This window comes from Chionomys nivalis, chromosome 25 (genome assembly GCF_950005125.1).
Source record: "Chionomys nivalis chromosome 25, mChiNiv1.1, whole genome shotgun sequence".
NCBI classification, from domain to species: Eukaryota; Metazoa; Chordata; class Mammalia; order Rodentia; family Cricetidae; genus Chionomys; species Chionomys nivalis.
In genome coordinates, this window is record NC_080110.1 from 19,312,695 (window position 1) to 19,586,337 (window position 273,643).

At 40.0% G+C, this 273,643-nt stretch overlaps 1 protein-coding gene across 8 annotated transcripts; it reads left to right on the forward strand.

The window, feature by feature from the left end:
- The first annotated feature begins 115,787 nt into the window (after positions 1-115,787).
- On the forward strand, positions 115,788-231,458 carry Ppp1r12a (protein phosphatase 1 regulatory subunit 12A). Of its 8 annotated transcripts, none has more exons than XM_057757507.1 (25): positions 115,788-116,238; positions 155,130-155,260; positions 168,779-168,897; positions 180,608-180,767; positions 184,120-184,264; positions 189,665-189,739; positions 190,345-190,433; positions 190,566-190,741; positions 192,709-192,833; positions 199,433-199,648; positions 200,968-201,062; positions 201,326-201,430; positions 202,317-202,484; positions 202,865-203,041; positions 210,764-210,854; positions 211,917-212,117; positions 212,334-212,505; positions 213,443-213,564; positions 215,303-215,368; positions 218,191-218,207; positions 219,917-220,052; positions 220,706-220,810; positions 223,462-223,509; positions 225,852-225,902; positions 228,954-231,458. In XM_057757507.1, exons 1-25 carry the CDS (start codon positions 116,002-116,004, stop codon positions 229,038-229,040), a joined length of 3,114 nt encoding a protein of 1,037 aa, XP_057613490.1. In that variant the 5' UTR covers positions 115,788-116,001; the 3' UTR covers positions 229,041-231,458. The 8 variants fall into 8 exon arrangements, with proteins under 8 accessions (XP_057613490.1, XP_057613491.1, XP_057613496.1 ...); XM_057757508.1 differs by having other exon boundaries at positions 190,584-190,741; XM_057757513.1 differs by lacking the exon at positions 202,865-203,041.
- The last annotated feature ends 42,185 nt before the right edge of the window (positions 231,459-273,643 follow it).

The window sequence follows — 273,643 nt, forward strand, 5'->3', positions numbered from 1 at the left end:
TTATCATGATGGACTACATCCTCAAACTGAGAGCCAAAATAAATCCTTTCCCACTTAAGTTTCTCTCTTCGTAACTGTTCTATTGCCAAGAAGAGACACCATGACCAAGGCAACTTATGAACAAAAGTATTTAATCAGGAGCTTGCGTACAGTTTCAGAGGGTTAGTGCTTATCATCATAGCAAGAAGCATGGTCTTTTGAAAACTCAAAATCCATTGCCTCTTCTAACAAGGCAGTACCTCTTAATGCTCGCTAAGTAGTTCACCAATTGGGAACTAAACATTCAAATACAAAAGCTTGGGGGAGGGGCATTCTTATTCAAACCACTGCAGTAGCCTTTGTCATATAACTGGCTACAAAAACAAGAGAAGCAACTGATATACAAAGTGTTCAACCACAGATGAACAGACAGTGAAATTGTGGCATGTAACACAAGAAAATATATTTCGATGTGTAAATAAAATGAAATCCTTTTATTTGCATCAATATGGAAATGTGTGTTAACTGAAATAAACTAAGCACAAAAATTCAAATACCATATGTTCTCCTTTATATGCAGAACTTTATTTTAAAGTTGATTTTTGTAGAGAGAAAACCAAAAGTCAGTAGAAGTTAGGTAAGGAGAACGAAAGAAGGAATAGAAGCTGGGTGACAGGCATCAAAATGATTTTACGTGTAGAATCAGTTCTAGTGTTACAACACAGTAGACTAACTATAGTTCACAAATAGGGCTGAGGAGAAGCTTCAGTCAGGAAATTTTCTGACATGCAAGCTTGAGTTTGAGCTCTCGCATCCATGCAAAAAGTGGGTGTGGCGCCGTGTGCTTGTAATACTAAGGCTGGGGAGATGGAAATGTGAGGATTCCTGAGACTCTCTGGCCAGTCAGCCCAGTCAAACAGGTGATCCGAAGAACCTGTTGAGAAACCAGAAACCCTGGATTAAGAAGCAAGATGAACAGCTTCAAGGGCAGCAAACAAGCTCTGGCTTCCACACTGCTGAGAATACATAAGCATGCTTACCCACATACATGTGTGCACACACACACCCGTGCACACACACACACATGTACACGCACACAAAACAACAGAGAGAGAAATGTAAAGGTTCCCATCACAGTAAATGATAATTCCACTGACTTGATCATTACATATGGCATACATCTATCAATTTAGCACATTGCCTTTGATAATATGTTAGTTCTTATATGTCACTAACATGTGTCTCTGTCTTTTTTGGAAGTTCTGTTTATGAGGATTTCAATTGACTTTTAAAAACAGGAAATTACATAACATTTTTAATATGAAATTTGCATCTTGCTCTCCTTTCTATGTCGACGTTCAAGAATTCACATATCTCCCAGACGTAAAAGACAAAACTAAATTCAAACACAATGTAGAATGTACAAGATTTGGCTCATCTTTCTACTTTTTCATTTGTTTAAATATATATGTTCACAGCAAAAAATGGACATGATATTACACTATTTCCACCCCTGAATTCTGAACACCTAAACTTTCTCTGTTGATATATTATAGCCGATGCATTCAATGCCACCTTAGCTGTTTGGTTGGTCTTATGGAGCATTCTTCTTTGCTAGACTTTGTGAATTAGATGTACTCCATGCTTGCTTTTAGCATCTGATATTGCAATGTGATTGGTTAACATTTTCACCAAGGAATGAACAAAGTTCAGACAATGGAAGAATTCACTACATGGCTGAGAGTTCAGGGGCCAAAGGTAATTTTTCAATGTAAAATTTGAACAAATAGTTGCTATAGCGTAATGGTTTCATTTTAACTCTGTATAACTTTGATTTTCTGAGTTTATGGTGGAGTTTGATTAAAAATTAGCAGTCTCAATTACTGTGACTTTAGAATGCAGGAACAATGAATGTCATTTTAAATGCTCCATCAACAATGGCATTTTCAGGAGTTCAATCATATATGCAAAGAGACATTTCTTAATGTCTAAGAATTATGTTGTTTACTATTCTGACGTGGTGATATTTTGTTTGTGATCTCACAAGTAAAGTTTTCCTGAAGATCAGAGTGTGGAGTTAAGTCAGTAGTTAGTCATAGAGCCCAGGCAGTAGTGGCACACACTTTTAATCCCTACACTCGGGGGTCAGAGGCAGGTGGATTTCTGTGAGTTCAAGGCCACCCTGGGCTACACAAGATTGATCCAGTCTAAAAGAGAAACAGACCCAGGTGGTGGTGCCACACACCTTTAGTCCCAGTACTTGGGAGTCACACACCTTTAATCCCAGCACTACTAAGGTGAAGACAGGAAAGGATATGGTTGGGTGGAGAGAGGAATATAAGGCGGGAGGAGACAGGAACTCAAGGCATTTTGTCTGAGGATTCATGGAGACAGGACCTTGTCCCCTCCAGTCAGAGGATTCAGTAGAGGTAAAAAGTCTCTCCAGTGGCTGGTTCCTTTACTTCTCTGATATTTCAGCATTTACGCCGATATCTGACTCTGACTTTTTATTATTAAGACCAATTAGATTTCGTGCTACATTTGCTTTACCTATTACCCATCATTTAAATTACTAGATAAATGGTAACACATTTCTTGGATAAACTATGAAATTACTTTAGCTATATGGTGCCATATTCAACACCTTTCCTGGAAATCCGATTTGCACTATCTTTTTTTCTTCAAATGATGCATTTTTTACCTATATCATCATCCCTTTATAATCATAGCGTCCCTTAATTATAAGACATGTTTTCATAAGTTATTTTTTAATTTAGTGATATCTCCAGTCTTCTAGGGGGAAAATCCATAAGTTGTTATTCCTCAAATGTCCTTGAGAGGACTTATTGAGGATTAAGAGTTCTCTGTGGGTTTTGTTTTTGCTTTTGTTTTTTTTTTTTCTAAGAAAAATCCTGTTTTGACTTTGGTGTTATGATAGTACATTTAGAAGACAACGTGGACTTTTTGCTCTTGTGACTACATATTACCACTCAGCCCCGATGCCTACGCATCTGACTGTTTTCGTGACTGTGCTGCCAACAGGGCTCCCTGACTCACTTACCACTATCTAATGAGAAGAAACTTGGATGGACTGAATACTTATGTGATGAGACCATGGCACATGAAGACAAGGTGACATCACAGAAGTCTGCTCAGAGATTTCCTTGTACTCCAACTCTTTTTAAGATGGTAAAAGTGAGTCATCATACAATATATTACAGGCAGCCAGACTCATATGACCCAATGCTATAAAAATGAGTTTTCATAAGAAGCAATTTCCTTTCAACAAAGCATCATCTATCACATTAAATTAATGTCTCTAATTTCTATTTTATTTTATAGTTTCCTCCATTTATTTTAATTTTATTGTCATGTAGGAACTAAAGGCCCTGGGAATTTAAGACTAGTGCAATGCTTATGTACATTTAGATAATATTTTAATAAAAGAAAATTGTTAAAATTGAGTAGTCTTCAGAAAAATGTTTGAAAAGCTATTAGAAAGCCTTCTAATGCCGGGCGGTGGTGGCGCACGCCTTTAATCCCAGCACTCGGGAGGCAGAGGCAGGCAGATCTCTGTGAGTTCGAGACCAGCCTGGTCTCTAGTTCCAGGACAGGCTCCAAAACCACAGAGAAACCCTGTCTCGAAACCCCCCCCCCCAAAAAAAAGAAAGCCTTCTAATTTCTGTGTCTATAGATGTTTGTATCTTAGTTTGCATGGAATCTTCACATTTACTTTGTAATGCCTTGTATTGAACTATTTAATTTATATTGATTGACACTGAAAAAAAAGCTGTCTTTATCAAATCTATTTTTCCTGTTGTTTATTGTATGTGAAGCATCATTCTTATTAATTTTATGTACTATATTGTTCACTCGTGATAATGCTCTTTTCAGGTATGTTATTCCCATCATTAGATAAAGAAACAGATACATGGTGGGATTTTAATTTTTCAACAGTACTTTTCTTAGGTCGTCCAACATTGAACAAGCAATAGAAGAAGCTTTCAACTCTAGGTATTTTGGCTTCTTGGTCCAACGTTTCTCTTCTGAATTACATACCTCTGTAATAACAATCTACATGTTGTACCTTAGAGAATTGTGTGAGAGTCAAAGTTACATTCAGAGTTTTAATTACTATGTCTTAAAGATCCGTGAAACAAAAATGCCTCTGATTTGCAAGTCCCTTGCCCAAAGACAGAGAGTTCCTGAAATGCTGAAGGCTGTTGTTTATGAAAGATAACAAGCCACGTGTTTTCACTCCCCTACACAAATCATTTCACCCATATGCACCGGCGTTCTTGATCACATGTAGGCGGTAGGTATGTAGACAGGAAGTATGTCAGGATGTATGCTCTCTCCTGATTGGACCTAATGGAAAATGCAATGAATTATGGGTTCTCCTTCTTTAAACCTTGCAAAAGTTAATTTGAGGCCAATTCCAGGGAACCTGGCTACGGACCTGGGCAGAGCCCATCCACCAAGCCAGTATTTAATTAAAACTCGCTTGCAATTTAGCTTGAAACTAGTAATAGTCTTATCCTCAACCAATGGAATTAACAATTGGAGCCAAGGGGTGTCACAAGTCACACCAAGTAACAGAGCTCACCTGAGAGGTTTATTGGGGGATGGGGATGCAGGGGCAGCCACTGAGCAAGAGGAGAAGGAAGAGAGAGGAGGGAGAGGAGGTGATTCCTTTTTATAAGGGGATATAGTGCATTCGCATAAGGAGATTGCCCAACTGTGGCTGCAGTAGCCACACGGTCACAGGCTGATAATGAAGTGTCCTGCTGTCGCTTGGTATGAGGTCTCTCTAACATTTTATGTAGGCACTTAGCGTTATAAATGTTCCTCTCAGGGCCACTATCATCGTGTCCAGTAAGTCTGGATGTGATGTGCACTCATTGTCATTGAATCCTAGAAAGTCTTTCACTCCTGTAGGTCTATCTTGACCTGTTCTTCATTCAGTAGGAAGTCGTTTCGTTTCCATGAGCTTGTAAGCTTTCTATTGTTTCTGTTGTTGATAATATCTGGCTTTAATCCATGGTAGTCATATAAGATGTAGGGATTTAATTCAATTGGTTTTGTATCTACTAAGATTTGCTTGTATATGAGTATGTGGACAATTTTGGAAAAAATTCTGTGAAGTGCAGAGAAGGTATACTCTTTTGTGTTATGGTGAAACATTCTGTAAATATCTGACAGTCCATTCGGTTTATAACCTCCATTAGCTCCAGCATTTCTCTGCTCAGTTGTTGTCTGGATGACATGTCTGTTGGTAAAAGTGAAGTATTGAACTTTCCCACTATCGGTGTGATGGTCATTATGTGATTTAAACTATAGTAGTGTCTCTTTTACAAATTGGGGTGCCCCTGTGTTTGGGGGCATAGATGTTAAGAATTGAAATGTCATCTTGGTGACTCATCTTTTCCTTTGATGAGTATGTAGTGTCCTTCCCTATCTCTTTTGATTAGTATAGGTTTGAAGTCTTTTATTAGACATTAAAATGGACACACCAGTTTGCCTCTTAGGTCCATTGGCTTGGCATAACTTTTTCCAACCCTTTACCTGAAATAATATCTTTCCTTGACGTTGAGGTGTGTTTCTTGTATGCAGCAGAAGGATGCTTTCTGCTTTCAAATCCTTTCTGTTAGTCTGTGTCGTTTTACTAGGAAATTGATACCCCTGGTGTTGAGAGATATCAATGAGCAATGATTGTAAATTCCTTATAAACAAGCTTTCTCGTCGGAAGTGTCAGCTCCCCAATAATGACACAGAGACTTATTATTAATTATGAAGCTTGGCTGATAGTTTAGGCTTGCTCCTAACAAGCTCTTATAATTTAAATTAACCCATATCCTCTAATCTACTTCTTGACTTGGTTACTTTTACTTTATAACGCCCATGTTGCTTGCTCTGCATCCCTGGCCTCTTCTTCTTTCTGCATCTTCTGTGCCTGAAAATTCCACCTAGCTATTGGCCATTTGACTGTTTATTAAACCAATCAGAATGACATCTTCAGAATGTAAAGGAATATTCCACAATTCCTGTTATTTTGCTGTTGTTGTTGTTGGTGGTGGTGGTGTGTGTGTATGTGTTTCCCTTCTTTTGATTTTGTTGGTTTGAGATTGTTTATTCCCTGTGTCATATGGTTGTGGTTAATCTCTTTAGGTTGGAGGTTTTTTTTTTCTAGCACCTTCTGTAGGCCTGGATTTGTAGATAGATGTTTAAATTTGACTTTATCATGGAATTCCCTATTTTCTCCACCTATGGTGATTGAAAGTTTTATTGGGTATAGTAGTCTGGGTTTCTTAGAGTCTGAAGCACAACCGTCCAGGTCCTTTTGGCTTTTAGAGTCTCCACTGAGAAGTCAGGTATAATCCTAATAGGGATTAAATGTTATTTGGTGTTTTTCCCTTGCAACTTTCAATATTCTTCCTTTGTACATCTAGTGTTTTGATTATTATTTGTCAAGGGAACTTTCTTTTCTGTCCAATCTATTTCTTGTTCTGCGTGCTTCTTGTACTTGTATAGACATCTCCTTCTTTATGTTAGAAACATTTTCTTCTATGATTTTGTTGAAAATATTTTCCGGGCCTTTGAGCTGGGATTCTTTTCCTTTCTCTATTTCTATTATTTACGTTTGGTTTTTTTCACAATGTATCAGATTTCCAGGATGTTTTATTTTAGGAGGTTTTAGATTTAATATTTTCCTTGATTAATATATTTATTTCTTCTATCATTTCTTCAATGCCTGAGGTTCTGTCTTCCATCTCTTGTATTGTGTTGGTAAAGCTTTAATCTCTAGTTCCTATATGAATTCTAAATTTTTTTTATCTCCAGAACTTCTTTAGTCTGGGTTTTCTTTATTGATTCTGTTTCTATGTTTGGGACTTGAACAGTTTTAATTGTTTCCTTCCCTTGTTTGTGTTTTATTGGATTTTTTTAAGGGATTTACTCATTTCCTTCTATTGTTTGTGTTTTCTTAGATATCTTTAATGGATTTATTCACTTCCTCTTTAAGGACCTCTATCATCTTCACACAGGCTGTTTTAATGTCTTTTTTCTTGTGTTTCAGCTATGTTGGAACATTCAGGGGCAACTGAAGTAAAATAGCTGGGTCCTAGTGGAGACATATAGCCCTGGTGTGTTGTTGATTATGTTTTTACAATGACATCTAGGCATCTGGGCTTGGGATAATTACAGTTCTAGGTACTAGTTTCTGAATTTGTCTTTGTTGGGCTGAGGTTTCTTCCTTGGTTTCTGTTTTCCCCCTTTGATTATTTTGGAGAATGTGATGGTTGTGTGCTGCCTGTTTTACCCCAGGCTTCAGCAGGGGTGTTCATGGGGAGTGCCTGCTGGAGCTGAGGCCTGGAAAAAAAGCAACGAATTAGGAGAGGGGCTAGAAAGGGAAGATCTGTGGGATCCAAGGGAGATGGGAGTTTGGGGGCAGCTGGGAAGGCTGCTTGGCGTGTTCTGCTGCAGAGCTAGGGATGAGACTGGGGGATTGCATCTGGAGAACGTAAGGAGAAAAGGTCCGCAGGCAGTCTACTAGTTTCTGGCGGGTATTGCCTCTGGATTAGCTTGGGATGCCTGCTGGAGTTGGGGACTGTTTTCTTGTTGTGTTATGCTGGTGTGTTGGAGGCTGGGATAATGGGATGAGCTGGGCAAAGGAGGGTTGGGAGAGAAGAGCTTTGTTGACGTGGGGTCCGAGAGGAAAAGCAGATTGCAGTGGGTTTTCTTCTACAGAGCTGAGGATGATTCTCGGGGTGGGGTGGATCTCAGGAGCAGCAGGACAGGTGTGGACCCATCGTCAGTCAATTTATTGCCCTGGGAGGAGAGGTCCTTTGGGTTAGCAGGAGAGATTGGGGCCTGGGGCAAAGCAACAAGTTGGGGAAGGAAGGCTAGAAGGAGAAAGATCTGTGGGCTTGATGGGAGATGGGATGCTGCCAAGGGTGTTCTGTTTCAGAGCTTGGTATAAAATTGGGGGGGGGGGGTAGAGAGCAAAGAAAAGGTCTGTGGGTAACCTACCTGGTTTTCCTTACTCTAATATTTTTCTTGCTGATATTTTGACTTAATCTCATTTTAGAATATACATACGATGAATTTATAGCACACAAACCAATTTGCGTGTTAAGTATATGATTTTACAAGTGCATGAAAATGTGTACATTTTTAAATACTGATTTAACGAGTAAATCAACAACAGGAAGTGGCTCTTTCACTACAGGCATACTGAAAACAGAAACTTATGAAGCATAATTGAACTATAAGAATTAAAATATTTGAACAATTGTTAGGCAATGAAGATGAACATATTTCTATGATTTATTTTGCTTTAGTATTAAATTTTCATCTACAATGAAGCTATACATTTTTAGTGTAACTCAAAAATACATCATTTTGCAAAAATAATGGTTTGGTTTTCTCAATATAAATAATAGAGCTCTATCTGGACATTCAAAGACTCAGAGCTTGACCGATACTGTGATGGCAATATGGAGACTGCTCATTGGGTGCTGAACTTTAACCTTTTGCTGTTCAATAAGAAAAAGCGTTAAATAATTAAAATGATGTAAGAAAAATAGACATCACTTAACACTTTGTCAATCATCTGGCAATTACTTTATAGCTAATTACACATAGCTATAAAAACTATTTACTATCCTGAACGATTAAAGATGAAAATATGTTATTCAATTAATTTAAAAGTTGTGTTATTATCCATCAAATAATAATAGTCATTAAATTATATTATGAAATATTATCATAACAAGAAATATTTGCCAATCTATGCACCCTCTAATAGAACGAGTCTTATAAAGATGAATTACCAAAAATTTTAGATGTACCATTATTTCTGGTACTCATTCAAAAGAGTAATTTGAAACCAGTCTCATAAAATTTGAAATAATTTCATAAAATTTCCAAGTATTCAATAACCATTAGTTTTTCAAAGCAGGAAAATCAGTGTGATTCCTTTCTTTTATTCATGATAAATTTATAGCTCCATGGCAACTTCCTACAGGTTTCCTTTCCTTTTCTTCTCCTTCCATTCCTTCTTCTTTGCTTTCCTTTTTCTTGGGAGGCATCTGTCCTGGGTAGAATGATCAATGTGGTACACCCTAGAATTACCAAAAATAGGGATAATTGAGTAATTGTCTTTATCACTTTGGTCTATGGACATGGCTTCAAGGGATTGTCTTAATTGGTAATTGTTGTAGGAACACCCTTTTCCTGGGTAGGCAGCACTGGGCTTTCTATAGAAGCTATCTAAGCATGAACCAGTGAGCAAGGTACCAAACAGCATTCCTCCATGGTGTCTGCTTCAGGTTTCTGCCCTGAGTCCTCGCCCTGACTTGCCCCAGAGATGGATTGTGACCTGGAATTGAAAGATGAAATAAACTCTCTCCTCCTCTATGTTGTTTTTGGTTGGAGTGTATTATCACAGCAACAGAAAGAAAACTAGGCCAACACAATCACTCTTAATAGGAAAAATTGATAATAAAAAAAGGGAATTTTGGGTCCTTCTCTCTTAATAGCCCTCTTTTACTATGTCCTACTGTCCTTCCTCTTTTACTGTGTCCTACTGTCCTTCCTCAATTGTATTATCACAACTGAAACAAGCTATGAGGATCATTGATTGCATGGGAGTATTAAGGACAGTCTTATAACAACTTAGTTTTTGTCAAAGGTGCCCAACTTAGGACTGTTCAAGGATCAGTTTTTAGACCATCACATATGCATTCATTCACTCTCTGGAGAGTGCTAATCCAGACATGAGAAAGCCACAGTAAACATTACAGATGCCTTACCTCCCTTTCTCTCTGTTGTACCTTCTCTCGGCCTGCTCACCCAGTGAAACTCATAATCCCCATCAACTGAACACTTACAAGGTGATACTCACCATGTGAGTGTGGTTAACCAAATGATCCATTTGATGCTCACAGTTTTACCTTGCAAAGTGAAGCGTGGCTCATTTCTTTTTAAAGTTCATTTTTAGCTGGGTGTATACACAGGTATGTGTATTTGCATAGGAATGCCGGTGCCCATAGAGACCAGAGAGGCTGTTGGATCCCCTGGAGTTGTGGTGACAGGACTATAACCTGCCTGGGTTAGGTGCTGGGAACCGAACCCTAGTCCTCTTCAAGAACAGCAAGCACTATTAATCACTGATTCCATGTGCTTCAACTCCTTCCTCTGCTCGTTATTCTCTCTGTTCCTTGACTGAGGAATTTAACCACCCTAGAAATGAATTTCTTCATTCATAAGCTAAGATAATAATGATAAATTCTCTTTAACAGTGAATCAGAAACCCCAGTAGTGTCTGTAAGAGCTACTTGTGTAGATATTTAAATTAGTATATACAAAGTGCTTGGAATAATGGCTGGCTCAGGAAACCTAAGTCATTATTACAGTCATACCATAGTAAATAAAGAAATGGGAAAAGGGCCTAGCAGTGAGAATGGGAAGTAGGGTGTCTGTTAAAGTCAACGTGTATCTCAGAAACCTGAAACTGTGCTTTAGAATGAATGAATGAAGTTCTTAAATGACCATAACATGGAAACTGAAATACTGAGCCAAGACCTCTAACCCTCGGAATGACTTCAGGGATGCTAAAGCGAGATTTCAGCTTACCAACTACCAGCTCAGAACAGATTTTCCTTTCTTTTGGGAAAACTGTCCTCCACATGAAGGAAAAGAATAATTCTGGTCACCCTAGTGAATCTGAATAAAGAGAGGAGAAAGATATTAGGATTTGAAAATCACTTATAAAAAAGAAAATGACCAAGAGTTTTAGGGTTTGTAACTGAAGTAACCAAGATGGCAGTGAGGAATTCCCTTCCTCTGATCTTTACTCAGCCCCCAGAACACAGCTACCACATGCAATAAGAGAGAAACCTTGAAGGGACCAAATATTAGTCATAAGTTACTCAACCCAGTCAAGCAAGCTTGGTCAGAGGCCTGGATCACATATTCTAGAATCCTAGTAAAATTATTGTGCCATTTCAAAATCATCACAAAAATTTCTTACCAGTTAGTGGAAAATCATTCATGTAAATATTAAATCCATTTGAAAAAGTAAAACAAAAACTTTTAAAAACCTTCATTTCTAGGGACCTTTTTTTTTATTATTATTTCTATTCAGAAGTAATCTCCAGGACTTTGAATGTTGCCGGCCACTGTGCAATACTATGTCAAAATCCTGGAAAAGTACTCAAATTCAACAAAGGACTGCTGTTTTCTAAGGGCTTGGTGACCTTGAAGTATGTATTTCCACAGTAGTCAGATGCATAATTTTATATTACAAATATAAATTTATTTTTAACATGCAATTTCATGGAAGTATAAAACACAGACTTTTTTTTTCTCTGCCTGTTAAACAGTAGATCTAGCTGCTTGGGCGATTTAGAGCTCCCTTAGATGAAGCGGGTAGAAGAGCTGAGCTAGCGGAGCATGTAAGTGACGCAATCATGGATCAAATATAAGTCAGCCCAACACATGGGGGTATTATTTGGAGCATTTTTTTTTTTTTTTTTTTTTTTGCTGGCATATGTTCACATGACATTTCGGCTGGGTAATTGTAGGCTTTAGCTTATGCATACCAGCCGGACAGAAGAATCCCTCAAAGAATGAAGAGAGACTTTATTCAAAGGCGTACAGTGGAAATGTAGCCCTCACAATGGGGTTCCTTTACCAAGCAGCACTGGGTGAGGAGTATGTGATCCATCACACATGGTCTTCTATCGTGACAGCCGGCTGACACAAAAGGGAACGACAATCGCAGTACTGTACTAGTGCAGCGCTTGCTGAAGCTGAATCTCCCTACCCCAAAGACAGTTTCCACAATGACGAGACCAGAGTTTTTCCTTTTACTATTTTCTTAATGTAAGAATAATGCTTCCACCTGATGTGGAAGGGAAAAGCCAGGCACACATGTGACAACCGCTAGCAGATAAGGCATTTGTCTCAAGGGGGAAAAATAATAGAACAAAGTATGCCTGGAAAGAATTATACTCAGGCAGATTCTTTGAGGGCAAAGGAAGGAGATTAGATATGCTAAGACAATGATAAATATTGTGTTTCGAGTGAATGAAATTTTCAAAAATTAAAAACTTGTACTGAGTTTCAGCAGTTGAAGAGTACTCCCTACTCTTGTAGAAGACCTGGGTTTGGTCCTCCCAAACTCACTACCAGGTAGCTCATGGCTGACTATGACTCCAGTTCCAACAGTCCAATGCCTTCTTCTGGTTCCATGTCAACAGCATGCATGCAACACACACACACATGTAGACAGACATAGTACAAACACACATAAAGAAACATTCTCAAAAATATCTAACTGAAGGATACATGCAGATGTGGTCAAGAAAAACTTTCTTTTTAAAGATTTCTTTATTTTCATTGAAATGATTGTATTCCTGAATGTATGTCTGTGTACCACAAGCAGGGCGGAGGCCAGTCAAGGTCAGAGAGTGTAGAATCCCCTGGAACTGGATTTACAGAGAGTTGTGATCAAACCCAGGTAGGTTCCCGGAAGAGCAGTCAGTGCTTTTAATCACTGGCAATCTCTCAAACCCAAATCATTCTTGTTATACTAGAAATTTATGTCTTTAGATTGGAAAGATCCTATCTGACTTAGTTGTTTCAAAAACTTGATGGGGCCGGGCTGTGGTGGCGCACGCCTTTAATCCCAGCACTCGGGAGGCAGAGGCAGGCGGATCTCTGTGAGTTCGAGACCAGCCTGGTCTACAAGAGCTAGTTCCAGGACAGGCTCCAAAGCCACAGAGAAACCCTGTCTCGAAAAACCAAAAAAAAAAAAAAAAAAAAAAAGAGACAAAAACTTGATGGGAAATTATTCAAAAGAGGCTACTACAACCATTCCAAGTGTGCTTCATAACCCAAAAATTAAACAGCAGAAAGAAATGCATATGCTGGCCACTGAAATGGATACAGAAAAATATACATATGCACTGTTTGTTGGAGCAAAATATGGGAAGCAACCTAAATGCTCTTTGGAAAATAGAATAATGGTGTGTCTAGACAATAAAACTAATGTTTAGCAACGAGCTTTTCTTACATTCTCTTAAAGACAAAACATACCACACATACTCTGTATGGTTCCACAATTCTATTTATCTGAGGTTGAAAACAGGCCAAGCTCATGGTCAGAAAGCTGGAGACATTCTGGTTTTTGTCTTTGTGCTGGTACGTCAGATGCATATAAAAACCATTTTACATACATTTTAACTATAAATATAAATAAATATAATAAAGTAGATATACTTTATTAAAGTCCATCCCAATTATTCACTTTTCTGCTTGTATATCATAATTTCACCACTATCCTAACTACTCATCATAAAGAAGATTGTGAACAGAAGTCCTGACTCCATGTCTTCCAAGCTGCACAACCCTGAACAAGCTAAGTCTCGATCTCACCTCTTCACTTCAGAGAACAAGGATCTCAGTTACCTCAAAGAGTTACTATAATTACATAAGCTGGTGGGCTTGGCACTAAATCAGTATCCAGCAAATGAAAGTTCTAATATTAGTTAGTCCGGGTCATGAGACAGACTGAACCCTCAGTGGGCAGCTGTAAACGCGAACACCCTGAGAGCTAGAAGGAATGCCATGAAAGAGAAGGCTCATGGCAGGAAAGATAAGGAGTAAGACCACTTCTAAGCAAGAGCCATCAACAGTGCCAAGTGCTGCTGAGAGGTCAATGCAGATAAGGAGAGAACAGATCTGGAATACAGAAGGCAAGGACGAGTTTTGCCTAAACAGATCTAATGACGCTAGCAGCAGAGCTCAGCCTATAGCAGTTAAAACACAAAAGAGAAGCGAAGGAGGAGTGTGTGTGTGTATGTGTGTGTGTGTGTCTGTGTCTGTGTGTCTGTGTGATAGGTCTTTCAAGACAAGTGACTATATGTAGAAAAAGAAAACGAGAAAAGGTGAAAGCAAAGTAGGGGAGGGGAAGGTAAAGGAGAGAAGAAGAGGACGTGGGAGAGGGGAGTAAGGAAGGAAAGAGGAAAGTAAGGAAGGGAAGGATAGGGAAGAGGAGAGAAGGGAAGAGGAGGGAGGGGTGGTAAAGAAAAGAAGAACAGAATAAGGTATAGGAGGGGAGGGGAGGAAAGAAGGTGGAGGGAAGGGAAGAAAAGAGGAGGGAAAGGAAGAAGAGAGGAGGGAAGGTGAGATAAGGGAAGGGAATAGGAGGGGAGGAGAGGGGAGTGAAAAGGAGGGAAGGAAAGAGGAGGAAAGGGAAGGGAAGAAGACAGAAGGGAAAGGAAAAGGGGGAAGGAAGGGAAGGGAAGGAAAGGAAGAGGAGAAAGGGGTAAAGAAGAGGAGAGGAATGAAAGGAAGAGGAGAGAAGAGAAGGGAAGAAGAGGGAAGAGAAAAGAGGGGAAGGGACGGAAGATGAGAGGAGAGAAGGGAAGAGGAGGGGAAGGGGCAGAAAGAAAGAGAAAGGAAGGGAAAGGAAGAGGAGGGAAGAGAAGAGGAGAGGTGGGAAGGGAAGAGGAGGGGAGGAAGGGAGATGATCAAAGGCAGAAGAGGATATGAAATTAAAGAATATTTTAACTGAATCTTTTTACATATGAAAACTCAACAGAAATTGTAACAAGGAGACTGCAAGAGTGACAAAGTGAGGCTCACAAGGAGGTGGAGGAAATGGAAAGCCAAGTGTAAGGCGTTACCTTGAGCAAGGGCAAGGACATCTCTTCTTGGGTACCAAGAGGAAAAAGAAGAAAGGATGGATACAGATGCTCAGTCACTGATGAAGTTAATAAGACAGTTTCAGTTTCTCAGTGAAGAAACTGCAGTCATAGTTAATGATAATGAAGGTGGAATTGAGAGAATACAAGATAAAATAAAATGTTCTTTAAAAATTATTAGGCTGTATGGAAGAGACACCATAGGAAACTGCTGCTGACTTTGGCACTACCACCTACATTTTAGCATGATCCTAAGTAAACAGGATGTGGAAACAACCCAAATGTCCACAAGTAAATGAGTTATATAGGAAAATGTGTTAAATGTATACAGTTTGGAATACTATTCTTTTTTTTAGAAGAAGATTCTGTTCTTTGTGTCAGCATGAATGAGTCTGAAAGACAATTTGCTGAATGATCTGAGCACAGCAAAGGAGAAACAGCATCTTCTCACCTTCAGTAGAGATCTAGGGAAGTTGGAATTGCCAAGCACAGTGGTACATGCCTGTCATGGCAGCTTTTGGAAAGTAGAAGCAGGAAGAACAAGAGTTTGAGGACAGCTCTAGCTTCCTAGTGAGTTCAAATCCAATCTGAACTATGTGAAACCCTAAATCTCAAAAAAAAAAAAAAAGAAAAAGAAAGAAAGAAAAGAAGGAAGGAAGGAAGGAAGGAAGGAAGGAAGGAGGAAGGGTGGGAGGGAGGGAGGGAGGGAGGGAGGGAGGGAGGGAGGGAGGGAGGGAGAAAGGGAGGGAAGGAAGATAGAAGAAGAGAGGATAAGAGAGGAGAAGATCAGAAAGTAGAGGAAAGGAAGGGAGGGGAGCAAAAGGTACAGGAGGGGAGGGTACGGGAGGGTACGGGAGGGGAGGGGAGAGGAGAGGAGAGGAGAGGAGAGGAGAGGAGAGGAGAGGAGAGGAGAGGAGAGGAGAGGAGAGGAGAGGAGAGAAGAGAAGAGAAGAGAAGAGAAGAGAAGAGAAGAGAAGAGAAGAGAAGAGAAGAGAAGAGAAGAGAAGCACCCAGAGTGAGGTAACCAAGATGTCAAAAGACAAATATTGCATGTTTTCTTTTATATGCAAATGCTATCTTTTAAGCTCCAGATATGTATGTTCAATTAGAATAACCACAGAGGTTAGGTAGCTAATAAGAGACAAAGGGGAGATCTTCCAAGGAAGGGAAAATAGAAACTTCTTATGACACAGATACAGAGAGAAGACAAATGGGTAAACTCAATAAAGCATGAGTTTCTTGCAACGTTTATGCAAGAGAGGAATCAATGGTCAGAAATTGAACTCAAAACATGTTAAACATAAAGGACAATGAGGGTTAGGGTTATATAAGTGGAAACCTTAGTGTAGTCGTGGTTTCAGGGGCCTTTGTCACTGCCAAGCTTTCCTTCTCCGTTCCTTGACTCTTTTTTTCTTTTCTGTCTGCTCATTTTTTCAGGAAATGTCTTCCTTGGTGGCAAAGGGATACAACTAAATCTTAATTTCTTGTAACAGAGTAATCTTCCCATCCCACCCCCAGGAAATACATGTTTCCTATTCATTTCAGAAATTATTTAAAAAATGACTCCCATTGTCCCTTCTTAGCCCTAAGTCAATCGATGCAGGACAAGAAATGGAGTACCCTGATCAGCTATTCCCAGAACTGGGAGAGGAAGCCAGTCCCTATCAACAACATGGAGCAGAGTGACTTTTGTTTTTCTTTTTGTCTTAGGATAGAGATATGCAGGGTTGACAAAACCAAACAGGGGGACTCAAAACCTAAAACTTATCTTCATTTTATTTCCAAGTATCTCTTTGGAATTCAAACTAGACAATTTTTTCACCCAGACTTAACCATACATTTATTTTACTGTTTTGGAATATCCAAATTTTACCTTATACTTTCCATTGTCTCTCATAGATAGATAGATGGATAGATACATACATACATACATACATACATACATACGTACGTACATACATACATACATAGATGATAGATAGATACATACATACATAGATACATACATAGATAGATACATAGATAGATGGATGGATAGATAGATAGATAGATAGATAGATAGATAGATAGATAGATAGATAGATAGGGATATATAGATATAATCTCCCTGTCCTTCTATTCCTGGGAGCATGCCATCTACATTGAAACCATTTAAAATTATTCAATTATGAGATGGGTGTGGAGGATACAAGCCTGTAATTCTACTACTGGGGTGATCAAAGTAGGACTGTGGGAATAAGGTCAGGTAAGATCCTATCTCAAGAAAACAAAAACAAACAAAACAACTCTTAAGTACAAAGATGTGAAATGAAGGAAAATCTGCACCAGTCTCATGTGCATCTGCTATTCTACTTACATTTTTAGCAAGTATATATTGATAGTCTAAATTGAATTGGCGTTGACTTAGGAGTTAATGGCAATTCATTGGGCGTGTCTACCTTCTAGTCAGTTACTTTGTCATTTTCTATTGCTCTAAAAAGGAAAGCCAATATATTAACACATCACTAACAGCATTTATAACTGTTGGTGGCCCAAGTCATGGCTGGCTTCTGTGTGTTGCTACTTCCGTAACCTCACTGGTCTTCCATCTGCTCTTCCCCATGGATAGGGCAACATCCAGTTCTGGGGCTCATTTTTGCCTGTCAAAGTTGTTTCTCATCCTGCTCCAAAATCCAGTTTCCAAATAAGCCCCTCCTGACCTGTTTAATGATATCCAACACTTGAAGTTCATTTCCTCTTTCATGCAACTGCCCTGGGCACATCTCCTTGATTTGACTTGCTACATCTATGGCTTTAACATTCTTTGTGTGTTTGCTTGTTTAAGCTCTGCCATGTTTATTACATCATAAACTCTAAGAATTTAGAAACTGTGCTTGTGGTTGTATACTTACCATTCAGTATGCCACTAGTACCCAAGCAAATGATTCTATAGAAAGGGAATCAATCAATTTATGTATTAAAATTTGTTATTCTGCTTTTGATTTCGGAGACAAAGTGTCATATAATCCAGGCCAGCCTTGAACTCATTAGGTAGTCAAGACTGACCTTGAACTCCTATATTCAAAATGCAGAAATAAAAACTCATTTATAAATGAAATTCTAGACCGTGACCAAATACTTTAACATTGTCTAATTATATGCAGCATAATGCATAATTGTGTCTGCTTAATAGCGGATGCTATATGTACCTTGGCATCCGCATTATTGTTTATATATCAGTGACTCTCCATGAAAAATATCTCTTCACTTTGTACCCTGGAGGACTCATTATCTCTCCAGGGGCAGATGGAGATAGATACATACATAAATTGATAACATCCCTCTTTGCAAAATTAAAGATGTTGGCCATCTCCTTCTTTGGCAGCTGCCCCATTTGCATAATTGCATTTGGCTTTCTCAATTTCCCCTGAAGCTGCAGATGAATAAGGCACTGCTCTGCATTTGCATTTTGAAAGGTTTATTGTGCTGCATTAAATGGTTACCACCAGCTGCAGCCTTAGACCTGGCTCGTTGGGTGAAGTTTCTTTGTGCAGGCTAACGACACTGAGAATTTTTCAATCAAATACATCCGTCAGTTTTCATGGGCTTATACGAACTCAATGTTTCTGCAGTCTTCAGCTAGAATAAACATTATAAACATTCCTATGGTAGCATTCCTACAACTCTGCTCAGTGGTAGTTAACGGGAGGTTAGCGAGGGTTTGCTTGCTAAGAACTGTGCCCCTAGAATGGCATTATATCCAGCCCAGGAAACAGTATACAAGCAGGCTTTATTCCTCTTATATACAACAAAGACTGATAGTGTCATTTAATCGATATACATAATCAGTCAGATATCTAAAGTGGAGAAGAGATTCTCATACACTTAAGATCCATTACGTCAACCTTCTGAGAAACAAACCCCATCTACCTTGTAACGCAAGATTGACATGGGGTGAGCTTCTTCAGACTTCATTCAACCTCTTTAATGGACAGAATGAATTCAGAGCCTATTAAATAGCTTAGGATAGAAGTCTTGTGCACTAAACTCCATATTTAATGGTGGATAACAAACCTTTCAGGTATTCTTAGGAGGTTTCATGAATTTAATATAGATAGATAGATAGATAGATGATAGATGATAGATAGATAGATAGATAGATAGATAGATAGATAGATAGATAGATAGATAGATATTGAGGGTCAGTGTTAAGCACTGAGAATATTTTTAAAATGGAAGTGGTTTTCTATACTCACCGGGAGTACTTATTATTTCAATAATCATGGGTATGTATACATATGCATTCTAACATATGTACAATGAACAAATAAAACAAAATGCTACAAGTGTCAGGCTTGAAATCTTACCTGAGAAATGAGGCTGGAGATGGAAAATCTATCAGTTGAAGTATGAGAGGCAATTATTTCTTTTTTTATTTAATATTTATTTATTTATTATGTTTACAATATTCTGTCTGTGTATACGCCTGCAGGCCAGAAGAGGGCACCAGACCTCATTACAGATGGTTGTGAGCCACCATGTGGTTGCTGGGAATTGAATTTAGGATCTTTGGAAGAGTAGGCAATGCTCTTAACCGCTGAGCCATCTCTCCAGCCCCCATGGAAGTGGTTTTCTATACTCACAGGGAGTACTTATATGAAGTCAAACACTATTTCAGTAATCATGGGTATGCATACATATGCATTCTAACATATGTACAAAGAACAAATAAAACAAAATGCTACAACAGTCAGGCTTGAAATCTTATCGGAGAAATGAGGCTGGAGATGGAAATCTATCAGTTGAAGAATGAGGGGCAATTATTTCTAACAAAGGAAACAGTGTTGAGAGAATTTCCTCTTTTCCAGGGGTTTGGGGTATGCATGTTGTCACTGAAATATAGGAACTGAACAAAAGAGTAGTCAAATTAGAAGTGGACACAGAACACAGACTGATAATTCCTTCAAAGTTATCTTAGCCTCTCTCCAAAAATAATCCTGAGAAGGCACTGAAGGGATTATTTTAGGTGCAAAAAAAATATCAATGGACTCAAAATTCCATTCGTAAGCACTGTGTGGCCACAGTAGAAGTACCTGTAGAAGTGGGGAAGGGGACCTTGGAAAATCAAATAGAATAACTTTGCACAAGTCCAGGCTAGAGAAGGTAGTGGTGTGTGCTAGAGTGGTGTCAATAGAATAAAAAAAAAGTTAATGGTTTCACAGAAATGTAAGAGAGAAATCTGGCAAGCTCTGTTGATTGATGTGGCTTAGACGAGTTGATCCTGGCATCCTTTGAGATGCCCAGACAAAGATAAAGATTTTGAATAGACAGTTGGATATAAGGGTGAAAAACACATGAATCTGAGTGTAGATTCAGGACTTCTCAGACAACTAATAAACACTGGGCCATATGTACAAAAAAAAATTCTATGTAAAATAGAATAATGATCAATAAAGCAATGCACTCTACAGATCACCTACCAAAAGTTCTGATTAGTATTAGATTAGTAGAGTCTCCAGCTCTGAGCTCTCTTACCTCTCTGAGCTCTGCCCTATCTCAGCCTCTTTACAAGAAATTCCTTTCCAGGCACCCACATCTGGAAAATGCCAAGGCAGTCATGTAAAAGACACGTCAGTCTAATGATGGACAGGCAGGTGATACTGGACACCTGCCGCTTTGACCAAAGCTTTGCAGATCCTGTTTTTAAATTCAACTTCCTTTTCCTTTACTAGTCTTCTTTGCACAGACACAGGCTTTTTAATGCATGTGGTTGTGTGCACAGACATATGTGGGAATGGGTGTGTGTTTATGTGAGAGTGGGTGCATGTGTATGTAGAATCACATGTGTGTGTGTGCATGTACAAATGGAGACTGCAGCTCAGCTTCAGGGGTTATCCTCAGGAATACCATCCACCTCTTTTGAAACTTCTCTCTCAGCAGCATGGAGCTCAGCGATTGCAGTAGATTCACTGACCATTGGGCTCCAGAGATCCTCATTTTCCACATCCCTGGGATTAGGATTACAAAGATGTACCATCACACCTAGCATTTTTACGTGGGTTCTGTAATCAAATTCATATTGGCAAGGCAAGAGCTTATGGACTGAGCCATTCTCTACCATCCCCGCTGTGGCTTGATGAAAAGAAATCTGATGCACTCAAAACTTAACCTCAATCACAACTAGTGTAGAGATGTAACCTAATAAAGAGCAGAACGGAAAGAGCAAAGTGCTTACTACCATCACTAGAGAAAGAGAACTCAGCAAAGTAATAAAGAAGGAAAGGCTAGAAAGCTAGATGGCAAATCTAGATGGCATGGTGTCTTAGAAGCTAAAAGAAAACAGAACACATATGTCATACACAAAAGAGAAGAGTGGACAAAAATGGTGGGAACCCAGAAATAAAGAACTGGAGGCGTCCACTGTATTTAAATCATGGGAGTCACTGGTGACCTTGGCCAGCACTGCTACTAACTAGGAACGACAGCCAAGTTGGATGAGGTCGAGGAATTAGAAATGAGACAAGAAATTCACTATATAATGAAAACCCTGGGAGGAAAACACAGAGGGGGTTTTGAAGAGACTATGGTCTTCGAGAAAGAGCTGTTTTGAGATCGAAGGAGAGTGCATAGGTTTCTACATAACTGGGAATCATCTGCCTGAGATGCTCGGTAAACAGCAGCGTGAAGGATCACTGAAAATGAGGAACCGAGTGAGAGTCTCAGCGGAGAGGGATGGGATTCTAAACACAGGTGGTGAGATCAGCTGGTATCCAAATACAAAAATAGAGGAAGAAGAGAACGTGGGCCCGGATGGAACAATATGGGATCGGTAGCAAGAAGCTGAGGGAGTTCCCATCTGATGCCTTCTGCTTTCTGCGGGAAGTGGGAGGAAAAATTCATCTGTTTAAAATGGGGAGCTGAGAAAGTCCGATGCTTGGATAGAATGCAGAATTTTCACAAAACAGCTGTCACGGAGAGGAAGAGACTTGCCAGGGACACAGACAATGACAGGCTTCATGAGATGAGTGCATTGGCACCTTTCTGCTCCAAGGAGTGGCTTCTGTGGGATGTTCCAGGTTGCTTGGGTTATGGACGTCAAGAAGGCACACTGATGAGTCATCGGGAGCTGAGAGTATCTGCGAGAGCATTACTTCCACAATTGACTGTGGGTTCTAAACCAGATAAATGATAACAAAAGGACACGAAGAGATGAGTCTCAGTTGGGAGAGGGCTTACTCAGCCTGCATGAGAGCCTGGTTTCCACTCCCATCACCACATCGTACATGCCTGTCACCCTGGCACCCATGAGATAATGGCTAGATGACCAGAAATTAAGGTCACTCTCCACTATAAAGTGAGTTCGAGATCAGCCTTGGAACATGAGACCCTGTCCCAAAAAAGGAAGAAAGGGGGAAGAAGAGAAGAGGTGAGGGGAGAGGAAGGGGGCAGGAAAGAGATGGGAGAGGTAAAAGAGAGGCTGGAACAGCATACTAAGGTTGTGCTTCTCAAGGATTGGGGGTCTTGACAGTATCAGGAATAAGATTTGAGTTGAGAGAGAGACCTGGGAGTCTGTATGTGTGAGAGTTCTCAAGAAATACTGATAGTGCTGGCTACATATCAGACTTAATGGGAATAAGAAATTAGGCATCCAAATAAGATCAAACATACTGTTGAATTTGAGGAGAGAGAGAGGTGAAGAGATCCCTCTTGGGTCCCTCAACTAGATGCCTTCCAGTGTGTCTCAGGAGCTCCAGAGGGCAAGCAAGGCTAATCTGTAAAGTGGTGGATGAGGAAAAAGGCCTTGTAACCTAGTAGGATCAACAGCCAAACTGGAGGAGGTTGAGGATGAGGACTTTAAATACATGAGAATAGTCAGGCAGGGGAATGGACGCGGGCAGAACTTCAGGGAAGAAATGTCCTGATGTAAGAGAAAAACAAATCCAGATGACTCAAAATGGATTATTTCACCTTAGGATCAAGCGATACAGAAAGATCAAAAAGACCAAACAAAACAAACCAACCAACCAACCAACAACAAAAACATTTTTCTGTCCATCAAACCAAACTTTCTCAAAACACTGTAATTTGACTTTTAGTTCTTAAATAAATAAAGTTTTTTTTTCCTCTTAAAGAGAGATCAAATGCTGAACAGACTCAACCCCTGGAGCCTGTATTCAACAACAAAACAAAAATGACAAATAGCAACATCTATAATTAATGATTAACTAAAATATTTGTGACAAGTTTAAGAGAAAAATAAGATTGGGCTAAAAGGTTGTGCTATTAACGAGTCATGATGGTTTAATGTTCAGCTTTCATTCTAACTGCTGCTTAATTTTCTTTAAGTGCCTTCCATGCAGTGGTTCTGCCTTCGAAATGGGTAACCTTGTGGTGATGTTTCCCTTTTTGGGGAAAGCATTCTAAATTTTAGATAGGGGGAATACTGATGAAGCAGAAAATAGATACAACTACAACTTCAAACATATTGCTCCAATGTGTCATGTATGGGAGCTCGTGTTTATATATGACATAGCACCATTTACAATGACATGAATTCTCAAAATAAACCCTCCGGACCACGGATAAGTGTCCTTATCAGAGTACAAGTAAGTGGAAAAGTTATACAAGCAGAAAGTCATGGCAGAGAGTCTCCGGGGAAAGTATTCAGGATGTGGTGAGCAGTGCTGTGTAAACTACCCATGCAAGCCAGGATGCTCTGACCATAGGAAAACACCCCAAGCCTAAGCAATCGCTTCATAACATTACACTGAATAAAGGGGGAACCTCTGGCATGATGACATACCAGTAGGGCAAGAAGCAGGATGTCCTGATGCTGCACGCGACGCACGAAGTGGCAAGCATCTACCTCATGCTCACCCCCAGCAAATGTCTACTCCATTCTCACCCTGGCAAAAAAAAAAAAAAAAAAAAAAAAAATACATCATTGGGCAGAAGTCGCGATTTACCATGAAGCGTTTGTAGTCATGTACAAAAGGAGCTGATTACCTATAGGGTATGGACTCATAAAAACATCAGAAGTTCACAGTTTCACTTAAGATAAGAAGCTTATCAGTATCATGAAATGAGTCGGCTCTGTCTGGGTGAGTTAGATTTACCTTGACAAGAAAGAACACACATTACAGGCTCTGGGCCCGGCTCCTCTCTGTGAAAACACCTCCCTCTATTCCGGGGTACCATGATATAAAGTTTCATGTGACATTTTTATGGGAAAAACATTCCTTAGTGGCATATTCTCACCTAAAATGGGAACAATGCAGGTTTGGGAGGGTTTGAAGCTTTGTACTCATAAATGGGGAGGAACATCAAATTCTCTGTCTCTCTGTGTTTCTATATCTCTGTCTCTCTCATGCATTCACCTGCGTACACATATACACACATTCTATCTCATCCTCTCCCCCTTCTTCCCTTCTTCCCTGCCTCTGTTTCTCATCTCTCTCCTCCACCCTCGCTCATCCCCCTCCTGGTCCCTCTCCCATAATTTCTCCCTCTCTCTCTTTCTGTTTCCATCTCTCTTCCCCCTCATATTTTCTTTCTTTCTCTTGTTTTCTGTCGCTCTCTCTCTCTCTCTCCCTCCTGTTCAAAAGAAAGACTAAGTTTTTTTGACTCACAGGTTTTATTTTTAACCTTTTAATAAATCGCCTGATGCTTTAGCTCACGGTGTACTCAAAATAGGGACCACAAATTAAAAGACCTTCAGGGGTCACACAGATAAGGCAGTGAAGTGAAGTCACCCTGTCAGGTCCAGGAAAGTATGCAGTGTGAGTACTTGGCAGCCAGTAAAGGACATGACCCACGGCCTCTCGCGGGTGTTTACTCACCTCCAAGCAGTTGTCACACATGGAAATGGAGGCCTCCTGCTGCCAGATGTTACCAATTTTCATGCTAAACTGTAAATCTGAATTTTTATGTGCTGTCCCGTGGACTTTTCAATATGGCAACAACTCAACTGTTGCTTAGAAATGTAGGGTGACTTCTAACTTCTAACTCTAGAAGAGTTCGGTGAGTTCATAAATTACCACACCCTCTCTGTCCGAAACATTCAGCCATGATTAGAACTATTTAAAGAGGATAAAAGCATTAGGACATTAGCTGGGTACAAAATCAAGATAAATATCTCCATGAACCACAAACAGAATGTGGAGCCAAGGAAGTGGGGAGAGGCTAGTGGCCAGGTCGAGGCAGCTTGCTGGCAACTGCTGCCAAGTTGAGACTTCTGTAAACATGGAGGAATCTTAAACAGCAATCTACTCGCTGATAGGGATGTGGTTTCATTGGAAATATTGGACCTGCGCAAGAAGGAGAACAATACTGCCTTGAGACCAGGAACTAACCCAAGGACTCTTAAGCACCATGAATATATTGACTCTAAATATATGATAAATTGGGTGCCCCCCAACACCATTCTGCAGGTGTAATGGCTGCTGTTTCCAAAACTCACATGACTCTTCTCCTTTGCTTTTTACAGCAGTGCTAAAACACTAAACAAAACCAACTTAGGAGAAGAAAAACTTTATTTCAACTTATAAGTTATAGTTCACCATCAAGGGGAACCCAGGACAGGAGCTCAAACAGAAACCTAAAGGCAGGAACTGAAGCAGAGACCATAGAGGAAGGCTGATTACTGGCTCGCGTCCAGGCATATGTTCAGTTACCTTTCTTATGTAGGACAGGCCCCCCAGCCTGGGGATAGGACCTTCTACAGTGGGCTGGGCCTCCCTACATCCATCAGAAATCAAGGGAACACCCCTACAGATATATCCACAGGGCGCTCTGATGAGGCAATGCCTCAGCTGAGGTTCCCCCTTCCCAGGTGTGTAAAGGTGACAACTAAAGCCAGTTTTGACGAGGATAATACCTTAAGGATGCAACCATTTTTATTTGTCTATGTATTCAACCACTGAATTTTCTATACCTCTCCTAAGGCAGTTAGCGTATAAAGTACTGGGGGGAAATGGGCAACCAAACGGCCTGTTTCCTCCTGAGGATGCCTTTAATTGACTGGTAAGGGGCCAGTGTGGGAGCCAAGTCACAGACAGATAAATAAATGAACACTATGTCAGAGGATAAGCAGTCTAGGAGAAAGAAAGAAACCAATGTGAGAAGAAAATAAAGAATAAAGTAGAAGTGTGAAGAAGGGCACTAACTCAGATGAAACCGATGAAGGATCAGAAGACCCCATGAGAAGGTGACCCTTCGGGGATCCAGCTACAGAAGCCGACGGCACAGGGAATTCAAAGGCCTGAAGGGGGCAGCGTGTGTGATAGATTCAAAGAATGGCAAGAGAGTCATGTGACACAAGAAAAATGAGCCAAAGAAGGGACAGAGCAAACACCAGAGTGCCACAGAAAAAACAACTTTGGGAGCCTTTATGGCCCTTTTAATTAACAAATGACATTATTTATCGTAGGCCATATAATATTTTGATTCATGCATACATTACAGGACTGTCATATATAGCAAATTAAAAAAGGCGTTATCTCTCATCGTCATCATTTTGTGTGAGCATACTTGATATGGGGTCTCCTGACATTTTTAAAGAATACACTCTATCATCATTAATTACAATCATCATCTTATACAAAATAGTTTTTTTAGATGCATTTATTTTATCCTATGTGTATAAGTAGTTTTGCCTGCATCTATGCATATAAATCATGTTCATGCTTGTGCCCACAGTGGTCAAGAGAAGGTATCAGATTCACTGAGATTAGAGTGACGGACGGTCGTGAGCTACCATGTGGGCCTTAAGCACCAAACCTAGGTCCTCTGTAAGAGCAGTCAGGACTCATAACTGTAGATATATCTCTCCGCCACCCCCCACCCCCGCCACAACATAATTTTAAATTTATTTCTCCTATCTAATTTTGTATTGTTTGGTCAACAACTCAACTGACCACTCATTCCACAGCTTCCCAGTCTTCGGTAACTATCATTCCATGTTCTAATTCTGTAGTTTCAACATCTTTACAATCTTTGCCTTTTGCTCACCATGTGGCGAGAGGCCTCCGGGGTGGTTTTGAGGGGAGGAGGCACACAGTGTGGCCCAGAGACTGAAATGCTCATCCTAGCAGCCTCCTTACTAAAATCTGAAGCAAAAAGTCAGGAAAGAGAAAGAGAGAAGAAGCAAGGAGACTAAAAGTGTGCTGGGAAGACTGGGTGACCCAGAACAAAGAAGATGAAGGCTGGGATAAGGATAGAAATGGTGGAGATGAGGGAAGGTGGTAACAGCCACTTTATATGGGGAAGAGCCGAAGGGTTGTTGTCAGACGCCACACTTGAGGAAAAGGTGAGAGTTGAGAATGACTTCCTGGCTATGAGAATGACACCAATACCTACAAAAACTAGAATGTGTGTGGGCAGGTTACGATTCGAAGGTGGGTGAGATTTTGAGTTGAAGGTTTGAGGTGTGTCAAGTATGACGTATACGGAAGATAATCCAGTGTAAATGTCTAGTAAGGATGCTAAAGGAGAGGAACAAGGCTGTAGATGAAAAGGCAAGGGGGAGAAATACGCAATTTAAATCCACCAGACACTAGATGAGGTCAGAAAAAGGAAAGTGTGCAGACTCATGAGTCAGTGTGGTAGCTGTTCTGTGCATGTGATTTGAGAATTTGAAAAACGCCTATTTAAAGAGTGTAGCAAAAGTTAGAGTAACAAGTCATTCACTATCACTGAGATGGGCAGTTCAAATGGTTCAAGGGAAGAAGGAGTTACTAACACAGAGAAGGTCTCTAACTGAGATTCCTCTTATTTGGATCTGGAGTCCGCTGTCATTGGAAGTAACCCATTGACCAGGAGGCCAGAATAATAAATAAGCCATGCTAAACTCTTTCCAATCCCCAGCAGGGGCTCAGGGGCAAGGGAACCTGTTCTCAAATCATGTAAATGCAGAAAACAAAAAAAGAGATGAAGTTAAAACAAAGATAGTGCGGCGCACCACGCCCATTTGCTCTCTATGCGCCGCCGTACAGTTCGTGAATCGGGCAAGGGGCTGGAGATTGAAACACACAGAGACTCACAGACAGAAAGACACAGGTCATTCTTGATGCCAGAATGTCCCAAGAATTCCCCCTTCATTGTGTTCTGGGGCAGCTTATATAGAGATAGCCATGCCCCAACCAAACGCACCAGAAACCACTCTCCTGCCATCAGGAACTCCTGAGGGTCTCGTGCTCAGAGCAGCTGTAGGCACTCGGGTCAGGGGAAAACAAGCTGTTTACAAGAAATTCAGGATCTGGGGGCTCACTGCTCCCAACAGATAGAGAGGCTGATGGGGCACTCCCAACAGAGTAGGCAAAGAAGAAAAGAATCCAAACAATAGAGCCCTACAATTTCAGGGTTAAAAAAACCAAACAGATTAGGAGTATGGAACTAAGTAGAAATGGATTTTGACTCTTACTCTTGACAGTCTGTAAAATCCCACCCCTTGAATGTGAGCGGGGCTTGTTGCTTGCCTCTACTCAATATAAAAAGTAGTAATTTTTGTATGCCATTAAAGTTTAAATATATATATACTTTAGTAAGTCCAAAGGAGCACTATTCTGGCAAAGAGTCTGGTAGCAAGTTCTAAAATTGCGAGATGTGAGACCACTGGCTTCTCTTTAAATCAGAGCTTTTCTTTGGACATTATATTAAAAGCATTCCTGTTAATCACCATCTAATGCAAATAGAAGCTTACTAAATGAGGGTTGAGAGATTCATTGCTCTATGGGTACCAAAATAAGTTATTAGATATTGGTTTAAGGCTGTGTTCATTAAACGGCATAATAATAAGTCTTTGCCAAGGGTCTGTGACCTGTCTAGCCGTAGGTTTTTTTAGCCTAATAATGGTGTCAAGTATGGGTTTCATCCTGTGGAGTGCGACTTAAGGTCAATCAGAAAGTGACTAGCTTGACCCGATGTTGTTCATGTCACAACTGCACCCGTGGCACATTGTACCACGCCAGTCATTAGTGGAGCTCACAGCACTCATAAGGATATTTGATAGTTACTCTTCTTTCATAGCTTACGTGGCACCTTCAGGCACTTTGAAAGCTAGACGCATACCAGCTGGACTTCTTCATGTTCTGTGGCTCAGATACATGGTATCTTCCGTCTAACATCTCAGACTCAGGAGAAGATATGATGAGCTGCCGTGCTTTTGCTGAATATGCCATATTATCTGCTTTTAGAGAAACGTAGTGGTATAATTAGAAACATAATGGGGTAATTAAGGGAAACCAAAGACTTTAAATATTTTCCTGCCATCATTCTCCCTTATTTAAGAATCGAATTAGTGTACTGTATTACATTAAAAGTTTCTGAATGGAGTTTTATAAAATAATAGTTAAAATAATGTTGGCTAGGGTTTAAGACAAAATTTTCAACAATTTCTAAAATGGTCCCATATATATTTCTACCATTTTGTATTATGTTTTTATGTGAAAGGCCCTCCTTAGCTTTGACGATTACAAAATCAGGATATCCATCCTGAAAAGAACGAGGATTCTCTATGTTCTACAGCATCCAATGTGGGGTTACAATTTAATGTTTTATATGAAAATAAAATCTCGGCCGGGTGGTGGTGGCGCACGCCTTTAATCCCAGCACTCGGGAGGCAGAGGCAGGCGGATCTCTGTGAGTTCGAGGCCAGCCTGGTCTACAAGAGCTAGTTCCAGGACAGGCACCAAAAGCTACGGAGAAACCCTCTCTCGAAAAATAAAAAAGAAAGAAAGAAAGAAAGAAAGAAAGAAAGAAAGAAAGAAAGAAAGAAAGAAAGAAAGAAAGAACAAGGAGAAAATCTCATTAGTATGCAAATTTTCTTTAAAATTGTATGTATAACACAGAATTTTTCTAAAGATACGTGTACTTATATTTGATCTTCAAAGAAAGCCAGATTATCTGTGTTCTGAAACAAAACTAAACATAGTGTAAGAGTAGAGAAGCCAAGCTCAAGTGTGCGTGCAAATGTGTGAAGAAAAGGCAGAAAAGCTTAACTCATCCATGATTTTTTTAATCATTTTGAGGGAAATGCTATTCACATATTACAAAATGCACCACTCAGCTGATTATCGTTTGCGAAACTTAAAGTTGTCAACTCAGAAAATTCAAGACTCTTCATATTCATCTGTTGCCGTTTTAAGAATTTAAGATTTGTGGACTAAAAAGATGTATACAAAGTGATATCGTTGAGCAGTGGTGTTGCATGCCACTAATCCCAGCACTCGGGAGGCAGAAGAAGGTGAATCTCTGTGAGTTTGAGGCCAGCCTGGTCTACAGAGCTAGTTCCAGGACAGCTAGACCTAAACAGTGAAACACTGACTTGAAAAAACAAAAAGGTGATATCATATTCCTAAGCCTCAATAAAAATCCACTGGAAAATATAACAGAAAAATATTCATATATATATATATGTGTATATATATACACACACATATATATATATGCTTTAAAAGAAACATGTTAAATGAAGTGATAGAAAGAAAATAGGAGAACCATAGTGTTATTTGTAAGAATAATACAGAAGAAGAAATGTAGTCATATTAAGGAGTGTTCAGTATGTTCTCCGTAGAAAGTTCATGAGCAGGGACTTATAGAAACATTGTAATTAGAGAAACCAATTCTGAAATTAATTTAAAGAAATCCATTTAGTCTAAAAAAATGCAGAAAATGGGGTGCAAAGATATGGAGTCCTTAGGCATATATATGTCCAGAGCCTCTTTCATAGGAATTCTTATACCATTCATGGTTGTTTTGCACATCACCCACCGTACCCCAAAAGCCTCACGGCTATACCATTACCTCCGGGCTTAGCAATCTGACATACGAATATTGGTAGAAAGAAACCATGGCTGGGACACAAATTCTATGCTGTCTTTGAAATTTTCAACTGGTATATGTTTGCATATATATTAAGAACCAGAATGCAGAAAATTACAATTAAATGATCTGCCTCGTGGAGACCTCCATCTACTGACAGGGTGAATGGAGACACGGCAGTGCTCATGACTTGGTTATTCCGATCCAAGTCTGCAATGGCTCATACTCCAATTTTGTGGATTTCTTTTTTTTATTATTTTTAAGATTATATTATATCATTTCCTCTTTCCCCTTCCTCTCTCCAAACCCTTCCATAAACCCCTCATTGTTTTTAAAATTCACGGTCTCTTTATTTGCCAGTGGCTGTCATATATTCATGTGTGCATTCCTAAATCATAAATACGATCTGTTCAGTCTGTATGCTGTTAGTCGTGTGTGTGTTTCTGGTGTGTAACACTTTCCCAATCAGTTTGTGACTGGGTGTACTCATCTGGCAAAAGAGAACATAAATAAAAAACTATCTTAAATGGTTGTTATGATGGTTATATACCATGATATTTCTAATATTTCCATATTTCTATGGAACCACAAGGGTAATTGCACATCCACGTTTATTGCTGCTCTCTTCATAATAGCAAGGAAATAAAACGGATAATGGATCATGAAAATGAAGTTCGTAGGTGTAATGGATCATTCATCCATAAAGAAAAAGTAAATCATTAAACATGCAGGAAATCTATTAGATTGGAAAATATTATATCCATATCCAGTTAAGTAACTCAGGCTCAGAAAGACATATATCTCATGTTCTAATATGTGGATCCAGCCTCCTAACTTTTTTTACTTTTTTTAAAAATATTTATTTATTATGTATACAATATTCTGTTTGTGTGTATGCCTGCAGGCCAGAAGAGGGCACCAGACCCCATTACAAATAGTTGTGAGCCACCATGTGGTTGCTGGGAATTGAACTCAGAACCTTTGGAAGAGCAGGAAATGGTCTTAACCTCTGAGGCATCTCTCCAGCCCCACCTTCTAACTTTTTATACGTGCATCTATGCTAGAATTAGTATGTGTAAACCATACAAAAGTAAGTAGAGACCCATGACGTGGGAAGAGATTTTTTTTAAAACGGGAGTATGGTAAAGTGTATTCAATATGAAAATGGGAGGAAGAACACATGGGGTAGAAAGGATTAAGCAAAGAAGGAAGCAGGGAGATAAAGGAGAGGGGGGTTGAGGGGTAAGTCAACCAAAACTAATGGTATGTATGGAAAAGTCATACATCATTCTGATACTTGGTATGCTCATAAAAAAAAAAAAAGTTGATAGCTGAATGGAGTTTTCCTGTCTAGGTAAATAAAGCTGCTCCAAGAAACCACCGTTCCTTAACTGAAAATATAGGACTAGGTTACTTCTCTGTATGTTGTTGGTCACAGAGACATGAGACTCCTCACCCCCCCCCACCCCCGACCAAAGCCATACAGCCAAATCACTTCTATTGTTGGTAGTTTTCCAGAACTAGTTGGTAAGACCTTGTTGCTGAGAAAGCCACACACCTTGGTTGTAGGACCCAGAGAGACCAAGCTGGAACTGGTCTGGAGGTTTCTTCCCTACTAGCGAGCTCCCACCGAGCTGGAAGGTGATGTGCAAACCACTTGAGGACCTGGCATCAAGATTCATATTCTCCTGTGGACCCTGTGTCTATACCAATTGGGAAAGATGAGCCCACTATTAAAAGAGTGGCAAGTCTATTATAGCAGTAGCCAGCCATTTTCCGACTGTATTCGATGCTTATTCCCCAGGAAGGAATTCACATGTGGGAGTATAAACCTGGTCAAAAGCCTGTGGCTGAGAATGTCATAGTCCCTAGTAACAAAACTACTTTCTATTGTTTTGCTAAATGGACATGATGTGTCTGTCAAATTGCCTTCTAAATAACTGTTTATGGCTCTAAATTAGTATTGCTGTCAGCTTTGATCAGAGAAGCTTAAACAATAATAAGTGATCATTATAAAGACTCATAATTGGTCAAAGCACGGAGAATAAGTGACTGTCGAATGCCCAGATATAAGTAAGACATCTATGACACCCCTACCAAGGCTCTGGAAATGTCTCAGAAGGGGCTGAAATACTGTAGGACCTGGAGGAATGTGGTGGGCGGTGTACAGGAGACAGACTTCCAGGAACAGCGTGGCGACTGAACTCTTGAACTCATGGTAGTTGTAATTACCTGCCTAAGATCTCTATAAGATTGTGTTCATCACAGAGGACAAAAATAAGACTGGGGAGTACTCAGCCCCAAACGGAACATTCACGTCACATCCCCTCCCTCAAGGCTCAGAGATCTATGTGGAGGAGGGGGGTGAAGAGACTGTAAGAGCCTGGGATAGTTGATGACATCGAGGAAGCTGTTTTCCAGACACAGGAAGAATGACACACGAATTCACAGTTACTGTGACAGCGTGCGAAATTCCCGAACAACTTCGAGTCAGACAAAAATCCCAGCGTAGAGGTGGGAAGGTAGCAACAGAATCACATCACTAACTGAGCAACTATTGGCATATGATAGCTGTTGTATGCCGATGCGTCCCCTGATAAGTTGGCCATATGCCAGAGCAGACTCTGTTCCCAAGAAAAGCTGGACAACATAAGCTGGACCTGTGCAGGAAAAAAGAAAAAGTTAATCTCAAATGTTGGGACCATTTGGAATTCTGGCTTCCAGTTGCTCTTCCCTGCTAGAGATCTTTACTTTCCTTCTGATTTGAGTTACTGAAAGCTGTGTCAAAGTTGTTTACCAGCTCTGCTTCACGAGCACGTGTTGCCTTGGCCTTGAGGATCAGAGGATGAGGTTTTCACCTGTTGGCCCACTTGACTGTTGGGTATATAAGCCTCCAGGGTGCTATTGAATAGAGGGCTTCTTACCAGTGACTAGAGCTCTCTCTCTCTCTCTCTCTCTCTCTCTCTCTCTCTCTCTCTCTCTCTCTCTCTCTCTCTCTCTCTCTCTCTCTTCTTTTTAAATCTTGAAATGGATCTCTATATGGTAGCGCATTGTGTGCTGCACTCAAAGTTGGGTGCAAGGGGGTGGAAGGATAGGGAGAGTAGTAACAGAAGGAGTTCGTGAAGGGGGGTAAAAATAAATAAATAAATAAATAAATAAAAAGGTTCGTGGGCCCATCAACACCCTATTTTGGAAGGAGAGTGTCTCATGGGTCCTCAGCCCTCTCAGAGGGTTTATGTGACGTTTATGACTGATGGGAGAAGGGGAGGGAGTTTCTTCGGTGGCATGACTATTGCTAGGGCACACATGCTCCTAGTAACAAAATTCTATGTGTGGCCGGGCGGTGGTGGCGCACGCCTTTAATCCCAGCACTTGGGAGGCAGAGGCAGGCGGATCTCTGTGAGTTCGAGACCAGCCTGGTCTACAGAGCTAGTTCCAGGATAGGCTCCAAAACCACAGAGAAACCCTGTCTCGAAAACCCAAAAAAAAAAAAAAAATTCTATGTGTGTTCCTGTGAAGCTGGAAAGATGACTCAGTGGTGAGAATCACTGGCTCTTCCAGAGGACCAAGGTTCAAGTCCCAGCCCCCACAAAGCAGCTCACACCAATGTGTAACTCCAGTCTCAGGGTATCTGACACCTTCATCTGCGCTCCACAGGCACCTGGCATGTTCATGGTGCACAGACATACTTACGAGCAACGCACCCATATGCATCCGAAATATAAAACAAAACACATCATCTTTCAAAATGCCTGTGTTGTAAACGACCCTAAAGAAAGTCATTGGATCAGCAAAATAAATGAAAATAAAAAGGAGAGAAGAGCTTAGTGGGCAAGAGGGAGGGGATTGGTGGGAGTGAGGAAGGAAAAAAAAGTAGCAGGTGGGTGAATGTGATTGAGCTATAATATTGCATATGAAAACATCATAATGAAGTTCATTCCTGTACATAATTGATATATGCTAATTAAAAACATTAAGTTTTGTAAATGAGGCCTCATGTGTCTTGCCCTCCTCTGTCACGTGACAGCACAGCCAGCAGGCATCATTTATAAATCAGGAGACAGGTCCTTAGCAGGCTCCGAGTCTGGTCAGAACCATGGACTTACGAGACTCCACACAGTGAAGAACGAACTTCCATCATTGATAAAATACCCACCTTGTGGTACTTTGATACGGTATGATGAACTGACTAGGGTATCACTCAGTTTCTCAAACTCCTGGTTTATAGTGTATGTTTAGGTTGTCTTCAGTTTCATCCGATGGCACCCTCCAAACAGGTCTCCCTCACTCCTGATCCTCAAAGTATGATCTAAGAATATGGGATACTATTACACATTATTGTCTTTCCCATTGCTCAGATACTTACATTCATGATACAGTGGTGGTGGTGGTGTTTGTGTGTATGTGTGTGTTAAGCAGTTCCCTCCTCCACATATAAATGGGTTCCTGGGATCAAACTTGAGTCATTAAACTCACACTGCAAGCATCTTCACTCACTAAACATTTGGATCAATCCCCCCGCCAAATATTCTTAAGAGAACTAGTCAAAGGGAAAATATAAAATTTGTATGGAAACAGAGAGAGAGAGAGAGAGAGAGAGAGAGAGAGAGAGAGAGATAGTGGGGGGGGAGAGAGAACATGGAGGTTTTCTTAAAAGGTTTAAAACAGGACTATTATGAGGACCCTAATCCCAACATTGGGACTCCTCGCGCATGGCCTCCTGTAAACATAACTTTCTCTTAAAGGCCCCGTCTCCTGTGCCGTTCCACTGGGAAATAGAAATTCTGTATACAAAACTTTAGGGAACAAAACATGACATCACAATATCACCATTTTAAAAACATGGAACCTGCTGTGTCTGAAGATGAAGCACTTTGCTTAAAAACACAACAGACCTTGAGCAGGTAAATGATAGAGGAAGAATTTGACTGCAGGAAATTCTTCTCCCACAGACGCTGTTCTTAACTATTACTCTATACTATCTCTTAGGTAAGAAGTACCTAAGAGCAATTTACAGCAAATGGGTACAACAAAATTAAGTCATCCAAGTCATAAATCCAGGAAACAGGAACACTACTACCACACAGCTAACTACAAAAAGAGAGGGATCAGATTCTCGATTTGTTGATGATTTGAGTTCTTTTCAACTAATTCTTTGGTGAATCTGCCAGGAAGCATTATTTCTGGAGTTTGCTACAGAGAGGGGCCTGACTAAGACTTAAATGGCACATGCAGTCATCATCCTCATGACCGAAATAGGCACATGAGGTGAGCAGGGGCTAGAGGGCAGAAGCACTTAAACTTCAGACTCTGACAGTGTGGCAGGAACCTGACTCAACGCCGAGAGTCCACAACAACGGAAACTAGGGCACTGTGCCATGTAACAGGACTTGAGTCACGCTCTCACTGTACGATGAATCCCCGTGAGGGGTAAAGTCGGGTCACTGGTCCATCCCTGGAAGATGATGAACTTGGGGAAACTATAAAGAGCAAACAAGGAAATAAGCATTGCAAACCCCTTCTACAGTTCTGGGACTCCGATCGGGAAAGTCCTATCGCTCCAACACAAGTGGATGGAGAAGGGAACCGAGATCTCCAACCAGCAGGAGCCGCCCCAGTATCTGAGCGAGAACCCTTTTTATTTGGCTGGTACCTTAGTACACAATCCGGTTTGTTACAAGGATGAGTTTTATTGCTCTAATTATGGGCATGATGAGTTCCCTCAAAGACAAAGTCAATGAGGTAGTAACCTCCTTGCGGAAGGGACTGAATGACTAGAATTTGGAGATATTTTCATATAGTTATAAAATTCCATGTAAAAACATTTGTTTATGACAGAGATTCTAGGGAGCCTGTCACCATTTGATATTGTTTGCCTCTTATTTGCCACTACTCAAAGCCTTTGTTCCCCACGGTATTTTATATTCAAGGCACCAGAAGTTCATTGATGCTGTTACCAGCTCCACATACTGGAGTAAAATTGCCTTTTGAGTCTTTGTTATGGGGTAGGACTGCTTCACTTTGTTGTTTTGCTTTGTTTGTGTGTCTATGTCGTCTATTTGTGTGGATTTAGTCATACGTGTGGGCATGTATGTCAGTTGTACACACACGTACAAGAGTGCACACGCATGGGATGGCCAGAGGTCCATGGCAGGGTGTCTTCTCCCATGTCTTTCTACATAACTTGTAAGATAGGCTCTCTTACGGAACCTGGAGCTCATTGCTTAGGCTAGGCTTGGTGGCCAGCAAGCTCTAGGGATTGGTCTGTGTCTGCATCTCCTGCACTAGAATTATAAGTGTACACTGTAACACCCAGCATGCATGACAGGGATGCGAACCCAGAGGCTCAGTTGGTGTGCCACTTTAACCAGCTGAGTCATCTCCCTAGCACCTGGTTTCATGTTTTAATGGGAGTCTTACTGTGTTGCCTACGGTGGCCTAGAACTCCCAGGCTCGAGCAATCCTCCTGCTCCAGTGTCTTGAGTGGCTGGGGCTAGAGGTGTCCATCCCATTGACTTCGGACCCTGTGTTTATAATCAGTGCATCCCAGGTTCTAAGTGAGTCTCATCACATTCTGACAACGGCCCTTTTGAAGCTTAGAAAACATCTCAAAGCTCTTCGGTGTTCTTATGTCTTAGCTAGTTCAAAGAAGTTCGCATTCATGGGAGGTGGGCATGGGGTGGGTTGTGTTAATGCTGGAAAAATCTGTGGTCTGAAGAGATTAAGTTAAACACACAAGTTCATGACCTTTGTATACTGTAAAGCCAGGTTCTTATTCAGGCCTGTTTGGCTTTGATGGCCACAGTGGCACTGTTGGACTTTGACGGCCACCAGTGGCACTGTTTGGCTAGGAAATCTCATCCTAATTGCATTTCTTACTTGCACACTATCAATGTTTCCTTTACCAGACATTGGAATGCATTCAGCAGCAGCAGCAGCAGGGTTCACCTCCTAACACAGTGACACTTTCTCCCCGACACAGGCAGCGAGGAATTTCCAAACACTTAAAATCATTTTCCCATTAAGACGCTTGTTTAGAGAGGTCCCCATCTTGAGCACTTTGGGCTGTCAGAAAATAGGGGCAAAACTCCTCTTGTGGTACCAAAATGACTTTCTAAAATTATCTTCAAGGACTTAATCATAACAAAGGTTTTGGAGGGTGAGGGTAGGAACTGTTCCACTGTGGTTATTTCTTCTTATTAAAGGAAGTTTTCCTCAAATACTATAAAAAGTTCTCTGAGGGGCAAAAACCAAACCAAGCCAAAATAAGTCAGGACAAAAAAAAAATGAGAGCAGCATTGTTCTGCTAGCTGACAGCCCTGTGTGTGTCTGTTGTGTGCCAACACTGCTCTTTCTGGTAGCAATGTCAGTCCAGTCACTAAGAAAGGCAAAATTTATCTAAGTGAGCCAGGCAGAGATTATTGAAGAGACTGGCAAAATTGTATTAGCAAGATAATTGCAAGGAAGAAGATAGGCCTGTGGCCTGAACACAACCCTGCTTTTATTTCAGTAATTAATGAGGCAAAACACATTTGTTACCAAAAGAGAGAGTGTCCCACTTCCTTGAATTAAGTAAGTGAATGTATTCTAAATGCAACACAATTATATCCCAGAGAAATGGCTTCCTAACCCTCCTCAGGGACCATAGAGCCAAATATGAACAGTGAACTCTGGGCCTTTTTTGTAGAGTTTTTGCTTTGCTTTGTTTTGTTTTCCTTTTTATCCCTTCTGCTACATCTTTTACATCTTAAAGAGATTAGAATCCTTCATTTGATGTCACCAATATATCTGATATTCCCAGAAAAAGGTGATAGAAACAAAGCCAATAAATACAAGGTAGAATTCTCATGACTTAACCAGCTGGAAAAAAGGAGAAGAGGAGGAGGAGGAAGAGGAGGAATAGAAGGAAGAATAGGAGAAGAAATAGGAGGAGAAAGAGGAGGAGGAGGAGGAGGAAGAAGAAGAAGAAGAAGAAGAAGAAGAAGAAGAAGAAGAAGAAGAAGAAGAAGAAGAAGAAGAAGAAGAAGAAGAAGATCCTTACTGATAAAATGGAGACTGTCTAACTGTAAATAGAAGAGCCCTGGAGGCAACAGACAGATGTGTGTGCATGGTGTTCTCACTGGATCTTTATATAACCCTGTGCTTGTGAATATTTGGCTCTGCACAGTGACGTTGGGACAATTGTGGAGTTCTTTGGGAGAAAAGAACTAGATGATTTTATATATGGTTTTGGGTTCGAGTATGACATTTTCAGACACTCAGCCATCTTTACTTTGAAAATTCCATGTTCAATAGCAGTAAGAGACAAAATTCCAAGAAAGGAACATAACAAAATTTGTAAGACATTCATGAAGAAAATGTTTTAAGTATTGTATAGATGAACCAAAAAGACATGTCTTGAATAGAAGTGTATGGTACAGTGGCTTTTCTGAAAAGCCCACACCCACTCTAGGAAATGCACTACGGTCCTGTTGTCTCCCCCTTTAGCTCTTTTTATTTGTTTGTTTGTTTTAATTTTTGGTTTTGAGACAAGGTCTCTATGTAGCCATGACTGTCCTGGAGCTCTCTATGCAGACCAGGCTGGCATTGAACACCCACCTCTGCTTCTCAAGTGCTGGGATTGAGGGCATGTTTCCCCCAGCTCTTAGTGTCCATGCTTAAATCTACATAAAAATAGTAATAAATAATAAAACAAATAATAATTTTCTCAACTATAATTTAGATAATTAACATGTTCTTATTAACATGAGCAGAGGACATTTTTGTACTAGGCAAGCGATTTCCAAAATCCACATATAAAATAAATGCATAAAAAAACACAGGACTGATGTGCTCTACTGTCCCCCTTCCATCCCCCATGGGACCTTTCTACCATCCTAGGTTTAACACACATTGTTAAGCACACGACTTTAAAAATTTGGTTAATGAAAAAGCCCATATGGAGTCAAAGCCCAAGAAACAGCAATAGCGGGTGCTCCACCCCACTCAAGCAGCTTTAACACACTAGCCAAGGCTCAGAGAACATCACAGAAGAAGGGGCAAAAAGAGTGGAAGAACCAAAGATGGGGAGATGTGCGACAAAAACATGTCTTCTATACGCAATGTAGCTGTTGTTCTCATAAACTTATTGCCATGGTGGTTAGCTGACAAGACTTGCACAAGATTGGGCTCATGAGCATCTCATCATGGATGGCGGAATCCCCAGAAGACCCCACCTCTCCCAGAGGGACCATTGCCAACCAATGCTTGTGGGAGAAGGATGTCTCTTTCCTTGGGGGTGCAGCTGCTGATAAACTGCCGTAGCTCCACTGAATAACATCGCACCCACACTTGGGCAAGTAACTCTGATTAAATTCAATAGGTCTCACACACACACACAAAGAATACACGGAAGTAGGTAGGGGGATAAATGACAGAGAAAGATCCCGGTGAGAAAGCAACTGGGATGACAGAGCAAAGGATTAAAATTTGTTACATAAATGTATGAAACTGATAGGCGCTAAAACACAGGAAAATTAGCGGGACAATTCTGAAAAAGAGATATAAAGTGGATTGTTAGACTAATCGATATTTAGAACTTACTACAAAGCCACAATTCAAACAGTCTGTACCTACATGTGACTGAAGAGAGAACTGACAGGCACTTAATCTGTATAATATCACTAAAAAGAAGCCTAGAAGTGAACCCAGCACCTGTCACGATTGAATGAAGAATAGCATTATGAATTGTGAAGGAACAATGGGTTTGCAAGTGGTGTTGGAAAACTGGTTAGTCATGATCTGCAAAACAAGTTCATTTTCTCTGTGGCATCTTTAGGCAAAACAAATCGCAAACAGATCAATAGCAAAGCACAAGAAATAAAATATGAAACATTACAAAAGGAACCATGGTGGGTGTTTAGAGTCTTGGGGCTAGAGAAATGGCTCCATGGTTAAGAACACTTGCTACCTTGCAGAAGCCCCAAGTTTGAGCCCCGGTGCCCTCCTCAGGATGATGTTCAAAACTACCTGTAACTTGAGCTCGGAGAGTCAGACATCCTCTTCTGACCTCTGAGGGCACAGGACACACGCAGAGAGACATATACATACATGTAAATAAAAATAAGATTTTAAAAAAAACATGTGCAATAATACGTTATGAGAGATTTTCTATGTGGGGTTCAAAATCTAAAAACCTAATAGAAAACAGAAAAATAGCTTTGTGAAAGAGAAATTCTGCAGTGAAGGATAAAGACAACAAATGATAGATTTGAAAAATGTTCTTTCAACTGGTATCACAAAAGAAATGACGTAAGGGTTAAAAACTACTCAAGTAGCTAAGCCTTCCATCCAACAAGGGAAAATATAGGAAAGATTACAAACAAACAATTCATCAAAAAGGAAATGAAATGAGAGAAATGCAAACAAGTCCCACACTGAAGCCTCCTTTCTCACCTATCAGATAGGCAAGGAGCCAAGGTGTTGGTTGCGCAATCCGCTGGCAAATGCACTGGGAACAAGCGTTCTCATGTACGTCAGTGAGAAAGGGTATTGGCTAAACTCCTTGGAGTGTGATTTTGAAATGCCTGTCATAGCTACAGATATTCACACTCCTGGGCCAAGCACACATTCCAAGATTATCTCACAGATTTACCCACACACCCCTGTATAGAATATGAAAGTACAATATGATATATATATATATCTTTTTTCATAACCAACTCCTGGAACAAGATTAATGTTCCTTCAACAGAGTCTGATGAAACTGCCAACTTTGCGACTCCCAAACACAGATACACACACACAGAGAGAGAGAGAGAGAGAGAGAGAGAGAGAGAGAGAGAGAGAGAGGTGTGATCCTAAATCTCAACTTTCAGGGCAATGTGAAGTGTGATACAAAGCTTACTGTTAAGGCCTGTCAGATTGTCCTGTATTCTCAAAAGCTCTCTGTCTGTACAATCAGAACTTGATTGCTGCAGTGGATGGAATATTTCTAATCACAGATAAATTTGTATGTTGAATATTTCTCTTTGCATTGGTGCTATCTTGGTGGAATTAGCATCCATACAGGAAGAACCCAGAAGGTCAACACAACTCTTCTGCCGTGTGAGGTATCAGCAGCCTGAAACCTAAGAGAAGGTTCACAGAATCTGGTCCTATTTGCACTCCGATCTTGGACTTGAAGCCTCCAGAAATAGAAGAAATAATATTGTTTAAAGAAGCCACTCAGAGCCGGGTGCTGGTGACATATGTCTTTAATCCCAGCACTCAGGTGTGTTTGAGGTCACCCTGGTCTACGGAGCAAATTCCAGCACAGTGAGGACTACACAAAGAAACTCTGTCTCATATATAAATAAATAAATAATAAATAAATAAATGAAAAGGAAGAAAAGAAAAAATAGCATTCCTGAGTATCTTTTGAAACAAACCATTCAGTCTGTAGCTCTTGTCATAACTCCCAAAGTGAGTCACATAGTCACCAAGATAGATTTCTTCTTGGAAGTAAGGTACGGAATCAGAGCAGACATCGTGGAGAAAGTCAGTTTAAATGAAGAATAAGAGAAGGGAATAGCAGCATGTTGCTGCTCAGCCAACCATGTACTCACTCCTCAGTTCTCCTTTGACCCTATCGAAGTTATAAACTATAAATTACAAGTTTCTGGTTCAGAAAGCCTAGGGTTGAGTATTATCTGTTGTATGTTAAAGTTCTCTGATCATGGACAGTTCCTTAACCTCTTTCTCCCTCTGCTCCCTCATCTGTAAGATAGTCCCATCAATACTAACCTCATAAGCTTCTTGTAAACACCAAGGGATGTAAATAAGAGTCCTGCAAAGCACTATGGGTGCTTTTAGGTCACTGGGATTCCTGGGGCTTCTGTGTGGCTATACCTAGATCTTGGCAAAATCGACTCCTACTGAAAGATGCAACAGCTGAAAAAAATGACCAATAGGATTTTAGATCAACTGTAGTCACTCAACCAACAACATTACATTGAGCATTTAAATTTATTTAAGGCTCTGAATTGAGATTTCAGGTGATAAAGTTATAAGAATTATACAAAACAGAAAAAAAATCTAAGGTAAGCTGCCATAAAGCATACCTGTGTTGGTTTTCTTCTAAGTTATTGATTACATGTGTTTTATCTCTGGCATTTTGAGACAGAGCCTTGTGTAGCCCAGGCTAGTGTTGACCTCCATTTATAGGTGAAAATGACTTTTAGCTCCTAATCCTCCTATATCTACTTCCTGGATGCTGAGATTGTAGGTGTGGACATCTGGTTTATGCTGCTCTGCGGATCAAACATAGAGCTTTGGGCAAACGGGGCAAGCAGTCAGCTGAGCTACATTCCCAGCCCCTAGTGTTAGCATGGCTTCAGGGCCTCACACAGGGTGAGCAACGACTCAACCCCTGAACACAGACAGCCTCCCCTCACATTAGGGCACGTTCTGTTTGTCAAAGCTTGATTAAATTCGGGGAGATTTGTTTGGGAGCTTGGTTTCCAAAACCTCTGTTAATCTCTTGCGTGTCTTACAACCTAACAGGGTGAAAACTATCACAGCAGATCAGTCGCTAAAGATGATCAAGAAGCAAGCAAATCATGAAATCACGTGGTCGAAAACAGTTTGGCCCTGGAGTAGACCAGGATGAGAGCCGGTTCTGCCACTTTCTATAACCTGGGGCAGAATCCCTAAAGTTTCTGTCCCTGAGTTCTTACACGTTTAAAGTGATTGCACTGGCCATCTAATAGGTGAGCGCTAGACAGCTGGGGTCACGTGGGTTTGAAGAACCGGTCCTGTACTGTGGGCTGATGAACCGCTCGCTCCTATACTGTTCGCCGCATCCTTCCTATTTTTCTGGATTTAAACACTTACTTATTTAGTCTAGCCGTACCACGGCTTCTTCACCTGATATAGCTACATTCTGTAATTTGTCTTTGCTGGAATAGTGTCTTCTAAAATACATGTTTTAAAAAGAAAATAGTGACTTAGGATATTATCACTAGTCAGAATATAAACTAACTGCCCTCAGGAGCCACAGAGCCAAGTCTTGGTTCAGGTGATTTCCAGACTTCCTATTTAGGCAAGGCCCCGCTGGAGAAGACATAATTTTTTATAATCCCGCTCTGAGGACACAGCTCGGTGATGCAGCTATAAACAGACTGGCTCCCTGCCACAGGAACTTGTTTCTCAGGACGAGAGCCCAGTCGGTGGGAACTCACTTGTAAATGCTTTAGAACTCCTGGGGCACCAGCACCTCTAGCCTACATGCCTCCTTCTTTACATTCCAGACCCCAAGATCTGCGAGGCTCTTTCTGTTTATGGGCACTTGATTTGTGACTGTAGAATGCCAATGCTGGAGGTAACTTCAATAATATAGAGATCCATTTCAAGATTTAAAAAGAAAGAAGGAGAGAGAGAGAGAGAGGGAGAGAAGCTGATAAGCAGCTAATTTCCTTAATTAAATGACTCTCTGGGCTTTTTAACATCACGTGTTGGGGTGCAGGAAAGCATGTTTGAGAAGATTAGCTGAGAGCAGATCTCCAAAGCAGGTATTTTTAGGAATCTTGGATAGTACTTTAATGTCAGCTTAAGAAATAAAGTTATTTGTTTCTTTTCGTTGCTAGGCAACATGTTGGATCTGATTTGGTTTCCGGACATTTAAAAAAAAGAAAAAACAAAAAACAGTGCTGTGATTATAACAATAAAACAGTACCATCTTTTTCTCAACTCAATACGAAAACATTCAAGAGCGGTTGGCTTTGAAGAGTCACTGTTACTTAACAGGTTTTTTTCTTCTTCTATTGTTCTCTGCATCGTCCTTATTTTGGAATCCTGGAACTACATACTGAACTCTCAAGACAATAACTTACGCTTTGTGGTGCATTAACTGAATGTCTATTTTAGGGTACATGGCCAAAACGAATTCAGTCCTGGGCTTTGCCTTCTTTCCTCAGAGCTTCTCTCCCCTATGATCTTTGTGTTCAAGAGCCAGCAACACAGTGTTACATTTTCTAAGAAGGTGGTGAACAGCCTGCTTCCACCAAAGGCTTTTACTACAAGCGGTTAAAATGTATTCCATTGAAACACAGTAATAGCTTCTCTCTCTCTCTCTCTCTCTCTCTCTCTCTCTCTCTTTCTCTCTCTCTCTCTTTCTCTCTCTCTCTCTCTCTTTCTCTCTCTCTCTCTCTCTCTCTGTGTGTGTGTGTGTGTGTGTGTGAGAGAGAGAGAGAGAGAGAGAGAGAGAGAGGGAAACAGACAGACAGACAGACAGAGACAGAGAATATAGAAAGCAGGCCCCAACAAGAGAGAAACTAATCTAGACACTAAAAATGGCTCTAAGAACAGGAGTGTGTCCTAGGATTGGAGAGTAGAAAATATTTTGACAAAAAAAAAAAAAACTGGACCCTGGAAGAATACAGACATTAGAAGAAAAGTCTCTGGTTCGAGGAGGGTGTGTGTGACAGGATTTCTTAGAATTCTCTCGGTAGAGCTTCAGCTCCATGTGAGTGAGCCTCTTGCAGAGATTGGCAGCTCTTTGGCCTTTTATGTCAGCACAAATAAGAATAAAAAGTATAAAGAGAAAACATTAGTAGATTAAAGAATGAGAGAAAGACAAACAGACACACACACACACAGAGAGAGAGAGAGAGAGAGAGAGAGAGAGAGAGAGAGAGACTTTCGCTGTAAAGTGTTTCTGTAAACCCTTCCTCGGCGACAACATTCTGAATCAGAACTCTCTTGGACACTCGTCACATTGCTCTCATCAGCTCATTTTAGGGTGCTCAGCCCGTGCCCTCTTCTCGGAGAGCTGCTTCTCCCAAGCCTCGGGCTTTTATAAGACACGTCATTCCTCCTTGGCAGGGAGCTAACTGGCTCAGAGCTAGACAACTGACCCTCATGCTGGTCCCATCACATCTTCTCCCCCTGGAGAGCTTGAATGGTCACAGATCCAATGGTAAGCAAGAGTTTAAAAGATGCGGTTGTGTCGGGTTACTGCTGAATGTTCCTGAGACGATGAGAGACAAGGAACCAGATTTCAGAGAGAAGACAACCGTAACAGACTTTCAGAGCAAGCAGAGCTACACAGCCACATGACTAGGAAAGGCAAAACCAAGACTAAGAACTTGAGAGAGCCAATCCTTTATATTAATTGATAAATCATTTTTCGTATTTTCATAAAGCACAGCAACAGCTTTCTACGGTGAGTCTGTCGGAGCCTCAGACTCTTGTAATAAATTCACCACCATTTAAGATGCCCCTTAGGCTTCTATAGGACACCAGAGTCCAAAAGCTACTTGCAAAAATACTACCCAGTGGTACACACACAGATATAAGGAGTCAGGCTCCCAGCTGACCCAGCTTCAGCTAAACCCTCCACTACACTAAGCCTTTGTATTTCAGTACAATTCATTTTTTTTTAAATACAATAGGCAGAGACTTAGAGAATCTAAATCTCTCATTTGAGTCCTTGCAAAGTATGAGCTGAAATGATGAAGGAGAGAGTCCTTGAGCAAAACTGCAGACGAGAAGTTTCCTCCAAGGCTAAAGCAATCACTCATTCGGTAAGGTGTTCGCAGTGCAAGGATGAAGAGCTGCTCAACCTCCAGAACCCACGGGAAAATATCAGATGTAGTGGAGTAGAGACAAGTGGATCACTGGGGTTCACTAGCCTAGCCATTGAGCCCCAAGCCAGTAGGATACCCTGTCTCAAAAATTAAGGTGCATGGCACCTGAGAACACCTGAGTTTTTCCTCTGCCTTTCATATGTACATATGTATGTATATACAGGTACATTCACATACACACATATAGATACATAGACACACACAAACACACAGAGATACTACATATATATCACATGTACATATATATAATATAATATTAATATATTGCATATATATATATATATACTTTCACTATTAACACACACAGTACCATTATAAGAAACTGAAATGAAGAATAGTAAGTCTGAGAGCCTATAAACACCTTTTATGTCCTTCCAAGGGGATAAGAGGCTCAAATGGAGAAAGGGACAATTGTATGCTGACCCACTAAGAAGCAAATTCTTGGGGCTGCAAGATGGTATCAGGTAGCCCTTGCCTCCAAGGGGAGCCCTACCTCTTGCAAATTACTTCAGTGACTGAGAGCTCCGTGCTCTCTGAGCTCAGCCAATTCCTTGGTCTCTGACGCTTACTCCCTTGCAGATGTGACTGCAAGGCAGGAGTTAAGAGCTTTGAGTTTGAGTCTGATGGCTCCCTGGATTCCCTCAACTTTCTCCCTGCAGCTGGCTCAACCTGAAAATGCCGAAACCCAAGGCCAGCACAGTACTGTGTGGCCGGGACTCTTGTCCTCCAGGACGGAGCTCCTTGCTTTGCTTGGATACCCCTTTCCTCCATCTCTTGAGGATATCCACGGTTTGGACATTGTCCAGGTGCCTCTGGAGAAAGTGGGAACTTGCCAGTCCTTGGGAGGCAAACCTTCTTAGAGCCAGCACTGGCTGCTGGTATGCAAGTAAGAATTCGCTAGAGGGAATTCAGCCCTGCAGCCCACAGGAGCACCAGCCTGGATATAAGGAAGAGCCAAGAACAAGGAAAATCTTTTGCTCTTTTTCCCTCTCTTTTTATTTTTCTTCTTTAAGCCCTGTGATTTTAGATTTTTAGGATAAGTTTTTAATTGCTATTTTTTTAATTTTTGTCTTTTATTCCTCCTAACCTTATGTAATTTTAAGTACGTAATTGATAATTTAAATTGGATTTTTTTCCCTCTTTTTCTTCCACTTACTCATAATATTTTCTTTTTTTCCCCTTTTCCTCAACCATGCTGCTGCTTGCCCTTTCCATCTCCTTTGTAAAATCTTCATTATTTTACCATTGTATTACTTACAATTATTATTCAGAGTTCAGTCAATATTACCTTTGTCCCTCTTTTCTTTGGTTGTTGGTGATGTGATCGTTGTCTTCCAAAGCCAAGACCTTGGACTTCTGATCCTCCTGCCTCCACCTCCCTGGTGCTAGTATTGCAGGCTAGAGGCATCTAGTCTCCTTAGCTTTTTACTGTGCCCCTATAGCCATTATGGCTGATATAATAGTTGATGTTTTCCTGAATGGTGTTGAAGACTGAGCCCTGAAAAGGAGACTACTTGTTCAGAAGACTCTCATAAAAATGTGGAAAAGCTGTCTATTCCAAATACATATATCCCAACAAAGGAATATGAAAAATAAGGACAATAAGAGCATACATAAGCCCTCCAAAATGTTGTAACTCTTTAACAAATTCCAAAGATACCAAAGTAGATGAAATGCCAGAAATGCAAGGTATAGTTTAAGATTACGGAAAATGATCAATGACTTCAAACATGATACAAAGAAATAGATGAGTGAATCAAAGAAGACAGTATAAGTCATGACATAAAAATTCAGCAATGAGGAGTTCTCTTGAAAAATGTAAAGCTTAGCAAATCAACTAAAATTCAGTGGAAACCATCATGAATAGAATAATCCAAATAGATAAAATATCAATACAGAGAATTATTGTATTGACATACTAATAAAGAAAATCTGGGGCATGATTAAGACGCCAAACTTAGAAGTTGGTTATATAGAAGAAGGTAATGATGCAGATTAAAGATATAGAAACCTAGTCAATGAAATTGTAGCAGGAATCTCCAAATCTAGGAAGACATGTGTGCATCCAAAGTCAGGAGACATATGGATCTCCAAAGTGACATGACCAGAAAAATAAATTATCATGTGATATTACAGTGTGAAGGGCGCAGAACAAAGAAAGCTGTAAGAGAAAAACAAGAAAGTTATTTCCAAGACCATCAAAGATTTCTGAGCAGCAACCCAAAAACCCTGGGGACCCAGGAGTGATATAGTTTATGTCCTAAATTAAAATAGCAAAAAAAAATTATATCCAGAGAAGTTACCCATTGAAATCAAAGAAGACATAAAGATCTTCCAAGATAAATACAAACATAAAGCAATTTGTGGCTGCCAGACAACATTGCAAAAGATACTTCAAGAAATACCACACAGAGAAAAAGGAAGGAAGGGCTATGGAACACAAGTTCAGAAGACAAAATTCTTACTGGAAAAAATAAATAAGAATTGGGAATTATTCAAAGGTTATTCATTAAAAATGCCAGTAAACTTTAAAAAAAAAAAAAAAACAAAAAAAAAAAAAAAAAAAAACAAGAGAAAGAATGCCGAGTGTTTTAGTGTTTGAAACAATCAGAAGAATAAAAAGCAAGGGTTAGCTTATATATTTCAAAAATACCTAGGTATAAATGGTCTTAACTCTCCTATGAAAAGATTCAGGATGACTCATCAAATTAAAACCTAACCCAACATTCACACCTGCAAGACTAAGCCTCACTGACAAATGCACATTCTGACTGAAAGTAAAAAGGTTGAAAATGATACTGGCAGAAAAAGAAACCTAACAAAGCAGATTTCCAACCAAAATCAACTGGAAGAGTTAGAGAACAAGTTACTAGGAAGAGAGGCGACATAACCTTTCATGCACACAGTGTCAAACAACAGGCTTGGATAAAAACCTAAGTCTACATACAATAATAGTGGGTGACTTTAATACCCCACATTTCTCAAAAGAGAGATTGTCCAGACAAAAGGAAACCGCACAGAAACCTCAAAATTAATCTGCATCATAGAGCAAACAGACTTAACAAACATTCTTATGAAAAGGTAATGGAACCTTCTTCAAAGCAGATCATATTTTAGGTCATAAAACAAATCTCAATGAATAACAAACAGCTGAAATAATTTCTCTTTTAAAGACCTATTTCATTTTAATTTCTATTTCATGTGTGTTTGCCTGCATGTGTATACCTATACCACGTGCATGCCTGATGCCTACAAAGCCCAAAGAGTTTGTTAGGTCTCCTGAAGTTGAAATTACAAATGATTGTCAGCTACCTTGTGGTTACTGGAAATCAAGCCTTGTTCTTCTGCAAGAGTAGCAAGTGCTCTTAACTGCTGAGCCATCTCTCCAGTCCCAAAATTTGATTTCTGTTCTTTTTAGAACTTTTAAAATTTGTTTTCTGGTAGTACTGGATATTGAACCAAGGACCTCTTGCACACTAAGTAAGCATTCTACCACAGTCCCAGACCCCTCTGAAATAATTTCTTGTACCTTGTCAGATTATGATGTAATAAAATTAGAAAAGAACATCAGAGGAAACTTCAGAAAATAGACTAACACATGAAGATTGAACAATATACTCTTGAATCTTGAAAAGCTTAAGGGGGAATTTTTTACTAAAAAGAAAAATTTTATTCAATGTATTTTGAAGGTGTTTCTTCACCAAATCCTATCAGATCCTCCCCTCCTCCCTCTCCACCCAACATATTTTATGTGCTTTTCCTTTCTTTCTCTCTCTCTCAAAAAAAAAGCAAGAAACAAAACAAAAAAAAGGCAAGAAACAAACAAGAATCACAAAAACAAACATCAAAATAAACAGAGAAAAGACCAATAAATAAGAAAGAAAGAGACCAGCAGTGGTGTTGCACACCTTTAATCCCAGCATTCCAGAGGCAAAGGCAGGCGGATCTATGTGAGTTTGAGGCCAGCCTCGCAGCCTCGTCTACAGGAGCTAGTTCCAGGACAGGCTCCAAAGCTACAGAAAAAAACCTGTCTCAAAAAAAAAAAAAAAAAAAAAGGAAAAAAAGAAGAGAAAGGAACGGAGAAAGGGAAGAAGGGAAGAAGGAAGGGAGGGAGGGAGGGAGAGAGAGAGAGAGAGAGGAGGGAGGGAGGGAGGGAGGGAGGGAGGGAGGGAGGGAGAGAGAGAGAGAGAGAGAGAGAGAGAGAGAGAGAGAGAGAGAGAGAGAGAGAGAGGTAAAGCTTAAACAAAGCAAAGCAAAACAAAAAATACCACTGAGTTCATTCTGTATTGGCCAACTAGACCTGGGTATCGGGCCTGCCCGTGAGTGTAGTTGATCTTTCAGTGATGCTCCATTGAAGAAAGTGATTTCTGCTTTTCCAGCAGGCCATCAATTGCAAATGCCTTCTTGGTTAGGAGTGGGACTCCAGGTCCACTTCTCCTTCTCAGGGCTGGGACTCCATCTGGCTTGACCCTCTGCAGATCTTGTGTATGTGCGCTGCCACAGTCTCTCTGAGCTCACGTGTGCATCAGTCCCGTTGGGTCTGGAGAACACTGTTTTCTTGGAGTCACCCATCACCTGTGGCACTTATGCGAACTTTCTACCTCCTCTTCTGAATGCATCCCTGAGCTTTGAAGTGAAGGGTTTGAAGAAGACATTTCATTTGGTACTCGGTACTCCAAAGTCTCTTACTTTGTGCACATTGTCCAGTTGAGGGTCTCTATTAATTTCCATCTGTTGCAAGAAGAAACTTCTCTGATGAGGGTTGAGTGATGGGTACAGTAGCAATACGACACTAGTACTCATTTTATTGCTTTAGTGGAAAACAGTATTAGCTTTTTCCTTAGATCCATGACCTATCTTATATTAAGTTCTTGGCCACAAGGGAGAAATTTGTAAATTCCTGTATTCAGACAGAAATCAAAACACAGCTAACCAGAGCTTATGAGATATATAATTCAAAGGGGGAAATTTGTAGTTATAAGTGTGTGTGTGTGTGTGTGTGTGTGTGTGTGTGAATCTAATGATGTATCTCAAAGTAGAAAAGTCTGAACAAGCAAAACTCAAAATTAGAAAGAAGGGCATGATAAAGATTACAGCTAAAATTGATAAACTGAAGATAAAAAAAATGAAGCAAGCCAGGTGTGGTGGTACACGCCTTTAATTCCAGCATTCAAGAAGCGGAAACAGATGTATCTCTGAGTTCAGGGGCAGACTGATCTGCAAAGCAAATTCCAGAATATCCATAGCTACACAGAGAAATCTTCTCTTGAAAAACCAAAGAACCAAAAAAATTAAGAATAGTTCAAAGATGAAATAAGGAGATTATACTTAGTAAATATAATGACAAGTCACTAGGAAAATGAAAGAAGAGAAACAAATTAATAAACATGAAATCAAAAAGTGATGTTATAGTGGATATCACTAAAATCCCAAGTATCGTTAAGAAATACTATGAAAATTTACATTCATAAGTATGAAAATCAAGGAATAGATAAATTCATTGGTGAATCTAACATACAAAATTTGGATGAAGAGAATATCAGAAAGATCACACATCAATAAATCTATGAGATTGAAACAGTAATAAATTTTCCTAGTGAAGAAAAGTGCAATATCTAATGGTTTACCTTTAAATTTCTTTAAAGAAAAATTAGCATCAGTATTATTCAAACTATTTCACAAAGTAAAACAAGAAGGAACACCACCAAAACCAATCTATGAAATCAATATTTCAGAAAACCTGATTAGACATGTGAAAGAGAGAAAACTATAGGGCGATTTCCTTGATGAGAATAGATGCAAAACTCCTTAATAAAATACTTTGAAATGGAATTAAATAACACGGTAAGATGATAATTTATCAGAATCAATTTTATTCCATTCCCAAAATACAGAGATGATTAACATAGTCAAACCAATAAATATAATATAGCACATGAATAGAAACAAAAACAAAACCCATGATCATCTTAATAGACACAAAAGAGATTTTGATAAAATCAACACCACTTTTCAAAAAAGAAGTCCTGAAGACTGGTAACTAGTAACATAATAGTAACATAATAAAACATACGTGTAACAAACACATAGCTAGCATTATATTGAATGGGGAAATCTAAAAGCATTCCAGTCTAAAATCAGGAAGGAGACAACAGTAGTTACTTTTTATTTTCTCATTCAAAATATTGCTTGAATTGTTATCCAGAGAAACAAAGCAGGAAGAAAGGAAGGAAGGAAGGAAGGAAGGAAGGAAGGAAGGAAGGAAGGAAGGAAGCAAGGAAGCAAGGAAGCAAGGAAGCAAGGAAGGAGAAGGAAAGGGAAGGAAAATCTACAAAATGAAAAGAAAAAGAAAAGAAAGAAATCAAACCAGCCTTATTTGTAGACAATAGCGCACTATGACAAAACTATTCTAAACTCTTAGAGCAAAATGGAAAGAAAAAAATCAGTATATAAAAACAACAGCTTTACATTAATGGAAAACTCTCGGAGAAAAAAATCAGGGAAGCACACCAATTGACAATTGCTTCAAAAAGAAAGCCATAAATACACCTCTCCAAAGAGATGAAAGTACTGAACAGTAGAAACTTGAAAACACTAAAGAAAAAGACACTAGAAGATAGAAAGTCCTCCTGTGTTCGTGGATTGACAGAATTAACTTTGTGAGATGGCTAAATTACCAACAGAACTCTAAAGTTCCAGTGTGATCCTCATAAGATTCCAGTGATATTCTTCACCTAGCTGGGAAGAAAAAAAAAAAAAGAAACTTGGCTTTTCATCATTTCACTTGGTTGGAATGGCTCCCATGAAGGAAATAACACACACACACACACACACACACACACACAACACAAACAACCCAAGTGCTAGTTAGGATATGGGAAAATGGAACACTTAAAGCTGTTAGTAAATTAATCTAGCCACCATGTAAATCCGTATGAAGTTCCCTCGAAATACTAAAAAGGGAACTACATAAGATATTACACAGCATACCTGGGTTTAATCCCGAAGGAATGGAAGCAAGCATACAGCAAAGAGCCCTGCATAGCATTTTTTATTACACGAGCCACAACAGCCAAGCTGTGGAACTGGCTTAGATGCCTATTCAGGGATGAATAAAGAAAGTATAATTTATATGATGTGTTTTTTATACTACGTAAGATGCGATATATATAATTAATACTATATATTATATACTTCTTCCATAAACAAGATTATGCTTGTAAGAAAATGGATCAAACTAGATAAATAACACAATCACAAGCACGTATTTTATTTTGTTCTTTGTTATTATTATTACTATTACTATGACGACAATGATGGGGGTATGTGAGCATAAAAGAACAATCAGGGAAGAGGCTGGGAATCAGGGGAAGACTATGAAAAGAAGGTGAATGCAAACAATCAGACACCATCACACGCATTCATAAAATAATCATCCCCAATAACCTTATATAGTGCTGAACATGACATGCTTCAGTAGGACCAACCTGAGGAGGCAGTGTTGCGCTACAATGACAGAAATTAAATAAATTCTGTGCAAAAAGGGAGACTAGACATCTCTTTGCATTTCAAAACCAAGGCTGATTATAATCATCTCTTCCACCCCAAGGAAAAGGAGCTTAGTTAGAATTTCTTTTTTTTTTTTTTTTTCTGAGACAGGGTTTCTCCATAGCCTTTTTGGTTCCTGTGCTGGAACTAGCTCTCGTAGTCAGTTAAAATTTCTATTGCTGTGAGCAAACACCATGACCAATAAACAAGTTGGAGAGGAAGGTTTTGTTTTGTTTTGTTTTTTCTGCTTATGCTTCCACATTGCTGTTCATCACTGAAGGAAGTCAGGACAGGAACTGGAACAGGGCAAGAACCTGGAGGCAGGAGCAGATGCAGAGGCCATGGAGGGGAGGGGAGGAGATGAAAGTGGAGGAGGAGAAGGGAGGGGAGGAGAGGATAAGAGGGGAAGGGAAGAGAGGAGAGGAGAGGGGAGGGGAGGAGGGGAGGGGATGGAAAAGGGAGGGGAATGGAAGAGAGGGGAGGAGGGGAAGGAAGGGAGGGGAGAGAAGAGGAGAAGAGAGGAGGGGGGAGAAGAGGAAGGAGGGGAGGGGAAGGGAGTACAGGGAAGGAGGGGAGGGAGGGAAGGGGAGGGGAATGGAAGAGAAGAGAGGGGAGGAGGGGAGGAAAGGAGGAGAGAGGAGAGGGGAGGGGAGGGGAGGGAAGAGGAGAGGGAGGGGAGGACAAGGAGAAGGAGACTTAGAAAACACAAGAAAAAACTTGTTGGACCCTGGGAGTCTGAATGAGCCCTGGGAAAGCAGAGAAAGGGAACAACAGAGACCATCACTAGCAAGGGAACATTCCTTCTCCCGAACCAGCAGACAGCTTCATACAACCAATGAGGACTGATAAATAGGACCAGGTAAATACTAGCATGTTCCTGAGTGACTCACTTAGAACAACCCAGGTCACATGCAACCCTTTAGCTCTCTCACACAGCAGCATGGATGCTACACAAAGGGTGCTTGACATTGACCACAAGCTTGGAGGAAAGGGTTTGATGACACCATGCATGGTATTTCAAGTCTTGTGTGCAACAAATGCTCAAAATTGGGTACTAATTTCAATCATAGAAAAGTTAGCTCTAGCCGGGCGGTGGTGGCGCACGCCTTTAATCCCAGCACTCGGGAGGCAGAGGCAGGCGGATCTCTGTGAGTTCGAGACCAGCCTGGTCTACAAGAGCTAGTTCCAGGACAGGCTCCAAAACCACAGAGAAACTTTGTCTCGAAAAACCAAAAAAAAAAAAAAGAAAAGAAAAGTTAGCTCTATTTCTTACCATGTTTGGGCTAAGCCATTTTCCCTGCCCCCTTAACATATTTGTGAGTAATCCTACGATCTTGATATAACTCAGTCTTTGTCCTTTTTACCAGTATCGAGTCAGTATAGTTTGGAACATGGTTCCTTTCACCCAACTCCTGGATTTCACTGCGGACCACCCCAGTGACCCCTAGATCTCTAACACACGGATCAGAAGCATCTATCTGGTGTGCGATGGATCATAAATTCAGCTTTAGAAAATCCTCAGGCTTTCTATGACTGCTCCAGACGGCTTTGAACAAGGCTGTCCTAACCCCTTACAGGCTGCTCCAGGCACGCCTGTGTTCTCATTCTACCTCCTCTGCAGTGAGATAACTTTTTCCAAAGCACTGTCTCTGTCAGTCCTTCTCCTGCTGCAAATACACTGAAGCAAATCTTCAAAGAAAAACTTCAAAAGTATTGCCTCGTCGAAGGCTTTGACCTGTGTAATCACAGACAACTTTGTAAGCTACGTGTGTTCCTCCCCGTGTATTTAAAATGCAAAACGTAGCTATAGCACCATGAAGTCGAAATATATGAGTATTGTTAACATATTTATCATAAATAAAAGCCCATTAGCCTTAGAAGGCCCTTTTTTCCCCTTGAGATAGGGTCTAGCTGTGTAGCCCAGCCTGACCTTGAACTGGTAATTTGGCCCAAAGTAAGCCCCCAATAGTGACTTTTCCTGCATCTCTCAATTGCTAGCAAGAGGGGAAGAAGCTTTCTGGTCAATACCAGCTTCATTTCCCCATCTATGCCCTGTGACCTGTGTGTGGCACCTTAAGCAATAAGGCCATACCATCATGCTTTTGTGGACAGCCAAGAACAATTGCGATAACCTATATTGTTCTTGGTGAGACATCTCTCATAATTAATTTGACAGGAAGTATCACGCTTGGTAAATTTTTTGAACACTTCTAACTTGCATACAATGCATTGCGATTCTACTCTCAACCACATACAGGCTTCTTTATCCCCCCCCCCACACACACACACTTCTATTCATCCCCTTCCTCTCAACCAGTTGCTTTCCTACTACTGTGGTGTGTGTGTGTGTGTGTATGTGTGCATGCTGGTCTTGCGTAGGCGTGCTATTGCTTTTTAAATGATGGTCTTAAAATCTAGAAGTCTCATTTTAATATAATCACCTCTTTGAAGATCCCACCCCCACCCTTCACAATCTGAGGTCCTATACTAGGGCTTCGACAGAAAAATGGGACCACAATTCACCAGTAGCACTAGTCTGCTCTAAATGTTGATACAACAATAGTCACAAGTCGGTCTCTTAGGAAGCAGAGTCTTCTAGGTTAATCACTAGGAGACACTACACAGAATCTCTCAGATTAATGATCTCCCTTGGAATACATAGCAGCATTAGAGCCTATTATAATAACTCTAAGATCTGCAGAGCTTCCTGATTAGAACCATATATTTCCTTAGATCTTAAGAACATATACATGGTTTAAAATTGTATCTAATTGGAGTATTGTCTAGTGTGGAATCCAGCCTATGCTTTATAGACTCAACATTTTCCTGTTTTTTTTTTTCTCTCTCTCAGACTTATTTTGTTTGTTTTGTTTTGTTTAAATTCTTTCATTTGCTTTTGCCCTGGGCTCCAATTCCCAGGAGTGGAAACTATTTTCTCTAAATTATATACAATCTTCCTAGAGATTAATAAAGGTTGGTTGGTGGAAAAGAAAATGATGCACCCTTTCAATTTCTCTGCTTTCTCATCAACTTATGATGTCCTCAAGGCCAAATTCTTGTTGCTGGCCTCGATCCAATAATGATCACCCCAGGGAAAGGTTCCATGTACTCAGTGATGTCTTGACCGACCCATGGAATCCACATTTGCCCCTCTTTACTTGAAAATAATCCAATGTATTTGTGTGACAGGGTGCTTGGATAGCCAAACTTTGTTTAACAACAGATTCATTTCTTTATAAAACCATTCACTAGGGGATAACACTGAGGTGTTTTTTTTTCTCTTCAAAAACATTTTTTATTGTTTTTTTAAAAACAAAATCAGCAAAGCAATTATTTTTAAATCTTTTTTTTCTTGGCTGCTTCATGTTACTGAATATCAATTGTTGTATTAGATTACATACTGGCATTGCACAAAGAATTCATATGCTGAAAGAATTGTTGCTTAAAATATAAATAATTAAAGATTGCCCAGCAGCTGCAGAAATTCCACATAAAAAAAAAAAACAGAGATGTTACTTGGAATTCTCTGAAATCTCTGAAATTTTGTACAGTAAATTCTGTTTATATTTATTTTGTGTTGTTAATTGTGTATCAGAAAAGTGGATCTGGAGTATCTAATATTGACATATATAGATGGGAGTTTCTGTCCCACCTGGTCCCGCAGTCATTCAGTTCCAAAGAAACACACAGATGCTTATATTAATTGTAAAATGTGGGACCTATTGCTCAGGCTTGCCACTAACCACCACTTACAACTTAAATCACCCCAAAATTGTTTTCCATGTTTAGCCATGTGGCTTGGTACCCTCTCTCAGTAAGGCATTCTCATCTTGCTTCCTCTGCATCTGGCCAAAAACTGCATCTCTACCTTTCCTCTTCCCAGAATCCTCCTAGTCTGGTTGCCCTGCCTATACTTCCTACCTGACTACTGACCAATCAGCATTTTATTAAACAAATATGAGTGACAAATCTTTACAGTGTACAAGAGCATTATCCCACAGCAAATATATTTGGAGTTGGGTTATGGCTCAGTCAATGAAGTACCTGCCATACAGGCATGAGGACATGAGTTCATATCCCCAGCATGCATGCACAGCCTAGCATGGTGGTATGCATCTGTAACTTTAGCAGTGGCAGCCTGGTGGTAGAAGTAGAGACTGATGGGTAGCAAGTTAACCATTCGTTGAGTTTCAGACTCATTGAGCAACCCTGTCTCTGAATAAATAAGTAAATAAATAAATACGGTGGAGAGTGATAGAAAGGGTACCTGAGGTTGATTTCTGGCATCCACATGCATGCACATATATGTGCGTGTATACACATATGCAAACATGTCCTCATACAGACACTATACATAGACACATATAAAATAATACACATATAGGAGGATCTGTGACCACTACTACAGAAGAACAGCACTGGACATACTTAAGGCCGGACTCCAAATTCTCTGGAAAACTGAACCACATAAATACAGAACAGCCACGCTCTTCGTTCTCGTCACTACACAGCTGGGAAAGTATGCGCCAGTTAAACAAAGAACTAAACACATAGGGCCTGCTACATTTAAATATTTAAGTGCCATATTTAAACAAATCATTTTGTAGCCCAAAGGATTTCCAAGGCAAAAAGCAAAGTCTAAGCCTTTTTATAGAGCACCTTTTTCTCACTCGCTGAGTTTGAACTTCACACAATAATGCTTTTCATTTCTGTACTTTCTCCAAATGTTTTCGGCTTCTTAGAGGTTACATTGTTTTGTAAGAATAAACTGTAAGTTCTCCAAAGAGCCTCCTTTCTCCCACTCAGCTGCCCCGAGGGACTTAGAGAGGTTCTGCACACAACTTCTTTTCCTTTCCTTCTCCCCAGACATGATCAAATAAGGGCTGTTTCCCCACCAACATTTCTAGGACAGGAAGCTCCAACATGTATGACTCGAGGTACCACCATCTCTTTTTTTCCTTCTCTGGCCCATCTAGGGAGTCGGGGGTGGGAGATTATTGAACAAACACAAACTGTGCACAAATCGAGGCTCCAGCAGTTGACAGATACACGGCCTGACTGCAGTCCTGAGCCCGTGGAGAGGGAGTACACTGCCCATAGCTCAATTCCACCACTAACAAATGACCACATTCAACAAAAGCTCCGGGGTCCGACAATCTCTCTTCAGCTATGGCCTCTTCTTGGACACCGAAATAGACACTTACTGGCTGCGTGAGCATCGGCATCCCGGTTCAAACAAGGATACTGCATATTACATATTCTTTACTATTTTGGAGTTGCCATGGCAGAGAGGGAAGAGATATTTTTGTTGATGGAATGTCTTAACAGATCTCTTTGTTTGGGCCTTGCTGACGCTCTGAAGAGGGCTGCAGATCTACGTTAAAATCCTTCCATGGCTTTTTTCTTCACTATCAACAAATCCCCCAAGGAGGAACAATAAGTACATTATTAAACGTGTAGGTGGATGGATGTCCAGGATTTAAAGATGAAAGTTTGTAGTGAGCAGGATGAATGAAGTGTCAGAATTTTTAAAGAACTCTTTAACTATGGGTCTTAACCCCTGGCTGGTTCTCAGAATCCTTCCCTTTCATCCCATTGTCTTCTAGTTATATGCTACTATCTTGTCATTTTAACACAGAATTGGTGTATTAGAGTGAACCGGGTGGGGGTATAATTTAGAAAGCAGCTAACGTGATTTAAAATAAGTTTTCCTTCTTCCCCCCCCACTCCAAACACCGGATATCCTTTGTGGATCACTCTGATGCTTGCTCTGTTTTACCTCCCTCTGGGAATCAGGGTTTTGAAGTGGCTTCCATCTGAAAAGGAATTGAAACTCTGGGCTGTGGGACAAATTGGCCCATTGCCAAATTGTGCCTGACCTGGGAGCTAAGACTGTTTTAGGTTTTTTGTTTTGTTTTGTTTTTATGTTCTTTAAAGAGTCGATACTTGTTTCTGAAGATGAATATTGGTTTCATGTGAAGAACACATGAAATTCAGATCTCTGCGACCATTAAAGCAAATGTATTGGATCACAGCAGTCATGAATAGGCTTGCCTGTGGTTGTTTTTGCAGTACAGCGGCAGAGTCATATAGCTGCAAGAGACATCGTAAGACCCGCAGAAGCCTAAAATGTCTATTATCTGGTTCTTTGGGAAGAAGAGAAGTTTGCTTAGGTGGCTACCTTGAGGAATGCTGAAAAAGAAGCAGACACGTCAGATGCATTTCAGGCCCCCAACCACAGCAGAGGCTTTGGCTCGGTGTCTTCAAAGCACATCCTGTAGCCACAATGAATCCAGAGCATCCTATATCCTGCCATTGATCTTCCTCCCGCTTTTGGAAAAGAATGAGCTACCCATTTTCAATTACACAAAGCAAAAGAGTACCTACTAGCAACTATCACTACAGCCGAGATTAGAAAATATTATGAAAACTTATATGCCAATAAATCCTCAAATCTAAACAGGGATAGTAGGTGTAAAATTAAAATAGAAAACATGACTATGTTACAACCATAGAGCAAATCAAAATAACTAAACACTTCCTCAAGTATGTGTGCGCCCAAAACTTTATGGAAGAAGAGTTAATTCCTTCCTTATGTAAATTATTTTAAAGAAACAAAAGAATAAATATGCTAAGTGATTATGTTAATACAAATCCACATCAAAAAGAAAAATACTGGGGACTGGTGAGATAGCTGGGAGGACAAAGGCGTATGCCACCACGTTTGATGCCGAAGACCCACATGGTAGAAAAAGAGGACACTGTCATGTCCTCTTTCCTCTACACACACCGTGGTGTGAGTACACACGCCTACACACACACAAGCACATGCACACACATACACACACGTGGGCACATTCAAACACAGCCCTTTAGGTGGTGCAGCCTCCACTTCCTCCACACACAGCAGAGCCAAGTTTCAGCCAAGCCAAACAGTCCTCTTTATACAGTACGGCTGTGTGTATTATACACAGCAGGAGCCGCGTGCATGATTTTTGATCATTTGCGTTTCTAAAAGCTGCATTCACTCGGGTTATGGAATGACCAACAAGCCAGTCTGAACAATTGGAAAGCAAAAGAGCTTTTATTCGTAAGCTTCTAAGTTGTGTCCCAGCAGGAATATTTTAGAAGCAAGTAAAACCAAGATAATTAAAAAAAAAAAAAAAAAAAAAAAGATTCGATTTGGGCCCTTTTGAGTGGTTACACAATGGGAAAGAAAAATGGGTGACTCACTTGGGAATATCCCTGCTTTTGTACTGAAAGGTCTAAGCATCACACCACAACTGCCAGTGACCAGAGGTTGTTCGAGAATAAGAGGAATGATGATACAGATCTTTTGACAAATATACTCTATAATCACATGACAAGTAATGTTTGAAAACTTGAAACCCCAGATTGTTCAGAATTCTATAATTGAAAGTGGCTTTTTAAAAAGGGGTAGTATGTGGCCTTTTCCCTTTTCCATCAAGTACAACTATGGGCCACTGATTGCTCATACATAGACACCCAAGTTTCATCCAACCACAATCTTAGCATACAACTCTCCCCCCGCAGCTGAGGGGCGCACCCAGGAGACTGTCAGCCCTTGAGAGATGGGCTCAGGGAAGAGAGGAAAGACAGGTGCACTGGGCTCTAAGACTTCTAGAGCCAGAACAGCGGTGGAAGGGGCTACGAGCACTGGAAAAACACACCACACCCTGCCTCCATAAACCTCATGCCCTGGGAAGAATAGTGAGCATGGGCAAGTGGCACCTTCTGAGGCCTTTTTCATATTTGTTATTTTTTTCACTACAACCTTTTAAAATTCTTTTATTTTTTGAGATGATATCATAATTAGACCATTTCTTGTTGCGGGAGGTCCTTCCGCTCCTCCAGCCAATAGCCTCTGAGATACCAGCCCATTGGGGCGTGGTCTCTCTCTTTCAAAAAGCGACCACTTCCCTCCTCGCTCTCTGCTTCCTGCTCCGTTTCGGGCGACTAGACTCCCTTCCTGATTGCGCAGAGGGCTGTTGTCTGGGACGGTGACATGTAAGTTTTTTCCCCTTTAAATAAATACCACCCTAATAATCATAATTCCAAACTGGTGTGGGATTGTGACTTACACCTTCATCTTCTCCCTTCCCTTTCCTCCCATGCACGCCTCCTTGCTACTTTCAAGTTCATGGCCTCTTTTTTTATTGATATATGTGTGTGTGATTATATATAACACATATATATATGCATGTTTTATATGTGTGTGTGATTATATATAACACATATATATGCATGTTTTATATGTGTGTGTATATTCCTAAACAAATAAGTACAACTTGCTCAGTCTGCATAATGTTACTTGTATGTAAATTCTCAGGGCTGACCATTTGATACTGAATAACTAATTGGTGTAACTCCTTCTTGGAGAAGATTATTTCTCCTATTCTCCGCATCCCTTAGTTGATTGTCATTTTTTGTAGAGGCATGAGGCCTCATGAGCTGTCCCTTGTCCTTATTAGCAGCACGTCTATTAGTATTGTCCTTGTTCAGCTCACTTTTAGACAGTCATGGTAGTGAGATTTTATGGGTGTAGCTTCTGAACTTACTAGAAAACAGAATGTCACCCAATAAAGAAAACCACCTACTTCTCTGACTCTTAGAATCGTTCAGCCCCGTCTTCTGCCATGTTCCCTGAGTTTCATGAGCAGGAGTTGTGTCGCAGATGCATCGGTTGGGACTGGACTTCACAACTGTGTATTTTGATTGCTTGTGTCTTTCTGTAATGGTCTCTGCTATTGCAAGGAGAAGTTTCCTTGCTGATGGGTGAGGACTAAACTTATCATTGGGTGTAACGACAAATATTCAGAATATAGTTGGAGATTTGCTGGTTTAGTAGAGCGGTGATTGTTCTCTTTCCCCGAGGATACAGGACTTCACTAGCCCTGGGTTTCCAACCAGGCATGGTTTTCCTCTTACTAAACAGGTCTTAAGTCCATTTAGAGAGTTCTGATTGTCATCAAGGTTGTGCGCCACCCCTGCAGTCTTAGGGTTATCATGCCATGCTGGTCATTGTTGGGGTTCATGGGTATCATAGCTTGGTAGGACTGTGGGTTGTTTCCCTCCTTTGGAAGTTTGTATGGCACCTTCTGATCCCCAAAAAAGTTAGACCTCAGAGAGGGGGTTTGCAACTATTTTTGATTTTTATTTTGATCTGATTTGATTTTGACCAAATATGATCCTTTTGACTTTTCATCTATAATGACTGTGAATGGCAGAGATCAGAGGCCTCGGATGACAGTGCCTTTCTGAATGTGACAAGCAACAGATGCTAACATAAAGGCAGTTTCTAAGTAGAGTCATGTAGGATGTAAAGGTCTCTTTCTCAGTTCAGTGGGAGGTAAGGAAGGAGTAGGGACATTATTGAATGACTGAGCAATGCAAAGACTCCAGAAATATCTGGTATTAGCTTTACTTATAAGATGGAAGTGAAGGTTAGCAGGGGATTTTCTGGTTTTGGACACAGAGAAGAAGTTAATACCTCTTTGGGTATCCCAAGCCCTCATCTACTAATATATCAGTATTACTTAGGAAAAAAAAAGAAAGAATATTCACAATGATTTATTATGTCTGGGTAGATTCCAATTCACCAGTAAAATAAATGCAAGTTTTATCATTCTTATTTCAACAGGAAATTTTAGGAAATATCAAAATCAATATATCCATTAGGAGATAGATTGCACCATACTTTATTAGTATTTTTCATAGCAGGCTTTAATAATAACAGTCAGTTTGAACGATACTGAAGGCTCTGTAGAGAGAAGCTACTCTTTTGTTAACCCCAAAATAAAATGCCCATAAAACTGAAAAAGTGATCATTGTGCTGATCAGGTTTAATTTTTTCCCTTATTAGAAAAATCAAGATAAAATGTTTTCAAAAATTCCATGAGCTTGTTTTTCCCTGTTCTCTTTTGTTTAAAAAAAATAAAAAATAAATAAAAAAGGTAGCATGCCTAATAAGGTATAGAGTGCTTCACTGGCAATCACTTGCCAAGCCTTCTAGCTATAGCAGAATGAATACACTTCATAACTGGGACCTGCACAATCCTAGTTAAAAAATACAAAATACTGGAAACTAGTATTTGCTTTGGATACAAGAGAGTTATGTGGAGTAACACTGTTTCAGCAAGGCTATCTCCTTGTATCACTATCAAATATGGAAAAATAGCAAAGTATATTTTCAACCTTTTTATGAAAAAGAAGGAAAGGAAGGAAGGAAGGGAGGGAGGGAAAGCAGGGAGGGAGAGGGGGAGAGAAAGAAAGGAGGGAGGGAAGGAGAGGAGAGAGCAAACAACAGAAAAAAGGAAGAAAGAAAGAAAGAAAGAAAGAAAGAAAGAAAGAAAGAAAGAAAGAAAGAAAGAAAGAAAGATCATCAAAGGGAGAAAGAAGAAAGAGGTACATTGTTACTGTCTCCTGCATGGTTCTTCACCTCAAATAACCTAATGTTACATTTATATTTAAACTGAAAGGCACATCCATTATACCCAAATCCAAAGCTTAACCTCCTCCACCCTGATTTCTTTGGACTTTCTAGACAATGTACAACATCCAGAGTTACTAGCAATTCTAAACAAGGGCATTACTGGCTCAGGAGCAGTAGACAACCTGTAACTCTCAATGCAGACATTGACACGAGGTACTCTAGCTGCCATAACATGAATGTGATCTTAAGATTTTTGATTGCATATACAATTAAAGAATACTAAGGTTCTATAAAGACTCAATTATTTTGCAATCTAGTTACAAATTTGTTTCCATATGATTTAAATAATAGCAAAAAAAAAATGTAATCCCAATGTGGAACAGATGACCTGAAAGCAGAAAGAAAACTTTTTGTTGGGAGGGGGGAATAGTGAGAGGATTGGAAATAATAGAGATTAAATATAAACAAGGCACAGTGTGCGTGCATGAAAATATTGTAACTAAAGTCATTTTTGTGTGCTAACTTAAGAACATTTAAGTTTAAAAGAAGGGGTCAGTCACGGGTGGTACACACCTTTAATCCCAGCATTCAGGAGGCAGAGGCAGGTGAATCTCTGTGAATTCACGGCCAGCCTGGTCCACAGTGAGTTCTGGGGCAACCAGTACTGAATAAAGAGAGCTTACCCCCTACCCCCCCCAAAAAAAAAAGTAAAAATGACATGTTGTCCCTCTCTGTAGCTTTCTAATAACATTTAAATTGTGACCAATGGTTCTTCCAACATTACCCATTTCTAAGACTCCAAAAATGATAGAATTTTACCTTATTGAGAGACTGCAGATGTAGCTCAGCCTTAGAGTCCTCACCTGACCTGATAAAGGTCCTAGGTTCAATCTCTAACATCACAAAAGCAAAACCCAGAAATGTGTGGTACATTTCAAAAATAAGACAGTATATCTCTTTTAAATCTATCATGAGACATGTAAATAACAGCGATTTGACACAATTAGTATACGTTCTTTAACATGCGACCAAAGTTTCGTCAGTCGGCCCTCTTGCTCCTGAAGTTCAAATTTCTTCTGCAGTTCCTTTACTTGATTTTTATTTTGAGGTAATAACAATTTTGTGCTTTCAGCATTATGCTGGCCACCTCTATGATACGACTGTGTTTGTCTGCACTAGAACAGTTCATATAAATTGCAATTAAAGGATTCTTCCCTCTGGCCACAAAGGTCGATTTCACTACAAGTCATCTAGTTAGCATTATTACGAGACTCCAATTACTGCAGGTATTCTAAAGAATAACGAATGTGCTGTATGAGAGAGCTGGAGCAGAGACCTTTGACCTAAAGTTAGATGGGAACTGCAGGAGTGGACATATAAGAGGGAAGAAGAAGCAGAAGACCATAGAGAAATTCCTACTAGCTTGTAGAAGAATAAGAATGAACAAACCTTCCTATGGGCTCCATTCAAATTTTATGTGTTTGTGTACTGGCTGAAAAATCATGGAACCCAGGGATCCTTTATTTTGAAAATCTTTGGGTAGATGAATTTACTTAAAGCTACATTTGTACAGTAAGAAAGGGTGTCTTACTTATATTGTTCCAATGAGGAAAAACCTTATAACTTTCTGAACATGCCTTTAAAGTATCATCGTCATTATTATTATTACTATTATTATTATTAGTGTGTGCATGTGTCTGTGTATGTGTGTACTTGCAAAGGGGTTGGTAAAAGTTAAGGAGTTTGAACAATATTATCATCCTTATTGCTTCCAGCTGTATTTTGACATGACTTTACTTTGGCCTGAAGAATTGGTTGCTTCTCTCAACTCTCTAAAGACCTGGAATTACTGGCTTTACCAATGTTGATTGCTAGCTGTTGATAGAGATCACTTCTCTTAGGAAAATGGTGTCTTCCATCTTTGCAAGGAGTCCCTCGACCCTTGTCAGTTTGAAAGGCTCAGCGGAGGAAGCGCCAGCTAAAACGTCCCACCATTTTCTTTAACATTTTCTCTTGAAGTTTCAGCCCTGAGCCATCAGCATTTACTCTGCTTTCCGGGTCACTGTGGAGAGCAATTCTTCACTGTCTAATAATAACAGGTAGCTTTCCAGATAACTATAATGATGCTCTTGTGCCCACTTCCTGACTCCTACCAGAATCTATGCTTTAGTACGCAAGTTCAGTTTCTGTATTGAGATCCCAGCTGGGTGGTGGTGGCACACGCCTTTAATCCCAGCACTCCAGGAGACAGAGGCAGGCAGATCTCTGTAAATTCGAGGCCCCTAAAGAGTGAGTTCCAGGATAGCCAGAGCTATACAGAGAAACCTTGTCTCTGAAAACCAAAGATATCCCAAATAACTCTAGTGTGTGTATATAACAATCCCAGTTAAAGCGGCAGTGGGCTGACCTAGATGCTTCATCATGGGACTCTACCACCTCTATTCCTATGCTGGCCTAGAAAGTCACTACCCTTATCAAAGAAGGTTCAACATCACATCCACTTGCTAGGTAGAAGAGATGTAGAAAACGAGGTACCTCATCCTCCGAGGACATGGGCAGAACCTCCAGGTTTTCATAGTCTACTCATGAAACCCACAGTCTAGGAAATGTCCCTTGTTGGACAGTCGCCTCAAATTGCAACCCGGGGAGAAGTGGAGAGTAGCTATCGGATGATGAACAGCAGACTCAGTGTGCTGCAGGATATATTGTGAATACCAACTTCACTACATAACATCAAAGGCATCACACAGAACATCGAGATTAACGGCAGTGCGGTTATTTCATCAGGTCATGTGATATTGTCTGTTCAGAGACTGTCTTCTGTAAAGAAGGACCCAGTTACTGTCATCACTCTCACAAAGGACTCTTTGTAGAACTTTCGATGGTGTTTGTCCTTTCAGAGAAATGGAAACAGCATGTTTCTATTCCCCGGTACCTAAATTGCTCACATAAGTAGTTTGAAGGATCAGACTCCAAATGTAGTGCATTGGGCTTGAGCTCCCAAAGTCCAGCAGAAGAGTGGGGGGAGTGAGAATATGAGCAAAGAGGTCAAGAACATGATGGGTTCACCCACTGAAACAGTCTACCTGAGCTAATGGAACTCACCAACTCCAGCCAGACAGGGAAGGAACCAGCACAAGACCAAACTCATCCCTCTGAATGTGGCTGATAGTTGTGTGGCTGGGGCAGACTGTGGGGCCACTGGCAGTGGCACCAGGATTTATCCCTACTGCTTATACTGGCTTTTTGGGAACCTATTCTTTTTCCATGGATACCTTGCTCAGCCTAGATATAGTAGGGAGGTCCTTGAGCCTTCCCCAAGGCAATGTGCCTTACCCTCTCTGAGGAGTGGATGGGGGTAGAGATGGGGATAGGTGGAAGGAATGGGAAGAGGAGAGGGAGAGGAAACTGGATTTGGCATGTAAAATAAAAAAGCTAGATTGTTTTCTTTAAAAAAAATAGAGAAAAGAAAAGAAATTATGAAAACAAGAAGGAAAAACAACCTCCTATTTTCTCCTGCTTTTTTTTTTCCTCAGAGTGTTTTTTTTCATGTGGCAATATTAGTTAAATTGATTTCTAACTACTTCAAAATAAAAGTCCCAAGTGAATAATAGTATTCAGATTACTTGGGTAGAGAACTCATTCAGAAAGTATAAAGCATCTTCCTTCCTTCCTCTCTTTCCCTCTTTCTTTCTTTCTTTCTTTCTTTCTTTCTTTCTTTCTTTCTTTCTTTCCCCCTCTCTCTCTTGTCCTTCCTTCCTTCCTTCCTTCCTTCCTTCCTTCCTTCCTTCCTTCCTTCCTTCCTTCCTTCCTTCCTTCCTTATGTTTTGGTCTTTATGAAACCATTTCACCATGTAGATAAAGTATACATATTAAAAGATGTGCAGTTACTTGATTACACCAAAAATTGTTCTCGCCAAAATGAAAGCTTCAGTGTTTGCACTAAATCCTCTTGAACTAGAATACCTGATACTATTTTATGTTAAATTTTGAAGACCTAGATCCCTTCTTTCCACTTTTGTCACTTAAAGCAGCTAGGAAGGTACACACTTCCATTCTGTCAATCAGTCTCTGACTCCTTCACACACACACACACACACAAAGGCAGCCGTGAAAATGACTGAAGTTTTCAGATGAACATGGTGGCTCAGAACTATTTCCGGAACAAGATATCATATTAGACTTGGATGTTTGGAAATAATTAGGCTCAAGCCCCTTGAGAATCTTTCAGATAAGTTTCAGGAGGTTGCAGAAGAGGGAGTTGCGGAGCATTGATCAGAGATGGATCCGGGACATGAGGACCGACACACTGTGGTCCCTTCATCCTCAGCCTCTGAAAAAAACCGGAAGAGTAGAATATTTGGTATCATGGTAATGCAACAAAAAAAGGGGGGGACAGCCAGGAGTTAGACTTGCATATGCCCTTATCAGAGAAATGGGAACACTCTGAGCTGTAGATTTGGTCCCATCTTCCCGAAGCTTACACCAAGGTGAAGGGAGCCGAGAGACAAGGTCAGAAATTGGACAGCTGATGCAGTTAACTGTTTCAACACATTCCTATTGTCTAACGCAAACCGGGTTTTAAAATGGAGTGTGTCTTCTGAGAGATTTCAGCAATAGATGTTCTGATAATTAATTTCTGTGCAACGCGTGTCAACGTCAATATACTGGGCCAGACTGAAACCTTCATAGCCCATAAAGCCTTTGTAGTGACCTTTGGATGAATCATTGAGTCTCGGGTGTAATTGCAGAAAGGAACTTTGCTCTCGTTTAATTTTCCCTTCTCCATAGTTACCAAGACTTAGACTTATAAAAGCTACAGAAAATCTTTGTATGAATAGATAACAGGTGCTTAAAGAACTTACGACTTCACTGGTAACGTAGTTAATTAGTGGCACAGGGCTGACAGCATAGCAGGAAACATGACATCTGTGGTCGGACTCAAGATAGCTACACATAGTCACCATGCCTAGAAATCCAAGATGTCAGAGAGCAAACCCCTAGCCCAGGAATATAACCCCCAGGAAATCTCCAGGCCCCCTCTGCAACCACATGCATCTCCTCACTGGTTAAGAGCTTATGGTTTAGTTCTCAATCCAAAAGAGCCATTTTTCCCCAAAATTGTGTTTCCTTTTCTACATGTGGACTGCAACTTTCAAATGGGTTATAAATGTATTTTAATTAAACAAATGGAAATGAAATAGTATGGAAAAATAAAAGAGACAAAAAAAGAGAAAGAAGACATTTTATTTTGGTTGCACACATTTTTTGTGTAAGTTTGTTGGTCCCAAGACCATTGCTAATTCTTTAGAAGTAGAGACATGGGCATCGATATATAAAAGAGGTGATGAGCCAACTCTCCCAAAGTGTGTAACCCAATGTGTAGCATTTCTCCCAGAAAAAGGATACATATAATGCCAGGCATAATCACAATGTATTAAAGAACAAAGAAGACCAAAAGTTAAAAAGAAAAAAAACGTATTTAAATGTTTGTGTATAGTTTAAACGACAAACTTCAAACTCGAGTAAAACTTTTTCAATTTCATATTTTAAAAAAATCAGTATTAATTGCAAAGAATGTTCAAAGAATTTCAAAAAATGTTCTTCAAAGAAGTTCTCAAGATACTTGGTTTAATTTTACTCTGCCCTAGTCTTCCTTTCTACAAACCACAAATCTAAGAATGGTCATTCACTTTCTCATCCTATTCCATTATCCCATGTCTTTCACATAGAGTTGTTATGACAGCTGAGCAGCGGTAGTGCACACCTTTACTTCCAGCCTTTGAGAGGCAGAGGTAGGCCGATCTCGATGAGTTCAAGCCCAGCCTGCTCTACAGTGGTTTACAGAGCAAGTCCCAGGACACAGAAAAACACTGATAAAATACATTTCCATTCAACAATGAAAGTGTAGGAGAAAAAAAAAATCAACTATCAGCCCCATTATTTAAAGTAAATAGTGATTTTTTTTTCAGAAAACAATTTACTTTAAGGTGCATAATAAAGACACATGTAGATGCCACTACACAGTGTCTTCTGTGTCTTTGAGTTATACATGTATACAACCAAACATAATTTGAGTTCAAATGAAGACCAAATATGGGAAGCATCATTGCATGTCAGTCTTTCCACTGGAAGAAAGGTCCCCTGATACCTTGGGGTGGGGGTGGGGGACGTGGACATTCCTTTTAAACACAGTATCAGCTTCATAGTTCTCTGACCTCATACCCCTGTGTGTACCAGTCTTCCGTGTTCTTCATCCCGGCAGAGAGTGCAGAGAGATCTGAAGGAAATTCTCACAGGGAGGCTGCATGATCCCACACTCCCACTCCACTCAGACTGCAGCTGGAAGACAGAGATGAAATGTGAACGGGGTGTGGCGGCACTCTGGGATTCAGTGTGGCCAGGGCCTGAGCCCGGTTATCTCTGCCTTACTCACCCTGGGCTCTCCGAGCCCTATCTCTGATTCATTCCGTTTCTACCCTCTGGACCTTGAACATAAAGAGCTGGTGTTTCAGAAGGATCAGAAGCAATTATCGTCTGATGCAGGGCCCCATGTGAGAGCTGGAAGATCCTTCCCCTGAGGCCCCTCCTGCAGTCCTTCCATTCCTTGTGCCATTGACCTCCTCCTGTGGACCCCAGACACACGCAACACAATCAGGCTGCACGTACAGATATTCCCTAAGTGTGCAATACAAATTCCCTAGGTGTGCACATACAGATTCCCTAGGCGTGTACATACAGATTCCCTAGGCGTGCAATACAGATTCCCTGGGTGTGCAATACAGATTCCCTAGGCGTGCACATACAGATTCCCTAGGCGTGCAATACAGATTCCCTGGGTGTGCAATACAGATTCCCTAGGCGTGCACATACAGGTTCCCTAGGTGTGCAATACAGGTTCCCTAGGTGTGCAAAGCTTCTTCTTGAGCTTTCCACATGGGTTCATTCAGAGCCTTGCTCTATTCCAGATGCTCTACTCCCTGCCCCTCATGACTCGGGAATCTATGATGAAGAGGGGGAAGAAAAATTGGAAGAGCCAGAAGTAGTGAATGACCCCAAGGAAAGAGCATCTTCTGGATATATCAGGGCTGACACACATATGAACTCACAGAGGCTGTGGAAGCACACAGGAGACAGGCATGGGTCAAACTCAACACTATCTCAGCGCTGAGAAGGGGAAGTGGACAAAAGTTCCGCCCCTAACCAAAGAACTGTTTGCAAGTGTTGCCTGTTGGGAAATACAACCACACTCCAGGGCAGGCCCCATGCCAAGGAGTAGTTGGCCAACTCAAAATGAACTTCATGGTCTTTTACGTGCTTTGTTTTGCTTTGGTATTACTTTTTCCCACTGGGATTTGTTGTTGCTGTTGTGTTTTTGCTTTGATTTTCATTTTTGGAAGTTTTTTGCAGCGGGGGGGGGAGAACACAAAGTTGGATGGATAGGAAGGTGAGGAAGGTCTGGGAGGAGTTGGTGTGGATGGGGAGAAAATATGATCACATGTATTGCATGGGAAAAAATTTAAAGAAAAATCACAACAAAACTTTCCCACTATCCATACCCTGCTCTAGCTTTCTTCACGATGCTTCTCAATATCCCTAAGGCTAATGCTCATCATTTCCCTAAACTCTGCCCTCTCCAGCAGAATACAAGTTCCCTGGGGCTGGGGTTTCCATTGACTTGCTGCTTCATCTCCAGCACCTCAAGCAATGAGTAGTGGGCATTAGGAAATAGCTATTGGGTAAAGGAATAGATCTCAGGGCCAGGGATGTGGCTCAGTGGGTGAATGTACTCATCACCAAGCCTAACACCGTGAGTTCAATCAGCACCCAGGACCTAACACGGTAGAAGGAAAGAACAGAGTCTCTCAAGTTTTCCTCTGACTTCCACATGTATGCTGTGGCGCACGTGTACCAATACATATACATATATGAAATATATGAATAAATAAATGAATTAGAAAAAAGATAAAACAAGTAGCGGGGTGGGGGGGGCAGAAAGCTAGGCGCTTCCAGATGTCAACAATGGCAAGTGCGATGGAAACCTCGAAGGTCATGTGACACCGAGCCCGCAAATCAGCGGTCTTGCGTCTCCTTTCAGTGCCTGAGTTCACTGAATTGCGAGTATCTGGTGTGGACCTTCGGAATCTTCCTGTGCACTAATCACGACCCTGACTTGCACCCTCTTCTTTTGGGGACTCTCCATCTGCTTTATTTGGCTTTAAATTCAACCCTCCTCTCTTCAGCCCTGTGCGTCAGCTTGGACAGAACCCCAAATGATGCTCCTGCTAGCTAGTTCTTCAGCCTCACCTCAGCTAGTCTGGGCCTCCTGGGGCCTAGTTAGTCCCCACTGTCCTGGTTAGTTTTTGTGGTTTTCTGAACACCACTTAGAACCCCCGGGAAGCAGAAAGTTGTTGTGGGATATTTGTACACCGTGTGAAGGTGTATTGCTGTGATTGGCGTGATAAAAAGCTGAATGGCCAATAGCTATGCGGGAGGTATAGGTGGGATTTCCAGGGAAAGAAAGGAAGAAGAGGAGCAATCTAGGCACACAGGAGAAGCCAGGAGATGCAGAGGGAAACAGGAGGTACAAGATGGAAGAGATAGAACATGGATTAATATGACTGGGTTCATTTAAGCTATAAGTGCTAACTACTTAGGAACAAGCCTAAGCTCTAGGCCAATCTTTCATAATTAGTAAGAAATCTCCCTGTTATTTTGGGGGAACTGACTGGCAGGACAGAAAAAGATTTGTTATAGGAACCTCAGCTGGAGAATTTTGTCCCCGTTAGACTAACATGTGGCCATGCCTGTGAGAGAGGGCTTGACTGATGATTGATGTGAGAGGACCCAGCTTCCTGTGGGCATCACCATCCCTAAACTGATAGTCCTGGGCTGTCTGAGAGAAAGAGATACCCTGTAAGTAGTGGTCTTCCGTGTTTTCTGCTTTGGTTCCTGGCCTGACTTCCCTCAGTGATGGGTTGTGACCTAGCAATGTATGACAAGCACACTCTTTCTTTCCCCAGTTTTTTTTTTAGGTGGGGTGGGGGTGTCAGGGTGTTTTACTAAAGCAAACTAGACAACCAACTTTACCCATAAAGCTAGCCAACCCCTTTCTCACCTCCAGCTTTTATAGAGACAAATCTTTCATGATTATTAATATCATACTCACCGGCTAGACTGGTTAGTTATCTGAACCAATCCCCTTTTCAAATCAAAGTGATTTGAATCATTTCTGTCGCAACTGAAAGAGTCCTGATCAGTATAATGACAGATGCAACCATTATGTGACTGAGGTCTCAGCCTAACACACAACTAGAATATAGATTAAGGACCTGGCAAAAATATCTCCTAGTCTAGATTAGGTCCTCTTGACAGATATTGGATAGTCTGAATAAAAATTCTTGATAGGCTAACAAATGCCAAGGAGATTAAAAACCAAGGTTAATCATCTGGGCGTGGAGGTACACACCTGTAATGTCAGCACTTGGAGAGAAGAGACAGGAGGACCATCTATACGATGTCATCTTTGCCTACACCGTGAGTTTACGGTAAAGCTACATAAGGAAAAGAATGAGATTAACTCTAAAACCCCTGTTGTGATCCCTTAGCTTCAACACACTTTCCTACCTCTGGTTGAAGACTGCAACTTCAATAGAAGCACACCATTTGTACGGCCAGATTAGAATAGGAAGAGATCTGACTGGTGAAGAAAGGATGTCAAGAGCATGGCTGAATTATTTCCTGTCTAACTACAACAAGAAATCTGCAGCAGAAATCCACAAGCAACAGCAGATCTTCCAGTGTCTGGGTACTATTAGAAAGTCTTCTGAAAACAGAGAGTAAGAAATTCCAATTAGACTTCCAAATTTAAAAGTCCCGATGAGACGGGATCATCAGTGAGTGTTTTTGACAAGTAATCCAGGGCTTTGCTAAGGATGAGATGGTCCTGATATCATCATCCCACTGATTCCCCCTATGTTGAAAAAAAAAAGGTAGTTTATAGAACATGCACGTGTATGTTTGTATGTATCTATGCATGTGTATTTGTATGTGTGTGTGCATATGTATACACTGATCATTTTTATGTTCCCCTTATCAAAAGGCATAAAATACTTTTGGGAGAGTAGTGGCCTCTTAAAAATCTCTCTCAAAACACTATCACAACATTAGCTAAGTGAAAACTCTAACCTTTGAAAGTATCTTTCCTAATGTATTTCCTTATCTCATGAGTATGAAAGACTATCTGTTCGCATGTGTGAGTACACCATGTGTCGGCTTGGTGCCTGCAGAGCTTAGAGGAAAACACCAGACTCTCCGGAAATGTAGTCATGAGTGTCTTGCGAGCCACCCTGTGGGTGCTGGGGATCCACCCTGGGTCCTTTTTAAGAGTAACCAGTAGTTCACACCACTGACCCATCTCCCCAGCCCCTGGTGTATATTTTGTTGATTTGTTTTCTTTTCTTCTTCTTCTTTTGTTTTTTATTATCTTCATCTCACTTGCAAACTGCCTGAGTTCTTTTTACGGTTCCCAGCATTCTATTTCGGAATGTACTCAACTTGTATTTCAAGTATCTTTTACCAGATGTCATCCCACTGGTTCACTGTGTGCCTCCCACCTACTCATTTTTTTTCTGCTACTCACAAGGAATCCAGCATCAAACACACTGGATCGTCTCTCTGCCCTTATTCTGCTTTTGAACAAGTGACATAACCGTGCCCACCCCTCATCCTTTGATCTGCTTATTGAACTGCAAAGTTCAAGATGAGATTTTACATGCAGGCTCTAAACTCCGTGGCTTATTCCCGTAGAACACCAGTTGCATAAAGACGAGGGTTTGGTGGATTTAATGCTGCAGTTCGACCTCGACAATAGTTCCAAATAGCAACTTAATGCATATTTCAACTGAATAAAAAAAGAAAAGTACGAAGGAAGGTAAAAGATGGCTATGCTAGCTGGGACCAGCATCATTCTCTCTGATCAGTGCCTCAGAAACACTGCTGCGTAACAGTGCTTATGAGCAAATGTGTACCCAGCTCTCAGTAACTCTCCACAACCCCCACATTCCTTCTCACCATCTGACTTTAAATTTTTTCCCCTCCGTTCCTATTCCATGACATTTGAAAATCAGCACAGCAAACGAAGCATGAGCACTAATTAATTAACGTACTCATCAACAGCCTAGAATGAGGTCTGCGCTAAGGGAGATCAGACAGCCGGGGGAACACCAGCAGTGGCCGTGATTCCCAATCTGGTGAGATACTTGAATGAACTTGTCCACAAAACTGATGCCTATAAGATATAAGGCTCTTCGCGCAGGGAGGAAAGGAGGATGCATGTTCAGTGCTGGAGATTCTGTGAATCACCTGGCAAGCAAAACCTAGAGTCAGAAGTACCTATCTGTCACTGAGGACTGAGCAAAGTCCTGGCAGGCATTAAGTAATATTAAGGAAATCCAAGGATATTTTCCAATCAATGTGAAAGCCACAAGGGCAAAGACCTTTGCCTCTAATACATACTTTGCCATAGCCACACCTCACTAGTCTTGACATTGTATACTTCCTTGGTAATTATTTAACTGAGTGAATAGTGAATCAACCTTAGCTGGCTTTTTTTTTTTTTCAGTAAAAGGACAACAAGAACTAGAAATAATTCTTTTTATTTATTTATTTCTTAAAAATTTCTGCCTCCTCCCCGCCACCGCTTCCCATTTTCTTCCCCCTCCCCCAGTCAACTCCCCCTCCCTCAGCAGCCCGAAGAGCAGTCAGGGTTCCCTGCCCTGTGGGAAGTCCAAGGATCTCCCACCTCCTTCCAGGTCTAGTAAGGTGAGCATCCAAACAGCCTAGGCTCCCACAAAGCCAGTATGTGCAGTAGGATCAAAAACCAGTGCCATTGTTCTTGACTTCTCAGCAGCCCTCATTGTCCGCTAGAAATAATTCTTATACCAAAACAATTCAACTTGAAAAATCCCAGTGGTTTAAATACACAGGGAAGATGTGATCTCTCTGTCTTTTCCTGCAGATGACTTCATTTTCAGGTGGCTATCACCTACCCAAGCTGCTAACTTTTGCAGTCACAAGAAAAGGGAGCGGGGATGGGAAAGAGGAGGCATCTTTCAAAGTACATAAAGCATACTGCATTCTACAAGGCTTCTACCTGAATGACATCATTTGTGAGCCCCTAGCTGGAGCTGAGATTTTGAGAGCGTGTGAAGGGCTGACTGATCATCCTCTTGGAAGGTGGAGTGGTGCCTGCTTCACCCTAACCAGCAGAGCGGAGGGAGAGGAAGGGAACCACCAAAGGGAAACGCATTAAGGAAATTTCCTAGAAGGAGTGTGAGCTCCGTGATGGATAGATGGTAGATGTTCACCACAAAGACGGAGTAGCCCAGGCTCGACAGGGCTTGGCTGACTCAGATCACCTCCCAGCAAGCCCTAGGCATGAAATCTCAAAGTTCTGATAGCAGGCAACACAGGATAGTTTGGGCACTGATTTGGGTAACTAAGGAGCGTGACTCAGCCATGAGCCAACATAGTAGAAACTGTTACTGAAGCAAGCAAGGAGACATCAAAACAGCTCCAGCTTCCAGGCTGTGTGTGAGTAAGTTCTCATATACTTCCCCGAGTGCAAACATAATTGGTTTTGGCGAAATCGAGGATGGGGTAGCATTCAAAGCTGAATCAGAGAGTGTAGGAGTATTTAAGATGTTAGGTGCAGGACTTCCGAGTGCCGTCCCAGGGACACGTTCGCTGTCTATAAACGGCACTGTGCCTGTCATCGAAGTTCAGACTCTTAAACTCTGCGATGGAGGCCAGCAAGGCGGCTCAGTAAGTAAAACACCTACTGGGCAACCGTGAGTTCAAACCCTAAAACCTGTGATACAAAAGCCAGATGTGGTATTGGTAAATCCCAACCCCAGGACACTCCTACCACAGGATGAGAGATACAGACAAGAGAATCCACTTTGGGGGCATTTGTATCAAGTGCCCAGAAATAACAAAAAAGACCTTGCCTCGTAAACCAGGTGAAGGGAGAAAAACTGAAAATCTTTCCTTCTGACTTTCACACACACAAATAAACTGGGGCTATGCCCCCCGGTTCCATACAAATAGAGTAAATATTTTAAAGTCGTATGGATACAGCTGCAAAGGTACCCCATGGACACTTGACCTTCAGGATCTCACGTCGCTCCCCACCTTCCTCCGCTCACACCATTATATTATTTTCTCACGGGTGAAGATAAGCAGTACCTCCAATGAAGGCAGAAATCTCTCTCCTGTATATGTGTGTATGTCATAGATGTGCGTTCCATCCACTCCTGCCTCTTATCTACTCAATGACCTAATCTGGCCTATTATACATCCTACACATTGCCAGGCTCCTTCCCCTTCCCTCAAGCAGTTGGCAGGATCCAGGCTTTCATCACCTTCGTGCGGAGTCCTTCATTTGTCCTTCCTGGAATTCCCCATACAGTGATGCACAGTTCTAAGACCCGTAGTCTACGCAACTCTGTCTTCCCGTAGCATTCCATAACAACCTTTCCCGTAATATTCCAAAATCATACTGTAATATTGCTTTATATGCTTGCCCCATTGACTAGATAGTGACCCAGTCAGAAAGCACTTAACGCTGTCTTATGTACTCAGCATAATGAGACCTGGTGACTCCTTCCAGTCCCTGGTGAATCACATGCCATGCTCCAAACATCACTTCCTGCCTCTCACATCTCAACCAGGATGTGAACAGTTAGACTTTGGCATGTACGGTGCAATCGTTCAGATTTTTTATGAATCAGATATAAATACAGGAGATAGCCAATTAGAATGTGGTAGAGGAACTTCATCTTTTCTGAGACAGCTTTGGCTCTGTAGCCCAGGCTAGCCTCGAACTCAAGATCCTCCTGCCTCAGTTTCCCACAAGTTAAGATTATAGGCATTCGTCGCTACGCTCCGCAAGAACACTGTGCTTTATTAGGGATGCTTTTGCTGAGTCCACGATACATTTTCCTCAGCAGTTTGCCGATGCAATGGCCTGTGGTTCTGTAATGTGCATATTATATATTCAAAGATGAAAGAAAGCATTCCAAACTCGGGCGGTCTTCCCTCCACTGTAATTATAGAGAACTTCCTTTATACCATCATGCTGGAGACAATCCAGAGGATCTCTGGGTATCGGGGGACACTATCATAACAGTCTAACCTGTAGAAGTAATCAAACAGAAGTTCCAAGTTAGAAGCCCAGCATTCTTGCCACGGGCAAGCAGCAAACTTTCTTATAAGACTGATAGGCTCACTCACAGGCGACCATTTCAGTTCACCTACTTAAGTGTTTTGATTATGTAACATAATGCAATTTTTAATCATGTTTCTAGGTTACCGTGCTTGTTTACCACTGTTTTGATTGTGATATATGACCTGCTTTAGCTATTCAGACAAGAGACATTACATAATGTGATTATAGGTGTATACACTAAAGTAAAATTTCTTACTTGAGTCTCTGACAGATTCCAGCTTAAATGAGAATTTAATGTGCCACCTCTTTAGCCTTCTTTGCAAGAAAGTTCATTTGAAAGTCAGTTTTATCGCTTTAAAAAGGTGAAAGCAACAATGTTGTCTATATATTTTTAGACACTATGACTAATACCCCTTTTAAGGTGATATTTTTGTTTTCACAAAGTGTCATACTGGAGGATGTTCATCTAATAACTCCGGTGAATACTTTAGAAGTAATCCTGATCACTTGGCTTAGACCCTTGATACCGTGTGATAAACAGTGTAGATGACTTTTGCTTTGCAGAAATGAGTGATCTGAAGTTTAATCAGATGTGGGAGTAGGAAGGATTAAAAAACATTAAATGTACAAATGAGAGCTAATGCTATTTCATAGGAATATTTTGTAAATCGGCAAATACATCAAAGCAGCCAAATCATTTCAAAAGACTTTAAGCCTTGGGGGCTAGGGAAATGGCTCAGTCAGTAAAGCGCTTGGTAACCCACCTATAATGCCCACCCTTGGGAGTCATAAACCGGAGATCCATAGAGCAAGAGGATTATCAAGGCTAGTCACGTGAACTAAGCGAGCTCTAGTTTCAAGTAAGAGACCCTTTCTTACTTCATAAGAAGGAGAATGATAAAGAAAACATACAACATCAACCTCTGACCACATACATCTATGGATACATATACACCTACATGCACACATGCACACACAAACACATGCACACATATACATGTATATACAATAAGACATTAAGTCTTGACTTTTTAGAATAACGCACAATTTTCTCAACAAAAGACATCTGTTAATTAATTTAGCATGCGTGCATGTTTCTGTGTGTTACACTTAAATTTTAAAAGACTACTTTAGGAGCTGGAGGGATGGCTCTGTGGTTAATGGTGCTTGCTGCTCTTCAAGAGGACCCAAGGTTGTTTCCCAACACACATGTCAGTGGCTCACACCTACCTGTGGCTCCAGCTCTCCGGTATCTGACGCCCACTTCTGGCCTCTGGAGGCAGCCACACAGAAGAGACATCCAAATGCACAATCCTGAAGATGGGTAAACACAGAAGAAAATCCTGTAAAACTTCACAACATCTAACACATTTAACTGCTGTCAGCTGAGAGGGTGACACTTCTAAGCACCAACATAGAAAAGTAAACGTGGGTTGGGCAGATGTTTCAGAGTGTGCAAACGCCTGTGGTTAGCCATGTAAATCTGCCAGCCAGAGTTCAGTCTCTGGAGCCACAGTGTAAGGAGGTGGCCAACTCAACTCTTGACCTCTTGATAGCTTTCCTCTGCCCTCCGCCGTATTCACGTACACCTACCGCAAAGAGACACATACTCTAACAGTGCACACATTTTGAAAAAACTAAAACCTTTTTTATCTTTCCCTCGACATGAATTTCTATAACTCATTAAAACAAGCTCATTCATACACAACAAAGGCTACTTATGTCTACCGATGACCCGTATTGGATTTTCACATGGTAGGACTTTAGTAAAGATAAGAGTCATATAGGCATAATTTCTGTCACTTTCGAATGGCATAATCTATTAAGCCCTGGAAACCATTTACTGTTTACTAGACATAAATACTAGATTGAAACTATATAGAGCTAATCTATAAGGATATGGACTCTGAACTTTCATATAGACAACTACACAGTGATTTCTATTGAATTATGTTACCTAGTATGTGTGTGTGAGAGAGAGAGAGAGACATAGAGAGAGAGAGACATAGAGAGAGAGAGACAGAGACAGAGAGACAGAGAGACAGAGAGAGAGAGAGAGACAGAGACAGAGAGAGAGAGGTTGAGATTCTTACCACTGATTCACTGGGTGTTGGATCAGTAAAATTAACATTCCTATCTCATTCATCTCGTAGAAACAGGTTCACATGTCCCATGCCAGTGGGGGAGGGCACTGGGGTAGCCTTCACCTTATAAAATGCATATTTTGTTCATTTGTTCACCAAGCGTTGAATAGTAGTAAGAGTTTCCTCACATTTTGATACAGTTCACACGATGAGGGGTGTCTAGCACTTCAGCATTTTATGTGGCCAAGACAGGTACGCAATTACAAAGGGAAAAGACCCGCTGGGAGGGGCCAGGGTAAACCATCCTGCCGATGTATTATTTGGATTGACAAACAGTGTCTTCAAGAATTTCCCAAGATTCAATAATTTGATGCTTTTCTGTTAAAAAATCTAGATTGGGAGATTCTATAAACAGTCAAAAGATGGAGAAACATGGGGCTCACATAAGTTTCTGGACTGAGCTAAGGACTGTTACGTCCATCAGTAGCTATGATCCCTGCAGGTTAGAAATTCTCTCCACGCTACATATACGCTGTTTGCTGTTTGTATTACTTCTGCAACTCCTGGGTTTCATAGAGAAGATATTGTAATGATCTGGTAAACTAATTCACTGTGGTTTTATTTTTTCTTTTTCCTCCTATTGCCCTGACGATTAGGACCCTTACAAAGAAAGACATTCTTTCTTAGCGTTTTTCAAACACATTCTTTGTAAGTGCCTTATAACCCTTTAAAGGAAAAGAATGTTTTCCCATTGGCTACTTATCTAGAAAAATGAAGTCTTTCTACTCAACGTATTATTTGCCATTTTTATTTTTTACTGTTTTTTATTGGGCTATATATTTTTCACCGCTCCCCCTCCCTTTCTCCCCCCTCCCCTTTCACCCTTGCCCATGATTCCCATGCTCCCAATTTACTCAGGAGGTATTTGTCATGTTTTAAAATACAGTTTTGAAAATAGACCCCTAGAATTATCTACCCCGGTATTAGTGCGACATCTCAACAATGGCTTCTGAATGACATCACCCCCTACGTAAAACGTGTTTTCACAGAGGTAGCTCAAAATCAAGGTAGCTGGACGTGAGCTTGTAGAAATTCATATATATTTGCATGTCTCTCTTTTTTTTTTTCAGAAGAAAAAAAAATGTTTTTTTCAGCTGTGTTGTTTTTGCAATCTTTGGAGAATTTCACTGAAGAGATGGAGGAGACATTTTTCATATTGAAGCGTGGTGAGATATAAAGAGAACACGCCTCCATTTCTGCTGATCTTCAGCACTTTGTATATCTCCTCGAAACTTCTCTGATTTATGCAAATGGACAGAGAAGGGAAAGCAGTTTGTGACGATTCTGACGTGTGTCCTTTTAAAATAACAATGTTCAGAATCTTTTTTTTTGTTTGTTTGTTTGTTTGTTTTTTGTTTTTTGAGACAGGGTTTCTCTGTGGCTTTGGAGCCTGTCCTGGAACTAGCTCTGTAGACCAGGCTGGTCTCGAACTCACAGAGATCCGCCTGCCTCTGCCTCCCAAGTGCTGGGATTAAAGGCGTGCGCCACCATCGCCCGGCCAATGTTCAGAATCTTGACAAAGCAGTCTGCCAAAAGATGGGTCACAATGTTCAAGGTTTACCTTGGGGCAAGGGCCTGAGGCAGAAAAGGTTCTTCACAGAAGCACAGAAGCGTCCCTAGTGTTAGTGCACAGAAGCGTCTCTAGAGTTAGTGCGCAGAGACGTCCCTAGTGTTAGAGACGGGCCTCCTGTATCTTCAAGGACATTTCATTTGTATCTCCTTCTTAAGGATTTAACAGATTTACCCCCAAAGTCTTAAAAGTGTCTTCCAGACCTGTTCAATATAAGAGAGTTACATGTTTATATGTTGATATAAATACTTAATGAAGCAATTTTACCAAATGAAACTTTCCACAAGTTATTTTATGTTAAGATTATCATCTTTGTGCAAGTATACATTATCAACTTTCCTCAAGGAACTATGTTTCAGGGGCAGGGAGATTAAAAGATGAATATCAATCTCAGCTACATGGCAAGATCAAGGCCATCCTGGGTTATAGGAGACTCTGTCTCAAAAACCTGCAACAACAAGAAAAAATTACTATGTCCTTTATTCAATTCAAGATTTTTTTAAAAAACAAAACAAAACTTTTTGCTAATAAAAGACTTGGGGGGAAGACCTGTAAAAATTTATTAATTATTGCACATTTTTTATTATTTACTGCCCAAAATTAGAGATAAATGAGAAATGATGCTCAATCCTTTGCCTCCTGCCTGTTCCGTCTGGAAGTGATACAGTAGGTCATGATATAGAACACACACTGTGCCCACAGCAGAAGAATAATTTCTCCATTCCCTGTAGGAAACTCAGCCTGTGACTTAGAATTCCAACCAGCTGAGTCAACAGGCTAAGGGCAGATAGTGGTGTTTATGCGAATGGTGCATAACAAGTTTTCCCTTCGAAATAGATCATCTCGCTCCGTTCTACCCTCTCTTGTGCCTTTTCCAATGTTATTTTTTAACTCTTTATTCTGAATATGAAAATGGAAGGCTTCCTTTGTTCATACTGTCGAGTGTAAAAACATACTGTCTTCATACCAGGAGCTACTGTTCTGCTCTTCTTTTCTATAAATACATGTCAATTCGGCCTCCTTTTGTTCCGGTGAGTCACACACTCTTTTAATATATATTAGCTGTACAAGTTGCTGGGCTCACTGTGATATTACCATATATGCCCATCTACTCTTCCATCCTTCCCCAACCGCTGTACTCTTCAGACTCTCCAGTCCCTAGTAATCCCTGCTTTCAAGTAAACCTTTTTTTTTTTTTTTCTCACCTAAAAGGAGTACACAATGCTATTCTTTCTGTATCTGGCTCATTGAGCTTTCCGGTCATTTGTTTGGTTTTTTGAGACAGGGTTTCTCTGTGTAGCCCTGGAACTTACTTTATAGACCAAGCTAGCCTCGAACTCATTGAGATCCACCTGACTCTGCCTCCAGAGTGCTGGGATTAAAGGCGTGTGCCACCACCACCTGGTGAAGATACCATTCTTCTCTGTAGCTGAACCATGCTTATCCTTCTGCCATTGGTTGATGTCACAGTTTTTTACTACATACTTTAATGTGGAGACTGGCAGCAGAAGGGGAGACAGCCAGCCAGAATGGCAGTAACGTTTTTCTCTGTAAACTCTTCTCCCTGGGTATTCTGCAACCTTCCTAGGTGACTGGTTCTTTACTATTCTTGTGTATCATGGGCCTCAGAAACTCAATAAAGGAATTTGGGGAATCCTGGTGCTTAGAGTGTTTCCAGAATATTCATGTGCAAAAGAAATCACCTGGAGGGGCTGGAGAGCTGGCTCAGTGGTTAAGAGCACCGGCTTCTCTTTTAGAGGACCCAGGTTCAATCCCCAGCACCCACATGGCAGCTCACAACTGTCTGTAACTTCAGTTCCAGAAGGTCTGATACCCTCATATAGATACACATGTAATCAAAACACCAATGTACATAAAATAAAAATAAATCATTTTTTAAAAAAGAAATCACCTGGATTTTTTTAATTAGATGCCTAAGCTCCTTCCCAACCTTTTATCCAGAAAGTTGGTTGTTAGCATCCCCAAACTCACATTGTTGATCAGTTTCCAAGGGCTTCTTATGCAGAAACAATACCTTGAGAAGCACTGGCCTAGATCAAAAGAGCAAGTTATTACGGGATTATAAAGTGCTCTATTCAGCAACACAAGAAAATTACCACTCTGGAATTCTAGCTGTTGCCTAGCTATTCTACGCACTACAAAGAAGGGCTAGACAGGCACTCTATCTAGTGTTTGCCAGAAAGTCGCAACATGGAAAATATATGGACTTCTTCAAACTGTACAAGAAAATCTAGTTATTATCTAGCAGAAGTAATTGTGCCAAACAATAAGAGGAGAAAATGGTACGGTTTGAAAAGTGGGGGGGAAATGGAAAAAGAAAAAGAAAAAAGAAAGAAAAAAAGAAAAGTGGGGGGAAAGTGGAGGGCATTTCAGGAGCCTCCAGGGGTGGAGTCACCAGTGGCAAAGTGCAGGGTAGTCTGCTCACGGCAATGCTGCCAGGCAGACAGCTCCAAAGGGATGAGCCTGAAGGCTCTCCTCTCTCAGAAACAGGGCACAGCTGTTCTGCCATATCCACGGCTTTCTCTTCTAATACCAGGAAGCCTGAAGATGATATGCTGTCCACTCTATCAGCAAGGAATGACTCAAACGCTTTTCTCTTCCGCTTCAGCATACGATGCTTATGATGCTTCATTCAGAGATGATATGACTCTAATATCTGTTAAAGTCCGAAGTGTCCTAGTTAGGCAACAGCACCAACGGTGGTATAGTTAGGATTATAGAGAAGGACTTCTGTTTTAAAAAATCGACACGAGAGACACTAGAGACAAGTTTACTTTGACTGTAAAGACAAAACACACCTGCCGAGAGTTTAGTGCAGCCAGCAACCAAAGAGATCAGTGGAATCAAGCAACCACAGTGTCCATATTTAGTCAAAAACCATCTCTTTTATTTGTATTCATAAAAAGAGTGCCCGATTCTAAGCATGCCTCGATGGTTCTCAAATTTAAACTGCTTTTCCTGTGGAAATCAGAGTCACTTTTCTGTTGTCCCCTCCTGGTGTCGTTTGTCTTGTTCTTTTTTTCTTCCTCCCTCCCTCCCTCCCTCCCTCCCTCCCTCCCTCCCTCCCTCCCTTTCTTCTTTCTTTCCTTCTTCTTTTTCTTTTCTTTTTTTTTTTTAATCCTCCTCCCTCCTGTAAAGGCAGGATCAGATAAGAGTCTGGTTAGATTAAGTCAACAATTTTGGGTGTGAACCCTACCCCCACTGACTCCGTAGCAGAGTAGCTACACTAGCAATTATTTGGTTGCCAGTGACCCTGGCTTTAATCACAGTCTTAAGTGCTGGGCTGTCTCCATTGGAAAGGGAAGATTTTTTTCCCCTTTGGCTATTAACAGATATTCTCTGGGGTGACATTGAACACACTAAATGAATATCCTCCTCCCAATCAGCTTCCCCATCAAAGCGTGTGATCAAACTGGACTCTCTGAATGTGGCTGACAATGGGGGCTGACTGAGAAGCCATCGACAATGGCACTGGGACCTGTTTCTACTGAATGTACTGGATTCTTGGGACCCTAGTCTATTTGGATGCATACCTTCCTAGGCCTGGATGTAGGGAGTAGGACCTTGGACTTCCGACACCCTGCCCTCTCTCAAGGATGAAGGGGGAGGAAGGAGGGTCAGTGGAGGAGCAGGAGGGGAATGGGAAGAGGGGAGGAACTGTAAATTTTTGAATGGAAAAAGAAAAAAAAAGAAAAAAAAAGAAACCCGATTCCTCCAGAGGGAAATTCAATGGCTACAATCAGGACACCAGGAAATGCCATGGAAAGATATTTTTCATAATTTTTGTTTCATATTTATGACTCCTTTTCTGACAAGACAAATATATAGGAGAGGCTCCTAGGCTAACTTAAACAGTTTCACTTTTTGCTTACAAATGGTTTATCTTCTTTCTACCTCATAAATTAGCACTATGTAAGTGGACAAATTCTCCAGGCTTTTGAGAAAGAAATATATCTATAGTTGCATTTCCAGATACCATTGAATTAGACATTTTCACATTTTCTTTAAAATGCGTGAAAGTTACTGAAATGTCAAGAAACTGCACATACCACCTAGCTCTTTATCAAGAATTACATCCTTGGAATAGTGAATGGGATCATCATCATTCAGATCATTTAGATAATAAGGTCAGTCCCTCCCAAGACAGCATCCTGGATTTGTTGACTTTGTATCACAAACACATCTAGCTTTGTCTGTGCGATCCCCCCACCCCCCATCCCGTGTGTGTGTGTGTGTGTGTGTGTGTTGCCACTGGCTTTTCCACAGAGTCCCAACATTCCTACATTCAGCTGAGACTGTAGTATCATCCTGTCCACCATAATCTGCTTAGGGTGTAACACAAGACCTGAACACACCAGTAAGGTGTGAAGTATCTAAGAAGTACTCAGTCTAATGGATGAAAATAGACACCCACCAAGCAAACAATCAGAGGGACATGGAAAGCTTGAGGAGAAGGAAAAAAAATGCCCAGATTTACAGGATAAAGGTACAACTTTGAACTTGTCTACAGCAAACGAAAAGCCATACTCTCCCGTGCAAATATCTTTACTGCTCCAAAGAAAATAGCTGTCAATATAGAATAATATATTCCGACAAACTAACCAATCGTGGCAGCAGAATAAAGATATTTGAAATAGTTTCACAACTTTACTTTTGTCTCACAACTGTCTATAACTCTAGGTCCAAGAGGATCAGCTGTCTGGTATCTATATGTACCTGCATGCACCTGCGCAAACCCAGACACATACACACATGATAGATAGATAGATGATAGATAGATGATAGATAGATAGATATGCACATACACACTATGCATATATATGATGTGTATTATGTACATATGTTATCTGAAACTGAAATAAACATTTTTAATCATGCCTCCATTCTCTATCCTTCTTCAGTACTGTGGTCCTTTTGCTCCTATTAACATCTTTCAATGCATTATCAAAGCTAACAGAGCGCGTTCACTCTTACACACTGTGAATTAAAGGCAGCAGGAACTGCGTGTTTGATATCTTTGTATTCCCAGCACCTGGCAAAGAGCCCAGCACATGAAAGTACACAATTGATTTGTGTAGAACTACATAGAGTACCCAAATTAAAAGATAAACTTTTCTAGCAATTAGAATCTGGAGGGGGTGGCTAAATGTATTTTTTCATGGCAGAATGAAAATGTTATTTTTTCATGGAACCGCCATTGAAGTTTGACTTACAAAAACTTACATGTCCAATGTCCCTAGGAGTGATAAGCTAAGAAAGCAAACACCATGTATTATGGATTGCTGAGATCATATTTATGGAAAGATAAGAATAAAAACCAAAGTGGCTGCTTTTTCCTGTATGTGTGTTTCCTTATGAGATACTCATCATGTTCTGTCAGGCTGTCCATTTCTTGTGTAATACAAACAGGGCAAAGGAATTTTAAAAATAACAGTGGGTTGACAGTAGAATTGGAGGCATATATTCATCCAAAATATTGTCCCTTCTTGTGAACCATCCCAGAATAAGTAAGGCTCTGCAAGGGTGTCCAGCATCTCTGCTGACTCGGGAAAGCTAATAAGAATAAGCGTCCTTTTTTTTTTTAACTGCATTTCCAACGTCAGCCACAAATTCTTGACTTGTAAATAGCAGATGCAGAAATTATATTTAAAATAATGATTTACACTGTTATAGAAAGCTATTGATTTAAATCCGATAACGTTAGAAGAGAAAATGTTATAAATAAGATCAAAATCAGGGGCTGGAGAGATGGCTCAGAGGTTAAGAGCACTGACTGCTCTTCCGGAGGTCCTGAGTTCAATTCCCAGCAACCCACATGGTGGCTCACAACCATCTGTAATGAGATCTGGAACCCTCTTCTGGCCTGCAGGCTTACATGGAGGCTGAACACTATGTACATAATAAATAAATAAATCTTTAAAAAAAAAAAAAAAAAAGATCAAAGTCGGATTTCTTTTTTCCAAGAGTGTCCATCGGCATCAAAAAGAAAAAAGCATATTGGGGTGGAATAATGTCTACACCAAGGACACCAAGGACATCAAGGTAATGAGTAAGAGTTGTGTAGGTCTGAAGTCACTGATTTGGCCCTACTCAATGGGTGAGATTCCCACGTGTGGTATTTCAGAGTTAAAGGGTCCCTTTCCTTCTCTTCCTTCCTGGCCGTTAGTCCACAATGACAACTTTACAAATCAGCCTGCTCGTTCATATTCCCTCTGCTCTCTCCATCCCGACCCCCTCTCCCTCTTTCTCCCTTAATTTTCTTCCACGGGGGCCTAATCTAAAAATCTCGAGGGTAAGCTTGGGGGTGAGGTGAGGCTTTTGTCTGAGGTCATTTCAGCTCACGTGAATGGAGAAATGGCTGCTTTCCTAAAACTCCAGTCCCTCTGCACTGAGGTTTGGGCTCAGAGACTGAGCGCCGCTTTCCATTTGCATATTCCAACCACAGCGACTTCTCTCGAAGGAGTATCGAGTTTGCGTCTGGAAATTTTTAGACCCTGGTGAAAGCGTTTTCAAACAAAAAGCAATTAACAAACACTTCTTTTAAGAGGAGAATTGGAATGCGTTTCCTTAGGCACCAGCTTGAGCTGTGAACTGTTACTAAAATATTGCTTCCCAGGCTCAGTTCCCGCACTAGATCATTAGTTTCTCGAGCATAAGGACCGGCTGGGGTCTACTTTATATTCCTAGGGTATAACACACAGCCAGGCACATAGCAAGCGCTCAAATGTGTGTTGAGGGGGACCATTTGTCCATTGCCAGTTGTATTTATTAGGATTTCTTTTACACTTCCAGAGGTAGGAACAAAGCTGCAGGGACCAGCAGCTATTTTGAGATGCTGACTATCGTGGAAATGTTCCCGACCTGCTTTGTGGGGAGAGCCCGGGCACAAGCGCTCTAGCCAATGTAAAAACTCTACCTTTGTTAAACTTCCGAGCAGGGAGTATAAAGCTATGCGAGGAATACCAAGCTAGAAATGCTCTCATCTTGGCTCCGCTACTTATCTGCTCACGGTGGTAAAGCTACGGCATCTCTCAGGGCTGTTCATTTCTCTCTCTGTCTATTCACGGACTCACATTAAATTAGACTGAACTCCCCCCAGCATCAACACCCACATTAAATTCATCTTTGTAGTCCAGCGCAACGCTGGACTCATAATGCGTGGTTAATATTTATCAGTCGAGCTAGATTGAAGTTGCCCCAGGGTCTCGAAAACATTGCTTTACAATGTTTTAGTTCAAGTCTAACATTGCTTTCGATGTCAAGTTTAAAATTAAAATGTAAGTGGCCTCCAGGCCAGTGTTGATTTATTCTCTCTTTTCTTTCATCCAGATTTTCCTATAAAGACAATTCACGCGGTAAAGAAGTCGCAATGAGTCAAACTATACTTTTAAAAATACTTCTAAAATCTAGGTTGCCAAATTTTGTCCTTAGCTTTGAGTAGAACGCACCTCTTTATGGAGATCTGGGGGAACAAACATTTTAACTTACGTGAATGGGATGTGCAGGGGAAGTTTAGACATATACAATACCTTACTAGTAACAGATACATGAAAAAGCACCGTTTTACGTATATAACAAAATGCATTCCCTCAAAGAACGAATCGTCGATTCTTTGTGTTTACATCTAGCTATTAAACAGACTTATAGTTAATATAGACTATCCTCAGTTTTCAAAAGTTCCATATTTTTTTAAATAATCTGAGCTTTCTTCTAACAATCAACAACAACAGGGGTGACCATGTCTTTATAAGATTATACACATAAGTTTTAAAGTGCTATCTTAAGGAGCAGAGATCTACAAACATTAGGTGGAGCTCAGGAAACTCCGCAGAAGAGTGGGAGGAAGGATTGCAGGAGACAGAGGGGCCAAGGACACCATAAGAACACGGCCCACAGAATCAATTGAGCAGGGCTCACAGGGGCTCACAGAGACTGAAGCCACAACCAGAGAGTCCATGTGGGTCTGTGCTAGGTCCTCTGTATGTGTGTTTTGGTCGTGTAGCTTGGTGTCCTGTGGGACTCCTAACAGTGCGAGTGGGGGTGTCTCTGACTCATTTGCCTGCTCTTGGGCATCTTTTCCTTCTACTGGGTTGTCTCATTCAGCCTTGATATGAGGGTTTATGCCTTGTCTTATTGTAATTTGGTACGCTGTGTTTGGTTGACATCCCTGGGAGGACTGCTCTTTTCTGAAGGGAAACAGAGGAGGGGTGGATCTGGGGGAGAGGGGAGATGAGGGAGAGGCTGGGAAGAGTGGGGTGAGGAGAAACTGCAACGGGATATAATGTATGAGAAGAAAAAAATATTTAATTTTTCAAAATAAAATAATACTTCACACAATAATAAATAGAAAATGTTAAAGAAAAAAGTTCTAGTTTAATATAGAGCAAAGTTAAATGGCTATTGGAGTTAATCTTTGCTGTCAACTCGACTGGGTTTAGAATCATCACCTAGGAGACACACCAACCATCCTGAATGTGGGCAGTCCTGTCCCGTGGGCTGATGTCCCAGACTAAACCAAAATGGGGGAGAAGAAAGCCAGTTAAAAGCAAGCCTTCAGCAGGGGACGGTGGCTCATGCCTTTAATACCGGCACTAAAGAGGCAAAGGCAGGTAGATCTTTGTGAGTTCGAGGCCAGCCTGGTCTACAAAGTGAGTTCTGGAAACCACATCATGAAAAGCAAACATACAAAACAAAAACAAAACTGAGCATTTGTCTTTCTCTGTTACTTGATCTGCTACAGAGTGTGAACAAGCAGTCTCCAGCTGCTATGCCTTACCCGTTATGGCGGACTGCACCATCAGACTGCGAGTCAGAAATAAGCCCTTTCTCCCTGAATTCAATATTTTGGGGTTTGGTACTCATAGTAAGGGAAATATTTAATGTAATGCTCACTGTTGGGTTTTTTTTTATTGATTTTTATTGAGCTCTACATTTTCCTCTGCTCCCCTCCTTGCCTCTCCCCTCCCCCTTCAACCCTCCCCCAAGGTCCCCAGGCTCCCAATCTTTTTCTACTTCCATGTAGATTAGATCTTTGTAAGTCTCTCTTAGTGTCCTCATTGTTGTCTAAGTTCTCTGGGATTGTGATTTGTAGGCTGGTTTTGTTTGCTTTATGTTTAAAAACCACCTATGAGTGAGTACATGTGATAATTGTCTTTCTGTGTCTGGGTTACCTCACTCAAAATAATGTTTTCTAGCTCCATCCATTTTCCTGCAAATTTCAAGATGTCATTTTTTTTCTGCTGTGTAGTACTCCATTGTGTAAATGTACCACCTTTTCCTTATCCATTCTTCGGTTGAGGGGCATTTAGGCTGTTACCAGGTTCTGGCTATGATAAACAAAGCTGCTATGAACATAGTTGAGCACATGTCCTTGTGGCACGATTGAGCATTTTTTAGATATATATCCAAAAGTGGTATTATTGGGTCTTGAGGAAGGTTGTTTCCTAATTTTCTGAGAAATCACCACAGTGACATCCAAAGGGTCTGTACCAGCTTGCATTCCCACCAGCAATGCAGGAGTGTTCCTTTTATCCCACAGCTTCTCTAGCATAAGTTGTCATCAGTGTTTTTGATCTTGGCCATTCTTTTTTTTTTTTTTTTTTTTTTTTTTTTTTTTTTTTGGTTTTTTTTTTTTTTTACAGAGAAACCACAGGTGATTAGATGGGTACGGTAACATACCCATAATCCCAGCACTTGGGAGGCTGAAGTGGGGTCCTGAGTTTGAAGCCAGCCTTAGCTACGTAGCAAAACTTTTTCTCAAGAAAAAAAAAAAGTCTATCCATGCATGCTGTGTGTGAATGATAAGAAAACACTACTCTTCAATACTGAGTAAACTATGAAAACACAGACATCGCCAGAATCAGGGCAACACAGTGACACCCCTCTATGTCACTGCCCCAAGCTTCTAATTCCTGCCAGTTGTCTTTCCCAGACTGGTTCAGTGGAAGATAGCTGAGGAAAAAAGGACAAGAGATTTTAAGACACACAGCTCAATTCATCCAGACCCCCATTAAGTAACCTAACACAGCCTCCAGGTGTTTCTTTTTTTTTTTTTTTTTTTTTTCTTTTTTTTGGTTTTTCGAGACAGGGTTTCTCTGTGGTTTTGGAGCCTGTCCTGGAACTAGCTCTTGTAGACCAGGCTGGTCTTGAACTCACAGAGATCGATCTTGGCCATTCTTACTGTTACCCTATTGAGTTGTGTATTCCAGCATGTCTGCAGCATGAATGTGTACATGACAGAAGCAAGGCAGCGTTATAATAACTGGGACCTTCTGGTTATTTTTTGATTACTTACTACTGATGGCTACATTATATTAACTTACCTAACCTTCATAATAACTCAGAGATTGTCTCCTTTTTGAAAACGAGAAAACAAAGGCTCCAAGAAGTTGCTAGAGCAGAGAGAACTGTGAAACTTCATCCCCAGATGTCAAATACCAAACTCGGCATTTCCTGAACCACGGCATCAACTTTGTTATGTTGACTGACTTATAGAAAAAGATCTCAAAAACTCACGAATTTGTCTGAATATAAATTCACTGAAAGCCTTTCTTTGAAATCCAACTAAATAATCAGTCACTCAAGGGCAAAAGGAAAATGCCTGCTGACGATGCTGCAGTTACCGAGCAAGTCTGGGTTGCATAACAAACTCGAGGAAAACCTAAACTCTAGAGCTAGACCCTGTTTTAAAGCAAACAAACAAACAAACAAGGGCTGAGATGTACCCCAATGGTAGAGTACTTGCCTTAGGCCTGAGTTCAATCCTCAATATTTAAAATATTTACAAATTATATACCTTAGCCAGGCATGGTGGCACATGACTTTAATGCCAGCAGTAGAGGGGCAGAGGCAGGTGGGTCTCTAAGTTCAAGACCAGTGTGGTCTATAGAACGAAGTCCAGGACAGCCAGGGCTACATAGAAAACCCTGTCTCCAAAACCAAACAACAACAACAAAAAATAAATAAACAAAAACCAAACTGGATACCTTATGGATTAAGTTATAAAATATATAAGAAATCAAGTTTCAAAAGAACTAAGCAATCAAAATTTTAAAGAGAGTTGCACATTACTCCAGAAATGATATTCAAATTGTTATGTATGTGAACAGGTGCAAAGAAAAGGGAAAAAAACCACTAATTATCAGGCAAATGCAAATGAAACCATGATATTACTTCACACCTATTAGCATGCCTGGAATGAACAAGACAAAATATAACATGCTGGGGAGACTATAGAGAAAAGGAAAAGCTTGTACATCGTTTGTGGGAATACAAATTGGGGCACCCATTATAGAAAATGGTATGAACCTTCTTCAAAAATGAAAAATGGAGCTAGCACAGGATCCAGACATTCCACACCTACGTATACATCCAAAGGAAATGAAGTAATTATTTCCCACTCTTTCCATTGTTAGTCACGAAGGCAAAGTGTGCAGACACCAAAATGTCCAAGGGCAAAGTCAATGGATGATGGGATGAGATGTGCACACGCACACAGGATGAAATAGTATCTAGACTCGGAAGAGAAAAGAATCCTGCCTTCATAACGAAGGGCCATGTGCTAAGTGAAATAGATAGACATAGAAAGATCGGTACCATATGAGCTCATTCGTGTGTGGCATGTAAAATGGCCGTAGCCACAGAAGCACAAAACAGAATGGTGGCGAGAGGGGGAAGAGTGAAGGGAGGCATTGATTAGAGGGTAAAGTGTCTAAGTGACTCTGTCATAAGATGAGCAACTTTTAGAGCTCTAAGGTGCAACAAGGAGATGAGATCACAGTTGACAAGACTGCATTTTCCATGTAAAATCTGTTAAGAGATTCCTTACCGTACAGACAAGGTAACCATGTGAGTTTGATGACTATGTTAAGCAGCTTGATTGTGGTAATAAGATCACAATGTGTGCCGATGCCAAAGAGTCAGGCTATAAAATTAATTGTAGACAAGTTCTTTTGTAAATCATATGCAAAAGATGAAAATTTTAGGTAGCATGTGTATGTATTCATGAGTATGTTAAATATAATTTGAATGCCACAATGTCAGCAGTTCTGAGTAATATAATTACAAGAGACATTGTTTTCTCCTTTTGTTATTATATCCTTACAGTTTTGCAATGATATCAATTTATAATCAGAGAACAAATGCTATCAATAAAGACAGTGGCAAATATTTGGAGAGTGGGGTTGACTTATGATCCTTGCCCTGAGGACTTTCGCGGTGTTCATGTGTATACCGCATATGAAAAGAGCTTCGGACAGGCTCCCAGATCCAATTCAATTCATTATCAGCCCCTGCCCAGCGTGTGAACTGTGAGGAATACGATGCTTCACTGTCCAGGAGAATAGAGGAAATCAAATCTGTCCTAGATGATCCAGGAGAACAAAGACATCGGGCTCTATTACTATGAACCAGGAGAACACAACAGTCATGGGGGAAAGCGGTTTGTCTCTTACTACTGGCTGCACTAGTTCCTTGCTGGTGTCTAAGATGATATTGGTGCAGACTTCTCACGTGCTTTACACACATTTGAAACACTGACTGTAAAGGCATCAGCCTTGAAATCTTTCACTAGAGATCGGACATTGTGGCAGTCCTCATATCTAAATTCTCTAACAGTCTAGAGCTCACATTTAAGCCTTCTTTTCAGATCGGTTATTTAATGTGTGTGTGTGTGTGTGCACGCGTGTGTGTGCATGTGCACCTAAGTATGTGCACCATGTGTGTGCAAGTGCCTGTAGAGGTCAGAAGAAGGGGTCAGATCCCCTGGAACGGTTGCAGGCAGTTGCGAGTAGCCTAATGTGGTTCTGGAAACTGAACCCAGTCCTCTGGCGGAGTGCTCAGTGTTCTTAACCACTGAGCCATCTCTCCAGCCCCTAAACATTAACATTTCACTAAAATATTTATTAAAAGTTTTCCTTTCTTCTTAAACATCTGAATAAGATTTTACATTTTCTTCGATGTGCGACAATGACTATCCACAATGAGACTAATCTACAGCATGAAAAAATTACCACGAAAGGGCATAAGAATATTTTTGCTTGATGTAATCTGTGAGTCTTGTGTTTCAGATTTGTGACAGACAGTTGACATTTGGAGAAGCATAGATTAAATCAAGCAAAAACACATTTGCAAGCCAAACTCAGCTATGAAATGCCAGTTTGCGAACCAGCTATAATCAAACACAGTAGAACTGAACTTTTCAGGTCAGCTAAGATCACAGCTAAAACAGATGCCAGGTGTGTTTGTTGCTTGTCTTGTCACTATGACAAAATACCAGACAGAAACAATTTTAAAGAAGAAAGATTTAAAGTGGCTTACAGTTTTGTTTTGTTCCACCATGGTAAGGAGGGCCTGACACAGCAAATTAACTCATGCCATGATAGGCCAAGAGGAATAGACAGGGAAATGCCAACCCTCGGTCGCCTAGTTCCGTTCCCACCTTCTGTTCTGTTTCAGGATCCTTGGCCATGGGATGGTACCATTCACCTTCAGGTTGAGTCGATCTTCTCAGTTAACGCCTGGAAAACACCCTCACAGATACATCTCCAGGTGCACCTAATCTCCCAGGGGATTTTTTTTAATCCAGTCAAGTTGAAAATAAAGATTAACCATTACTCAAGGCCAAGATTAAAGTTGGGAAGGAAAAACCAATGAGGAGAATAAGGGTAGAGAGAACATGTAGATAAACACGTTGGGGAGAGATGGTTGAGAAGCAGTAAAGAAAGGACATAAGAGAGGAGGAAAAGAGCAAAGGGAAGGAAAGTGAAAGGTGTCTTACTAACCCCACAGTGGCTCTCTCTATCAAGATATCTCTACATTGCTCTCCCACTCCATCCCTCCCCATCTCGACCACCCCATTCCTTCATATTCCCATCCCCTTCTCCTCACCCTGCCCCATTTACTGCCCCTGTCCCCAATTTTCCCAGGAGATCTCATCTAATTCCCCTTCCCAGGGCAATCCATGTGTCCCTCTTAGGGTCCTCCTTGTTACCTAGCTTCTCTGGAGCTATAGATTTTATGGTTATCCTTTGCTTTATATCTAATATCCACTTATGAGTGAGTTCATACCGTGTTTGTCTGAGTCTGGGTTACCTTACTCAAGATAGTTTTTTCTAGTTCCATCCATTTACCTGAAAATTTTATATCATTGTTTTTTACCGCTGAATAATACTCTACTTTGTGAATGTACCACATTTTATTTATCCATTCTTCAGTTGAGGGGCATCTAGATTGTTTCCAGGTTCTACCATTACCAATAATGCTACTATGAACCTTGTTGAGAAGGTGTCCTTGTGGTATGGTTGAGTATCCTTTGGGTATATGCCCAAAAGTAGTATCACTGGGTTCTGAGGTTGATTGATAACAAATTTTCTGTGAAACCACCATACTGATTTCCAAAGTGGCTGTACAAGTTTGCACTCCCATCAGCAGTGAAGGGGTGTTCCCCTGACTCTACATCATCTCCAACATCTATTACCTATGGTAGGACAGCATGCTCAGTCTTCATGCAGGGAGGAGGGGCTTGGTCCTGCCCCAACTTAATGTCAGACTTAGTTGACTCCCTATGGGAAATCTTAGTCCCTGCCTTAGAGTTATTGGAAAGAAGTGTAATCCCTGTTGTAGAAGATCTGATCACTGAGGGTGTACGTGAGGGGGATGGTCCTACCAGCCCCTTCAGAGGAATCCTACTCCTTCTTCCTGTCTCTGCTCTCAGCCACAGTGAGATGAGCAGCTCACTCTCCCACATACTTCATGCCATGCTGTACTGCCTTGCCCCAGGCCAAAGCAATAGGACAAGTGGGTCATCAACCGAACCCTATAAAATGTAAGCTAATATAAGCTTTTCAACTTCATTAGCTGACTGTCTCAAAATATTTTTGCTGTTATAATAGAAAGCTAACATACCATCTTACAAATGTCTAATTCCCCGGGCCTAGATAAAAACCTCTTGAGTATAATTTCTGTGAGGATTTTTATCTATTTTTATAATTATTTTCATCAAGTTCTTTTGATTATCTTGATTATCTTGGCTCTACAAATAAATAGGTTCTTATTTTTTAAATATTCCCAAGTCATCACACCAATTGACCACTGCATACAATTCTAAATAACTGCAATATGCTCATATAACTGAGCTTAAAATTCTACCTTAAAATTCTGCAAAGGTAGTATGATCCACACTATTTGAACCTTAATATATTTTAGAAAAACAAGTAAACACTGCATATTGTTACATAATAACTTCCCCCCTTTAACACTTAGCTGTGGAAAGCAACACCAAACAATCCTTACTCCATCGTGTCTACAGGTCAGAACTTTAAGAACAAACTAGATGGACCACTCTAACTCTAGATCTGTTTGGTCACAGTAAACACACAGTCACGTAAAGGCTTTTCTTGAAACTGGAAGATCTTCATATGACAGCGTCCTCTTCAGGGTCACAGGACTGAGGAGGTTCTCAATTTGTGGGTCGCAACAATCAGAAACCACATTTTCTGATAGTCTCAGCAATTAAGAAATTGTTCCTCTATAAAATTTTTTTTTTTTTTTTGGTTTTTCGAGACAGGGTTTCTCTGTGGTTTTGGAGCCTGTCCTGGAACTAGCTCTTGTAGACCAGGCTGGTCTCGAACTCACAGAGATCCGCCTGCCTCTGCCTCCCAAGTGCTGGGATTAAAGGCGTGAGCCACCACCGCCCGGCTCCTCTATAAAATTATACTTATGAAGTAGCAATAAAAATAATTTTATCGCTGGGGGTCACCACAACACGAGGAACTGTGTTAAAGGGTCGCAGTGTTAGGAAGGTTGAGAACCACTGTATTGGAGTAAGTATGTAATCCTGAAAGTACAAGACAGAAACCCTCGTGCTTTTGTGGCCAAGGCTAGAAAATGACTCTGAATATTCTATCTCTTCTATTGGTTATGTCGATCAGGCTTTCTCAAGGGCATGAGTGATCTACCGTGATGTGGACATGAGGAGGTAAAAATCGTACGAGGGACCATGGAGGAGGTTGGTGATCATCTACATTTTCACCCTGAGTTATTTTGTGTCACTGTGCCCTCCCCCCAAAAAAAAAGCTAAAAACAATACAATGGGAAGACTTATTTATTTTAACTCATGGTTTCAGAGGGTTCATCGCACCATGGGACGAAGGGTGTGATGAATGGGGCAACTTGCATCACAGCGACCAGGGTGCAGGGTGAAGATGTCAGCCCATGGTCACTTGGCTGTGTTTCTAGGCCTAAAGTGAGGTAATCTGGTGAAGCGCGATCCTAATTAGTCTTAATGATAAAAACCCAGCGTCAGATAGTGGCGTAAAAGCCAAAAGACCAGAGATGGAAAGGACCAGCCACAGTCAACTCTCACCTTTCCGAGTCCTAAGATGGAAAAGAGCCGAGCTCCTCTCTATTGGGTGCCTTATCATGTTCTGTCTGTACAGACCTCCAGACCTCAATGAGCTAGTGGCTAGTGGCTAGCTCCATCCTCTGATCTCCAGGCAAGCTTTATTTATCAGAACACAAACAAAATATCACAGCAATCTTGGGTATGTTGGTCCTGGGCTTCTTACCGTCTTTGTTTAAGGACTTTCTGACAACATATTGATGAACATCATCTCCTTTACAACGATGGAGGTTTGCTTACTCTGCTGGCTCTTTTGGACTCCAACTGCTGAGACACAGTGTTATCTGTCAATTCAGGAATATACCCTCTCCCTCTCTCCCTTTCAATAATAACCAGATTGAGAACACTCAGATTGGCACTCATAATGCACCCCAAATAGATTTTTATTTCCTCTCTTCAGTTCTCCTTGGTCTAGAAGACGAAAGCCTCTTATTCAATAGTAAGCACACTCTGGTATGGGTCAAGACCTTGCTTCATAGGAATACCTTATCTGTCATTCTCATCACGCCTTGAACCATATAACCCTTCCGTTCTTCAACTGCAGCTTCAGCATCAATGTCTGTGGCCATGGGCATCTCTAAAAAGGCATGAAGTTTGTATTCACTATCCACTTCATGAGTTTCTGACAGCCAGGGGCTGGGAAGGCGAGATTCAGCTTCATCTTGACTAACTGGCTGACGAGGAGGCACCACAGAAAGGAGCTCCCCCATCATAGTTCTTAATCCAATCATAGTGACAGTCAGAATTAACCACTGCTCTTATTTGGTAGCAGTTTGATCAAAATTTTCAAAAAGAGGATAAGCAAAACTGAGTTATACTGAGGATTACCATTTATTATAATATGCTGAATATTGTAACAGGAAAAGAAAGTATCATTTGAATATGAATGTGACATGTTTCCTGGGTACACTGGCATCTTAGAGCATTAAGTAGTTTATCCTTGTCTTGTTTGGTACTGAAGTACATGTCAGTCACAATACATTCAATTCTTTTTTTTTTTTTTTTTTTTTTTGGTTTTTTGAGACAGGGTTTCTCTGTGGTTTTGGAGTCTGTCCTGGAACTAGCTCTTGTAGACCAGGCTGGTCTCGAACTCACAGAGATCCACCTGTCTCTGCCTCCCGAGTGCTGGGATTAAAGGCGTGCGCCACCACCGCCCGGCACATTCAATTCTTTTTAGCCATAATTTTATACAATTAAGGTGCTCTTACGACTGTCATAGTTAATATTTTATTGCTGTGAAGAGACACCATGACCACGACACCTCTTATAAAAGAAAGCATTTAACTGAGGATGGCTTACAGTTTCAGAGGTTTAGTCCATTGTCATCATGGTGGGAAGCATGGTGGCACGCAGACAGACATGGTGCTGGAGAGGTAGCTGAGAATTCTGGATCTGGATCTATAGACAGCAGGAACAGAGAGATACTGGCCCGATTTGAGCATTTGAAACCCCGAAGCCCGCCCCCCAGTGATACACTTCTTCCAACAAGGCCACAACTACTCCAACAAGGCCATACCTCCTCCTAATGATTTGAAATAATGTCACTGTGTAAGCATTCTCTTTATATGAGCCTATGGGGCCATTCTTACTCAAACCACCATAATAACCATATAATTATTGCCATGATCAAGATGAAAAATGACACTTTATTCTTTATCCATTTTATTCCTTTATTTCTCTTGTTCGAGCAAGAGGAAATGCTTGTCTTCGGCATTAACTTAGCATGTGAAAAATATTTTCAAACAAGAAAACCGAAGGATAACAGTGGTCAGCTCTGGAAACGAAGTAGTGTCGAGCTGTGATAGAAGTTTGAAGGTTAAAACAACTCAAAGAAAGTATCACAGTTTGAAGGTTAAAAAAAGATGGCTATAAAAGCAGGACTGTACCGTGAGGACAGATGTTCACACTTTCCTTTCTGTCAGAAACCATGGCTGTGATGATATGGCAGCTAATAGTCCTCTTCCTGAGAGATTAGAGCATTGCCGTGGTCTTTATGAAAGTGAAGAGATGAATGGGGGCCAGGGAGAGAGCGTAGCCATTAAGAGCACATATCCAGAGGACTCGAATTCAGTTCGTATCACCCATGTCAGGGAGCTCAAAAGTCCCTGTAACTCTGGATCCGTGGGATCTGACACACTCTTCTGGCTTCCTAACACTTTTGTGGTATACATTCCTAGATACACACACACACACACACAGACACACACAAAACACACAGGAAAATAAGTAAATAAAAATAAATCTGAGGTCTGAAAAGAAGCTGGGCATGGCAGTGCAAGGCTTTAATCCTCAGGAGGCAGAGGCAGGCTGAACTCTGTGAGTTTGATGCCAGCCTGGTCTACATAGAGATCTTGTCTCAGTAAAGAGAAAGAGTCTTATCCATGCCAAGGTTTGTGCTTAACAATACTAAAAGAAATGTGCAAATCACTTACTTTCCCAGGTGTAAATATTTTGCCTGTTTGCCTTTAAAAAACTGAAGTCATTCTCACTTAAAATCTCAAGTTATTCATATTTTATATAGCTACAAACATGTGGCAAATATAATTTAAAATCTCAAGTTATTCATATTTTATATATCTATAAACATGTGGCAAATATAATTTTACACCCTATAAGCATTTTTTCAACTTTCTTGAGTATTAATGAAACATAGAACTTCTTATATTGTTAGACTCTAGTAGTGATCCAGTAGTTACTAAACAGCCATGAAATAAATGGCATGGCTTTTACTTATAGTATTAAAAATAAGGTCAGCGCTGGGCGGTGGTGGCTCACGCCTTTAATCCCAGCACTTGGGAGGCAGAGGCAGGCGGATCTCTGTGAGTTCGAGACCAGCCTGGTCTACAAAGGGAGTTCCAGGACAGGCTCCAAAGCTACAGAGAAACCCTGTCTCGAAAAACAAAACAAAACAAAACAAAACAAAAAAAATAATAAGGTCAGTAAAGACAATGTTCAAAGGGACGAATTTGGAAGTCAATCAAAACAAAAACAAAATCTCATATAGAATAGCTATAGAGAATAAGTGTGTGTGTGTGTGTGTGTGTGTATGAAAATGAGTCAAAGGTGAGAGAGACTAGCAAAATGTGGAGAATGCTCAGGGCAAACACAGAGTTTTTACAATTTGAAAATTAGTGTGAATTAGTGAAAATCATGTTACCTCACCCTGGAGAAATTCCTCAAACAACTCGTCTTTCAGAATCTCTCTCCTCACCATACTGGCTCAGCACAGAAATGTAGTGGCATTTCATTTATATTTTAATAAATAAGGTTGCCTGAAGATCAGATAAGTAAAATAGTCACACTGGCCAGCCTTACAAACCAGGCAGCAATGACACACACCTTTAATCCCAGTAGCCACAATGACACACACCTTTTATCCCAGTAGCCACACTAGTTGCCATAGAAACCACGCGGTAGTGGTGCACACCCTTAACCCCAGAACTAGAGAGAATTATAAAACAGGAGGAGACAGCTCTCCGGCTCAGTCTCATTCTGAGATTCCTGAAGGCAGGATCGCTATTTCCAGACTGAGAATGTGGTAAGAGCCAGTGGCTGGCTGTTTTACTTTTCTGGTCTTCAGGTTGAACCTCAATTTCTGTCTCTGTGCTTTTATTAATTGTGCTACACAGCAATCTTAAAGCACACAACACGGTGGTTTCGCAAGTCCCATTTTTCAAAAACCACATTTTCAGCAAGCACAAAACCCAGTTCCCAGCAAGCCTAAAAACCACATTCGTAGCAGCACAAAGTTCTTAAACTTCCATTTTACTTTGCATTTCATTAGCTTCTTGGCGTTTTCTCAAGAATAACGAGTTCTAGCAAGTGAGAGAGTTCGCCTGATGAACCGAGAGGTGGAAATCTGTACAACAGTCGCAGAAGGGACCTGTCCATAGGCGGAGTGAACAATGAAGCTTCCGGATAAAATCAGATCTGCCATCCATCATCCACTCGGAAACGATGATGCGTCCTTTCTGGTTCCAGTCACTGACAACAATCCAGCTTAATTGATGACTAGGCCCTCCTGTCCATCTGTCCTGTCCTTGACCTAGCTAAGGCTGTCTTCACCGGCCCCTCCGGTACAGCTGCAGTCCTGCCTCCTATAATCTGTGTGTCAGAATTTTGCTCCCCTTCCTCAGACATTACCTACAGCATTGCTACAGAATTCTCGGATTCATTTCTTTAGAGCATTTTTTTTCTCTATTTCTCAGAATTCGACCTTGATTTTTTTTTCCTCCAGAATGATCTTTTTTGATGCCATATTTGATGCTATTAATCTCCTGCTAAGAGGTCTTAAAGGACTCCCCATTGCCCAAAACCAAAATATTAATTGACAAAGCCCACTGTAGCAGAACAGGAGACAGAAGGGACAGTGAAATTAAAGCAGATCAGATAGGGACTACTGCAGAGCAGATCAGATAGGGTCGGCTACAGCGAAGTCACAACAGAAGCTGTGAAATGCAGGCAAATACTCAGAACCAGCTCTTCAGGGAGGTCAGAAGTTCTGTTTGGGTCTTAATAACTTTTCTTTTTTCATTCGTTCACTCTTTCTCTCTCTCTCTCTCTCTCTAACTTTTCTTTTTTCATTTACTTGTTCTTTCTATTTCCTTCTTTCTTTTGAGAATTTCACAGACTCAGTAGATTACATAGATATATGTACATATATACACATATATGTATATACATACAACAGTAATAAACAGGAGATAACAAATTTGGGTGAGGTAGGAAAAAGTTCTGATTTTGGCGTGAAATTTTCTAATTTCACACTTGATCTTAGCCAAAAGGAGAAGGGAATAAAATGTCATATTTTAAATGTTGATAATTAGTTCGATGTTTTAAGCACAGTATGAGCCAAGCAAAACACTCCTGGAAGCCAGGACATAATCAGTTGGTGAACTAAAACCTGATAGAATTAAATTCAAATTACTAAGCACGGCAGAAAATGACTCCAAATGGTTTATTTGCTGCCCACCTTTCCGACCATCTCTCCTGCCAGTCCTTTCCTGTCAAAAAACCATGTGTCTTTCAAGTTTGAATTGTTTTCACTTCAAGGGGTGGTGTTACTTGATTTTGTGTTTTACTCCCGTCCTTAGGCAGACGTTGCATATTTTCCAAACACCTCAGCCAGTTCCCCCTTAATAAATTAGCACATGGCAGTGGCACCTCCCCCTGTCCCCCACCCCCGGAAGCCATGCGCACCTTTCCTTCTCCCTCCCCTTCCTGGGATAACTGTCCAGTGGAACTTGAAAGCGTTTTCCCAGAGGAAGAGAAAAGGAAAAGCAAGCACACGTGGGAAGATGCTATGTCCACTCACGACCGTATACGTTTATAAGTATGGAACATCAATGTTACACCTGAAGTTGAATTGGGGGTCTAGGAAAAACTCCATGGATATTAAGAAAGTGGAAATAAGACATTGGAAGAGAAAAGTGAGTGCCTATTGGGGCATCTAAAAACGATGGCAGAGTTGGGTTGGAGTTGAGAAGAAAGCCTGTGGTTTCTTCTCATCTCGTGGAAGATGAAGAGAACCCTTCAAAGGAGGGACGGTAACCATGGCTACATACTAAAAAATATCCTTTCTACTGTGCGGTCACATCAGCATTCATCCTGACAAGACCAGTCTCTATGGGATGATGTTTGGAGAATCAAATATGGTGAGAAAGGGGAAGCTGAGAAAGTAAGCTGTGGAGGTCATAAATAAAGATATCACCGGAGGAGCCATTGGCATTTGGAGAAAGTTAATCCATGGTGGTTTGGAGAATCCCAAGAAATTACATATGATTTAGAATTCCTATAGCCTTCTCCCCACTACAACACGGTAGTGCATCACACTCATTCTGATTACCAAAAATAAATTTTATATACATTTCAAATGTGCCGCAGGTCTTGATATGTAGGCCGTGACATGCAGGCTGTGACATATAGGCCATGACATGCGCCATTAGCACAGTGCAATGGCCTCCTCAAATACAGTCTCCCCCCCCCACACACCACTATTTCCCTATTAAAATTCCATGCCAGAGGCAAGGGGATGAAAACACAGCTTAGAGATAATTACACTTGCTTCAAAAACAAGAGGACCAGAATTCAGATCTATAGAACATACATACATGCAGAATGGCTATAGCAGCCCACCTGTAACGCCAACATCTGAGAATGGTGGCAAGGAGACCCCGGAGAAGCTGGATAGCCATATTGGTGAGCTCCAGCCCTGACTGACAGACCTTGCCTCAAAAAGAATAAACTGGGGAGAAATGGGGGAAAAAAAATTCCCAACATGGACTCGTCCTCCACACCCACCATAGTGATTTGGAGGAGAAATGTCGCCCATAGGTTCATGCTTTGAATACACGGTCCCAAGCTTGTGGTGTTGTTCCGGGAGATAATGAAGCTTTCCGGGAACAGCCTTTGCTGTGGAAGTATATCCTGGGGGCGGGCTTTGGGGTTTTCCAGTCCCGCCTCACTGCCTGTACCTTTCCCTGCTTGTGATGTGTGAATAAAAATGTGATCTGCCAGCCTTGGGTTCAGGCAGTGGTGCTTCCCCTGATGTGATGGGTTCTATCTCTCTGGGGCTCTAAAGCAAAATAACACTTTCTTCCCTGACTTGATTTTTGTCTGGGAATTATATAATAGCAACAGGAAAGTAATGACTCCAGGAATTGGTATTAAGAGTAGGGTGTGCTATGAAAAATCTGTCCAATGTCTTTTAGACTTCTTAGTGAGGGACTTTAGAACTTTGGCAGAGAAAAGCCGTTCATGTTAGAAGCAGAACTGTTCTGGAAAACATGGAAGATAAAAATGCGGAGAAAAATGTGGATAATTGATGAGGTTACAGAGAGGAACAAGGGTGCTATCATAAAAAAGGGGTAACTCATGATATTTTGGCAAAGAATCAGGCTATATACTGTCCATGTTCTGAGAACCTACTTGAGGCTGAATTCAAAGGCAACGGGCTAATTTCTTTGGTGGAATGAGTTTCTAGGCAGCATAACACTGAGTCTGCACAATTGTTATTACTGACTACACATTCGCGGGACTACAGAGAAAAGGAGCAATAGACAATGGAAGGAAGAACCTGTGAAGGTTGGAAGGGAAAAAGAGCATTGTGAAGTATAAGATCGCAGTCAAGTCACATGCTGGAAACCAGACTTCAGTTGTCCAGCAGGTTAGTATCCTTAAAGAGAAGCCTCAGGCTCTGCACTGGAACTGTACGAACACTTCCCTGAGGGCAAGGCCGCACCCCCAACCTGTGAAAAAAGAAAGCCTGGGAGGTTTCCTGCTGCCAAGCTTCCACAGGCTATTAGGCTCTTAACATTAATGTGCCTTCTCCTCTGTTATAGTTAGTTTTCTGCTGCTAGGTTTAAATTAACACCACCACCCAAAGTGAAGTGGGGAAGAAAGTGTTTGTGTCATCTTACGTTATCAAGGGAAGTCAATCAAGAAACTCAAGACAGAAGCTTAAAACAAAGCCAGTGGAGGAGTGCGGCTCACTAGCTGGCTTCTAGTCTCACATTCTCCTACCTTTCCTACAGAGACCAGGCCAACCTGACTAGGGACGGTTCTACTCTCAGTGGCTTGGGCCCTTCTGAATCAATCAGCAATAAAGAAAGTGCTCCACAGACACCTCCAGAGGCTAATCTGATAGAGGCACCCTCCCCCAATAACCTGGGCTGTGTCAAGTTGACGTGCTAGACAACTAAAAGATCAACTGTGACTCTCTCTGCCTGGAACCATAAACCAAAATAAACCCTGTCATCCTTAACTTGTCTGTCTGTTTTGTTTTGTTTGAGACAGGGTATCACTACATGATTTTTCTGGAATCGCAAACATAGAACAGGCTGGCCTTGAACTCAGAATTCAGAGATCTGCCTCACTTTGGCTCCCAAGCGTTGGGATTAAAAGTGTGGGTCACCATTTTTGGCCCTTAATTTACTTTTTGTCTGATATTTACTACAGCTACAAGAAAGCAAATAGTACCCACATGACACATATATATATACAGGCACCTGTATGTGCAAATGTGACTATGCACATGCAAACACACACACACATACACACACACACCGTGCACACATATACATTAAGAGAAGGAAAAGGCAAACAAATTTTCAGGGGCCAGGCATATAGCTCAATGGTAGTGCACTTTGCCTAATGAGTATAAGGTCTTGTGGTTATCATTTGCCCTGGGGATGGAGAGTGTTCAAACAGAGAAACTGAAGGAATAGTATATATGGGAATACCTGCTGTGGAATATTACTTTAACTAGACAAAGATGTGTTACATTTGTTACGCTGCATTTGTTTAACTATGTAAGGATGTGTTGCTTTGCCTGCCTAAGGCACCTGATTGGTCTAATAAAAAGCTGAATAGCCAATAGTGAGACAATAGAGAGATAGGCAGGCCTGGCAGGCAGAGAATAAATAGGAGGAGAAACCTAGGCTCAAAAAAGAAGAGAGAAGACACAGAGAGAAGAGAGAAGTCCATAGTCAGCCAGGCAGTGACCAGACAGACACAGAGTAGGACATACAGAATGAAAGAAAGGTTAAAAAGTCCCAAGGCAAAACACAGATGAAGAGAAACAGGTGAATTTAAGGTATAAGAGCTAGTGGGAGAAGCATAAGATAAGGCCAAGCATTTGTAATTAATAATAAATCTCCATGTCATGATCTGGGAGTTGGTTGGTGGCCCAAACGGAAGCCTGATACAAATACCTGCTAAGCACTCAAAATTTCAAACATTGCCAGATTAGCCTCACATTTCTCAGGCTCGTCTTTATTTATCTTTAACATCTGAGAAGAAATTGTCAACATCATTTAAAAGCCACAAATCCATCCACTTAAATTCCTATATGATCACATTATTACCATATCTTTGAACACAAAAAGCAAATATCTTTTATACCATTTTAAAATGCATCCAGTTGTGGTGGCACACGCCGGTAGGATTTGCTGAAGGAGGTAAAGGCAGGAGGATCATGAGTTCGAGGCCAGCCTGGGTGGTGGTGGCGCATGCCTTTAATCCCGGCACTTGGGAGGCAGAGTCCCGGCACTTGGGAGGCAGAGGCAGGTGGATCTCTGTGAGTTCAAGGTCAGCCTGGTCTACAGAATGAGTTCCTGGACAGGCTCCAAAGCCACAGAGAAACCCTATCTTGAAGAAAAAAAATGCAACCAGTTTTCAAATTTCTCCAATAACCTAATAAAATTTACACAAGCAATTTTGTTACATTTTTCTCTTTTAATCTAGGCTATTATTATTATTATTATATCAGCTACAGTTTTCTGTGATGTTCTCCATCTGTTATAAGTAGAAGCTTCCTTGATAAAGGGTGAGAACCACACTTATTTGTGGATTTAAGGGTAAATATTTAGAATGCAGCTAGAGATTATTCTGGTGTAGAAAACTGTAGTGAAGAGGGTCAGTAAGCCTCATCTGCAACAGTGGAACCAACAGTCCGTTTGCAAAAAACTGGGTGGTTAACTGTGGTTAATAGTTTCACTATGACAATTCCCTACTCTGTGATCATCTTTGTTTAAAACTCCTAGACACAAACAAACAAAAACAAACATTTTACCTTGCTAGCACTCAGAGCTGTAATGATTCACCTGAAGGCTTAATTGGGGCTGGATAGTCTGCTTTTAAGAAGGCTCTCACACTCAGATGGAGGCTTTCATGCCTCGCTAAGCGAGCTTCTCTGTAAAGTTGCCCGAGTGTCTGCAGACACGCCAGCAGAACACTCCTAGGGACAGTGATTCACCAACGTGATAGAGATCCAAGACTGAGGTCACAATGGTTTTCGTTTCTTCATCTTGGAAACAACAGATCATTACACTTGCTGGACCTATCGGTCACGCAGAGCAACACAGAAACGAGACAAAGGCTTGGTGGAAAGGTGGACGGAACTGGGGGGGGGGGGTTTCTCACACACAGTGATCTGGTTGATATCATCTTTCTCACCTCTTTTTCTACTGATTATGGTGGCTAATTAGCGGCCTTCACACTAACTCTGAAGCCAGTCATTATCCTTTACATAAATATGTTTGCCCATACAGTAAACAGAATTCAAAATTGGTCCCTAAAATTCTTACCTCTGGTGTATATAGCACATATAATCCTCTCCACTGGAGACTGGGAGGGACTGGGAAAGTAAGGGGGTCCAGCTCCATAATAAGGTATTATTACACAAACCAAAAAAGAATGAATTTTGACCAATGCAATTCATGCTCCAAACCTGCTGATTCTTAGTGATTAAAAAAAGAAAAAGTTTCGCTGGGCGGTGGTGGTGCACACCTTTAATCCCAGCACTCCAGAGACAGAGGCAGGTGGATCTCTGTGAGTTTGAGGCCAGCCTGTTCTACGAGAGTTCCAAAAAGTACAGAGAAACCCTGTCTCGAAAAACAAAACAACAACAGCAAAAACAAACAAACAAACAGAATGCTTTTTGGGTAGAGGGTACGCTCAGTGATAGAGCATTTGTCAAACATTCATGAAGCCCTGGGTCCTAGCTTGAGATTCAGGGGTGCTGGGGAGAAGAGTAAAATATTTTGAAAGGTTGGAGTGTAAAATGGTTTTGAGCACAAATAGTATAGTGGACTTTTACAAATTAAAGCTAGAATAGCCATATAATCCAGAAATCCTACTCCTGAGTATTTATACCAAAGAAGTGAGATCAGATATTCATAATTATTTATAACAGCAGCCTAAATGTAGAAGAAACCTAATGATTATTAATCGGTGAAAGGATACGTCAAGCATGATACATCCATATCCATATTCATATGCAGGAGGAAATTCTGCAGGAGGAAATTCTGACACGTGCCACTATATGGATACAATCTGGAGAAATTAGGCTAAGGGAAATAAACTCTTCACAAAAGGATAGATACTATGTAGGTCTATTTATGAAGTAGTCAGTAGTGAAACTCCCAGAAACAAGAGTCACAGTTGCTCAGGACTGGAGGGTTACAGGGCACAGAATTCTACTCAGTACGCCGAGTTTCTGCTTTGCAAGGTGAGCAACTTCTGTGAACAGATGCTGGCAACGGATGCACCAAACATTACTGCACCACTGCCCCTGAACTGTACCTTAAAAGCAGCTCCAAATGACTGGGGTGAGATCGTAACTCAGTGCTATCATGCTTGTCTAGCATGCAAGAAGTTCTGACTCACACCTCTAGTGCCACCAAAAAATAAGTTTAACTGATAAATTTCAGTGTACATTTTAACAGTGACTAATGAAAAGGGGAAAAAAGGGAAAGTATCTCAAATGCACTTGAATTTGAGGGAAAGCTCTTAAAATAGAGACTGGATCCATCCTTCCCAGAGATTTGCCTACCGGTCTGGAAAGACAGACATCGTGTTGTTAGTGGCCTAATGGAGGAGGAGACCATACAACAAAGACTTAGGAATAGTTTGTGGCTGGCTAATAGCCAGCACGAAAATTGGACCACAGTTCTACATGAAACAGAATAGCAACAACAGTACACTTGGAACCAGCCTTCAGAAAGAATGTACCTACCAGCATCCCGATCTCAGCCCGTTATGATGCTGAGCAGAGGATGCTGCTGATGTATCACGAACTCTTGGATGCTGCTGATGTATCACGTACTCCCTGCACAGGGAAACTGTGGGGTTAAATTTGTTTGGTTTTAAGCCTTCATCTCTATGGTCATGTTTCACATGACAGCTGAAAACGAAGGCAGTATCATTGTCTGTTATTGGCGATCAAGAACCCCAACTAGTTCATGTACGTATTGGGCAAAGAATCCCAAGAAATACCACCAGATTCTATGTAAGCAGACATCTATCCTACTATTAATAGAAAGTAGAAGTGATGCCAGACAGGTGACATTTAGAGAAATGAAAAACAGATGTCGGCTATGCATTGCAGTGTGTGCGTGCGCTCACACATGTACGCATGCGTTCATGTTCGCTCACACATGCATATTAGAATATAATTTATATCTATTTTCCCAGGTCTTTTAAACACATTTTTTGTTGTTGCTTTTAATTTTTGTAGCACTGGAGACTGAGCCCTGATCCTGACATAGTCTAAGCAAGTGCTAAACTGCTAAGCTATCCCTTCACCCCACAGGACAGCTTCTTTGCTGTGGCTTTGAGATAGGTAATGTGTCTTCCTGTGTCACAGTCCGTGCTGCCCTTGAAGTCATGATCTTCCTGTCCCAGCCTCCCAAGCGCTAGAGTTTCAGGCTTACTTTACCACCCTTCCCAGCTGAAGGGACAGCCCAGAGGCCTCAAAGAGTCGTGAACAATTTCTAATCATAAGTCGCCATCATTCCTCAACAGGGTGTTCTGAATCCTCTGCTATTCATTTGGCACGATAGAAATAAGTGTACCCTGTATGTTTACAAGAATCTTTTGGTCATTTTAGCCCACTCGAAGCGTTTGGCTGTAACACAAAAGGGACAGCCCACTAGGCCATTTCTAGTGTCCCAAAAGTCTATCAGAATGGAGAAAAGAGAACACAAAGAAAGAGGAGGAGGAGGACACACAACCATCATCATCCATTAGCTTCCCAGTGGATCTTCAGCCACCATCCATGCCAGACTTCCAGACAGGAAAAGGCAACTCCCATTGAAGTGTACAAACATCAGGGGATATCATTGCACTAATGACTTTTCAGCCTTTGAGAATTTTGTTTTAAAATGACATGGGTCATACTTTAAGCCCTTTTAACAAACATCATAGTCTCAGTTTATGCCAGTGATTAGCTAATTTCACTAATAGCAAGCAGGAGTCACAGTATGAATGGCTATCAAGGAGCAAAGTGCTCCATAAATACAGCTTCTACATTTTATCCAGAGCTGCCTACACACACACACACACACACACACACACACACCACTCACAATCATTCCCAGCATTGTGACAAACGTGTCACCTACTTTGTATGGAAGACTTCTAGCGATCCAGTTACTATGCTTTGGATCCTGCAACAACCTCCTGACTGTTGTGTGCTCTGACCTGACTGTTCTTTTCATGCTTTTACACGTGTACGCCACACATGCTCCCCTCCCCCACGTGTACTATCATATTTGCACTTAGCCCATCTCTACCCCAGTGAATTAGTTCACATATCATTGTCTTCCCCAAGGCTTTCTGCAGCAGCTACTCCTATACGCTATCAATTGCTTCTCAGTCTGTGGCCAAGATAAAGCGAAAACCGTGTTCCTGTGGGAGGCTCAATGTCAAATGTGCTCATTTTCCATCATACACACACATACACCAAGAATGTTTGATATTGATTGGAGGCTCTGTGGTACAATGCAATGAGTGCTGCTTTGGACTCCTCCAGTCTAAGCTTACTGATGGCAGGGTACTCTATTTATTTGATTCATTCTGCAACTAGAATGAATGAATTCAGGAACATAGGATTAATGACTGACAATAGGTCAGTCACAGTGACTTTATGGGCCGACCTCAGAGCCAGCAAACTGTTGCATTCTCTCTATACTTGTGGTGGCATGGGTGTGTCCGGAGGACATTTTACACCCCAGTCTCTCTGAAGCAGTTTCAGCCATTCGCTTTGAGAGTCTGTTCCGGTCGCAGAGGTACCTCCAGGTATGGGGGACCAATCTTTACAGTCCAAGAGAGCCACAAGCTTCTCTCTTATCTTAATGGGTCTAGACAAGAAGTTCTATTCTCCATGAAAACTTGCTCTCACTGTTAGCAACCAAGGGCAGCTTAGATAAAGCCCCTCTGCTTGGTTTTCTCTTCTCTGCCTTAACTAAAGATAACCCACGTTACAATGGATCAGCATTTTTTGTGAGAGAAGGCAAACAGATTTAGAAAATATTATTTTAATTGAAATCTAATAGCACACAAACGTACTTCCCATAGGTTCCTAGTCATCTCATACGCTAGTTGCAACCACATTAACGGCCCTGAACTCTTATTAAATAGAAATTGGGGGAGGGCCATTTGAAGCTAGGAAGGAAACAGTTTTGAAAGCCACTTCTCCTTCCCCGCCCCCACCCCCAGACACAAAGGTGCTCTGAGGCAAGGAAGCAGAGTTGTTCTGTGTTTGAGTAAGGGGAAGAAAGGGAGCGAACGGAAGAATGTGAATACCTGAATCTTTTCTTTCTCATACGTACTGCTTCCTTGATCTTGAAGATGACAGAACTAGTATAATAATATACGCCTACCAAAATTGAGACCCAGTAAATACCCTTAAAGAAGATGCTATGTGTGTTATCACTGCACCGTTTTTTTTAAACCTTACCCTGGGGAATTTAGAAGCTTTCCCTGGGGTTTAATTAGAAGAATAATTGAGCAGGACACAGCACCTTTAACCCCAGCACTTGGGAGACAGAGGCAGGCAGATCTCTTTGAGTTCAAGACCAGACTGGTCTACTTAGTGAGTTCCAGTACAACCAGTGCTACAGAGTGAGACCCTGTCTCAAAAACAAACAAAGTCAAAAAACAACTGATGGGCCCCTCAACTAAATAAGTACTGGTTTCTCCAAACAGGGCTCATGCACTTAAATTTTCTTTCTAGAAGTTAGTTCCAAAATTTCTGTTAGCTTTTCTCCCAGAGCACCTAAGTACTTTCATATAAATTTTCCTTCCAGTGGCTGTCTCAATACGCTGAAAGTTATTTGACTTCCAGGTTTGGGGGAACCAGTGCTGTTGGTTCATGGAAAGAGTAGTTACAACTTGGGAGTATGCCAAGGTTAGGTTTTCGGGATAAAGCCCGATGTAGCAGAAAGTCTGCCCTGAAGAGTTAGACGAAAGCTAACTCCCATAGTGTAGTGCAAGGAACCATTGGGCTGAGGCGTGAGTCTCACTGGCTTTGCACAGAGGCAAAAGACTTTAGATGCCATGACCCAGAACTCGAGACGAGATTAAGTGTAGTCCAAAGCAAGTGCAGGGGTTCGCTGTTGACTCAGGTCAACTCTTTGATTGGGACTATTGCAATATCTTTCGTTAGTTGACTTTAAACTTCTCTTTAGGTTCTAAACACATGCTACTCTCTTAGCATTTCATTTTCTATCTTGCATACAGGTCATTAGGGAATGGAAATAGTTGTATTTCTTCAACTTCTGATTAGGCCAATCACTCAGTAATTATAATATGAAATGGTTGCTTTCTGTATGTGCTAATAAAAATTTATGTTCATTTTAAGTTAACTATAGGTCTTCAGTGTATATACACACATTATATATACAGGATATATATATTTTTTTCAGGATAGACATATATATACATCGTGTTTATGTGTATATATGTGTGTGTGTGTGTGTGTGTGTGTGTGTGTGTGTATTCTAAAAAGACAGAGCAGGTGGTAATTGGAAGAGCTGCCCGACCTTAAAAGTTATGAAGAAAAGCTAAACTCCATAAAGTTTGGACAAGTAAACAGCCCAAGGTTTGAGGTTTCTGTTTAATTTTCTTTAATTGATAGATTTGGGGAATTGGACTTAATTCTATTTTATTAATAAACTATGGTTTAGTTATTGTATTATTTTCATATCCTGAAATAAGTGCTTGGATCAGAAACGCCATACCTCCCATCAAATCCCTCTTGCCCAAGAGAAAATTTGAGATACCAACATTTATTCCAAGAGCACTTTTAAGAGCTAATAAATAGACCAGAACATTCTTAGAAAATAAGGAAAAATCGTTCTTCTAGAGAGACAGAGGAGCTGACAGGGCTGTCCTCAATTCCTTTCTTTTATTATGAGGGCTGTGTTCCATTACAGAGGGATTTTATATTTTAGTGTTAGGAAAATTCACGACCCAACACCATTATTACCATTGTTATGTGAAGGTCTGATGCTACGATCCTTGGCACATTTTATGAAGACACCATGGTGTATTGCATGTGTGGCACACTCGTTTTGTGTTTCAAAGGGAGTATTTTTATCCTATCTTAGATTCTATTGCAATTCCTAAAATTGAAATTCAGATTATTCTATAAGGTGATTTCCTAAGCAGATTTTACTTAATTATTCTAATGTAATATACCAGAAGGGCAACATGCTGAGAATAAGAAAGTAAGTCTTCACGGTTCTAAGCCTGGCACTGGGGCGGCGGGGCGGTGGGGGGTGGGTGGGGGGGCAGAGATGGGCAGCCCCCGCAAGTCTGATCCATAATTGAAACTGTTTTCTGCTGTAAGGGAGATCTCAGTCTCAGACTGAAGACTCTAGAGGACCCCAAAACATTCAATGGTAGGGTTTTACGGCTTATTATAGACCTAAAATGTGGGTGTGTGTGTGGAAACGGCAAAGTTAAAACCCCTTTATAATAATGATTTTTACAGCATGTGAATTTACGAAACGGGTTTAAAGAAATCCTATTTATTATTTGTTCAGTGCCCAGGGAAGTCACGACTTACTAGACAGGTATTCGATAGATATTGGTCGAATTAACGGCCTTCATCCACATTCCTTTTGAATTCTAGACGCAGCCGGGTCTTTACTCCATAGAAAACAATGGAGCTGGAACCATAAATCCCTTAAAAGGTCAGGACCAGTTAACAAGGCTGAGCTAACCTCCTGGGCAGTGCCACACAGGCTGAAAGCCATGAAGGAAGAGGAATCAGAACAGGCTTAAGAGACAGAAAAAACAAAACAACAATAACAAGCACGTCTAAGAGGAAAGACATTTCTACTGTGGGTGTTAGCAGGAAGCGACCGCAATTACCGTAGGTCATCATCCCCCTGTCAGTCAGTAGGCGATCACCTCGGTCACCGCCACCCGGGCCCTAGGGACGACTCACACCCCACTTTTTTTTTTTAAAAAAAAAAAAAAAAAAAAAAACGCTCTCCAGCAAAACTGCGCCGCCCGGGTTTCCCCGAATTGCTCGGAAAGAGCACCCCCAGAGCCACCTAAGACTCGACCTGGGTCCACTCCGTTCAAATCACGCAGCCAATAGGAAAACCCTCCGCCCTGGGCCGACGGCGTCGCGCGGGCCGGACGAGCCCCGGAGGCAGGTCAAAACCCCGGGACCGCCTCTCCCGGCCGACCGGCGGGCCTCCAGAGCCCCGGGTCCCGTAGGACAACCTTTCCTTCCCGGCCTCCTCCCTCCCTTTCCAGGATCGTCCCAGCCCCCGGCAGTCCCAGCCACACCCGCTTCCCTCCGGTGGCGCCCCCGCCGCGCTCGGCGGCCGCGCTCTTCCTGGGCCGGGCGGGAGGGGCGGGAGGGGGGGGGGAAAGGAGGAGGGAGGCGGAGCGCGCATGCGCACAGGCCGCAGGGCGCCTCCCCGGCCGCGATCTCGCGAAGTTACGCTCAGCCGGGCCGCGGCTGACGGACGGGCGGGCGGGCGGGCGGACAGGCGGGCGGGCGGGCCGTGCCGGGGGGCGGGAGGGTGTCTGTGGGAGGAAGAGAGGTCCAGCTCTGCCGGGCTCGCCCCAGTGCTCTGTGGGATACTGGAAGTCTCGAGCGTCTCCTCCCCGGCTCGCAGCTCGGCTCCGGGCGGCTCGGTGGCCGCCACGGTCGCACACCCCCCGCGTCCCCTCGCCTCTCCCTCGCCGCCGCCCCCTTCCCCCCCGCTCGCGATAAGAAGAGCCGGCGGCAGGAGAGGGGGATGAAGATGGCGGACGCGAAGCAGAAGCGGAACGAGCAGCTGAAGCGTTGGATCGGCTCGGAGACGGACCTCGAGCCGCCGGTGGTGAAGCGCCAGAAGACCAAGGTGAAGTTCGACGATGGCGCCGTCTTCCTGGCCGCCTGCTCCAGCGGCGACACGGACGAGGTCCTCAAGCTGCTGCACCGAGGCGCCGACATCAATTACGCCAATGTGGACGGACTCACCGCCCTGCACCAGGTCTGTGTGCGCCCGCCGCTCGCACTCCGACCCCCACCCCCACCACCCGACCCCCGGGCCCACGTCGTGCTCGTGTTCGGGCCTCTCCGGTCGCCGGTCCTGAAGGCCCCGGGGTGGTGGTGGTGGCGGGAGCCTCCCTGCTGCGGGTGAGGGGGCGGCTCCGGCGGGGGAGGCTGGCCGTGGGGCTGCAGGCCCCCTTCGGAACCCCGCTTGCCGGTGCCGTTGGGAGCCGGCTGATTTCCTAGGCGCGGGGCAAGATGGGGTTGTGGGCCTCTGGGAGAAGTGGGGGACCCCAGGGCTATTTGTGGACATGTGTCTAGGACTCTGGGTCAGGACGAGCAGGAGTGTGTAATGGGTTGTGCCGAGGCCCGATGTCACTGATCCACTGTAGCGGGGGAGGGTGGTTGAAAGCCACTAACAGGGATCGGTAACTTGGGCAGAGGGACCCCCTTGGACCTGGAGGTGGACATGGGCTTTGGTGTACTTTTTCGGAGTTGATTACCAATGATGACGATAATAATAGTAATCAAGAGCCGGAGCCGGGTGCCCCGAGCGAACGATTTCCTGTTTTCTCCTTTATTACTCTTGGTCACTGGGGAGGGGAAAACGGGGTATAATTAGCTGATCTGCAGTGGCTGAAAGAGAGGGGCTGGTAGGGTATCGGCTAGGGAAGCCTTCCCAAGTGGGCTTGCCCACCTCTTCACTGAAATCTATGATTCCTGGTCTCGAAGAGTTTGTCGCAGTGTCACAGATCCCCGAGCCCTGACTCCCGAGTGTGCACCGGGACTAGAAAGAGAAGAATAAACACTCTACAGAGACAGTTGCCAAACTTTGCTTTTCCTTTTGGGGCTGGGGGGTAAAAAAATAGAAAGCTAATCCCAATCTTTTCTCAAAATGGATGCTTTGTGCATGTTAAAGTTTTATAGTAGTCCGATTGGGATCTCTCGGTGTTAGCCAAATAAGGAGAAACTATTGGCAATCCAGAGATAATGTTGCCTTTGCCTTTAACAAGCCAAAAGCAACAAAACCCTTAGAGTCCTGCTCGAAAAGCAAGTTTTTAAGTGCTGGTAATAGGTGCCATGGCATAGATTCTTCCTATTTTCATATTAAGCAACTTGGAATTACTAGAAAATTTACAATCAAAAGGCTTTTCTTAAGGCTATCTCAAACTCTTGTTTCTGTGGGAAATCAGCTTCAGTTTGAATAATACTGTGGTAAAAACTCGTTTGGGTGGTTGGAGCTTAAGGCTTCACACTTTGTATCGGAACTTTAGAGTTTGTGACTCTTAACTTTACACCTTTTAGAACGACGTGGTATATTTTCCTTATATTGCTTCCTGCTTTTGTAAGTGATGACCATGTTAAGTTTCATTTAATCAAATTCACATATCACACTTGGCATTAAGCCTTTGTTTACAAAGCTGACTGGAAGGGTTGAAATGACTGACAATTGGCAGGACAGATCTGGAATTCAGAATGGCCCCCAGTGAAAAATACAGCCTGGTTTCTCTCATGTGGTGCAAACTTCATTTGCTTAAAGCGTAGTGTAACTAAAGATCAGAAAACATGGTCTTGAGAAGGAAAGCAACTTTGGCATTAAAAATTGTAATTGTATAAAATGGAAGAAAAATCTTAAAGAGTTTTCTTTCAAATGTCCCTGCAAGTTTTAATGTGAGATTGTTTCTGAAACACAGTTACTGTTTATCAGAATGCTTGGATAATGGTTCCTATCAGTACATTTTCTGAAACTGCTAAATAGAACCGTAAAGTTCCTTCTCTGTGGAGAATTGTATTGACTTGGAGAAGAAGGCAATTCCCACATTTTTTTAAAAAAATATTGCAATAGTAATTTAGACAGGAGAAAACACATGGAATTGGCTTTTAAAGACTTGTGTTTCACTTCTTTAAGAGGCTGGACCTACTGATAACTTCTGGACTGACTGAATTCAGTGCTTTGTTTGGTGAATGTACATACAGTCTTTATTGAGAATTTTGTTAGAGTTGGCAAGAACATGAGAAAGTTTCTGGGTTTAGGCCATTTGCATAGCTGATTTGGTGACCAGTCCTTGAATATTTTAATACTCCAAAGACCATAAAATAACTGAACTATTTGGCCAGCCTAGCCTCTCTGGAGTCTGTTCACATATTTGCTCACCTTTTTAGTTTGGCAGGAGAAAAGCTGCGGTACTTCCCAGCCCAGGGCTACACTAACTCTGGCCTTTTCCTTACCTTTCTGATGGAAGTGGTTGGTGGTTTAAGGTGTAGATGTCGGTCGGATGAGCTCTCATTGAAAGCAATGAAAGAAACTCCGCTGCTGTTTGGTACAGAAATGCCGACTGTACGGAGAGAAGGCAAGCCTCTGTCCTAGTCCCTGGAGTAGCCTTCGTCTTTCAGGTGTAGGGTACGGTTGTCTGACTTTTGTCCTGACCCGAGTCTCGATGCAGTTATTCACCTGCAGAGCTTTATTTATAGTGTGCGATGATACCTGTGTTTTAGCGTGCTTCGTGAACAGCTCAAGGTGGTCGTGTATAAGCTGCCCTACCCCGTCCTTACGACACCCCTAAAGTGCAGGAGTGCCAGTGTGTGGCTTAGCTTTTTTGTTTTAGCCACAAAATCTTAACTTTTTCTCTATGCCAGTGGTTTTCAAGTCAGTTTCCAGTTTCTGTTCTTTTAGAACATTCTTGCTCAACTTTCTGTTATAAAATGAATTATACCTATATATTGTAATTTTAATCAAAAGTCTATATCGTTAAGTAGGCGTGTCTGATCCGATCTGTTTATTTACCATAGGTTGACAGTGACTTTGTTTTCACAAAACATTTCTTTAAGGGACTCTTCCTGTTCAGAAAACTTTTTGGTAATTGAGTTATAATCTGTTTTTGTCACTTGTTTAGTTATTTTTTCATGTCTTGACATTATATGGAATCCTTTTTATGCAGTCTGAATATTCAGCTTTAGTTTTAAATCATCATGAATTTCAGATGAAAGTGCAGACTAAAACCCCGATCCTCACTAAGCACGACTTTTCGTTGACGCCTCTATTTCTGTTAATGATGTCAGCAATCTCAAGATAAAGTTGAACATTTTCGTCATAGTTTACTCTTGCTCCCAGTGTACATATGTCCAGGCAGTCACCTGTCCTTCACAATTACCTTCAAATTAATTTTTTTCCTTGCTAGTTTAAGTATCAAGCTGTTCCATGCACTTACATTTTTATCCTGGTATTATAGGAACAGTTTGTCTTCCCTTCTTTATATGTGCATGTATGTATGTATGTATGTATGTATGTATGTATGTATGTATGTGTGTGTATGGTTTAGTCCAGGATACATACAGATTTCAGATACTCTAACAGTGCTGTGTTGTGCCTAGTCCTCTTACTATAGGTTTGAAACATTGTCATTAGCCTATGCTTAGTAACTGAAATTGGTGAACATTTTTATTGGGACTGTATCTTTACATTTTTTTCAATGCTTTTAGTTATCTCTTTTCCTCTACTAGACTGTCCTTCCTTTCTATACCAGCCCACATTAGTTTTCTTCAAGGTTCCATCCTGCTGCCGACTAGAAGGGCTCTTTCTTTGTGTAACTGTGGTAGCAGAGACACATGCCCTCTTCTAGCGGATGCTCTGTACTTAGGCTCTGCCCGTCTTTGTTATTAAAGCTCTTCTTACTGGTAGTATTTGGAAGCGTGTTTCTCCAGACTTAAAGAATCAGGACCCGATATGTTTCCAGGGACTGACTCACTAAAAATTTTTATTGAATTGTATGCTGTATTTCTTTTCATGACTAAGTCTTATGGTTGGTTATTCGTATACTGTGAGCTATATCTTTGAAGCCTGCATATCCAGATTTTAAAACATTGGTTCAATATTATAAAATTTGTTGTTATGAAAAATTTTGTGATGGTTGTTTGGTACATTTCTTTTAATTGAGATTTAAAATATTTCTAAGTATGCTCCCTTTCTATTAAGAAGTCCAAAACCAGCCTCAAATTTGGTTGAGTGGTAGAAAATATATTCAGTTGAGCCATAAGAAACTAAGGTAGAGCCAGGTGGTGTTGGCACAGGCCTTTAATCCCAGCACTTGAGAGGCAAGGCAGGTAGATCTCTATGGGTTTGAGGCCAGCCTGGTCTACAAAGCGAGTTCTCAGGAGACAGGACAGGCTCCAAAGCTACACATAGAAACCCTGTCTTCAAGAAAAAAAGAAAGAAATAGAAGAAGCTGAGGTAGATTCTATAGTGAAATTCAATGTTAGACTGTAATTTTACAGTAATGCCTCCCTGTTTCCAACTAGACAGACTTGTAGATAAGCTTAATATTAAATCATTCTGCTCTTAAATACAAGTTTTATCAACTTGTAAGGGATCCATTGAAAGCGTCTATGTAAAATGCCGGACAGGTGTAGTGCAGTTTTCCCTAAGAGCAAGGTATTAGAGTACCAGAATCCGTTGAGTTTTGAATTGCTTGTCGTGTAATAGTTCAAGTGTTATGTACGTGTTTTAAGCTGAATACATTTATAGTTTTGTAACCTTTTCCTCTTCTATTTTTTCAGTGAAATGTTGGGTTTTGGATCAATTATAAAAAGTATTAAAATTTCTGTTAAAAATGTACATGAAGCCAAGTGGTGGTGGCACACGCCTTTAGTCTCAACACTCGGGAGGCAGAGGAGGTAGAGGCAGGTGGACCTTCGTGAGTTCCAGAGCAGCCTGGTCTACAAGAGCTAGTGCCAGGACAGGCTCCAAAACCACAGAGAAACCCTGTCTCGAAAAACAAAACAACAACAAAAAATATGCATGAAATCATTTTTCTGCATGCTTTCCTTTAGAAAAGCTATTCTACCTTATGCTGATGGCTCAATTAACTTTTTATTGAAATCCTCCAAAATCCATTTTTAAAATGTATTAAGCAAGTTGCCAAGCCCAGACCAGTCCCTTCCTTCACAGAAGTAAATGGACAATGTAGCCATATATGGGGTGTGCTGGTGCAGGCCGGCGAGCCGACACTGCTGCTGTGAGGGCGCTCTCTGCGCTTGCCGGCTCTCTGCTTCCTGGCAGCAGTTCTGTGGTCTGACTTTGAAGTGTCACAACCAAGACTATCTTTCCTGGGCTTTAGCGCCAGTGTGATTGCAAGCTGTGACTGAGCATTTTCTAGCGTAGCCAGGTAGGAGCACTGGGCAGAAGAGCAGGGGAAGCTTTTGTTAGTTCTCTTACCATGTTCTCCTCTATGTTCTCTTCAGTAAGAGAAACACATTCAGAGTCCAGATGATCTTGAAGAAAGAAAGGGCTTTTAGAAACCTTAATAGGCGTAAAGACAAAACATGATTAGATTGCTACTGTAGTAATAAATACCTTGTAAAGGCGCTGTTCTCATTGCTTTAGAGTCTGTTTAATAAGAGTCTTTTATTATACCTTTCTCTTGAAAGTTTGCTGGTTTCCATAATCACAGTGAAGAGATTTGGAGAGCTCTAGGAGTTCCTGGAAGTTTACTTTGTTAGGGTGGCATGTCCAGTAGCCATACTTACCAGCGTCTTAGAAACAGAGTAACTGTAACTCTCACAACTTCCTTCCTGTCCTCTAGGTGTCAGCACGAGGAATGGCAGAACTGGAATGCTAAAGCAGCTCCGAGTCCAGATCCCAAGCTTTAGTCTAGGTACCCACTTTTTAAAACAAAAACAAACAAAACAAGGTTTTTCTCTCTGTGTGTATTCCTGCCTGTCCCGGAGTTCACTATGTAGATGAGACGGGCCTCAAACTCACAGAGATCCTCTTGCCTCTGCCTCCTGAGTGCCCCGGTTAAAGGTGTGCCACCATACCCAGTGCCCTATTTTAAGTCTGAAGAAGAAACTCTTTTAAATCATTTTTGTGGTTGTATTGAATAGTATTTGAGAGTTTTCCCTGCACAGGTACATTTTTTAAAAACCTACTTTTGTTTCAAAGAACGTTTGAGATCTTTTGATGGTACTTAAAATTCAATAGTAATATATTTAAAATTAATCTAAAATTCAAAATTGCTCTAAATTTTAGGACTTGCCAAGATTGTTTTGCTGATCATTAATTAAAGAATACCTGATTGTGTGACTGCTTTGTTTAGTTTTTTATAATTTACGGAGGAAATTACTACAAAATACTCCTTTTTTTCCAGAATATAGAATTAGCTTTTCTTTTCATTTTTCTTCTAGTAACAATTTTATTACTACATTTAGTATGTACTTATTTCAGTGATTTTTATCCCTAAGTGTACATTCTTTTCTTGGAGACAAACCGCAGGCAAACTCATATCTGAGATACTAAAGACAATCTCAGCTAGACCTGGCTACATAAGCCTTTTATCCTCTGGAAGGCAGAGGCAGGCGGACCTCGGAGTTTCAGGATAGTCAGGGCTACATAGTGAGGTCCTGTGGTCAAAAGAAAAAATAATCTCAACTTGTCATCACTATGCAGCAGAATTTCTTCAGTTTACTTTGTAGACTGTGATCATTGATATTTTGAGCCAGGAGATGGGATATTACACAAAATGCTAATGTAGCTTCTGAGCTAGGAAAATTACTTTTACTCCTGCTTGATTTGCCTCTTGTTAATAGTAACATCAAGTTATATATTCCATGAAGTAATTTACAAAGTGTAGCCAAGTTGCCGTTCAGGTCTCAATTTGAAAAGAATAATTTTTTTTATTTTGATAAAAATATGAAATATGACTTCTTTATTGCCTGTTATTGATTCTCTGGATTTTATTTACATGAACATCTTTATTTCAGTAACTAAAAGTACATCTTTTTTTTTCCTTTGCTCCATCAGGGAATTTAAAACAAATAGTTAGATCACCTGGTAGCGTCATCATTTTATAAAGTAATGGAATATTTTAACAAAGAAGGATGTTGCATCAAAATAAAGGGCATTTGAGATTCAGTTGTCAGTCTAGTAAATTATCAAGAGATTGACACAGGTGTTCTCTGTGCTTTGGTGAAAGTACATTTGCAGCCAAGGCTGACCAGACCCATGACAATGTTATGTGTTCTGCTTTTACCAGGGCATGGTAGTACATGTTGTGGCATTCTGTATCATCAGAGTTTAAGCGCTGCAGCTCTTGGATACTTAATAGGAAACAAGAAGGAATTTTTCTGAAGGGATTGGGTAAATGGGTGAAAGCCTTTGGGACCATTGGTTCCATATTCCTGCTTCCATAAGTCTTTGTGCTTCTTGTTATCCTGTGGAATGTATCTCCCAGCTTATTTTTAGTAAGGCACAGCTCAAAGCACAGAGTGTGAGAGAGGTCGCGATCACTGGAGTACACAACGACTCTCTGCACTTTCTAAACCATATTTTTAGCATTCATATATTACCTGTTATTAAAAGTGTATCTTACCTTCAGACAAAATAGAAAATTCCTTTACATAGATATTTTTAATTTTTCTTTGTCTGCATTTTAATTCAGTAGGTATACAATTGGTATCTTTGTTTTTTTTTTTTAAAAAAACTAAATATTGCAATTTTAACAGTAGAATTAATAGGAAATGAACTGATAAGTTGTCTGGGCAACTATGACAGTATTTATAGTATTCAACATGTATCAGAGGCAGGGTGTTGTGGCACATACCTTTAATCCCAACACTTGGGAGGCAGAGGAGGCCTATCTCTGGGGAGTTTGAGACCAGCTTGGTGTACACATTGAGTCCCAGGACAGGCAGAGCTACAGTTGGAGCCCGTGTCTCAAATAAATAAATAAATAATTAAATAAATTTATGTTTAAGTAGATATTACTACTATAAAATAATCTGTATTTTAGATTTACTTCAAAATAGAATATATTGCTGATTATTAAAACAGGTCTAATTTTGCCAAATTGTGTAATTTATTTTAAAAATTAATATCTTTAAACAAATCCTTGGCATTCATTTAGGAAAGGGTTCCTTGGTAGCACACAATAAAAGCAGTACCTTCATTATAGTGATGCTAATTAGAGACTCTTTGTTGAATGTTTTCGTTATGGATCCCTCATATACACAATTTTCTGACCTCACTTGTGTTTTGGTTGCTTATCTTTCCATTGTTGTTCTGGCTAGCCATAAAAAGGCAGGCGTCACTTATGTCTTACTGCCCTCCGTGCCTGCTTGACTCAGATGTTCTCAGGGGTGGAGACATTCCACATTGTCATGTGTCATAATAGGCATTTCTGAAATGACATTCACTAGAACCATGGAAAGCAGTGAAAGCATTTCTCAGCTGTCACCATTTTAGTAATCTAAGTATGCTATGTGTATCGAGAGAAGAGAGTCCATGGAGAGAGCTTTACCTAATAGAAAGCTCTAGCTTGACTATTACCTCATATTGACTTGGTTGTGTTTTGGATTAATATAGTCTCCTAAAAGAATTCAAGACTGTTCAAGCTGTCGCGTTCTACAGTATTAGATAATAGAAAGTAGATTGGATTTGATGGGGTGTGAATTAATACCTTCTTCAAGTTTGGTAGCCATATAGGAAAGTATTTCTTCATGAACTAATTGTTGAAATACCCAAGTATGCGTGCACATTCATGAATTATCCTTATTGAGGTTTTATGTTTATAATATATAAAATAATATAATAAGTACATAAGATAATTTTGAAGGCTATATATCTTTCAAGATTATTTTAGGTGGAAATATCTGTGCTTTGGAACTTTTGTAGACCTCTTAGAGCATCAGCTCTAGGACATTTTTATGGATGTCCTCTCTATTAAAATATATCCAGGAAAGTTACATTTTGAAAATGCTGATTACTTGTAGTTGTATTTGGTGCATAGGTAGATTGTGATAATACGCATGGTATCATTAATAAATAACATGGGTAACTACATGTTTTCTACAAAGCTAATTTTAAAATATTGCTTGAGAATTTCATACACGCATAAGGTGTTTTGATCAAATGCATTTCTCCATTTTCTTTCATCTCCTCCTTTATCCCATCCCTATTCCTTCTCAATTTCATATTTTCTATTTTTGAAACCCACCAAGTCTGCTCAGTGTTGCCAATATAGGTGTGGTGGCCTCATCCCTAAACACCCCCAATTCTCTTTCCTCAAGCCACTACCAGTTGCCAGTAGCTCTTCAGCTAGAAGTGGGACCTGGTGACCCCCTCCCTCATCCACAAGCCTTTGTCTGGATTGATCTTGTATGGGCCATATGCATGCAGTGTAGCTTCCATGAGTTCATGTGTGCCACTGGCATGTCATAGCATGAAGACTCTGTCTCAGCATAGTCAGCCACTCCGGGTGCTTAGAATCTTTTCCCCTCCCCTTCTGCGCCTTGGGAGGAGGGAATTATGTCCCACCATAGTCTCTGCACCTTGACCTGCTGTGGGTTTCTCTATGAATTGCCATCTTTGCAGAAGGAGGGGTGAAAGGTGCACTCATCTATGGGTGAAAAGGTAAGTTGTTAGGAAGCTGTTAGTTATGTCCACTCAGCAGGATGAGAATACCAGGTTCTTCCTCAGGCCTATGACCTATCTAACTATGGATTCCTGGCACTGTTATATGGTACCAGGCATGAGTTGTACCTTGGGAAACAGACTACAAGCTTACTTTTAATTAGAACGTGATCATAACGAGGCTCTCTGAAATTTCAGTTCACATTTTTGACACTGGGTATAAGTTGTTTCAGAATTTCTCTTTAGTGAACCTAGTATATTTTGTTTGTGTTCTAGGTTTTCCATGACAAGTCATTGTTACACCTGACAGTTTGAATATTTGTGTATTTATGTTTTTGTTCCTAACAAAAGTTTTGATGCTGCTGTATCCAGACTTGGATGCTGTATTTTGTTATAAGCATGTTAATTAATCTGTGTAGTTTTTCTCAAAATTTTTAAACAGATCGCATGTTCAGCAATTTCTATATCCTTCCGAAGTACATTGGGCAGGCCACACAACAGCACAGCATCTATCTTTTCCTTGAAAATGTCTATTGCAGCTTTATTCCTTCAGCCAGCATTTTCACAGTCTGATCTCAGTGCATTTACCTTAGGTATGAAAAGCTATAAGTAATTATTAAGATTTCAATGCTTTCTGTGCTTTGTTTTTGTTGTTTACTTTTGAGGCAGGGTTTCATGTAGTCCAGGCTAGCCTTGAAGTCCTGATCCTCTTGCCTCAGACTCTATCTTCTTTTTATTTCTTAACACTGTTTATATTTATGCTTATTGTTATATATGCATATTATTGCAAATAGAAATGGCTCAGTAATTAAAACTGCATAGAAAAAAAATAGATGTTTAGTGCTAATCAAAGGACCAGGGTTGAAAATAGCCCCTTAAAAATCTACTAAACTCACTTTAAAAACAAGTATGTGATTACCTATATAGGATTATACTTAGTTTCTTAGTATATAATCTATTTTTAAGATTAAACATAACCTCTCTTAAGTAGTGTTGATACACAGTTTGCCTTTAATGACTTTATGGAATTTCATTTTGTGTATCTAAAATTATTTTTCTTTTTTCTTTTTTTTTTTTTTTTTTTTTTGGTTTTTCGAGACAGGGTTTCTCTGTGGTTTTGGAGCCTGTCCTGGAACTAGCTCTGTAGACCAGGCTGGTCTCAAACTCCCAGAGATCCACCTGCCTCTGCCTCCCAAGTGCTGGGATTAAAGGCGTGCGCCACCACCACCCGGCTAAATAATTTGATGAATGTCTACTATCTTTTCCACGTTTTCATGATGTAGCATGCAAATGTTAGACTATTTATGTTCATCTTAATTCGTTGTATTCTGTGAGTTGCTTCCAAAAAATGTCACCTAAAATTTTTATATTTTGTTCAGAACATATGAATTTATAAATTGCTTCCCAGAAATGTCACCTAAATTTTGTTTTGCTCAAATGTTGTGTTGCTTTTGTACTTGTTTATAGAAGACATTTTTCAGTGAAGCTTCTCATATGAAATATAGAAAACTGACCTTGAACAGACTACAAGATGACACATCTGTTAAACTCGTGCGATGATGTCATCCTCCATAAGTCACCCAAAGGAAAATTATTTTATTGTTTCGCTACTTTATGTGAATGTGTAAAATTTGTTGTATTCACTGAGAGAAATAGTTGGAAAAGAAACAGGATGAAAGTATTCTTCCTCACCTACCTCCTTTTTTTCCTATTGGTATGAATATGTATGTGTATGTATGCGTGTGTGTGTGTGAGAGAGACAGACAGACAGACAGAAAGAACGCGGGCATACACACCCGCAAATATACATGTAGAAGTCCAAGGATAGCTTTGAATGTTGGTGTTCACCTTCTACCTTGTTTGGGGTGGGGATTCTTGTTTTCCCAGTGAACACACCAAGCTAATTAAATCCCTGTGAGTTTCTAGGGATTCTTTTGTTTCTGCCTTCAGGTCCTCTTAGGAAGGAACACTGGTATTTCAGAGGCTCATGTTACATATCTGAGTTGCTCTTCTAGAGGACCAGAGTTCAATTCCCAAGGTCTACTTGGGAACTCAGAGCTGTCTGTAACTCCACTCCCAGGGTTCCTTTCTGGTCTCTACAGGCCCCAGGCAAACATTCATGCAGGCAAAACATCCATACACATAAAAACAAATTAACAATTAATTTAAAAAGAAGTACATCATTTTTTAAAGGATTTAATTTGATGTTTTAGAAATTTGCAGTGTATGTTATTAAAATGTTTACCTAATCTATATTTGTATAATGCCATTATCCACTTAAATTAGAGGTTAACTTCTTCATGCAACAAATATTTAGATCGTCATGTTTGACACTTTACTAATCATATAGAGTCTAGTGTGCTTTTCATTGACATTGTTAACAAATGATAACAGTTCAGTAACTGAAAAGGTGCAGGGTTAGATTATTCTTTTCAAGAAGGACTTAGGTCAGAAATATCAAAAAACTATTTGAGTAATAAATTTATAAGTTTATTTGATTTATGTCATAACCTGTTTCCTCTGGTTCTTCTCAGAGTTCTTGTTCATTTTCTTTCTGATGTGCTTTTTAAGGACAAATGTTCCTAAGACTCTTGTGCTTTTTTTTCTTTCTTAATGAAAAAAATGTAGTTCAGCTGTTTCCAGAAAATCTGAGCTCCTTTTTACATTACCCGTATCTTTTTTAGCGTCATCGTTCTTCAGCTTACAGAGCTAGAACTTTGATGGCCATCTTCTGTTTTCTCTTCTTCACCTCTTCCATACGGTTATCTTCCCCTGCAGTTTCAGGCCTGCAATATAGTCTGTTCCAATCTTAGGTAGGGTTTCTCTGGCTATGATAAACATCATTACCAAAAGATAAGGGAGGAGAGTAACTGTTTGACCTTCCGTTTGTTATATTGTCACTTAATAAAGCCCGGACAGGGACCTGGAAACACAAACTGCAACAGAAGCCATAGAGAAATGCTGCTTTTTGTCTTGCTCAGTTGACTTTCTTACAACACCAACACCACCTGCCCTGCCCAAAGGTCGTACTATCCACATTGGCATGGCCTCTCACATTTATTTACCACTAATTAAGAAATATAGCACAGGCTTGCCTATAGGCCAGTTCCTCAGTTAAAGGGTTCTTCCCCTAGCTTGTGTCAAGTGATATAAAACTAGCCAGCACAGTTCCAGAGGCTCTTAAGTCCTCAAAGATGTATTTTTGTAAAACAAATTCTAACAGTACTCTCTAATGAAATGAAGTTGCTTAGGCTTGAGGAAAATACAGTCAAACCCACAGTGAGTTATCCATTTCACAGCCTCTAGGACGGCAGTGATAGAAGCGGGTAGGGGCGTGCTGACTGGGTGTGTGCGAGTTGGAGGCCTCCTGCGCTGTTGGCAGTATGTAAAACATGTAGCCACTTTTTTAATTATTAAAATTTTATTTATTTGTGTAAGAGATTATGTAAAGACTAGAGCCTGCATGAAGGGAATAATTTTGTCTCTGTCTGTTGTGGGTTCTGGGAATCAAACTCAAGTTAGCAGACTTGCATCTTTCCTACTGAGCCATCTCAGCAGCTCCACTTTTAATACGATCTCATTTCTCTATATGGCTTAGCAGTATGTATGTGTGTATACAGTATGTATATATGTATGTATGTGTATATGTATATAGTATAATACATATTCTAGAATTCTATCTTGGTAAATGATTTTATTTTAAAGCAAAAATGTTTTTACTACTAAGAATTAAGGCATTGACAATTCTAACAATTCTAAACCTTAGACTAAACGTGGCATTATTCGGTGTAGTTAATAACAACCAAGTTGGCCTGTGTTGCTTTAGTATGGCTTGCTGTCTGCTAGAGTGTATAGGTAAGCATATGAGCAGTGCTAGATTTCTATCCGTTATGTGTAATGACCTGGAGTTGTTGTACTCCAGTGTGTTGTGAAAGCTTGTGGAGGCACATCCACACTAGAGTCAGGGCACCCCAGATTGTAAATGAGAGCAGTGTTTGGAACAGTCCTTCAGAGACAGAGAACAGCACATGCAGAGACCTGGTGGTGAACAGAAGTGAACAGTGTACCAAGAAAAGAAGAAAGCCAGAGGCAAGGGAATAATTTTCAAAGCTGACTAATCTATAAGAACTAACTATAGCTAGCAAACTTATAGCAATTGGGTTAGGAAATAGTTTGCTTAAAGATATAGTTGAGACAAGGAGTAGGTAGCTACTAAAGTAGTAGATTGTCCTGACAGATTTGTGTCAAAGATTTGTGTGGCCTGTATTCTGATGTGGTTTGCGTGTAATGAGGGTTCTATATCATGTGCTTACTGCTTGTCTAAAGAGGGGAGCATGAAACAAGAAGTGACAGGTGAGTGTGACCAGTGTTGTAAAGGGTACGTGGTTGGACGAGTGGAGATGAGCATTACATATGTTCCTAACTATATGCTATATATTGAATTAGGGGAGGGAAGTTGTACTTAGTCTATTCTCTGAGGCCTTTTCTGTCTGCTGGAAATTTGATAACCAAATAAAACAAAGTTCTAGAAAAACCACAAGAATCCATGTGCCTAAAATAAATGCTCTCTTTTTAACTCTTCCTGTACATTTCAGTTCTAGGATATCTTCTGAGTGCTGCGAGGTGTTGGGAGCAGGTGTTTGGGGATGTGGCTTGAGTGCATGCAGAAGTGTGGGAAGCGTAGTAGAGTGTGGTGATGTCAGGTCCTTCAGCTGAGAGGATGCACTGGGAAAGTGAGCTCAGAGGCGAGGAGGCGGGCCAAGAGGACAGTGCTGGGAGCATGGTAGGTTTTCCTGAGAATCATACACTTAGGAATTTCTCCAACTGCATGCAACTTCCCTCAGCTTCTAAGTTTACTCAATAGTGCTTTTAGGGAAGAGAAACATTTCCTATAGCAAAGAAAAAAAGCTAGTTAGGCTTTTCTTATGTGTAATATGTTGGTATGATTTTGTTCAGAATATTACTAGGCATGCTTTTGTTTTCTGAAGTTTTTCTTTTGACATTTTAATTTTTTGTTACACAGGTAATGAGAAAAACAGCTCTTAAACAGAATCTTGTGGGCTGTTTTAACCTGCAGTAAGTTCATTAGTTTTATCTCAACTTAAGTGGACCAGGAAGTAGTTATCTTATTGAATTATGACTTTTAATATGTAGTTTTCTCTTTTCTACCTACCTTTGACGTTTAATCGTGTGTGTGTGTGTGTGTGTGTGTGTAAAATGTGTGTGACATGAACTGATGGTTTGTAAGTTGCCCTTTCGAAAAACACTTTAATGTAAAAATGCTACTTGAAAGAGACAATATGTATGTTATACCATCTGGAGACAAGGCATTTGTATAGGATACAAATGTGAAAATCACTTTAGCTGGTTAACAGTGACTGAAATAGACATTTTAGATTATGCCATCTTTGAATGTTTTTTTTTTTAAAATAGTTTCTCTTGTTCGGACAAAGGAAAACATCTGGTAATATTTTGAGTGTTAGCTATAGATACTTGGACATAACTGAATATTGGTTTGCTAGTTTGTTAAGGGTTGGTGTTGATGGTACATGCTTGTTTCTGTATTGCACACTTCTCTTCACCCTGGGGAAGGATTGGTAATGTGATAGACACCTCAATAGAGTTTTTAAGTGATTTTTTTTTTTCGGAAGATAGCATTAGGTATATTTTGTAGCTATTGGCAAGTGGACCCTGAAAGTTCAGAACAAGTTGATTACTTAAAAAATGCACATTCTTTTCAGAGGACACCATATTTTCAAAGACAGCATTTGGACTCCAGCAGTTTGGACAGTTCCAGCAGGAAAGATGTAGACAAATAAAAAAGTCCAAAAGGCAATTTTTATACAGTGAACTTTTTTACTTTGTAAACTATGAATATAAAAAGTATTTGGTGATGAAGATCCATTTTAAGAATTAGTTGGAAAATGGCCACAAATTTTTAAAATTTTTTGGGAATATTATGCCCAGAATGATTGTTGGGAAATAGTTTTGAAGCTGGCGAAAGAAAATGCTGGCTGAGTTCAGGTCCTGAGTTCAGATACCCATGTGGCAGCTTGGTGCAGCCCTGGCACAGGGGAGGCAGGGACCCGAGGATCCTGGGTCTTACAGCCAGTCCTGTAGGCTCCAGGTCTTACAGCCAGCCCAGCCAGCCCAGCCAGTCCTGTAGGCTCCAGGTTCCAGGGAAAGATTTTGTCTTGAAAATCAAGTAGAGAGCTACTGAACTGTTGAAGAAGAAATTCTGTGTCAACTTCTGGCCTCCACACATATGTGTGCACAACATATGAACATGTATACACCACACACACAAAGACTGAAAGAATGATGTTGAAACCCACAAAAGAGAGAGTTGTGTGAGAGCCCTTCACTGAGAGACTGAGCAGTTAGTGGTTGATGGGAAGGTTGCCATTTTCTCCAGTGGTGGTGTTCCTAACAGATTTTCTACACTCTAGATAGGTAACCCCATCTTTGCTTGTGCAAGCAACCACTGATTAAACTCAGTGGGTCCTACTCCAAAGGGACATAAAAAGTAGGGAAGAGGGGCTTCATCAAGAGAGGGAGAGAGACAGGATAATAAAGGGTAAAGATGGTGAAATTCATTACATATGTGTATAAAATTGCCAGAGAATAAAAAATAAGTTGCAAATTAGAGCAAGAATAGGAAGAAGGCAATAGAATGGCATTTATATGTATAATTTTATATGTATATTTATTTTAAATGGCTTGTAAATTCTAATATCCACTGTAATGGTAATTTTGGAAGAAATTTTATTGGTTACTAGATGTCCATTTGAGTTGTTGACTTTTTTGTTTGTTTTTGAAACAGGTAGCTTTGGAGCCTGTCTTGGAAGTAGCTCTTGTAGACCGGGCTGGCCTCTTTTATATTTGTGTGTGTGTGTGTGTGTGCGTGTGTGTGTGTGTTTATGTCACAGTGCACCTTTAGAGGTTGGGAGTGGGTTCTCTTCTTCCATTGTGTGGGTTCTAAGGGTCTAAGTTGCAGCTTAGGGGTAAGTGACTTTACCCACAGAGCCATCTCACTGGTCTGTCTTGACAAGATTTATAAATTCAAATGAGAACAATATTGCCAACTAAGTATGGTTTGAGATCTAGTACAGGATTTGGGTAAATTCATATTGCCTTTGTGGTTACCATGACTAAGGTCTGTCACAGCTATTAGCCAGGCCCAGGTGGACTAGCACCTGGCTGATTCACTGTGGGTATGTTAGTCTGTTGATGGGTGGTTGTGTGTCAATCCAGACTCCTTGATTCTTCCTTTTGACCCTGTCCTCGCTGGCATGTTAGTCAGCACAGCTCAGGGACATTTAAAAGCATATAGAAGTGGGTTTTAATAATAAGATGAAAGATGATGGTATTGACATAAAATTGCATTTCTAAATTGCCATATGTAGGTAGAAATCCTCGACAGACATGAGAAGCAAGTGTGTGCAGAGATGGAGGCTAGCCCAGGTTGCCTTTCCTTTTTTGCTTTCCACCTTAATTTTTGAGACAGTCTCTCTAAATCCAGAAGTCACTGCTTAACTTAACTAGATAACCAGTGAGCTCTGGGCGACCTGTTAGCACAGTCTTTTTAAGACAGCTCATATAGAGCCTTTCTCATTCTATAAACTTTTCTGCTTAACCTCACCTGGGAAAAATACATTTGTCAGTGTAAAAAGTTGTTATTTTTTTATTTTTATGAATGTGGTATTGAAGCTAGACTTCATTTGAGTTGTCAAGTTTTCAATTATAACAGGTTCTTGCATTCTTAAACAAATGGGAAAATTGATAGCTGCATCTTTAGAGGGACCTGCTTAAAATAATGGGTAATAGACAGTTGTATATTAATGTTTGTGTGTATCACAAATGTGTACATGTTGTTGAAGGCAGTTGCATTTGTTTCCATCCCTTGTGTAAGGATTATTTCATTATCCCAGTGAACAGAGTGAGGTACATTGTGACGATTGTATTGCGGAGCTGAGATATGAACGTAGTGATTAAATACTACTGGACTTAGACTTTTCTATAGTGGCTCTCGACTATTTGAACCAGATTCTATCACTGTGGTAACCTCAGGAATCCCTGGGGCTTAATTATAGACAGTTGATAGGCCAGAGTTGGTCCGTTATCTCCTGAAACTGAACCAAAGAACTCTTGAAGAAACTGCTAAACGGAGCCAGAGGACTCTCAAGGCACAGCTTGTCCTTTGCTGTCCTGAACCTCTTAGTTTATGCTGTTAGGTGGTACTGGACAAGAACTAGGGGGTCCCTTGCTGTACAGTTAGTTTTTATAATAGCCCTCCTTCTCCCTTTAACCTCAACAGTGTTAACACACAACGATCAAGGTGCAGCATAGAACTAACAAGGCATAGGCTCTGCTAAGACGTTTCTGTTCCCAGAGGACATTGTGTAGGCTTTAGGGAAAGTGCCCTTTCACTTCCAATGTATGTACCTGCTTTCCGCTAACATTTGCTTTTACGTTCTGTCGGTTTTTCCATTACTAAAGCTTGGTTGTTATTTTTGGATGATCTGATTCCAAGCTTAGAACTTCTACGTTTTACATGACTGGGGATGACAGGGAGATAAAAACAAAATCTAGACAGCAAGAAAAGCAAGCAGTTCTGAGTTTCGGCAAAAAAAAAAAAAAACAAGCTTTTTTCTATTATTAACTGTTCTTTTCCTATTTTGGAATAAAGTGGAACTAAAGCCTGGTTTAGGTAAGGTAGTTATCAGAGACAGTTATAGTAGTACACTCTTGGAATATAGGAAATAACTAAGCATGTAGCTTTGGCTATTACTTGTTGAAAGTAGAAATGAATTTTCAGGAAAGACACTTTAATTACTCTGAAGACACTGCAAGACTTTGTATTGTTTGGAGAAAGCTTTTTATTGGAAAACCAATTATGGGTTAGTATTATAACTATTGTTAAAACTCCTCATTAAACACTGAGAGCTATTTAAATTGTTTTCTTTTTATCTTTTTATATTTATGTATTTTTTTATATGTATGTTTCTGCACCATGTGAGTGCCTGCAGATGCCAGAAGATGGAGAGGGTGTTGGTTCCCTAAGAATTGAAGTTACAGATGATTGTGAGCTGTCGTGTGGGTGCTGGACATCAGATCCAATTTCTGCTACTAACCACTGAACCATCTATCCAGGCCTTTGGATATGTTTTTATGAAGAAGAATTCTGTTCTCTCAGAAATTTACAGTAGCCAGTAGTAGTCTGGTTTCTTTTTAGGTTGATAATGGAGTTCACGCCATTAAAAATGCTATGAAAGTTGTATTAATTTTCTTGTATTTTAAAGACTTATCTATCTTTTTAGATAGTAGTAAAATTAGGGGAAGTCTACCGTTAGTAGAAGTTCATGGTAGAAAGAATGCTTACCCTTCTTTCTAGGTGTGTGCAGTTATCATTGTCTTATTTTTAATCTTCTCTGAAAGAAATAGCAATATTTGATTTAATTTTTTTGCTTTACTTAACCTTTTAAAAATTTTTCTTTTTATTTATGCGTGTGTGTGCACTGCATGTGCAGATGGGGGCCACAGAGGGATATTGGATGTCCTGGGACTGGAATTCCAAACAGTTGTGAGCCCACCTAATGTGGGCGCTGAGGCTGAGCCATCTCTCCAGCCCCTGACTTGATGTTTTTCATTAAAGTTGGCTAAGTATCTCTTTTTTTCTCACCTTTTTTTTTGCCTCATTTTTTTCACCCTACCTTGAAGGTAGCTCTAAAGTTTAATATTATTTTTTAGTTATCTTATTGTTGAGAAAGTAGCAAATTAGTTCTCTAAAACTAAGGGAAGGATATGACTTGATGTTAAGGATCATTTGGGGTAATTTTAAAAACTTTTTAAATTAGAGTTTTTAAGTTACATATATAATATAGTTTTATTTTACATACTTGAATTTATGTGGGTGTTTTGCCTGTGTGCATGTATGTGCACCATGTGCATGCCTGGTACCTGTGGAGGTCAGAAGAAGCATTGGGTCCCCTGGAACTGAAGTCACACATAGTTGTAGGATGCTATGCTGGTGCTGGCCAGAAACTGAACACATGTCCTTCACAAGAGCTCTTAATTGCTGAGCCATCTTCCCAGCCCCCAGTATGGGGTAATTTCATCAAAAGACGTTTTAATTTTCTTCTGTGTATCTTTTACTCAGGGGCTTTATTGTGGGTGGCAGTCATAGTCTTTAGCCCTCCCTGCCTTTTATACTAAAGTACCCATTGACCTGCGGCAGGAAAGCCAGAGCTGTTACAACCTCATTGCTTGTTACTGAAATCCACTTTAAAATTTAGTCACATGTTAATCTCTAGGAACTTATTTTAATGATTTGAAAAAGTGTGATCAGTCTTATATACATTAAACTGTGAAAGACTGTAGCCTTTTCCCATACATTAATATAGACATATTTTCATGCAGCCCACTGTCCTGTTTCTGAGTGTGTTGTGTATATCTTTATATAATTTGTATATGTTATATAATTTATGTATTTCTGATTATGGTGTAGAATTTACCTCAGTGAATAGTTGATTTTCTTCATTGTTATCATTAAAAAGCTTCAGTATTTTAAAAATTTTATACCTATAGTTCTGTTCCAGGTTTCATTCTTTCTAACTTGTTTATTTAAACAATTGTTCACTTTCATACCAAAAATTTGGTGAACATTTTGATACAGAGGGATGTTTTCAGTAAGAAATAACTTTTTTAATTCTCTGGACTGATTTTTATTTATTTTTGTCATGGTGAAGGAAATGTTTAATCCCTGGAGCAATTCTAGATTGCCCAAAGGGTCATACCACTCTAAGTTCCCATTAGCAATAGTAGTCTGTTTTGCCATGTTCTTGATTTGTGCTGAGTATGGAGATGGGGATGATTTTTAGTATTTAACCTGCTGTAAGTAGAGTATGTCAAAAAATTTAATGGTATCAATTTATTCCACAAACTTGATGGGGGTTTGGCATAAGTACTGACAGGGATTGGTCAGCTACATGGTAAAAATTATATAGCGTGGATTTTATTTCCTTGGTTGGCTTTTTCACGAGTAGGATCCTCTGTAGTAGCCAGGCTGACTTCAAACTTACACAGTTGTCCTCCCTTTGCTGCCCAGAGTGCTAGGATCATAGCCACCACATAGCTTTTATTTAACTTTAAAATTAAAGCTCTCGTTTAAAAGTTGTGTTATGATCATGATAGCTATGAAAATTTTCCTTCACGGATGGCCACCATTTTTCTGTTTTGTGTAATCAATCTAAGTAGTTGCTTCTGCCAAGAGGCTTATCTTAATTGGATTCTGATCAACATACATCTACTGTGTCTAGCAGTTCTGTGGTTATCTTCCTGATTGTCTTCCACTAAAATAGAAGTTCCTTGAATCTTGTCTTCACGGTGTTAGTACCGAACACAGCCCCTAAAATATTGATCACTAAACATGCACAAACTGTTTAAAGATAGGAAGGAGCCTCTTCATAATGAGTCATTTCAAAGACTTCATATTTAAGACTTAAAATGGAATTGGACATTTAAAAATTGCTTAAAGGGGATCTCTAGAAAGATGGTTCAGCAGCTAAGAGCAGTGGCTGCCCTTTGAGAGACCTTGGGTTTGAGTTCCTGAATCTACATGGAGGTTCATAACATAACCTTCTGTAACCCAGGTCCAGGAGATCTGACACCCTCTTCTGGCCTCTACAAGTACTAGGCATGCATGTGGTACACAGACATACATGCAAGCAAAATACCCATACATAGACAATTAAATACTTAAAATAAATACAAAAGTAATTCTCCTCACTTATTTGATATGCAGATAGACAGCCAGATAAGCAGCAAACTAAGACGTTTTAACAGACAGATGACCCTGTACGCTGGCACCTAGCAGTTCTGAAGATTGAGCCTATTTGGTTCAGCATTGCTGACTATTTAGAAATACTCTCCTATTGAAATTCAGTGTACTCACCCAGAAGCCACATGTTTTGGGGTTTTTATTGCTGTGAAGAGACACCATGAGTATGGCAAATCCTGCAAAGAAAACATTTAACTGTGGTGGTGTCTTACAGCTACCGTCATGGCAGGGAACATGACAGCATGCAGACCGACTTGGTGCTAGAGCAGCTGAGATTCATACATCTTTCAGGAAACAGGAAGTCAGTTCACACACTGGGCAGTATCCTGAGCATAGGAAACCTTAAAGCCCACCCCCACAGTGACAAACAAGGCCACACCTCCTAATAGTGCCACTCCCTATGTGATTATGTGGGTCAGTTACATTCAAACTACCACACCATGTCCTTAAGTTAAAGGGAATGATTATACACACCATGCAAGGATTCCTCCTGGAAAATATTTCTGAGACCTGATTCTCTAGGAAGGATATGTTAATGCTGTGCCTGGCCTTTTAAAAGCTGTGCTTGTAAGACACTCTATTGCTAAAGATTTAAGTACATTACCATTAGTTGACAGCACACTTAGGAAACTGTGTATATTCACTGAAATTGTGGTAGGTACTGAGAGTCATCAGAAATCCTGGACATTCTTATGTACAGCCTCTATTCATTTTCTTAGGTTTTTATAATGTAGATGGATGGTGGATGGATGGATATGACACCATTGTAAAAATCCATAATGATATTTAGGGAAAGGAATCAATCAGCTTAAGAATAGAAAAAGTAAGAAAGTTTTCCCGAATATTTCAGTTAAACTAACAATTTGCTTCATTTACAAACCCCTTCAGTGTAGCTTTTGCAGAAGGAAATGGCCACTGTGACTTACACATAAGTAACAGCATGCAGAATGACAGAAGGTGCAGTGCAGGGCCAGTTGTCCCCACCAGGGAAGAGTGCAGTCTAATCCAAAGGCTAACGTGACCAAACCTGTCAGGTGTTGGCTTACTGCTGTGGATGACATTGTGAGTTGGTACAATGACTTAGGAGAATGTCAGGGAGTTTCTTAAGAGTCATTGTACATCACAGAATTCCAATTTTTATGTTTACCCAAGACACCAAGATAGTGTTTAGGATTTATTATTTTTATTTTATGTGTATGGTATTTTGCCTGTATGTGTTTGTACACCATTTGTGTGCCTGGTGCCAGTGCGACGCAGACGAGGGCCTTATCCACCACCTACTCATGAAAACATGAAAAGTAGGAAGCATTATTCAGGCCTCTTTTTCTTTTCATTTCCAATTCAGGGTGTATGTTTTACTAATTGAGATTTTGGGGAGGAAAATATATGAACACAATTGGTCAGGTGGATAGACAAATGGCTGTTTCTTAATTTCAGATCCATGTCTTTGCTTTTGTCTGAGAATATTTACAAATAGATTTACTGTCATGGACAAATGAGGAGGGACCCGGGTGGTTCTAATAAAAATGTCATGTTTGTAGTGGGAAGGGACGGGTCTCAGCAAAATGACGTCCCTGACTGACCCCTACATGTAAAGTGATGTCAACATTTCTTTTCATTTGTATTCTGCCCAAAGCATACATAAAGAAGTCTAAGTTTATGTTGGCATTTATTTAAATAATATAATGAGATTATTTCAGCCAGTTTTAAGAGAATTTTTAAGAGCCCTGTATTTTACTCATATTTGAAAAGTCTGTTGTGCAGGCTAAATTTGGGGTTCCTCACATGGTGGGTGAAGTCAGTCACAACTGCCCTCTCCTCTTCTGTATGCTTAATTCTTTTCTAGTCATTGCTCTCCTGTCTTAACTCATGACCATTTGACAATAGTAAATGTTCAGGATCTGATACACTTCTCTTTCCTTCCTCCTTTAACCTCTGCCATCTTACTGTTTAAAACTTTACATTGTGTTTCCTAGAAGCCCCAGGACTGCTTAGGCCACTGCCCATTTTCTGAGCTCCTCAAAGAAGTATGGTAGTTGCCATGCTAGAGAAAAATATTCCTTCGTTTGGAAATATCAGTTACAATTTGTCTTTTTACGTCCATCAAATGCTTAAGGAAATGGTTGGTGCCCAATAATTTTTGAAAAGAGGTAAACAGTGGAGCAGTGTGGTGAAGGGCAGTAAAGTAAAACAGGAAAAAAAGAAAAGAAAAACGTTTTTGGTCTTTTGAAGGATTTTTCAGGAAGAAATGACTTATTACAATAAAAAGAGAAAAATAGCTTTTGAACTCACCTGCATATCTTATTTATGCTTTCATAGTAACATGAGTAGCTGCTTCAGATAAGACTTTATTTTTATTAGCTGTAACTTTATTGAGTTTTAGACATTATTGAGTTTGTAAAATGGCCTTCTTATATTTCCTTTCCCCTCTTTTTTTGTCCCAGTGTACATAAGTATGTAAAATTGTAAATAAGTTATAAGCAATGCAGGGTGTACATGCGTGTAATCCTAGTTTACAAGTGACTGAGGCAGGAGGATCATGAATTGAAATCTAGTATGGGCTACAGAGTAAGACCCTGTCAGAGACAGGGCAATGGGGTCCCTGCGTTTTCTTTGAGCTTTCGCTGTTTTGGTTTTGTTTTCTCTCATAGGAGTTCTGAAATCCGCTGTATGAATTGCTTCATGTGGGTTTCTAAATCACCTCCATACAAAGAAAGCAAGATTAATGCTTTTGTTAGTTTATTTTTTTCAGTAGTGGTCAGTTTTGCTATTCTTTGTTTATTCCCTTTAGACTGTATACACTGTAATTCCTCTAGTAATTTTCTTCCAGTGTTGGACACTTTGTGACCTGAAATATAAGTGTGTGTGGGGAGGCATTACTACAGAACTGAAAAAGAACTGCACAGCACAGATAGCCTCACCTATTCTTATGTACTGTTACTTTAGTCTGCTTTTTTTTATTTTTTAATGTTTGGTAAATTAAGAGCCATAAAGTAGAATGGAAAGTAAGATGCTGTGAGTTTGTATTAAAAGGTAGTAGCTGAAAGCAAGCTCGAAAATAGCAAACCCTGTTAACAGAAAGCGTGTTTTCCAAGAAACATGATCGGGACCATTTTAACTATATAAGTGTAAACTTTTGAATCCTTATAGAAGCATACACCAGTGATACAGTAACATCAGAGATGATCTTTGATGCCAGAGTGAATTAATAGAGAAAAGGTAAATCCATTTTGGTGTTTAACCTGAGAAAGGAGTAGGAAATAGAAGAGGAAGATTTGCACCAGAGGAACCTGAACTAATCCGTATATACTCAGCTTTGTACACTGAGTTTGTTTCGTTTGTTGGCTTGTTTGTTTTCAGTTGCATTTTTGAGATTGTCATAAATCCTAGGATAAAATATATGCGCTCTCTCATGGTCATTTGGTACCAATGTTCTTGTGTTTTCAGGTTTTTAAGTTTGACTTTAACCCTCTGCTCTTTCTTCCTTGGGAATCCCAGAACCTTATATGGTCAAGACTTAGCTTTCAGACTTTCAGTAAAATGCAAGGCACCATTCCAAAAGAAAAAAAATGCAGGCTGGCTTTTACTTTGTCTTCAGTGTTTTTGGCTGCTTCTATTACCACAGTAGCTGAATTACTAAGAACCTTATGTGCTGCATTAGTTGTCGTTTTGCTAAGGGAAAATTCCTTTTGTGGTGGTATTTCTATACTAGAATTAACATTAACAAATGGTACATGGCAGTGGGAATATAATTTGATTTTAAAAAATAAATTGCAAAGCAGTTCTGGTTGTTTTATCTTGCCGTAAATACAAGGGCTATGCAGTCTCTGATGTGTCACACCTAAGAAATACAGAATTTGTTGGTGGTACAGTGTTATCGAAACTGGAAATAGAAATTGCTACTTGAGGGTCTTTCCGCCGTGGTATTGCTGCTGTCTGAACAGAGGACACGTGAAAGGGTATGAGCAGCCAGAAACCTAGCCAGCATGCTGTTGGATAACTTCTTTCAACTTCACTGCTTCTTATTCACATCTAGCAGAATTATCATTTTCCCTTAATAAAATGAGTTTTCTGGGTGATTGTTAGTATCACGTAATTATACCTTTAACTATAAGGCAGCTTGATATTTTGTTGACAATCCTGTCGGTTTACAGTACCATTTAGGAAAAGGGAAGCTTATTTTCTGTCATAGTAAGTCAGTCTGTGACATACAATTTCTGTGATATTGCTGAACAAGATTGCCATCTTATATACTGAGTCCTACTGGTGAAGCTGCATCATTCTGTAGGCTCCTCCTACAGAATTCAGTACTTGGATACCGTCTCATGTGATCTAGATACTGTCAGGACAGTGACAACTAAGGTAGGGCCTTTGTTTTGAGGGTTCCTTGTATAGTAGAGACTGACAAGGGAGAAGAAGAATATAGAAATGGCAGAGAGAAGTAAATAATTACAGCACTGTTTTAAGTGTGTTAGGACAGGTATGTTCATAATGTCACAGAAAACAGTCATTCAATCCCAGAAACATTTATACAAGCTGGAGAAGATGTTGAAATAAATGCTGAGGTCTAAGAGAAGGTGAAATCGGGCAATTTGGAGTGTACGCCAGTGCCTTAACTATTGCCTAGTGACCCCAAGAATGTCCATCCATTGTCTTCCTCCAAGAGCTACCAAGTTCTAAACTACACTCGTTCTTAGGACCGAAATGATTGGAAGTTCTGGGTAGCAGATCCCCCGCCCCGTCCCCCTCAACTGTTTTCTCCCTTGAACTTCCAATTAGAGGAATTTGTAGGAAAGAGAATTACCTTAATCTTGGAAGGCAGTGACTGTGGTCAGCACACCTTGTAAAGGCCTACCACACTGAGGACCAGTCCCCAACAGGAACTCCTGAGGAAGATGCTCAGACTCTAGCCAAACTGGAACAGAACCTAAGAATGTGCTTTTGTGTTTCCAGCATGGGATTTTGTTTCATTTAAGAACTTTAGTTATCTAAACAGAATTTTATAATGTCTGACTTTCTAACAGAGAAACCTATGCATGTGCTAAACCTTTTAATGGGAGACTGCTTCCATAAATATACAAACTGTAATTTTACTTAATTATTGAATGTGTAGTTGGATAATAACTTCTGTGTGGTCAGTGGTTTATAAAATTTGTATGCAAAGTTTCTCTTCCCCATGTTGAATTTTAATGAACTATTGATTATTATCTGTATCAGAGATTCAGACTTGACAGTGCAGTGTTCAGCTTATTCATTGTATAGTAATACAGATAAGATTCTAGGGAGTGGTGTTTCTGAATTCATTTATAGGTACTCTTATGTGTGATGGACCAAGCTAAAGCTTAATCATTTTTAGCATTGATCTAGATTCTGTAATTGATGCTAAAATACAGCAGTAATTCCTATTAAATATTGGTTATCCATAATTGCCATCAGTCAGGAAACATTTCAGGATCTTTCTATAGAAACCCTTTTGGTGTACTCTTTGTACCCTTTTGGTGTACTCTTTGTAACTTTTTTTTTCTGACAAGGTAACATGGAGCCCAGAGTAGTTTCAAACTTACCATGTAGCAGAAGATGACTTTGAATTCCTAATCTCTCTGCCTCCATTTCCAAGTGATACCGAATTACAGGTGTCTATTTCCAGGCCTTGCTATTTTCTGTATAGCCAAACTATTTCCTTTAACATTAAGAAGATATAGTAAGGAAACATTGTAATAGGACAGATTTTACCATGAAGGAGTTCCAAAGGGCTTTATTTAGCCTCCCAAACTATGAGGGTATAGCTAGAAAAAAATGCCAAGCACCAGGTCCTAGCAAATTGTCTAAAGAATATAAACCAGCAGAAACACAGGATATATAGTTTTCCAGTTCATCTTCTGAGTTTTTGAGACAGTCTGGTACAGCCCATATTGACCTCAGACTCGCTGAGTAAGTATCGCTGAGTTCCTGACTTTTCTCACCTCCGTCTCTCAAGGATGGGGGGGATGCGCCACCACATGGGCTTGCCTCATGGTTCATTGTATGTGGGGTCATGTTGGCTCATTTGAGTGAGGAACTCTTACATTGCTGAGGAAAATAGAAAGAAGGTGCCACTCATTATATTACCATAAAAGCCTTTCCTTCCTATGAGTTTCTACCACCTTATATGGCCTCCAGTTGCTCTAGCTATATCCTACTGTAATGGTATTTTTCTCAGGCAGAAATAACTGTGTATAATTACTTTGTTTTTATTTTTAACACTGGTTAGAAACTTTACTCATGTTTATACGTATGCTTTTCACTTGATAAAATATCCATAAATTTATTCCATATTTCTCCATAAATTAGTTCTTCATTGATGACAATTAGGCTATGTTCTAGTTTGATTCTCTGTTGGTTGTGATAAATACCATGAAAAAGCAACTTGGGGAGGAAAAGGTTTATTTGCCTTACAGAGCACAGTCCATGGTTGAGAGGGAAACCAAGACAGTAACCTGGTTTTAGGAACTGAAGCAAAGCCCTTGGAGGAATGCTGTTACTGGCTTGCTCGGCTACATCTTTTTATATGTCCTACACCTCAGAACGGTACTGCTTATAGTGGACTGCTCTCGTGGCCCTCCTACATCAATACCTGCAGGGCGTTCAGAGGGAAGTGCTTTCTCAGTTGAAATTCTCTTCCCAGGTTTGCTTAGGTCTGTATCAAGCTGAAAAAAAAAAATCTATGACAGTATGTGAATTAATTATTTAAAAGTATTTAAACTTACCAAATTTTCATGGATAATTTTGTGAGCATATCTATAGAATAACTTTCTAGAATGAAATTGCACTGACCAAAAGCCATAGGCATTTTAAGTTTTGATAGTAGCCCGGAGCACACATTTAGGAATATTATTGTGCATTGTGCTACAGCTGTTGTTTAGTCAGTTTTATAGCCTGTTGGTTAGAGACACAGGTAGTAGAACTAGACTTGTGAGTTATAAACCCAGACTTGCTTGTTATCAGCTATTAAAATATGATATGATAGTAGTTCTTAAATATTGGGTTGCTATGGAGATAATTTAGTTACTGCATGTGAAGCACTTAGAACAGTTTCTAGCATATTCAGAAGTGGAATAGAAAGGTTGGTGTTTATTTGGGAGGTAGATTCAATGAAGTGTGAACTCCAAGCACTTGACCTCCTTAAAGGTTTTGTTTAGTTTTGTTCCCATTTTCTTTGTTTGCTTAGAGCACTACACTTGGGCTCTTTGTTTCTCTTCAGGGTAATGCTTCTGATTGTGATTCTTTTTGTAGTTGTTTTTATCTGTATGGATATTGTGGGATACATATATGTCTGCACCATGTGTGTGTCTGGTGGCCAAGGAGGCCCAGAGAGGGCATAGGATTTATACCCTGGAATGACAGCCAGTTGTGAGCCACCATGTAGTCTCCAGGTCTTGGAACATGGATTACCTGAAAGAGCAGTCAATACTCTTAACCACTGAGCCGTCTCTCCAGCCACTGTCGTTCTTTGTTGTTTCCATTTTGGAAATTCTCAGTCTTTCCTGTGACATAAACTTCTCTTACTATGTTTTAAATATGCTGTTTGGGCCTTACCATCTGTTCCTCTAGATCAGCTACCATGGGCAGCAATGCTTATAAATCTACTGAGACTCTCTGTTGTAGAATAGATTTATGTAGCACGAATAATAAAAACCCAGAGACAGATAGTGGGGTTCAAGCTGAAGATAAGAAAATCAAAGCAACCAAGTCACTAGAGCGCTCTTACCTCTACCAAGATTCAGACAAAGGGGCAACCCCGCAGTGCTCTCCACCAACCTCAGACCCTACACTCCACACTCCACTGTGCTCCTGTCTCTCCCCTTTATGTGCCTCTCTCCACCCAGCCGTGCCTCTCCTGTCTCCACCTCCCTAGTGCTGGGATTAAAGGCCTGTGATCACACGTTTGTGTGAGCTGTTTCTCTTTTAGGTAGATTCAGTCTTACTCAGGGTGGCCTTGAACTAACAGAGATCCACCTGCCTCTTGCAGCCCTGGGATTAAAGGTATGTGCCACCACACCCTCTGGTCTGTGTGGCTGACTAGTAGGGCTGCTTTGCCCTCTGATCTTCAGACAAGTTTTAGTTATTAAAACACAAATAATATGCCACTGTAGATTTAAGTACTCCTTAAGATAGAAATTCTGGGACCTTATGAGAGGTTTTGTTTCCCTCACCTATGCCCCCAAATCTCGGTTAATACTTTAGTCCATACAATTTATAATATCTCTTTTTATTTTATATTTTATTGCATATATAAAATAAAAATATATTTAAAATATATTTATATATTTTACTTTATATTTCTTCCTATTGGACTATAAACTATGTGAGTGCAGAAATCTAGTCTGTGTTCTTCACCATTGCATTCCTAGCAGCCAACACTGTGGATACTCAATAATTGTTGAATTGGTGGAGAAACCATGTTCTCTATGACTATCTGACTTGCTGAACCTTGAAGAAGCAACTAAATGATAAAAACTATGATATATTTGTTTTTGGAAATCCATAAGAACTGTAATGTCCTCACTAGAAGACACTTTGGCCAAACAACACAGTGACTTAAAGATGTTTTGTCAACTAATAATTTGATATGCGTTCTGACTTATTTTCATTTGTCAGATCAAGGGCAAGAATTGCATCTTGATGCGTAATTTTGGGCTGTGCTAAGAATTGACTTAGGACTTAATGAATACTAGGCTGTATTCCCAGCCCTCTGTCTCAGAGGCTTTCATAGCTTACCCAGCCTGGTCTAGAATATACTCTGTATCCCACATTGGCCTTGAACTTCGGGTCCTCTTGCCTCAGTCACACTGTATTCATATTCTTCTCTAACCTGTTTTTTCTTTTCAATTGCTTGAGTAAAATTGCAGATACTTTTATCTCCTCCCTTCAACTAATGCTGTTTTCTCATTGGTAAATTGATTTGCTAAACTCTTATGTCTGAGTTTGTAATCATGATTGCTAAACTCAGGCTTTGCTTTTCTTTTTTCATAATTAAAAATTTATATCTCGAAGACAGAAGTAAGTGATTTCTAGTCCCTTGTCAAGTAAATCATTGAAATAACATTTTTAGGTACTATGTAATGTATAGACAGGTTTTGTTTTTTAGGAACCATAGTTGAGAATAAAGACTGTAAATTATGAATCTGTAATAAGATAGCATGTCTCATATATAACTAAGTATGATTTTATGTGAGGTTAGTGTTTTGATTCCCGTCTCATGTTTATTATGTACTTATGGATTATCCACTGTGCAAAGGAAATCAAGGAGACTGTGCCCTCTAGTGCTTGATAGATTGTACAGAGTGGGCAATTAGTAAAAATTATTAATGAGAGAATGATGCTAGAATTTGAATCATTTCATAGTTCTAAGAATTTTAAGCTTCAGAAGAAGTGTTCTCTTTCTAAGTCCCTAAATGATAGTGTAGCCTCTAAAATTTTAGGTTTAACTTCTGCTTTCTAGATCTTTATCCACAAAGGGAAAATCTGTAAGTAGACTTGAACATGTCTTAATCTTTGGATATCTGTTTCCAGTTTTGAGGTGTTCTTATTCAAATACTTAGTATTGAGTGAGTGTTTAAGCAGTGTTTAAACTTTCTCCATAGAAATTTAATTATTTGCAAAATTTTTGTCATGTTTATTACTTTTTAATAGTCTATTTGCCATCTCTAGTTCATAAATAATAAATATATAGTGTCTTTTTTACTGTCAAAGGAAAGACACTATCAATATAATAGCACAGGTGTAAGCTGTTTCCGTTTCTGAAGCAAGGGGTTCCTTCTGGATTAATAACTATGTTGAATTTGTCTTGGACTGCTCTGATCATTTTATCATTTGGATGGATCCTTTTTGAAGGGGGGGGCGCTTTGTGTACTGCTTACATGGTGGGGCAGTAGAAAGCTTAAACCTGCAGTGTGGAAGTGCTCCTTGCTTTCATAATTAGGTAGAGTAGATGGCCTCTGTAGATTCTCACGCTTAGTTATGGGCAGTTCTTAGTGCAAGACCATGGTGCTTGTTACTTTGTGTAAGAATACTGCTTGGAGTCCTTATTAGCTAACTCACACTTATAATTCCTCTTTTGAAATGTCTTGCTGCACTTTAAAATGGAATGAAACCATGATTTGGACACTGACATTTCAGTTCCTCTTCAGGCAGACTGACATGTCAACATGTGTGTCACGTGAGGGTATGGACTGTTTCCTAGTGTAGCCACAGATTGTTGTTTCTGTCACTAGAGTTTTGTTTCTTGTAAGAGTCATACAGAGTTTATGTTTTTATGTTGTCCTTTACATGCCAATAACCGGTACTAATGATTAGGCATAAGCATTTTAATTATTGCTGGCAATTAAATTTTCACACTAAATTGCTATAATTACGTGCATATGCAACTGCTGTTTTCCATTGCTCTGCTTTTTGCATCTTATCTAATTTGCATGACTAAGCTTATGGAAGGCTGTTTGCGGAAGGCTTGGGATCCTCAAGATACTCTTAGTGCATCATCTAAAACTTCGTTATCCATTTGTAGGTGGAACTCTTACCACAGTGTAGTAAAGGAAATATTTCAAAGTTTTTCTCCATTTAACATTCTTTTAAAATTTAAAGAGGGGAAAATGTTTACTCTTAGAATAAAAATATTAAAAATGAAAAAAGTTAAGTGGGAAGGATTTAGCACTTGAGTGTGTAGTTATAGAAAAACAGTAGCCTAGTCATTTGATGGGTACTGCTCTGTGTTGTTAATTCATGGGCCTCTCATCGTAAACTTTTGAGTTGCTAGATACTGTTTTTACCGTCATCTTTCCAGAAGCTCTGTCTCGGCAGGTGAGCAGTCATCCCAAGGAGATGACTCCCAGACAGTCTGCCTCTAGAGTGTGCGTTTAACAAAAACAGTTTGGGAAGGACTAGAACGGTATTAGAACTTATTTTAAGTACTATTGTTTCTGTAGTTGTGATTTTGCCTAATTAAACTATATAGATGCTGAATACATTGGTTTTGACCTATTTTAGAAATACAGTTTAATGTTATCAAAGCTAAACAGGTTCAATACAAAATTTGTCTTTGGGCTCTGCCTTGAAGTTTTTGGGGTTTTTTGGTAGCCCCTTTATGCATACTTCAATTTTTTTATGCATACATGTGAGACAATAAAAACAGAACTCTTACATACTTGAACCAGTTTGTTGAGTAACTTTGCAGCTCAAATTAATGTGCTGTCTGGACCTAAAATTAAAGGATGAAGACGTCTCCCACAGCCATTTACTGTTGATAATTGGCCTGGATGTGCATTCAGTAAAAACTTAAGCCATGTCTGTTAAGATTTTAGAAATATATTTGATTCATTGTTTCTTACCTTGTATGGCTCAATAACTGACCAAATTTAGTCAAGTATTTTAAGTCTGCAAATCACATGTCTCTTAATGTGCTGCATGTGTTAGCTTCTGATTCTTCTAGCAACAGCATTTTTTATACCTTGCCAGTGTATGTGTTGCTTATAAATGAACAGTTTGAACAATTTACACCTTGAATTTGAGATGTAGATAGAATACAAGTTTGTGATAGTGTTAGCATTATTAATTCATATTAAAACATTACAACTTATGAACTAAGCAGATTTAGCATAATTATTTTACATATTTGTGCTATTTTTGCATTATATTAAGTTAAAATTACACATATTTAAAATGCAGAGCTTCATTCATTATAAAATAGATATTTCCTATATGCTATTTTTTCAAGTAGCCTTCATCAAATGAAGAAACTTGAAAAATATATCTTTTTTCCCCCTAAACATTTTCATAAGAAGGCAACTAAGACTATTCTGGATCTTATTCTTCTTTATCTTTACCATGTTCTACTTCACGTTGTTTGTTATATACAAGGCTTTGTTACCCAGTTATTTTTACTTTAAACTCAGATATATATCTCTTGTAGGAAAATGAGATTCTCTTTCAAATGGCTAATCTAACTGTATAGAAGTTTATTAAGATGTATAGACTTTGGGGTGGGTTAATTTTGGTGTGTGATGGGTTTTCATTTTGAAGTTTTTCATGTTTATTTAAAATATATTTTCCTTTGCTAATTTGCTATAGATGTCTTTATTCTAAGCAGAGTATGCTGATCATAATTTACTTCTGTTGATGGACTTTTCTGTTCTGCCAGCCTGCTTCCAAATAACCACACAGAGACTTATTATTAATTATAAATGCTCAGCCAATAATTTAGGCTTGTTACTAACTAGCTCTTATAACTTAAATTAACCCATTCCTATTCATCTATGTGCTGCCCCAAGGCTCTGTTACCTCATCTAATGTACTGCCCATCATGTTTGCTCTGCACCTCATGGCTTCTCCTTGAGACTTCTGAGACTCCGCCCTTCTTCCCTGCGTTTTCTCTGCACCAAAACTCCTGCCTAGTCATCGGCCAGTCAGCTCTAATAACCAATGAAAGTAATATGTATTCACAGTGAACAAAAGGGTTATTCCATAGCGAACTTCTTATTTATGATTTTACAATCACTTTCCTTCATTTTTTTCAACAATTTCAGGTCCCATTATTTTGTTTGTTTTAAGATGCAATTATGTCATTTCACTCCTCAGATCTTATTATTTTAAGAAATTACCTCAGTGTAGGTAATTTCCTAGTTTATATGTATTGCCAAAACTGAAAGTTTGCAAGTTAGATACATATTCAGATTTCTAAGCTCATTTATTCAGAATTAATAAAATCACCATATTTCCCCCTCTGTCTACACTTTGAAACTCTAGTTTTCATTCCCATAAGTGGCTTTCCCTTGCCCTTTATTCTTAATTTTCATTAAACCTTATAGTTTCTCAAAGTTTCAACATAAGCCCTTAATCCCAGGAGGCAGAGGCAGGTGGGCCTCTGACTTTAGGCCGTCCTGTTCTATGTAGGAAGTTTCAGGCTAGCCAGCACTACAAAGTGTGGCTTTTTTTTTTTTCTTAAGTCACTTAAATTTTCTTCCTATAGTTCCCCCTTGTTATTTGCTGCTGCTGCCCATGCCTAGGATGAAGATCGCCATTCCTCTCCATATGCTTCTGGTGATGATTTTGAGATCCTGATGGGATCATGAAATTCCTCTGCTTTAAAACTGTGTGCATTTTCAAATGTCATCTTGGATCCCACCTTGATTTCTTGTTTCTCACTGCTGTTACTCTGAGCCACTATTACTGCAGGAGCATGGTATATCCTTTTCTAAAACGTCTCCTGTGTGATTGACTTTTCTTTGAAACCGTAATTACATTTGCATTATAAACATTCGTTGAGCAATCTTATATTTTGTATTGATGATAATTAGAATACTGTCTTGGAGTCTATGAGAATTAGCAAAGGTTGAAAAGTGAAGAGAACTCAGTGAGTTTTTTTGTTTTTTGTTTTTTGTTTTTTTTTTTTTTTAGGAAAATGATTATTATGCTTAGAAATATCTCCAGTAAGTTAACATGAAGTATCATTTTCTTTTAAATAACATTCTGTAAAGTACTTCCTAACACAGTCAAGTTTTATATCACTTCTTTGTTTTGATATTACATAGCTATGGTCGTCAAATCCCTTATAACTATTTTACCTTTAACCACTGCCCACAAAAGGCCACAAGTTTAAATTAATAATAACTGCTACTTATTAATTTATGATCAGAATATGTTCCAAGTACTTTGGACCCTTCCATGACTTATAAATTGTTGAAGAGGAGTCGCAGATGTATATGAATTTTAACATGTTAGAGAATTTTAGTGGTGTGTAAATGTCAGCTTCTTCCTTGGACTGGAAATACTAAGATACTAATGCCACAAATGATGGGGTGTGTGTGAGGGTGTGTGGGTGTGGGTGGTGTCCAGTGTTTTCTCTGTTGCTCTTATAAGGACAGGTGTAACGACGTAAATTAATGTAGACAGATTATAAAAATATATACAGCTTTAATGGGGAAATAGACTTACAAGACCACAGGTTCCCGCGGAGAACAGGAAAGCAGAAAAAGGGGCTGCTGGGATCATGCCCCGCAGATTTATCAGTAAACATTAGCCCGAGGCGAACACGCCCCCTAATGGGTGGGGCTTATCCCTACAGACAGGATCTTGGTGACCTCAAGCTCATCACTTTAACCCCCCTGGGATCTTGTTGGCTCCCTCTGCCTAGCACTGGGATTCAGGTGCATATCTGTGCCTAGCTTTTCATGAGGCCTGGGGACCCAGACCCGGATTTTCATGCTTGTGCTGCAAACACTTCACCAGCTGAGCCATTTCCTCTGCCCCTCATGATTTTCTTCTTCAGAGAAATGCTACTAGCAGCGTTTGTCTTGCTTCTGGAGAAAGTACATGTATTGTGGAATCAGAGACAACTCTGTTAGTGTCCAAACTGTCACTTGTGCTACTTCTTCAAACTTGTAAATCCTTGTAGGCCTTTAAAGTCTGCACTCATGTGTCCTTTCACATGCCAAATACCATACAAAGTATTAGGTTATCAAAAACTTTCTTTTTATTAAACCTTTGTGTTAGCAGTAAGATAAATTGGTGGTGAGCAATTAAGCAAAAATATGTAACACGTTGTAGAATACGTGACGTGGAGAAAATGGTAGGGCAGGAGTTTGTGGACTTTATATGGAGACCAGAAAAGACCTTATCAAAAAGGTGACATTTGCTGGTGCCTGGAGCTCATCGTTAGTGCTTGCCTAGAATGTATGAGACCTTGGGGTCTGTTCCCAATACCACTGTCCCATTCCCACTCACTACCCCCAAAAATCTGTGAAACTAATTTGTTGTGATTGCTTAGGAATGAAGAGATTGCTGAACAGTTAGAGATTTTTGCTGCTCTGGCAAAAACTAGAGTTTTCCAGCACCCCTTTTAGTCATCTCACGACAGCTTCTAACTCCAGCTCCAAGGGATCCAACACCTTTTCTGGGCTCTGCCAAGTGTACACTCACACACACATTAATTAGCTAATTAATTGAAAGTAGACATTTAGACAAAGACTCTCGTTATATCTGACATCAGTCATCCCCAAACTGCTTTCACTTATATTGAAATGGTCTTTGCAAGGCTCTTTTGTAGGGATAACCGAGCATAGACTAACACACACACACACACACACACACACACACACACACACCCTACTGACAGGGGGCTCATCCTCTCTACTGTACTTTACTATGTGGTTTGTTTGCCCTGTTCTGTGTGGTCTCCTTTGAAGAGAAAGACTTTTGTAACAGCTCATTGGCTCAAAAGTGAGTGCCTTTGTATTATTTATCTTTGGCTATGCAACACTGGTAGCTGTTGTTGGAATCCTTGACCACCCAAAAGCAGATGGTGTGCTGTCACTGACTGTCAGCCTCCTCTTTGGGGCCTTAGTGAACTTGAGGGTGTGACAGCGTCTCAAGAATTCAGAAACATTTGAGTTTGTTTTCCCAGCTGCATGAAGGGCCTTGTCTTATATTCTGGGAATGCGATTCTGCAGCTCTGGAAAAACTATCTTTTAATCATAGGTACAATTTTGCTGATGGTTGCAAACTTGGACTTCGTATGCTGAGTTGACTCCATAATAGTCAACATCTCAACTTGGATTGATGAGCTAAAAATTTCTCTATACTTCTGCTAACTGCGTCCTAGTTAAGCAATCTGACATTTTATTTAAACAGCACAGCAACAAAATGACTTTTAATTTGGGGGGGGGGTGCACTGTTAAAATTACAACCCATTAGACGTGGTGAGTTTCTAACCTAAGAGCTTAGTGATACCCTCAATGTAGTTTTGATTTTTGTATAATTATGTTCTCTACTTTCTGTAGCAACAGATAAAATGTTAGATACCAGCACTGGGGACCCTGACACCCATGATTTTGCTCAGAACACTGGGGGGGGGGGGATCTCATGCTGAAATACAGCATGTATATGCTTTTGCTGGTTATTTTGAATACAAACCAACTATGAAATTATGTTAAATAAAATGTCAACAAAAATGAAGTTTACTGTAGATAGCACAGAAAAGAGGAGCTGTGTATTTTATCTTTCAGTTTCAGATCAGTTTTGCCATTCAGATCTTTTTGTTGTTTTCTTTTTAGAAGATAGTTTCTTTTCCTATATAAGCAGATACTTTGGTTGAGAGCTGGTTAGGTATTTGTTTGTTTGTGTTTATGCTTTTTTAGGATACGATCTCCCTTTGTAGCATTGATTGGCTTTATTCATGGTGCTCTTATCTCTCCATTCTCCAGTGAGGGATTCTGGGATTGGGTTTCCTGGACTGAAGTTTCAGGCAGTTGTAAGCCACCATGTGTTGGTATCGATAACTGAGCCTGGCTCTCAATGAGAACAACAGGAGCCCTCTTAACCTCCGTGCCACCTCTCCGGTCCCCTCTCCAGGTTTTCTTATTTATGCTTAAGTTTTGAAGATTCGATGAGTTCTTATAGATTACATTAATATTTACAGAGTCATGTGTTAGAAATGAGGATTTAAAATATCAAATAAAATTACAATAACTTAGAAATAAATTTTTCTGATCTATGAGATAGCTAAACAAGTAAAGTGCTTTTCCTACAAGACTTATGGTCTGAGGTCTGTCTGGTGCCCACATAGAGGTGGAAGGAAAGAACTGACTGCACACAATTATTCTCTTACCTCCACACACATGCGTGTGTGCACACCCTTTCTCATGCTACATAAAGAATATTTTAAAATCAAAACTTTTCATTTCAAAACTTGAATTTCACATTGGTGATGTATTAGTTGCATGTCTAGTATTGGTGTTAATTTCTGTTCTTGAAATGATAGACTGATTTTGTTCATTTTTAAGAAATCAATTTTCCAGAAATCAAATTCACCATATACTCATTGTGGCTTGTCATTAGGGAAAAGTAATGCCCATTAGAAAAGTAGCAAGTTGTAACAAGCCGCTCCTATAAACGCTTCTAAAGACACCTGTCATGTCCAGAAAAGGGCTTTAATGTATACTTCCTGCTTTATGCCGTAGCGTATTAGACGAACACTACCCAGGAGTTGAGATCTGATACAGTTTACATCTTTATTACTACTGCTTTTGCTTTTCAAGTGTTACTTGTCACAAAGTCACGGGGAAATAATTTTTTGATGTTATTTTGAAAATAATTTGGTAATTTCATAAAAGGGTCTTGGATCCTTTCCATTCCCTAATCTCCTAATAGACCACCTTTTGGAAATCTCCGCTATAGTCAGTAAAGGTGTTATTACTTAGTTATAATACGTTGCTTGCTAAGTATATCTGTTTTTTGTTTTGTTGAGGCAGGCCCTTGCTATGGAACTCACTGTGTAAATCAGGCTGGCCTCAAATTGTTGGCATTCACTTGCCTCCATCTTCCTGATGCTAAGACTGCAGATGTGTGCCTACATGTGTGGCTTGATTTGTTTTGTTGCATTTTAGTGGGTTGGGTTGGCATAAAGAGTTGTCGCCTGCCATACTATTATGTGGATTTAAGGGAGGACTCGCGGAATCTAGTGTCATTGTACTGTTTGATGGCTGTACAGTCATGATTGTTACAGATTAATTTACAGAGGATAGATTTAAAGATGCATAAAGCAGAAGTTTTATTCTGTTGACTTGTTTTTCAGACTGTTGATTCAGTTTTTTTCTAGTCATGCTTTCTATTTTGTTTTCAGGCTTGCATTGATGACAATGTTGATATGGTGAAGTTTCTGGTAGAAAATGGAGCAAATATCAATCAACCTGACAATGAAGGCTGGATACCACTCCATGCAGCCGCTTCCTGTGGATATCTTGATATTGCAGAGTAAGCCAGTTCTGTGTTTTAGTGTTATACTAATATGAAAAACATTTTATAAAAATCCTTGTGAACGTTTAATCCTGCTACCTTAATTCCTAAAAATTCTTTTCAGGAAAGAAAGCTAACAATTCTTGTGCATCCAAATACTAAGTTTCTTACTGCTGGGGCCTTTTGCATTTTGTATTAAAATCAATAATGCATACATTGTCCATTTGTTTTCTTTTGGGTGTAGCTATAGTCTGACTGAATGATGCAGGGTTAGTAGTTAGCAGTCTTGTCTACTGTGTAATCATGAAATCGTCAGAAAGGAACCGTTCTTAACTGAGTTCCGTTGCTAAACGGAGAATGATGCATAATTCTCCAGTTAACCTCATTAGCTTTTCTTAAGATCATTTTCTGGAAGTACATCTTGTAGTGAGAGTCACTGTATTCTCAACTGCCTTTTATGTATGAGTACTTTGTTCAGACATTTAGTATGTGAATATAGATATATTACAGTGTTTCTGTTAAATTAGTTTTTATTACTATGCATACCATTGTATAATCTACTTTCTTATATCAGATTTTAACAAGTACTAAATACTGAATATGTTAAGCACAGTAAAATGAACAAGAACTACTAAAGTAGAGCACTTTTGAAATACTTTCATAAAGTTATGTGAAAGAGTTAAAAAGGGGGGAACCAACTACTGTTTGCAGACCATAGTTGGCAGCAAGAAGGGACTATTGTAATTAACTTTTAGTAAACCTTCATTGTGAATCTCACTGTGGTTTTTATTTTCTGCATGTATATGAAAATTGGATATATATGTTTTAAGGGGAGACAATATAGTGTAATAAAAAATGACCTGGCCTAGAAACAGGAAGATTTTTATTCCTTCAGCTTTATTTTATGTTTGCCACTAATCTGTTAGAGGTTTGTTTCTTCTTTCTGAGGCCTGAACTGTTTGCTATACACTAAAGAAGTCTTGGTAGATATGTGTGAGGTGTTTGTGAGTACAGATGTACATGCACATGTGTGTGTATGTGTTTGGAGGACAGGGGGCAGCTCTGGTATTGTTATCAGATGCTTTCTAATGTAGTTTTGAAGCAGGGTATCTCACTGGTGTGGAACTAGGTGAGTAGATGAAGCTGGCTGACCCCTAAGGTGCAGAGATCTATCCAGTTCCACACCTCCACACCCCTAGCGCTGGGATTAAACTCACAGGTCAGCACAGTCTCTCTCTCTCTCTCTCTCTCTCTCTCTCTCTCTATATATATATATATATATATATATATATATATATATATATATATATATATATAATTTCTTTGCATAGATTCTGTTGAGTCATAAACCTACTGAGTCAGTTGTCATGCCTTCAGTTATATGTAACAGAATTTAGGACATTTGTCCTATACAATGGTATGTGGGTTTTCAAGAATGGCTTCATTCATTCATTCATTCATTCATTCATTCAGATTTATTAAACTATTTAATATTATCGTCAAGGACTTGGACCATTTCAGGATTTTCTTCTGAATGTCCTACTTACAGATTTTAGACTTAGCCATGTTTCCTCTTGTTCACAAGATTATTACTACAGTTGGAGAATTGTGGCTTTATACATACATTCACATCTAAGAACTTAATTAAAAATGGGTCGATAATTTGGCTATTGTAAATAGTACTACAGTAAGCATTGATGTGCCTTTGTCTCTTTGATATATCAGTGTCTTAGGGTTTCTGTTGTGATAAAACATCATGAGCAAAAGCAGCTTGGAAAGGAAAGGGATTATTTCAGTTTACAGCTCTCAGGTCACATCCGTGCTTGAAGAACTTCAGGGCAGGAACTGTAGGCGGGAACCTGGAAACAGGAACCAAAACAGGCCTTAGAGGAATACTGCTTACAGGTTTGCTCACTCATGGCTTGTTCAGCCTGCTTTCTTATACAACCCAGGACCACCTTCCTAGGAGTGGTACCATGTGATCCACAGTGAGCTGAACCCTCTCCAATCAATCACTGATTAAGAAAGTGTTCCACACTGGGACTGGAGAGATGGCTCAGAGGTTAAGAGCACTGACTGCTCTTCCAAAGGTCCTGAGTTCAATTCCCAGCAACCACATGGTAGCTCACAACCATCTGTAATGAGGTCTGGTGCCCTCTTCTAGCTTGCAGGCATACACACAGACAGAACATTGTATTCATAATAAATAAATAAAATATTTTAAAAAAAAGAAAGAAAGAAAGTGTTCCACAGGGTTGCCTGCAGGCCAATCTGATGAAGGCATTTTCTCAACTAACGTTCCCTCTTCCTAGATGACCCTAGCTTGTGTCAAGTTGACATAAAACTAGCCGCACCATTGGCTTAGAATCCTTGGTGCAAATGCCCGGAAGTTGGTGGCATAGTAAGGTTATATATGAGATACACTTTTAGACCTATTTTGAGAAAGTTCACTTCTGACTTCCATAGTGGCTGCACTAGTTTAACTTCTGAGCAGGCTTCTCTGTTGCCATGTCCTTACCATCATTTGGTGGTCTTTTTTAATGACCACCTTTACAACTGGAATGAGACAGAATCTCAATGTAGTTTTGATTTGCATTTCTTTGATGGTGCATTTCTTGTAGTGAAAATGAACATCTTTAAATGTTTTCTGTCATTTGTGTTTTATCTTTTAAGAATGTTCTTCTCATGTCATTATGCCATTTATTGAGTTGTTTGATTTCTTTTTTAGTTTTTTAAGTTCTTGTGTGTTCTTGATATTAATTTATGTAAAAAATACAAGCTATAAATTTTTTTCTCTCACTTTATGCTGTCTCTTCACTTGAATATTCCCTTTACTAAACAGAAGCTTTCTAGTTTGATGAAATTTCCCTTGTTAGTTGTTGGCATCATTTCCTGTGAGACTGGAGTCTTATTCAGAAAGTCTTTCCTGCTCCCATTTAGGTGTTACCCCTGCTATTTTCATTTTAACAGTTCAGAGGATTAGATCTTTGATCCTGTGCAGTTGATCTTTATACAGGGAAGAGATAGGGATCCGGTTTCATTCTTTTGTGTGTGGCTATGCAGTTTTACTATCATCACTGTCTGTTGAAGAGGCTATTTCAGTGTATATTTTTTAACATGTTTTCCAAAGTCAGGTGCCTACATGTGTTTACATTTGGCTTGACTCTAATACTCCACTGATCTCCGTGTCTGTTTCGTGCTGGTACCTTGCTCTGCCATGGCTCTGTGATAAAATTTGCAACAGATTATGCTGATAGCTCCAGCACTGTGCTTTTGTTCAGCAGTGCTTTGACTATCAAGGTCTTTTGTGCTTCTTTGTGAATAAGATGGTTTAACCTTGGGGTTTTGATGAGTTGTGTAGAATCTGTAGATTGTTTTTGGTAGTATATATACATTTTTCTAGTCTATGGGTATGGCAAATCTTTCCATTTTCTGGTGTCTTTCAGTTTCCTTCGTGACTTTTGTACAGTTTTCATTGTAGAATCTTTTCCCTTCCTTTGTTAGGTTTAGTGTGATATAGTTCATGGTATTACCGAGATGTTTGTGGGTTTTATTTAATTTTTTTTGAGGCAGTTATGGAAGTTTTTCCCCTTTCTTTCCAAAATGTTTATTATTGGCATATAGTAAAACTGTTGGTTTTTATGTTGACTTTTATATTCTACTGTTCTACTGATGCTTTGATCACCTCTAAGAGTTTTCTGGTGGGGACTTTAGGGCCTCTTTATTTTTAGAACCAAGTCATCTACAGGTTAGAAGGCTTTGATGTCTTCATTTTCTACTTATACTCCAATCATTTTTTCTCCTTGGTTTACTGTTCTTTTCTGTGTTGATTTTAACGTACTAGTTACTTTTCAAGTTAAGCATCTTTTGAAGCTCATACGTTTATATTGATGTACTTCAGCCTATGACAGTTGCCTTTACTTGGTTAACAAATTATACTGTCATTCTTGAAGAAGCCCTACTCTTTTGTAATGTGTTCCAAGAGTGTACATTGCTACTGGATTGGTAATTTCTTCGTTCATAATCCAGTAGAGGTGTTATTCTTTAGTCCTTTCTTCATGACCAGACATTATAGGATCAAAATAACACAACATTGCTAATCAGCTTTGTCATGTATTGCACATACATTCACCCGAGTGTCCAATACTAGTGACAGTGTTTTGTTTTTGGTATTTTCTTTCTGTCTTTAGGGTATTTGACTTGTGAATTCGTTGTATGATTTTGTTTTGTGTTTGGGGTAGATTTTATTATATCACTTGTGCTGGCCTGGTACTTGACATGTAGCTTAGGCTGGCCTCAAACTAATGAATCTCCACCCTCAGCCGAGGATTATAGGCATGCACCCTTTATCCAGCTGGAATAATTCTTTGTTCTCAGTGATGCTACCAAGTTGACAGTACCATGTTGTTCATTGGTTGAGTTTAGCTTTAGATTCTTTTCCATTTAATTTTTTTTAGGTAAAATACCACTTAATTTTTTCAGTAAAATTAAGTGGTAAAATAATCATGTAATTCCTCCTATACCCTATAAATAGTCATTTATAAAATTTTTTCTACTAATATCCTAATTGGATTTTTAAATCTAAGTATTAGTGAAAATAAGTAAGCCTCCCTTTATAGATAAGTGACAAAATAGCAAAAATATTCCTCCAATCTATATTTTAAAAATGACATGCTGTTCTGGGGGCCACTCATATTAGGGTATAGAGATAGGCGTGTGTTTGTTTCGTGTATATGCCTGTGTATGTCACAGTTTTACCTGTCCTTCTTAATTAACCAGTGCACATTGTAGTTAAATAATTATACCTCTAGTCTTGGCAGATGTCTTTTTTTTAATTCTTGGGAAATATAGGGATTCCTATATTTTAAAAAATATTTTGAGTGATTTAATTAATGTTTTAGTTGCTGAAACAGTTCTTTGTATTTTACTTTGATTGCTATATTCCCCTTTTAAACTTCTACTATAAATGCTTAAGGAATGCTTTTATCTTGAGTAGCCATATGTTGTAGGAGGCTGTTTGTTGGTTCCCGCCTGCTCAGCCCCGAAACTGTATTAATAAAATCACTGCTTGGCTTATTAGCTCTAGCTTCTTATTGGCTAACTCTTACCTATTAATTTAACCCATTTCTATTAATCTGTGTATTGCCACATGGCTGTGGCTTACTGGCTAAAGTTCCCTTGTCTGTCTCTGGCGGGGGGGGCTACATGATTTCTCTCTGACTCCCCCTTTCTTTCTCCCAGCATTCAGTTTAGTTTTCCCCATCTACCTAAGTTCTACCCTGCTAGAGGTCCAAAGCAGTTGCTTTATTTATTAATGGTAATCACAGCATACAGAAGGAAATCCCACATCAGCCATAAAATTTTCTAATATAAAAAAATTAATCCTGTATTAGGTTAGCCATATATAATCTCATAGAATATAGCCTGATTAATTGGTACTCTAATGTATCTTCTTTTATAGAGCAGTATTAAAGATTTTATATCTCAAAAGGCTTGTAGCATTAAATAGCATTTTCCATGGTCTTATTTATAGTGCATGGAAAAAGGCTTCATATCTTTGTCACTTGGTCATTAAGGACTTGGCTATTTAAGGATATAACTTTAAGATGTTGGTGGTGGTTTAGTTATGGTTTGGTCTTTCCTCTTTATAACTTTGATCCATAAGCTCTACCAAAATCCACAAAACTTTTGTTGACTCACCAGCAAAATATGTCCACTGTCTTAACTACTTTTTACCATCTCCTTTATTTTCTCTGATACTGGGTACTGTTGCTTTACACTGGGTTGTTATAGTTCCTGCACCAAACTGTCTCTTCTCTCCACCTGTTTTCCTTGGTGTAGCTGACAGGATGCTGTTATACTACCTCAAGCTGGGGAACATCACAGACTTACTCAGAGCCTCCAGTGCATTTATACTGTGTTCAGGGTAGAAAGACAGTGACCTCCAAGAGTCTGATTTGTCTGCCATTCACCACTCTGAATTTCTGACTCTATCTTTGGCCATTTTCTAGATTCTTCTATAACTATTATGCTCTCCTTGCTGAGCCTTTAGACTAGCTAGACATCTTCCTTTATGGTCTTAGTCCCTCTGTCTAAAATTCAGTATTGGTATTTTTTTTTTAATTTTTAGTTTTAGTTTTTAAAAATTACACGATATAATTTGATCATGTTCTTTTCCTCCAACTCCTCCTAGATCCTACCCACCTGGAGTGATTTGAATAGGCATGGCCCCCATAGACTCGTGTGTTTGAGTGATTATGGCCTTGTTGGAGGAAGTCACTGTAGAGCCAGGCTTTGAGGTCATATATGCTCAAACTACACTCAGGGTGGTGCTCTCCTTCTGCCACCTGCGGCTCAAGATGTAGAACTCTTAGCTCCAGCTCTGTCTCCAGTACCACGTCTGCCTGCATGCTGCCATATATTGTACAAGTTCTAATTGGTATTAGTAATAAAAACTCAGAGCCAGATATTGGAACAAATGCTGAAAGATCAGAGAGACAAAAGAGCAAGCCACAGCCAGCTCTTACCTTGCTAACTCCTCAGCCGAAAAAGATCCAACCTCATGTCTCTTTCTAGCTTATAGTCCTCTTTCCGCTGAGCCATATCACTTCCTGTCTGTCTCTACAGACCTCCAGACCTCTATGATTAACTAGTGGCTAGCTCCACCCTCTGATCTTCAGGCAAACTTTATGTATTAGAGCAACAGCTAATAAGAAAAAAAAAAATGCCAAAGAATAAAGTTAATAAAGGTAACATTCAGGTATTTTTATGTTTGTGTTGTCCAACATCCCCTTGGCATGGGACATGCTCAGACCTATATAGGTACAAGCAAGATGGAGTCTCAGCCCGGAGGGGAAGTGGTCATGGGGTCCCACTCCTAACCAAGAAGCTATTTGCACTTGATTCCTGCCAGCAAAAGGAAAATCAGTTTTCACCCATAAACAATCATTTGCTTGTATATCAACCACATTTCAGATTAGACCCCATGCTCAGTTAGATTGCTAATTTTTCAAAAATTGGTTATGTCTTCTTAGCCACTAAGGTACTATTTACATTATGTAATTTATTTGAATAGTCCCATATAGATGAAACATGCTAAAAGTGAAATTTTGCTGTAATAACATGAATACTTGAGAAAGACTCAAAGGCAAGTCCTACTGTTACATAAGCAGATGTTGGCGAGACAACTGAAAGATTGGAAGAAAAAACTAGATTATGCATAGAGATTGCTTTGCTTGTAATTTGAAATATCTGCTTTGAATGCATAGCTAAAGCATTACAGATGTGGCTTGCCATACACTTACAGATATTAGAGACATCCAAATGCTTGGTCTTCAATATAGGATGAGTAAATTATTATAATTTATCTTTTTGGTGTTGAAGGAAATATGTTTTATATTTGTTGTATTTTTTGATCCACCGGGGCTTGGGGGAGGGGTTAACAATGCAAATGCTCATCTTGATACAGGGGCTTCTTTAGACTAGTATTTTCATGCAGACACTAGATTGTGGAGAGAATATCAGGTACAGCATGCAGAGACTTCTCTGCCATGCTGAGTTTGTCTTTTGGTGGGGTACATATGTAGTCTATTCTGTTAGGTCAACTGTCTTTGACAGACCAGGGAGACAAGGAACAAGGAAACTAGAGCAGTGGCAGCGAGATTCGCAGTGGTAATAAGGAAAAAACATGACTCATTGACCTAAGGCATTAAAGCAGGCAGGAAAAGTAAAAGGTAGTTGCAGTGGTAGCAATAACAGCTGACATTTGCCCGGTGTTTACTATGTGCCTTTTCACTGTTCTCAGTCCTTAACATAATCTCAGCTCTTTAAAGTCACATGAAAATGTATTTTGCTATCCTATAGCTGCCTTGTGTATAATCCCAAACTCCTGAAACCCCAGGGAATGTGATTCACAGGTTTGGTGTAGTTCTAGAGTGAAATAGAACATGATCACAAATGGTGCAGTCTTTACATAATTATAAATTTCCTTTTTATAGACATATGAGTTTGATTATAGAATGCTGCCTCAAATTGGTGAATATGTAAATTCTGTATTATTTTCCTGAAATATGAAATTTAGATTCTGATGAAGAATGATATATTAATAAGTCTTAATAAATGAAGAAAACAAGTCAAAGAAAAATCACATGTAGGAAATGACAGAGCTAGTATTTGAGTCAAGATAGTCTAGCTTTTCAAATTTGCATTTTCAGCCCAAACAAGATTATGCCTCTTTTCTTGCCTTAATAATTGGGAGGATTATATGGTTAAGTTTATTTAAGTTTAGGAAGTTCATTTTGGTTACTCTCCTTTGGGGTACCAGTGGGAAAGGTTCAGTAGCAACCAAAATACAATTTTATAATATACATCATGGATTTCTTCAAGTCTAAGATTCTGTCCTTCTAATTCAATGTATTCTTTGCCAGTTAAAACATAACATTTTTTAATGCAAGTTTATTTTTAGCTCAAAGGATTTTTTTCTTCGTAGTGCTGTTATCTGTGCCAACAAATGTTACAGTTTGGCTTAATGCTGCATGGGCTTGTTCTTTGGCTTCCTTTTGCTTTGTTAGGAGCAGTGTTTGAGTATGCACACAAAAACCTTAGGAAATGGCGGGTGGTCACTGTTGTTATTGTTGGAACTAACCAAAGATGTTAGCAAGTTAATGAATGTCAACCAGATATGAGAGTTGAGTGCTGAGCTCAGATTCTTCAGAACATAAAGAGAGTGCTTGTCTGGGCCAGCCAACTTTTGAGTTATAGATTAAAATTGATGCTGTGAGATTGTTTAATTTTGTATGTCCTTATAAAATATTTAGTTATAAATGATAATTCTAGAATACTACATGGTTTCATCAAGTATATGCTGAATGCATGAATACACACTTCCTAGACTGAGCTTTTTCAGCAGTTGCCGAACTTGGCTTTTTTTCATTTCTCGGGCATCTGTCATTCTTGTGTGCTTTTGGATTGTTTGGCTTTGATGGGTGTTTCTTTGAAATTGTGCTTCATAAAACTCACCCTTTGACCATGGCAGTTGCTCTGAGGTGTGTATTTCGTTTTCAGTCTGTATATCCTTTGAGTGACTTCTAACACCGCAATAGACGCATTCTGAATGTAGTCTCTGAGGTTTGCCTGCCAGATTGACTTACATACTGTCTTGACACAGAGCAGTTTCGCACATCTTTTCTGTTTGGAATATTTAAGAAAATATTCTTTTTTAGTTTTCTGTTACATATGTTAAAGCTATATGCCTCAATTCAAGTATAATCTCTCTTTATAGAAGTTCCATGAATAAGTTTCAAATATTAAGGTTTAGACTGGTATGTTAATGTTTTGTTTGAAAGCTGAACATACTACAGAAAACTTATATAACTAAAGGATCTTTCCCAGTCTGCACCCAAAGCAGCGGATACAGATCTTTCCTAAATGTACCGCTTAGGCGTAGTCTCCAGTAACTGTGTGGCACATAGTCTTTCTCTACTTTCTGTTTCTGTGTCTCGTGTGTGTGTGTGTGTGTGTGTGTGTGTGTTTGTGTGTCGCATGTGCTGGAGATGTAGCGTCTGATCAGTCTTTTCAGTTACTCTAAGAAAACATCTTCAGTCCCCGAGACACAATTCTTTCTGTCCCTTTTACTAGAATACATTGTCCCTCTAGTGTGTGTGTGTGCTTTATTTTGTTGAAATGAAATTACACATTCAACAGATAATCTTTTCTTGATTTCCAATCAGTTTTATTACCACATTCCTAATCTAAAATCCAAAATACTCTTTGAAAAAAACCACAAAAACAAAACCGGCACAGATGCAAAGTTCACACCTAACCTCATATTCCAGCCAAGTCAAAGCACAGTTATACTAAAAGTATAAAATTGATGTTGGCTATATGTTGTGTTTAGTCTTAAGGTCATTGTTGTGATACTTTATTAAGTATATGTAATTATTCAAAAAATAACCCCAAATATGTAATTCAGAACACTTTAAGTCCCAAGCATTTTGGATAAGGAATATTCATCTTATCTTTAAATAGCACTTCATTCTGAGACTTAACAGTTTTATTTTTTGTTAATGCTGTTTATTTCCTTGTTTAAGACAGGGCTTTGCTATGTAGCCAAGATTAGCTGGAATTTACCATCTTCTTGTCTCAGCCTTGGGATTACAGACAATTTTGCATTTCCTTTTTTTTTTCTGGGATGGAGGGGCAGGTATTTCGAGGTAGGGTTTCTCTATAACTTTGGAGTCTGTTCCGAAACTAGCTCTTGCTGACCAGACTGGCCTTGAACTCACAGAGTCCGCCTGCCTCTACCTCCTGGTGCCGGGATTAAAGGTGTGCGCCACCACCGCCCTGCCAGTTTTGCATTTCTAACTCCTACTAGAATGTAAGCTCTCTGAAGGATAATCCATGTTTATTATTATAATTCTGGTATGTAGCAGAGTAGACAGCTCAACATAATTTTTAAATTATTGGCTGCCTTAAAAATACAAGCAAAATATGTAAACATATTTCACAAAAGGAAAGTACAAAGACCAGTAGAAACTGTCAGCTTCCTGTGTAATTAAGAATACAAATAAAGCAAAAACAAGGCATTATATCTCCATATTGGCAATTTTTTTAAAAAGATTGATAACATCAAGTGACCATTTAAGAGCATGTCTATCATCTGGGGAGCCTTCATGGGACCGAACTGTGGGCAATGGTTGTGTAGTTTGGTCTGTTTGTGGAAGCCCTGGCAGTGGGACCAGGGTCTGTCCCTAGTACATGAGCTGACTTTTTGGAGCCCATTCCCTGTGGTGGAATGCCTTCATCAGCCTAGATGCAGGGGGGAGGGGCCTGGTCCTGCCACATCTTAATGTGCCAGGCTTTGTTAACTCCCCTTACCCTTTCTGAGGAGTGGATTGGGGGGAGTGTGAGAAGGGGAGGGAGAACTGTGGTTGGTATGTAAGATGAACAAATAATAATAAAGAAAAGAAAAAGCAGAAAGAGCATGTCCTTTAAAGGGGTAATATTAAATAAAGACATGATCTTAATGTACTATGGATGTATTTTTTAAAGGTTTATTTAATTATGTATACAGTATCCTTCTTGCAAGCCAGAAGAGAGCACCAGATCTCATTACAGGTGGTTGTGAGCCACCATGTGGTAGCTGGGAATTGAACTCAGGACCTCTGGAAGAGCAGTCAGTGCTCTTAACCTCTGAGCCATATCTCCAGCCTCCTATGGATGTATTTTTAAATTACTTGGAAGAATTACATTCTAGTTCACTTAGAGTAGTTTTGTTAATTTTGTTGAATGAAGGTAGCTGTGTGTATATGTTTATATACACAAATTCATAGCAAAGACACTAAAAAATCTTGTGTGTGCTGTTGATGGTGCTTATCTTTAGGCAAAGAAGGAACATGGTAAAGGAAGACAAAAAAAGAGTGTTTTTTTCCCCCTTCCCCACTATAGACTTGTACTTGACTAAGGGGTCCTAGGCCTGTAGCTGAGTGACAGGACACTCGCCTAGTATGCTCATGGCCCTGGTTTGATCCCTAGCATTTCATCAGAAGCACTTGTAATGAAGTGTAGGCTTGTTCCCAGCTAGCTCTTCAAGCTTCAGTTAACCCATTGATATCAATCTACGTTAACCGCAGGACTCATTACCTCCTCCTCAGTACTGTAAGTCGCACTGTCACAACATCTGGCTAGCCAGTCCCCTGCCTCAGATTCTTTCCCAGAGTTCCTGTCTCTGCCCAGAAGTCCTGCCTGTCTTCTTCCTGCCTAGCTACTGGCCATTTAACTCCTTATCAAACCAATGAGAAGGTGCCTTAGGCAGGTGAAGAAGGACAAGAGACACATCTCACAAAAACATTGTCCTAACAGGAAAAGGCCCAATTACATGTGGAAACAAAGTATGTGACAAGAAGAATGACGTTGAATAAAAAGGCAGCGGTGAGTCATTGAAGGACATTCATACTTTGTCGGTGAGCCGTTCAAAGGTTTAAGTTGGGTAATGGTGTGGGGAATGTTAATGGGTAAATGATTATACGAGGTATGCATTTGATAAAGTGAAGAGAATTAATAATCTTTCTGCATCTAGATTCCTTTGTCAAGTTTTAGAACTCCTGTGAGAATTTTCTAAAAAACATGTTTTAGTTGCATAAAGTACACAAGTGTAAACATTATAATCTATTTACCAAAATAGTAGAAAACTAAGATGTATTGTAGTTGCCATTCTGTTTGTTTTAATATGATCGGTATCCTCATAGTGATTGTCCTCGTAACTACTATTTTAAAATAATGTCATAAAATATAATTTTTTAAACTTTTGAAAATTCTTTTAGTTTGTGTGTTTTTCATATATTTATATTGGTGTACTACATGTGTGTCTCATGTCCTTGGAGGCCAGAAGATGTCATCAGATCCCCTAGAACTAGAGTTCATGTGGGTGCTGGGAATCGAACTTGGATCTTCTGGAAGAGCGGCCAGTGCTCTTAACCCTGAGCCATCTCTTCAGCAGTCAAGATTTATTTTATTTTTAATTATTTGTATCTATGTATGAATATGTGCAGGGTACTGGTATCCTTCAAGACCAGGAGAGGACATTGGATCTTCTGGAGCCGGCTAGTTAGAGGTGGCTTTGAGCCGCCTGACATTAATGCTATGAAACCAGCTCTAGTCCTCTTCAGTGAATATCTGCTCACTGCCGAGCAGCACGGCTCACTCTCTGTTCTTTCTTTCTTTATTTTTTTTAACACAGGGTCTTATTGTAGCCCAAGCTGGTTTTGAACTTGGTAGCAGTCCTCCTTTCTTAGCCTCCCTTAATCATTCTAATAAGTCAGTTGACTTTCGTGAGCCTAGTGAATTCTATTCCAGATGATTATTACTAACAGTAAATTATTGCTTGTTATTAAGTAATAATTTTTATTAAAACCTTTCTTCATTATAGTTGAACATACTTGAAATTGTAGTAGCTGGGAAGATAAGGCAGGACTCAGGATTCAAGGCCAGTCATATGGTGAGACTCTGTCTCAGGGGAAGAAAGCGCAACAAAATAAAGCCCACTTCTCATAGAATTGGCACAGGGAGCATGAAGCTCAGTTAGAAAACCAGTCCAGGTGGAAAAAGTAGATGTCTTGGGGGCAGTCTGAAATGATGCTGTGAAAGGCTTTCTAATTTTTATTAAAACTTTACATTTTGTTAAGTATGTCTGTAGAAGCTGGAGAGATGGCTCAGTGGTTAAGAGCACTGACTGCTCTTCCAGAGGTCCCGAGTTCAATTCCCAGCAACCACATGGTGGCTCGCAGCCATCTGTAATGAGACCTGGTGCCCCCTTCTGGCTTGGGGCACACATGGAAGGAATGCTGTACACATAATAAATAAATAAATATTTTTAAAAAATTTAAGAATTTCAAATTTCTGTGATCGTTTTTGTTTAAATAATATGCACTTTTATTATTTTTGTCCCTGTTGCTGTCCTGACATGAGAACTTTACTGTTGGGTGCACATTGTCTCATTTCAGCAGTGTTCCTTTAGCTAGCCTTCTTTTGATTTTGCAGGTTCCTGATTGGTCAAGGAGCACATGTAGGAGCTGTCAACAGTGAAGGAGACACACCTTTAGATATTGCAGAGGAGGAAGCAATGGAAGAGCTACTTCAAAATGAGGTTAATCGGCAAGGTAATATAAAAAACAATAAAAGGGGAACTTGTTTGGAACTATTTTAGAAAGAATGTCATACATGACTTCCCTGATAAAAGTATCTGTTGCCATTGAATGACAATCTTATTTGAATAAATTTTAACAGTCTTTTTAATGATTTTATGTATAGAATTATTCTATTTGAAAAAAGTAATTCCTATCTCTACATTGTTTTAAAAATTTGGAATATGTATCATAAGACTTGAGACATAAAAGTGTATACAATAACTTCAGAGTGAAAGAACAAGCAAAAGGACATACAAGACAGAGGTGTCACCTTGCAGATTTGAACGAGATGGCCATAAATGCTACTGATGGGAACATTTGAGCTGAGCTCTGAATGAGGGGAGAGGGTGAGTCATATGACTCTGGGAAAAGAACATTCTAGACAGGAAGCGATGAATATAAGGGTGAGAAGACACCTGATGTAGGCAAAACTGCACTAAGCAGACTAGCAGGATCAAAGTGGCAGAGCAAAAATAAGATTGCTAGATGAAGTTGGGCAGTAACAGCAGGCCACAGGTCTTACGGAATCTGGCTTTTAACCTTAGTAAATTAGGAAGCTGTTGGAAGGGTCGAGGCAAAGGGTGAATGGAATGTGATGTTTAGAAGTTTCTGGTTGTTATGCCAGGAATAGATTGAAGGGAAGAGTCAAAGTGTAATATTTAGGAAATAATTGTGGTAATCTAGTTACAATGGAGTTAGACATGACTGGGTGTAGATTCAGTGACTAGAAGGGATGTGACTGTGTGTCATGTACATATATGTAGTAATGGGGATGAAGCAGGGTTTTGCTGTGTAGCCTAGACCAACCTTAAACTTGCAGCAATTCTCCTGCTTCAGCCTCCTGAATGCTTTGATTACAAGTATTTGCCATCATGTCTCCATCAGAGGATTGTGAGTATAGTTTGATAGCTTGACCAAGAATAGTATTGAGTGATAAGATAAAGGGTATGTAAGAAAAAGAGTCCAAGGTCTTTCAGTGAACGTTGAATGGACTGTTTCCATTTAAATAGAAAGATTGTGAGGAGAATTGTTTCAGAAGAAGATCAGAAGTTCATTTAAATATGCTGAGTTTGTTTTGCCCGTTAGATAGACAGTTGAATATGTGAATTTGGAGATACAACATGGAGATAGCCGGTAAGAGGAACCTCTTTGTGATAGGGAATGGTTGCTAATGAGGACAGAGCTCTTTTCAGTTGTGATGGGGATTACAGAGTCGGCTGTAGTGACAGTCGCACTACAATTTAGAGGGTTCTGAAGATGCTGAACTATAGTAGAAATGGAATATGTCATATCTCTTGAAGGGATTTTTAAAACACACATATAATATGATATTGCAGTTCTACTTCTGGAGGTATGTCCCAAAACAAAAGAGTCCCTAAAGATAAATTTGTGCACTCATGTTTGTAGCAGCCTTGTTCACAATTACCAAAAGGTAGAAAAAACCAAGTGTCTACTAATGGAGAACTAATAAACAAAAAGCAGTGCATAAGTGCAGTGGTCTGTTATTAAAGCCTTAGGAAGAAAGGACCTTCTGATGTACTAGTCAACCTAGAAGAGAGCATGTGGAGTGATAGAGGCCACAGAGAAAAGGACAAGAACTGTAAAATTACATCTATACAATGTACCTGGAATAGTCAGATTTGTAGAGAAAGTACAGCTATGTGTGGGCGCATTTCTGTAAAACTAGTAATTGGGAGGCAGATGCAGAAGGAATTTCAGTTCCAAGCCCATATGGACTACCTTGGGATAACCCAAGAAGAAAGGAAGAGGAAAGGAGGAAGATGCTGAACAATGTCTGAGAGGAGAATACTTCCAAGAGTTGTTTAATGAGTAAAGAATTTCAGTCTTATAAGATAAAGGAGTTTCGGGTTTATTAAATAGCTGTTAATATACTTCACTCATGGAATACGTGTTAAAAGTGACTAAGATGACCCATGTGGGTCTATGGCTAGGACCTACAGCTTGCTGTTGCTGCCTAGCCATATGAGAATAGAATCACTAATTCAGAAAGTAGTATATTTTTGAGTTTCTATCCAATTCATAACCTTCCTTAAGTTGAAAAGACATGCCAAACTGTTTTAAGATGTAGTCTGTGTATGTAAGAAAGATTATAAGATATAAATTTCCAACAATGTTTAGGCAACTTACATTTGATCTTATACATTTAAAAAATCATGAAAGCATGTAACCAGTCTTCAAGGCTGTTGCCTATGTGCTTTGGTAGTGATTCACGTGTTAATAAACCATAAACTATTATTTCTCTGTTGTAATGGCTCCAGGCTTTGCAATAGAGAAATTATTAATTATTCAAAAATTATGAATGGGTTGACAATTATAACTTTTTTCAGATAACTAAATAGAATATTTGAGTATATTTATTTTAAAAGGGAGGTCAGAAGTACCTGTAGCATAGTTATATATCAGTTATGGGGAAGGAGAGGAGCTAAATAGAATCGCTGCTAAATGATTCCATTTTATAAAATTCTCTAAAGTACAAGCTAAGCTACAAATGAGTGGTGATCTAGTACTGGGTAATATCAGCAGTGGCAAGAGGGAAAATTATAATGAACATGAAGAAGTTTGAGTGAAACTTTTGTTATTTAGCTTGAGTGTGGTAATGATTACATAGGTATGTGTGTCTATTAAAACTTTCCCGATTGTACACAAAATATCTGCCTTATGTTATGCTTGAATTAAAAAAATAATAAATTTAAACCAAAAAGGCAATGGAAGTGTAGTGAGTGATAGAGTTTTCACTTAGTATAGCACATATTCTGTGCTCAGTTCTCACTGCTGCAGAACAGAAGACACAGAATATTCAAGATGACAACTGTAGTAAGGAGGAGGCCCTTGTTCATTTCCCGGCTGCCCAGACTCCTGAAATAACCACACAGAAACTGTATTAATTAAATCACTTCTTGGCCAATTACTTAAGCATATTGCTAGCTAGCTCTTACATCTAGAATTAACCCATCTCCATTATTTTATATTTTACCCTGAGGTTTGTGGCCTACCGGCAAGGTTTCATCAAATCTGTCTCTGATGGTGGCTCCATGGCTTCTCCCCTGACTCTGCCTTCCTTCTCCCAGCATTCAGTTTAGTTTTCCCCACCTAGCTTTACTTTACCCTATCAAGCCAAGCCAGTTTCTTTATTAACCAATGGTATTCACAGCATACAGAGGGGAATACCACATCAGGCAACTTTTATGTGTATTTTGCCTTAAACATTTAATTTTTTTTAACTTAAAATGTGTGTTTATAAAATTACTGTGTATGGTTTCCACACTTAAGCTATGATCATACAGGCAAACAATCTGTTCTACTAAAGTTAAATAATTGAGGAAAGATAAGTGGTATTGTTTTTAAAGAGTAGGCTTATGCTAAATTATGCTTCATCGGGAAGTTAGAAAATAAAGATTATAAAGGAGTAGGTAAAACTCTGGAAAATGGAATCTTCTCATTCCTTAGGACTAGAGAGATCATGTGACTACTGGTTTGCTGAAAATAAGCAGGCATCGCAACTGAACGAATCCCTTTTGAGTTAGAGCATGAAGCAATGGGTCTTCTTAGGGCACTCCCAGATAGCTTGCTGTGACACTTCAACTCCTGCCCTTTCACTCTCACCTCATTTATTCTGTGCCTTCCCCATACTCCTTCCTGAAGACCATCTTCTTCCTCTTGTGCGGTCATGACTCATACCTGTACAGTTACACAGTAAGAATTAGGCCAGGATGCACAAGTGAGAGAGAACAGGTGGTGTTTTCTATTCTGAATCCAAGGTACCTCAAAGCTTAATATAATTACCAGATCTGCCTATTTTCCTGTAAATTTCATGTCGCTGTTCAGTACAGTGTTTATACCACATTCTCATTCTCTGTTCATTGTTGAAGGGCGTGCAGGCTTATACCATTTCTGAGGAAATAATGTAAGCAGCTGAAGTAGGACTAGAGGATTCTAAAAGGCAACCAGGGCCCAGAAGAAGTAGCACACATTAGAGAAGTAGTTATACAACAGGAACACATGGGAACGCTGGGTGAGTGTTTCCACTGCAGTGGATTTTCTAGAAGAAGCTGAGGAATCTGAAAGAAGAGGTGCGTAATAAATAACCTTTCTGTTGTTGTTTTGCTTCTTTGAGATAAGGGCCTTGCCTTGTGGCTAGGGCTGCCTCAAGCTCACGTCCTGCCTCCGACTCCTGAGTACTGGGATTACACGTGTGCTGCCTTATGTGGTTAAGAAAAATAACTTTATCGTCCATTTTGCCATGATGTGTATTCAGATGGAAAGCTGTAATTTTCTGCCAAACAGTGATAACTGTGTAAATAAAGTAAGGGTTTTCATGCTGCTGTTTATTTAACATTAGTTACTATGGACAGTAGGTATAGGTACAAGTGGTCTTGGTACTATGGGCCTATTTTGCCGGGACCCAAGCGGACCCATATTGGAAGGAACCTAGAACATGGATTCCAGACCAACCTGGGTTCTGCTTTGTCTGAAATTTAAAACATTAAAAAGAAGAAAGAAGTTGCTAGTATAGCTGTGATCAAGGCCAGTTTATAACAGTCTATTTACTATTGATTAATGTACTGACAGATGTTCTAAGTGTTAAATACAGCAGCAACAAAAGAATTAGAGAATCTTGTTTCTCAATGATTTCATTCTAGGAAAAAAATAGCAAACGTTTGAGCATCACAACATCGTGTGTATGTGTACAATGTGTTGTAAGGACAGCATGTTCTAAGAGTAACTGCCATGGCTAGGAAATGTTTCAGAGGGATAGTGTTTGGAGGCAGTTTGCTTGGGCAGAAAGGGGATATGTACCAAGTAAAGGAATTGGGTCCATAGTTTATGTCGAGCATTTATGACTATGGGACTATAAATAATAAGTTAAGATGTAAGTAGTTAAAGGTAAGTCTTGAAAAGATAGACTGGAGACAGATGGCAAAGGACATTTTTTTTTTGGAGACATTGGAAAGATGGGAAGCTCTGTGGGGAATTCATTTGGTTGGGTTAGGTTTTTATAATGAAAAGGGTTATCGTGTGGGCGGTGAAACAATGTATGATGCCAGGAAGCGTGTATTCCTTAAGAAGGCGTTTTTTAAAGTTTAATTTCTTTAAGTAGTCTGAGTGAAAATGATATGAGCCAAAACTTAGTTATTTAAGATGGAAAAAGGTGGGACTTTGTTGAGGAACTGGAGATAAAGTGATACAGTTGAAAACTGACTATAGAGTTGACATATTAGTTAAAGCAATTCACTGAAGTTTGCAGTTGAAGAAGTGATGCTTACATAATTCACAAGGGAAAATGGGACGAAGCAGAAACTGGTTCTGGGACTGTTAGACTTTGGAATGTTCTAGGCTTATAGTATGCTCCATGACATCCAGATAGTACTGATGGAATTGATGGAGATGTCAGTGTGAGAAATCCACAGGAAGAGAGACTGATAGTGGTATACAAAGGCCCTGCACTCCTGTCGGTGCAGAATGGGTGTGGAACTTCCTGCGTATTCTTTGATTTCATGATCAGCTGTTCTGTGGTGTTTATAGTACTGCTAACCCCATTTTACAGATGAGGAACTGAAGCTTGGTTGCTTGCCAAGTTCATGCAGAAAGAAGTAATAATACTGTAATATTCCAGAATATGACAAGATAGGTTGAATTTGGGGCTTGAGAGATGGCTCAGCAGGTTAAGGGCAATTGCTACTCATCTAGAGACGTGAGTTCTGTTCTCAGAACCCATGTCTGGCAGCTCTGAACTAACTATAACCCCAACTGCCTCCCGGGGCACTCCCCACACACATAGCATACACTTACACATACATACACATACATAAAAATAAACTACTTGTTTTTGTTTTTTGTTTTGTTTTATTTTTGGTTTTTCGAAACAGGGTTTCTCTGTACCTTTGGTGCCTATCGTGGAACTAGCTCTGGTAGACCAGGCTGGTCTCAAACTCGCAGAAATCCGCCAGCCTCTGCCTCCCGAGTGCCGGGATTAAAGGTGTGTGTTACCACCGCCCAGACAAAAAAATAAACACTCAAAAGATACATTGAACTTATATTCAGTCATTGTAATGCAGTGTTTTATTGTATGTGTCCTAGAAAGTACTTTTTAATGTCATTTTATTCTTTTTTTAAAAAAGATTTGTTATGTATATAACATTCTGCCTCCATGTATGCTGACACACCAGAAGAGGGCGCCAGATCTCATTACAGATGGTTGTGACCCACCATGTGGTTGATGGGAATTGAACTCACGACCTGTGGAAGAACAGCTGGTTGCTTAACCTCTGAGCCATCTCTCCAGCCCCCTGTCATTTTATTCTTATGATGACAATTGTGTTTATATAAAATAGCTTAATTCTAAAAAAGCAATTATAAGGAAAGTTCAAATTTTAATAATTTCAAATGGAACACCTTTAATATATCTTTAGCAGAGATAATTTTTTTTTTAATTATCCCTCCCTGTCTCCAATCTCTTGCCCTGTATTGCAGGCTAACCTCAAATTCAGCTTCTTCTCCCTCTGACTCTCAGCACTCAAATTATAGATGTATGCCAGCATACCTTGCTCATATCACTGTGGTATCAGAATTCTTATGTTTAAATATGTGTATGCAGGGGCACTTCTACATGTGTCCACAGAGGTAAGGCGGAGCACAACTCAGTGTTGGATCTCAGGCACTCCCCGATTTTAAAGCAGGGTCTTTCGCTGTCCTGAACTCAGCACACAGGTTAGCTAGACTAACTAGGTTGTGGAGCCTGAGCGACTCATTAGCCTTCCCTGCTGGGATTGCACCGTGCCAAGTACCACTTAGCAGCTGAGCCTTCTCCAGCCTCATGCTGTTGTTAAATAGTCCTTTGAGTTTTTCTTTTTAAAAAAGAGAGTCTTGTTCTGTAGCTCATGCCAGCCTGTAACTCACATGGTATGTAGCCCAATCTGGCCTTAAATTCTAGATGCTCCTGTCTCAGCTTCCTGAGTGCTGGCCTTTTACTTTCGTATTCTTCTACACTTGAGTAGTAAATAGTTATACTTAAGGAAATGTTCTTTGAAATTAGTAATGATTAAGCAGAAGCTAAAAGAATTTTTGGTTTATATTGTGTTTGTGTGTATGTGTGCTTGCGCGCGCGTGCACTTAAGCTAAGGTTACAGATTTTTGGTTTTTTGCTTAATTTGTTTCTTTGTTTGTTTGAGACAGACTTTCTTTTTGTAGCCCTGACTGTCCTGGGACTTACTCGGTAGACCTAGCTGGCCTTGAACTCAGAGATCACGGCCTCTGTTTCCCAAGATTAAAGGTATGCACCACCACTGCCAGGCACAGATAAATTTGCTGTCTTATTATGACTGAGAGATTTGGCTACGTTTTTTCTTTGTTGTTGTTTTTTTTTGTTTTTGTTTTTGTTTTGTAACTTACTATGACAGTTGTTAGTCTAATCACTTGAATATATCCTACTCAATTTTATCTTCCTTTGCATTGTTTAAAGGTGTCAGAACTGTAGCAGATGACTGAAGGACCTGTTAGGTAGATAGTAAGGTTTTATTTCTCTTAGATGATAAGGTAATAAAAGAAAAGTAGAATCAGAGTTTTAGAGCTGGTGCTAATTGCTAACATCTTTTATTGATTCCTGTACTAAAACTTTATATATATTAATCTTCAAAATAACCCTATGAGGTCACAAATGAGTAATCTGAAGCGTGGCGTGTATTTATTTTCTTCCCATGGTAATACAGCTAGTGAGTACCAAGTCAGAGGTTCAGTGTCAGCCAGTCTGGGTTCAGTTCTATGTCTTAATCTGTGATACTAATAACCAAATAAATTAGGGATTTCTCAGCACCACAAGTCAGTTTGTCAAAGCTCTGGAATTTTAAAACAGGTTTACCAACATAAATTACATGATTTATTGATAGTTTTATTTCATTTTAGATTTTTTTATGAACTAAATATTAGTTGCATTAAAAGTTGTTTTAAGAATAAAGGAAGAGAGGTCTGGACAGATGATTCAGTGGCTAAAAGCACTGGCTATCCTTCCCAAGGTTCTGGGTTCATTCCCAGTGCCCACATGATGATTCACAGTCAGCTGTAACTCCAGTTCTAAGGGACCCAACACCTTCTTCTGACCTCCCTGGGCATCCATCATAGAGGTGGTACACAGACATTCGTGCAGGCAGAACTCTCATGCACCTAAAACATGAGAGGGATTTTCTTTGCTAATTTTCCATAAGGTTTCCTTTACAGCATACCTTAAACTTGGATTATTTTGGCAAGATTTGGAGGTAGGGCCGTGGTGGTGCATACCTTTAATCCCAGCACTCGGGAGGCAGAGACAGGCAGATCTCTGAGTTAGATGCCATCCTGGTCCACAAGAGCTAGTTCCAGGACAGGCCCCAAAGCTACAGAGAAACCCTGTTTCAAAAAAAAGTGTGAGAACCTTTTTTTTCCCCCCAGGGCAATGCAACAAATCTTTCTACTTCAGAGAGGGAGCCCCTGACAAACTGAAGTCAGAACTGCACCAGTGATCACTTGGAGAGCCAGTGAGCTTTTCTTGGTGTTTCCAACAGGTGTATGGGTGAGGGGTCGCTTACAGGAGCAGGGATGACTCAAGTGCAGCTGTCCCACTGAGAAGCCTGACTTAACAAGAGTGACAGTGAACTTAAGCTGTGTCCTTGGGGCTCTCTGTATAATTTAAAACTCTCGTTTCCCAGTTGGTCAGTCTCCTTCTGTAAGGCTGGCGAGGGATTTTTGTTTTGTTTTGTTTTTTGAGAGAGGGTTTCTCTGAGGAGGGACTTTTAAGAATCTTGTAAGTTTCTGCTTTCTCAGCTATGTGACATTTTGTTTACCTCCTGGGTCTCCTGAGCCTTCCAGAAGAAGGCCTCAATCCCAAGGAGACTGCTGGGAGTGATTGCTTTGTAATTGGATAAAGATAGATAAACACCAAAGTCAGAGTCTGAATGCTTTAAGATGGTGAAAGTAGAAAAACTTCTAAAAAGAGCTGTGTCCTGGGAAGTGGTAATTTGCCAAGCAGGCAAAATAAAGATATGATCTGTGTAGGAGATGATTGCTTAAACAGCACGGCACATTTGGGACCCTGGATGGAGATCTAGATGTTCACACCGATTGAAGGTAGAAGAGGAAGACGAGAGATGACCGTGTCTGCTACTTACAAGACGTCTAGCTTTGTCTCATGGGAGATGTTTAGCCGTTGAAAAATTTTAGAGAGACATAATGACCAAATTTGGGCTATTCCCATCTGACAGTGGTAGGGGTTTTGAACTGGAAGAATTGGATAAGTTCAGTTCATGATCAGAGTCCAATGTGAAGTGAACTAGTGATAGGAACTGTCAGAAGACAGACTAGGAGATGGCCCCTCAGAATCTGGTAGCTAATCGGAGAGTATTGTATGGTAAAAGGACAGTGGTGACCACAGATACTTGGTAGCTGCAGCAACAGCTAGTTTCCGGAAGTTGCTAAACTTCTACTGCTGAGTTTGAGATATACATGGCGGTGTCCCACTGCGGTTTTTTCAGTGTTTTTCTGCTCCTCAGGCTGTTACTTGGCTGATCTCAATCTCTAACTAGGTTTGTGTGAGGAAGGACAATCGTGCATATGAAACTACTTACAAATGGTTGATGGAAGTTGGAACGCTTAAGAGTAGAACTAGTTTCTACAAAGTAAGCCTTCCTCCAAGGTCAGCACCAACAAATCACTAGGTTTAAAAGTAAAACCTGCATTATTTTATTTGGCCCTGTCAAATAAATAAATTCAAAATAAAGTCATGTCTTTTTTAAATATGCTGTATTATTTTGTGTGTGTGTGACGTATTCTCTTCTGTATCCAAATTAATATCTGTGTTCAAATTACCAGAGATTGATCTACCGTGAAGCATCCAGAGTGAACCACCTCTCTGCCTTTCCTAGTACCACTCTAGTTAAGGTGACCTCTGTCTCCTGGTTGAGTCACTGTAGTAGCCTCCATACTGTGACAGCTATTCCATGTCTCACGTTTCAGCAGAAGTGATGCTTCTAAATTAAGATGACTAGGTTACGCAGTTCACTGTCCTCTATAGAAAGCTTGACATCCTTTATAAAGAGAACATTCTGTGTAGATAGATTCCCACCCAGGAGCCAACTGGTACTTCATTCCCTCTTTTCTAAACAGTGATAGCATCATTTTAATTAGAGACTATTCTCTGCCAACCTGTAGAATAGCTTCTCCTCATTAATCTCAATCATTTTGTCCTGTTTTATTTTTTTTCTCAGGTATAACTTTTTCTGCCTTATAATTAAAAGCAGCTTCACGTCTCATAATGTAGGCACTCACTGTCTGCCTGGCTGGAGAGGAGGGTGGGTGGGTGGGTGAGTGGGAAGATCCTAGCCAGACAGTTGTATATATGGATATAGATTATGAAAATATATTAGCTAAAGGAGATTAAAGGGGTTGTGTTATATATTGTTATATATATTTTTTAATCATTTATTTACTCTCTCAGGAACTATTTCTTTACCACAAAGTTTATCTATATTCTGTCAGATAATTAAGTTATAAGAATATCTTTACTTTTGATAAGCTTATTCTTCTGAAATATACTACTTATTTATAATTTATAGTCATATGTCATTAAGTAACCATTAATTGAAGCCATAAGAAAAGATAAGATCATTTAGAAATTTCCCCATTATCTTTACTAATTTAAAAATACTTTCTCTTATGGTAGAGAGCTCTTTGAAGACTGGAATGAGAAAATCTTACTCATTTTTTTAAAATATTTTATTGATTTATTTATTATGTATACAATGTTGTCTGTGTGTATGCCTGAAGGCCAGAAGAGGGCACCAGACCCCATTACAGATGGTTGTGAGCCACCATGTGGTTGCTGGGAATTGAACTCAGGACCTTTGGAAGAGCAGGCAGTGCTCTTAACCACTGAGCCATCTCTCCAGCCCCAATCTTACTCATTTTTATATTTGTTCTGCTCTTATCACTTTAGCCAAGACAGTGCTTATAATACTTTTAAATGAAAGACTTTCTCTGTAACTAGACGGTCCTCATCGTATGGAGAATATGCTAAGCTGGAAAAGAAAGGGTGTTTAGAGAGGAAAAAGAAGGCAGTTAGGGCTTGAAGCATTGACTGACTCTCCTCCATGTGGCAGAGCAAGGTCCACTTGACTTGTGTAGAGTTTAGGAGATATATACACACACACACACACACACACACATCTATGTACATGAGAATTAATCATATCTAATTGTTCAAAATTACTTTATTTTGTACAAAGGATGCTTGAATTTAAAAAAAAAAAAAAACAAACAGAAGTAACCAGAAAAGATAAAAAGATTACCAAATTGGATGTGGTGGTGCACACCTTTGTCCCAGCACTTAGGAGTTCAACGCCTGTCTGGTCTACAAAGCTAGTTACAGACTACCCAAGGCTACACTGTCTCAAAAAACAAAATACAACCAGAATAATATTGTGGGGCAAAAGCTAAATACTTGTCTGAGAAGGCTAATAAAATATCTATTGTATTTCACATTCCTTTATAATCAGCCATTTTTCAAAACTGTTATGTAACTGTTAGTTTTCATTTAAACATTAATTTTTGTAATCTCGTTTCACTGTGTAGAATTGGGAAGAGTATTCTTGAGTAAGAAAAATGAAAATAATGTGAGTATACTTTTTTCCCCCAAAAGGTGTTGATATAGAAGCAGCTCGAAAAGAAGAAGAACGGATAATGCTCAGAGATGCGAGGCAGTGGCTAAATAGTGGCCATATCAGTGATGTCCGGCATGCAAAATCTGGAGGTACTGCGCTCCACGTGGCAGCTGCCAAAGGCTATACAGAAGTTTTAAAGTATGTATTACTTTTTACAGAGTTTCATTTTCTTAAAACATGTGCAAATGTTATTTTGAAGCAGACTGTAGGAATATTTGTTCTCAGAGGAAAACAGATTGTTTCTAAAATTCTTTTCTCAAATTTTTAATATTTCTGTTCTCTGGGTATTTATGTTTGTTTGTTTCAGTTACAATTTTCTCATAAAATGGATTTAAGTATCAGACAACCATTATATCTTATCTGTGAGGCTGATAAGTTACGAGAGTCATTGGAGAGTTCCATATTGACTAGAGGTTGAGAATAAAAATAATATGTAAATAGTTTTCTTTTTACTATAGAAATGCTAGAATTCAATTTGCTGATACTATAATATTAAGTATTAGTTCATAAACATCAGTAACTATAAGACTGTATGCTGATCAGCTAGTTTCCTTGTGGCATTGTTCCTGTGTGTGTGTGTGTGTGTGTGAGAGAGAGAGAGAGAGAGAGAGAGAGAGAGAGAGAGAGAGAGAGAGAGAGAGAGAGAGAGAGACAGACTTGTTAATAAAAACAATAAAGAGTCCTTCCCTGATTTCCTGACCATTTTAATTTCACCTTTAGTAATGTAGGTCTCTCTTAGAATAGTAACGTGGTTAATTTGTTTTCTTGTCCTTCCCTATTTCTTTCTAATCTAAAGCTTTTCTGTATTTTTCAACTCCATTAATAAGTAATGTGAATGTTACCAAGCAATAATAATTACTCCTTATCTCAGCAGTTCTACCTCTAGGAGTTTCTCATAGATCTCACTTAAGAAGAAAGTTATGTGCTGGCAATATAATTTGTAATAAGAATAGAAGAATGACTTAATAAATCATAGTACATAGTTTCCATGGAAGACTCTAGCAGTTAAAACATACATGAGAAAATTTTCTTTGTATTATAGAAAGAATGCTAGTGTTATGAAATGTCAAAATCAAATGAAGAAATAAGTATTAAAAATAAGATTCGTAGATGTAATCTGTAGTATTATAAACTAATTAGTAATGTACAGCTTGGGCCGGGCGGTGGTGGCGCACGCCTTTAATCCCAGCACTTGGGAGGCAGAGGCAGGTGGATATCTGTGAGTTCGAGACCAGCCTGGTCTACAAGAGCTAGTTTCAGGACAGGCTCCAAAACCACAGAGAAACCCTGTCTCGAAAAACCAAAAAAAAAAAAAAAAAAAAAAAAGTAATGTACAGCTTGGGATAATATCCTCCCTTTGTATTTTTGCATGTGCATGTTTGTGTGTGTGTGTGCGTGCGCATATTGTGTATGTGGTGTGGTCTAGTGTGTATGTATGTGTGTGCATGTTCTGTATGTGGTGTGGTTTGTAGTGTGTTTGGAACTTACGTAAATAGGTAAATAAGATAAATAATGAAAAGAAGAAACCTATTCCAAATGAGGCCTTCTGCTTTGTCTCCCTGTGATCATGCACAGCTCCTTTCAGTGTGATTTTGAAGGCTTTCCTTCTCTGCCGCCATTGCAATTCCGTAGAACCTGTCTGTGGGCACTGGGTTTTGTTGTCTCATTTTGCTGTCCATCAGAAAGCTCTTTGAGTGTAGGTGCTTTTGTTTTTCTTTATTCTTTATTCTTCTTTATCTTTTAATTTTTGTTTTGTTTTTTTTTCTAAGCGTCCTCATAGAACCTGGCACATTTAGAGAACTATGTTGAAGATGTATTTTCCTGCTAAAGTCTTCCCTCTACACCCACTCCCAAAAGTATTTATAATTTCATGTTGTTAAAGTTCATATTGTCTAATGAGGATATGCTTTTATTATCTAATAGTCTAGTGTTATTTATCCCTCTATTAATACAAATTCTGGTCATACGTACAATAAAGGAGATCTGTTTACATCTGTTAGCCTGTTCTTTAGATCATTGCTTTTAAATACTGTTCTGCAGACAAAAGCCAGGCAAAATTATAAGAACCATATAGGAGTATTATAATAAGGATTATTTTTGTAAAAACATTCTGTGTGTAAAATTAGGGATGAATGGATATAGACGGACAGCCAGGCCAACAGACATGGTGGCACATGCTGCAGTCCCTCTACTTAGGAGACTGAGGCAGGTTCACCTTTGGCTTTTCGTATGTAGTAAGATAGTCTCAAAACCCACAAAATATATTTGGATGGACAAAGCCCTAATAATTAGAGTCCTAATGTGCTGATTCAGTAGTGCTATAGTTGACCTGGAGAATATTTTTTATTAAACCAAGTTTTTAAGATGGCTTTAGTACTGAGCTAGGTTTAGAAATAGCCACTATAGCTAGATATTATTAATTAATAGTCCGGTTTATATTTCTTATGTTTTGGCTTGTTTTCCACAATCTTGCTCTTTAACCCAGACTAGCGGCAGTCATCCTGCCTCAGCCACCTGAGTGCAGTGACTACAGATGTGAACATTTACACATAACCACCACTTCTAACAGTAAACAAATAGGTGATTATACATTAGCTGTCACTACCACCTCCTTTAGGTAAACAGAAGCCCTTCTCAAGCTCACCATCTTGGAGAGTCAGGTAAAAGTATATTAGATTTCTGATGTAAAGCATCGTTTGCTTGTGTGTTGGGCTGTGCTATGTGCAACTTATAGGTTCATTATGTGAACATAATTTCTGAATAAAACAAAGGTCAGTGTCACTTTGCAGTTAGAAGGGCATGCTAATTTATATTACTCTTTGCGTTGTATTAAAAATGTATTTCTATTTTATAGCTTGTTAGTGATTGGAATATCTGCTTTCTACTGATGCAAAATAGAAGACTCAGTACCTTGAAATATGTGTTTCGCTTTGTTTGTACCTAACAGAGTATCAGTTTCTTTTGAAATTTTTTGTAATAGATCATAAAGGTTCAAAAAGCTTCCATAAACCATTTCCTCAAATACAAACAGCTAAGCATTACAAAATAAGCTTCTTGGATTCTAATATATTTTTAGGCCACATTTGGCCTGAGATGCTGTATCATCTGGACATCTAAAGATAGCTCTTGGAGCAGCAAATAAGCTTTATGCACAGATTGATCCATTGTGCTTAATCTTATTTTTAAAACTGGGCTTCTTGGTGAAAATTTTCACTTACAAGTGATACTAACAAGAATTAATCAGTGTCATATCAAACTGTAAAAGTTAAGATCATTAGCATTAATTAAAAGCTCATTGTGGCAATGACTCAAGTGTCTTCTGTAAGTTACTTTCCATTTGCCCTAGTTAATTAATTAAGAGGAGGAGGACTTGGAAGTCTGAAAAGAATTAAATTGCTAATTGTGCTTAAATTGCATGATAGAAGGCTGTTGATCATGTTTGTTAATTTCTAGATTTTAATGATTATCTAATTCACTGTAATTTCTTTAGACTTTTAATACAGGCAGGCTATGATGTTAATATTAAAGATTATGATGGCTGGACACCTCTTCATGCTGCAGCTCATTGGGGTAAAGAAGAAGCATGTCGAATTTTAGTGGACAATCTGTGTGATATGGAGATGGTCAACAAAGTGGTAGGCCTTTTAAACATATTTTAACACTAGAAACAAAATTCTAACCACAATATAATCTAAGATTATGAATTATGTGACCTTTATCTGCTGTCCATTATTAATCCACTTATTAACGTTTAAGTTGTTTTAGTTTCCACATGAGGTGTTTATGCTCTGTTCTGCGGAAAAGGGAGTAGAATTCCTTGAGTAATCATTTTATCATACATGTACAGAACATTTGAAGACTTGCATAGCTACTATATTTTTAGGTACTCATATATTAAGAAATTATGTGTTTGTTTAAATGTTTACTGCTGTCAGTAGAAGTCGGAACAGCGTACTAGGGTGTTTCTCATTCTTTTTGACTGATCATCTTTAAGGCTAGGGCTTGTTTGTTTGGAGACAGTGTCTGATATAAGACTGAGTTCTTATATCACTGAGGTTTATGTTGAGACTGATCGCCTGCTTCCACCTCACATGTACTGAGATTGCAGGTTTACACTGCCTCAGCTGGCTGATGATAATCTTAGTAGCCTGTCACAGTAGTTAGTGATAGTGGGTCCTGAAGTGAGATTGCTGAGATAGAACACTGACAAGAAAACTGTATGAATTACTTCATGATCCATAATTTGATAAAGGAAATGGGGAAAAAATAAATTTGTGTATCATGTTTTTACAAAACCATGGAGATCAAGTTACCAGGTTTCTTGGGTCACTTTTCCCTTTCAAATAGTGTCATTTTGTCAGTGAACACAGTATTCTTGCTAGTTAGTTTCCTGCTCCATGTTGGTAGACAGGTTTCACGTACTCACAGTTGAAAGCTTAAAGTATGTGTTCTGTTATATGAGTTTCTTCCAGTATTATTACAGGCCACTTACTCACTACTCACATGTGTAGTATCAATAATTGGTTTATTTAGTAATAGTGACTTCCAAAAAAGACTAAAATGGAAGATTTTTTTTTAATTGAAACAGTTTTCCAAAAAGATAATGTAACTTCTGAATATAACATGCTATGTTTCCCTGGCTAAGACATATGTAATACATAATCTATATGAGAAGAATTTCATTTTGCATTTGGCCTATAATTAATTATCTTAGATATAATACATATTTACATGTGAAAATAAAATCATTTTATTTTCTAACATTGAATTTTCTTATCACTTTTTTTTTTTTTTTTTTTTTTTTTTTTTTTTTTTTTTTTGGTTTTTCGAGACAGGGTTTCTCTGTGGTTTTGGAGCCTGTCCTGGAACTAGCTCTTGTAGACCAGGCTGGTCTCGAACTCACAGAGATCCACCTGCCTCTGCCTCCCGAGTGCTGGGATTAAAGGCGTGCGCCACCACCGCCCGGCTTCTTATCACTTTTATAGCAACTTCTTTTGTTTCTATAGATTTGTTCTCATGTCTCTTTTTTCTCATAGTCTAGAATGCCCTGCCCTTTCATGTGCGTTATCTGACATCACCCTTTCACCACCCTCAGGGGTTGTGTTCGCAGGTTTAGGATGTGCTCAGAGAAGCTGAATACTTTCCTAAAGCTTCACTTTAAGGTTTTCTCTTTTTTTTTTCTCTCTTCCTTTTAGTTTCTTTTTTCCATTGTTTCTCTACAATTTGTTTTTTAATTTCTACTAAAATTTCTTTTAAGATGCAAGACTTTAAAAACATTTTAATAGAAATAACGTAGACAATTCTAAATGCTTTTATACCATATTTAGTCATAATTTTTTAGGTTTATTTAAAGATTCAATAGTTACATAACTTTCCTATGTGAGTCAAGCTGTCTTCTCTGTTCTTTGTTATATTTTCCTTAATTTTTTATGTGTGTAAGTATTTTATCTGCTTGTGCACCACCTGCATGCCTGATGTTGACTTCACTGGGACTGACTAAGTTACAGATGGCTGTAAGCCAGCATGTGGATGCTGGGACAGAACCCAGGCAGCAAGAATTTTTTTTGGGGGGGATGGCATTGAATCAGGGTTTCTTTGTATAGCCCTCGCTATCCTGGAACTCACTGTGCAGACCAGACTGGTCTTGAACTCCTAGAGATCCGCCTGCCTATGCCTTCCCAGCTAGGATTACAGGCATGTGGCACCAATCTGGGGTCCTTTTTATTTTTGTAAAACTACTTTCTATAATAGTTCAAGTTTATCCACAACTCACTGTGTAGTCCAGGCTGACCTCAAACTCTTGATTCTTCTACCATAGACTTTGTAGTGCCAGAATTATAGAGCCTCTGTACTTGGCCTGTCTTATGCTTAATTAGAGCAGATCCTTTTGTAGCAATTCTGTGAACCTGCTATGTGACTTTATCATGTTATTTCCTTCTTTCATTAATACTTTTTAAGATTTGTTTTTATTTTATGTGTCTGGGTGTTTTGCCTGCTTGTGTCTCTCCACCGTGTATGTAAAGTGCCCTAAAGGCCAAAAGTTGAATCTTCTAGAACTAGAGCTGTAGATGGTTGTGAGTCACCATGTGGGCTCTGGGAATTAAACTTCTTTCCCCTGGTAGAGAAGTCAGAGCTCTTAACCTCTGAGCCATGTCTTCGGGCCCTTTCATGAGTACTTGTTTTCTTTAAAACATCAAGTAAAGGCTCTTAAAGTACTATGAGTGTTTACATGACTTAACAGTAAGAAACCTGATTTAGGGCCATGTTCACACCGTACACATTGAAAGTTTTTTTAAAAATGAAAATATAATATGTGGAAAACAATATTAGTATAGAAAATATACAAATCCTCTAAAGTCTATAAAAGTCTTTCTATGTGAAAATGATGTTCTAAAAGTCAATAGAACATTTTCTCAACTTTTTAATTTGTCTACAAACTATAAAACATTATCTTAACTCTTAATATTGATTTTAAATATAAAAATGTTTATTTTGCTTTTTATTAAAATAATTACTAGAATATACCTATTGTCTCTTTAATATCATTGATGATGATTTTCTTATTGGAATTTCTGTTCATGCACAACAGTTAGAGCATATTATCTCGATGTCATACAGGTTTAAGTATTTCTGCTGCTAATGGCACAGGTATTTTTTCCCATCTTAATCCCTCTCGACCTCATGTTTGCATACTGTGCAGTTACATCATATGCTGCAGCAGTGCAGGCCTGGATTCTATCCCCACGTCTGCTTCTCTCACCTCCATGACGCTGTCAGTTATCACTCAGACTTCCCATCTGAACACTGAAAATCATCAATAGTTTCTAGAACCCACTTCACCGGTAGTTCTAAAGATTTAAAGAGATCGTGTCTGCAAAAGCAATTCATTTAGAATGAGTAAGAAAGAAAAAAATGAAGAGATGATGAAGTTAGAGTCGAACCATGGCCTTGATAGATCTGTGGCTCTGCTAATGAGTACGTATATTGAACTGATTTGTCAAGCAGCTTGCTTTGTTCCTTTGATTTGACAAGTTCCTGCTTTCCAATATCTCATCTCCATGTCCTTAGCCGTGTACAGTTCTTCACCTGACTCAGCTGTGTGCTTTCCTGTGCTTGCGGTCCATTGGAGACGCCGTGGCGCAGGAGGGTAGCTACAAGTCTCAGTGCCCAGGCTCTCGTCTTGCAGATGACATGCAGCCCGTGCTTGTGTTCCTGATACATGTTGATAGGTGGTGGGGGTGCTTTCTACATTGAAATGTTTTCTCTCTTATAGCCCACATTTTACTTGAGTTTTCATTCTCTTTCTGCTGCTGTTTGCAAAGCAGACTCATTAATCAAGGGAGAAAATGAGAAGAAAGGTTAGTTAGTAAAGTAACCGGTTTCTAGCTATTAAAAAGAGAAATTTCAACTACTGCAAAAATGTAATTACAATTCATAAAATTTATAATGGGATTTTCTTCATAAGGTTTGGTAAGTGTTTAAGAAATCAGTGAGTTATTTGAACATAAGGGCATGATATTTAAAAATACAAATTGCATTAAAATATAGAGCTTCAAACGTTTTAGAACTAAATGTACAGAGAGTACAATATATCAAAACTGAATTTCTGTCTTAAAATTTCAACCAGTTATTTTATTACAGATCTTGGTTTGGGGTTTGTTTTGTTTTTTTGAAGTCAGTTTAATTCTTAGCTTTTACTGCTTCCGGCTGAAATTGGTCAGGAGAGATGTTCCAGCTTCACCCCTTGGTTTGATAGAGAAAGGTGACTTTAAAACCTTGAATGTTGTTCCACAAGGAATACAAATATGCTGACAAGTGTTCCTTTGAACTCATTTTTAAGAGTAAACAGTGCTTGAAGTTGCTGCATAAGCACACACACAAACATATTTAAGTTTTAGGAAATAATTGAATTAAAAGGCTTCAAAACCTAGAGTAACCATATCACTCATTAATTTCACTTTTAACATGGGAATTGCCCCCCAAATACACACACACACACTGTGCGTCTTCCTAGCAGTGTCTTTAAAGACTTATTTTTATTATTTTAATTATTTGTAAGTATATGTATCTGAATATATGCACTTGAATGCAGGTGCACTTGAATGCAGGCCAGAGGTATCAGATCCCCTAGACTGGAGTTACAGGCAGTAACCAGTGTAAATGCTAGGAACTGAACTTGGGTCCTCCGCAGGAGCAGTTCTGCTCTTCATCCAAGTAGTGCTTCTTATTGTAAGCAGAGAACAAAAGCAAATGACCAGTCTTGATTCAGATTAGTAAAATGTGTACATCATGCCATGGAATTGTATTTTTCAGTGAATGGGAATAAACTAATAATACATGTTATAACATAGATTAATCTTGGCAGCATATGAAATGAAAGAAACCTATCTAAAGGAGTTTTGTATAATTTGATTCATGTAAAATGTTTGGCACAAGCAAATATATATACAAGGTAGGTTAGTGGTTGCCTTAGTTAGGAGACATGGGAAGAAGGTAGGCAGATACTTTAGGATATGCTTATTCTTTTGCGGTTGTTAAAATTTTCCAAAATTGTAGTGTGAAGTTACTGCTATAAATATACTCAAAAAACATTGGCTCATTCTGGTACTAAAATGTAGGGAAAGTATTGTGTTCCGTTGTTCTCACACATGAATTTCGCATGTAGTATTGGAGTTCTTTGTATACCTGTTTCCAGGGAATCGAGAGTTAGCTTAGTCACTGGAGTGCTTCCTTTGCAAGTCTTATGACCTGAGTTCAGTCCCCTGAACCCTATAAAAGGCTGGGTGGGGTAGCCTGAACTTTTATGTCCCTGGTGCTCACTGGCCCAACGTAGCTTACTTTTGAGTTTCAGGCCTGTAAGAGACTCTGGAGGACAGATCCAACAGTGCCCTCTAACCTCCAGATCGGTATTCGCACACATGCATGTATACCGACATGAACATGAAATGTGTGTGATTTTTCAAAATTGTGATTTATTTATATTTATCAAAATTTGTGATTCATTAAATTTTTACTACTTCTCATTTCCTGTCTAGGGCCAGACAGCCTTTGATGTAGCAGATGAAGACATTTTAGGATATCTAGAAGAGTTGCAAAAGAAACAAAATCTGGTATGTTTGATTGCTAAAAATTGCTTATATTAATGAATTTGCCTTAGCTTTGAGTTTTAAGCAGTTGAAGTGTTGTGGTGCTATTTTATACTGTTTTAAAGTTACTCTTAGTAATCACAAAATGCCAGTGGGCTAGAATATAGGGGTGGTGGGGTTGGGTCACCCATATTGTTGGTTACCTGTTTCTGTGTCTTGCCTTTTACAAAATGAATACTTAAAACATGTTTTTCTAATTTCCTAAGACAATATGCTTAAAAGGTATGACCGTAAACCCAAGTTTATAATAGAAGGCCCCAAACAGGCAGGGAATGCCAAAACTAGGAGATAGAGTCTACATATGTTACTGTCAGTCACCACCATAAGTAGACAGTGGACCCTGACTTCCGTGAGCTGAAGACAGAAGGACTGACATTTTTCTTTTTATTGCTGATTAGAATCCCTGGGGTTTGTTGTGTTTTAAACTACCAACTGGTTTTCAGGCTTTTTCTTTGTAGTTAATATTTATATCCTTTTAAAATGACATTTTTAATAACTTCATTCTCTTTATGCTCTGTACTGTGCTAATTGATATTACCCTTCTTCCTCTTGCATGACTGTGGATAAAGCTTCATAGTGAAAAACGGGATAAGAAATCTCCACTAATCGAGTCAACAGCAAATATGGAAAATAATCAGCCCCAGAAGACGTTTAAGAAGTGAGTAATTGATGAAGGAAGGGTTTGTTTCTGCTAGGAATGGAATAATGCCGTGGCCACTGAAGCTTCTGGTGTGTGTCTGAGGGAAACTGATAATGTATTTGGACCTTTAATGTTTATAATCAGTTGAAGTTTGTTTTCCTTTCACAGCAAAGAAACACTGATTATTGAGCCGGAGAAAAATGCATCTCGCATTGAGTCTCTGGAACAAGAAAAGGCTGATGAGGAGGAGGAAGGAAAGAAGGACGAGTCGAGCTGCTCCAGCGAGGAAGACGAGGAGGATGACTCAGAGTCCGAAGGGGAGGCCGGTAAGCTTACGAGCATCCGTTCATTCTAATTTTATTGTTCTTGAAGTTTGGAATAATATAAGAAAGGCTTCAGTCTTACCTTTTTTTGTATGAGCTTGCTGCCTGTTGTGTCTATCTTGGTAACCTGTGAGTTTATTGTTTTTTGCCTGTCAGGAGGTGGTGGCTCCCCTCCACTTCTTGCTGATTTGTGTTTAGATTTGAAGAAGGTACAGAGGCTTCTCAGCGTGTCCTAGGACCTAGAGGATGGCACGGATAGAGTTTGAGCGGCTTCCCAGCATTCAAGAACACAGGGATCCATTGGCTCCTATGATTTAGTAATCTAGAAGGCTGGCTCTGTCAGCTTCCCAAGTTCTCCCTAAATGGTCAAGGAGCGGAGGGGCTGCTGAGATTACTTTCCTGTGAGGCTATGAAGTAATTGGTTTGAGAAATTTGAAGATATAGCAAAGTGTAATACAATAAACATTCATTCTAATTACTAAGATTTCAGAAGTAATAACTCTTGAAGCTCAGTTACTTTAAATTTTCTTTTTAGTAAAATAAAGATATTATATGCAGCTGTCTGTAAAATCTACCTTAGCTTTCCTTTTCTTTCTTCTCAAAAGGCAGTCATGAGATTTTTTTCAATAATCTTTTAGTTCGTATCTATAGTCTTCTGGTTTTTCAAGACAAGGTTTCTCTGTAGCTTTGAAGCCTGTCCTGGAACTAGCTCTTGTAGATCAGGCTGGCCTCAAACTCACAAAGATCCACCTGCCTCTGCCTCCCGAGTGCTGGGATTAAGGATGTGCGCCACCACCTCCTGGCTCCGTGTCTATACTCTTATAGTACACTCAAGTAATATATGACAACTATGTTATGATACCAGGGTCTTCATATTCATAGTTTACTTTGAATGGTTGTACATGAGTTCATTATTTCTCATAGAATGAAAACTTCATGCAATATTTGAAACTTTCTTTGGTTGGTTTATCTCCAGTGCTTACAACAGTTGAAATATAGAAGCAGTGGGTATTTTTTAAATGACACTCTATAAGTTAAGTACATTATTTCAAGAAAAATTAAATTGTGCATATTTAACTTCAGATTTCTTGCAAGCAAGAAAGTCATATTCTCTGGGACATTTAGCCGTATTGATATGACTATAAACTGTTGTCGAAAGTATTTTTTTAAGATTTCCTGGAATAATGATCTTGAATAATAGTTACTTCATTAGAAAATTAATGACTGTCGTAGGCTTTTTACTAATATTTCTAAGCATTCAAATTTTAAGTGTTACTTAAGATTTTCCCTCTAGTTCAGCAGTTCTCAACCTGTGGATCACAGTCATCATGAAACACATATTTTCAATGGTCTTAGGAACCCCAAACCATAACTTTATTTTCGTTGCTCCTTCGTAACTAATTTTGCTGCTGAACGGTATTTCACTTCCTAAGACCATTGGAAATACATGGTTTCCAATGGTTGTAACCCACAGAGTGAGAACCATTGCTCTAGTTTTAAGAGTTACTGAAGTTAGGTCCTGTTGTGCCCTTGTTTGTTAATGTTATTTAAAGTTCTGCATCCATAAAGACAGATTCTAGAAACTCCTTTCAACCCTGCCTGCTGGGCTGGAGAGGCAGCTCAGCAGATAAAACTTAAGCACCAGAATTCAGAGCTCCAGAGCCCATAGGAAAGCTAGGCAGACATGCTGGCTACTTGGGATGCCCCCCTTCAAGAGGCACAGACAGTAGATTCTAGACTAGCTGCAGTTGATAGGCTTCAGGTTCACTGAAAAACTGCAGGATGTTGACTTTGGGTCTCTGCATGCATGTGAACATACACTCACAGAACCATTAAATACACGTACATGTGCACAAACGTGCACACACACAAACTGATAGTAATAGGGAAAGAGCTACAGGAGCCTAGTTCCTATAAACTCTCAACTCTTTAAATTTTTTTTTTTTTGTTTGTTTGTTTGTTTTTCATAGATAAGACAAAAGCAATGGCTTCTGTAACTAATGCTCACACTTCCAGCACACAAGCAGCTCCTGCAGCTGCAACGACGCCTACACTGTCTTCCAGCCAGGGTACCCCTACATCACCTATTAAAAAGGTAAGCCAAGACTCTGTTATGAAACATACATGTATTCAGTTTATGTACCATTTGCACAAACTGGTTAAAATCCTTTGCAATGTTTATAGTTGTTTCAAAACATACCATATTTTTCTGCTCTTAATTTGTAATTTCCTCTGAACTGTGGCATAGAGGGTTTTTTTGCTTTTTATAATAGATAGTAAGTTGATTGATACTATACTGATAATAAAGTATATAAAGTTAATGAAGTACAGCAGGAAATCACAAAAGCTTTTATAGTATCAAAATTGATAAGCATGGTAATTTTTCTTTTCAATAAGCTTTTCTTTCAAGAAACTCAGGTTTTTATTTTTTTTGTCTCTTTTAACTAGTCATATAATAATAATTTCGCCTAGGAAAGCACAGCATGATGTCAAATAAGGCCCACAAATAAGGGGCAAAAACAATAATCTAAGTTTCCAATTTATACAAGGTACCTGGCATGCCACTGTCATATGCCAGTAAATGCATATCAGAAAAAAACCAGACCTCCTCACTTGTTACTTGTTTTTATTTTGGGTAAATTACTATTTTTCTTACTAAACAAAACCAAGATAAATAAAATTAATAATGTAAAATTTAATTGAAAGACCATAGCGTGACCAGTGATGAAAGATAATCCCAAAATGTTGACTTCGTTTCTTCTATTGCCCCCTCCATTCTACAGCAAAGCTCAAAGCTATTTCCTAGTGGTGTGCCACTCACTCTTAAGCGCAGAAATGAAGAGCTTTCAGTGTACTTTCCTTAACCTTTGGGTTTCTTCATGTTTGTCCTCAGCAGCCCTTACTTACCTTTAGTGAGCTCACTTGTTTGTGCCTTCTCCAGAACATTTAAAAATGTACATATTGCAGTCACCATTAACTTTACCCTGATTATGTCAGTTTGTGTCTCGTAGGTACAGACATGTTATCCTCCATTCCCACAGTAAAATAATCATGCATAGGAGAGTTAACATTGATGCAATCCACAGTATATAATAATATAATCTATGCTAGGTTTTCCAGATTGTGCTTCAGTAATAACTTTTATTGATTTGTCTTGATAGAAATTGGACAACTTGGATGTTGTGTTTGGTTGTTGTATCTCTGTCTTGAGATGCATTCTGTTGTGTATCTGGCAGTGTTTGGGTTGAGGGGACTTGAGGACTGATTTCAAATCCTCACTAATTATATATATAAGAATTTTTTTAATCTCCTTAGTCAGTATAACTTCTGAAACCCTGACTGATAGGACTATAACTTTGTAGTGGAGTCTTTGTCTAGATAGTGGGGGAATTAACAAGACTCAACCTAAGAAAAGCCTAAGAGAAGAAAGAACATCAGTTCTCAGTGCTGGAAATATGTGGGTGTCAGTGGTGCGTAGTTAGAGCATCAAGACGCTATAGGGGTGAATTGTTTCCTTACTGCTCTAGGACTGAGGGCTTCTTGGATTCTCCTAGATTGCTGTCAGATTGCTGATTAACCAGCATCAGCAAAGTCTGACTGATCTGTATTCTATTTCACGTCTACATCTGTCATGTGCTTCTTCCCAGAATACTAAATTTGTGTTTCTTTCATTCAGGTGTTTTGATTTATTGTTTACTAAGACCGTAGGATTATTTCAAGGTCCTATATGCCACTGCTAATATCTAGGAAAGAAATCAGCTATGTCGTTTTTGATAATTTAACTAAGCAGTTCTTTTCATAAAGATGTAGAAAAAGTTACAGTAGACTTGCTGTGTTCAGTTTTCCTTCTCAAACATAGCTTACTTTTTAGCTGACGCCTAATATACTAATGGAAAGTACTTTGTATCTGTGTGACCTTAGTGGAAAATATCATTCCTGTAAAGAAAAAAAGCTTAATTCAGATCTTAGTCCTGATTCTGTAATTAAGCGGAATTAAACATACACATCTATAATTTATATATTTGAAAAATCTCATGTAACTTACCTTGAAGATCACGTTTGAGTTTTTATTCTTAAGATTTTATAACCAATTTGTACAAAACATAAAGACATAACTTACTCAAAATCTGAACATTTTTGATGACAGAAGAGTCTTACAGTATGGCATAATTTATATATAATATTTAAACTTTTATCTACTTTAGCATTTAGTATTTTTAAGTATTTTTTAAAGGTTTTGCCTATAAACAATTAGAGACTTAACAAATGCAAATTTACTTATAAATGAATTTGAAAGTGCATAGTATTGATACAAGTTTTCTTGGGCTGTTCTGCCTTGTCTATCAGAGCCTAGACTATGGATTTGTATGTGTGCACTCACTAGCTCACACATGCAAGTAAGCAACATGTTATTAAATGTCTCTTTATAGTCCTTTAGTATACCAGGTCATTTTAGCTAACGATTAGATATGTTCATTTTTCTTGCCTTAAGGTTTGATCCTAAACTAAAAGAACAAAAACATGAATAATGCCACATGATAATCTGTGGGAATCTCATGTTTGAAACTATCAGCTTGGTCTAGGGGTGCAGTAGAGCAGCGAGCTCTTCCTAGCATGTGTGATGCTTAAGTTTTACCCTCAGCCCTTACTCCCTTACCCCCCCCACAAACCCACAAAGAACTGAAATTAAATACATAAACCATCAGTTTAATTTCAGACTTTAAATTGATAGTTAATGATATAATTAATTAAACAAATAAGCTTACAGAACTTTCTCTAGTCAAAGTAACTATTTGGATTCTTGCAATTCACAGAACCAAGGAAGTGTGAACTATATTTATTTACTAGATAGTTAAAATTTAGAATTTTCTCAGAATTAATTGTTCTGGTTCACTGAATACCTAGTTTGTCAAGCAAAGCAATAATTTTAGAAAGACTTACTTGTGCTGTGGGTACATACAGTACACCAGTATAGTGTACTGATATAGATGGATGTGTAAAGGTGAGGAAAGTCCATTCAGTTTGAGGATGTAATCAAAGCATTTGAGAGAGATGAATAGGCAACATTTGCATCGAGAAAAAGCTTGCATAACTTGACTGACAAACAGTGAACAGCCAGGCATGATATATAATAGGGAACTGAAGTGATCACTTTGGCTTCATCCACTTATATACAGAGTAAAAAAGGAAATGAGGGTAAGTTATGGAATGCCTTGATTTCTGGGATAATAATTTGTATAATAATAAGTATCACAGGAAATATGTGAGCAGTGCCGTAAGAGTTCATTCCCTATATAGTGTTACTCCGGCAGTTAATGTGTGGGTACATTTAATGGTGATGAGAGAAGGAGGAAAGATTGCCCACGGTGATAAAGTCTATAAATAGGAACATAGCCATGGGCTTTTAAAACTCAGAAGGGAATTTTTGAAACATGGTCCCTAATTTATAGATTGAAGAGAACAACAGAAAAAAATAACATGACTGCAAAGTTTTAAAGAGAGGACATTGAGGAGATAACACTGGAGCCCTTACTAGAAATAGAAAACTGGTATTTTGGAAGGAAAAGCATTTGGTTGATACATGTTAAGTTTTAAGTTCCAAATGCAATTTAAGAAGTCCATTCTATAGGTAAATAGAATTTAAGTTGAGGGCTAGCAAGATGACTCAGTGGTAAAGACGTTTGCCATTAAACCTGGAAACTTGGGTTCAGTCTCTGAAACTCATGCATTAGAAGCAGAACACTAAATCCCATAAATTGTTCTCTGACCTTCTCACATGCCATGGCACACATGTACACAGATGACAGGTAGGTAAGGAGGAAGGGAGGAAGAGAGGGACTTTTTAAATTAAGAAATTTAAGACTAAGAATCTGGGCATGTTGGTACATGCCTGTAATCGCAACACTCTGGAAGCAGAAGCAGGAAGATCTCTATGAGTTCAAGGCCAGCCTGGTTTACAAAGTGAGTTCTGGGACAGTCAGGGCTACACAGAAAAACCCTGTCTCAAAAAAAAGGGGGGGGAGAAAGAAAGAAATTAATTTAAAACTAGAAATTTAGAGCTGGAGAGATGGCTCAGTGGTTAAGAGAACTGGCTGTTTTTCCAGAAGTCTAGAGCTTTAATCACAACAACCATATGGTGGTTTACAAACCATCCTTAATGAGATCTGGTGCCCTCTTCTGGCTCACAGGTATACATGCAGACAGAATACTATATACATAATAAATAAATAAAATCTTTTAATAAAAAGAAAAGACTAGGAATTTAAAGGTTGAACTGGACTAGAAAAGCGCAAATTTTAGAATACACTTAGTAAATTTAATATTTGCCTTGAAATAGAAAGCTACTTTCAACCCTTGGCAGAAGAAGAAAAGAAAGGATATCTAGAAGCTAACTCTTAGAGTTCTTCTGTTGAAAGAGTAAGCACAGTCTGGTTGTCAACCAGAGAGAAACAGAGTGGTCTGAGGTGTAAGAATGGAGACATGGTGTCCTGTTATAAAACAAGAGAAGGAAATTTCCAGTAGGTAGTTAAAGTTAAATATCAGTAGGTTTCTTCATGTACCAGCTCAAAATGAAAGGTACTTTTAAACATCTGGATCATCTGGTTCTAAATCCTTGATCTTTAATATGGAGGTTTATCAACTGTTAAAATATAGTGATGTCATTTTCAAAATTAGTATTCTTGCTCTGTTTGTGTCTAGTCTAAATGAGTAATAGCAGTATTTCATTGTGTGCGTGAAGCATTACAGTAACTCATGCACAGAACTTTGCTTAGAGCTAGACAAGAGCAGACGTTTGTTACATGTTGGCCTCTGCTGTACGTCTTTCTGCTTTGTCATGGTGGGAAAAAATTCATTTTACAGAAGATGCTGTTGATAAAATATGTCTGGTAAGCCAATGTCAGTTTACTGCCTATTTTTACATAGCAAACAAGCAAAGTATAGCTTAAACATTTTTAAATACTTGGAGAAAATATCTAATACACCACTTGTGACACAACACAGTTTCACCACCCTTGAATAAACTTGTTGGAGCGTAGGTCCATTCATTCATTCATGATCAGCATTTTGCAAAGCCCAAAGTGTAGACTTTTAACACAGAAATCAAAAAGCATTTCACCCAATGCCTAGCACACTGCATAGAATATCACCACAGTTTCAGACTTGTTGTGTGTGTGTGTGCGTGTGCGTGTGTGTGTGTGTGTACGCGCGTGTGCATACATTTCTATGTGCTACCAAATTACATAGCTATTTGTAGCCAAGCATGGTGAGCATACTCCTAGAATCCCAGCACTAGAGAGACTGAGACAGAAGGATTGTCAGGTCAAAGTCAGCCTGAATTGCATCCTGGGATGCTATATCCAAAAGGGGTATGGGAGTGTTTTTTTTATTTATTAAGTATGTAGGTACAAATAAGATCATGACAGCTTGTGTTGTATCCAGGACATGTTACTGTATTTGTTCTTAGAGTTCTTGTTTCTTTGTTTCATATCCTGAAATAATTCAGCGTGCATTTGGAGAAGTGTGAACTAACTAGACTGTTGATGGAAATTAATCACAAAATGCACCAGAAAAAATTTAAAGGTCTGCTAGCATCTGTCAGTATAACTGAACATTGTTAGCCTACAGATTTTAGCAAATTTTGACCATGCATAAAAAGACAAGACCTTGTTACATTTAGTTATTATACTCTTCGGTCTGTACATTGAACATTATAATTTGCAAATTGATAAGGTAAAGTTGATACCATGAACTATTTAAGGATAACTAATATTTTTTAGTACTGCTGGAAAACTCTGAAAGTAGAGTTTTATGCATAAAAATAGTTTTTAACTAAAATGTTGTAGTTAATGTTCATTAGGAAAATTCAGCAGTAAACTTGAAGTTATATTTGAAATAATCGAGGGTGTCTACATCACTGAAAACAAAATTATGTGCAGTAACTTGTTCACTCATGCTGTACGGCTCTATGCCGTTAACTGGATTGGAGTTTTTTTTATTAGATTCTTCCTAATTACCTCTTTCTGAAGCTGGAATTTGTTTTAGTGTCTTTCAAAGGTTAGGCCGCCACACAGTTCCTATGCATTAGTTTATTATAAAGTTGAAATGTAGGAAAAAAGTATTGTGTTTTTTTTTTTTTAACATCCCTTTTCTCTTTTCATACTTTCAATCTATATCTCTTGACCTGTCTTATTTTAATCGGCTTTAGTTTGATTTCATTGCTTCTCTCATGCCTGTGGAGTCAGTAGACCCTGCATCATGGAGGCAGGGCTTGCGCAAAACTGGCATAGTGCTGGTGCCCAGCAAGGGCGAAAAACCCATGGTGAGGCATTTCTGTGTGCAAGAGTGTGCATTGGGTCACCACATATAACAAGCTTCGTATGAGTGTTGATTCGAAAGACGCATGGTTTACGTCCTTGCTGTGTGCTCATCTTTTCTTTTTCTGTATCTGCATCATAATTCTCCGTGTGATATGAAGTGTGTAGTGTATTTTTGTAACGCTAACCTCGGAAAGGTGGTCTGTTTACTCTTTAAGGTTTAGATCTTTGTATTTTTTGCCTTAAGAAATTAACCTTAGTAAACGTTTTCTCCTGAAATTGCCACTTAAAGTCCTAGACACTGTCTGTAAGCTGATTGTTTCCAACTGAGGGCCGCTTTGAAAACTTGTTGTTTTTGTCCTTCATGAAATGAAAACAGTTTCCAACGTCAGCTACAAAAATTTCTCCCAAAGAAGAAGAAAGAAAAGATGAGTCCCCTGCGTCCTGGAGGTTAGGACTTAGAAAGACAGGCAGTTACGGTGCACTGGCGGAAATCACCGCAGCTAAAGAGGCCCAGAAGGAAAAAGACACTGCAGGTGTAATACGTTCTGCTTCAAGTCCAAGACTCTCATCCTCTTTGGACAATAAAGAAAAGGTAATCTATTTCATAATCTGCTTTCAATAAACTTGAACTGCTTTTCCAGGAGCATAAAATCTGCAAATTAGATGCATTTTCTACGAGGCATCATTAGACCCTAGGTATCAACTTAATTCACAAACTTTATAGTGTAGAATGGACCTGTCTTGTGAGTTCTAGGAAGGCCAGTTGCATTTACTTAAAACTTTAAATTTGGGGAGAATACTAAGTTTTTGAAAATTTTTTCAATAATCTTTTTAGATTTATTTTATTTGCTCTGCATGAGTGTTGCTGCGTCGTGTATATGCATCACACAACAGAAGAGGATGTGGGAGTCCCTGGGACTGGAGGGATGATTATAGAGCAGCTCTGTGGGTGCTAGGAACCAAACTCAGGACCTTTGCAAGAACATCGAGTGTTATTAACCACTTAGCCATCTCTACAACCCCCCAAACCCTACTGCTTGTAATAGAGTGTATTAGGGAATGAATAGACTTATTTAATTTACTATTGAATATGCTTTCTGGAGTTAAGGAATAGAAATTTTTTCTAGCATGTGATTATGATCAAATTACTTTCATCTATCGCCTTCAGTTGCTAGGCCAGCTTTCTGATCTGATGCAAGTATCTTTGTCTTAATAAACAATTTTAATGACATTTTGAAAGACAATATTTTATTGCATCTAATGGGCTCATCAAAATTGTTTTCTTATTGAATTCTCTGTGATTGGACTTCTTAGGTTTTTTTTTTTTTAATACAGTTTACTTTCTCTGAGTATTACCGTGTGTTAAGCATTCTAATATGAAATTTTTCTCACTCACTTTAATGTTTTTGCTTTTATATAACTTATTGCCCATTTTTTCCAAGTGTACTGGCAGTGTGCCATTATCACTGACACTACATACTCTCATCCACATATTGTAGTAATATGGTTTAGTTAATGTTCCTTTTCAGTGTCTTCGTATTTTAAATCATGGATTGTTATAGTTACAAACGGCTTATATAACATAAGTGACTCCTTGTCGTACTAGATTTGAACCTTATTTCTTCAAAAGAAAAAATGAATTTTGACAAATAAATGTATTTTGACTATTACAGTTATAGTAAATTATTTTCTAATTTTAACCTAAGGAAAATGAAAAGAAAACTGGTTGAGCCAGCTGTTCTTTATTGCTTTTGTAGTATCTGATTGATTGTATCAGTTTTAAAATTCAGGAACTAAACCGTGAAAATACTGAACAGTAAATTGTCTGGCTATATAAGTATACCTTATTAAAAACCTTTTCTTAAGGTTTCCAACACACAATTTTTCATGCGTGATTTTTCCTGTTGTCAGGAAAAAGATAGTAAAGGAACAAGACTTGCATATGTCGCACCTACAATCCCGAGGAGACTAGCCAGTACATCTGACATTGAAGAGAAAGAGAACAGGTATGTGCAGTAGGGCTCATCTTATGTGTTCCCTGCGGAATCTTTTTATTACCAGTGGTGCTAGTAGGTGAGGACTGTAATTATGTGGTTCGGGGTTCCCGTGTCCTCTCAGAACACTGGCTGCACAGTGCCTGGGTGATAAGGGTGTTCATAAATGATAGGAAACGCATTGTTGCTGGACCAGAGAAAGGAAAGTTGCAAAATAAGAGGTGACAGACACTAATGCAGCATCTACCAGAATCTGAAGGGTGTTCTTTTCGCAGAGACTCTTCAAGTTTGCGAACAAGTAGTTCTTACACAAGAAGAAAATGGGACGATGATCTTAAAAAGAATAGTTCAATCAATGAAGGAACCACTTACCATAGAAGGTAATAATGTCATTTGTTAGTAGCTTCTCTATGTTCTTATAAAAACAGCCCTCAATTTAATATCAGATATGCACATCTTTTCTTTTAACTACCATGGTTTTTTTGCGTTGAATTGTAATTTAGAGACACAGTATATATTTAAAGATGGTGTGAACTTGCTCTGTGTATATATTTAATTAAACTTGGTATATTATGAAGTATCCTTTAGAGTCTAACACTTCTAAAGAACTTCTTATGATTGACTAAATAAGTCAGCTGAAGTAGATCATTGTCATAATTGATTTAGCCATTGTCTATGATCTAGAACATTGCTGTTTGGACTAGAACTCAGAGCTGTGAAAGTATTTCCATTTAAAATCTTGGTGTTGCTATTTTGGAGAGGAGGAACTCCGTTCTCTGCAAAAAAAAAAAAAGAGAGAGAGAGAGAGAGAGAGAGAACTAAATTAAAAAAGAACTTCATTCTCAACTAAGAAAGCAGAAGATGTGAGCGCATGTAATGTAGACATGGGTCATTCCTAAGGATCTATCCCATGGCTAAAAACTTCTTCACAAATGCCAAATGCTTTATTTTCCTTAAATGAATCCATTCCACGTTTTTGTTAGAGCCAGCCTGGCGTGATCATATATGGTCTAGCATATTCTAAAAATGTGCAATATTGACTGTTATTGAAGGCATTTGGAGAAGGCATAAAATTCTACACTATCAAATTGGTGAATTTAATTTATACTCTAGCAAGTTGTAGGTGCAACTCTTGGTGCTGGAGCTGGTGGTGATGATTAGGAACACAGTTGGTTTCCTAGTGTGTGAAATTGTGTGATGTATACAATAGTGAATATAGAATACACATACAGACACATCCTATATAGAAATGACTCTTTCCTTTAGTTGCTCCTTTGGTAGAAGACAAGATGATTTGATTAGTTCTAGTGTTCCAAGCACCACATCAACACCAACAGTTACCTCTGCAGCTGGGCTTCAGAAAAGCCTACTCTCCAGCACAAGCACTGCTGCAAAGATTCCCACGGGGTCTTCCTCTGCAGGCACACAGAGCAGGTGAGTCCCGGAGATAGTCTGTGTTCAGGTCTACTGTGTGCTTATGTATGTGCATGCGTTGTTGTGTAGAAGAATGTGGGCTCTGGATTTTTTTATTTACCTAATTAAAATTATTCTTAAGCAAAAATTGCTTCCAAAACCAGCAATTATGCATGTCTGGGGAAAAAATAAACCTAAGGTCTTGAATTATATTGCTTAAAATAAAAATTTCTTTCTTTGACAGCTCTGGTTGAGCTTTTTGATTGCTAATTGCAAGAAGTCTTATCTTGTGTTTTTAAAAAATCCATCCCCGTTGTCACATGTTTCAGCTTCTAGAAATTGCTTTCGTGGTTTAGCTGTTTTCCTTTTCTCTTTTTGTGTTGCTGCTTGTGACGCTATAGTGCCTCAGATCGTTTGTGGGCTGAGGATAGCACTGAGAAAGAGCAGGACAGTGCTCCTCCCGCAGTGACCATTCCTGTTGCTCCAGCTGTTGTAAATGCCGCAGCTTCTACCACAACCCCGACTGCAACTACTGCTGGCACTGTTTCCTCCACATCAGAGGTCAGGGAGAGACGCAGGTGTGTAAAGGTCCTGACAGTACTAGTTCTGCTGATATGCTTGCCCAGTTTTTGGTATTTGTGTTCTTTGCTTGTTTGTTTTGTTGTGTTATTCCCAGAGATGTGGTAAGTGTATTAGTTCCTTTCTGTCGCTATGATAAAACACTGTGACCAAGGCCACTATGGAAGAGGGTTCCAGAGGGTGAGAGTCCATGATGACAGGGTGCTGAGGTAGCACCAGGAACCGCAGGCAACATTGAAATCTCAGAGCCCAACCCTAATGACATACTTCCTCCAGCAAGGCCACACTTCCAAGGCCGCCTCAAATAGCTCCACCAGCTGAGGGCCAAATATTCCAGTAGACGATCCTCAGGGGACCGTGTCTCCAGTAGGCTAACAAGTGAGATAGTGTGTATCCGCTCCAGCCTAGGTAAATGACAGAGCTAGCAGCATCTCTAAAAGAACTGATGTTTGGGATAATCTAAGGCAAAGCCAGACAATTGCCTTCTTTGTGTGCTGGTACACGCACATGTGTGTGTTATGAAGACTTAAAGTTACTTAGGAGAACACACCAAAATTTATAGTTCTCTTTGCAAAGGAAATAAAATGTATTTGAAATTTTTTTGATTTTTCACCTTAACATTATTGGGCTGGCAATGTAGCTTAATGATGAAGCCAACGCTTCGCCAGTCCTAGGCCCACTCTACTGCCTTCCTAGTCTTGCTTTCCTCCCTCCCTCCCTCCCTCCCTCCCTCCCTCCCTCCCTCCCTCCCTCCCTCCCTCCCTCCCTCCCTCTCTTCTGCTTCCTTCTTCCTCTTTTATTCTCCACTAGGAGTCAAATGCACCGAGTTACACTGTGAATAGACATTCAAGTCTTAATCATGATTTCTAGGTCAGAATTTTTTCTTATATGAAAAGGTCGTTACTATACATACTCTTTTAACTTCCAGAATATTTTCTGCTTCAACATTTTATGTTTTAAATAAAATTCCCAGTAATGAAAATTCCCCTGCCCCAGAATCATCAATTGTTTCAACTCAGTATGAATGTGTCTCCCACCTTCCCATTCCCATCAGTGCCGGAGCTCAAAACCAGTGCCTTGTGCATTCCTGGGGAGTTCTCCAGCACTCAGCTTTCAGACTAATTCTTACATAAGGTTTATTGACGGTCTTTCAGGAGACAATTGACATGTGACTTTCAAAATTAGTATTAATTTTAATGAAGGGTGTTTACGATTAGAAAATTAAATCCTGAGAACTGGAGTGATGGCTTAGTGGCTAAGAGTAATGGCTGCTGTTCCAGAGAACCTGGGCTCAATTCCCAGCACCCACACGGCAGCTCACACTTGTCTATAACTCCAGTTCCAGGGGATCTGACACCTTCACACAGGCATACGTGCAGGCAAAACACCAATGAATATAAAATAAAAGTAAATTATTTTAAAAATTGTTAGGACAAAGATTATTCTAAGGCATAAGAAACAAAATGTGTGTCATCTCTTTTCTGTCACAACTAAAAGCAATATTTCTTAAACACTGCTTATCACTATTTTGCCTTTAAAAAGAGCTTTAAAAGAGTGACTTCAATATAATGCCATCATTACCTGGGTAGGATTGTCAGTGGAAGACATAGAAGTAAAACCAGGGCCCTTCATAGAGAATTTGCAAAGACTGCCACACCCTGGTTTTCCAGGTTTTCATTTGGTTTTCAGACCCTTCGTCTTAGTACTTACTGTCTGGCAGTACTGTCTGCCTTCAAGGCCTCAGCCAATCCCTCTCTGGATTTTTTCCCCTTTGTCTCTGGGTGTTGGCAGTAGTTACCCTTTGGCTGTAGAAATAGGGTGACAGATGAAGACCTGATGACATCATCTGTTTCCATGGGAGAGGTGAATTCGGGAAAGTGTGCAGATCAGCACCACGTTGCACACTGCTTCATCCTGCCTTCCCAGTTCCCCTTCACTCTGTCTGACCTGATGTGTCCGCAGATCCGTGAATGTAGACTTTTTATATGAGAACCAAGGATTTTAGCTGAGGCCCTTATGCTTAGACAGCAAGTATGCTTACCCACAAGTCATCTTTGGAACCCCCGACAATTATTATTATTATTTTTTGTTTAAAAGTAGAAACACTAACATCAAATAGGTAGAATATGGTAGAAAATATTTCAGTGTTAAGTGTTTGTAATTTACCATAATTTTAAATGCATAGGAGTGTCTTATAAATGATTCCATATTTGCACATAACTATTGCTTTAGTATAGTTACCCTCGTCCACCATTTTCCCATAGCTCTCCCATTTGTCTTTTAAGTATGAAAAGACAAATGTAGCCTGCCGGTAGTGGCGCACGCCATTAATCTCATCACTCAGGAGGCAGAGGCAGGTGGATCTCTGTGAGTTCAAGGCCAACTTGGTCTACAAGAGCTAGTTCCAGGCCAGGCTCCAAAGCTACAGAAAAGCCCTGTCTCAAAGAAACATATATATGTGTGTGTATACACACACACACACACACACACACCTCTGAGCTAGACATGGACATGGTGGCTCATGCCTATAATCCCAGCACCCAGGATAAAAGCCAATCTGGGCTTACATAATAATTTCCAAGACAGTCTTGACTGTATAGTAAAACCCTATTAAAAAAAAAAATCTGGGTGGTAGGGTGGTAGCGTGTCTCATGCCTTTAATCTCATCTCTCTGGAGGGAGAGGAAGGTGGATTTCTGTGAGTTCAAGTCTAGCCTGGTCTACATAATGAGTTCCAGGACAGGCTCCAGAAAGAAAAACAAAGGAAAAAAAAAGCTATAGAGAAAACCTATCTCCAAAACAAAAATGTATTTACTCGGGACTGGAGACATGGCTCACTGGTTAAGAGCACTGGCTGATCTTTGGAGGGGACTCTGGTTCAGTTCCCAACACCCATATGGCAACTCAACTCAAGTTCTAGGGGATTCAACACCTTCACACAGAGTATATACAGGCAAAACAACAGCATTGGATGGATGGATGGATGGATGGATGGATGGATGGATGGATGGATGGATGGATGGATGGATGGATGATATTTTGGGGGGAATATATTTACTTTGGAAAGAAAGAAGCTTAAGTGTGAAGTATGTTACTCAGTTTTTTAAATATACAACTTGTTTGACCAATTAAAATAGCATTACAAGTAAATATAGCATTTCAGCTAATAAATATCAGTAAAATAAAATTTTGTAAGATAAATCATTAGAAAAAATCTTTAATTACAAAAAAACATTATATTGGTTGATAGGCCAGAGTTTTATGCTAATTGGAGACAGATACTGCACAGAAATTTAAAGTGCACAGATTTTATAACCCCTTTCAACTAGTAACTTAGCCCCTTAACCTGCATATGTTCAACGGTTTTGAAGAACTAATGTTTGCGGAAATTTGGAAGTGAATTTAAAAACAATCCAGGCTTACTGGAATAAAAGGTAGGATGACAGGTTAGTGCTCTTTCCAGTAAGGATAAAATAAATAGTGAAGTGGGACTGGAGAGATAGCTCAGTGGACAAATTGCTTGCTGTGTAGGCGTGAGGATTGGAATTCAGACCCCCATCGTCCATATAAATGCCAGGTGGTTGTGGTGAGGGAGCTAGCCCTGGGTTAATTGAGAGACTCTTTCGATGAGTAAGTTGGAACACAAACAAGAAAGCTGCTGATGTCAACCTCAGGCCTTCACATGCAGCCACACACATATGCACACATACATGCATGCATAAACATGTCATTCCTCCTACATACAACCAAAGCACACACATACACATGAGACAAAAAAGAATGAAGTGGATATTTCATACAGAGCTGAATTCAGAACTCAGTAGTCCACATTCCTGCTTTATTTACAAAGCAACTCATGAAGGCTGAAGTGATGGATGTAGCTATCTGGAGTCTTACTCTTTTTTTTTTAAATGTTTTCTTTATTATTTATTATCTATACAATATTCTGCCTGCCTGTACACCTGCAGACCAGAAGAAGGCATCAGATCTCATTACAGATGGTTGTGAGCCATCATGTGGTTGCTGGGAATTGAACTCAGGACCTTTGGAAGAACATTCAGTGATCTTAACCTCTGAGCCATCTCTCCAGCCCCCTGGAGTCTTACTCTTACTTTGTGTAACTAGACAAGCTTTCACTTTAGATTTCATCTTTGCTTTTTATCTGGTAGAATTCACAATGAGCCCATATGTGCTGAATGAATGAAACAAATGGCTCTATTTCCCAGACTGAGGAGCAGCAACATTTAGTAGAGTGCCACACAAAAAGAAAGTGGAAAGCAGTGGAAATGTCCTTTATTTAAATTTTAGTAAATACATGTTACTTCTTTTACCACATTGTAATTCTTTACATGTGATTTTCCTAGAGAAGGCTGTAAAATTAAACCCATATGATACACTAGAGTATTTCTTAAATTTTAATACAGGATTATTGAGCTTTTTTCTTCCTCCTTTCAAATCTTGTGGCATAGAAACTTCTGTGTATCCGGGACGGGCACCAAAACTACAGAGAAACCCTGTCTCGAAAATCCAAAAAAAAAAAAAAAAAGAAACTTCTGTATAGTTGTTAATGGAAAAATTGGCAGTATCTGTCACATGTAAATAAAAACCAGGAAAATAGAATGAACATTATAAAACAATGGTAGAATGAATATAGCAAGCTTAGTGTGGAAGAGCAGATGAGAGGGTGTCAGGTCGCAGATGTACTCATTTATACATCACAGTGGTGCTATATATTGTATATACATATTGTATATTATATTGTATATAATATTGTATATATATCATCAGTGTGTGTATATATATATCATCAGTGGTGCTGATGAGAGCATGTGTAACATGATCTCAGTTAAAATTGTAAGAAAAATTCAAGCTAAGGAAGAGTTGATAGATAAAATGTCTTGTTTATTGGTTTTTTCCTCCTCCACTTCTAGAAAAACACACTAAAATGCAGAAAGCAAGATTTTTTTAAAAAAAAATAAAATTTGGGATTATGAATTTAGGTCAGAACAATTATTTTTGTGAGATTAATTCAGTAAGAAGGAATTCTTATGTGAAATGCCTTGGTTACAGGAGAAATCCTCCTTATGATAGACACAGTGCTGCTCGACAGCAGAAAGACGTCTTCTGGGACGTAGCTCTCATGAGTTACATCTTCCTGACCAAGATGTGACACTCAGCCAGATGAGCCGACAGTGTGTCCTGAACAGGCTGCTGTAGTTAGGGCTTCTGTTCCTGTGACAATCGACATGGCCAAACGCATCTTAAGAAGGGAAGAGTTTATTTCAGCTAACAACTTGTGGCCCACTGTCCAGGGAAGTTAGGTCAGGAACTCAGGACAGCAACCTGGAAACCTGGAGCAGAAGCTGATGCGGAAGCCATAGAGGAAGCTTGCTGATTGGCCTACTGTCCATGGTTTGCTCAGCCTGCTTCCTCATAGCACCCAGCACCACCACCCATAGTGAGCTTGGTCATTTCACACCAGTCATCAATGGAGGAAATATACCACAGGCTTGCCCACAACCCAGTCAGGTAGGAACATTTTCTCAGTTGAGGTTGCCTCTCCAAGTAACTAAGACTTGTGTTAAGTTGACATAAAACTAGCTAGCACAGCTTAATTCAGAGTAATTGCTGAGGTGTAATTTTGGCTTTCTTAAATTTGCCATTTTTTAACTTTTCTGAGTTGCTCTCCATTGCTGTAATCAGTCCTCTCATGCCTAGTCAGACCATTGGACTTTACCTGACTGCTGAGATCAGAGTCACTAATTAGAAATAAACTTGTCATCTGACAGTTACTTATCTAGGAAAATGCATGCGAAGAACAATGAGTCATATATTCTAGTCTTAGGTAGACTTCAGAAACAAAGTATAGACAATAATAGTAAGTTCCTTTGTGTTTGAAAGGAATTAGAGTCTCTAAAGAATTTGGGGTAGGGTGGAAGGGGGGACTGTGGATGATTCTAAGGAGTTTGAGTATGTGATGTGCTGCTAGACAGGTGGCATGAAAGTGCAATCAGCACCAGAGCTTACTGTGCTTTAATGAACAATGTCCAGTTACAGGATAGATGATAACAAATTGAGAGGAGTACTAAAGCTGGCAGGGAGCTCCTTTTAAAGTTCATTGGAACTTTTGTATTGATTTTGGAGAGCAGAGCAGGAGGGATGATCTTAACTCTCCATAGAACTCCTGACAGTTCCAGACAGATGAGGGTTCTGTGACAAAAAGTGATCATGATTGAACTGGCCCTAGCAGTGCTGCTTCATCAAGAGGCAAGTCTTCATCCCCTTTGTAGATTATTCAGTCCTTGATCAAAATGTGAACAATTGTAGCCGGGCAGTGGTGGCTCATACCTTTAATCCCAGCATTGGGAGGCAAACACAAGTGAATCTCCAGGAGTTCATGGCTAGCTTGGTCTACAGAATAAGTTCCAGGACAGCCAGGGAGCGTTACACAGAGAAACAGTCTCTAAAACAAAACCAAAGAATATGATTTGTACTCAGAGTTTAAATAAATAACAGGAGTGCCTCCATCTCAATACAATCGTTCTGACATTTACAATAGACTTTAAGGCAGACACCTCACAAATCATCTAAGAATGCTAAAAACAAGCAGAAGCAGGCCTACAGGGAGGGTTTAAAGAATTTGAAGTCAGGTTTGTGTAGGAAGAGGCCACTTGTTTGTCCCGGCCACCCAGAACCGAAATAATCACACAGAAACTGTGTTAGTTAAATCACTGCTTGGCCCATTAACTCTAGCTTCTTATTGACTAACTCATACATCTTAATTTAACCCATTTCTATTAATCTGTGTATCACCATGAGGCTGTGGCTTACTGGGTAAAATTGCCAGCGTCTGTCTCTGGCAGCTCCATGGATTCTCCCTGACTTTCCTTCTCCCAGCATTCAGTTCTGTCTTCCCCGCCTACCTAAGTTCTGCCCTATCAACAGGCCAAAGCAGTTTCTTTATTTATTAACCAAGAAAAGCAACACAGAGACAGAAGGATCTCCCACACCAGGTTTGGAAAGAAAGATGTACCTAAAAATATTGTAGATGTAGAAAAGATAGTCCCCTCTGTTTTTATATAATAAAAAATGATATAACATGGTCCATTAAGTGGACAGTGCTAATGAATGGATTTGTGGTGCTCTAGAGAAGTAACATGGAATGAGTTGTTTCTCAGTAGAGCTTAGATTCACCCTCTCCATAACTGTGAATTGGCACTTTGCTAGTGAAATGCTTAAGTCTCTTTCAATAGATCAAGACATAATCTTCAATTCCCTGGTTTCTTTTTGAAAATTAAGTTACAATATTTTTTAAATTAAGCTATATCATTATATAAAACAAGAAAGGAATCGGCATGCTGTATTAAGTATAACTAGCTTCCTGTCTAGAAAGAAATAGAGCTTACTCAGTGGTTGAGAGCACCACGTGGCTGTTGGTAGTCATCTGTAACTATACTCCCAGGGGGGATCCAGTGACCTCTGTGGGTATCAGGCAGGCAAGTAATACAGACATACATGAAGGCAAAACACCCATACACATAAAATAAAAATAAGAATGGTCACACTGAATTAATGAATTTCAAAGTAGGTACAGAGACATTTTCTGAAGATTTTTTTAACTCATTTAACACTATGCTTTCTTGTTTTAATCACAAACATTGGTGAATATTTCTATTTATAAATATTGAATCTCCAACTGACAATTTTTATTTGTTACTATAGGTCATACCTCACTCCCGTTAGGGACGAAGAGTCTGAATCCCAAAGAAAAGCAAGATCTAGACAAGCAAGACAGTCTAGAAGGTCAACACAGGTATATTTATGCGTATGATATAAAGAACATGCAGATAATTAATACAGAACCTTTTCATTTTCATTTTGCTGTATGAATAACCAGAAAAGATAAAGGTTGCTGGAGTTAACCTTCCATAGCTTTTGTATGTAAGGTTACACTTTTGATAGCACATTGCATCTAATTAGTTATGGTCTTTTTTCTCTTCAAGTATTATTTTAATCCTCTGTTCCTAATTTGGTTTCTGGTTTAGTGTATTCATAGGTGTTAAAATGGGTTACTCATATAATACTTTTTTGATTTTTCAAGACAAGAGTTTCTCTGGGTAGCCCTCGCTCTCTGGAACTCACTCCATAGACCAGGCTAGCCTTGAACTCAGATCCCCCTGCCTCTACCTCATGAGTGCTGAGATTAAAAGCAAACAAACCACCACCTGGCCATATGATGCCTTATAATTGTTAAAGTCTCACAAATATGTGGAGGTGGAGGAATGGAGAATAGGCCTGGTGTTCCACATTGAAAACACCAAATGGACAAATCTACAAACAGTATCTCTCAGGCTAGTTACTGTCTTACTTCCTCCTCATCAGTCTGATGGTAGATTTTTTTTTTTGGAGTTGAGGAACTCAATAGTCTGGATTCAGCTGTTTGATCTTACTATTACTTGCCTTTCAAAGCATTTGCTGGGTCTTAAGCTACTTTTTCCACTTAGCTTGTTTTCAATAGTCTAACCCCAAAACATTGTTTACTTATTGAAGATTTTGTCAAACCTCAAGTTAATGTGAGAAAATTAATATATGTAGTGTTTTATATAAATGGATAATATGGATTGGCTCTTCTTCTGAAATTAGGAACATATATTAAGATTTTTTTCAATCTTTCTTAGTATTTTGTTACTTTATGAACATAGGCAGTTTCTTATTTATAGTTATGACTTTCCCGGTTACTATCATTGTTGCTCTTCATAAAACGAATGTGATTTCATACATTAAAATTACATTCATATTTGATTTATTGGCTTGCAAAGTACTCTTTGTAAATGACCTTTCATGTGTATCACCATTTGTGCTTTTTGATGTGCAGGGGGTAACGCTGACTGATCTTCAGGAAGCTGAAAAAACAATAGGAAGAAGTCGTTCTACAAGAACTAGAGAACAAGAAAATGAAGAGAAAGAAAAAGAGGAAAAAGAAAAACAGGATAAAGAGAAACAAGAAGAAAAGAAGGAGTCAGAAACATCTAGAGAAGATGAATATAAACAAAAGTATTCCAGAACGTACGATGAGGTAATGCTGTGGGCAGCACAGCTGGGTCAAGTGTCATGGGTGGTTCTTATGGCTCTGAGTGCTAAGATGTATGTCCTAATAAACAGTGTATGAAATATGTGAGCAGCTTGGGCTAGAATCTGAATGACTATGGCATGATGAGGATAGTACTTGTCCCTTGAAATCAATGTTGTGTACTTAATATTTCCAATGGGTTTTAACTTTAATGTTTCACAGACTTATACACGTTACAGACCAGTATCAACTTCCAGTTCAACCACTCCATCATCCTCCTCTCTTTCTACTGTAAGCAGTTCACTCTATGCTTCAAGTCAACTAAACAGGCCAAACAGTCTTGTAGGGATAACCTCTGCCTACTCACGGGGATTAGCGAAAGAAAATGAAAGAGGTAAGAAGCCATGTTTTTTTCAAGTAATCCTTTGGGTAGGTTTTTCTAGTTAGTAGTACAACTAAAGAAGAAACTCTTAAACTGGTGTACTGAACAGAAACAATGTAATCAGTCATGTTCCTTATGTGTCTACATTTCTAGCACATTCAAAGGTCCCTGTATTCTTGTAGTATCGAAGCTGTTTGCAAGGAGGAAGCAGAAATCATGTTTATATTGAATGAAAGATAGATACATTTTTCAGATGAAAAGGTTTGTCCTTAGAATGGAAATGAAGTGGCTGTTATGTGGTAGAGTGGTAGAGCAGCAGCTGGTACAGGGATTCTGCCATCTAGCCTGTCATCGGTTTCTGTTCGCTTGTTTCCTCTCGCATTGTTAGCATCGTTGGGTGTAACCTGCTGTCACACATTGATAACTGGAGTCCTGTTCCTCCTATCAGTTCCCTTGTTTTCTGCTTGCAAATATTGTGTCTTTGGGAAATGTTTTTATTTTGATCAGCAAGAAAGTAGAGATAATTTGTTCTCATGACCATTAAAAATGTATCTTAATGGGAGCTTGAAATGTATGCTTATACCAAATGTACACCAGTACTGATGGAGGGAGAAATAATTTTTAATTGAAGAAATGTAGGCTTCACAAAAGAGGCTAACTTAGAATTGAGGTGTGGGTTGGTTTGTTTGTTTGTTTTTTAACATTTGCTTATTTTGTGTGTCCTGGGCAAGGATGTATATGTGAGGGTGAGGATGATAGGGCACCTGTGCAGGTCGAAGGCCAGCTTGTCAAAGTCTGTTTTTTCTTCCACCATGTGCGTCTCCTGGCTTGGCAGCAGTTGTATTTACCTACTGAACCATCTAACTAGCCCTAGAATTGTTTTGACATATGCTTGTAAAAACATTATCAGGATAAATTGCAACCATGTGGTTTATGTAATCCATAATAGAGGGAGAGAAAAAAGAAGACGAAAAAGAAGGTGAAGATAAATCACAAGCCAAATCAATCAGAGAGCGACGGCGACCTAGAGAAAAGAGACGGTCTACTGGAGTTTCCTTTTGGACACAAGATGTGAGAACCTGTTAAAAAATGCTTGATAGTATACTTAAGTACTTGCTCAAAGTTGTTACATCCTTAAGAGGATATATGTTTTAAATCATCAATCCAATTATTAAATTTTAAAATGTGTTTATATATATATATATATATATATATATATATATATATATATATATAGAGAGAGAGAGAGAGAGAGAGAGAGAGAGAGAACCTGAATAAATGTAGTGTGTGTGTGTGTATCTGAATAAAAGTAGCCTCTTGGTAATTTTTCTGTTTTTAACATTTTTAGTAATTTCTTCACAAAGCTGAGGGTCATATTAGGGCACCATGCATTCTAGGTACATAAATGCTTTGTTGGTGAAGTACAACCTCAATCCAAAAAACATTTTTATTAAAGTATGATGTTTATTCAGAAACATAATAAATGTATAACGTAGTGACAGCATAAAAATGGTGATACAAAGCCCCCATATTCTTTCTGTTTTATTTCCAGAGTCAGCTAGTAAGTGCATTTGAGTACTGCTGGGTTCTGATTTGGAAGTACATCTGTGTTATTATATGTAGCAATACATTTACTTTCATTGCTATAAAAAATTTGAATCTCTAAATTGTATACATTGCTCCATTGAAAAAACATAAGGTTACAGCCAGGTGGTAGTGGCATACACCTTTAATCCCAGCACTCAGGAGGCAGAGGCAGGTGGATCTCTAAGTTTGAGGCTAGCCAGACCTACAGAGTAAGTTCCAGGACAGGCAGAACTACACAGAGAAACTCTGTTTCCACATAAAAAGGCGGGTGGGGGTTGGTGGGACACTTTCTAAAGACAGGAAACTTTCTTCTCATAATTTTTTTTTTTAATTTTCAGAATTTTATTTTCAGTTTACTTTTGCCATAAACAACATATTCCTGTCAACTTTTTTCTAAAAACTTTTAACTTCAGAGGCTTAGTTTTCTTCATTTTATTTTATATTAACAGTGTGATTACATGTAGTACAGATAGTATTAGCATGTACAACTTAAAATATATAAGGGGCTGTGATACATGAGAACAGTATCATAGATTATGGGAACATGTTAAATGATGTTGAATACTTTAATGTCTTTACATTGTCTGGTATGAATGAAATGCTTGTATTTCACTTGAGTAATCAAGGATGTATGCAGCTGGGGTTTTTGTTTTAAGGGAAGTCAAATATAATATCCAGCTAGGACTTAAGACCCATAAAACAAAAAAAAAATAAAGGTTTAGGAAATTACATTTAAGGAAATTTACCTTAAAACAGTTTTATATCAGAATTGTGACTTATAGCTTCTGAAGTACAGCCAAAAATATTAAAAACTAAATTTTAAAAAAAGTAGCTTAGTTTTGAAAGTTGGGACATAATGCATAAATGATAAGGGAAAATGGGGGGCGGGAAAGCAAGTGTATTTTATTTCCTTTAAAATTTTTAATATTGACCCTGGTGGTGGTGACGTATGCCTTTAATCCCAACCCTCTGTAGGCATTGGTAGGTGAATCTCTGAATTCAAGGCCAGCCTGGTCTATAGAGCAAGTTCCAGGACAGGCTCCAAAGCCACACAGAGAAACCCTGTCTCGGGGGGCAAAATAATTAATACTGAAAAGTTTGAACATATATAAAAGTTTCATGGTATATTCTGCACAGAATCATTTTAAATTCAGAAAGTCAAAAATATCAAGTGTTCAACATCTATGTCTATTTTAAAACTTGATTTGATCATGTGCTTTAGAGTGATGAAAATGAGCAGGACCGGCAGTCAGATACTGAAGACGGTTCCAATAAGAAGGAGACCCAGGTAAATGGCCTTACCCCACTGAGTACCCTTCTCAGTCACCTAACCATGATCCACTGTGTCTGTTCATTCACAATGGTTACTGCAGGCTGTAGTGTAAGTCATGCTTGGCTCAGGTTTGGGTGACTTGAATAGGACATAGAGAATATTTTAGAGGTGATAGCAGGAGGGGATCCGTAACACTCAGAATTAATCAAACCATACGCTATAAGTGGGCACAGAGTTGAGCAAGTGAAAAGGGAAGGAATGAAAAAGTAAAACTGCAGAAGTGTCAGCGTATATTGACCAAGGGAAAGACCTGGAAGGTGCTCAACTGGCAAAATCTAGAAGCCGTAGACTGAGCTTTCATTCCTGAAGATGGCAGAGTTGTGATCTAAAGAAAATATGCCTCCGATAGGTAGGTAGGTAGATAGCCAGCACAATGAGTACATTAGTACTGAGTTCGGTTCAGCAGGTAAACTCGCTTACCACATGGGCCTGGTAACCTAAGTTAGATGCTTAGAGCCAACATTGCAGGAGAGAACCAGCTCCCAAGGGTTGTCCTCAAGTATGTACCCCATACACACATACATCATCATCATCGTAACATTTTAGTTAAAAAGTACTTATCAGAAGCCTTAAGAAAATATTCAGATTTTTTAAATTTATTGTTTCCATTTCTAGATATTTATTCCCAAGGTATAAATGAAGTATGTGAAGATAAATGTGTAGAAAATACATTGTAGCATTCCTTGTAAAAGAAAACATTGAAAATAGAGAAACTAAATATATGTGCATAAGTTCCTGTTACTTGTATTTGTATGGGTGTTATGGTACAGAATAGTTAGCAGTTAGTGAAATGGATTTGCTGCGAGTCCCCGGCAGGTTCCTGCAGGGTCAAGACCACGTGGCAGGTCCCCAAACGAAGGTGGTTGGTCCCCAGCCATGTGGCGGCTGGCTGGTCCCAGGCGAGTGGTGTGGGCAGGCAGCGAGTAAGAGGCACAGAGATAGGCACACCATACAGAATAAAATTGGACATTTATTAGATGGGTTATGGGCGGGAAGAAAAGGGGGAGAGGGGGGGAGAGGCTGCCTCTCCAAGAGAGGGGACAGGAAGAGAGAGAGAGAGTGGGGCTGAGGCTGCAAGCAGGAAGGGAGTGGGCATGGCTTGTCTCTTAAAGAGACAGAACATTACAGTTAGTATCTAGGGGTTAGATGAATGGATGGGAAAACATAGAAGTTTATATACTGTAGACATTTACATGAACCTATTACTTAAAAAGATATAAAGGGTATTTTTATTTTGTAAAATATTTAAATAGGGAGCAAGGGTATGCTAAGTGAACTAAGCAAGACACAGAAAGACAGATACTCTATGGCTCCCCTTATTCAGGTATCTAACAATGTCAGACTCATGAAACAGAAAGTCTGTGCTCACCAGAGGGAATAGGAAGAGAGAGGTTGTGTGTTAGATCTCATGGCATTGTGAACATATATAACACTATCTATTATACATAATTTAAATCATTTAAATTTTGGTTTAAAATTATTTAGAAAGTAAATTTTATGGAGTTTTTATTTATTTAAGAAATAGTTAGGGGCTGGAGAAATGGCTCAGTGGTTAAGAGCACTAACTGCTCTTCCAGAGGTCCTGAGTTCAATTCCCAGCAACCACATGGTGGCTCACAACCATCTATAATGAGACCCAGTGCCCCTTTCTGGCCTGCAGGCATACATGGAAGGAATGCTGTACACATAATAAATAAATAAATCTAAAAAAAAAAAATAAAAGAAAGAGTTAATGGTAACACCGAGATTCTTAAAGACAAATAGAACTTGAGTGATTTCTGACCGTTGAAGAGTCAGTGAACAAAACTGGTAATAAATGTGGCATGTACATATTTTAGTTGTCTGAACATTTTTTAGAATTTACTATCTTTAAATTTTAAATCCTTTTGAAATTGTTAAATGTCTATAAAACTGAAGAGTACTTTATAAGCATATTAAGTACTACGAGCAAGAGCAAAATTAATATTGTAAAGAAAATTTGAACATACTTTAGAATTAGTAAATTAGTCTGAGAAAGATTAAACAGTTCTGAAGAAACACGGTTATTTTAGGACATGTACCAATTATCCAGAGTCAAGAGTCTTAACAAACCAGTTCTGAATAGTTGCTTTACAGAAAAATGTAAATGAAGTGATAGAAGGGGGACTAAATACCATCCTCCCCAAAATTTACATTCATCCCAATTGATGATTATGTGTCCTCATAACCATTTTGTGGTTAACATTCCCATTTAATGGGGACTAAAGTGTAGCCACAACTTTTCTATATTTCTTATAGGCTAATTGCTAAATCTAGAAGGAATATAAAGCTGTTTTTAGAATTCTAGATTGACTGTGTGTGTACTCTTCACAGAAAACATGATATCCACTTGTCTGACTCATACTAAGTCTTTAGAAACAAGGATGAATAAAGTGGTTGCTTTGAGGTGTCGTAAAGTAAACTTTCTTCTGTCACTTTCTCTGTGACAGTAAGTAATGGATATTTTTCACAGTCCTTTTTACTTCTGTTTAAAAAATTATGTATGCTCAGTTTTGCAGGAATTCAACGGAACATGTTTTAAAATAAAATTGTAAGGTTTTGTACATGCAAAAATATAGTGATTCTGTATTCTACAATTTCCCTAAAAATTACTAAATTATGAATAATATGAATAATAAGTTTCTCTAATAGTGTAAATATCATTGTTGCATTAGATTTTTTTTTCCTTAATTTGAATTAATAGCTTAATGAAAGAATAAAACTTAATATGCATTTTGTCTTTTGTTTTTACTTTCTAGACGGATTCTGTTTCTAGGTATGTTGAATTTTTTGCTGATTTTTTTTTTTCATTTTTACTGTTGATAAAGAATGTGCTACTAGATATTTAATAAATTTGGTAGATATTTAGAATTAATTGGTCAATAAAAGAATCTGTAAAATTATAGATGACCTAGACTGGCAGTATGACTCAGCAAGTGAATGCTTGCTGGCAGCGACCTGATCAATGTGCAGAACCTGCGTAGGGGAATGGAAGAGCCAGCTCTCTCAGGTTGTCCTCTGGCTTGTTCCTGTGTGCTGTGGCACACACACACACAATTAAAATTTTATAAAACACATTCTTTTTAAAAAATTAACTAAAATTTCAAGCAGTGATGCCATATGCCTTGCATCCCAGGACTCAGGAAACAGACATTCGAATCTCTGAGTTCAAGGCCAGCCTGGTCTACAGGTTAAGTTCAAAGTCAGCCAAGAAAACCAGTCTGGAAGAACTAAAAAAGAAAAAAAATGAATTAAGATGACATAATGACTGTTAGTAGTTTGCTATGTTAGGAGTATCACTTTAGATTGATTGGTCATTATAGTCAATTACTGTGAAGGAAGAATTTCCCCCAGTCTCTACAGTAGTGTTACTTTTTCCTAGGCTTTCCCATGTTTCCTAAGTTATTTCAACATTGACCATCTCACTATTAGTATCAGAAAGTGACTTAAAAAAACCCACACACAGCCGGGCGGTGGTGGCGCACGCCTTTAATCCCAGCACTTGGGAGACAGAGGCAGGCGGATCTCTGAGTTCGAGGCCAGCCTGGTCTACAAGAGCTAGTTCCAGGACAGGCACCAAAACCACAGAGAAACCCTGTCTCGAAAAACCAAAAAAAAAAAAAAAAAAAAAAAAAACCCACACACAGCCAGGCATTTATTGAATTAAGTATTCAGTATCTTCTCTCCTAAAAGAAAATGGATAAAGCTGGGCATTGGTGGCTGACATCTTTAATCCCAGGAGTTGGGAGGCAGATACAGGCAAATCCCTGTGAGTTTGAGGGCGACCTGATCTACAGAGCTTGTTGCAGGACAGCCAGGACTACACAGAGAAACCCTGTCTTAGAGAAAAAGAAGAAAGAAAATGCATGAGTGGAGATATTTTTTCCTCACCATCTAGCTCAGAATCACTCAATTTTTGATTCTAATCTTGATCTGTTTTTCTTGCCGACAACTACTGATCATGATCCTTGTGAGACCTAGAACAAATTTCAACTGTGGACTTGAGTTGTAAAGCAGTAGCTCTCATCAGAAGAGGTCATCTGAACTCAGAACCAAATAACCAAGGGGTTCAGTTACTGACAGCACACATTTCCTGTTTAAGACAAACCTATTGTCGACATTTAAGAAATGAATTCATTATTTCATCAAATCTAAGATGCTACTAATTTTATACACTACTATATACCACCAAAAAACAGAAAGGTGCCATCAGTTGGACTGTAATAAATGTGTTAAAGTGTTACAACATGATAAAATATGAAAAGGTTGTTTAAATCTAAATAATTTAGCATAATGTGAAATTAGCCTTGATTTTAGATACAGAAATTAAGAATAACGTCCTGTTTATTATGTATCACAAAAGTTGATAACAAATTAAAAAGACTATTACTGTTTGGGACTATCAAGGCGTTCTAGATTCAGTGTGTACTAACATAATTTATGGAACCTGTAATAAAGGTTTTGATTTCAACTCATTCTTTGCAGGTATGACAGCGGTTCCACATCATCGAGTGATCGGTATGACTCCTTGCTGGGTCGCTCTGGCTCTTACAGTTACTCAGAAGAAAGAAAACCTTACAGTAGCAGGCTAGAAAAGGATGACTCAACTGACTTCAAAAAGGTATCTGTGTATATTCTTTTAGTACTATTCTGTAAAACTTGCTTATATAGAAATTGGGCTGATTTTGTTTCTTTTGGGGGGAGCGGGGTTAGTTTTTCAAGACAGTTCTATGGTACGGTAGTCCTGACTGCCCTGGTTTTTCCTCTGTAGACCAGTCTGGCTTCAGACTCACAGAGACCCACCTGCCTCTGCCTCCCAAGTACTGGGACTGAAGTTGTGCGCCACCATTTCCAGCTGAAATCAATACTTTGAAATGCCTTATTTTACTATGAGTTTCTGACAACTAGTTGTAGGGAGCATGTAAATAGCCATGTCTTAGAAAGAAAAGTACCCAGGCTTTGTGTTTGTTGTCTGTGTTGCTGGAATGAACTGGAAAGGGCCATTTGGAATGTAAGAAGTAAGCATATATATTCAGATATATTTTGTTTTATAATCTTTTCATTTGTTCTTTAGACAGAAGCTTACTGTTTAGCACACACTGACCTCAAACTTGCAAATTACTTCTAAATGACTTATAAGGCTATTTCAATGATTAAAATATATTGTCAGACTATAGCACACATCTACATTAATTTTTCCACTTTAACCTTGTAGTCTCATTGATCGCTTTAGGAAAGCCACAAAAGTAATCTGTTCTTCCTTAATTTTTCTAGCTTTATGAACAAATTTTAGCTGAAAATGAAAAGCTAAAGGCACAGCTACACGATACAAATATGGAACTAACGGATCTAAAGTTGCAGTTGGAGAAGGCTACCCAGGTTTGTACATTTCTCTCTTTGTTAGTCTCAGGTTAGCAGAGATGATTTAGTATATCTAAAAGCTTACATTTTTCTGTAATATTACTTCTGTATGTATGTTTGGTTAATCATAATGCTTTATTTAGTAATAAAAGAGCATCAAATAAATAACAGTTAACTAAATGCTGGTTTTTGTAATATAAAAATACAGTAGTATAATCATGTGGAAAGAATTCAAGGGTTTTTTGTGATATGGAAAATCGAACCCTAAAGTTTGCACATGCAAGACTGAGCTACATCTGCAGCCTCCCTGATGGAGAGATGGCTCAGTGGTTAAGAGCACTGGCTGCTCTTCCAAAGGTTTGATTCCCAGCATCCACATGGTGACTTACAATGGTCTATAACTCCAGTCCACAGGCATATGATCTCCATGGGCACATGGTACACAGACATACATGTAAGGAAAACACACACATACACATATATACCGTGTGCATTATATGTGTATTTTATAAATATTACTCTCTAAATTTAAAAAACCATATATATGGTTTTTTAAATTTAGAGAGTAATTTTGTATTATGAACAGTTCTAGTCGTTCAAGTAAAAGTGATTTGTGGGCCTGGCTCAGCAATTGGGTGCTTTCTGCTAATCTAGAGGACTCAAGTTCCCAATGCCCAAATATCTCACGGCTGCCTGTAACTCCAGCTCTAGGAGATCTGACACCCTGTTCTGACCTCTGAGGGTGCTCATACCTGTGTCTATGTGTCTGTCTCTCTCTTCCATGTCTCTGTGTCTTACACACACAAGTACTTTGATGTAATAGTGCTGGAGGGTGATAATGTTTACCCCTTCATAATGGCTTTCTGCAGGACATCTTAGTGAAGACAAAGCTCAGAATTTTGTACCCAGGAACTTGGAATTGTCTCCCAAGGTCTTTTCCCATGGAACACTGTTTTTTGGGAAATAGAAATAGCTGTATCCCCTCCTCCTTGCCTCATCATTTCAAACAAATGAAAACAAAGAATTGATCAAAGAGTATAAGGGGCTTCATAATTGAAATCCTATAGAGTGATCTGAGAGTTGCACTGATTCTTAAGAAAACAAGCTTGTTTAGTAGCTATTAGAGTCCAACCAGAAAGAACTGTTCACATCTGAATAATACTGAATGCTTCTTTCTTAGCCAGTTTTTATGCCTGCTTTTTATTTCTAAAAGTTCATTTTTCATGTTGAGCTCTGTTACCTGATTTCTAACTACTGCTGTTTTAGAAGCACTTGTCCACGCACAACAGATGATGTGCTAAATTCCAAAGTCAAGTGAATCATAGAGTGTTAAAAAGATAGGGGTTATTGTGAAGATAGAGAAGAAAGGCGGACAAGAGCATGCTTCATAGTGGGGGGTCGAAATAACTGGCATGCCTTTCTGGTTGCACATAACTGACAACTGACGAGGCCGCTGAGCACATAGCAAGTCCACTGAACATTGGTTTACTATAGGGATTTGGTCACATTTTCTTGGTACAGTTACCATTTACTGTTCACCTGGTGGATCAGCTAAGCCGTGTGCTCTGCTGAGCTCAGTATGTTCTTTTGTCACCTAATTTTTCCTGTTCGGTTAGTTTTGATTAATCTTGTCTTACTCAGACTCTGTAGGAGAGGAGAATTGACAGCCGTCAGTTACTGTCCCATCAGTTACTGTCCCGTATAGATCTGCCTAGAGGAGAATTGATAGTCAGTAACTGTCCCGTATAGATCTATCTAGAGGAGAATTGATAGTCAGTAACTGTCCCGTATAGTTCTATCTAGAGGAGAATTGATAGTCAGTTACTGTCCCGTATAGATCTGCCTAGAGGAGAATTGATAGTCAGTAACTGTCCCGTATAGATCTGCCTAGAGGAGAATTGATAGTCAGTTACTGTCCCGTATAGATCTATCTAGAGGAGAATTGATAGTCAATTACTGTCCCGTATAGATCTGCCTAGAGGAGAATTGATAGTCAGTAACTGTCCCATATAGATCTGCCTGGGAACATTACTCACTGGACATGGCCTTTGTGCAGGTCACTGCATATCTTACAGAAGAGTGCCTTGGTGTGTTAAGGATGTATGTAGCTCAGTAGTAGGAAACGTGTTTAGGGCTGGGTCTGAAAGAAAAGAAAGATATTTTCTGCAAATGTGAATACACAGATTTATGGTTCTCTTCTGTAGCCAAGAAACAAGTCTCTGAGTGTCCTGCTGCAGTCTGCCTGCTTCATACAAAGCCATTCGACCTGTCGATAAGCCTACCTTATTCCGAGTGCTGGAATCCGTCAGCTAGACTAGCCATTGCTGATGGGTCAGAAAGGAAGGCAGCTTCTGAGGGAAGGTTAGGGTGTTTTTCATGCTGTTGGAGTTGCTCATTTTCACCCTCAAACTGGAACTGTAAGGAAAAAAGGAAGCTATATAAAATGAGAGCTCTGAAGACCATTCCATTCTTAAACACTTTTATTTATCATTTTAACACATATCCTGTTTTTATTTTTATTTCTTTACTGAAATTTGCCTATTAAAGCAGCTGAATTGTATTATACCACCTGAAAATTATTACTTTTGGTAGCATCCACCAAGGAGAGTTACATTGTATTCCCTCAACATTATTGTACTTACGACTGCTTTTTAATTTGTCTTTTACAGAGACAAGAAAGGTTTGCTGATAGGTCACTATTGGAGATGGAGAAAAGGGTAAGTGTCCATCTTACCGAATCAGTATCGTTCCCCTTCCTATTGTTCGGTTAAGCAGTGATAGGTTTTGTTTTGTTTTGTTTCTCTAGACTGTAGTATGATATTGCAAGCAGGAAGAAATGTTGATATAGGAAACCCTTACATCATTTTCTTTTTCCTACAATATTCTCATTGGTTGTGATAATTTAGCTGTATTTCTCTCCAGTTGCTATTGTTGCTCAAGAATCTGGATATGGCCAGAGGAGTACATTTATAGTTTAGACTGAAAACTTGAGAATGTAACAGTGATCCATATGTAGGAAGAAAACCTATAGAATGTCACACATCTTAGCACTAGCTAGACTTACAAGGTGTGGAGGAAAAGAACATACATCGTGGTTACTGTGATCGATATTGAGATCAAGGAATCAAATGATGTGGAATTGTTTTTCTTTTCTAACATTTTTTTTAATTACCAATTTGACTTTTTGCAAAAAAAAAAAGTGGGGTACAGAATACAATAAAATAAACTGCAGTCTGTTAATGTCTATAGTACTGTACAATAATTCCTCTTCTAATATGATTTCACCTAATTTTTAAAAATAGTATTTGGAGGCCTTTTTAAAGGTTGCTGTATTTAGTAATTGCTAAAAGTTGAGATTCGCATATCTTATTAAATTTAATGTTGTTGCATATTATTCATATTGGTATATATCTTATATATAATACTGAATTTTATCCCTAAGACATGTAGAACTACTAAGATTAGTTCTTGTACTGGAAAATGTAGTGGAATAAAATAAATAAAATAAGTTTGTTTCACAACACTTTTGAAGAATATTTCTTACGAAGGCAGTGCTTATTACACAAATCTTAGCACAAGAAGAATGTAAAATCATCAATATATTATCAAGTATAGGTGCTTGCTAATTTAGTGCCTGGTCTGGTGATACACACACCTTTATATTCTCTCCTTCTCACCTGACCTTGTTTCCACTTGTCAGATGCAGATAAATTACAGAGTAGCTAATGTGTTCCTATCTAACAGACTGTGATTACCCTTTAATTAACATTACAGATCATTGTTAAGAAGAGCTAACATTTATTCAGCATTCTCTGTATAATGCAGACACTGTACTAAAGAGTTTATATGTATGGTTTTCAGTTTGACAGTTAACAGTTTTTTGGGGCTAGTAGGATCAGGCAGTTGGGAATGGTGTTCTAGTATTTACCTATAACTGACTTAAAATTTTGAAGATACCTAGTAAAATTGAGGTTCATGGGAGTATTACATATCAGTCTGGAATTGTGTATTGGTTTGCGTGAATTTGTTATGGTTGTGTTCTTTGCTAGAGGGAAGGTCTATTATAAAGTAACATGTCTATAATAATTTTTAAGCATGTTGATATTACATGAATCTAACATGGTACTCAAAAGTCTATTAGTGGGCCTCCATCCCTATTTTAAAAGCACCTGCTCTAAACACATTGACATTTACCATAATTGTACTACATTACTAAATATTAACATTAATTGTTAATCTGGGAAAGAATGTCATTGAAATGGTTTCAGTGTTGTTAAACTAAATGTCAATGGTTTGTATCTGAAAGGTGACCGGCAAGAGTCAGTATCTTCTGGGCGGTATGACCTAACCAGTTTTACAGTTCATCAATGACTGCTGCTTGCTTTTCGCATAACACTCTAGAAATGCTTATCAGATAAGGGAAAATAAAACAGTGCACTGCAGTAATATGTTGTGTGTTGACTTTGCCTGCCACTCTTTGAAATCAGTTTAGAATAAGTGCTGTAGTTGTTCTCCTGTATTCACTGCATTAATGCTACACAAAATGTCAAACTCTAGGACTAAATCTATATAGCTAAAGCTGTAAAGGAAATTGCATAACTAATTCACAGTAAACATTGTTAAGTAGAGAAAATGAGTTTCTCTGGGATCCTTTGACATTGTAAAGTGCACATATCTTGGGCACGTTTGCTTCTTGCTTCTCTGCTCCTATCATCATAGTGTAATTGCATCATTGTGTGTGTGTTCTTTTCTATATAGTCCTCAGTCTTGAATATTGGCTCACTCTATCCCTAAGTTTTATCTGAACTAAAAAGCAATAGTAATTTGAATATGTTGTGTACCATCTTACTAGACAGAACTGTAAAGAAATTGCTAATGGAAAGTAATCTTAGAAGATCTTCGGTTTGTTTCCCAGTTCTGGAACGCTTACACAACACTGCCATCACGTCTGCGTTCACTGCTCTTGGTTTTATCTTTAATGCTCAAGTATCACTAGTTCACAATAGATAAGATAATGGGAATATAATTAAATAATTATTGATACCTTAAATTGATGTAGGAACGAAGAGCACTAGAAAGAAGAATATCTGAAATGGAAGAAGAGCTCAAAGTGAGTCCTGTTTGTGTTCTACTGTCCCTGCTCTCGGTTCTGATGACCAGTCTGTAAATTCTCTATATCATGTTTCTCTTCCTAAATCAAGGTTTTAATAATCTAGAAGAGGAATTAAAACCTGAAACATTGTTACCATTTTCACATTTATTTATTTTATGTTTATATTTGTATGGATACATGTGCCATGCATGAGTGCTGAGGACAGAGGATATCTTTGGGGAGTTTATTCTTTCCTTCCACCATGTGCATCCTGGGGGTTGACCTCAAGCTAAAACTCAGGCTTGAAGGCAAGCAGTTTTACCCACTGAGCCATCTTGCCAGGCCAAGATCATTTTCTTATTATAATTTCTATGAATTTTTTCTTGAGACTTTTATGCCTATATATAATTCATTCTGCTTACTCTCATCTGCTCTTTTCTTTTACTTCAGCCCTCCCTACCAAGCCTCTCTCCCTCTTACCTCAGGTTTCTTTGTTTTGTCTCTGACCCACTGACGTTGACAGGGCCATCTTTGTGACCGTGGGTTGCTTTGTTTGTTTTACTTTGTTTTTTTTTGTTTTTGTTTTTTACGAAGATGAAGTCTCCTCTCTATCTAGTGACTGTCCTGAAACTCATTCTGTAGACCAGGCTGGCTTTGAGCTCACAGAGGTCCGCCTGTGTCTGCCTCCCAAGTGCTGTGATGAAAGGTGTGCACCACTTCATCTGGCAGCCATGAGTTTGGCACTGCTAATCAGTGTGTATGATACTTCTGATATTCAGGTAGTTTTAAAAATTAAGTAGTTATATAAGAAGTGAGGTTTATTAGTTCTGCTCATTTATATATGTAGTTCACTATTATTTTGGATGGTAAACTATAGAAGGTGACAGAAAAAATAAAATCTTTAAAAATAAAAGTTACTGAGGCTGGGGACATAGCTTGCCAGTCCTAGAAGTCCTACATGCATCTTCAGTATTAACAGAGGAAAATATTATGACCTGAGATTGTTACAGACAGAGGCATCAAATTCTCCAGTTACCTTTGGTAATAACTTTTTGTTTTGAATGTTGAACTCTGAAGGGACAAAATGGTGTAGTTAATTGATTAACCGTTACCACATTGCCTTTTATAAGATATCTTTATCACATCAGAATTATGCTCATGAAATTAGAATTTCAGGTCTAAACGTTTCACTGGATTAGTTTTTAATCAGACCATTATTTTTAAGTAGGTTTGAAAAGTAGAAACAAATCTCTCAGATTTTGTTTTTGTATTGCTTAGCTTGATGTAGAATTCTAGGAGTAAATTGTTTGTCTTTCTAAATGCATTGGAGTATTCCTTTAAGATTTCATTTTTGTTGTTGCTTATTTTCTGAGATTCTCTATGTTCTTATTGTACTCTTGAGTATTTTCTTATTTTTTATTCCTATTTTTTATGTTCTGATTCCTGCAGAACCTGCACCAAATAAACCAAATTGAACCTCTGAGAGAGTTAAATGAGAGGCTGCTGACTGAGAATAGGGCCTTGACCAGAGTGGTAGCCAAGCGCTCAGGGTTCTCTAGGCAACTGCAGTCTGTGAACCTATAATTTATAGTTTCGTCATTTCTCCTTGGTAGAGCCAGGCAGGTGTTTTTATGTTAGTAAGCGTGTTTTTGTAAAAGCTTACAACTACAAATTAATACCATGTGTCTGGAGCTTATCACATATATAACTGTTTAATTATGCATGCCTTCTCAGAACATTAAAATTATTACTAATTGTATATTGCAACTGATAAGCCACAGTAAAACTAGGGAATGATTTAGAAATTAGAAGACTTGTCTGTCCTTTGTCAAGCTAATTCAGATTTCTTTCACTTCAAAAGTAGTTTAGGTATATGTGATATTCATAGTCCTTTATGAAGCATAAGCAGAGTACCATCTAATTACATTTTAAGCTGAACATCGAGCCTGCTTTGCCTTTTTCAATAGCATTGTCTGCGCTCAGAGCCATTGTCCTTTATCCTCACTCACTCACTGTCCGTTACAGTCAGTGTCAGCTGCCGGCTCTCCGCTGTGTTTCCGAATACTGAGCATATGGAACTGTGGCTCCCAGTAAACTTCACTCTTCCCAAAGGTTTTGCAAGTTCCAGTTTTGTTCTTCTAATGTTCCAGTGTTGTGGCACATTCTGAAAACTGAAGAGAAAATTAAATATTTTGGAAAATACATTTTTTAATGTCCAAAATAAAAACTGTTCCATTTCGTAGTCAACCTGCCAAAGTACATAAAGTTTTAGTTACCCTTAGAAAGTTAATGTAAGGGGCTGCTGCTCTTCTGGGGACCTGGGTTCAATTTCTAGCACCTACATGACAGCTCACACTTGTCTCTAATAGCAACTCCGGGAGTTCCAACACCTTCACACAAACACACATGCAGACAAAAACACCAGCGCACATAAAATAATTTTTTTAAAAAAACAAAGTTAATGTAATTTCTAACATTCCCACCCTCTCCTTAAGTGTGTCTGTATAGCAACAGAAAATTGGATTGCTTTCTTTTAAATGTAAACTACTCTACTTACCTTGATTGTTTCCACTTAATGAGTGCCTCTCTGGGATCAGACACTGTCTTAGGTCATCAGACTTGGGTCCTATAGATGAGTTGCTTAAGGAATTTTAATAATTCAGAATGAGTCCTCACAATTCCCTAGTTAAGTCATTTGTGGGGTGGTAGCATTGTCTTTGGCTTCAGAGCAAAAGGCTTTGATTTAGGTGTTGACAGGAGCTATGAAAAGAACTTACTCTAAGATCCTATCCTAACAAAAAACAGGCTTCATTTCACGGCTGCTCTAATGTGTGCTTGTGAGTCATAAAGTCAAGTACTTTAGTAGAGAGATAAAATTTCATTCCATCATTTATTAGACTAATTAGATTCACAAACAATGTTTTTCCTTCATAGTATATGTTGTAGACATTAGAAATACATAGAACTGACAAGCTTGACCATTTGTTTTGTGGTGACATCATAACATTTGTGAAGAGCGCTGCTTTGCCTTTTCCATTTAAAGGGAACTTCTTTCTCTTTTCCTCATAGATGTTACCAGACTTAAAAGCAGACAACCAGAGGCTAAAGGATGAGAATGGGGCCTTGATCAGAGTTATAAGCAAACTTTCCAAGTAGTCTGGAGGACAGAACCAAGCAACAGCGGGACTTGCACATCCTCCCCAGTGGACCATGTTGGCAGTCACTGGACGCCTGAAAGATCCTCTGGAGACTGTCATTTTCCCACATCCTGCCAAATGCCCTCTTATCTAGGAGTTTTGTTTCATTAAATTTTCTGCCCCACCCCCTTGGTTATCAAGACCATTGTTTCATGTTAAAAGCAGCTGCTGAGAAGAATCTTTTTTTCAATGACTGAGAAAACTTGTTTACAGCTCCAGCAAATAAAGAAAGTGTTCAAGGCCAGATATGCCTCAGATATTTAACCAGTAAGCCTTAGTTGTACATAAATACTTTTGTGTCAACAAAACTTCCGGCTCTCACAGAAGACAGTTATTCAACAGTTTTTTTGTTTTGTTTTGTTTTTTTGATGTGCCACAGTTTCTAGTTTCTCAATATTTAAATTTTTTGCTTTACATCTGTGTTTGGGTTTGTACCTTTTCCTTCTAGCTCTTTATGTGGCAGAGTCTCTCTGTGTCCACACTCTTCTCATTGACAGAACAAAACCTTGCTCTTCTGAGCTTCTTGTCACGCGTTAGGCTGATGTGTTGCCTCCCACCTGGAACTGAATTGCTCGGTGGACCATCTGCTTTCACTGTTAGTGCAATATGCATTTATTTCTTAGATGAATGCTTTAAAGTCCTATCTTCTGCCTTCATCGGTCACTTTGTTTTGTTTTTTATTGTAGTATAAGATGTTAGATTCTGTAATCTTCACATTCATTTTAGCAGGTACTGAGTGATGCTGTATATATAAATAAGTGTATTGTTTTGATTTTTAGACCACCACATGGCATGCTTGACGATTTTCTTAGTTCAGGTGTCTGCTAATGCAAAGTAGGCTACTCCATAATGGTGTCTAAACAGACCCTGCTAACAGTGGGATATCAGGACCTTAAAAGTGACACGGTTTATGGAGCCCTATCTTTACAAGTTTTTCTACTGTAAAGTGCTTTGACTTTTGTTTTCATTCAGTAGTATTCAAACATATTAAAGTTGCATAAGATAATTGCTTCTCATTTCACATGCCTATATTTATCTGAGTGCTGTCTAAAACTGTTGTGCTAGCCAAAGTAGTGCTATGAAATCATTTGCAGACTTAGTCTGTGATTAATGTTAAGTGCACTGTTACCGCCATGTGAAGAGGCATCCGCTTTGATACCATCGTCATTGTTCAAACCGTTTTATACATTTCAGTGGCCTTTTTTTAAAGGAAAAAATAAGCAAAACCAAGTCCATGATGAAAATGACTTTTATTTGGACAAATAACTTTTATATTTTCATTAAACCATGCAAAAAAAAATATTACATCTTCCTGGCACATAACTGTCTCCTTAACCACTGAACAGTTCAGCCATTTGAATAAATTGTACATTGTAAAGCTTATAGTAGCTGACTGTATTATTGAGCGTATTGTATACTATATTAAATGTGAATTTGTACCCCTTCATTTTAAAAGGTCATTGTGTTCTACTGCCTATTTTAGATGACTTTGGGTTGGGGAAGGGTGTTTGGTAAGTAGAATTGTAAAGCTCTCTCTCTTGATTGGTTTTATGAAGATATAAGGCTAATACTCTTACTACCAAGCTCAGGATTCTTGATCTTAAAGGTACAAGGATAGGTGTGAGGATTTTATTTTTGGTTATATTTGAACTGTATGAATGGTGGGGTCTGAATACAGATTATGTCATGGTCTAATGAGGAGGTAAAACACACAGATAATTGATCAGTTTGAGTGACTGCAATGCGTTCCGGGTGCACAACAGTTAGGCATGCTGTGGTTTTTATTTGTGAAGTTTGGATGCCTGTGAAGAATGATTCAATACATGTTTCTAATATTTTAGTGTTTTGTATTTAGGTTATTTATTCTTTGTATCTAAAATTGAACAGCTACTGTGCTATAATGACTTTATTGGTAGTATTGAGCAGACCTTGTTTCTGCATGAAACTAGTTGCAAAACCCACTATTTTGGAAATAAAAAATGTATTTTGACATATACAAATAAAATGAATAAACCTATTTTAAATGTGTGAACTTTTAATGAAAACAGTTTAAATTTTGTTCTGAGATATTTAAATTCTGCATGGGTATTTTCTCACTAATTGCTTTACTTGGATACCAATTTGAATAATTTTTGAAATTGTAATATTGTGATAATTTGCACAGCAATGTACATGCTCATCTGTAAATGCGATCTTAATGGCCATATTTATGCAATCTGTGTACCAATTTGGACAAATGTTTATGTATTTTACATAAAGCTATCTATATGCAGAATCTGATAACTAGTTTTTTATGGCAAATGGCTAAAAACAATGGTAACTGAGACTCAAGATAGTTGCTTTGTAGCATGAGATTTCATTTCCATAAACATTTGCAGTGTCTACAAATTCAGCTTCTGCTTTTTTCTTAGTCATACACTCAGGCATAAGAACATGCACAAAGATATTATTCCACTGAAATTTCAAATTTTTCCCTTTACTATTAGATTATTTTCCAACTTAGATTTGTCCAAGTTTCATCCACCAGCAGAGCTAAAAGTGGTTGAGATGCATTTTTAATTTCTCATGAACCTTTAAGTAGTGGCGTGAAGTAAGCCTATAGTTAACAAAGTACTCAGTTCTATTCTCCAGATTTCCAATATTTTCCTATTTGTGTTCACGGAATTATCTGTGTTGCTCTTACATTTTAAAAGAAGAAAAACATTTTATACACAGATATCTTGAAGACCAAGAGGGAAAGCATAGGAATATTCCTATGAGAAGTAAAGTGGAGTTTTGCTCATCCATTAAGCTTCTTTATGCTTTTACCTGAAGCTCTATTTTCATTGCTGGGTATGGTGGCATATACCTGTAATCACAGCAATTGGACATAAGAGGCTGGAAGATCAAATATTCAAGATCATTCTTAAGTACACAACAGGTTTGAAACCAGCCTATGCTACATGAGACCTTGACTCAAATAAACAAGAAAATAGTCTTGCCATTTAGTCTCCCTAGCTTCCCTGAGACAGTCATGACTTCCAGAACTCGCTGGGTCTGTTACAAGAGAAAAATGTGCTCAAAGCCGTAGAGCTTTGTGGGTGTTCTTTGCCCTTAGACAGAATACAGAGCAAGGGCTTTGAGCTCTTATATCCACCAGTCCCGTCTTCCTAGAGAAAATATCTAGTACAAAGACAAAAGATAGCTGGTACTCAGTCTTTTCTGTGATGCTCGGTGAGTGTATGCTCTGTGAGTGTGTCTTCTGAGTACTGAGGATAGCATGTAGAAAAACAGTCCTACACAGAAATACTAGGTTTAGAGTGGAGTCTACTGTGTTTCAGTACTAAGTCCATATCTTGGCTTTGGAAAGCATCTCCGTCTAATTTCTATATAAATGACAACTCCTTTTCTCCTGCATAAAGAACAAATGGTATGTTTGTTTTACCTACAAAATAACCAGATTGTAAAGTGCTAAACTAGTGTGTGTGTGTGTGTGTGTGTGTGTGTGTGTGTGTGTGTGTGTGGAGAGAGAGAGAGAGAGAGAGAGAGAGAGAGAGAGAGAGAGAGATCCCAAAATCCAGAAGCGCAAAATGTTGTTTTTGTAATACAGGAACAAACCGATTGGGAAGGTGGGGTGTTGTTAATTGATGTGTTCTGATGCTCAAACAACTGGTTGATTCCTTGATGCAGACTCTGACCATGGCCAGTAGTGAATCATGCTTGTAAAAAAAAAAAAAAAAAAAAATTGCACGGCACATATGGTCACTGAGAGAAAAACTTTTCTCTCAGTGACCATATGTGCCGAATATATAAAAAGAGAGATTGCAGCCGGGCAGTAGTGGTGCACAACTCTAATCCCTTGACTTGAGAGGCAGAGACAGGCAGCAGTGAGTTCAAGGTCAGTCTGGTCAACAAAGCAAGTTCCAGGACAGCGAGGACTGTTACAAAGAGAAACTCTGTCTCCAAACCCTGTCTCCAAAAACCGAGAGAGAGAGAGAGAGAGAGAGAGAGAGAGAGAGAGAGAGAGAGAGAGAGAGACTCCTCCAATCGTATTCAAAACCAGCGTCTGCAAGGCTGCGTTGGATGGCAGCATGACCCCTTTGCCCCTTTGCTTGCTCTGCCATAGTTAGACTGACAGAGCATTTCTGGGCAGATCTACCTGGCCTATATAACACTCCAGTGTAGTATAAGATTTAAAGAGTGTTACTACCTTGTCCAACAATGAAACAAGTACTTTAATGTCCCTCAATAATTACACTTAGGGGCCAGGAAGATGGGTCAGTGGCTAAAGCTTTGGCCTCACAGGCATGAGGGCCTTAGTTCCATCTTGAGACCCCCATGTCAAAAGCCAGGCATGGCGCCACTTACCTCATCTCAGAGCTGGAGAAGTGGGGACAGGAAGATCCATGGCCAGCCAGTCTAAGCTAATGGGTGAGCTTTAGACCAGAAAGACCATCTTACAGAAGTGTGTGACATTCTTTTTTTTTTTAATATTTATTTATTGTGTATACAATATTCTGTCTGTGTGTATGCCTGAAGGCCAGAAGAGGGCGCCAGACCTCTTTACAGATGGTTGTGAGCCACCATGTGGTTGCTGGGAATTGAACTCAGGACCTTTGGAAGAGCAGGCAATGCTCTTAACCGCTGAGCCATCTCTCCAGCCCCGTGTGTGACATTCTTGAGGATTACATCTTAGATTGTCCTGTGGCCACATGCAGGCAAGCACACACACATGAACACACATGCATTTGAAGTTTTCACAACTTAGCCTCTGTGTTTATAAATTCTAGAAATAAAGCAATTTAAGCAGGTCAGATTTGAACCGAACTCTAAAATCTGTCCAACACTTTTGCAAAACTTAAAGGGGAAATGACGTGCATCCCATTGACACAATGGATCCTTGAATTCAGTCAGCTCTAAGTGAAGATCCCAGCTTTCTCGTGATAAATGTCAGTGTTAAATATCTTGTAGTATGAGGGTGTTTTTTTGTTTTTTTGTTTTTGTTTTTGTTTTTGTTTTTTTTGGTTTTTCGAGACAGGGTTTCTCTGTGGTTTTGGAGCCTGTCCTGGAACTAGCTCTTGTAGACCAGGCTGGACTTGAACTCACAGAGATTCGCCTGCCTCTGCCTCCCGAGTGCTGGGATTAAAGGCATGCGCCACCAACGCCCGGCAGTATGAGGGGTTTTGATGCTGTTTTTAACTAGAATATATTGGAAGAGAACTTTGAAATGATATACCATGAGCCTCCAATTCTTTGCTCTGAGACTAGTAAGAGAAACAAGAGATGGATTTCGAGGACTTCCTTAAACACTATTGCAGACAAGTGTGCCCGTGCTGCCACGTCTGTCATAAAGGACTCCAAGGACACTGACCTGCTGCCTCTGTGAGTTTATTCATGACCCCCAGTTGCTTGCTATCACCAGAGACGCACGAGAAATAGTAGCAGGCTTTTATAGCCGCCGTATGCAAACTGGCACGGCGGGCGGTATGGGCTCTCCTGTGTTACTAATATTTTATCATTAACGGCTCATGTTGGTGCAAACCTTTAGTCCCAACATTCAAGATGCAGAGACAGGTGGATCTCTGCGAGTTCGAGGCTAGCCTTGTCTATATAGTGAGGCCAGCCAGAACTACACAGTGAGGCCCTGTCTCAAAAAAAAAAAAAGGAGAGAAGAAAAAAATTAATTGCTATTATTTCCTATTTTAAATAAGCTTATAGTTTGAATTTAGGCTTCTCACAAGGCTTAGTTGCCTTTCAGTTTCATATGCTACTTAAAATATCCTGGGGTCATCTGGGTTGTTAGTCTTCCAGTCAGACTGTCCCACATTAACCTCCTGCCTAGGAATCCTAGCCTCTGCTCTCTTCTGTCTGATGCTTACATCCTGCCCGCCTCATTCTTACCCTGCACTGTCTGCTCTATTGCATCTTTGATACCAAATCATTGTTTTACTAGGTCAAGAGCAGAAAGGGTGGGGCGGTATCTTAGTATTTTTCTGTGTGCCATGCCTTAAACAACCCTCTCTCTTTTAAGGTTGTCTTGTTTAGTATTGTATGAACGGAAATCTCGACATTTAGCATAGTGCCTGACACACAGTAGGTACTTCATGGACATTTTAAGAAGGAATTGGTAGAGCTGGCTTAGCTGGATCCCTTGATCCCACAGTGGAAGAAAAACAAGAAACACAAACATACATAGTGAAGACAAATAAAAATGCTTTAAGGGAAGCGAAAGCTAAATAATTTGGTTATGATACATAAGTTTCATGGGAGAAAAAATTGGCTTGCATCTATAGTGTGTGTGTTTGTGTGTGTTTCCAGTTCTGGGGAGCCAATCAAGGACTTGGCACACATTAAAATGCTTTGTCAGTGACTTATACCCTCCACCGTGGCATCAAGGTTTCTAAGAATGCTGTTAAATGTATATACAAGCTATTCGGTAGAAACTGCTGGTCTGGGAGCATAACCAAACAGTAGACTGCTTGCCTAGCATGTCCAAAGCCCCATAGTCTGGCCCCAAAGCTGCAAAAGATAAATAAAACAAATACGCTGATTTTTGCAGACTTTGTTCCAGTCATTTAATATCTCTTGTTAACACCTACATGCCAAGCACTCACCTGCACGGTGAGGATACATGCAAGCATCATTGGACAAAAGTAAAGCCCTACCTGGGGAAGCAGAATGACAAGAAGCATATGCCATTTTAGAAGTATGGTTAACTTTGGAAATAAACAGCAAAATAAGAGATTTTATAATTGATGTGGCAAGTAGTCAGGAAACAACCTCATTGAGAATGTAGCTAAAATTACAGTTTCAAGAAAGATGGAGCAAAAAAAAAAAAAAGGACTTCTAGTTTCCGAGAAAAGAGCATTTCCAGGCTGAGAAAGCAGACACCAGAGCCTTAAGGTCCTGTGTCTTCAGGACTGAGAAGCAGACAGACCGATAGGGTCACAGAGAGGTGAGAAAACGGCCCAGGGAGACAACAGGCTCACATCTAGACTCAGATACATCACTGCTACCCTTGCACGGGAATCCTGCTCGCTTCCAGAAAACCTGGTCTACGGTCTACCTAGCTATATACATTTTCCTAAGGTTTTGTTCTTCTTAACTCAAAATTGGAAAGCTGTTTTGTAGTAAGATTGTTGAGTTGTAGGTTCCCAGTTGGTAAGAGTAAGTCTAGGAGTAGTAAGATTGTTGAGTTGTAGGTTCCCAGTTGGTAAGAGTAATAGTAGGAAACCCCAGCGTGAGCCTCCCAGTGTACCCAGCAGCCGAGCCAGAAATGAGAAGCTAGAAGGGAAGAGGTGCTCAGCGGTGTGTGAGGCCCAGGACACAGCCTCCAGCGCTACACAGATGGGAGAGCATGATTATTACAAGTAGAGAAGAGCTTGCCTGCTGCGCACCGCGGGCCCCCCCCCCACACACACACACTCCAGTCTGCGCTCTATGCGCTAGAACCCAGTTGGCGAGCTTTGGGCAAGGGGCTGGAGGTTGAGAATACACGCGCAGAGACAGACCAGCACACAGACCTTCCAACACTGGTACCAAAAAGCCCCTCTTTAATAGCACCGTGGAGGCTTAAATACACTGCGGTCAATGGCCAACAGGTGAAAATCCCATAAAACCGAAGACCCTCCTGTCTTAGGTCATCTCAGAAGAGTAAACCCTTATCCGTCCTTGGGAGGCCCCTTCACTGTCTTCACTGTCTTAGGCGGGCCCTCTTCTGTAGAAGTTGCCCGTCTATGGAGGAGTCTTCATAGTTGGTGCAGTATTTGCAACCAAACCTGGAGTACATTCAAGTTACTGGCCAACAGGCTCAGAAGGACTTGCTAAGTGACCATATGCTGCATTCTCATGGGTCGTCTGATCTTACACAGGATTCAGGGACGAATGTCCATGGCAACAGGTGTTAAGATTGCCAGCAATAGGGTCCCCAGTTACCACTGGACCCAGCCTCCCATTTGGGCTATGGTATTCTACCAACCCTTTGACTAAAACAGTTACAATCTGATACAAATGGAATGATAAAGGTGTGAACAAGACATTTGTTGTACTAGCCATAAGTCCACCTGCTCCTACAATAGGGCAGTCTCTTGATTTAAATTCAAAAGTCCAAATTTAATGTGGACATTCAGGGCATTCTGAGTCTGGAGAGCATCGTTGACTTGTCTCGCCAGTTTATCCACGGTGTCCGACACCAACGATGTTTGTGCCATTGCCAGTCCTGCTTTACCACATTGATTACATTCATAGGGTTTCTCTCCAGTATTTGTTCTTTCGTGTATTCGTTGTCATCTCTGACATGCGATGGCTTCACCATGTTGAATATTTTCATCGGGTTTCTCACTGATATCATCAATTCCTTCATGTCTTTCAAGATGACTTCCATTTCTTCTAGAACTTTTGAGAATGCTCTTCAATATCATCATCTTCCGAATTGTAACAAACGTCTTTGAGGTTCCTATAGATCTCCGTCATCACATCCATGAAGAGACTCCTCTGGGAAGGATCCAGGAAAGGACACTCTTCTTCAGTGAAGTCCAAATACACATCATCAACAGTAACTGCATTCATTTTTGTGGGAGACTGGAGGAGGGGACACAGAACCTTCACCTTCCTGCAACCATGGCTGCAGCAGCAGCAGACACCGCAATGACAGCAACCACTGCAGCTGTCTCTCCAAAATCTTGTTTCTCTCGATTACAGGGTCATCTCAATCTGCATAGGCCTTTTGGTAATTGGCAGTGGTATGATGGTTGTTTCCCGAACCAACAAGGCAGCACTGGAGTGCTCATCCCAGCAGTCGCTCAGGCCACAGTTTCTGAAAGAACCACCAAGTGAGTATGTGGAAGTTCTGTGGCGGCCAGTGTGGCTGAGCTACGGGCCCTTCTTTCCGTCTGCCTGCACCCTCTGTGGAGCCTAGGAAGGTGAAGGTTCTGCTTGCACTCCTCCAATCTCCCACAAAAAATGAATGCAATTACTGTTGATGTGTATTTGGACTTCACTGAAGAAGAGTGGCCTTTCCTGGATCCTTCCCAGAGGAGTCTCTTCATGGATGTGATGACGGAGATCTATAGGAACCTCAAAGATGTTTGTTACAATTCGGAAGATGATGATATTGAAGAGCATTCTCAAAAGTTCTAGAAGAAATGGAAGTCATGTTGAAAGACATGAAGGAACTGATATCAGTGAGAAACCCGATGAAAATATTCAACGTGGTGAAGCCATCGCATGTCAGAGATGACAACGAAGACATGAAAGAACAAATACTGGGGAGAGACGCTATGAATGTAATTAGTGTGGTAAAGCTTTTGCACAACATTGCAAACTTTAAAGGCATAAAAAAACACACTGGCCAGACAACACAGAGGAGCTCCGGGTCTCCGCGGGCGTGAGAGTTGAGCACTGCGGGCCTGCTTCTTCCAGGCCTACGCTGAGCCCCTCCCGACTTCGGATCGAAACGTCGGGCGTACTGCAAGGCTATAGCCTGTTGCTGCACGTCCGCAGCTCCTGAGCGACCGCTGAGCAACTGGCCCACAGCGCCGGCAAGATGAAGTTCGCTGTGGTGGCGGCGGCGCTGCTGATGCTCTGCGCGGGGCGGACGAGGAGGAGGAGGATAAGAAGGAGGATGTGGGCACGGTAGTGGGCCTCGATTTGGGGATCACCTACTCCTGCGTCGGTGTGTTCAAGAACGGCTGCGTGGAGATCATAGCCAACGATCAGGGCACCCGCATCACGCCCTCGTATGTGGCATTCACTCCCGAAGGCGATGCGGCCAAGAACCAGCTAACCTCCAATCCCGAGAACACTGTCATCGACGCCAAGAGCCTCATCGGACGCACTTGGAATGACCCCTCGGTGCAGCAGGACATCAAGTTCTTGCCTTTCAAGATGGTTGAGAAGAAAACTAAGCCATACATTCAAGTTGATATTGGAGGTGGGCAAACCAAAACATTTGCCCCAGACGAAATTTCTGCCATGGTTCTTACTAAGATGAAAGAAACAGCTGAAGCATATCTGGGAAAGAAGGTTACCCATGCAGTTGTTACTGTACCAGCCTACTTCAGTGATGCCCAGCGGCAAGCAACCATTGCCGGACTGAATGTCATGAGGATCATCAATGAGCCCACAGCAGCTGCCATTGCATTCGGCCTGGATAAGAGGGAGGGAGAGAAGAACATCCTTGCGTTTGACCTGGGTGACGGAACCTTTGATGTGTCTCTTCTGACCATTGACAATGGTGTCTTCTTCGAAGTGGTGGCCACTCATCTTGCACCGCTCTGCCCCCGTCTGCGCTCTATGCGCTAGAACCCAGTTGGCGAGCTTCGGGCAAGGGGCTGGAGGTTGAGAATACACACGCAAAGACAGACCGACACACAGACCTTCCAACACTGGTACCAAAAAGCCCCTCTTTAATAGCACCATGGAGGCTTAAATACCCTGCAGTCAATGGCCAACAGGTGAAAATCCCATCCTCTGATCCTCTAAGCTAGGCACAGCTTCTAGTAACTTCAATTAGAAGGTTCTAGCAGGAAAGAGCAGCTGAAGGCAGGGACTCAATTGGTCCCAACACTTGCCAGTTCTTAGTTTTTCCGCATTGACCTATAATCCTAATTCACATTGTCTTTCTTTTTTGTGTGGATTTGCGCAACTGTTGTACGCATATGAATGTGGATGTGTGTTTATTCAGAGACCAGGCCAGGACATCATGTGAGTGTCTTCCTCTGTCTCTCCCTTGTCACCACTTTGAGACAGTCTCTCACTGAACCAGAAGTTTGCAGTGTGAGCGTGGAGACTGGGTTTCTGTCTCATGGTGCTGGTGTGAAGGCATGGCCAACTTTTTATATGGGGGCTTGTTATGTGATGTTTTACTCTTTTTGCTTTTTTGGGGGGGGAGTGGACAGCACCACCCAGCTCCCAAATAAATCACATACAGAGGCTTATTCCTAGGTATGAATGCCTCCCTTAGCTTGGCTTGTTTCTTGCCAACATTTCTTAAATTATCCCAACTGTCTTTTACCTCTGAGCTTTTATCTTTCTGTATACCATTCTTTACTTTTCACTCCATAGCTTGCTGTGTAGCTGGGTGGCTGGCCCCTGATACCCTCTCCTCCCAGATTTCTCCTTATATTAATACTCTCTGCCTGGAGCCCCGCCTATCCTTGCTCCTACCTTGCTGTTGACCGTTCATCTCTTTCTTGGGACCATCAGGTGTTTTAGACAGGCACAGTAACACAGCTTCACAGAGGTAAACAATGAAGTGTAAACAAAAGTCCCGCCTGAAAATAATAATCCCCAACAGGGCCTGGGGATTCAAACTCAGGTCCTCCTGCTGGCACAGCGGGTACTCTTAGCCACTGAGCCACTTTCTTAGCTGCTTGTGTGCAATTTTTATCAGTATGTGCAGATCATGTATTCCTGCTCTGCAAATCTCGACTAGCGTGTTTTCATGTGTGTATGAGACAGTTCCAACAGAAATGCTAGCACTGTCCCCTGTGTATGTAGTGGTCACCTTTCCACAGGAGTGGTTATCTTACCCCTTCCTTTCCAGCAGGAGCAGTTTAAGCTGCTAGCAAACCTATGCAATCACAATTCAAGCCCTGATTTGGGTTTTCCTTTTCCATCAAGTCCTTAGGTTTTGCTGATGCTGCTAGTCCAGGTACCATTGTTTGAAACCTGCTGGATACTCAAGTCACTTGTCTCTTCAGAATGGAAGCAGAGAGTTCCAAAATTTAAGTTACAAGGACTTAAAGTGTAGGTGTGCAGTGTTAATCGCCAACAGGAGATTGGGTGATGCAGATGTCAAATGCTGACCCATGGGCAATCGTTTAAAGCATCATGCATTCCGTCCTCTCACATCCTTCCCGAAGAACTGCCAGACAAATCCAGTCAGTGCCAGAGCGACAGAGCAGAAAGGGTCTTTTCTTTCCGCATAGACGGCTAAACAGCGTCCCGTCCATTTGATGAGACAAGAGGTGGCCTGCCTGATCTGAGGAAAGGTTTTCTAAACTAAGAGAGAAACCTTAGGACTTCAGTGCAGAGGCAGTAAACTAGAACTAAGGTCTCCTGCAGACTGAGCATTGAACAATTCAACACAACTGTTTCCTGTAAGATTCAAGCTTCCTGCATTGTCTTAAGAGGGTCATCCTGGGGAACAGCGCCCTGTTCTAATCTAGAATATTCCTTCTTTCTAATCTAGAATGTTCCTTCTTTCTCTCTATGGTTTTTGGATGGATTTCCTAGGATTGCAGAGTTTAGTGGCAGAAGATAGGGCTGTTTCTGGAAAACTCGCCTGCCAGGAAGGCACTCTGATCAGTGACTGTAGGCTTCTTTTCTCCTCAAAAATCTCAAGAATGAAACTTGAGTGAGTTTTAGGAAGTTTATTAAATTCTTAGGCAGGAACTTGAGAGAGAGGTGGCTGTGCTCCCGTGTAGCAGGCAGGAGCGGTCTCCGTGGAGTGGGTGCCATTGAACTACTAGGCAGAGGCTTTTGAGGGCTTGTGGCAGAGACTGGGGAGGGAGATAAGTTCCAGTTTTCCCAACCAGGTGCTGCTCAGTTTCGGTCACATGGCTTCCAGCAAATGTCTGTGATAACAAGAAACCAGAACTGCTGCGGCAGACCTGACCTCCAGCAAGGACATCCGAGCTGCTGCGCTGCTGCTTTGGGATCTGTGAGACTATCTTTCTCATCACTGCAGGGCACCATTAGATAACCACCTTGAATTGAGGTGAGGATATATTTTGAAAGGTCTTATCAGCACATGAGTCTAGATTAGTAATTCTCTACTAGGTATTCAGAGACCAACAGTATCAGCGTTATGTAGGAATTTGTCAGGAATACGACAGCACCGGATGGATCACTGCTGATTGTATTCTGTATTGCCATTGTACTTGCATGAGAAAGTGAAGACAATCTAACTGTCTTCAGCAGGTTCTCCCAAAGGATTCTGTCACAAGCTAAATGGTGGCGCACGCCTTTAATCCCAGCACTCGGGAGGCAGAGGCAGGCGGATCTCTGTGAGTTCGAGACCAGCCTGGTCTACAAGAGCTAGTTCCAGGACAGGCTCCAAAGCTACAGAGAAACCCTGTCTCGAAAAACCAAAAATAAATAAATAAATAAATAAAAATAAAAACTGCTGACCTTGGGTTTCAAATCTAAATAATTTGAGCTGAAGTAGAACTGAGAGAGAGAAAACACTGACTGAAAAGCAAGGAGTCGACTTTTGCCGTGATATCGATGATTGCAGAGGCACAGTTGAGGAGGGACATGGAAGACTTCTGTGACCACCGCACCCCTACTCCCGAAACGAGGCAACAGCCTAGAAGGGAAGCCATCACCAGAACTCTTAAGTGTGATGGGGAGACTGAGCTGTAGTCTCCACAGCTGATAGCTTCTGGGGGTGGGGGTGGGAGGACTCAGCTCACAGGTGAGGCTGCAGTGGGAGGTGGGTGCGGGTTGGGGGGCATCTTGCCCTTTGTTAGGCTCCCATCTACTGAGTGTCACCTCAGCCTCCCGTCTCCCTTCTCTCTCTCACTTCAGGTGACTTCCTTCATACAGTTAAGGAGAAGTCCTACCCGTGACAAAAGTCTCCAGAATAAAGAAATACTTTGTATTATCGCACTGTATCTAACATATTAAGTCCCAGGACATGAGACTTTTTTTTTTTTTTTTGTCTTCTAGAGCTGAGTACAGATTGGTCAATACACTACTCTGGGGGAAGAGTTTTGAACATGTTAAATTTGAGGCACATATTTGTGTGTTTATTAAGTGACAAAACCCTATGTTGAATTCAAAACATAAATTCATTTTTTTTTATTATTTTTTTGTTTTTTTTTCAAGACAGGGTTTCTCTGTGGTTTTGGTTCCTGTCCTGGAACTAGCTCTTGTAGACCAGGCTGGTTTCGAACTCACAAATATCCGCCTGCCTCTGCCTCCCAAGTGCTGGGATTAAAGGCGTGCACCACCACCACCCAGCTCAAAACATAAATTCAAATTGGAGCTTAAATTTGGGAACCTAAACGTGTGTGTGTGTGTGTGTGTGTAAGATTATGAGACCAAGACTGAGATCCTGGAGATTCTATCGAGAATAAGGTTTCAACCTTAGAATGTCTGTTAGCCAGTGTTAGGTAGCAGGAAGAGGAGGAAACTGATTAGAATTAAAGGTTCACCAAAGAGACGGGGGAAATAGATTGGCATCCTAAGGAGTAAGAAAATGACTCCAAGGAGCAGCGATTGTTACTGTAACTAGAACTCAGAACTGATCGCTAACTGTAGTAATATGGAACCTCGCAAGACCAGTTTCAAGTCAGAAGTTGAGGTCCGGATGAGAACAAGGAAATTTAGCTTACATCCTTGTGCTCGTGATTTGCCTAGGAAGCCTACAGAGAGCGGGATCCCAAAGAGACCAGCATTTCGGCACTGCTTTTCCAAAGACCTTTGCCAACTGATAAAAGTTGGGGAAGCCTGATAAACTGAACTAGGCAGGGGATTCAAAACATCTGTCTCCAGTAAGGAACTCTGAGCTCTGAGGCTGGATCCCAGAGGCTACGTATTAGAAGAAACGCCCAAACCTGAAATAAAATAAGCTGTCATTAATGTCTGAGGTTAGCTCAGTCCTCAACAGTAGTAAGATGGTTCAACTATGCCCTTTCTCCCTGCCAGAAGTACAATAAATAATAATCATTGTCATCATCATCATCCTGGAAGAAATAGCAACATCCTCATTTGTCAGTCCGGTGTTATTACACATCTTTTACACCTGTCCAGAATCCAACAACCAAAAGTGTACAGGACATACAAAGAGATTACGCCAGACTCAAAACAGAAAAGAAGGCAGAAAAAGAACCACAGGACATGGAATTTTACTTGCATCGGATTTAATCGGGGAAGCTGAACTCACCTGCGGAATAAGACATTTATTGTAGTGATAATACTTTTCACAAGTGGGAGAGAAACTGAAGCAGGATCTGACCATACAGAGTAGCCCTGCACTGAAGTCCTGAGCCCGCCGTTTCAATGCCAAATATATACATATACAAATAAATACAGTTTGCCAAATATATACGTATAAAATAAATACAGTTTGCCAAATGAGTTTGTTGGGGAAGCACGCAGCCAGGCATTCTCAGCTACCAATGTTAACTTTCCAAAGAGCCTAGATTGGTTGGAAAGTGTGGTACTTTATCCAATGGTGAGTCTGGGTTATGGCTGGTCTCCATGTTCTGCAGTTAGGGAGTGTACATGAAGTTGAGTAGATTAGAAGGGACCAGCTCAGCCACTGTGTCTCCAGCTATAACCACAAAGGCGGTCAGCATATTAGTTGTTGTTTATTTCTGTCTTTCAAATCCCGCACCTAGTTCTTGTTTGGCCAAGTAGAATTGAATTAAACTACACAAATAGATTTCTGAGATCCCTTTAACACCGTATATACCTTTTGGTCAGTCTTTAAAATAGATGTGACTCAAGAAATATTAAGACCTAGATAATTTCCATAGTGTATTCTACCAAAAAAAAATGCACAAGTTTTACAGAAAGTCTTCAGGCAGCAAGATGCTGGCTTCTGTGGGGTCCATGTCCCTCAGGAAGACGAGTGCAGAGATGATTGGCCCATTACCAAGTCAACAGGTAAAAATGAGAAATCAGCCTAAGTGCTGATCAAGTGCGGTTTATCCCAGGACTGAAAAGGGTTGGTTTACATGTGAAAAGCAACAGTTTGCTGTGTTAACAAAGGGAGAACAGCTATGTGAGCATATCCATAGATGCAGAAAAAGTATTAATAGGCTGGCTCAGTGGTTAAGAGCACTTGTTCTTGCAGAGGATCCAGGTTTGGCTTCCAACATCCACATGGTGGCTCACAACCATCCTTAACTCCAGTTCCAGGGGATCCAACCCACTCTTCTGGCCCCTGCATGTACCAGGCAAACAAATGCTGCACAGACATATGTGCAGGCAAAACATACACATCGAATAAAATAAACCTTTTAAAATTTTTTTAAAGAGGGCTGGAGAGATGGCTCAGTGGTTAAGAGCATTGCCTGCTCTTCCAAAGGTTCTGAGTTCAATTCTCAGCAACCACATGGTGGCTCGCAACCATCTGTAATGAGGTCTGGTGCCCTCTTCTGGCCTGCAGACATACATACAGATAGACTATTGGATACATAATAAATAAATAAATAAATAAATAAATAAATAAATAAATTTTTTTAAAGAAAGAGCACTTAATGTAATGCAGAGACCGTTCACAGTCTAAAACTTTGAGCAGACTCAGGTTATAGAAAACTTCCTCAATATGGTGAAGGCCGTATTCAATGTCTACAGTAGGACAGGCGCAGATAACAACGCCCTACAGAGTTCACATTACTGGCACAAGTGTTTTAACTATAAGGAAGTAGACAGTATTTGGGAAGATAAGTCTCTTTACACTGATATAAATATTATTCAATGTACACATCTATCACCGATCACGATAGGCCATAAAAAAGGTTTCCTCCAATTTATCTAAAAACAGGAAAAAGCAGAGAATAGGAATCACTTTGTAGGTAATATTTTCCTTTTATTTTCTGTGTGTGTGTGTGTATGTGTTTTAACTAAACACTTTATTTTGGCAGAGAGAGTTAGCACGGAGTAAAAGGTGTTCTGTATTGTAGGATGGGTGCAAGGCAAAGTAAAAGGCGTGTCGGTGGAAGATGTGAGTCATCTTTGGGTCAGCTGTTGGCTAAGAACAGAATGACTCTAGGAGGGTGGAGAGGCATTGGACAATTATAAAGAAACAAGCTCTACCCTGTACAGAGGCGGTCAGCCTCAAGTGACTGCTAAGGTCCTTGTGGAGTAAACGCATAGAGAACTGAGCGTATTCTGTTTATAATTTTACTGTGTTAAATTTCCAAATTAGCAGTACATTGAAGTGGCTCTCATGTACAAATAACACTGCTGTGTAGACGTTTAGATGTAACTCAGAGAGGAACATAAAAGAAGGAAAGGGAGCCGGGCAGTGGTGGCGCACGCCTTTAATCCCAGCACTCGGGAGGCAGAGGCAGGCGGATCTCTGTGAGTTCGAGACTAGCCTGGTCTACAGAGCTAGTTCCAGGACAGGCTCCAAAGCCACAGAGAAACCCTGTCTCGAACTCACAGAGAGTTTGAGGCCAGCCTGGTCTACAAGAGCTAGTTCCGGGACAGGCACCAAAGCTACAGAGGAAACCCTGTCTCGAAAAACCAAAAAAAAAAAAAAAAAAGGAAGGAAAGGGAGTAACTGAGGGGGTTTGGAGATGGTGATTTAAGGCGGTAGCTCTAAAATATTGTTTCCTGGAACACACAAAACAGAAGACTTTCACATTCCAGTGTTTTCAGTGTGGTCGCCTCAGGCCTAGAAAGGCTAAACTGTAGATCCTGAGACATTCCCTTGATGCCTGTGGTGAGCGCCTTCCCCACTCCCTTTTTCCCTTAGCTGGTCAGGAAAGCACATTAGAATTAACAACAATAGGAAGAACATTATAATCAGAAAGCCCAGAGTCTGCTTCACTTTATTAAAATAAATAACCAGCAAACTATTCCTTCGTGTAACAAATACTTACTGGCTGCTTTCTAATTCACTGTTGTTACAATTTATTATTGTTGCTGTTATTATTACACAGCTTGTGGGTGGTGTAGCTAAGCTGCTCCTGAGATGCCAAGGGGAAGCTCGGAGGAACTGTGTTTTAAGTAATTCTGATCATTACAGATTTTTGGTAAACAAATGAAATGTTTTAAAACCTGAAAGACTCACTGGGGAGAGGAAAGTGCTTGCTATACAGGAATTAGGAGCTGAGTTTGGATTCCCCAGCACCCACATAAATGCCGGGCATGGAAGCAAGCATCTGATATCCATGGGCAGGGGGGTGGAGACGGATGGATACCCCAGAGCTCACTGGCAGGCCAGACTAGACAGCATCAAATCCAGTAAGAGAACCTGTCTCAAACCACAAAAACTTGAGGTGGAGAGCAGCGGAGGAGGGTGCCCAAAGTTCACTGTTGGCCTCTCTAGGCACACACAGACGCTCCCACATCATATGCCACATACATGCACATACACCTAATAGACTAGCAAAGTTCAGCTGCAGAGAGCGCAAATCTGTTGAAGTCTTTGGAGCGTCTTTTCAGTGTAGACTCAAGGGTGGGAAAGTAAAGAAGAAATCCCAGGTTCTTTTATTCTTTAACACACTGTGTAAAACCTTCTGCCTTCATTCAAAATGCTTTTCTGGGCATCCTTCGTGGTGGGCTAGCTTTCCTGTCCAGGTGTCCCCCCACATGTCTTCTTTTTGTGCAGCTTCCGTGAACACAGAGGCTTTGTCCATGGTGCTTCCTCAATAAATTTGTCATTCAATAGGTAATTTTCTGACATTTTATTTTCATTGTCTCTAAATCCTCTTCAAGATCAAGATAAATTCTTCAGGTTAATCTTCAAGGGCCTCTTCGGGCACCAAACCCCCTCACTCCCTGTCTTTGTTTTAGGGTTCCGCCTCATTACTTGGCCACCAGTTTGCAAGTCTCAGCCAGGCTCTTCTCATGCTCCACTTGCATCCTGTCGGCTCCCTGAGGACATGCAGACCACGTGAGCCCACATTCCTTATCTTTCGTCTCCTTTTTAAGAGACCGACAGTGTCCAGTGTAACCAGTGGTCTTTTCCCCGGAGAAACACACCCTTTTTAATGACCTCAAATGCCCATACTGTCTCTCGCCACCTCGTTTATAAACACCCAGAAGACAGAGTTATCTAGCGGTCCAGTCCAGTGAAGCACCTTTGTTCGTTTCCCTTTGCCCTTTGTGCATGCCTGACTCACCTCTCAGGTATCTGCCCAAGCATCCTAGGCTCCGACACAGCCTGCCTCTTCTCCCTTGACTTGCCCCTGGTGCTTCACCGTCTTCTTCCTGCTCCACAGGGAGCTCTGTGAGCATACACCAGTCCTGGTGGTCTTTGATGTATTTCTAGAAGTTGGCAAAAAATAGGTACTTGATGAATATATGTTGATCTAATGAGTATCTCTTGGTTTCCTTTGTTTTTCTCCTAGGTTAAGTATTTTAATATGTCCCTATTAGAGAAGGAAAGGTTGAAAAGAAGTTGGAGAATATCAACTCAGAAGTGAGTACCGATGGGACTAGACAGTCTTATGCAAACTTAGGCATAGTATTCAAAGTCCGGCCCCTTGCTGGTTTCTTCCTTCTCCTGGTACTTAATTGAAACATTCTGTGCTGGTTTGAATAAAAATGCCGCCCCATACACCAGGCCCAGTGGCTCATGCTCTCTTCCTGCTGCCTGTGAATCCAAACATAGACCTCTCAGCTCCTCCCCAGAGTCGCCATTGCCATTGGGCCTCTTCACAGCAATAGGAACACAAGTTAAGTAAGACACCTTCTATGTCTAGGCATTAATGTTAATGTGAGTAAGCAAATTAAAGCCATGACTTTTGGTAGCAAAACTCATATCCTAGTCAAAGGGATCTAACATCAACATGTAGCAAATGTAATATTGGCTATGGTGATATAAAAAGAAAATCAAGAGCGTAGAGGTCTAGCGCAATTAATAGCATGCTTGCTTGACATATTCAAGACCCCAGGATCCATCCCCAGCGCTGCATAAAACTGGGCATGCTCATAACAAGCTTTTAATCTTAGCACTTGGGAGACAGAGGCAGGAAGCCTTAGTGTGCCTCACTTAACAGACCAGAGAGATTGTCTGCCAATGAGCCTATATGTAAAAGCAAATTCTTGCAGCAAAAGCTCATGGGCTGTGGACAAATGATCAAAGAGGAAAACATAACAGAGCAAAGTGCTGAGAATAAGCGACTACTGAGGGTTCGTCTCAAATACGACATCTGTGTCACCCCTTCTGAGGTCCAGGGAACATGGTGGAAGAGGAGATGGAAGGACTATGGGATGAAATGATGGGGGAAAGCCTGTTGGGGTACTCTCTTCTGAATGTGATAATGGTCTGCTGCAACCAAGAGCCCACAGCAGCAGCAACAGCCTGCATGGGGCCTGGAAAGAAGTGGGGGCGGAAGGGAGGCAGAGGGAAGGACACTGGGGGTAGAAGGAGAGTTAACTGGGGAGAAGGGGTTAGCGAATATGAGCGGGAGATGAGAGAGCGGGGCGGACGGTGAATGTGGCCACAGCGCATTGTACGCGAGTAAAATGTTGAACATGAAAATAAAGGCCATGAGAGGGGAGCCCACAGAGACAGCTGAGCTGAGCTCCTGGGCGCTCTCGGACTCCAGACCAACATCTAGGGAGCCCGCGTAGGACCGACCTGGGCCCTCTGCATGTGTGTGACAGTTGTGTAGTTCCGTCCGTCTGTGGGGCTCCTAGCAGCGGGATCGGGATCTCTCTGTGGTGCTTGAGCTGGCTTTTGGGAACCCATTCCCCCGCTGGGTTGCCTTACACAGCCGTGATCCAGGAGGAGGAGCTTGAGCCTGCCTCAGCTTGATGTTCAAGCCCATGAGAGTCCTGTCCCTTTCTGACCAGACTATGGAGGAGTGGGGGACCGGAACGGGGCTGGAGGGGTAGATGGGAAGTGGGTGAGGGAATGGGAGCAGAGGAGGGAGGGGGGAAACTGCTCTGTATGTAAAATAAATGAAAAAATTAATTTAAAATTGCAGAGAAAAAAGAAGATAAAAATTTTAAAAGCCTCTACGTTTTCATCACCTCAGAATCCCTTGCGCATGCCAGTGGTTGCACCTGGGCTTCTTCCCGAGATTCATCCTCTCCCCCTGCCCGACATATGGACGCTCCTGCGCTCACACTGTCCCCTGAGCTGGGAAGAGAGCAGTGTACGAGCGCTTAACTGTGCTGCACGTGAGGAACGTGGCTTCCTCCCAGCTCTTCCTCCTGGCTCGTTGGCTTCGGTGAACATGCCAGGAACAGGCAACCCCGAATGTTCTATATTGTGAGACGTGCCTGCCCTTAGTCGGTGTTCTATTGCTAGAAGAGACACCGTGACCACAGCAACTCCTATAAAGGAAAATGTTTCACTGGGGCTAACAACAGTTAGATGTTTAGATCATTATCAACGTGGCAGGAAGCATGGTGGCACCCAGGCAGACAGGATACTGGAGAGGCAGCTGAGAGTTCTACATCCAGATATGCAGGCAACAGGAAGAGAGAAGGCACTGGGTCTAGCTTAGGTTTTTGAAACCCTAAAGCCCACTCCCAGTGACACACTCCTTCCAACAAGGCCACACCTCCTAAGGCTAAGCATGCAAACATAGGAACCTCTGGGAATTCCCATTCAAGCCACCGCAATGCCCAATACTGAGTGTTTGAATAAGCAGAGCAATGTTAGGTGACTATCAATGGGCAAAAGTAGCTTGGCTAACAGGAAGCACACACAAAGTGCCCAAAATGGCAGGACTAATTTTTTTTTTTTATTTAGGGGTCTGTAGAGATGGCTCAGTGGTTAAGAGCATTACTTGCTCTCCCAAAGGTCCTGAGTTCAATTCCCAGCAACCACATGGTGGCTCACAACCATCTGTAATGAGGTCTGGTGCCCTCTTCTGGCCTGCAGGCATACACGCAGACAGAATATTGTATACATAATAAATAAATAAATAAATAAATAAATAAATAAATATTTTTTTAAAAAAGAATTTATTTAGGAGAAGAACACAAAAATCCATTCATAGCTTAATAAGGGAAATAAATTTTAAATGGCAAAGCTATATATACTTTCAGTAGATACACTTAGGTACTATTTTTCTCTAAAGCTAGTACTTCACATTTTAAATGTTTTTAAGAAATTACATTGTATTTCTTTGTATATTGCCATGTAGCTTGCCATTTAACAATACACCACACCAGCTTCTTTTATTTTTATTAAGCTCATCAGCACAGAATTACACGGGTGTCTGTCAGCAGGAACTACCAATGTAAGTATATTCTACACCAGTGGTTCTCAACTTCCTAAAGCTGCGACCCTTTAATACAGTTCCTCACGCTGTGGTGAACCCCCAACAGTAACGTTATTTCGTTGCCACTTCATAACTGTAATTTTGCTACTGTTATGAGTTGCAGTGTGAGAAACTGATAGTGCAGAATATCTGATATGAAAGGGTCATTTGCCTCCCAAAGGTGAGAAGTGATATTCTACACAGATCCTTGAACTACACACTTTTGCTCTTTATGTTTTGGGACTTGTCTCAATAATAACACCAGACAAGGTACTGAATCTGGAGTAAAACCATTAGCAATTGTCACTTGTACTCACACATTTTTTGCAAAAAAGTTTTACATGCATCTGTGTTCTGCCTGCATGCATGTCTGTGTGAAGGTGTCAGATCTTGGAGTCACAGACAGTTGTGAGCTGCCATGTGGTTGCTGAGAATTGAACCCAGGTCCTCTGGAAGAACACTCTGTGCTCTTGACCACTGAGCCATCTCTCCACCCCCTCCCCCTTTTTAAAAAAAATGGTTTATTTATTTTTATCTTTGCAAATGTTAATAGGAGCAGGAATCTATTCTTGGGTCCTGGTATACAAATATCTTTAGAACCCCCATTTTACATTAGATACTGAGCCTAAAGATGGAAGTGCTATTTTTGTAACTTACATACTTAATCGTCCTTTCTCTTTAGAAAGTTCTATGACATTGGCTCCGAACTAAGAAATTTCCAAGTTCAACTCGACGTGGAACAAGTGAGTTTCCCTGTCATGTAATTATTAGATTTAAAAATATGCATCACTGGCACAAAAGCCACTTGTTATAATTATGCATAATAATAGATTCTCTGGGTAATAAGAATTTTATATGAAAGCTGTTTGGGAGGAAAAAAACTTGTGGCTTTTTTTTTTCCCCAAAACAATGAACATATAAAACCAAAGTGTGGGAAAGAACTCTGAGGACTAGACTGGCTGCTTCAGTAAGCATGTCTGGTATGTTGACTCACGAGGATTAAGGAAGGAACTGTTCTTGGTATCTCCTGTCAGGCAGGCATGGTAAACACTCTGTGCATAGCATATGGTTCAATTCTCTCAGTGACCATAGGAAACCATAGAATTACCACCTTCCAGAGGGAGAAATGGAACTCGGGAGCTGACGGGAGCAAGGCCATGCGGCTGGCTAGCTACAGTGACAGCTCTTGCCTATCATCCACCAGCCCTGAATTTGACCCCCAGCACCAAAATGAAACACCGAAATGCCAAGTCTAAACAGTGTCCAATGTATTGCTCACCTTGCTTCATGAAGCTTCAAGAAACCAGTGGGAAAGTCCTCCTGTACATACACTCCAAAGCCCACTTTCCCCTCTCTTCTCTTCAATGTTCAATTTGGACCTGTCAAACTAAAGAATTCTGAGGATAAGCAGGCATGGTAATCTCAGTATTTGGAAGACAGAGGTAGGTAGACCTCTGAATTATAGTACAACATGGTCCACATAGTGAGTTCCAGAACAGCCAGGATTATATTTAAAAATAATTATAATAATCCTGAGGATTGTTTCGTTGTCCTCTCTTGTAAGCAAGCCTTCAAGGTGTTGGTGAAGATTTACATGAAGAACTTAGTATTCCTGGTGTGATTGACGGATGACACTATGATACTCGACTTCATCTCTGATCTCAGAACACTGGGAAATAGCTGTGTCCATATGTCTTTATAGTAACTCTTGAGTCGCCACGCTGAAAAACATGCCTCTACCTGATTGTAGATTATAAACTACCTGATTAAAAACTTAGTCATGAGCCAGGCATGGTAGTGCACACTCTTGACCCCAGCACTGGGAAGTCAAAGGCAAGTAGATCTCTGTGAGTTCAAAGCCAGCCTGGTATACATAGAGAGCTCCAGGACAGCCAGGACTACATAGAATGACATAGTGTCTATCTAGAGAGACACACTTGAACTAAGCACAGGACAACTGAGAGCTTAATGATTTTCATAGGTCGAAATTCATTAATTTACTTATATATGGGGGGCAATGCTTGCTATGGCATCTGTGTGGCGATCAGAGGACATATTTCAACATTCATTTCTCTCCCCATGTGGTTCGGGGATCAAACTCAGGTCATGAGCATCCGGTTGGAATTTTTAAATAGGTCCCCCTTGAATTCATCTTCCCTGGAGTGTGGCAGGTGTCAGTCATACCTGTCCAGCTTGTTCCAACATCATCCCAGCTCTTCCTTTTGCTACAGTGCCATCTTGTTTTCCTAAAGCTTTGCTCATTTCCTCCTCTTGCCTGCTCCATTCCCCTCCACGGCTGCTTTTTTGGAGCCTGTTCATCTCGGTTCCCTGTGCCGACTGGTCAAGCTTCCGTCCCCTCGCCCTGTCTGCTCAGGATCGTCTGTGCCCTCGACTTCTTACTCATCACACCAGGTCTGGAAATAGCTGGGATCAGTGGGCCGGTTTTAAAGACCAGCAGTTTCCACAGTTAATAACAGCTTGAGCAAACAAATTATTTTATGATTCACACCCTTCGTGGCCCCTCATGAGAGAAACACAGTTGTTAGGTGGTGAGTACGTACCCATAATTAAGTATTTGAGTGTTCAATAGCTGGAGCGATAGGTTTGTTCTGATCAGATAATTTCTTTGATGTTAGGGCAAGGGCTATTTCACTGAGAGAAATGTACATACGTAAGGCACTTCAAAGTATTAAATTGTGCACTTAGTGCTAATTGCAGATCCTTCCATATTAGATAGAGTCAATATAACCACAAATATGTTTTCACAGAATAATGCCCAACTCAGTAAAGAAATCTGGAGCAAAGAGGTGAGTTTTTTTTTTTTTAAACCTGTTAGTCGATTTAAGTACATGAAACTCAGTGATTAATTTTACACGAGTCATGCAGTGCTAAGTAAGAACTTGCTATTCTGGTCTAAGAATTAAGTGTAACAAATAAGTGGTTTAAATTTAATTTTTAAATTTTTTTGTTTTGTTTATTATTGTGTGTGTGTGAGAGAGAGAGTGTGATGGGAGGGACATGTGACACATGCATGTGGAGGTTCAGAGAGAAACTTTGCGGGGTCTGTTTTCTCCTTCGATATTTATGCAGATTCCAGAGATCCAACACAGACTATCAGGCTTGCTCAGCAAGTGTTTTTATCTACTGAGCCATCTTGCAGACTCTGTGTTATGACTACAATTAATTTCTTATTCAGGCAAGAAGAAATATTTTAATTAAGAGAGACAAGGTTATAGTTAAACCAAAAGTCAGTCCCTTCATTCGAAAAGGCATGTTTAAAACCTACAACTCTATAGAAGTGCCTGAGAGCCCGGATGAATATTTAAAGACTACGAAGGGTCTTACCTCTCAGTTACGCCACTAGGTGGTGCCAACAGGCTTTTCCCAGTCTGTGCTTGCCCAAGGCGATTTAAGAGTCCCTTTTGTCTACATTGCTTCCACCTGTAAAAAGCCCTGCTCGAGACCACTGTTCTCAACAGGGCCTGCTCTTTCTACGCACCTGACAAGCAAGATTGGATAAAAGCGTGCCTTACGCAACGGAGAACAGCCAGCGTTGCTTGGCAAATCGCTAAATGCTAAAGGAGACACTTAAAAGCTGAAAATCTTGGGAAATCAATAAAAATATAAGACACCGTGACTAGTAGTGAAAAGAAAGAGCCCGTGGGGCTGGGGATAAAGTGCGCTTGCTCTGTTCTTGAACCACTGCCGACAACCTCACTCTCTTCCATAGGTCACAGTTTCCCTCTTTCTTTGTCTCTTGACTAATAAAAATGAAAGGCTGGGACTAGAGGAGTTAACCATAGATATGAACTTACATCTCTGATACACGTGTAGTTTTTACATTTGTTTATCCCATGTGTGCACAGTTACATTGCACAGCACACATGATTCTTTTACTCTATACTTAACATGGAAGGTCTTTATTTCTCCTTTAGTTTGAAGATGAATGCTGTATATATTAATCTTCATTAATAATTTTTTTTCTGGTCTTAAAGTACATGGCCCTGTAACCTCCTATATTCTTGTAATGACGTCTGCTTCTATGATGATAAATCCCTTTGGAGGTATCCCGGCGCTCTGATGCAGCCTGCTTCATCTGTTGCTCTTCTCTGTCGGCATTTAACATCAGATGATGCATAAAGGGGACTTGACTTCTCTGGTCATGCCTGCCTTGTGCTCTAAATGCCTCTCACACTTGGTTGCCCATTACTTTCCTTCGAGTCACGAAGTTCTGTACTGTAATTTCATTGAGTGTATTTTCTATGCCTTTAGCCTGTATGTTATTCTCTCTTCTGTAACAGATCTGCTTTTGCAGGTCCAGTCTCTTAAATATGAGCCAGAAGTCACGAATGGACTAGTCATGATTCTTACTACTACATGAAGAATTTGTGACCCTTGTCTTCGTTCCCTCATATTGTTTTGTCTACCTGTTGAGTTTTTGTTTATTGAGCTTTTCAGTTGCACTTGTGTGTGTGTGATTTTTTTTTTATCCAAGTCTTGAATTGACTTCTTTATTTAATTCAACTGTTTATCTGAATCATCTTAATTAAGGTCAGTGATCATTTTTAAATCTAGATGTTGAAAGTTTTCATATAACATTTGAATTGTTCTATAGTTTTGAATATTGAAGAGTTATGAACTGTTGAAAAGTCATGTTGACTTATTTTTTTATATTTTTATTTCCATGTTGTGATTTGTGCCTCTGTTGTTATGCATCTCTTTTCTAGATATTTGTAGGCATTTTCTGGGTGACTGGATTTTTCTTGAGGACTCAGTTCCCAGGAGAGAACAAACCACTGGGACAGCACCGTCACCAAAACAAAATCATATTCATAAAAAGAAAAAATATGGGAGAAAATTAGATAGAAGCAAGAAGAGGAATACATATAAAAACAAAGGGTGAAGCCGGGTGGTGGGGGCGCATGCCTTTAATCCTAGCACTCGGGAGGCAGAGGCAGGCAGATCTCTGTGAGTTCGAGACCAGCCTGGTCTACAAGAGCTAGTTCCAGGACAGGCTCCAAAACCACAGAGAAACCCTGTCTCGAAACCCCCCCCCCCAAAAAAAAAAAAACAAAGGGTGTTGAAATAATACAACATAACTCAGAAATACAGCAAAACAGAACAAAAACGAGGAGACAAATCAGGAATTGGGTTGAGGAAGGGTTGAGAAGCAGGCCATGTCTGAGTTCTATTACAGTGTGTCTCTGCCCCCGTGGGTTGCCGGCGTATGCTGTATGGTCAATGCACATTGCCGGGGTCAGAACCGCATTCACTTTAGAAGCCTGTCTTCTTTGTGGACCAGCATTGCTTGTCCAAATCAGTTGTGTAGCCTGCGGGTTAGGCATGTTCGCTTTTTTGTTGTTTTGTTTGGCTTGGGTTTTTGTTGTTGTTGTTGTTGTTGTTGTTTTAGACAAGGTTTCCCTGTGTAGCTTTGGAGCCTGTCTTGGCACTCACACTCTCTTGTAGACCAGGCTGGCCTCAAACTCACAGAGGTTTGCCTGCCTGTGCCTCCCAAGTTCTGGAAGTAAAGGTATGTGCCACCACTGCCCGGCTGATTCTTTTTTTGTTGTTTTGTTTTTGTTTTTTAAATATTTATTTATTCATCTGTGTGTATGCCTGCAGGCCAGAAGAGGGCACCAGACCCCATTACAGATGGTTGTGAGCCACCATGTGGTTGCTGGGAATTGAACTCAGGACCTTTGGAAGAGCAGGCAATGCTCTTAACCTCTGAGCCATCTCTCCAGAAACTTTGTTTCTAGCAGTGTTTGTTTGTTTCAAATATGTCTGTAACAGTTCATTGAATTGTATGCCATGACCCATCTTTCTAGAACAGTATCCGTGAAGCTAGCTAAAATAACCCAAACGCCCTCACTCCAACAACAACACAATTAATCAGTCATACCAAGAACCAGGAAGACCCGGATCGGAATAGAAAAGAAAGAGCGAGCCAACAGCTGCCAGCCCTCACCTGGCAGGTGGGGTACAGCATCTGGGAAAAAGTTCAAAGCCGCAAGTCCTCCTCATAGGTCTTGTTTCTCTAGGCAGTAGTGAGGAGCTTGCCCCGCCCCAGCAGGCCTTCTGGAAAACCACCATAATGGGAGGGGCAGGTACCTCCGGATCCAGCATGGAGGGAGCTCACTGTTGCCAAACAGAGAAAGCAAGTCCTAACCCCTAGCTAGCTTTCTCTTACCCCATGCTTTTGGGAGCTCTGAGGGGCTGCAGGTTAGCCTGAGGAAGACGGAATTTCAGTTTCCATTTGACTCTTCCTTGTCTGATAGGAGTAGAGACACTTTGTCCTCCCTGTGGTGCTTCATAAGTTCCAAGGTGTGTCCACCTTTTTAGGCTGTTCCTCTCCTGCTCCTGCAGTTGGGAAAAGCAGTCTTTTTGTTTGTTTCTTTGTTTGAAGTGTATGGTCGGCGCCAATGGACGTCTCTACAACCTGAGATCCATGAAACAAGAAGAAAACTTGTTTCTTTGCTGCTATGATAGCCTTTGAGTCCCACAGTCCAACTGGTCTACCCATCCCATTCCCCGCCCCCTCACCACTGCTCTTTCTGTGTCTATTTAGTTTGTTGTGTAGGTGACATTGGGTTTGGGGTTATAGTCAGTAGGATGAGGAAACTCTGCCCATTTTGTCTTCTCAGAAATATGTTATATTTCTGTTCTTTTTAATCCTGTCTTTGAGAAAATAGTCTCTCCCTACTAAAGAGAACAAAAATGAAGTCATAAGTTAAGATGAAGTTGTAAGGGCTGGAGAGATGGCTCAGTGGTTAAGAGCTCTGGCTGTTCCTCTAGAGGTCCTGAATTCATTTCCCAGCACCCACATATCAGCTCACAACTGTTTGTAATTCCAGTTCAGGGGATCTGACACCACACACATGCAGACATGCATGCAGGCAAAACAGCAACACACATAAAACAAATAAATTAGAAAAAAGGATATGAGGTTGGTAAGTAATCGTTACTGCTCAAGTACCTCTGATGAAGTAAAAAAGACTTAATGGCCTCATCCTAAGTAGTAAATATTATCTATCCCTCAAGTCCCCAAATTCTATGAACATTGTTAAACATAGTTTTGTCTTTTACCATGTGGTAGATGTTTTCAGTGATGACGTAAATAGTAAATATTAGGCCTATTTTAACAAGTGAGATTTAAAGTACACTAAACTAGTTCTGGGTGGGAACTCATTCTGCGTAAGATCAAAAAGTGGCATTATAACTCTGCCATACCGCTTTCCTCCTTTGTCATGAAAGCAAATGCTTCTGTAAGGTACGTCTGGGTGGCAGCCACCTGGTTCACCTACCCTCATGCTCCTCCGGGTCTCTGATGTAGGGAAACAGGCCCCGGTCTCTAATTGCATGTGATGTTTGCTGTGCCAGCATTATGAATCACAAGACAATGAAATGCTTCATGTGGCTTCAAAGCCTCAAAGCCCTGGAGCCTCCGGGGAAAACGCATTCTTGGCCAGTGAGGTGTCACAAGGTGGTGGATCAATTTCTATCATTTCAAGGTCCAGACAAGCACCTTGCCTGTGACCACAGATGTTGTCCTTTCCGTTCATCAAATTGACAGCTGTGAGCCCATCCTCCAATCCATCCTTCTTTCCAGCCTCCCGCTGTGTCTTTCTAGGTGAACACTTCTCGGATGCTGAAAAACTATCGAGTTTGGTCGTTTGTGGTTCATATGCTGTTTATATCTCTCCTCCAAGTTCTGGGTATATCTTAGCAGATACACTTGCTTGGTCTTTTCTTACTGTTCGAAAGACATCCCCGAAGAGCATTCTGATTGAGGGCGTATCAGCTTGGAGTCGAAATGTAAGTCAAGCTGTAGCGGCACACATCTTTAATCCCAGCACTTGGAGGGCAGAGGCAAGCAGAGCTCTATGAGTTCAAGGCCAGCCTGGTCTATATGAGTTCGAGGGCAGTCAGCGCTACATAGTGAGACCCTTCTTTTTTATTTTTTTTATTTTTCCCAGTGAGACCCTTCTTGAAAACAACAGCAACAAAAATATGGGATGTTAGTCAAAAGACACAAAATTCAGCTAGATGGGCAGAATAAGTTCACAGGATCCCTTGTGTGAGGACAGCGGATTGAATTCTTGAAAATTACTAAGACAGGCGATTTGAAGTATTTCCACCCCTACCCCATGATAAGTATGTAATGTTACCCATGGCAACTGTCTCTACTTAGTCATTCCGCAGTAGATATATTTTCTTCAAAACAGCATTCTATATGGTATAAATATATTTATTTGTAAGTTAAAACTTTACACTCTTGAAAGGATTCATACCTTAACTAGTGTGCTGTGGAGTCTCTCGCGGACGCTGATGCTGAGGATGCTCGGGGCTGGCTTCATTTCCTGGAGTCCTTCAGAGCAGGAAGATGGTGTGCATTAACCATCCCTTCCAGTCGCACCTCCCTGCATTTCACCTTACTTTCTGCAGTTAGGTCCATATATAGGAAATTGTGTTAACACTCAAACATCTTTAGAATACAATGGCAGCCGGGCGGTGGTGGCACACGCCTTTAATCCCAGCACTTGGGAGGCAGAGGCAGGCGGATCTCTGTGAGTTCGAGACCAGCCTGGTCTACAAGAGCTAGTTCCAGGACAGGCTCCAAAACCACAGAGAAACCCTGTCTCGAAAAACCAAAAAAAAAAAAAAGAATACAATGGCAAATTTTTACAGTTTTGTGTAAATATTTGTCTTTTCTGACCCATCCTTGACTTCTTAGGTGTCCAGTGCTCTTTTATTGGTCAAATCTTTCAAAACTCAAAGGAGGGGGCTGGAGAGATGGCTCAGAGGTTAAGAGCACTGGCTGCTCTTCCAGAGGTCCTGAGCAACCACATGGTGGCTCACAACCATCTGTAATGAGATCTGGTGCCCTCTTCTGGCATGCGGGCATACATCGAGGCAGAATGTTGTATACATAATAAATAAATAAATCTTTAAAAAAAAAAACTCAAAGGATTATGTTACGCACAAAAAGTAATATCACAAGCCGGGCGATGGTGGCGCACGCCTTTAATCCCAGCACTCGGGAGGCAGAGGCAGGCGGATCTCTGTGAGTTCGAGACCAGCCTGGTCTACAGAGCTAGTTCCAGGACAGGCTCCAAAGCCACAGAGAAACCCTGTCTCGAAAAACCAAAAAAAAAAAAAATTAATATCACAGAAGAGTAAGAGATTCAGACCTGCCTCCCTTCTAATGTAGGCCTATTGCTATCTTTCACTTGCTGTTTTTTAAATATCACTGTGTTTGTTTGCTATGATATTTATCTTGTTTTTTGTTGTTGTTGTTTTCTTTTGTTCTTTTCTCTGAGACAGGGTTTCTCTTTGTAGCCTTGGCTGTCCTGGAACTCACTTTGTAGACCAGGCTGGCCTTGAACTCAGAGATCCACCTGCCTCTGCCTCCAGAGTGCTGGCATTAAAGGCATGAGCCACTATTGCCTAGCGATATTTATCTTGTAATAAAAGCATTAGGACACAGTGAATCAGTCTTTTAGAGGCTGAGTTTGAATTTCCATGATTTCCCTGTTTATTCAGGTTTGGAAGAAATAAACCCCAGGTTAAAAAAAATTAGAAATTTTCTACAGTACATTTCTCTTTTCAACATTTATAAATCAGTGTGTATTAATACCTACAAGATGCTGGCCCTCTATGAGATACTAGCATACAGAAAAAAAGGTCAGCGAAAAAGAAAGATTTGGCCTTAGATGAATTCAAAGAACAATTAGCTGATTTCTTCTTGAACTGGGGCCCTACACCTCACCAATTTTTTTTTTTTTTTTTTTTTTTTTTTTTTTTTTTTTTTTTTTTTTTTTTTGGTTTTTCGAGACAGGGTTTCTCTGTGGCTTTGGAGCCTGTCCTGGAACTAGCTCTGTAGACCAGGCTGGTCTCGAACTCATAGAGATCCGCCTGCCTCTGCCTCCCGAGTGCTGGGATTAAAGGCGTGCGCCACCATCGCCCGGCTCCTACACCTCACCATTAAACTTACACTTGGGTCTGAAGAAAATGAGAGACCAATATTCTCCTTTGGCCATGACTTGCTCTTCAAAGTTGAAGTGATATTTAGTTCATAACTTTTACATTTCCTATATTTATTAAGACTCTTTTTCATATCCCCATGACTTACTGATACACTTGGCAAACATTTGCTAAGGGCCTTCTTGTGTATCAGGTCCAACACTATATGCCAGAGGGAATGACAACATATATGTATGGCTCATAGTGAAGAAATGTTAGCAATGATAAAGTATGATAAAGGCTAAGTACAGAAAGCAGCACAGGTCCTTGGGCAGTGTACATGAAGAGCATCAGAAAAAGGCTGTATTTGGAGAATCAATGTTTGGGTTGAGTCTTAAAGTATATGTGATGTTTCCAGGGCAGAAGAGGCAGAAGGAGAAGCCACTACAGAATGTAATTCTGTATCTGTTACCCAACCCTGACAAGGAAACAAAGATGAGAAAAGATAAACACGATTATCAGTTGACGGTTGCAATGTGTTGTAGAATATTATTTTAAGATGTGTGTGTTACATTTGTTTGTGCTGGAGAATAATTGTTTAATGATGCAAAGATGTGCTGCATTCTTTCATGTTGCATTTGTTTAACTCTGTGAAGCTGTGTTACTCTGCCTGTCTAAAATGTCTGATTGGCTTGATAAAGAGCTGGATGGTCAATAGCAAGGCAGGAGCAAGGATAGGCAGGCTGGCAGGCAGAGAGAATAAATAGGAAGAGAAATCTGGGAAGGAGAAGCAAGGAGTGAGAAAGGGGCCAGCCACACAGCCAGACTTGGAGTAGAAGGAACAAAAAGATATACAGAAATAAAGGTAAAAGCCTAGAGGCAAAAGATAGACAGATAAGTTAAGAAAAGCTGACAAGACACAAGCCAAGAGCCGGGCAGTGGTGGCGCACGCCTTTAATCCCAGCACTCGGGAGGCAGAGGCAGGCGGATCTCTGTGAGTTCGAGACCAGCTTGGTCTACAGAGCTAGTTCCAGGACAGGCTCCAAAGCCACAGAGAAACCCTGTCTCGAAAAACCAAAAAAAAAAGAAGAAGAAGAAGGAGGAGGAGGAGGAGGAGGAGGAGGAGGAGGAGGAGGAGGAGGAGGAGGAAGAAGAAGAAGAAGAAGAAGAAGAAGAAGAAGAAGAAGAAGAAGAAGAAGAAGAAGAAGAAGAAGAAACAAGCCAAGAAGAAGAAGAAGAAGAAGAAGAAGAAGAAGAAGAAGAAGAAGAAGAAGAAGAAGAAGAAGAAGAAGAAGAAACAAGCCAAGCTAAGGCCAGGCATTCATAAGAAAGAATAATATTCCATGTGTGTGAGTATGTGGGAGCTGGGTGGTGGGGCCCCCAAAGAATAAAGAACAAAGAACCAAAACAACCAACAACAGCAAAGGGTTCACAGCCCTTAACCCTCTCTTCCAACTCTTACATGTGTCTTGTTCCCTCGTCTGTAATGTTCCCTGAGCCTTAGAGGCAGTAATGTAAGCATCTTATTTACAGCTAAGTCTTAAGCTTTCAGTTATTCTTAGCATCTTGCATAGCCCTGAGTCTGAAGGAAGCAGGGAGCAGTTTTGGTCTGTGCGTATCAACATACATATTTAGGAAGCAGTTAGTTGATAAAATACATATTTAGAGAACAGTTCGATGCTTTGTGAATTTAGTTCCCCACTTGGGCCTCTAACTTCCTGAGACATGGTTGTTAAATAGGCTTGCAGTTCCAGGCATGAGTTCCCCACCGTGGAACAGACCTCACAGAGTTCACAGAGAGGTAAGCCCAGTGGTGTCTTTTATCCTCCAGAAGCCCTATATAGCACCTTCCTTGACTTTGACTGCTAGCCAACATGTAGGAAGTTCCCAGCTCAGTTCCACCTCACTTTCTCTATATCTCACAACCTAATGATGTGTTCCCTTCAGCAATTCTTTCATTCTGGTGGACAAGTAAAAGCCTGTATTGTTTGGGTGGGGGGCATCTGGGGCTTCTCTGACCAACTCCTGCAGAGATCTTCCACACCTAGGTCTTAGAGTTTTGTTTATTAGCACATTGCTTCTGGAATCGGCACTATCTAGCTATGCAGGGTTACTCTCTTCAGTCTCTCTTCTTGTACAAGGGAAGTAGAAAGGGCATTGTGTGGAGAGGGGATAGTAGAACACAGATAAAATGAAAATCACGAGGAAATATACTGTGGAGGGAAAAGTTTAAACGGGGAGGGAAGTAGAAGGGTTGGGGAGATGGAGTGTGTGGGGCTACTATACACTCAACCTCTTATGGCCCATTCTCATTTTTTTTTAACTTTTCTTTTTTTTTTTTTTTTTTCTTCTTTTTTATTTATTTTTTTTTTTTTTCGTTTTTCAAGACAGGGTTTCTCTGTGGTTTTGGAGCCTGTCCCGGAACTAGCTCTTGTAGACCAGGCTGGTCTCGAACTCACAGAGATCCACCTGCCTCTGCCTCCCAAGTGCTGGGATTAAAGGCGTGCGCCACCACCGCCCGGCTTTTTTTAACTTTTATGTAGAGGCCACTTACACATCAAAGGGTCTACCCTGGCTAGAACAGATAAGAATTTTCAAACTGGGAGATAAGGCGGCAGTAGATAAGATCCGAGAGTTTTAGGGGGGCAGCTAGTGTGACCCTTGGGATTCTGACTAGATACACAGTGATAGCAATACAAGTTTCATCAGTTTTAAGTAGTACTTCTTTTTCGAGATTTTACTACATGCCCAGACTCGAGGACATCTTATGCATGGTTGGTGGTTTGTCTACTTCATTGCCAGTATTGTTGTTGGTTTTTTTTTTTTTCCTTCTCTGTAGTGTATTGTTCACATGGCGATACCTTAGGTTTTACATACTTTGGGGAGAGGAACAGTTTTCAGAGAAGACTATCAGGTTTGGACAAAAGGGATGTCATCAACTGTGAGGGATAGAAAGGTGGTGGGGATTTGGTTGTTGCTGTTTGGTTTCTGCTGGGGGTGGAAGGCAAGGCCGGGTGTTTGTTCAACCTGCGCTTTACCTCTGAGACGCTCCAGCCCAGGCTTTGCATATTAAACAGGATTCCTCAGCTCTTTGCGTGCATATTAAAGTCTGAGAGATACCGATCAAGTGTTTCACAATTCAGAGAGTTTGGAAATCCACTGGGCACATCACGACTGTCAATTTTGTAACTGGGTATGGTGGAATGGGGGCGTCTAGAATTGATTAATGGTAGAAAAAAATATCATAATGCACAACATATAGTTAAGGTAAGCATTATCAAAACCATATGAATAAGATAACTTATAAAATGTGTTTCTTATCACATAAATAGTTGATACCTCTGACCCATAGAATAGCTGGAACTTGTGTTAAGGATCACCCTCTGGAGGAAACCGACACTGAATTGTGACCATAAAGTCATTCGGATCATCTTTCTTCTAAAGTTTTAGTGCAACGCATACCATGGAACATGAGCTAGGAAGAAACGAGAGAGGGGGGGGGGAGAGAGAAAGGGGAGGCAGTCAGTCTGAACTGGCAGATCGTTGAATCTGCTGTTGTAGTTGGTGAGGGTTCTTCAGACTGAGCCTTTAATGGCTGCCATGGCTTCTTTTCTTTCTCACTTTCCCATTTCCTTTCACTGAATCTTCACCACCAGACAGACGCTGAATACACAGCTCTCCCCGGCAACCAGAAGGAGCCCCGAACACTGGCCATTGTCTTATAAAATGTGAGAGAGTGACCTCTGATCCATCTAGAAGCACACACACACACACACACAGCACACACATGTACACCAAAAAAGCAAAAAACAAAATCAAACACAAAACCCTATTATCCATGCTTCATTCTGAGAGCTGTTGCCGGATGTTGACTGGAACATGGACATCTTATTTCTTTTTATTTATTTATTTTTTATGATTTATTTAACTTTATTTTATGTGCATTGGTGTGAAGGTGTCAGATCCCCTGGAACAGGATTTTCAGACAGGTGTGAGCTGTCATGTGAGTGCTGGGAACTGAACCCAGAACCTCTAGAAGAGCAGTCAGTGCTCTTAACCGCTGAGCCATCTCTCCAGCCCCGACATCTTATTTCTTTAAGCACCGTGGGCCTTATCACAGGGCTATAATTTATTTCTAAAAGAACTGTAGCGGAACCAAGCGGTATCTGTAGATAGTCTTTGCGGCAGCTGGGCAAAAAGCCTAAGGAGACAGCGTCAGGGACAGATTTACAGATCTAGCACGTCCTTGACCCTTGAGAAGGTTTCAGAATGTTAATGCAAAACTGAAATCTAAGTCTGGAGGTGGGGGATGACTCATTTGGTACAAGGACCTGAGTTCAGATCCTAAACACTCTGTAAAAGCTAGGTGTAGTGATACACACTTGTGATTTCGGCACTGGAAAGCGGAGCCTGGAGGATCCGTGGGGATCATCTGCCAGGGCCTGGTCTAGTCACGTTAACCAGCTCCAGGCTTGGTGATTAACGTGAGCGGCAAGTAAAGACACCTGAAGTGGAATTCTGGCATCCACACACGTTCATATTAACGTGCACCTGCACACACACACGCACGCACGCACGCACGCACACTGAAACAAAATGAGAACAGCGATACGCCAGTCAAGACAAAGCTGTCCTGAAACTTGTTTGCCGCTGATGGTGAGCCCTGTGTTTGCTAAGGTCTAGTGATCTTCCAGTCTTCTCTGCTTCTCGGGTTCCTCTTAACAAAGAAGGTAAGCATTTTCTCGGAGCGAATATTGATGGCCAGCCATCGTCAACAGGACGCACCATGCTGTGTTGCATCTTCTCATTTCTTGACGGTGTTGCCATCTTAAATCATTGAAGATGTGAAGAAAGTAAATATGAACACTTTCTTGTTTTTTAAGGAAAAATACCAGGTATTGAGAAACATTTCGTTTTAGTCAGATGGCAATAGTTGAATTCTACTGATTCACCTTCACGGATAGGTAAGGTAGAATTCTAAACTGAAATCATTCAGGCCATTTATTTAATGTTGATTATTAAGTGTCAGCCAATTGAACAGAGGATTCACTATTTTTTTAAATTTTTATATGGTTTATTTAGCTTTATTTTATGTGCATTGGTGTGAAGGTGTCAGATGCCCTGGAACTGGATTTTCCGACAGTTGTGAGCTGCCATGTGTGTGCTGGGAATTGAACCTGGGTCCTCGGGAAGAGCAGTCAGTGCTCTTAACCGCTGAGCCATCTCTCCAGCCCCAGAGGATTCACTATTATTTGTAGGATGAACCCCTTTTATTTGTGAGGGGTCATATATAATAACCACCTGCAAGGTGGGGAATTAAACTGCAAGGACTCGTTTGGAATAATCATTTCCAGACAATTAAACTTTTCTGTCTTGTCCTGTCACGTGTGGCGTACGTTGTCACATGCGTGCAGTTCTTTACCCTGCCAATAAAACTTCAAAGACGAGTCAGAGACCAAAACATCTGAAAGTCAGCAATTTGGGGCATTAGAAATGTCCTTAGCTCAGCATGTGTGCTGTTAATAAATAACAGATTCAGAAGTGTGTCTTGCCTTTGCGATGTTTTCAGAGGGGAAAAAAATGAAATTGCAGAGGACAGAATAAATTTTAACCATAATGGTTGATAGAGTTTCAGCGTAAATCCAATTTTCAGCAATTTATAAACATGATATTTTGGTAGTAATAGGACATTTTGAAACTATCCACGTTCATGAACTAAAAAAATAAAAAAAAAAAGTGGATGTGTATGCCAGACTGCCTAAAACCCATCATTTACTCCACAGACGTTGCCACATTTCACTGATAGAAAACCACACTGGGCAGGCTAATTACCTAACAATCACTCACTCAACAGATTGTTTAACATCTCTTATTTTTAGGGCATTGGGGTGGAGTGATGAAAAAGAAAGTCTTTGCACAATCTTGGGGCAATTTTTCTCGACAGGGTACTTTGAGTATTGGTAGGTTCGATTTGAACAGTTTGGAGCCAGTTAAGGGCCGAGAGGTTAGCATGCTACTGGCAACATGGGTATTGCATCCCTTGCATCCCTTCCTATTTTTGATGCTTGACAATTGCATCACTGATCGGGGTCCTTCATTAATTAATCAGTGAGCTGTTTGGAGCAATAAAGTGAAATTTTTATCCCTAAAATTCCCTCGTCACTATTTGATATTTGTCCACCTATTTCACAGTTTATCTTTTTGATTTTTGAGACAGGGTTTCTGTGTGTGGCTTTGGAGTTTGTTCTGGAACTAGCTCTGTAGACCATGTTGGCCTCAGAATCACAGAGACCCATCTGCTTCTGCCTCCTGAGTGCTGAGATTAAAGGGGTGCACCACCACCGTCGGGCTTCAACAGTTTATCTTCTGTCTGTCTTCCCTGCACCCCTCTGTTGGGATGTAAGCTCTGTTCAAGCAGACATTTTGAGGATTTTGTCCAATACTGAATCTTCACTACCTGTGAACATCTGGCATGTGGCTGTACTACAGAAGAAACTAAGGTGAAAAAAAACAAGGTTCGTTGTCGAACTATTCTTTGTGTAAAAACTTACGCACAAAGTACGTAAATACACACATGAATTCTGAGTTTGTGCATGTGGGCCCATCCTGAGATTCTCTGAGAAGATACATGGGAAAGTGACTCACTGGGTGCCTCAGGTGAGACAACAGAAAAATCTAACCAGCCATCAGAAGGGGAATCCCCTTACCCCCACTTTCCCCAGGTAGCTTTGAATATTAGGCAACATACGTGCACTATATATTCAAAACTAACGTTAAAAACTTCTGGTTTAAGGGGCTAGAGAGATGGCTCAGCAGTTAAGAGCTCTGACTGTTCTTCCAGAGGACCAGGTTCAATTCCCAGCACCTACATGGCAGCTCACAACTGTCTGTAACTCCAGTTCTAGGGGATTTAACACCCTTACACAGACATACATGCAGGCAAAACACTAATGCACATAAAATAAAAATAGATCATTTTTTAAAAAATTGCCGACCTAGCAGGGCATGGTGGGTTACACCTCTAATTTCCACCTTTGGGAGGCAGAGGCAGGTGGATCTCTGTAAATTCAAGGCCAACCTGGTGGACATAGTGAGTTCCAGGAGAGCCAGGATCACATAAAGAGAGCCTGTCTCAGAGCAAACAAAAGAAAACAACAATAACAACAAGCCTAAAACAAAACAAAACCCCAGCCGATTTAGAAAAGGAATTGAAGAAAACAGAGACTTTTGAGGCAGAATTGATATATAGAAAAAGCCTAAGAGGGAAAGCTACAAAATGGAGCTTTCTAGTGGGGGTGGGAAGGTCTCCCATCCCTGGCCCTTGCCCTGGGAGCTTATGGCCTCATCCCATCCTCAGTGCCAGCTTTCTAAGGGCACCATTGTCCCTATTCTGGGTAGAGTTTCATTCCCGGTGAAGTACCTCTTCCCCTGTGTGTTCTTATTCCTGTAGAGAACCCGCAGCTCCCCTGCCTTTACAGGTCTTTTAACTTGGCTGTTCTGTACACACCTGCTCTTGTTTACACATTTGTTTCCACAACCGCCATTTCTGGGAGGATGGAGCTGTCACTTCCGTGTCTTCTTGCCTATGACCCCTGGGCTTGAACACAAATTCTAAGGGCAGCGTCTAGAGCCGGGGGCCTTTGAACAGGTCAAACCAAATCAAAGCGTTTGTCATTCGTGCTGAATGGCCCCCAAATCAAGCCGAGAGACTTGCAGGAAGCAGATCCCAAAACAGACCAGTTTTTCCTGAAGATTCAAAGATTCAGCCTACCTGAGTCAGAGCAATAAGGAAGTCCCTGCCTTAATCCTTACAAAACAGAAGCTGATGTTAACTGTCGGTTATTCCCCTATTGTTCTGTTCCCCTGTCCCCACCTTAGGAAACCCAGAGCTCAGCATTGCTCTTGGGAACTGCATTCTATTGTGTGTGAGACAGAAGTTGCAGGGACTGGTGAATCCTGACCAACCAATCAGACTTATCACTAAGTTGCAGTAATACACTGACAAGTCATAGACAAACCTTGGTACGACAACTTCTTTAGCAAAGGGCCACACCCCTTTGCTTCAAGTGGCTCACATATTGTCTTAAAACTAGAAGCAATTTTGGTTGGAAGATGAAGGAGACAGACCTCCTTTCAGGGCCTTTGAAAATGTAGTTACTAAAATTCTGAAGTTATATCAGAATGGTCACCGATAAAAGTGCCCTGGAAGAGGGTGGGGAGATGGCTTAGTAGGTGTGGTGCTTCCTGCACAAACAAGAGGAGCTGAGTCCTGATCCCCAATATTCAAGTAGAGCTCAGGCATGGTGATGCACGCCTATACCGCAGTACTCAAGGCCTGGGGCTCGCTGACCAGAGAAGCTGAAACAGTGAACTCCGGGTTCGATAAGAGAACCTGTGGTCACCTGCCCCCACCCCCCAAAAAAGTAGAGAAACACCAAACATCAATTTCTGGCATTCACATGGGAAGGCTTAAGTGCACACACACACACACATGCACACAAACGCACACCCACACAGAAAATGCTCTGAGAGAGTCAAAAAGTTCAGCCTCTCCCCTCAAGGCTCAGGGGAGAGGGAGAGGAAGCAGAATGTAAGGAGGACGCCAGAGCCAAGGAAGCCATGTCTTCCAGATACAGCAAAAACTCTGCATGTATGAACTCAGAGACTGTGGCAGCATGTCCAGGGCTGCGCAGGACCAAACCTGACAAAATCCCAGCGCAGAGAGAGGGAAGTGGACACAGAGTTCCATCCCTAACCAAGAAGGTGTTTCCAACTGCTACCTGCTGAGAAGGGAAAAATCAACTTTGTCCAGTGGGGCATCACTGGGTGTATGGACCACACTCGGGCAGGCCCAGGAGTAGATGGCCAACACAAAATGGATCCCATATTTATGTGTCTATGTGTACTTTCTGGCTTTTTGCTGGTTTTTGTCTTATTGATTTCCTTTTCTTAAACCCCCCCCCCAGTTTGTGTGTGTGTGTGTGTGTGTGTGTGTGTGTGTGAGAGAGAGAGAGAGAGAGAGAGAGAGAGAGAGAGCGCATGAAGTTGGGTGGATAGGGGCGTGGGAAGGATATGGGAGGAGTTGGGAAAATAAAAGAATATGATCAAAATTTTTATTGCATAAAAAAAATTAAATTTCAAGCTGAGTGGTAGCATACACTTTTAATCCCAGCACTCTAGGAGGCAGAAGCAGGTGGATCTCTGTGAGTTCAGGTCAACCTGGTCTATAGAGCGAGTTCCAGGATAACCAGAGCTGTTATAACAGAGAAATCCTGTCTCAAAAAAAAAAAAAAAAAGGAAAAACTTCAAAACAATTGACCTTTTCAGAAATGAGAAAACTCACCTGAAAGATATCAGACCAAACATGATCAGAAACAGATGACTTGTTAAGGATTGTCCCTCAGTAGCAGGGGGGCCAGTCTTGTTAGCCTAATGAATTCACTCAGACTCGTTCCCAAAGCTGATAATATGTCCCCACTTCCCAAGAAAAAACCCAGCAGAAACTGTGCTACTGAGGCCAACCTGACTATGTGCTGTCTGACAAATAGCACCTACTGCGTGTCAGGCATGGCCATGCAAAGCCAGTCTTGGATGAGCCAAAAGAACGTGGTTGGTTTAGTCTAGCGATTCTTAGTCATTGGTTGAATGTGAAGTTCTATAATTTTGATGACAACCAAATAAAACCTCAAAAAATGCACACAAAGTGAACTATTTGCACTCTTATTTTTGCTGAAAAAATAACCCTCTGGTGTATAAACTAAGGATGGATTCTGGAATCAGACAGGCATGCTAAAATAGTTTGCATAACAAACCCTAACTCTGCTAGGCAGTGGTGGCACACGCCTTTAATCCCAGCACTTGGGAGGCAGAGGCAGGCGGATCTCTGTGAGTTCGAGACCAGCCTGGTCTACAAGAGCTAGTTTCAGGACAGGCTCCAAAACCACAGAGAAACACTGTCTCGAAAAACCAAAAAAAAAAAAAAAAAAAAAAAAGGCATATACCTTGGTGAAGTCGATGGCTTTGAAGATTTTGTGTGTGTTGGTCCAAAAGGATGATGAATTGATTATTTAATTTGAAGTGTAGCGGAGTAGACGGAATAGTGGAACGGGTTTGGTGACGTTTTGAGGTAGTTAAGATCTCTGCTTGCAGCTGGTGGGAATTCCACTGGTATTCCGGCCAGAGAAAGTACTCCCTGAAAGGGAGCTGCATGTGCCACTCACACTTTTAAGATGCTGGTTGGTCCATAGCAACACTACGGACTCCTTCGGCAGCATCCATAACACTCGGTAGCACCAAGGATGAGAAGATTTGCCCTAGTTCTCAGGACCAAAAACTATTCCCAATTCCACAAAAGCAGAATGAGTCCTGAAGTGTTATAAACAGGTTTCCCGCCCACCTGCTACTGAGGGTCCATCAAAGATGTGAAGATCTGTCCCGTGGAAAGGCGGGACACTGTGTCATTCTTCTACTCTGACCTCTTTTCTAGGCTTTCTCTGAAAGGCTGAAGCCAGGACGGGGCCCTCATGAGGCTGGTGGCTTCTGCAGCGGTAGACAGGACTTTTTGTAGAATTGTTGCCAGGTGCCAACCTCTGTGGAGAGGATGGGAAGCCTGGGGCAGCGTGAGGAGCGCCCTCAGCGAGTAGCCCAACCAGGAGTCTTTAGGGGCTCCTTCCGTGTGACATCTGCTCAGTTTTCCTTGATGAGGATGCTTTTGCACGGCTGTAAAAAAGAACATGCTTTGTCACGTTTCAAAAAATAAAAATATTTCGGAAATGTTTTAGAAAAGTTGGAAGAGTTCCTCAGCGGCATCGGCACACAAATGAAGGATGAGAATCGAGTCTCCTAAAAAAGACACTGGAAGTTCCATCCCGCTCTCCTTCTGTCCAGGCAAAGGGCCAAGAATCAGCTCTGAGATCTGTTTCTAGATACTCGTAGCAAGATCGGTGACATCAGGGGAAGGATCAGGGATGCTAAAGGGGACAGGGACGTTGAACCGGCCTGGCTTCTGTTCTCTTGTTTTGTTCCAAGCCACAAGCCATTTTCAACATTTCCAGGACACATGGCTTCACTATAGTCTTTCTTTTTTCTTTTTTGTTTTTGTTTTTTGTTTTGTTTTTCGAGACGGAGTTTCTCTGTAGCTTTGGAACCTGTCCTGGAACTAGCTCTTGTAGACCAGGCTGACCTTGAACTCACAGAGATCCGATTATGTGGAGATTTTACTTGTCAAGGGGTGTTGGGGATGGGGGGTACTAAGGTTGCCTCATGACAACTTGGGGCATATTCAAGTTTGTTAAGTTTGCAGTCTTTTGAAAATCAAACTTTCCTTATGGAAAAACTGTTGTAAGTCCAGACATTTTTCTTTAAATTTTTTTTTATTTATTAATTTATTATGTATATAATATTCTTTCCGAGTGTATGCCTATAGGCTAGAAGAGGGCACCAGACCCCATTACAGATGGTTGTGAGCCACCATGTGGTTGCTAGGAATTGAACTCAGGACCTTTGGTAGAGCAGGCAGTGCTCTTAACCTCTGATCCATCTCTCCAGCCCCCTTTTCTTTAAATTTTATTTTAGATTCTAGTCCATTTCTAATTCTATTTTTATATTTTAGACTCTACTACACACACACGTAAAATCGTATAATAGTTTATATGCGCGTACTCAGATTCAACAGGTCATAACATTCATGCTAGATATCTTTCATTGTAAAATCCCGAAACCGTGCAAGAGCATCGCAAAGCTGGGCTGCGGCAGTGTCGGTGTCCCTGTCTGGTGTGTGCAAGGCCCCACGTTCGTTCCCCAGCATAACACTCAGGAAAAACTGAAGCCCAAGCACCGCGCTGCCACTTATGTATTTCTCTCTCCATCTGTTCCGAGCAGTAATTAATAAACTCACTTTGATGTATTTGTATTTTTGTTACAAAAGTACCGATCTGCCAACGGCATCTGTTATGGGTACGTTTTAGAAATTTACATAAGTGAATGCCTTCGCTGTCTGTTAGTTTTAATTAAGTGTATGCGTGTGACTGAGTGTGGATAAATGGACGTGAATGCAGTTGCCCGCGGGGCGCAGAAGAGGGTATCAGACGCCCTGGAGCCCAAATGACAGACAGTTGTGAGCCGCCTGATACAGGTGCTGGGAACCAAACTATAGCCCCCCAAAAGGACAGTGTGTCCTCTTAACCGCTGAGCCCCACTCCAGCTTGTGAAAACTACCTTGCTTTTGTTTTTCTGGACAAAGTCTCACTGTGTATCCCTGGCTGGCCAGGAACTCTATATGTAGACTAACTTGCCCTTGAAGTAGAGATAGCCACCTACTACTGCCTACAGAATGATGGGCTCTTAAGGGTGCACACAGCTACTCCGAGCCAGACAACTGTTTTCTGTTTTTTAAAATTCTGAGGTGCTATAAAACCATCCTATTATGTTAAAAATAAACTTTAACTTACTTATTCTTATTGCTACTATTATTATTATTTGGTTTTCTGAGACAGGGTTTCTCTGCATCCTGGCTGTCCTGGAACTTGCTCTGCAGACTAGGCTGACCTGTAACTCAGAGAGATCCACTTGCCCCTGCCTCCCGAGTGCTGGGATTAAAGACATGCATAGCACTGCCCAGCAAAACTATGATTTATTGTACTTCTCTTTTGCTACTTTGAAACAGGGTGTTGCTATGTATTCTGGGCTCACCCTCAAACTCACCATCCTCCTG

Excerpts from the sequence above, each read along its gene's own strand:
- Ppp1r12a (XM_057757507.1), top strand. The coding sequence starts at position 116,002 with ATGAAGATGGCGGACGCGAAGCAGAAGCGGAACGAGCAGCTGAAGCGT. Across the intron at positions 155,261-168,778 it reads GGATATCTTGATATTGCAGA|GTTCCTGATTGGTCAAGGAG; the intron begins GTAAGCCAGTTC and ends TTGATTTTGCAG. Across the intron at positions 212,506-213,442 it reads AGCGAAAGAAAATGAAAGAG|AGGGAGAGAAAAAAGAAGAC; the intron begins GTAAGAAGCCAT and ends AATCCATAATAG.